The sequence below is a fragment of the Pogona vitticeps genome, chromosome 1, assembly GCF_051106095.1.
Source record: "Pogona vitticeps strain Pit_001003342236 chromosome 1, PviZW2.1, whole genome shotgun sequence".
NCBI lineage: Eukaryota > Metazoa > Chordata > Lepidosauria > Squamata > Agamidae > Pogona > Pogona vitticeps.
In genome coordinates this window covers 349,685,865-349,952,030 of record NC_135783.1, presented here as the reverse complement: position 1 = coordinate 349,952,030, position 266,166 = coordinate 349,685,865, and the positions used below count along the sequence as shown (strand labels likewise).

Below are 266,166 nucleotides of genomic sequence, written 5' to 3'. Positions count from 1 at the left end.
AACCTCTACTTAAGAACTTAATCCATTTTGGAATGGTGTTCTTAAGTTGAAACGTTCTTAAGATGAAGCAAAATTTCCCATAGGAATGGACTGAAAACCAATTAATCCGGTCTGGCTGTTTTTTTGTTATGTAGAGGTGCGTTCGTACATTGAAGCATTAGTTCCCATAGGAACTAATGCAAAGCTGGTTAATACGTACTCTACCACCAGGGGGAGAAATTTTTTTAAACCTAAGATGACCTAAGGTTAAAAAAAGAGCAGGAAAGGTTTTTTTTCCTGTTCTTATCTTGGATTTCTGTTCTCAAGTAGAAGCAAAATTTAGCAAATGGAGCTGTTCTTAAGTTGGATTGTTCTTAAGTAGAGACATTCTTAAGTAGAGACCCCACTGTATTCGCATACAGTATTCAAACACTTCAGAAGGCCAGCTTTGAAACTTGCAGATATAACGCACTGGCCAGAATCTTACTGGCTTTCATTCTGCTGGTGTTTGCTTTGTTGCTGTTGTTTAGTCGTGTCCGACTCTTCGTGACCCCACGAACCAGAGCACGCCAGGCCCTCCTGTCTTCCACTGCCTTCCGGAGTTGGGTCAAATTCATGTCAGTCACTTCGGTGACCCTGTCCAGCCATCTCGTCCTCTGTCGTCCCCTTCTCCTCTTGCCTTTACACTTTCCCAACATCAGGGTCTTTTCCAGGGAGTCTTCTCTTCTCATGAGATGGCCAAAGTATTGGAGCCTCAGCTTCAGAATCTGTCCTTCCAGTGAGCCACTCAGGTGTTTGCTAGCTTGCCCTAATTGACAATCTCTGGCTGGCCCAGTTGGGTGCATGACTAGACATGTGAACCCAAGACATGCCTTGATCTGTTAGATGCAATTGGCCATGACAAATTCTGCAAACCTTGAGTGAACTTCCAAGGGATTCTGGCCTCCAGTTTGTACAGCTAAGTCCTCTAAAACCTGTTTTGTCCAGTGTTTCTGAACACCATAAATGTCTTCTTCACAAGGATGTTGGGCAATTCTTGAGAAGGGCTAGACATAAGACTGCCGGCCACTGGAAAATGACTGCAGGATACACCACTGGTGGCAAAAGTATGGAAAACATCATGGTCAAAAAGTGCAGACAAATCAAAATAGATCGACTAGAGGGATAGCAGAGGAATCTACTCATGGAAAACTGTATTTCTGTTTATTTTTATTGTTTTTCTAATGTGAACAAGCTGCCTTTAAACATATTCCCACTTGAAGCTTGTATTGCTTTTTTTGGAAGGTTTGTATTTGAATCGAACCAAATTGTCTATTATGAGCCAGCTCTCTCCATGGTTTCCGATCCTGAACAGCTTCTTTCGGCTTATTTATATTTTGGGCACCGTCTGCTTTGATTACATCCAAGCAACATGTTCTTTGGCATCCTTGTCGTTTTTTACCACTGACCAGGATTGTATTAGTTGCCGATAAAAAATATCTTACTTATTTATTTTATTTATTCCATTTGTATCCCGCTCCCATGAGTGTCACAGCAGTACTCTATGACACTAACAGAAGTCAAGTGTTATAACTATGTATGTCTAAAGCAGAGGTCCCCAACTGCCGGTCCGTGGCCTGAGCCGGACTGGGCTGCGAAGACAGACTTCCCGACCACCCCATGCACTCACCCCCTGCACCCCTGTTTGCGCCTTAACACGTGCTCCAGCATGCCCGTGCGAGCGCCGTGCTGCCGTTTGCGCATGCGCATGAGCACGAGTGTCCGCACATGCGTCGTGCCACCATGGAGGTCCGCGGGGTGAAAAAGGTTGGGGACCCCTCATCTAGAGGGTCCCTTCTAGCTATGCAGTTCTAAAATGATGATTCAATGCTAGCCTGACTACCTGTCGTAACTTTCCATTAAACCTGTGTGGTGGTGGTAGAAATTACGGTAGGCCTTATCTTCCCCAAGTAAAGCATTTTCCAGGTGCGTTGAAGGGCAGCCAGTTGTAGAAGTCAACCCTTACACTTCAAACTTTCAGTTACATATCAGGGTGACTGCTTTATTTTCCACTATTGTGCAGTTATTCCATACTGTTGTAGCTTCCTTTGGCATCTTAGCCAAACTGGATTATTTCTTCAGAGGTGGCAAGAGACCAGACGGACAAAAGAGGAAACTCTTTTGTGGTGTGTTTTTGAGCAATCTTTGAATGTTTCAATGCCGGGCTGACCCAAAACTCAGTCAAAATGCGGCATACGCTTCCGCGCTGGTCCAGTCCTGGGACTCTACTGATCCTGATGAGGTAGTAGCCTTGTGGCAGGGAACTTTGCCTCTCCCTGGGCAGGCCCTTGACTGTGTCATGTAGACTGAGATCTCTTCCTAATCCATCACAAACAGGACCAGTGGGGAAGGGCCTGAACCCAGTGAGCAGGCAGGCAGAGAGCTCGTCTGGGCTACAGGCTCCAGTAAGCTTTGCACATACTGTACATGTGTCCTCTCCTATGTTGGGGCAATAAAAGGTTGAAAAAGACGGCCAATCTTAGACAAACAGACTGAATTTTTGACAGGTTTAGCTTCCAAGTCAAGACTTTAATAGACCAAAGAAACTTTTAAAAAAAGGCATCATTTTATTCTGTGTTCTATTTTTCATCTTGCTCTTATTATGAGTTTTAATGTGTTGAATGATTTTTTAAAATTTGGTTTTAATAAATACGTAATAATTTTATAATTTGGTTTTTAACATCATTTCTTTTAATACTGTAAGCCACCTTGGGTCTTCTAGGAGAGCGGTTCCCAACTAGATAGGGGGTATTCGTATTCGTCTACCTGGGGAGACAAAAATGAATATCAGCACCATAAGTGCTGCGGAAATCCATAGGTGCTGCGGAAAGGGACTGGGTTTCCATAGCACCTGTGGTGCTGATATTTGTATTTGTATCTCCAGGGATACAAATACAAATATCCCATTATTCCCAACCCAGAGTCCCCAGATGTTCTTGAGACCCCAAAAGCCTTCACCACTAGCTAAGCTGGTCAGGATTTCTGGAATTTGTAGTCTGCAAACATCTGGGGACCAAGATTGGGAACCACAGCTCTAGGAGAAAGGCAGCATATAGTTTAGATAAATAAATAAACCTGCCCTGCCTTTCTCAAATGAGGCCGCTCCTCTAAAGTGCAATGGAAAATGCTGTCCTGTCACAGTTAAGGTTGTTCTGCTAGAGAAACAAAGGAGGACGAGATAGCGTCCTCTACCCAATTTAAGGCATTTGGACTTTAGATCCCAGCATCTCACAGCCAGCTTGCCCAGTGGAATTCTGAGAGTTACCAATATTTTTTTAGCAAATTTTCCAAGTTGTGAACAAGGCAACATAATGTCACTATCTAAGCCAGGACAGGGGTGGCAGGCAGGACAGAACATGTGGAAAAGAAGATGAGAGGGTTTTGAACCCAGAATTTAAGGGTGAGGAAAAAAAGAGATGGTGCCACACAAAAATTCTGGGAAGGAGTAAAAGGCATATAAGTTAGAAAGGAGGGGCAGAATTATTTAAAGGAGGAGGAATCCTTTGGCAGAGGGGTAGGAAACTCAATTCACTCCTCCGGATTTCCACTCCCAAAGGCTTCAGCCTCAAGGGGTTGGGGTAACTGAAGTCCAACATATCTGATGAATCAAAAGTCCCCTTCCTCTTCCTTGAGCAATTCAGACTGGAGAACTCTTGCCAGACTGAGATGGGACACTTGCACGCAGATTGAACACAAAGAAATGGTGGATAACTTTAATGCTAAAGGGAGGGTGTCTTACCAGTATTAAATCTATCCAAGGGAAAAACTTCTTAACTCTTAGAGCAGTACAACAGTGGAACTAGTGACCTCAGGAGCTGGTGATCACTCCAACGCTGCAAGCCCCCTATAGTGGTTGTATAGACCCGATGGGTGGGATATAAATCAAATAAATAAATAAATAAATAAATAAATAAATAAAGAAAGAAAGAAAGAAAGAAAGAAAGAAAGAAAGAAACCACCTGGCTGATCTGCCTTGACTTGGAATTCCTGCACTAAGGGGGGGGGGGTTGGACTCAATGCCCTTATAGGCCCCTTCCACCTCGATTATGCTATGATTCTGTAAAGTGGACTGCGTTGGTGGAATCTCCTTTATTGATATCTTGGGAGGCCGTCTGCCAAAGATGCTTTAGTGGCTGTTGCTTACTTCATCAAGGCTTGGACTTGAGGACATCCCTTCCCAGATCTCTACAATTCTATGATTCTATGACTTGAATGTTTTGATGTCATTTTGGAATGTCCCTTTCTTCCCCAATGCATCAGTACATTTCATGTCTGGTGGCCCAATGCATACCTCAAAAGGACGGAAAGCCAACCAAGATTCTCGTCCACGGAGGAACAAATTGTTGCTGACAATGGGAGAGGTCACCAGAGCATGAGCCAGAGGCTCGGGGCCCAAACTGTAACTAGCCAAAAGGAGAACAAGCCAGATGAGCTAATTTTGAGCCGGATGATACAGTGCTGACTCTCAACCTAAGGTTGTTGGAAGTTACTTAGGATGAGTTACTTATGGCAGTTACAAAAGATCCTTTTGCCGGTGTCCTGAAACTTCTAAAGATCATCCAATGGACGAGGGTTCTGCCACCGTAAGAGCAGAAGTGGCTTTTGCCTGTTCCAGATCCCCGACAGCCAGGGGCCCTTTGTATGAGTACAAACATGGGGGATACTTGGCTCAGTAATATTATGAGTGAGAAGGATCTTGGAATTGCTGTAGACCAAAAGCTGTTTATAAGCCAACAGTGCAATGCGGCTGCAAAAAAGGCCAATTTTAGGATGCATTAACACAAGTATAGTTTTCAAATCCTGTGAGGTGCTGGTCCCCCTCTATTCAGCACTGGCTATGCCTCATCTAGAGTATTGTGTCCAGTTCTGGACATGACACTTTAAGAAGGATGCCAACAAACTGGAGCAGGTTCAGAGGAGGGCAACTCAAGGATGATGAGGGAACTGGAAACTAAGCCCTAGGAGGAAAGACTGAAAGAAAGAACTGGGCATATTTAGCCTCGAGAAAAGAAGGCCGAGTGGAGATACTATAGCATTTTTCAAATACTTGAAAGGCTGTCATTCAGAGGAAGGACAGGATCTGTTTTCGAACACCCCAGAGCGCAAGACGATCGGCTCAAGTGACAGGAAGCCAGATTTCAGCTGAATATAAGGAAAAACTTCCTAACTGTTAAAGCAGTACAACAATGGGACTAATTACCTCAGGAGGTGATAAGAATTCCAACACTGGAGGCATTCAAGGGAAAACTGGACAATCCTCTGTTAGGTCTGCTATGATTTAGATTCCTGCACTGAGCAGCGGATTGGGCCCGATGGCCATCTAGACTCCTTCCAACTCAATGATTCTGTGAGTATTGCACTATATGAAAAAGAGAGAGAGAAGAGAGAGGAAAAACGAAGTCAAACCAAACCAGTTCTTATTCTTTAGCACATTTTATTTTATTTCTCACTTGCGTGATCCTTCTGTTCACGCTGCCGATGTTTGTCCTCCCATGGGAAGCATCCACACAGGTCTCGGGATTGCCTGTTTACTCGTGAGTAAGGAGACAGCAGCCAAGGACAGTGGCTGGGCAAGGGGAAAACACTGGAGTTAAGATTGGAGAGATGGAAGAGAGGGACCCCCTTTTTTCCCCTTAACCAGGGCTGTGTTGTAACAGTCCTTCACACCCCCCCCTTTTTGCAACCATCATTCAGCCAGCAGCAGTGTCTTTCTTTCTTTCTTTCTTTCTTTCTTTCTTTCTTTCTTTCTTTCTTTCTTTCTTTCTTTCTTTCTTTCTTTCTTAAATAAGGTCAATGGGTCAATGTTCAATAATAACAATGTTAAAATCATTGTTAAATAAACAATGCATCAACCTATCGTGGTATTAGAATTGTGCTCTGTCAGTTATGGGAATAGAAGAAGAAGACAACATTAGAGGAGGGGGTTTCTCTGTCCTCCCTTTTAAGGTCACAACCCAGGTTCATTACGTCACAGAGTTGTCACCTCAGATAGTGCCACCCACAGCTCCATTTGGGTGCAAACTAGCCATCCACACAGACTACACAATGGGATAATTAGGAGTGTGCCAAATCTCCTGCCAAAAAACCTCAGAAACCCTGTGGGTTGTGCCAAAATGAGTGGGACAGCTCTCAAGGGGCCCGGATGGATTGATCTAAGTAGAAACACATGCGGATGCTGTAACAACTGTCCAAACGCTGATCTATACGGCCATGTGGACAGGTCCTTGAAGGGGAAAGGCACCAAGGAAGCCCAACTACTTCTTTGTTTGTCAAACATGGTTGCGCACTTCCAAGAAAATGTGCCCCAGAGAAAATGGGAATTTTCTCTGGGCTTTAATTTGTGGAATGCTGGAAATGACAGCTTCAGACCTCCGCCCTTGGCCTCAACCACTTCCATTCCCTTCCATTTATTTCATCTTCTGAGACTAAAATAAGTTCTCTTGACTACTACTTCCTTTGTTCTTTGGGGAGTTTTATTTTTAACACCAAACCCCCTCCCCACTCTTTTAATGAACAATTTAAAGCGCCAATGTTTAAAAGTCATATTTCCACTTTGGAGCCATTTATATGCCGTTTTATCTTTCGAACCTTCGCAAGTCTCCGGAGTGTTTCAAAGTGTTTCTTTTCTTTTCTTTTTTTGGGAACTGTATGGGCGATGATTTTCTCTATTTTTCTTCATCTTTCTATTTATTTAAATTTTTTGAAAAAACTAATAGATAACAGCAGTCGATCAAATTATGAATGTCTGCAAGCCTACATGACAGAGAAGCGGATCTTTTTGATCCTCATTTATCCTGAGCGTCTGTACTTGTAATAGATGACGTATTTATTAAAGCCCTGAAATCTAGGTTTTGGCTGGTTATTATTCAGATTAGGCCAGTGAAAGTCCCCTCCTGCTCCATTCCGCAATGCAGGATTCACCAATGATTTCGTTTTCCTCAACCGTTTCCTGTTTCCAAATTCTAGTCACTTCCTGTCCCACGTTTTAGCTGGACAAACTTTTTTCTTGAGCTCCTGCTGCTTTTATTTATTTATTTTCAGGGCTTCTTCTTCCTCCACTTTCCCTCAGCTCTCTGCTTCCTCTCCATCCGTTCTTCCATCGCACTCCCACCTGTGGCTCATGGTGTACCTCACCCTTCGCTTCCCTGAGGCCGATGTGTCATTTCCAGCAATAATGAGGAAAGGGCGGAAAGCAGCTAATCTTAAAACACCAAGGGTTTTTCTCTATCTGTTCTCAGGGAGAAGGATGAGATTTTATTAAAAACCGGGAGCTGAATTATTACAGATTTATCTTCTTTATTAGGCTGGGGGCTGCGCTGCTGCTAAGAAAGCCGTGCCATAACTCACTGTCAGAGGAAACAAACACCTTTTGGTAAAACATATGAGAAATAAAAAGCAGCCAGCCACCTTCCATTTAGCCAGCTCCTCTATATTCCCCAGATTTTACTCCAGATTCAGATCCCTTGCATTTGACGTCTGCCCACTTTAAATAAAACGAAGCCCATTTTCCGACACGCACTGATAAACATTAGGAGAATCTTCTGCAGCTATCTCTGGTCTAGACTCTTGCTTTAACCTTTTAAAGGAATTAGGCTCACAAAATGTATGTTTCAATGGGAATGATGCACAAAAGCACACGGTGTAAGAGGCAGCTGTTAGTCAAAAGTGTGTCTATAGGAAAAGCGCATGCAAAAGTGCATATATCTACCCGGCAGTCAAGAGCTAGCCAGGGGGCCCTTTTGAAAGAGCCGTCCCTTAAGGAGGTAAGAGGGACGGTTTGTAGACAAAGGGCCTTTTCGGCAGCTGCCCCCAGACTATGGAATGCCCTCCCGACTGAGATTCATCTGGCGCCGACACTGATGACATTTCGGCGCCAGGTCAAAACCTTCCTGTTCCAGAAGGCTTTTAATTGAAATAATATTAGCTGTGGGTCTGATGGCAATTTTAATTGTATTTTAATTGTATTTTAATTATTTTATCTTTTACTGTGTTGAATTTTAATTATTGTAAGCCGCCCAGAGACCTCTGGGTAGTGTGGGCGGCATATAAATAAATAAATAAATAAATAAATAAATAAATAAATAAATAAATAAATAAATGAATGAATGAATGAATGAATGAATGAATGAATAAATGAATAAATGAATAAATGAATAAATATCTGGAAGAGAGGGCCTGCTAAACATGCAGATTTTCTCACTGCTTAAATGGGGAAGGAAATTCACTCATTGATGAGCAAATGGGAGCTAGAACAAAGTTTAAGTCATGAAAATTAGAAATACAGCAAAATCAAAATTGGTAAATTCACCCATCCCTATTATGTGTTGGGAGTTATTGCAACCTCGCATGCAGCCTTTAGTTTGTTTGATTTGGAGGGACCTTTCTGGGGTGACTGTCAATCTATCCAACACTAATTGTTCCTTCCTTGCCACGGAATTCAACGAGAGCCCTGCCTCTCTGCTCTGTGTCTCTTTCTCTGTCTTGAGTCTTTTGAAGTCTGTTGCTGAAAGCAATGATGTTTCTCAGTTTGCTGCTTGAACGGTTCAATTGTAAATAATGAAAGCTTTTATGCTTTCTCCTACTAATGTGCCAGAGGGAGTTACTGAAACTGTAAGTGCCAGTTAATAGCAAAAGAAGTGGAATCCTCTAGAAAACTTGAAGCTATTCCGCTCTGGGAATTCCTGCACTTTTGCTGAGCAGCTAGAGGAATTTAACCCAAAAAATCCAAAACTCTGCAACATTTTGCACACAAATTTGCTACTTGTCCTTGTCCTCTGCTCTTCCTCAGTAGCATGTTGGATGCCTTCCGACCTGAGGGGCTCATCTTCCAGCATCATATCTTTTAGCCTTTTGTTTCTGTCCATGGAGTTTTCTCGGCAAAGATACTGGGAGCGGCTTGCCAGTTCCTCCTGCTCCAGGTGGATCATGTTCAGTCTGAACTCTCCACTATGACCTCTCTGTCTTGGGTGTCCCTGCACGGCATAGCCCATCGCTTCTCTGAATTATTCAAGCCCCTTTGCCACGACAAGGCAGCAATCCGTGAAGGGGCTACGTAGTGAGTAAACTACGATTGGCTTAATTCTCATCCATGTTTTCCAGGTTTCTTCATTCCTATTTAATTTTTATATTGCTGGCAAGGAACCCATGTTTGCTGCTCAATTCTTATCTCAACTATTTGAGAATTCCTTCTGAATTGCTAATGTTGGTGTTTGTAAGACGGCAGCATGGCCAAGGGTGGTGGGTGATATCTAGCATCCAAAGTATTTGGAAAAGGTTAGATAACACCAGAGCTTGCAAATAACTATTTACAAGTTATGCAGATACCTGCAACTATTTGTGGGGGTGTGGTGGGGTGGGGGATAACGGCCCAGGTAACCTTAATAAAAAAAAAACCTCTAAGAAACCATGCAGTTTAAAAATGACCACTATGTACATATAGTTGGAGAGGTTCATTTTGAATTGTTAAAAGTATAAATATTATAAGGCAACCAGAATTTTCAAGGTGCATTTTTAACCTCCAAATTCCATCCTTAATTTTAAACCCATATGTCCAGATATGTCACCAAAACAGGAGATAACACAAGAACGTCCCTGCTTTCCATCTTTGAAACACTGGGCTTGTATTCTTAAGTCACAAAAGTGAATCTAACGCATTGACCCCAGAATCAAAATATTATTTCAGCGGGGCATAAATACACATCCTGTTTTGGACATTCGGGCTGCAAAGCCCAGGCCGTGGCTTAAGTCTTGACTAGAAAGAGGAGGCGAACACATTTGTGCCTGCAAAGCTTCTGATCATTTGCATGATCCAGCTTGCGGATAACCTCAAGAGCCCAGCCGTTCAGCACTGGGTTAACATGGTTCAGTTGCTTTTGTTTTTGCCGAGCATTTGTCTCTTGTTTTGACATTGACATATGTGGAGCCGTCTCTGCTGACGACCCAGGGTAGCGAGAAGAGTGAGCTGGAATCAAAGCATCTTCATCTTTAAATTACACTTTCTCTGTTTCAGAATGGAAGAAGGAGAAAGAGGGAGGGATTCATCTCCATGACCACGACCCATAAGCAACGCTGACAGATGAGACGAGCCAGATTGTCTCTTGGAAGGAACATATTATAATATTTATTAGGATTCTCATTCCCATTATTATCATTATTAATCACAGAGACTCAGGGTCAGACCATGTGCTATGGCAAATGCCTCTCTCCCGTTTTTTACGAGGGCCTGAAGCCAACTGCTCATTCTAACTAGAAGTAGACCCAGTGAATCAGTTTCACGATTGGTTCAACAGCTGAGACTCACACTTGGATTCAAGCCACTGGTTTCCGTGCATGAGAATCAGACAAGCAAATGAAGCCTGCATTTATCTGCCAATAACAAACTGCTGAATGGGGTGGGTGGGTCGATGCAATGTATTTGTTCTAGAATACACATAGAGTCTTTAACTGCTAAGGGAGCTCTGCTTCTAATAACATGCTAGCTGTATCACTCCATTTGGCTATCAACAACTAGGCATATACCAAAAAAAGGAGATAAAGTTTTAACTATAGGCTTATAATCAAGGGCAGGAATCAGTTAGCTCTAGAGCTGTAAGATTAACCTTGAGATGGGGGTTTACAAGAGTGAGGTTCATTAACCAGAACTAGGTATAAATTAGCGGCAGAGAGACTGATATTGAATCATGACGTTGGGAGGGCCTATAACGCCATCAAGCAACCTTCTGTTCAATGCAGGCATACAAATGAAAGGTGATTGTCTAAATTTTTCTGGAATGCTTCCAGTGTTGGAGCACTCGCCACTTCTTGACATCATTGGTTCCGTTGCTGTACTGCTTTAACAGTTAGGAAGTTTTTCTTGATATTCAGCCAAAATTGCATTGGCTGCCCATTCGTTTTCGCGTTGATTTCAAAGTTCTTATGATTACATATAAAGCCCTAATCGGTTACATATAAAGCCCTAAACTGTTTCATAGGCATCCTTCAGTCTCGAAAGACTATGGTAACATGCTCTGAATTGAGGAGTGTCCCCTCCAGAGCATGAAGCCTGGGTAAAGTAATATGGAGGATAGGCTGTTACCCAAGCAGCAGATCCCCCCTCTCCACATTGCTGAAATGGTCCAATGGAAAGGCAAGAGCCAATACGATTGGTTCCGGCAACGTCGCAGGAGTTGGCAGAACGACACGAACTGCCTTCGGGACTCCAGCTCCGGACTTTGCCTCTAGGTTAACTCCTGAAGCCTTTTCCATGAATCGATATAGCCACAAGGCAGTGGAGGTTTGAAATCGGAGTTTTCCTTCTCCTAGATGGGCTGCCTTCCATGGCTGACGAGCCCCACCTATCCAACAAACTGTTTAGGACCTCAATATCTGGCAGAATTCTCCCACCCACTTCTGCCAGAGTCGCTCATTCCAGCCAGGCTGGGCGGCTGAGGGGCCTAACGCCAAGGAAGGTCCAGAAGGAAAGAACGAGGAACCGGGCCTTCTCGGCGGTGGCCCCTCGCCTCTAGAACCACTTGCCCATGGAGATCCACCTGGCTCACTCTCTGGGTGTTTTCAGGAATAAACGTAAAACCTGGTTATTTGAGCAGGCTTTCCCTCCTGCCGTATCTTAATTTCTTATACTTTTACCACCTTGGATTTATAATATATAATATATGTTTTTGGTTTTATTGTTTTTAAATTTGTAAACTGCCCAGAGTAGACCTTTGGTCTAGATGGGCAGGATAGAAATCCAATAAATGAATAAATAAAATCTGGCTTCCTGTAACTTGAGTCCATCGTTGTGCGTCCTGCACTCTGAGAATAGATCCTGCCCTTCCTCTGCATGACAGTCTTTTAAGTATTTTTAAAAGTGCTGTCCAGAGATGGACACAAACTGGTTCGTCCCAGTCCACCCCCCTCCCCTGCCTTCTCTGGTTCCACCAGGCTTAGCTTCCTGCCATTCCTCAGCTGATCTTCCAGTCCCGACAAGAGCTCAGGCTTCTCTGCCCCCACCCTCTTGGCTGATCTCCCAGTCAGAGAAAAGGGCGGGGCAAAGAAATCTGTGCTCTTGCCCATAACGGGGAGATCAGCTGAGGAGGTGGGAAAAAACAAGCCAACTGGGCCTGGTGAGAGGCTGAATTGGCTGAGGAGGCAGGAGAGGGGAGCAGCAGCACCGTGCTGCCCCCTTGACAAACTGGGATGAACTGGGACGAATCGGTTCATGCCCATCTCTATGAGCCTTCCCTGAATCTCTCTTTGAATTGGCACCTTGTCAACGTTTCACAAGGTCTAAGGTAGATCAAGGATGAGCTGAATTCAGTCTCGTGTCACTTCTGCCTTTATTTAAACACCTGAGGTCTACTGGTGTGTTTTCAGCTTGCCAAGAAGGGGCATCTATGCTGAACCTCTCAACAATTAAAGTCACAGGTTGTGGAAGAGATTCACCAGCTGTCGTAGTTGTCAGTAGACGTAGGGTGAAGGCAAAACGCAACAGACAAGGCCAGTCCTCCAAGCTTACGTGTAACAATCCAAGCCAGCATCCTCCGCATCACTCAGGGAAATGTTGAGCCCATTAGATATCTTGGACTTCAACTCCCAGTAGTCTTCACTATTCATCAAGTTGGATGAGGCTTCTCAGAGTGGAAGTTCAAAATATCCACGGGCTGAAAAGCTGAGATCCTCCACCATGACACCCAAAGTAAGCTTGAAGGTTGAGAGAGAATGGTTGTTGTGGGGGTTTTGGGCTCTTTGGCCATCTTCTGAAGGTTGTTCTTCCTATGGATTTCAATGGCTTCATAAACATCAGCATAGCTTCAACAAAAAAGAAGAATGTCTGAAACTTAACAAGACCTGGCTCCCAGCACTGAAAAATACAGCCTGCAGAAGGTCAAGGAACTCTACCCAGCCACAAGGACCAGGGATCATTGCACAAAAAAGACCAGCTAAAGACACCCATCAACCACAGTGACAGTTAATCTCTCCTACTTATCACAACAATACACCCACAACAAAAACACACTGATCACCCTATCTCCTGAAAAGGACAAAAGCTGTTCCCACAGCTATAAATACTCAACTCTCCAACAAACAGCAACAGAGAATGGACAGAGTTCCTACTCCAGTCCAGCCACAGAGACTGGTGAAATGTCAGGAAGAACAACCTTCTGAACACAGCCAAAGAGCCCGAAAAACCCACAACAACCATCAGATCCTGGCCATGAAAGTCTTCGAGAATACGTTGAGAGAGAACTTTTCCAAAGACATCAAGGAGGCCTTCATCAAGTCATAGAAAAGGGCCCCTTAAAACAAGGTGTTTCCTCTCCTTCTTCTAGTGCTTTCACGTTCTGATTTAAGAAAGTCAGTGTCTCTCTCTCTGTGTGTGTACAGACTGGAAATAGAAAGTGCCAATCTGCCTCTATCTCTTTATCGTAGGTTGTGGGTTGACCCGCTCGCTCAACATGGCCTCCTGCTGGGAAGCACAGCAACCCTTCTCTCCAACGCCTGCCGAAAATTCCTCCTTGTAACTGAAGCAACAAACGCTGTTTCTGGGCCGCTCGGCCGCAGCCACCATTTAGGACTGTTCTCACAGCTGCAGTCAATTATCGGCAAGAACTTTAAATATCTCGTGGTTTGTGCTTGGGGATTACTCATGCTGACTTCCTAAAGTGGTGAAGGGGGCCTTTTGTTGAAGAGTCTGCCTTCCTCCACCCAGACATTTACAAATAGCTTTGGCAAAGCTCCTTCCATATATACCTGCTCCCCCGTCCACTTTTCCCATTAGGCAGCGGTTTCGGGGTGGGGGTGGGGGTGGACCAAATTCTGGCTTCTGGTTTTGACACAGTGAGTGAGGTGGCTTTGGGGGGGAAGTCAGCTCTCCTGGGAGAACACAATCTGACCGCTGTTCATGTACTAAATTTGTGATGTAACAGCAGACAACGATTTGCAGCTGCTCCTATGATACTGGTGGTGACGTTTTTTGCAGTACTGTAAACGGATGACCTGCCCTTATGTCACAGAGAAGGGAAGCTGGCAGGAAGGTCTCTGGCTGCCATTGGCTGACCCCGCTCAGCCTTAGAGAGAAGGCAGGCAGATGGACCTAGGAAATGCAGGTAAAGGTATAGAGTCCCCTTGACATTTAGTCCAGTCATATCCGACTCTAGGGCACGGTGCTCATCTCCGTTTCCAAGCCATAGAGCCAGTGTTTTGTCCAAAGACAGTTTCTGTGGTCATGTGGTCAGCACAACTAGATACGGAACGCCATGACCTTCTCACTGAGGTGGTACCTATTTATCTACTTGTGTTTACATGCTTTCGAATGGCTAGGTTGGCAGGAGCTGGGACAAGTGATGGGAGCTCACTCCATCGCATGGATTCAATCTTACAACGGCTGGTCTTCTGACCTTGCAGCACAGAGGCTTCTGCAGTTTAACCTGCAGAGCCACCACGTCCCCTAGGAAACGCAAGGGGGAATATAACTAGGTAAAAAGGAACATTGAGTAGAAGTAAATCAACAAAGACAAGCCGCATCTCTAGTGCACCTCGCCAGTCTCTGGCTGAGGAATTGCTAGCACCAGAGAAAGGCATCTGGTTTTTGTGTCTGAGATGAGAGTGAAGCCTGTATCTCAGTTTCGACTTATTGCCAACCCTATGAGGCCTGGGATTGATCTGGGGCTCACCGATTTGGCACAGAAGTGTTTCTGTGCAATTCAATTAGGCATCCTTCAGTCTCAAGAGATGATGGTAACGTGCTCAGAGTAGAGGACTTGGAACATCGTCTAGTGGGGCTGAGAAGGCCAATTCGAGAGTGACCATCCCTTCCACACTGAAGACAAATCTAAGTTGTCCCCTGTCCAGCTCCCCGACTTTGCTGGTTTCAGGACTGCGTCTTGGCCTCGGCCTGCTGGACAAGTGCCTCTTCAAATTGGGAGAGGCCATGATGCAATAGTGTGTGCAATAGTGGCACAGCGAAAATGAGGGGGAGCATGAAAACAGAATCTTCAGGTCCATATGGCATTTGGGCTCATTGTTTCTTTTGGAGCAAGGCAGAGAACCCTAGCAGAACACGGCAGCCTCTGGTTGGATTTTACCTCCTGCCTAACTGCTTAAAAATTGGGTTTCTTCCTCTGGCTTTGGGCTGCTGTATTATCTGATTAATGAGGTTTTACCCTAATTTTTTTCCTCTCTCATTTTGAAAATAATTTCCGAGGTTGCTCTTGTTTGCACATTCGATGGAAATTAATGTTCTATGGAAAACCATGGTCTCCTTTCTTCTTATTGTCATTTAGATCTCTCTCTCTCTCTCTCTCTCTCTCTCTCTCTTTTAGTAGCTGTCCTACCCAGAGGTTGTTACGATGTGCACCAAGTCGCTTCTGAATTAAGACAACCCAAATAGCGTTTTCAGCGTATAGCAGATGTTCAAAGAGCGCTCTGCCATTGCCACCCCTCAGTGCATTTCGAAGGCAGGACAGGGATTTGAACCCAGGTCGCATGCATCTTAGTCCAACACTCTATCCCCTAACGTCACATGAGGGTTTTATCCTACCCTGCCTTTGTAACAAAAGCCAGTTCTGGTCCCTCCTCACCCCCACCTTGCATACAGGAACCCCTCTGTCCCATTCAATCTACAGCTACCATCCAGAAGCCACCGCCATCCCATTCTGCAGCTCGAAGCGCTCCCCTCCCGGGGCCTCTGGCCCACACTCGCTGCCTATAAATCTCAAAACAGTAAAAGCGGGCAGCTAATCAATCATGTTGGGAATTTAACTCTGCCCAGGGAAAGCTCCCAGCAAACCAAAAAAAGCAAAGCAGCCACTGTGACCATGGCAGAACAATTCCCCCATTATGCTAAAGGTCACTGCCTACAGATGGAGCTGAGTTTTGATCATTTTTGCAATTTTTAATTTTTTGGCTGGCCTTTCTCAATGTTCTCCTACCCAAAATACATAATGAAGACATATCCCCACCCCCACCCCCCACTTTTCCAAAGCAGAGTTTATCCAAGACCATAAAAATCGTATACCAGGAGGCAAAAGAACAAAGTGGTCCTTCTGAAGGATGGCTGGAATATTCACCTCCGCGTAGAAAGTCTGAAAAGAGTGTGTTTAAAAAGTAACAGGGCTCCTGGTACCCGTTGCTTTTCCATGTCCCAAGGGCTAATAACATAGCTTTACGACAGTAATAAGAAAACAATCCTCTAAAATAGTACTTTTGAAACACAAAAAAATAGCATCGTTTACTTTTGAAAAGCAATGAATAAAATTATTGACCTTTCTATTGCCCTTTTCTAGTTATCATCTTTCCATGTTCTATTCTTTAACCTGAATATAAATAGCCCCGATAATAAGGTTCCTGAGTAGAGATGGGCACGAACCAGTTCGTCCCAGTTCGTAAAGGCAGCAGCACAGATGCTGCTGTTTCTCCCTGCCCCGCCTTCTCTGGCTTCATCAGCTGCTCAGCATGCTCGCTTCCGTCCCCTCCTGAACTGATCTCCCAGTCACGAGCAAGAGCTCAGGCTTCTCTGCCCTGCCCTCTTGGCTGATCTGCCAATCAGAGAAAAGGGGCGGGGCAGAGAAGCCTGTGCTCTCGCCCTTGACTGGGAGATCAGCCGAGGAGGTGGGAAAAAACAACACAGCTGGGCCTGGTGAGTGGTTGTTTGAGCCAGAGGAGGCAAGAGAGGAGCAGCAGCAGCACCTGTGTTGCCACCTTTATGAACTGGGACAAACTGGAAAGAACCGGTTCGTGCCCATCTCTATTGATGAGCCTGCAGTTGATCTATCTGGTTGGTTGCTAGTATGTGTGGAGTAAAGAAAGCATGATACCCTAGTCTGTGATTTCAAGCAACTGTAAGTAAAGAAATGTTTTTATTCTTTCCCCCTATAAATGTCTTAGAGTGAGTTGTGGAGATTTTAAGTGCCAGCTAAGGAGAAAGAGATGACTCTGGGGAACATGTAGCTATTATTTTCTGTGGATCTCTGTATTTCTACTGTATACCAAAAGAGAGAGAGACACTTTTGCCAAAAATTCAAACTCTGCAAAACTCTTTGTTTTATACCATCAAGTTAACCTCCAACTGATGGCAACCCTGTGAATTAACTCCCTCCAAAATATCCTGTCATCAACAGCCCCACCCAGCTGCTGCAAACTCAAGGCTGTGGATTTTTTTAGGAGGGGTCAATGCATTTAATATTTGGTCTTCCTCTTCGCCTCACTCATGCACAGTCACATATTTCAAATGTCAACATCAGGTCCCCAAGCCCTTTGCTAGCAGTGCCGGGTAATTAATATCAGAGACAAACTCGCAGTGTTATTATTTCATGTCAGGATGTACATTGTGTGAGAACAGGGCACGTGATCTGAACCAGTGAGGAGACAATAGACAAAAAGACAAGCCAGTTGTTTTTCTCTCATTGTCTTTTCTGTGGTCTACATTCGGATTGCTACTCCTACCTTTCTTTCCTCCTCCTCCTCTCTCTGAAACTGCTTCCTGCTTTTTCTCTTTCCTCATTACAATAATGGCTGCCTAATCAGGCCTTCATGCCTGGAAATACCGTAGGTTCCCGACTTGAGGCTTATTCGTGTAACAGAATTGTGTGTGAATGAATGAAAATTGTTCTCAGTATCAATTTTTTTGTTAATACAAAAATCCCACAGTATCTGTGGTTCAGACACAAAAAAAAACACGATGCTATTCCAAATTTAAAATTATATCCTTTTATTTTAAAATGCCATTTTACTCCGTAAGGATGTTAGCACGTAAAATAAATATCAAGGTTTTTTTTAAAAAAAATATTAGAAGGTTGATGATTCTAACATGTATGATCCTAATGTTTGACTATACCAAATCATACCTGTAATCCTTAACAACATTTAGTCTAAAGGTCTCCTTGGGAGGAATTAACACTTTGTGGGGGGAAAAAAGCCCAGCAAATCTTTTCCTCCTGTCCTTCCTTTGAATGAATTTCCCGTGAAAACATATAATTTCCTCTTTTCTCCCTCCTTTCTTATTTCCAGCCTCCAGAGTGATGCTTCCTAATCTCAGACACCTCCATAGGCTATGATACTTTGCCAAGTGGGGGGAAAACAGCCAAATAATTGAATTGCACTCCATAAACCCCCCCCAAAAGGGGGGGGAATGAATCTCAAGAACGGAAGCTCCCCTTTAGGCCGGCCGGCTGTCTCCCTATGTTCTGCCCCAGACAACATTCTCCCTCGAAAGTCTGCAGCATCCGGAATCCTGCTGATCCATATTTTGATTTCTGCACAGACTGCCCTTCCAGATAAGCACATCTGCCAGATCAGATTAATGCAGGCTCTTCCTGGGAGCAGCTGGCGGAGCCCAACTTGCCCGGTCGCCCATTGTTTATTGCTGATGGATGGATCAATAGGTGCTCGGTGCTGAAGGGGGGTGGCTGTGCTCTCTGGGGCTTTTCCCTTCTCCATTGCCCATTGCCCACCGAAACCGGCTGGTACCGTGGGGTCTCTGCAGAGACAAAACATCTCCTTTCCTCCACCACCCTTCCCCTCCACCCTCTGCTTCTCCTGGTTTTGGAAGGCTTCAACTGGGAACAAGGAACGCTTTCAAGCAAAGGGGTGCAGAGGCACAAAGCAACAGCTGTGTTGGATGGGAGGCGATAAATCCAGGGTTCTCCAACCCCTGCAGCCTCTGGTGCCCCCCCAACACTACCACCCCGAGCAGCACCCCCCCCACACTACCCGCCCATGAATTTACAACCACCTCCTCCTTCCTTTCTCCATCTCCTTCGAACACAAGCTGGGATGAATTTTTCAAACATGGGTTTGTTTTGCTTTGTTTTTAAAACTGTGCAAGACAGGCAGGCTTTTAACAATCGTCTTCGAATCCTTGAAAGCTTCGCGGAGTGAAGATTTTAATGTCCCTTTGCGTTTAATTATTCAATTGTAATTTAATGAGCATATAGTTTAATTGTTTTTTTATCTTTGACTTAACAGTGCTTTTAATTCTATTCCTTTTAATACTGCGAGCCGCCGTGAGTCCCCTTATCAGGAGAAAAGCAACATATTTATGAAACAAACAAACAAACAAACAAACAAACATTATTATTATACTATATTATATTATATTATATTATATTATATTATATTATATTATATTATATTATATTATATTATATTATATTATATTCATTATTTATTTATTTTATTTATATCCCGCCTATCTGGTCGGGTCAGGACCACTCTAGGCGGCTAACAACATAAAATAATACAAATATATATCATATATATATACAGTATATATATTCAATTTTTGAATAGCAAAAACATTAAGCAAGGTAGGGAAGACAATAGGAAGGGAAGAAAAGGGCGTCAGGAATTATCTGATGGGAAGGCCTGCCAAAACATCCATGTTTTTAATTGTTTCTTGAAAATAATCAGCGAGGGAGCCACGAAATCTCAGGAGGTAGGTTGTTCCAGAGGTGAGGAGTATATATTATACTGTATTATATACTTTTAGCTTCTATGTATTGATATTCCATCTCATTCTAACTTGTGGTCTATTATGGTTCAGTACATTTTTAAATTCTTCTTTTAAGACAACAGCAAATCCATGGCACAGATTTTCCCTCCTCTTCCTCCTTTGAAGCTCAACAGAAAAATTAACTATAAACAACTTGGATTTTCACTTTTCTAATTCTTTGTCATTTCCTTTTATTCATTTGCAACCAGCATACAGTAAATACACATGTGGATGATGCTCTTCTCCCAGTGGAATCCATTGCATATTTTACTTTTGCTTAACCTAGGGCCTCGTAGCTAAAACTGTTAATTTTGTGCAGGCCTCGCATTGATTTACCATTTATTTTACTTACGCTGCATTGATTTTGTTTACAACTGCAGCAAGGTGACCATTATCCAGAAAAGAGTAAATACACAACAGGGGGAAGGGGAGACCAAATAGGACACAGACTTGCAGAAGATTTGGTCATGCAAAGCTAAATTTGTGTAGATACAGAGTTAGAAAGATGCTGCAGGTGTCCGCTATGATGAAAGCAAAAGCCTGTGCAGATGGGGACACAAAGAACTGGGGGGGGGGGACAGAAAAAATAAAGCCTTGACCCTTCAGAGGGCTTTGATTTTTAGGGTCACCCTATATGAAAAGCAAAGGGACGTGGTGGCGCTGTGGGCTAAACCGCAGAAGCCTGTGCTGCAGGGTCAGAAGACCAGCAATCGTAAGATCGAATCCACACGATGGAGTGAGCTCCCGTCGCTTGTCCCAGCTCCCGCCAACCTAGCGGTTCGAAAGCATGCAAATGCAAGTACGTAGATCAATAGGGACCACCTCGGTGGGAAGGTAACAGCGTTCCGTGTCTAAGTCGCACTGGCCATGTGACCACGGAAGATTGTCGTTGGACAAAACGCTGGCTCTGTGGCTTGGAAACGGGGATGAACACCACCCCCTAGAGTCGAACACGACTGGACAAAAATTGTCAAGGGGAACCTTTACCTTTTTATATGAAAAGCAGCATGTTGGCACATATCATTTGGGCCCCACTTTTAAATGCAGGAAATAAATGGTAAAAAATAAAACCCCGCAGATTTATACTGCTTTACTTCCCAATATCACACTTCCAATGATACCTCCATTTAAACATTTTTTTAAAAAAGTGGTGTAGAAGTAAAAAATAATAATAATATTAGGGAGCCATGTTGCAGCTTCACCTGCTTTGAGCGACTTTGCTCTTGCAAGGGTCTCGTTCACATTCATTTCTCTTTAGTCATCAAAGGTCATTTGGTTTCGCTTGCCATCTGCGCAATGGCAAGTTATCTAGCCACGACACCGAGGTTGAAAAATTGTCCAAAGAGGACACAGCCCACCTCCATTCCCGGGACCCTTCTGACCTCTACTGCCGGGCGCTGAAAAAAGCCAGCCAACAGATCTCCAAGGAACAGATCTTGGAACAGCCATGTGTGCCCTGCGGGCAGCAGTAGGACCCACCGCAGCGTGGCTGGAGACCAACAGCATCTACGTAGTGCCACTTATTGTTGAAGGGAAAGACACAGAGCCCCTGGCAGACAGCTGTCCGCTATCTGCGCTAGGACCTTCCGTGTCAATCTTTTCCACTGGTTGAATGGCTCTTACAGTTATGACCGTTCTCCTAAGAGTTAGCCAAAACTGGTATCCTTGCAAATTATGCTCATCCCTTCTAGACAGGGAACAGGTTCCAGAGGTTCAAGGGCACCACCCCTGAACCTTACATAGCCACGTCAAATCCCACAAACCACAGTTTTTCTTTTGAACTGAAAAGCCCCCTCTGCACTCTCTAGTGCCCTTCATGGAGGGACCCCCCAGGCATGCTGGGAAGTGAGATATCTAGGGAATGGTTACACCAGTTCCATTCTCCCGGGTGATTTTCCGCAGCTGATCGGGGGTTCGAACCCAGGCCTCCTGAGTCGTAATCCATTTCTCTATCCACAACGCCACACTGGTTTGGTTTTTTTTTTTGTATCATAAAAAGTGAGCTCAAAAGAGCATCTGGAGTGCCTTGAGGCTTGTGTTGCCCCAACGAGTAGCAAGGATTCAGGAGATACATTTAGGGGGTGCCATATAAGTTACAGGGATAGCCCAGCACTGTACAGTGGTGCCTCGCTTAGCGAGTGCACCGTATAGCAATGTTTCCGTATAGCGATCCCTTTTTCGGGATCGCTATACGGAAACATACCCGATCTTGGCAATGGGGAAAACCCACATTGCGAAGATCGGGTATTGCGGCGGCCATTTTGGAGCCGCCGAACAGCTGTTCGGCGGCTCCAAAATGGCCGCCGGAAGCCTGGAAATGGCTGCCGGCAGCCGTTTTCACGCCCTGCCCTCGCTTAGCGAGGGCGCGAAAATGGCTGCCGGCAAGGGGAATCCTCGCTGAACGGGTAAGTAAGCAAGGTATTGGAACGCATTAAACTAAGTTTAATGCGTTTCAATACGTTTTCCCTACCCGTTTAACGACGATTCCGCATAGCGAGGGTTAATCCGGAACGGATTAACCTCGCTATGCGGGGCACAACTGTATATAGTAGACCTTTGGTCTAGATGAGCAGGATAGAAACCCAATCAATCAATCAATCAATCAATCAATCAATCAATGGGTATTTTTTTGGGAGTTTTTATTTTGCAACAAGTTAAGGTCAAAGAGTTGTCAAGGAAACACTAAAGGAATTCTGTCAGGAACTATTAATAGGGAGATCTGTGCTTGACACTGTCTGCCACACCGCCAAAGCCGCAAAGGTAAAGGTAAAGGTTCCCCTTGACCTTGAGTCCAGTCGTGTCCGACTTGAGGGCACGGTGCTCATCCCCGTTTCCAAGCCGTAGAGCCAGCGTTTGTCCGATAAAAGTTTCCGTGGTCACGTGGCCAGCGCGACTAGACACGGAATGCTGTGACCTTCCCACTGACGTGGTACCTATTTATCGACTCGTATTTTTACATGCTTTCGAATGGCTACGTTGGCAGGAGCTGGGATGAGAGACGGGAGCTCCCTCCTTTGCGCGGATTTGATCTTATGACGGCTTGTCTTGCGACCGTGCAGCACAGAGGCTTCTGCGGTTTAACCCACAGCACCACCACGTCCCAGTTAAAAGCCACAAAAGTTGTGTTTAATTTGCTACCGGGGGGTGGGGGGAGAGAGGAGGTGTTGCTTGTTCCATTCTATCATGGTGAGATTTCTGCACCAGGCCTCGGAAACCAGAAACTTTGTTTAGCGCAGACACTCCGAGTTCTCTGCAGCCGACGTCACCAGCTTTGCTACAACAGTGAGAGAAAAGCCCACTGTAGCCAGCAAGGACTCCGAGAGATACAAACTCTCCTGCTGAACCAGAACTTTTCACCTTCCAGAAGGTGAGGGTGTACGTCTTCCGAGTCATGAATCGAGTCACTGGGGAGGAAAAAAAATGGATCAAGCAGCCGGTACGACTTATCAGTAGAATAGTGAGTTGTTTCAGATGCCAAACATTAATCTATTTGCATAGCTATAATTCGTGATGGTGTATTTTCACTGGTAAGTATTCGCTTGTAATCTTGTGAGCCACCTCGAGTCGCACTTTGGAAAGATAGGCGGTATATGAATCAAAGAAATGGAGAAGGAAACACACTGATGACAAATCTAGCGTTCCATCAACCAGAAAACACATTTGCAATACGAACTGCAAAACCAGGTTCCAACAGGAGGACTGCTCTTCAAATCATTGGCCTGCTGCACCCTCAGTGGAGAATAGATTTAAGCACTGCAGGTATCCTATCTCATAAATACATAAAAAGGGAAGCCATGGAGGGAAGGTTTTGACCAGTAAATCCACAAAGAGGTGATTTCTTTATAGAAGCCGTGATAGTTTGCATGCATTTCTCTTTTATTCACGCTGTTTATTCGCAGCCAGGCTAGATTTTTTAAAAAATCAATGTTTTTTTAAAAAAAGAAATCGCAATTTAAATCATGATCTAAAGTCATGATTTCAATCACGATGTAAGTAATGATTTAAATCACAGTTTAAATCCCGATTTAAGTGATGATTTAAATAATATATTAAATCACGATTTAAATTTTGAAAATCAAATTTTTATTTAAGTCATAAAAATGGATTTTTTTTCATTGAAATCGTTTTTTTTAAAAAAATCCAATTTTTAAAATTTTAAATCGTGAGTTAAATCAGTTTGATGTAAATCAAACCCACCCTGTGTGCATCAAAACGGGGGTATTCCCCCCCCCTGCGGGAGTTACTATTCATTCCCTTTGACTCTCTTCACCAGTTGCTACTTCTGATGGCAAAAGGAATTCTGAAACCGTGACACCGTCAAACTTTTTTGTATGTGTGAAGCTTTGCCAAACAAGGAGGACGAGGATTTGAGCTTGCAGCTTTCTAGAATCTCTGTGGAATTCTGAGCGTTGCCGGCTGAGCTCCAGTTCAGGATGAAGGCGCTCCATAGCCTCATAAGATGTCGGCTCTGCAAATTGGTGATTGAAATGAGCAGCTTCCGCAAGCTGGCTTACCATATTTCCCACCAGCAGTCTCCTCGGGCCACACACAGGCCTTTCCAAAGGGATGAGCTGGCTGGAACTTCCACCCTTCTGCCAGTAGCTAGACAAGGCTGCCTGCTTCTACCTACCAATACGGAGTAAGTGTAATGGTGTATACTTTAGTGGTGAATTGCCATTAATTAAAGAGTTGCCACTCACCTTCCTGGTCCAACGGGAGGCTTACAAATTTATTCTGATCCTGGGTGCCCACATTGCTCCACCTGAATCAGGATACCATCCAAAGCCTCAAATGGGTGTGATCAGGTGGAGAAATTGCTTGGACCGCTTTAGGGCCCAGTCTGGAAAAAAAAACCTATTTTCTCTTGATCTCTTGCCTTGGGCAGGTGGTCAGGCTAGAAGACCTCTAAGGTCCCTTCCAACCCCGCGGCAATTCTATGATTCTAAGATGACATACAGAAGATGGCAAACCAGCCAGACTCTGCTCCATATTCAACCCTTTTGGTCCCACTCCAGGGCTACTCATTTTTGGGCACCGGTACACACATGGAGATGTTCCCAGCAAAGCTACCCTTTTCCAGCGTGATCCTATGCAAATATTTATTGCCACCTGATCTCACCCTTAATCAGATTTTGGGGGCACCCCTGTGTCGTCCTGATAACAAGTACGGGGTCAGACCCTTGCAAAAGTTACTGTCGGATTAACCTGGGCAAAGCACCCCCCTGAGCATGCCTGCGGATTGTATTTTCATGCGTGTTCCAGGCAACTTGCATTTTGAAGCTTTTTTTTAATTACTGTATTATTGTTCCTAAATGGATAGCAAAGGTCTTTCCCCCCCCCTCAATTTGATAAATCACACTGGTGCCCCTGCATTTGTCTTGCACCTGCCAGTGGCGTGCTTCCTGTCTCGCTGTTAATGAGACACCTCCCCGCACATAAACAAAATCCCCTGGCGTGATGCCGGAAAAGCTCCCTCGGAGTCATTTAGAAAGGCCCTACTTGATATTCATGCGAGCAGGCAGCCACGGTGCTTCCCTATCAGACCGGTCAGGGCCCAGGCAGCAGCGGTGTGTAGAAAGCAGGAAGGCTGGCACGCAAGCCGCGAAATAATTTCTAGGGTAGTAGCACGCACGCACAGAGAGCCCTACGCTAGGGGAAGGCTGTGCATGGCTACATACACCCTCCCGATGTTGACGTTCTCTTTTTCTTTTCTTTTTGCTCACAGACTGCCCGTCTGCGAAAAAGAAATCCCCAGTCAAAACATGAATTGGAGTATAATTTTCAAAAGAGTAGACATATTAGTAGGTTTTAGGAAAACAGAGAAGTGAACCAATATATATTTGGTATTTTGGTGTGAGCTTCGGTGCACAACAGCCCACTTCCCTCAGATAGGGGGACACCGATGTTTCCAAAATGGGAGGATAAGCTTTTTAGTTTAAAGTGGAAATAGGGGGTAGAATAGGTCTCCTGCAATGTGTGGAGAGACCTCAGGTCAACGCCACCTTCTCACTCAAAATATGAGGACGTTGATGTACCTTTTCTCTCTGTGTGTGTTCTCTGCCCTCAGGTCGGAACTGACTTACAGCGACCCTAATAGGGCTTTCAAGGTGAGTGAGGTATTTAAGGAGTGGTTTTACCAATTCCACTCCCGCAGTGAGTTTCCATGGCTGAACGGGGATTTGAACCCTGTTCTTCAGAGTCCCAGTCCGCCACTCCATCCACTACACCACACTGGGAATCAGTCTGTAACTTAAGATCATAAAATCGTATGAAGTCGGAAGGGGCCTTTAAGGTCATCGAGTCCAACTCCTTGCTCAGTTCCTGTAACTCAGAGGTCCCCACCCCCCAGTCCGCAGCCAGTGACGGTCCGTGGCCTGAGCCAGACCGGGCTGTGGAGAGAGACCCCCACCCCCACTCCCGCATGCACTCCCCACACACAGCCCATTTGCATCTGCACGCGAGCACCCACACAAGCACTGCACCACTCTTTGCGCATGTGCACGAGTGTGCTCCTTCGCACATGCACACGAGCTGGTCCGCAGGGCTAAAAAGGTTAGGGACCACTCCTATTAACTCATGTCATTACCTTAACGTCTGTCCCAGTAAATTCAATGGGACAATCTCCTGCACAAATCTAAGAGGAACACGGGCTAAACAACTCTACAAAGTCAAAGGAAAAGGTGTCACATTTTAATTTCAAGATTCATAGGATTGTCTGCACATATTTAATATCAAAACTGGGATTCCACCAGCTTGTCACGGATGGACGCAAAAGCGAGAATGATTCTGGCAATGTCCTTATACCAGGGGTTTAATGTCTCTATTACACTTGTAATTGTTGCTATCCTGTTGCATAATTTTATTTGTTTTACGAATTGTCTTTTTTTTCTTTTCTCATGTGAGTTGTGTTGATGCTGGACTCCAATTGCAAATTTATGGTTGAATAAAGAAAAATCATCGTGATTGCCACTCATGAATGGGGTGCTGGTTCTGTTCCTACGCACCTTCTGGATCAGGCCCACTCCAGGAATGCAGCCCCCACCTCATTTCATGACATGTCATTTGCCACTAAAACTTGCACAACTTCTCCTACGCAATTATAAATCCGCTCTAGGATTCTAGCCAAAATGGAATATGAACATTTTGGAAATGAAAAGAAAAAGTCGGATTTGGTGAAATAACCACTTTTTTTTAAAAAAAGAATGCTTTTCAATGGAGATGCTGGGACAACCTAGCAGAGGTCTATAGGTCAGGAAAAAAAGGCAAACCATATTATAAAAATCCCAGCCAGGTATTCATCCCTGTTGAACTGCCTATAAATCCATATTTGTATGTTAATAAGTTTCAAATTTGTGCTGAACGGTTACCTAAGAATTCATGATGAGTCATCACAGACCGCTCAACCACATCTGATCAAGAGGCACATTTCTGCCATGTGTTATATGAACTCAACTGTGTTCTAGCAGCGTTTGTCTCTATAATTTGATTTGCTTTTTGCTCTTCTACATGGACCTTGCAATTGTCAAGCCATAAAGCTGAGCCTTGGGACTTCCAGATGGACTTCCAGAGAAAGTAACCCACCTGTGACATAGCAGCCATTTGGGGCCACAGTTTTTTTCCTGTGGGTGACCACAGAGCAATTTTCATCACCGCTCTTGTAGCCCACTGCAGTTCACTGATCAATGGTCTTGATCCCATCTACCCAATATCATTGACTTCGTTTATTGATTTATATCCTGCTTTATGGCAAGATGGTCTCCAAAACAGCTTACCATGTTTCAGATGCAAAATAAGGTCTTAGATACAACTCACTGAAAATTTCCAAAATAGCACTGGTAACTCACTATATAAGCAATAACAACAAAAACTGAAAATTGAAGCAACAGTTCAATTATGAAAAAAAAAACACCCAAACCTGTTGCTTTAAGATTCGAGTGAAATTTCATTCATGTTCACCAACACTTCATGAAGCTAAAATTTGGAGCTGTGTGTCTTACCCATGCCCCCAATCAATAATTTGATATAGTGTAACAAATCATGCTTGCTTACAGGTTATCCTCCATGAAACGCTAGGATGCTTTTCAGACCCTAATCCAGACAAGGAGGATGCCTGGAATCAACAGAGGTGCCCTACCTGAGGATAAAGCCTATGAAAAGAAAACCATACAGTAACCTTAGTTAGTTAGGCATCCTTCAGTCTCGAAAGACTATGGTAACGTGCTCTGTATGGAGGACTTGGAACAGCGCCTAGTGTGGCTGAGAAGGCCAATTTGAGAGTGACAGTCCCTTCCACACTGAGGACAAATCCAGTCTGTCCCCTGTCCGGCTCCCTGGTTTTGCTGCTTTGTGACTTCCTCTTTGCCTCAGCCTGCTGGGCAAGGGTCTCTTCAAATTGGTAGAGGCCGTGATGCACCGCCTGCCTCCAGGCTGAACGCTCAGATGTCAGGGTTTCCCATCTGTTGAGGTCTATTCCTAAGGCCTTCAGATCTCGCTTGCAGGTGTCCTTGTATTGCAGTTGTGGTCTCCCTCTGGGGCGCTTTCCCTGCACTCCATAGAGGAGATCCTTTGGAATCCGACCATCAGCCATTCTCACGACGTGCCCAGCCAACGTAGACGTCGCTGTTTCAGTAATGTATTCATGCTGAAAATTCCAGCTCGTTCTAGGACTGCTCTGTTTGGAACTTTGTCCTGCCAGGTGATACCAAAAAATCCGTGGGAGGCAACGCATATGGAAGGTGTTCAGCTTCCTCTCCTGCCATGCACAAAGGGTCCAGGACTCACTGCAGTACAGGAGTATGCTTAGAACACAGGCTCTATAAACCTGAACCTTCGTATGTGTTGTCAGCTTCTTATTGAGCCATACTCTACTATAGAACTCTACTATAGAATCAAAAAGACGTCTATTCTGCTCTTAGAAGGTAGCAAGGAGATCTTAAAACTAGACACTGTGACTGCCAGCAGTGTTTCATATGTGGCAACTTTTCTCCCAGTTAGGTAAAATTTCTCAGTGCCTTTCTTCATCTTTCACCCGGGGAAGAGGAAACAGCTGATATACTTTTCACTAATGGCAGTCCAGATCTAATTCTCGTTTACAGACCAGACCTAGAAAGATGGGGCATCTGCCTTCCTTGGAAGCTTCTGATCTCCTCCCTTCCAAGACGAATTTGTCAACCTTCATGGCTAAATATGGATATATTGTACCACAGAATAACTTAAGCAATCATCTGTCCATCCAACTATACCCCCATCATCTCTGAGACTTCTTAAAAACAGAGACTGGTTGGTTGGTTGGTTGGTTGGTTGGTTGGTTGGTTGGTTGGTTGGTTGGTTGGTTGGTTGGTTGGTTGGTTGGTTGGTTGGTTGGTTGGTTGGTTGGTTGGTTGGTTGGTTGGTTGGTTGGTTGGTTGGTTGGTTGGTTCGCTGGCTGGCTGGCTGGCTGGCTGGCTGGCTGGCTGGCTGGCTGGCTGGCTGATTAGCTGTCTTTCTCCCAGAGAGGGGACCAAGGCAGCTCACAATGTTAAAACAAATCACACTAAAACACAATAAATTTCAAGGTTTAAAAATTAGTTAAAATACAATGATAATCAATATCAATGAATTAATTATGCAATGATAATTTTAAAACATTTTAAAACTTGAAAATGTTTTAAATTTTAAACCTTTAGATAACTTTTCATGCCCCTTCCAACTCATGGTTCTGTGAATCTCTTCACCTGCCTCTAATGTAACCTTTATTGTTTCCCATGTCTCTTGTTTGATATGAAACGTTTCCCATAAGCCACAGACTTCTTCATGGATTGCTGCCTTGTCGTGGCGAAGGGGCTTGAGTAACTCAGAGAAACTATGGGCTATGCCGTGCAGGGACACCCAAGACGGACAGGACATAGTGGAGAGTTCCGACTAAACGCAATCCACCTGGAGTAGGAAATGGCAAGCCACTCCAGTATCTTTGCCAAGAACGCCCCATGATCAGAAACAAAAGGCTAAAAGATATGACGCTGGAAGATGGGCCCCTCAGGTCGGAAGGCGTCCAACATGCTACTGAGGAAGAGCGGAGGACAAGTACAAGTAGCTCCAGAGCTAATGAAGTGGTTGGGCCAAAGCCGAAAGGACGCTCAGCTGTGGACGTGCCTGGAAGTGAAAGGAAAATCCAATGCTGCAAAGAAAAATACTGCATAGGAACCTGGAATGTAAGATCTATGAACACTGGGAAGCTGGAGGTGGTCAAACAGGAGATGGCAAGAATAAACATCGACATCCTGGGCATCAGTGAACTAAAATGGACAGGAATGGGCGAATTCAGCTCAGATGATTATCATATCTACTATTGTGGGCAAGAATCCCGTAGAAGGAATGGAGTAGCCCTCATAGTCAACAAAAGAGTGGGAAAAGCTGTAATGGGATACAATCTCAAAAATGATAGAATGATGTCAATACGAATCCAAGGCAGACCATTCAACATCACAATAATCCAAGTTTATGCACCAACCAGCATTGCTGAGGAGACTGAAATTGAACAATTCTATGAAGATCTACAACACCTTCTAGAACTGACACCAAAGAAAGATGTTCTTCTCATTCTAGGGGACTGGAATGCTAAAGTAGGGAGCCAAGAGATAAAAGGAACAACAGGGAAGTTTGGCCTTGGAGTTCAGAACGAAGCAGGACAAAGGCTAATAGAGTTTTGTCAAGAGAATAAGCTGGTCATCACAAACACTCTTTTCCAACAACACAAGAGGCGACTCTATACATGGAAATCACCAGATGGGCAATATCGAAATCAGATTGATTATATTCTCTGCAGCCAAAGATGGAGAAGCTCTATACAGTCAGCAAAAACAAGACCTGGAGCTGACTGCGGTTCTGATCATCAGCTTCTCATAGCAAAATTCAAGCTTAGACTGAAGAGATTAGGAAAAACCACTGGGCCACTCAGGTATAATCTAAACCAAATCCCTTATGAATACACAGTGGAAGTAAAGAACAGATTTAAGGAACTAGATTTGGTGGACAGAGTGCCTGAAGAACTTTGGATAGAGGCTCGTAACATTGTCCAGGAGGCAGCAACGAAAACCATCCCAAAGAAAAGGAAATGCAAGAAAGCAAAGTGGCTGTCCAACGAGGCCTTAGAAATAGCAGAGAGGAGAAGGGAAGCAAAATGCAAGGGAGATAGGGAAAGTTACAGAAACTTGAATGCAGACTTCCAAAGAATAGCAAGGAGAGACAAGAGGGCCTTCTTAAATGAACAATGCAAAGAAATAGAGGAAGATAACAGAAAAGGAAAGACCAGAGATCTGTTCAGGAAAATTGGACATATTAGAGGAACATTTTGCGCAAAGATGAACATGATAAAAGACAAAAATGGGAGGGACCTAACAGAAGCAGAAGACGTCAAGAAGAGGTGGCAAGAATACACGGAGGAATTATATCAGAAAGATGTGGATATCCCGGACAACCCAGACAATGTAGTTGCTGACCTTGAGCCAGACATCCTGGAGAGCGAAGTCAAGTGGGCCTTAGAAAGCCTGGCTAACAACAAGGCCAGTGGAGGTGATGGCATTCCAGTTGAACTATTTAAAATCTTGAAAGATGATGCTGTTAAGGTGCTACATTCAATATGCCAGCAAGTTTGGAAAACTCAACAGTGGCCAGAGGATTGGAAAAGATCAGTCTACATCCCAATCCCAAAGAAAGGCAGTGCCAAAGAATGCTCCAACTACCGTACAATTGCACTCATTTCACACGCTAGCAAGGTTATGCTCAAAATCCTCCAAGGTAGGCTTCAGCAGTATGTGGACCGAGAACTCCCAGAAGTACAAGCTGGATTCCGAAGAGGCAGAGGAACTCGAGACCAAATTGCTAACTTGCGCTGGATTATGGAGAAAGCCAGAGAGTTCCAGAAAAATATCTACTTCTGCTTCATTGACTATGCGAAAGCCTTTGACTGTGTGGACCACAGCAAACTATGGCAAGTTCTTAAAGAAATGGGAGTGCCTGACCACTTTATCTGTCTCCTGAGAAACCTATATGTGGGACAGGAAGCAACAGTTAGAACTGGTCATGGAACAACTGAGTGGTTCAAAATTGGGAAAGGAGTACGGCAAGGCTGTATATTGTCCCCCAGCTTATTTAACTTATATGCAGAATACATCATGCGGAAGGCTGGACTGGAAGAAACCCAAGCCGGAATTAAGATTGCCGGAAGAAATATCAACAACCTCCGATATGCAGATGATACCACTCTGATGGCAGAAAGTGAGGAGGAATTAAAGAACCTTGTAATGAGAGTGAAAGAGGAGAGTGCAAAAAACGGTCTGAAACTCAACATCAAAAAAACTAAGATCATGGCCACTGGTCCCATCACCTCCTGGGAAATAGAAGGGGAAGATATGGAGGCAGTGTCAAATTTTATCTTCCTGGGCTCCATGATCACTGCAGATGGAGACAGCAGCCCTGAAATTAAAAGGCGCCTTCTTCTTGGGAGGAAAGCGATGACAAATCTGGACAGCATCTTGAAAAGCAGAGACATCACCTTGCCAACAAAAGTCCGAATAGTCAAAGCTATGGTTTTTCCTGTCGTGATGTATGGAAGTGAGAGCTGGACCATAAAGAAAGCAGACCGCCGAAGAATTGATGCCTTTGAATTGTGGTGCTGGAGGAGGCTCTTGAGAATCCCCTGGACTGCAAGGAGAACAAACCTATCAGTTCTAAAGGAAATCAACCCTGAGTGCTCACTGGAAGGACAGATCCTGAAGCTGAGGCTCCAGTACTTTGGCCATCTAATGAGAAGAAAAGACTCCCTGGAAAAGACCCTGATGTTGGGAAAGTGTGACGGCAAGAGGAGAAGGGGACGACCGAGGATGAGATGGCTGGACAGTGTCTGCGAAGCAACCAACATGAACCTGACACAACTCCGGGAGGCAGTAGAAGACAGGAGGGCCTGGCGTGCTCTGGTCCATGGGGTCACGAAGAGTCGGACACGACTAAACGACTAAACACACACAGACACTGCCTATTTCTTCTGGCTGCTCTTGTTTAAAGGGAGATTCAACCATGCCCATCCCTCACTCTTGAAGCCCTTTTTGTACGTCCATTGCCGGGAGTGATGTGGCATGCCAGGAGGAAGGCTGGAGCTGCGCATGTCCAAGACATAACCCATTCTTCTCCCCGATGAATGGGATAAAAACAGCCATTGTGGATACACTTGGACCCCATTGTATCACAATGAATGGGCATGGGGCAAGGCAGATCCAGAGGTCTAAAATTAAAAGAGCTTGTCACCAGATTAGGAACCTCTTCAAAGATGCCTACTGGCTCCTGGCTTCCAAGGACGTTCTTCCCTGGGTAAATGTTTTCCTTCTCTTTATCAGCTATTCACAAGTATGCTAGAGCACTGGTTCTTAACCTTGAGTTACTCAGGAGTTTTGGACTGCAACTCCCAGAAGCCTTCACCACCAGCTGTGCTGACTGGGGTTTCTGGGAGTTGCAGTTCAAAAGCATCCGAGTAACAAAGGTTAAGAACCACTGTGCTAGAGGACGGTCTAGAGGAGTGATATATTTCACTTTTTATGTCTACCAAGAGATGTAAAGTCTGTTCTGTCTTGTATTAGAAGTCAAGTTCTTCTCTTTTCCATTGCTAGAACCAGTGGGCAAAAATTGTGGAGGAGCAGATTCTGGCTAAAGCTTGATAGTAATTCTCAACCAGCTGTTCAGATACCACCAGTGGGTGGTAAAAGTACCTAAGCTGCCCCAAGTAGACATTGTCTAGAGGGGCGGGGTAAAAATCTAATAAATAAATAACCAGCTGTTCAGATACCACCAGTGGGACACAGAGATGCCCAGCAGTACTGCTGCAGCTTTCAAAAAACTTTCAGGCACAAATCAAAGCAAAGCGTGCTGCTTATATACTGCCCCATAGGGCTTCAAGCACTCTCTGGGCGGTTTACGAGTGAATTATGCAGGCTACACATATAATGCAACTGGAAAGGAACAGCAGATGCAATTCACTCCTATGTAGTGATTGATCTAACAGTGGCTATCTGTCAGCCATAAGTAGCTAAATAGGGGCAAACGGCAAAGGAAAACCCTTATTTTCAAAAAGTATGTCTCCAAACATTGGTCAACGGGAAACCCAGTAATACTGGAAGGATGCTATTATCTTGGAAGTTCTGGGCATCTAGTTGGCCATGACAAAACAAGCCTATGAGACAGGCTCTTCGGTTTTGATCTCCCAGTCCCTCCCATTTTATTCCAGTTCACAAAACGTATTCTGTTCCATTCCCTTATTTTTTCCCTGGGCATTACAGTATGAAGTTGTGTGTGTATATGCGTGCGTGTGTGTGCGTGTGCACATGCCTCTCTCTCTGCAGCACATTGATTAAAAATACACTCTAAGCCATGGGTAAATAACTGGGTTATTTGAGGCATCTCTGTTGATCTTTCCATTTAAATGGGATGTATTTACATCCGCTGTGTATGGATCGCACACCGCAAGAGTCCCCCGCTAAAATTACAGCTTGCCAGCTACACAGAGCGAAAGCCTCACCGAAGTCTCCAGAAAGGCCTCGAGTAGCATCTCTAACATCTAATTACAGCTGTTGGGAATGACTCCAAAAGCTTGCCAGGCCACGACGTTCTGGGCAGACAGATGCACGACAGACTTTTTTTTCTTTTCCTTCCAAATCCATAAAACATCGTCCAAAGAATAGGATTCAGACAGGGTTTTGCAGTGCGCTGGTGTCTTGAGTTGCTTCCTAGGATGTCCCTGTCTTTAGAGGCATCGCCGCAACAGAAGATTCAGATCAACGTGTTCCCCATCCCGTTCTAGAACCCAGAGGGAGGGAAACCATGATGTTGCAGGGTGTTCTGGATCGGGAACGGAAAGCGAAAGCAAAAATGTGTGGGACAGCTGACGCATGCCATGCCCTTTCTCAAAGATCTGCTAGAATAGTGGTCCCCAACTGTTTTTGAACCGTGGACCGGTTAAGCGGGCAGGAGGGCGGGGGCAGCTACGTCCGTGTGTGCATGGATGGGGCATGGGTGTGTCGGTGCGGGCGGAGGCGGAGTGTTCATGCATCCACATGTGGGTAGGGTGTCTGTGCATGTATTGGGGTGTATGCGCGTACATGCATGCGTGGCAGGGCGTGCATGTGGGGGGCGGAGGTCCTGCGAAGGCCGTGGCCCGGTCCCGCTGTGCTAGAATACAAGACAAGCAATGTGCGTCCACTTACGGCAGAGCGTAGGCTTCCGTCTGTTGTTGATCTACAGCCCCCAACATGTCCCACTCTTCTGGCTAGGGCTGATGGGACTTCTGGTCCTCCCTCTACCCATCTCTGCCATTTTCAGGACAGCCTTTACCAACGCGGCAGCCTCCGGATGCCTTCAGGGTGTCTCAGCTCCTACTGAACCCCATTCCCAAAGTAATAGGGATGTGGGAGGTGCGAGGATGTTTACGTAACTGCCCTTAGCCTGTGCATGAAAACCCAGCTTATGGCAGGAAAAACAGAGTCCCAGTTCTTGAATTTCAGGACTCTTTGGGCTGCAAAAAGAGTCCTGAAATAGAAAGAAAGCCTTCCTTCTAGGTACACAGAAAATACACCTGGAAATTCCACACACTAGATTTACACCAATTCTTGTCCCATGGCATGGACAGATCCTGGCTCTTGTCAGCTACACACACACACACACACACACACACGCACACACGCACACACACACACACACACACACACACACACACACACACACCCCACCACCAAGATAGGAGACCTCATTGTTGGTGGCCCCCAGGCAGACTGAGAAAACTCCCGCTTCCCTGCAGAGAGTCAACACAGCATTAACAGCATCCACCCTACCAACCTTCTAGTCCCCTCTACTGTTCCTTGCTGAAGCAAAGGGGGTTTTATCTGTTTTTCACTTTTTTATGTCACCTTTCTTCATTGCTCCCAGCTGACCAAAGCAGCAACTTCCTGCTCTCTCCTTGGTACACTGCGCTGGCTCGCTTCTCTGGATGAGTAAACTCCTATTGCTAAATCCTGTTTTAGCAAGGCCTGCCATGACTTTGGATTAACAATCAACCTGAAGAAAACACAAGTCATGGGCCAGGGTGTGGCTTCACTTCTCTCTATTACCATCTCCACGCAAGAATTGGAGGTTGTTCATGAATTTGTGTACCTTGGCTCAATGATCTCTGACACCCTCTCCCTAGATATCGAGCTGGATAAATGCATTGGGAAAGCAGCCACCATGTTCTCTAGACTCACAAAGAGAGCATGGCTTAATAAGAAGCAGACGGCATAGACCAAGATCCAGGTCTATAGAGCCTGTGTCCTGAGCACACTCCTGTACTGCAGTGAGTCCTGGACCCTTTGTGCACAGCAGGAGAGGAAGCTGAACACCTTCCATATGCGTTGCCTCCAACGTATTTTTGGTATCACCTGGAAGGACAAAGTTCCAAATAGAGTAGTCCTAGAACGAGCTGGAACGTTTAGCATGTATACATGACTGAAACAGCAACGCCTACATTGGCTCAGCCATGTTGTGAGAATGGCTGATGGTCGGATTCCAAAAGATCTCCTGGATGGAGAATTAGTGCAGGGAAATTGCCCCAGAGGGAGACCACAACTGCGATACAAGGATATCTGCAAGCGGGATCTGAAGGCCTTGGGAATGGACCTCAATAGATGGGAAACCCTGACATTGGAGCGTTCAGCCTGGAGGCAGGCGGTGCATCACGGCCTCTCCCAATTTGAAGAGACCCTTGTCCAGCAAGCCCAGGCAAAGAGGCAGTCCTGAAAGCAGCAAAATCAGGGAGCTGTACAGGGGACAGATTGTATTTGCCTTCAGTGTGGAAGAGATTGGCACTCTCGAATTGGCCTTCTCAGCCACACTAGATGCTGTTCCAAATCCTCTATTCTGAGCGCGTTACCATCGTCTCTCAAGACTGAAGGATGCCTAATCCTTAAAAAAAATCCTCATATGCAGGAAAAAGTCCCCCAGCTACATCTATAATACGGTCTTTCTGCCATTCCATGACGTCAAGTGGATCACAGAGCTGGCGGTGGAACCACCAGGAGCATTTCCTCTGTGACTGGGCAAGATTATACACTATGAGAGGAGACACGTTTTCAGGTTGTGATTATGCACCATCAAGTTGCTTCACCCTCTGCATCAGTGACTTCCAACAGGTCCTATCACTAACAGCTCCCAGGCACCCTGATGGTCTCAGATAGCCTGGGGTTACAATATTTAGGACTCTGAATAGTAATATCAAACCCTTGAACCTGGCCGGGTAACTAAGAGGCCACCAGAAGATCCATCTTGACCACACTGCAATACAGTGGTGCCTCGCTTAACGGCAATAATCCGTTCCAGGAAAATCGCTGTTAAGCGAAAACATCGTAAAGGGAAAATAAAAAGCCCATTGAAACACATTGAAAACCGTTCAGTGCATTCCAATGGGCTAAAAACTCACCGTCCAGCGAAGATCCTCCATACGGTGGCCATTTTCGGTGCCTGTATAGTGAGGAATCTGTCCCTAAACACAGCGGGGAGCCATTTTAATTTCCTGGTGGCCATTTTGAAACTGCCAATCAGCTGTTAAAAAAAACATCATTTTGCGAAGAATCGGTTCCCGAAGCAGGGAACCAATCATCGCAAAGCGAAAAAACCCTATTTAGACCATCATTTTGCAATCGCAAAAGCAATCATAAAAACGTCGTCGTGAAGCAGATTTGTCATAATGCGGGGTAATCGTAAAGCGGGGCACGACTGTAATCAGTGAACTCATGTAACCAACCAGAGTCGCTCATAATCCAGTGACTCTGACAATCTAGAGCAGACCTGGGCAAAGTGTGGCCCGAGGACCACATACAGCCCGCGAGCCACTCCTGTCCGGCCCGCCGGACATCAAAACCATTTATAGCTTTTTGTCTAAAGTTGATCAGTTGCTTATCTTTAACATACCACAAAAAACCTCTTTAGTATTTGTGAAGATTAACAAGTTTAAAATAAAAAGAATCATAACATCACTGTTTCATTTTATTTTTAAGTAAAGTTGGTTTGTCTCCCGAACACAGTTCAGATTTTTCATGTGGCCCCCCCTATAGAAATTAATTGCCCACCCCTGCTCTAGAGGTTGCATGACTGTGGTCAAACGAGGCCACCACTAGCAGAGGGTTGATGCTTCCACGTGGTATTCTTTCGAATGCAGGTAGAACATTAAGTCCCAAAACAGGTCACTCACTGTCCCTCCAGAGAACACACACAAGGCTTAGGAAAGGGGCCCCCTCCGCTGCCACATCAACATAACTGTTCTTTTCCCAGACAGGCCGAACGCAGACGGAAGAGCATTACCTTCATATTGCTGGCTAGAAATCTAATCACCCGTTTGCAACTACCTCTTTTCCCGAAATGGCATCAAAATACTGCTGGGAACCCAAAATGCACCCTTTAAAATAATCCCCTTGAGTTAGGAGGGAGGCGGTTCCTGTTGTTTTTGTGTTGCTTTGCTTCCTGTTTACAGCTGGGCATTTCCAAACCTGAGCAGCTCTGGAGCACCTTGTTCCTATCCGTGAATTAAGCCTTTCTTTGAAGCTTTTTAAATCTTTTCTTCCATCCCCGCCTCATTTTAAAATTATCCCGTCACAATGTCTGAAGCGCGTAACCTCCGAGGCTGGAAAGGCAGGGCGTGGAGGGCAGACACCACCATCTGGCTTAAATCTAAGTGTTGATTTTGCCCATCGGAAGAAATTAACCAATGGGGCATGCATGAAATGCAGGAGATGGGGCAGAGGGAGGGGTGGGTGGGGACATCCACCCCCATCTGATCCATTGCAAAAGAAAATGTGGGGCATGCATATACTGTAAATGTGTACATGCACATGTAAATGTGTACATGCGCACATGTAAATGTGTACATGCACATTAATGTTATGCACACATTACTTCACTGGGGGCCCAGCCAGGTTTTCAAGGGGGGCCCAGGGAAGTTAACGGAAGCCCCACCTGAATAGAAGCCCCCCCCGCGCCTGAGAAGTCGGTGCAGAAAGCTCAACTCCCCCCCGAAAACCCCTCAAATTTAACCCAGATATTGTCACTAAACCAACTATCTTGTGTATGCATCCTTCACTCCTGAGAGACTATGCGCAGTGATGGCGAACCTATAGCACGCGTGCCACAGCTGGCACACAGAGCCCTCTCTATGGGCACGCGAGTCATAAGTCCCCATTGAGAAATACTTACCCATCCTCCGATCCTGGATTTCGGCACTCCCCTCTGCTGGTGCAGTGGTCCAGCGGTGGGGTGCAATGGCGGCCATTACCAGTCTAACCCAATGGGAGATTGGAGGACCAGTAAGTATTTCTTTGTTAACACTGACCCTAGGAAAGAGAAAAAAACCAAGCATTTAAATATTGCATTGCAGGGGCAGGTTTTTTTTTCTAAACTGAAAACTCAGTATTCAGTTTTAATTGCAGTGTTGGCACTTTGAAATAAAGAAGTCGGTTTTGTGTTGCAGTTTGGGCACTCAGGCTCAAAAGGGTTCGCCACCCCTGGACGACGGTCACGTGCTCTGAATAGAGGTCTTGGAACGACTCCTGGTGTGGCTGAGGAGGCCAGTTCGAGAGGGACCGACCCTTCCACACCGAAGACAAATATAGTCTTAACTAGGGTGCAGCAGCCCAAGCTTTGACACCGGGTGCTGAAATTTAGAGGACATAAAATTTGCTAATGGGAGAATTTGAACACACCCTTTGGTACAGTGGGGTCTTGACTTAAGAACAACTTGAGTTAAGAACATTTTGACTTAAGAACCGCTCTCATAGGAAAATATTGACTTGACTTAAGTACTTAGATTTGAGTTAAGAACTGAAAAAAAACCACGTGGGAGGCAGGGAAAGTGCAAAATGTGAACTTTCAGTTAACTGTTGGCCAGTGAAAAGGGTGCCTGTCTGCTTCCTCACTCCTCCCAGCGTTTAGAGAGTGGATTGGGAGACAGTCTTCAGACTGCCTGGTACTGGACTGCCTGGACTGTATTTTCCCTGCCTTCCCTGAACCTTTCTTGACCTAAGAAAAAAAGAAACAAAATATCCCCCTCTAGTGGTCGAAGGCAGAATAGCAGCTTCCCATGAGTTTCTATGGACGGAAAAGAGCAGATACGGATCAAATGGTTTTCAACGCATTCCTATGGGAAATGCAGATTTGACCTGAGAACTTTTTGACTTGAGAACCGCCTTCCAATACAAATTAAGTTCTCAAGTCAAGACCCCACTGTATTTGTTATTACAAGGGGGGAGAACGTCCTCCAGCCCTTTTCTCTCTCAAGAGGAAGCATTTCAGGAGCTTTTTGGTGGGTTGCGCCAGGAGCTGTGTCTCTCTCTGGAGAATTCCTGTCAGTTAACATTGACAACGGAGAGTTGGACCCTAATTTGACTCAATAGAAAGGCGACTTTCTGAAGGAATGTTCTCACACGCATGCTCTGATGCCAGCGGCCGCGCCTTTGATCCGCAAGTCTGAGGGAACCGAAGGGATTTCTTTTTTCTCCGGTCCATTTTGTGGATGCCTCAAGGGCAACAAGACAACAAAGTTGTCATCTTCTGTTGAACGACAGCAACCCCACAGAAATCTGTGTTCTTTTCCCCCACAGATGGGAAAACATGCCTTTATCTTCGATGCAGTGAAGTTCAGAGGAGCAGAAATAGCTCTGATTTTGTGTTGAAAGCACACACTCCTCAAACGGTGAATTGACCCGAAGGAGCAAAGAACGCCTGGTTGTTGCTGGCTACCCACAGAGATCCTTAATAAGTGTGTCAAAAAGGATCCACAGAAATGCTGTGATATCTGTTCTTGGGAGGGTCAGGCACAGAGTCAGGCCGGTTTGGGAGATTGTGGGAGTGGGAGTCTAAAATAGTAATTTTTCCAAGTTCTGGTTAATTCTTAGTGGGAATGAACCAAAAACTGAAAACCATGAGGCAAGCCAGGGCTTCTTGAGAATAAAGCCATTTTTGCACCAGGATGCATGAAATGGTAAAATACAGCATTTAGAGTTAATCTCAATTCAAGCGGATATAAGTATGAGTGGTCAAAAGGGCAGAAAAATATAGAGAAATAATCTCTGGGTCCCCTAGTGGCCAATGCTGCTATTTCAGCTTGCAAACAATTACCAAAGACAAAACTAAATACTGTATGTAATGCATCCTTTTCCAGTCAGGACTGGCAAAACAATGGCTTGAATACCCTCCCCCAATTATTGTCAAAATAAAATTGACAATACATTGCCTTTCAATGCTGCTTTTAAAGTAACTTTTAAAACTAGCCATAAAACAGTACTCATGACATCTAAAAGTAACTTTGTAACTACTTCTTGCATTGCCAATTACACAAAAGGAGACTACTTTCCAAATTGGTGAAAGAAGGAGCCATTCTAGTTGACCATTGAGAAAATGAGGCGTTTTATCTGATCCTGCATGGCTTTCCCTCGGTTTCCCCAAATACCTTTTATTCTAAAATGCAAGCGATCACACCCACACTCCTCTGAAACAGGGTTTCTATATGAAACGTTCACCTATAAAATGAAAAAGACTCTTAAGAGCGATCAAAAACAAACAATTTCCTGCCTTCGAAGGTAAATAATTACTTTAATTAGCAAGCAGCACTAAGTATGTATAATTGATAGCACAGAGCTGTGGGCTCAGCAGCAATACTATTGTGGCATCTCGGAGGTGCCTCCGCATCATCTTCTCGTTCCGAGCTAAGACTGAAGATAACAAGGATGCATTCGGCCCTACTAAAGTCCACTCTTGGTGCCTGCTTATCTGAGCCGAATATTCTTGCCGGCTGAGCTTTATTGAACCAAACACAACCTTTGGTTTCTCAGTATTGTCCACCAACAGCAACGCAAAAATCACATGCAAATTATTTCAGCTGCAGAAGCAATAATTTATATTCATTAATTCTGTAAATAACATCTGTCTACTAATGGGCTAGTTAATAACTGCTGATCACCAAATAATAGTGAAAACTAATTTTCCCTCCATTCCCTGGGTGGGTATTATGGAAAATTGTTGCATCCAGATTTGAAACATCCCAGCCAAAGCTACTGTCTGCTGTTATTTATATTCTGATGAGTTTTCTTCAAATCAAGTTCTTAAAGATTGCTTTGTAATATTCAAGGCATTACACGAGGTAAGGAATGGCTAGATATTGTTGCACCAGGTCTCTCGGTATATCTGACCTTGGGGACTTCTGGCTAGAGTTTATGGATGTTGGGATTAAACAATAGGGATGTGATTTTTCCCCCAGATGTTGTTATCTAGTTGTTAAGTCATGTCTGACTCTTTGTGACCCTATGGACCAGAGCGCACCAGGCCCTCCTGTCTTCCACTGCCTCCCAGAGTTGGGTCAAATTCATGTTTGTCGCTTCAATGACACTGTCCAACCATCTTGTCCTCTGTCGTCCTCGTCTCCTCTCGCCTTCACACTTTCCCAACATCAGGGTCTTCTCCAGGGAGTCTTCTCTTTTCACAAGACGGCCAAAGTATTGGAGCCTCAGTTTCAGGATCTGTCCTTCCAGTGAGCACACAGGGTTGATTTCCTTCAAAATGGATAGGTTTGTTCTCCTTGCAGTCCAGGGGACTCTCAAGAGTCTCCTCCAGCACCACAATTCAAAAACATCTATTCTTGAGCTGTCAGCCTTCTTTATGGTCCAGCTGTTTGCTTGGTCTTGCACTATATCTCCCATAATTGCCTGTTTGGGGAGTTCTAAACTGGAAGGCTCTAAGGCTTAGCTAGGCCTAGCTGTAGGTAGTTTCCTATTCAGAACGAAACCTGCCAGCTGGCGCCGGAATGGGAAGAGGAGGCCTGAGTGGAGCTTGGTCTCGCTCGGCCTCTGAGTCTTCCAGTTTAGGCCTTTTTTCCCCAGGTGAGCCAAATTTAGATACCTGTAAGGTGTGTCTGTAAGTCAAGTAGAACTCCCAGAGTGAGGAATTGTGAAAGATGAAGTCCAAGAAATCAAAAATCCCATCTTGATTGAACAACCTTTGATTTCCCTTGAGTTCAGGAAAAGTGAGCAGATCTAAATCACCACACCCAGGGAGGTGTTTTCTGTGGTTTCCAGACCTTCCGGCGGCATCTTTGAGTCATGCCCAAAGCTATTCTGTTTTGCTTGGTTTCTCTGACTAGCGATTCAGTCAAGAGAAAAAGTCTCGTCCTCTTTCTGACACAGGCATTGACTCCCTCAGCAAACATGGTTCCACAAGCAATTTGCTGTGTGTTTGTTCAAAGCTTAAAAGCAAACAATGAGTATTAGGAGATCAATTAGCTCAAGAGGAAGGTATATTTTTAGTGTCCCTCAATTGATTTCTGAGAGAGCTGATCAGAAAAGCTGGCCTTCAATTATTTACTCGCTTGAGCTGCTATGTAATGTCTGAATCAACAGAGCTTGTTTGCGTATTAAAGATTTAAACCGGGACAACAATAAGCCCAGGCAGAGATTCCAGGCACTGACTGGGGATTTCTAAAATAATAATAAAAAAGATTGAACAAAGGATAGAATAGAATGGCAGAGAAAGGAAACAAAAGTTGGCAGCCTCCAGGATATTTTGGGGAACAACAGTTTAATCTCTCCAAAGGGAGTCTCCGTGTGGGACCCCTTTCTCTAGATCTATAGGGCCAATGAGGCAGGTGGGGAGCAGGGCCAGCCCTAATATGATAGTGGGTGAGCCCGTTTGGAGGGCTGGCATCACTGCCTCTGCTACCATATGGACTTCTCTTTCAATTAGGCCTGGCTCCAAGATGTCCCCTAAGCCCGGTCGCCCTGAGAGAGGTGAGCTGGAAATCCACCGCGGCTGTTGTAACACTTTTAAGTTCTACGGAACAATTTGCTTCCCTCTGATGAGCTTTGCAAACCCAGTTTCGCAAACGGAGTCTTTTCTTATTCACAGCGTAATACAAGCAAGTGTAGCAACAACAACAAAATGCTATAATTTGTGCATCCAACCCCTCGGCAACAGCACTGATACTTAAGTGGCTTGTAGAATTCAAAGTTTCCAGTGTCATTTTGGCAAGGGGCTTAACAGGGCTTCTGATTCAAACCTCTGACTCACAGTCCTGCTCTTTCACAGACCCACCTCTTTGGCTGGACCACTCTTTCATAGGGATTACACTTGGGCACAGGAGATCTCCCCATAGTTCCTTGGTTCCCAGGACCCACTGAAGTTAGGCATGGTTGAAATAGGTGACCCTGCATTGAGCTGATGGGGACTGGGGAGGTCTCGACACTGCCCCAGTTTAACACAGCTGGAAGGGATAGGATTGCAGTTTGAGATGGATCAAGGCATCCATGATTACTTTGAACAATTCTCCAGGGACAGAGTGTAGCAAAAGGCAGAGAAGGGGAGCAGCAGCTCATGTACTCCGTAGGGATCAAGAAATGATAACAGACAGCAAGGAAAAGGTGAAAATGCTCAATTCCTGCTTTAGCTCAGTTTTCCCCAAAAGATGGCCTCTCACTCCACAGCAGCTAGGAGAAAATGGACCTCTTCCAGAGGTCTTTTCTCCCTGCCCTTATAGCCTCTTCCATGTCTGGAGGCCCATATGGACCTCTATAGGGTCAGGGGGTAGAAGATGGTCAGAGCAGCCAGTCACAATGGTCCCCAAACGTGGCCCTCCAGATTTCTTGGGCTTCCACAAATCCTGGCCAGCAGAGGTGGTGGTGGTGAAGGCTTCTGGGAGTTGTAGTCCAAGAACATCTGGAGGCCCAAGGTTGGGGACCACAGTGCTAGAGGATGCAATGAGCTCTTTGGGGCTAGACGTTATATATTTTAAAATTAGGAAGGGGTGTCAGCAGTGCTGGAAGCTCTACTCCAGATCTGTACGGCGACAGAACAAGGCATCTGATGATTGTTTTAAAGAAACAATGTTGTTTATTAATTTGCAAAGCTAACCTTTTCTGCTGGAGCTCAGCGAGGCTGGCGCTCCCTCTTCATCCTGGCTGACGGGTTCTGGGAATCACCAAATGAAACAGGGGCCTCTCCAAAACCTGAGGGGGGGAAAAGCCAATCTCCTGGGAATTGATCCAGAGCCCTAAGGAGTGTGTTTGCCCTTGTGCGTAGCTTTGAGTAACAGGACAGGCTTGACTGACAGGAGTCAGCAAGGGTTCTGTTCCGGATGGCACCGGTAGAATCGGTTCAGCAAAACGATGCACGACAATCTGTGTGAGATGACGCCCGCCGAGTGGCAGCATGCTGGTGTCAGAGGCAAGAGGCCCCCCAATCTCGTAAATACCTGTTTAGTGTCGGTCTGCTGGTTCATCCTTAATAACCGGGCCATCTGCTTCATGCCCCACAACACAGTGTCGGGTTTTTTTGCAAAGTTACCATATGCCAGCCCATATGAGCAGAGAGGAAGGAAAACAACCGGTTCTTTCAGCTCAGAGGAACAGGGCTTGGTAAATATTTAGAGACTAATTTACAGATCACTGGATGATGTTGCTGACAAGAGAAGCGGGTGGAATCAAGCCTGTTTCCCCTCCTTGATGCTAAGGCCCAGACGGTGCCCCGGGAAAACATGAGGAAAAGAAGACCACCGGCTTTCTAGTCTCTTTGCTCCATTTCGACGTCAGAGTTAAGCGGGACTTTTATGCACATGATTGAAAGAATCAGATGCACACAATAAATCATGCATGTATCATATAACCTGGAATGGTTTTCATGTCTATTGCATGTTATGATCTTCGAGGAAGTTCTCCAAAAGGGAACAGGGACTTTTTATGGCAAATCAAATAAATCTAGAGACAAAACCAGTTGGAGATTTGGAGGTCCTGCACAACAGTATACAGTCAAGATCCAAAAAGGGCCCCTACAGTAGTCCAAACTGAGATCATACTGATCTGTTCGCAATCATCGAAGAATGTAGGACACATATTAATGGGCTCAAGCTACCAGAAGCCAGATTTAGGCTGAATATCAGGAAAACCTCTTAACTGTTAGAGCAGTACGACAATGGAACCGATGACCACAGAAGGTGGTGAGCAAGCAGCTCCAACACTGGAGCCATTCAAGACAAAATTAGACAACTCTCAGTCTTTAGTCTGGATTCCTTATAGGCCACTTCCAATTCTGTTATTCTATTATTCTAATTACTCCATGCTTCCTCTCCAAAACCTCTATTACTTATGCAACATGCCATGCAGACCTAATGAAGTAAATATACTTTGTAAATAGATAGAGAGTTACCAATTCTTGATTTTCTTCTTCTTATTTTTCCTATTTTTATTTTATTGTAGTTGTTTTGTATTATTTATGTATTTGTTGTGTTTTATTGTTTAATTTTATATTGGAAGCCGCCTAGAGTGGTCCACTGGTCCAGATAGGCGGGGTATAAATCAAATCAAATCAAATCAAATCAAATCAAATCAAATAAATAAATAATTATGGAGTCTGAAATAAATACATACCAATGTGTTTTGAAGAAAACAGAATCCGAAAAATGTTCAAAAACGTCCATATAAATAGGTGTATAATGCAGCTACAGATATGAAGTGGAGAGGATTTTATTAGCCAAGGAACAGCCACTCAGTTTGCAAATCCTCTAAGGCTTGTGGGTCAGAAACCTTTTTTATTTGTTAACTCTTTTATCTGTCATCTCTGTCTGGTAAAGGGAAGGCTGCCCGTTTTGATTTTTAAAAATGCAGTACTGTACGTTGTACTGCATTTTAAACTCACTTCAGTCATACTTACAGAATGGAAATGGTTTCTGTCGCCCTGATGCCCCGTGCACTTACTAAGGCGAAGCATCATATAACTGTAGAAAAATGATAGTGTATATTTAAAAAGAATAAAGCAACAAAATAAGCATCAGCAGCCATTGGCATGCCTGACTCACCACCTGAGCTTACATTAAAAAAAATAACTCTCTACACTTCGTAGGAGCTGAAATATGAAGCAAAACTTGTATTCACTTTTCTGTGGAGTAGGGCTACAGCCCTTGAAACCTTAAGTTGTGTTGCAGCCAACATCTGGATAATAACAACCTCTGGAAGGGCCCATTCCGCCTCGCCTGCCATCTGATATTAATCAGTGTTTGCAGATTTCCAAGAATCAGCCTTCATGTGCAAAACAGACCAAGCTTCCCACTTATGCATGTCTGTTTGTTATGGGCTCCACCTTCTGCTTTGATTCTCCAAAGCAAGCTTGGTAGCATTACAATGTTTAGCTTCATGCAAAATTTATCATGAACCCAGCAAGGCAAAATACTCACCACACACCTTGCTGTGAGTTCACAAGAATATTAGCCACTATCTAGGAAATCTCCAGCAAAGATGGGATTCCTCTGTTATCATCACGTCCGGAGAGAGCATGCGATCCGTTTATTTTAACTCTGTTTATTCAAACCACAAAAAGACAATGTTTGTGTGGTTTAGAATAGCTACAAACACATACACACAATCAGAAATGAAGAAAGCCGTCAAGCACATACTAGTAAATATGATTTCAGCTCTCCCTAACACTTGATTGATGCTTTTGAATTGTGGTGCTGGAAGAGACTCTTGAGATGGTTGTTGGGGGTTTTTCGGGCTCTTTGGCCATGTTCTGAAGGTTGTTCCTCCTGACGTTTTGCCAGTCTCTGTGGGGCTGGCATCTTCAGAGGACAGGAGTCAGAACTCTGTCTGTGCTCTGGTGCAGTCTGTGGGATAGTTGAGTATTTGTAGCTGTGGGATCTGTTTTTGTCCTTTTCAGGAGATCAGCGTGGTTGTTGTGGGTTTGGGGAGCTCTTTGGCCGTGTTCTGAAGGTTGTTCTTCCTGACATTTTGCCAGACTCTTGAGAGTCCCCTGGACTGCAAGGAGAACAAACCTATCCGTTCTGAAGGAAATCAACCCTGAGTGCTCCCTGGAAGGACAGATCCTGAAACTGAGGCTCCAATCCTTTGGCCCTCTCATGAGAAGACTCCCTGGAAAAGCCCCTGATGTTAGGAAAGTGTGAAGGAAAGAGGAGGAGGGGACGAAAGAGGACGAGATGGTTGGACAGTGTCATTGAAGCGACCAACACGAATTTGACCAAATTCCAGGAGGCAGTGGAAGACAGGAGGGCGTGCTCTGGTCCATGGGGTCACAAAGAGTTGGACACGATTTAACGACTAAACAACAACACTTGTTTGTACATTTCTACATTAATTCATTAACTAATTCCTTCATCTCCCCCTCCCGCTCTTTCGTCTGGTCTCTTCTGAAGCTATTACCCACCTCCACCGCTCATTCCTGGCCACCAGCTCTGCTTTAAACACCTCTTAGAAGAAGAGGGAACATTACTGGATCAAGCAGAACCTCTAAACCAAAATGAAAAACGTAGCTAAACACAGGAGATTTTGAAACAAAAGTTTTGGCTTCATGTCAGTCCATTCCATCCCGTGCTCAAACATATAAGGAAACGTTCCCAATTTTCTGCATTACAGCAGTAATAGCCAAATGGCTGGGAATGTTGGGTGTACTGTACTGCTTTGCCTCTCTCCACAAATCAATCTAGCATCTTTCTCACGGAGTACACCAGTAGTATGTGCATTATGCAGTCGAGAGTTGTATGTATTGCACTGTCCGCTTGTGTCATGTCCACATTCTATGTGTTACGGTTGTTATAGACCACTTTGAAATTTGGAGGCTGTTCATAAATATTTGTAAATAAGTAAGGCACAAGGGTGCAGTAAAAAACACACACGCACACAAACTCTAGCCCGTTCAGGGGCGTGATCTTTACCTCCATTCACCTGATGGCAGACCCGATTTCATTGCCATGGTAACCACCGAGGGCGGCATTCAGTGATAATTCTGGTAATCCTGTAGATCCTTTTTCTTGGGTTCCTGCCAACCTTGCTTTTAGGGAACCTTCTGTTTTTGAGGGAGATCCAGGACTCATCACACTCAACAGCCAATGACTCCGGGTTAAGGTTCACCTCTAGCACACGCTGAGCATCACTATGCGGGCTTCAGCTGTGTTCGGGGTCAGCTGCACACGTCTCCGGAAGCCAGTTCATGCTGGCCATGCTTCCTGGGAGCAGTAAGTGTGAATTCTGCAAGCTGTATACTGCAGTGTGTGTTGTGGGGAGAGGGACACACAACTTTACTGCATGTGAATCTTCCTTTCTCAAATGAGGTTGCTTGCTTAAAACAGCCTTTAAACAGATTTCTAAGCCTATCCTCTTTTTGCCCTTTCACGGTGGATGTGCCCTTCACATTGCAGAGGAAAACACTCCTCTGTTTCTACTCTTCTTGTGTGTCTAGTTTGACCCCTTTGCTGGAGGCACACTAGTCTTCTCCATTGGCTGCTACCTTCCACGTCTCTCTGTGATACCAGTCCCATCCACATCCTGGTGTAATCCCTGTGAAATATTGGTTCAGTCCAAAAGAGTGGGACTCAGAGCAGGGCTGTAAGAGATTTGAATCTGAAAGAGCAGGAGAGGTAAAGAGGCTGGCACTATTGTGGCCATCTTAGACTGCCTAAGGCTGTTGCCAACTTGGTCTAGGTACAATCCCTATACGTTTGTCTTGGAGGGATGAATCCACATAGTGACTTAATATATAGGCAACTGAACTGAGATTTTTGTTCATATTTATTTCATTTCATTTATTTCATATTCATTTTATCTTGAAGATTCTGCATGTGCAGCTGATTCTATGTTACGGATACCAACTCAAAAGGACACTTGAACTTTACAGTTCTACAAGCCACTTCTGTATTGGTACTGTTGCCGAGGCAGCTTTGGCCTGTGAGTTTTAAAAGCTAATATGAAGCACAACCACCACTGCCAGAGTATCCAGCTGAGAAGCCTTAAACTGGGACGGTTATCTACAACTGCCTTCCCTTAGCTGGTACTTTCTATACATGTTGGATTTCAGCTTCTAGGTTGCTCTGCTTGAAGTAGGTTGTCCCTGTTGACTGGGGACAATAGGATCTGTAGTCCAGCACACCTGGAGCATGCCTGGTGGGGAAGGTCGTCTTCACACATTGTGACCATCTCTTAAGATCCCTCACAGGCCTCCTCATATTCTCAACAGCCAGAGCCTAAAGAAAAATCCCACTGACTTATCCAGCTTCTTAGCGCATGGCTGAATCACCAAACAATTCATTACAGATTGGGTTGGTTGGTTGGTTGGTTGGTTGGTTGGTTGGTTGGTTGGTTGGTTGGTTGGTTGGTTGGTTGGTTGGTTGGTTGGTTGGTAGGTAGGTTGGTAGGTTGGTAGGTTGGTAGGTTGGTTGGTTGGTTGGTTGGTTGGTTGGTTGGTTGGTTGGTTGGTTAGTTGGTCGCCCCATTACTCACTTTTTAAGCCAAAGTTCCATTAGTATTCCAGAGAAGAGAGTGAGGCTGATTGTTGTGTCTGAGCAATCAGACTTGCAAAAGAAGCCCAGGTTTAATACCCAAAGATCAATAACAAAGCAAAGCCAACTCATTTGCAAAACACAGGAGGGGTGGCAATAATCCTTTTTTCAGCCCCTGAAGAATCCCTTTTTCTGATGACCAAGACATTAAAGGCTTGCAGTTTGGAAGAGAAGTTCTTGCAGGGGTGGGTGGGGGCTTATTCTCCCACCCCCTTTGGGTTTCTCCCATAGCTATGAAGTTATAATGGGAAGTAAGGACACACATCTGGAGAAAGAGCAAGCCAAGCATCTTGGATGTGTTCTCGTCTGGCTTTCTAGACTCCTCAGGAGCTAAATGGTGTCAGTCGGGGACAGATTTTGCAGTGGGAAGGAGACAATGAAGAAAGACAGCCAATTCCCTCCCACCCCACAGCCTACAATGCCTTGTCACTCAAAAAAGAGAGAGAGAGAGAGAGAGAGAGAGAGAGAGAGTTAAAAACAAGCACAGAATGATGGAAAAATGCAGCACAATAATACCCAGAGAAGGAAGACTGCAAGGCCCGTTCCTTATCACAGAGTCCTTCTTTCAAACACAGGAATTAGCTTCCCACAGACTGACAAACAAAGAAGCAACAACAGTAACAAAACCCTTTGGTGAAGAGAAGAAGAGGGGAGGAAAAAAGACGAGGCTAAGTAAATAACAAAAGCCATACTGTTGATATCCAGAAACAAAACTGCTATGCAGTTTTCTATCATGGAGCCCCCATTGAGAATAGCCAGAAAGACCACATTAGGATGAGGAAAAAAATACTGTCTGAATTCCCACAATGCACCTCCTTTTTCTTGGGTTTCTGCTGGCCACATTTTCAGGGTGCATCTATGTTTGAAGTGAGTTTGAGGTGACGTTCCCTCCATCATGTTATTTCTGTGACAGACAGGGATGTTGAATACTTCGTGCTGAAGAATGCCCTTTACATATCAGTTTGCATCGCCCAGAAGTCTTATTAACTTGCCCCAGTAGCCAAACGGGCTCAAACGGATCAACAAACAAAAAGTAGGACTGAGGGTATGAGGATGCGCAGCTGATTGCACCCTTCCATCTATAGGGGAATCGCTCCAACCTGACCCCCCAAAGTAAAAGCCTGACAACTGGACCATAAAGAGCATAGACTGGAGTCAGGCTGGAGTGTGTTTTTCTGTGTGTCGCGTGGTCACCGGGAAATAGGTTGCACTGAACTGCTCCACCAGAGATCCAAACGGATGCAAGGGCATCAGCCATCTTTGTGAACTGCATAGCCACCCCCAAAAATCAACAGTACAGCAGCAGCAATAACAACAACAACAACACACACACACAAACAATTATTGTCATGCTAAAATAAGGTGCTCCAGAATTTGGTGCTTTGTTTAAGAAACAAAATGTGCTTCCAAGAGGCTTTCAAGAGAATAAGGATCATCTATAGCAAGGTGGCCACTCTTAAGAGTGTCTTGTCTGACCAAGAAAATGTGTTCGATGAAAACAAGAAATCTGGGGTTTAATGGTTGTTCTGGGTTTTTCGGGCTCTTTGGCCGTGTTCTGAAGGTTGTTCTTCCTGACATTTCGCCAGTCTCTGTGGCCAGCATCTTCAGAGGACAGCAACCTGTACTCTGGTGTAGTTGGCTTGGGAATGCAGTATTTATGGCTGTGAGATAGGCTATTGTCTTTTCCTGTAGATAGGTGATTAGTGTGTATTGTTGTGGGTGTACTGTTGTGCTAAGGGGAAGAGATTATCTGTTCCTGTGGTTGATGGGTGTCATTAGCTGGTCTTTTGTGTGTAGTGATCCCCTGTCCTTGTGGGTGGGTAGAGTTCGTTGACCTTTTGCATGTAGTATGTTTGATAGCTGGGAGCCAAGTTTTGTTGAGCTTCATACTTTCCTCTTTTTTGTTGAAACTGTGCTTGTGGATTTCAATGGCTTCCCTGTGCAGTCTGACGTAATGATTGCTGGTGTTGTCCAGTATTTCAGTATTTTGAAATAGAATTTCATGTCCAGTTTGTTTCAGGGCATGTTCAGCTACTGCAGATTTTTCTGGTTGTTTTAGTCTGCAGTGTCTCTCATGTTCTTTGATTCTGGTGTGGATGCTTCGTTTTGTGGTTCCAATATATACCTGGGGTTTCCTAATTCTGCTTGCTGATATGCCATTGAATTGTTGCAGCACCTGATGGAGGGGGAAGACTTCAGGTAGATCCAGAGATTATAGTGAGAAGAACACTTCCTTATTAAAAGAGCTTTACTGGCTAACAATTCATTAGCAGGAGATTTTTATTCCTGTTGCTTTATAGTCCCCCAAAAAGATGGAAGATAAAGACCAGTCTTGGACATGAGAGACACCAGTTCCTTTATAAAAGCATAATAGTTCATGATGGTGGTATTGTCTGACATAATGCCTCTGTTGAAAAAGAGAGAGAGGTTTGCTGTGATAAACCAAGGGTGCGTATTTCCATATTTCTATCTGACTGGACTACATTGTTCTCTCCATTTTGCCATGGACAAAAGAATATTCAAATTCAAAGTCCTCTCTTAATGTCTGTCTATCACATCCAGAGTCTTCACCGAATGTGGGGGCTCAGTGACAGCCTATTTCAGAATCCATTGAATCGACATCTTCCCTTAGATTAACGATTGGTTGGTTGTGGCAGACCCAAAGGAAAAGGGAGGGAAAAACCATGTAGAATTGCTGTCAGATCTTGGCCTTCACATAAATCTTGTAAAAAATCACATTTAAAACCAACAAGAGTAATTGAGTACATTGGAGCAACTCTGAATTCACAAACAGGAAGAGCATATTTACCACAGGATATAATATTTTCGGCAAAAACGTTTTGAGCAGGTGACAGCTGACATGACTCAAACGTTATTGGGTTGCATGGCATTCACCACACCCATCATCTTCATACAAGAGAGACTGAACATGAGGTTTCTGTAGATGGGGTTCCTCTCCTCTTTTGAAAGGAGGAGAGAAGACAACCAAAAGAAATTCTGAATGACTTCAGAAATGGCAGAGCAGCTTCTTTGGTGCACCTACTGGTGGCCAATCTTCCGTTCTAGTAACAACAGATGCCAGCCTAACGGGATGGGGAGCCCACCGTCAAAACAGACAGATCCATGTCTTTTGTGGTCTCAGGAAGAAAAGAATCTTCTTACCAACAAATTGGAGATATTGGTAGTGTTGAAAGCATTCAGGGCTTTTGAGGCTCTACTTGTGGGCAAGGCAGTACAGGTAACAACAGACAATTCCTCCAGCAAACAAGTAAACAAGAAGGCACTCACTCCATGACACTCATTTATTGCACCATTTGGATGTGGAAATGGTGTGCTCAAAGACAGATCCATCCAATATCTGCCCATGTTGCAAGAAAGGGCAGTCAGATAGCAGATTTTTTAAGTAAAGCGTCAGAACAAACACACGAGCGGGAGCTCTCTCCTCTTGCTTTGCAGTCGATGGGGTCATCCCCCCCGATAGATTTATTTGTGATGCAAAAGAAGAGAAAAGGCATAAAATGCTGTCTGTGGGCAGGTTGTGGAAAGGAATCCATGAGATCCAACTTTCACAATTCAGCAGTCCAAGAAACTAGTTTACTGTCTTCCGCTTTTCCCAATGGTCCACAAAGTGATCAAAGGAAACTGGATCAAGGGAGTCTAATCGGGATCCTTGTTAACCTGTGGTGACCACATCAGCCCTAGTTCACAACTCTTTTACAGAGGACACCAGAGATTCTTCTTTTAAAACTATTTTTTAAATTGTATTGACTCTTAAATACACAAGAATACAAAACAAGTAAGAAATAAAAAGGCTTAAAATAGATGCTGTCCTCCACCAGAACCTTTTGAAGCCACGTTGTACTTGTTTCTTTCATGATGCCCATATCGTTCCTTTCCAAAACTGCAATGATTCTTTTGATGGGACATGACTCTTCCTTTTAATACATAGTCAACAAACACGAGATGGCTGGACAGTGTCACCGAAGCGACCAACATGAATTTGACCCAATTCCGGGAGGCAGTGGAAGACAGGAGGGCCTGGCCTGCTCTGGTCCATGGGGTCACGAAGAGTCGGACATGACTTAACAACTAAACAACAATAGCAAACACTCCCCAAATATCTCTAAGGGTATTTTTGTTTGGCAAACTCTTTTTAAGCTTAATATCACAAGTTCGTTTATCATGAATAGCAATCCTCCATACTTCTTTATACCATTTGTTTAACTGAAATTCATGTTTTAACTTCCAATTTTTAGCTGTAATTAATCTTGCTTGCAGATCCTAAGTTTGTTAACAATTCTTTTGCAGTCCAATTCTATTGGTCCTTATCAAATATTGATAGCAGCACTATTCTCGGAGTAAACTCTACATTTAACTCCAATATTTCGTTTGGTTTTTTTAATCAATTAACGACATCAGAGACTCAATACCTGCCCATTTATCCAAATCTCATCACATAGCATGAAGGAACTGTCCACCATCCAGATCTAGAGAGTTAAAAAATATCAGCATGGAGGATTCGCCAACAATAAAATATCCAAATGGCTAGTAAATACCATTACCTTGTCATTGCAGTTGACAAGGAAATCACTTCTTGATTCCTTTAAAAGGACATTCTACAGTTGCTGCAACAGTTTTTCTGAAAGGGATCCCTAGGGCAGAGAACGGGTCCCAAGTCTAGAGATGGGGGTATTTGTATTCTTATATGAAACCCACCACACAGCTGGATGTAACGAGGGTCCGGCCCCCTGACGCTGGACTGTCCACTCGAGTGTCCACTCTCTCTTCCAGTTGCTCAGGAGCTTGCGGTTGGCTCTCCATTCGTCAGCCTGACAGGGAGACTCATCTTCCCTCCTTCTGCCAGCTGTGTGGGGGTAAAGGTAACAGTAAAGGTTCCCCTTGACAATTTTTGTCCAGTTGTGTTCGACTCTAGGGGGTGGTGCTCATCCCCGTTTCCAAGCCATAGAGCCAGCATTTTTGTCGGAAGACAATCTTCCGTGGTCACATGGCCAGTGCAACTTAGACAAGGAACGCTGTTACCTTCCCACCGAGGTGGTCCCTATTTATCTACTTGCATTTGCATGCTTTCGAACCGCTAGGTTGGCAGGAGCTGGGACAAGCAACGGGAGCTCCCTCCGTCGTGTGGATTCGATCTTACGACTGCTTGGTCTTCTGACCCTGCAGCACAGGCTTCTGCGGTTTAGCTCGCAGCGCCACCACGTCCTTCCTGTGTGGGGGTATTCGTATTCAAAAATAAATACCCCTATCTCTCGTCCCAACCCATGATGTTTGTAACACATTAAGGATTAGACATCAGGGAGAAGCTTGATGCCTCGTTTGGATGCTTTCTAACATCAGCCGTGTTGGTGTGGCCTCCCAGCAGCCCGTAAATGAGCTTGTTAGCCATCCGTTAGTGTGAATCATAAACATCGCAAAGAAGCAGTTTGGGTTGCTTACCTGCAATTGTAGTTCTTGGAGTATTCCTCTGTGAATTCACACAACCGACACAACCTCCCCTCTGTCTGGCACCTGTTAGCAGTGGATATGGGAACGGAGGAACACCCACTGGGTGGAGGAGCATGGGCTATATATGAGGGTGGGGCTAATGACTTTATAGGTTCTGAAGATGTCTGCACAGGTGCAGAAAGACCCATTACTATGAATTCATGGATGGGCACTCAAAGAACTACAGTGACAGGTAAGTAATCTGTTCTTTCTTAGGATCAGGGAGGCCAGGGGCAACCCTTTCAATTAATAGAGCTCATGCTGTAATCATTAACGCCACAGTTAAATTATCTGAGATTTTGCACTGAAGTAATTGGGCCATTTTGATTGCTAGCTCCGTCTTTTGAAAAGGAGCCCCTTGCTCTTAATCCAATTAGTATGATATCGTGAAGAGGCAGAAAATGAGGACATTAGAGCCATGAATACAGGATGAGAGAGAGAGAGAATGGGAGGGAGGGACGGAGGGAGAAATGCCAGGGCAACCACACAAATAAATTCAGAAAAGCACATTCTTACTTAAATTATTGGATTTTTGAAAATATGGGTAGGAATCATAGAATAAGGAAGTTGGAAGGGGGGCTGTAAGGCCATCAAGTCCAACCCCCTGCTCATGCTAGGAACCCCAATCAAAGGATGTTTCCCATCTTTCTAGTATTATTCAGTTCTACAGGTGACAGGTTGTCTGAATGAACTTTCAGGAAGGGTGGCTCTGCACCAGGCGATGTGTCCCCACCAGCACCAACCGTACGTTGGAGATAATTACAGATAACAGTAATGTCATTTCCACTCCGGTGACCATTGATCTCTAACATTTAGTTTGGACCTGACACTGCATGGTAGACTGATTTATGATCAGAATGACTCAGATTTCTATAAGAAAGCACTCAGAGGCCCCAGTCCTCTTGCCTAGCCTAGTGAAATCCATTAGAGTAGGCCCATTGAATCATGGAGATTTGGGGGACTCAACTCCTCTGTAATTGCAATTGATTCGAAAGGGCTTACTCTAACTGCAACGTACTTTAGCGTTTAGTTAGTTAGTTAGGCATCCTTCAGTCTCGAAAGACTATGGTAACGTGCTCTGTATGGAGGACTTGGAACAGCGTCTAGTGTGGCTGAGGAGGCCAATTCGAGAGTGACAATCCCTTCCACACTGAAGACAAATCCAATCTGTCCCCTGTCCAGCTCCCTGGTTTTGCTGCTTTTGTGACTTCCTCTTTGCCTCGGCCTGCTGGGCAAGGGTCTCTTCAAATTGGGAGAGGCCGTGATGCACTGCCTGCCTCCAGGCTGAACGCTCAGATGTCAAGGTTTCCCATCTGTTGAGGTCTATTCCTAAGGCCTTCAGATCTCGCTTGCAGATGTCCTTGTATCGCTGTGGTCTCCCTCTGGGACGATTTCCCTGCACTAGTTCTCCATACAGGAGATCCTTTGGAATCCGACCGTCAGCCATTCTCACGACGTGCCCAAGCCAACGTAGACGTCGCTGTTTCAGTAATGTATTCATGCTGAAAATTCCAGCTCGTTCTAGGACTACTCTGTTTGGGACTTTGTCCTGCCAGGTGATATCAAAAATCCGTCAGAGGCAACGTATATGGAACGTGTTCAGCTTCCTCTCCTGCCGTGCACAAAGGCTCCATGACTCACTGCAGTACAGGAGTGTGCTCAGGACACAGGCTCTATAGACCTGGATCTTTGTATGTGTCATAACTTTAGCATAAGAGAAAAACAATCCCTACGGTGTGCATGGAAGCTAAAGGGGTTCGGAGTGGGCATTAAAAAGATACCAGACAGCTGCACGCAGACTACATACTGTGCTTTGCTTGCCCCAAGTGTCCATGTATGCCCTTCCCCTTCCTCTTGCACGGCTGCTTTGCTTTTCACATCCTCTTTGGCAGGCAGAAATTCTCTAGGTGCTGCTGGCCTTTTCTTCTCACCAAATTTCTGAACTTGGGGGAGGGCACAGAAATTCTTTGCTTTCCACGCAGCAGCCCTGCTGAGAAAGGCAGGAATCTTGCTTTATTACGGACTGTTTATTTTATTTAATTATCTTTCAAAATATTTTCCCCCATCTTTCTTCTTAAGAAGCACCCAAGGCAGCTTACATCATTAAAAGACAATGTTTAAAGGTTAAACCAGTAAGTATAGAAATAATATTAAAGAAAGATACAATACATACCATACTCAAAGATATTTTAAATAGCAGGAAGGCACAACAATCTATTTAGCAACCCCCTACTCAGGGAATCAGTCACTGGAGGAAAGCTTGCAAGGAGAGAAAGGGCTTTGCCTGCTTGCAGAAGGACAGCAAAGAGGGAGCCCGGCTGGCCTCCAGTGGGAGGGAGTTCCAGAGTCTGGGGGCAGCCACAGAGAAGGCCCTCTCCTGTGGCCATCCCTGATGATGTTAACACGCAATAGGTTCATAAAGATAGCTCTTAAGAAAACTTGGACCCAAGCCATTTAGGGCTTTATAAGCTAGAATCAACATTTGGAATTCTGCCCAGAAATGGATCGGCAGTCGGTGGAGCTGCTATAACAAGGGGGGAGTAATGTGGTCCTTGTGACCAGCTCCAGTCAGCAAATCTGGCTGCTGCATTTTGGACCCGCTGAAGTTTCTGAACCCTTTTGAGAGGCGGCCTTTTGCAGAGTGTGTTACTGCAATCCAGCTGGGATGTTTGCTGCCAAACGAATGGCAGAAGCTCTCCAAGGGGCTGGAAAGGGGACGACACCTCCCAGCCCAGCCGCGCCGGTTGTCGTCCAAAAAAGCAACTGTTCCAGTGTGAGCAGAAAGCAGTGGAGAAAGAGGGCTCTTCTCTCTGATGTGGTCTTGTTCCCGAGCCTGGGAAAGCCCTTTCGTTTCTTAGCGCCATTTCTAATTGGACACACTCTGTGTGATGTGAGAAGTGGCTAAGTTTTGGCGACTTTGTTTGCTCAAAGGCAAAGAGCAGCTGTAATACCAATGATGGTTTTGTTGTTTTTCCAGCACGGGGTCAAGAGGCGGCGGTTGTTTCCTCCTGGGTGTCCCTGAGAGGCAGGTAGGGGAATGCTGAGAATCTGACAGAAATTAAAGCCCAACAAAGCAGCTCTTTGATTAGATTACAACAAGCCTCATTTATTCCTCTGGTGCACGAGGCTCTTGTTAACTAAGGACACTGGGAGGATGGGATGCTGTGGCTGGTTGAGGCCCCAGCCTCCGTAAACCAAACCAACCCTCTGTTCCTCCCCTTGCCAAGAGCCTCTGACTTCCAACCCACCCCCAAAAGAACACATGCATCAATATCTATTTTTTAAAAAAGACCAGAAAGGATGCCTTTTAGCACTGACTTACATGTGCTAATTTATACAGAGATGCAACCTCTGAAATGATTTGTAGAATTTCAGCCACACGATAGTCCATCTCAACCAAATGAGGTAGATTGTGAGCGAGTGACCTCCAGATCCCCCTTCATGGATCGCTGCCTTGTTGTGGTGAAGGGGCTTGAGTTATTCAGAGAAGCAATGGGTTATGCCGTGCAGGGACACTCAAGATGGACACGTCATCGTGGAGTGTTCTGACTAAACACGATCCACCTGGAGCAGGAACTGGCAAGCCACGCCAGTATCTTTGCCAAGAAAACCCCATGGACAGAAACAAAATGCTAAAAGATATGACGCTGGAAGATGAGCCCCTCAGGTTGGAAGGTGTCCAACATATTACTGAGGAAGAGCGCAGGACAAGTAGCTCCAGAGCTAATGAAGTGGTTGGGCCAAAGCCGAAAGGATGCTCAGCTACGGATGTGCCTGGAAGTGAAAGGAAAGTCCAATGCTGCAAAGAAAAATACTGCATAGGAACCTGGAGTGTAAGATCTATGACCTCCCGGTCAACCTCCAGTGTTTCTTCTTCCTTGTTTCAATTACTTTTTTGTTGCTTGGAGAAGGAAGGTCAAGGGCAGTGCCAGGACGTCCTTCCTAATGGCCTCACTAAGTCTACTGTCCAGGTATTGCTGATCCAGGATGGGCTCCTTCGAACTCCCTCCTCTCAGTTATTCAGCTCTCTATCCAGCGCTTTAAATGGTGGATGCTTCTTGGGCAAAAACGGCACGTGGCAACCCTCAAACTCAGAACATGACATTCTAAGGGGCAGACGTTTCATTAGTGATGAGTTCTTGTTTGCATTTAACACAATCACTGCTCTAACCATGCAGGCAGTGAGTCGTGTAGTGGTGCATTATTAATGCATTGCGTTGCCATTACCGACAGGCCAGAAAAATATTCCAGAATATTTTCAGGTTCTCTCTAGTGAACGATTCGGACATTGCAGCTCGGATACATTTTAGAAATCATCCTAGAATCATGGAATAATGGAGTTGGAAGGGGCCTATAATGCTATCAAGTGGTCCGGTGGGCCAGGTAGGCGGGGTATAAATTAAATAAATAAAATAAATAAAATAAATAACCCCCTGCTTGGTCTGATGTTTAAACTGTTCAAAAGGCAAGAAGTGGGAGTGAAAAAACCAAAACAAGGAGGGCCCGGAATGGCCAACTCAGGGGCATAATCCTGACCTGCATACACCTGATGGAAATTCCCAGTTTCGAGGCCCTATGTAGCCATGCATCACTGGCACTAGGGATCGCACAGCAGCTGCAACAGGTGACTCCGGGTAGAGGTTCAAATCAAGCCAATTTGACAGTGACCGTCATCACATGGATGCAGCTGCACAGCCAGTTGTAATTACCGTTTACGAGTTTCAACTGCGCTTAGCTGCAGCAGAAGCTGATCTCCACCCGTAAAACCCTCTTTGTCCTGGTTGTGCCAAGTGGAAGGTTTGTGAAAGCGATTGTCCAAACCCGTAATTTTCTAAGCTCTGGTTGGTTGGTTGGTTGGTTGGTTGGTTGGTTGGTTGGTTGGTTGGTTGGTTGGTTGGTTGGTTGGTTGGTTGGTTGGTTGGCTGGCTGGCTGGCTGGCTGGCTGGCTGGCTGGCTGGCTGGCTGGCATTTCTCATCTCCCTTAACTTACAACTTAGTTTGCATGGTTCTGCGACTGGTTGTCAAAAGATCAACCTAGCTCTTGTTTCCATTGCAAACCTGATGGCTCAGCCACAAAGCCCAGGGGAAATCACATCTCCGGAATGCTAATGTGCTTTCAGCTTCTATCTGAATCACGCTGATTGACTCTCTGAGGCTTAGTAAGGGCAGCTGGCCAGTCGGCATCTCATCAGGCCGATGCCTAAAGCGGCATTTGGGAGAGTTACTGGCCCTGTTGGCTCGGAGATGTGGGAAAATCTCACCCAAAAACATTTTGGCCGGAAGCTTAACACAGTAAAGCACATGTAAACCACTGGATGGAAGCTGTGGTCAGCAGCATGCAGCCGATCTGAAGCCCCTGTGTAAATATCCGCTACTGCTTTTTGGCAAGGTAGGGGGCATCATGCTAGGAATCTACCTGGGGTGTACAAACAAGTTCCTAAGCACAAAATAGACAAGGAACAGTGTGTGGTGATCACTCCCTTTGCCCAGAAGTGTCCCGGCATCTGAATGTTTTCATATCACTGGCGAACAGAAAGCTGAAGCTCATTTTGTTTGGGGGGAAAACAGTGATCTTTCTGAAAGGCAAAACAATAGATCAATTTATGTTCTCTCCTGTCCCCCTCTCCCTTCCCTCTCTCCTCTTTGGAATTATTTTTTTCAGTTGTGAATTCCCAGGGGAGTCGAAGTCTCCCACAGAATCCCTGTTGTTGTTTTTTCTCTTTATTCTTCCCACGAGCGACGTTGCCAAGTGGCCGTGCTTAGCCAGTGAAACGAGGGTGAGATTTGCTCCCTTCTGGAAAGGACACCTCCTGCTTCACATGCTGCTTCTCCAAACAGACGCTGATTCCCTCTTCTGGCTGACTTGCCTTTTTTTCCCCCCTGCCACTCTGGAAGTTTGCATCCCGTGAGTTTTGGAAATTAAAAAGAAGACTTTGCTGTGTCTCTTTTGCTTTACTGCACAGATATGTTCCTCTTTCAACAGCTCGGTTCCCCCGCCATTCACTCCAACGGGCCCTTTTGTGTTTTGCAAAGCCTCTGAATAATCCTTCTGTCCTGTTTCCCACAACTTGGAACCAATAGGAAGGCTTACAAATTGAGCTGTTTTAGCAACAGTGAATGATCCCTCCAACGAGCCCCGGATGAGTCTTTGAAACATAATCTTCTATGATGCACACTCTTGTTCAGTGACAATCCAGTCGCAATCCTGCAGAACCTCGGTCGGCTCTGGCCAGAATGTTGCATAACATGGAGCCGGCCCCATCAGTGGGAGAATGGAAGTGGTTTATATTCGTGAAGGCTTTCATGGCCGGGATCTAATGGTTGTTGTGGGTTTTTCGGGCTCTTTGGCCATGTTCTGAAGGTTGTTCACCAGTCTCTGTGGCCGGCATCTTCAAAGGACAGGAGTCAGAACTTTGTCTGTGCTCTGTGGCCGGCATCTTCAGAGGACAGGAGTCAGAATGCACAGACAGCATTCTGACTCCTGTCCTCTGAAGATGCCAGCCACAGAGACTGGCGAAACGTCAGCAGGAATAACCTTCTGAACATGGCCAAAGAGCCAGAAAAACCCACAACAACCACCAAAATTCAAAACTCTGTAATACATACAGAGCTATGGTGTTGTGGAGTATTGGAGAAAGAGCTGATTGCCAGCCTAATTGACTTTGATATACAGAATGGTTGGGGCGCCATCGAGGTCTTCTTCTCAGGCAGTGGAGTATCTTGGGATGTGCAAAATGCTGCATGTTGATGCTATTTTGGAAAACGAAGCTGTTCCCAAATGCTGTAGTCAGGTCTTTAGAGTCCAGGTGGGTCTCTGTGGCTCTCCAGATGTTCTGCAAAGTGGCAATCCGCAAGGCACCCAGAAGCCTAAAGTTTCCTACCCCCTCTTGAACGGCAGCTAGTTGGAAGTGCTGGTAACAACCCACTGGGGCTTTGCAATACCTGCATGGTGAGCTTCATGTGGCCTGGCAGCCCACGATAATTATTTTAAATATGATAAAGTCTAAAAACTGTCACCAAGTGATATCCAGGTGTAGTGGAAAACATCTGTCTCTCTATGATCATTGTAATAATAACAATAATAATAACAATTCTGATTTAAGGCGACCCCTTTCAGGGTTTTCTAGGTTAAGGCCACCCAGGCTGGCTTTTCTCCCAGGAGGCGCAGTGGGGAACTGAACTCCCAACCTCTGGCTCCACAGCCAGATACCTAACTCACCGAGCCAGCCAGCTATGTCCATTGTAGAGTTCATCTTTATTTGGGAGTGTAAACGGTTACTTATTTCCTTCTAATAGATGAGAGAGGATCCGCTCCAATTGAGTGTTGGGGGAGTGAGAACAGACCAAAGAAAACATTTCTCTCCCCAGCCTGTTGTTAGTCTGTGGAACTCCTGGCCACAGGATGTGGTCTAGAGGCCTTCAAAAAGTGAATTGGACAGATTCCTGGAGGAAAAGTCCATCGCAGGTGACAAGACATGATGGGGATGTATAATCTCCAGGCTTAAAAGGAATGTACTTCCAAAGGCCAGATGCAGGGGAGGGGGATCAGGAGACAGGGATCATGTTGTCTCGTGTGCTCCCGGAGACCTCTGGTGGGGCCACTGTTGAGATACAGGGAGCTGGACTAGAGGGGCCCTTGGCCTGATCCAGCACAGGGCTCTTCTGATGTTCTTATGAGAATGAATTCTCGGAAAAGGTTTTGGAGAGTATGCACGCAGTGTTTCCCCCCAAACCTGAGTTCTTGTTTTTGATTACAACTTCCCTAATCCCCCAGAGAGAGTACCTGGGAATTGTAGCCCCAAAGCATAATTTCTCCATAATCCCTTTTTAGCCCTGGAGGGACAGGCTTCTTCTGGGGCTGGTGTCTTCCTCAAAAAATAATATCCCCCAAGTTATTCTTGAAGGCTTTCACGGCCAGGATCTGATGGTTGTTGTGGGTTTTTCAGGCCCTTTGGCCATGTTCTGAAGGCTGTTCTTCCTAATCTAGATGCCGGCCACAGAGACTGGTGAAACATCAGGAAGAACAACCGTCAGAACACTGTCAAAGAGCCCGAAAAACCCACAACAACCATTCCCCAAGTTCTTTTCTCTTTATAATCAATCTCCCATTCATTTCCTTCAGTAAGAGCTCTGAAGGCTCTTACCTTCTTCCACAGAAGATGGATGAAAATTGGGGGTGGGGGGTGGGGAGAGATGGCGGTTTGGTTGGTTTTTCTAATTAAAAGAAATAATGCACCACAACAATCCTTAAATATTACTCATGTACAGATAAATGAGATTTTTAATTAAATGGCATGCTCTAATACACTCACCAATAGATAGAGGAATAGCTGTCTTTAATGCTCCAGCCTCTAGCCGTCGGCTTTCACGACAGGATAACGACAATAATTCTAATCCACGGGCTGTACGGGCAGTCGGGTCTTCTGGCGACACCCCCAGCCGTGCGGTCCTCCCCAAGCTGTTTGGATGTTGACGTTGCTGCATGGAGCGAAAGATCTTATGAAGGAGACCGTTGGGATTTGATGTGTGTTCATTTCTGCGAGAGCTGAAATACGGGATGTGTAAGAATTCTGATGGTTTCTTTCCGCGGGTCAAGGGAATAAAGAGGTGGCCAGGCTACGAGGGGCCACACAGGACCAGCCCTACCATTAGGCAGAGTGAGGCGTGGTGCCGTCGGGAGCAGATTTTGGATGTCATGAGAAGGCAACATATAGGGGTTTTTTGTTTGTTTATTTTTACTCTCAGTTAGAAATGATCTCCCTGGGAATAGGATGAGCTAGTTGCAAAGTGGACCTGCTTTGTGTTTTTATCTCCCTTAGAAGAGGGAGAGACGCACACTGGCTCCAACAGAGCCATAACTAGGGTGTGCCTTTTTTAGACCGGGTTGAGGGGGGGAGGGAGGTTGGACTCCAGCTTTCAGAATTCTCTATGAATTCCCCCTCCAGAATTCTGGGAATTTCAATCTCCCCACGAACACAGCCACCCTACAGACACATCCAACGTCATCGTTTTGTGTTGTGTTTTTAAGTTGCTCTTAAATTGGTCATGGTTAGCGCACTTTCATTCCTTTCTTTTCATTTGACGTTTATTTTATATATTTTTGATGACGTTGACTATTGTTCTTATTTTCTATTGTAAACCACCCAGAGCGGTCCTGGTAGCCAGATGGGCGTTTTATATATATATATATATGACATCCAAAATCTGCTCCCCACACTTCACTCGGCTCACCTGAGTACCAGGGCCAAAGGTAATGAATGAATGAATGAATGAATGAATGAATGAATGAATGAATAACATCACATCACATCACATCATAAGTATTTATTTATTACCAGTGGCACTGGTGTGTGTGTGTGTATGTATGTATGTATGTATGTATGTATGGATGGATGGATGGATGGATGGATGGATGGATGGATGGATGGATGGATGGATGGATGGATGGATGGACGGACGGACGGACACACACACACACACACACACACACACACACACACACACACGGGTGTTATATATATAATGCCCATCTGGCTACCAGGGCCACTGGTAATAAACAAACAAACAAACAAATAAATAAATATCATCATCATCATCATCATTTGGAGAAGGTCTTATCTCCGAGGCTGCAAAGTCTCCTCCAGCCTGTGCTTCCCTTTGTTAATTAGGCTGTCCAAACGGTGCCTCCCAAAGAATTACGGTTCTTAAAAGGAAACACTCTGGCAGCATCCCTTTTCAAGTATTCTATATTTAAAAATATATACAGTGGACCCTTGACTTACAGACGGCTTGACTTACAGACTTTTTGAGTTACAGACTTCTCTGGCCGCAAAATTTAGGTTTGACTTGCAGACTGAGATTTGACTTACAGACCAGAAAAAAACCAAAATGGAACAAAAACGACCTGTTACGGGATTAATCGGTTTTCAATGCACTGTAGGTCAATGGAGACTTGACTTACAGACTTTTTGACTTGAGAACCGCCTTCCAATATGGGTTAAGTTCTCAAGTCAAGACCCCACTGTATATATTAACCCCAGGAAGCATAGGCCAGAAGTGGCCCTGCGACCTCTGAGGCAGGCCATTCTCCGAGCCAGTGAAATCCAGGCCTCTGCCGGTGTGTGTTGTCTGTGTTGTCTGCCTGGGGAATCCTGGGAGTCCTCGCTCAAACCACCTGGAAGGGCACCCCCTGTAGCCACAACTAGCCGTTTGAGGGGGGGACCCTCAAGTGTTTCTGACTGACCCCTCTCCTCAGCCCCAGCCAGCACAGCGGATGAGGAGGGACTACAGGAGCTGCCATCCCCCCCAAAAAAAAAACACACAAGGGTGCTTTTCACACTCTTAGCTCTGATACGTAGGATTTTTATCCCCTAAAGGCATTAAACCATCGCAGGCCATGCTTGTAAAATGTCTGGGGTGCCAAACACAAGTCTAATCCACATTTTGCAAACTCAAGCTGTTTTCCCCCAGTCCCACAGGGTATTCGATTCATAATAGGCAGATTGGGATGCCATTTGGAAACAAAAATACATGTCTGCTGTCGTTCCCCCCCCCCCCAAATATCCTCCCAGGAACCCATCAAATCTCATATGGTCATCCTTCCCTCTTAGCACGGCTCTTAATAACCCTCCCAACCCCCCCTCATCCGCCCCGCCACCATTGTGTCCTCTTTCGCTGTCCTCAGAAATAGTGAGCGATTAGCATCCTCACGCATGGGTCTGCAATTTCATGTAATCCATCTTTGCCATGAAAACTAATTATTCCCTTAGCCATAAAGGCAGTTTGAGGTACACTCTCTCTCTCTCTCTCTCTCTCTCTCTCTCTCTCTCTCTCTCTCTCTCTCTCTCTCTCTCTCTCTCTCTCTCGTTATTGTTCCCCTTCATTTAGTATTCCCAACTGTGTTACTCACAGAAGAGTAAAAGGATCAGTATCGTAGAGACAAAATAGCTATAAGGCCTTAACCAATGTTGATCACATCTGTTCGTAACATAAAAGCTGCAGAAAGCTGAGTTGGGGGATAAGTGTGGTGAAACGACTCCTTTCTCCAGACCTGGTAACAGTTTGGAGGTTTACGGAACTCCTGCCTTAGACAGCAAAATGCGTTGGGCAACACCTACAGGGTTTGTTTGAACGCAGACTGTTTTGTTTGAAGGCGGTCTGGGCTCCAGAAAGAATAGCTCCGTTCAGCATGCAGCACATCTGTATCTGCTGGATGCCAGAGATATATATTTATTGGCTGAACCTTCATATTTATAGAATCATAGACTCATGAAGTTGGAAGGGGCCTTTAAGGCCATCAGGTCCAACCCCCTGCTCAATGCAGGAATCCAAATCAAAGGATATTTGCTAGGTGGTTGTCTAAATTTCTCTTGAATGCTTCCAGTGTTGGAGCACACTCCCCACCTCTCCCTGAGGTCATGGGTCCCATTGTCGTACTGCTCTAACAGTTAAGACTTTTTTTCCTGATATTCAGCCTAAATCTGGCTTTCTGTTACTTGATGCCACTATTATATATCCTGCACTCTGATGTGCCTGATCACGCCCCTCTGGATTAATGCCTTTCAAGTACTGTACTTGAAAAGTGCTATAATATCTTCCGTTGGTCTTTTTTCCCCCCCTCAAGACTAAGCATACCCACTTCTTTCAAACTTTTCTTACAGGGCTTGATTTCCAGTCCCCTGATCATCTTTGTTGCCCAACAGATTTCTCTTGTCTAGATATGGAGACAAATTTAAAAAAATGAATTGTGATATTCGTAAGAAATCACTGATTTGTGAAATATTTTTCACTTTGTATTTTGTCAGTTCCGGAGACTCCGACAAATATGAAGGATGGATATTTACTTTTTTTTTTTTAAATTTGTCCCCATATGTAGAGCAGGAAAGCTAGGCTGCCGGAATGTCAGCTTCTGTTCCGGCAGCCTAGCCTTTCCTCTCCGCCTATGTGCCCGCCGATCAGCTGCTAGAGCAGAAGCCACAGCCACCATCTGCAAAGACGGCAGCAGCAGTGGAAGCAGCAGCCACAACGAGGTAGGTAGGTGATGGAAAGGTTGCAGGAGACTCAGATTTTTTTTATTTTAGACAAAAAAAGAGACAGCCACCAATTAACCAATTCATTACTAAAATTGTGCTTTCTGGTTCGTCAGCCTTGATGAATCACAAACCACGGCGAGCCACTATTTTGGCAGTTCGTCCCCCTCTCTAATCATATCCTGTGCTTTTGGTGATGAAACCCAAACAATAAAGGAGCTCCTCTGGCTGCTGATCCACTTCTGGGCACAATTCAAGTGCTGGTTTTAATCTATAAAACCCTAAACAGCTGGGGTCCAAGCTACCATGTTTCCCCCCAAAAAAGACAGCGTCTTATATTAATTTTTGCTCCAAAAACACATTAGGACTTATTTTCAGGGGATGTTTTATTTTTTTTTTTCATGTAAAACCCTCTACATTTATTCAAATACAGCCATGTCATATTCTTCTGGTTGTGCACAAGGGTGGAGGGCGGGGTTTCACTTAAGTGGGGCTTATTTGGGGGGTAGGGCTTATATTACGAATAAGGGGTGTGGTGGTGCTGTGGGTTAAACCACAGAAGCCTCTGTGTTGCAAGGTCAGAAGACCAGCTGTCGTAAGATCGCATCCACGCAATGGAGGGAGCTCCCGTGGCTTGTCCCAGCTCCTGCCAACCTAGCCGTTCAAAAACATGCAAATGCAAGTAGATAAATAGGTACCATCACGGTGGGAAGATCACAGCATTCCATGTCTAGTCACCCTGACCATGTGACCGCGGAAACTATCTACAAACAAATGCCAGCTCCACAGCTTGGAGACAGGGATGAGCACCGCGCCCTAGAGTCGCACATGACTGGACTCAATGTCAAGGGAAATCTTTACCTTACCTTATATTACGAGCATTGTGAAAAAGCCTACTAGAGCTTATATAAGAGTTGTACAGTGGTGCCTTGCTTAACGAGCGCACCGTATAACGACGAATTCGCATAGCAATCCGGGTTTTTGGATCGCTAATGCAAAGGCATACCGACGGTTCCAATGGGCAAAGCTCGCATTGCGAAGATCACTAAGTGTTTCCCTTACCAATCTTTGCATTGCAATGTCAGGGAATCAGCTGTTCGGCAGTTCCAAAATGGCCGCCGGACGACCCAAAATGGCCGCGTGCAGCATTTTCGCGCCCTGCCCTCACTTACCGAGGGCGCGAAAATGGCTGCCGCTATGGGGAAACATCGCAGAACGGTGAGTTTTGTGCCCATATGGAACGCATTAAACGAAGTTTAATGCGTTCCAATGGGTTTCCCCGTTCCGTATAGCGATGTTTCCCCATAGCGAAGGACCAGTGACCAAGGCATTAAAAAGGAGTCCCCTCACACCACCTTCTGAGCTCACTCTTCCGAGACGGTATAAAACTACGAGGGTAGAGAGCCTCTCAGTCTTATCCCAGAGAAAGGAACCAGAAAGATGCCATGGTTGATGATGTCAACAACTGCTGAGAGGTCCACCAGGAACAGCAAGGACACACTCTCTCACAGCATTACAGAACTGTAGAGTTGGAAGGGTATTCGAGGACTATCAAGACCACCCCAATGGCGAAGTGGGAAATCAACAATTAAGGCATCTTTGATAGTTGGCCAGCTAACCTCTAAAGGTTTCAAATGAAAGAGAGTCCACCAGCCCCTGGGGCACTTGAGACAGACGCCCCAGACGACTGTGCAAACGCTATGGACACTAGGCATTCTTTTCTGCTACCACTGCCACAACATAGGCATTTCAATGCGCTGTAGCTCATGTTCAGTCACACCTGCTCCACATTTTCTACGGTCCCCATTCAGCGTTCTGTTCTACTTGTTTCATTGCAGCCAACTCTGTCGTAAACTAGGTGGCCAGTCTGGCTCCACTCCATGGGGAGGGACAGGCAGGAGCAACCATATCTACGGTCCGCAGGCAAGAGCAACCATATCTACGGGGCACCACTGTATATAAAAGAGATATCCTGATCTGGTTGTGCATATGTTTTCGATGTCCTTCTTGCTTTTAGATTGGCGTTACAATACAGGAAGTGCATTTTAAAAATCCAGATTTAGGGCAATAAGTTCTTGGCTACAGATATAACTTACTAATTGTGAGAAATATACGCTGGAAAGTAAATTGTTGCAAGTACATTTGTTTTCCCCATATTTTTTCTGAACAAAAACATAACCGACAAATAAAATCACAATCAAATATACAGTGAAACCCACCATCATTGGAAATATAAATTTATACATATGTGAATTCTCATTGGTATGTTTCATCTTAATTTATATCATGTGCCCCATCGCGTTCCAACAATACAGTGATTTTTGTGTTGTGGTATAACTTTTGTGTTTTGTGAAAATGCATTCTAGGTAAGGGTTCCAAATCCCATTAAAACTATTTTTCCTCCATTAATCTTCTTCTAACTTTCAATTCACAAGTTAATTTCTTGTGAATAGCTAGATTCTGCATCTCATTATACCATTCTTCCAACCTCAGTTGATTATTATTTTTCAATTCCTTGCAAATATCAGCCTAGCTAGTGATAACATAATAACAATTACTGTAGTTCCATTTTTCCCTTATTTAATTGACAGTTTCCAAATTTATTTAGCAATGCTAACATTGGAATTGTAAGTACTAATATATCTATGTAAGGGGAATCTGATCACATCAAATTGTTTCATACTTTAAGATCAGTTTTTTGGCACCAAGTACTGCACTTTAAGTTCCTGACACCTGTATTGCCAAAATGATTACCAAAGTTTATCTACTGGGATTAACACTAATACTTCTGTTGGCAAACCTGCTTGTATGCACTCCCAGTTTTCATATACAAGAGAGCAGGTGATTCGCTGGAGGTTCTCCTTGACCTCTGCAATGGGGAAATAACAAGGACCATAGATATGGTTGCTCCTGCCTGTCCCTCCCCATGGAGTGGAGCCAGACTGGCCACCTAGTTTACGACAGAGTTGGCTGCAATGAAACAGGTAGAACAGAACGCTGAATGGGGACCGTAGAAAATGTGGAGCAGGTGTGACTGAACATGAGCTACAGCGCATTGAAATGCCTATGTTGTGGCAGTGGTAGCAGAAAAGAATTCCTTGTGTCCATAGCATTTGCACAGTCGTCTGGGGCGTCTGTCTCAAGTGCCCCAGGGGCTGGTGGACTCTCTTTCATTTGAAACCTTTAGAGGTTAGCTGGCCAACTATCAAAGATGCCTTAATTGTTGATTTCCCACTTCGCCATTGGGGTGGTCTTGATAGTCCTCGAATACCCTTCCAACTCTACAGTTCTGTAATGCTGTGAGAAAGTGTGCCCTTGCTGTTCCTGGTGGACCTCTCAGCAGTTGTTGATATCATCAACCATGGCATCCTTCTGGTTCCTTTCTCTGGGATAAGACTGAGAGGCTCTCTACTCTCGTAGTTTTATAACGTCTTGGAAGAGTGAGCTCAGAAGGTCGTGCGAGGGGACTCCTTTTTGATGTCTTGGTCACTGGTCCTTTTAGTCTCCTATGTTATTTAACATCTACATGAAACTCCTGGGAGACATTGTCCAAAGTTGGGGGAGGGTGGGTTTGCTGCCACAGTATGTGGATGAGACCCAGCTCTATCTCTCCCTGCCTTCTAAGTCTAAGGAAGCTGTTTCAGCTCTAGATCAGTGTCTAGTGTCTGTAATGGAATGGATGAGGTTGAATAAACTGAAACTTAATCCAGACAAGATGAAGGTGCTCCAACCGTCTGTCCCCGAAAATAAGATAAGGTCTTATATTAATTTTTGCTCCAGAAAACAAGTTACGGCTTATTTTCAGAGGATATTTTATTTTTTTCATGTACAACAATCTCATAGTTGTTTAGTCCTCCTATCCTCCACTGCCTCCCGGAGTTGGGTCAAATTCATGTTGGTAGCTTCGGTGATCCTGTCCATCCATCTCGTCTTCTGTCGTCCCCTTCTCCTCTTGCCTGCACAGGTTCAAGAGGCCATTTCATGGCAAACGTGCAGGCACAAGAGGACCACCATCACCCCCGTGTTGCAGGGATGCTGGCATTTCTTTGGGTCTATGTCCCAAGTCCAAGTGTTTGGTCCCAAGTCCCAAGTCTGAGTCTTGTACCAAGTCCCGAGCCCAGGTATTTGGCACTAAGTTCGGACTCCCCATGCCCCCAGGTCTGAGTCCGTATTACAAACAAGCTTTTTCACCCGCCATAAAAAAGTGGATGGCTGGCTGGGTTGCTAGATGTGATTTGAGTCTGAGTCACAAAAAAGAAACACACACACACACACAAAGTCAAGTCAGAGTTGAGTCAATGGTACGACTTGAGTCCGACATTCCCCACTGGAGGGGAATCCTTCAATGCTTTAATTAAGAAGGATTATCGTGGAATCTTTTCGCTTTCTATGAAGCAAGATATTGGATTGCCTTCCTATCGATGCATCCGCTCTCTGGAGTAAATTATGTTCTGATCTTTAAAGAGGTAAAGCGTAAAACGTCGGGTTATTTGTACACAGTTTTCTTGGCTCTGATTTTCCAGAGCAGCCTTGTGCAAGCATTGATTCCACTAAGTGCTGCATGAAATACCCTTATGCCTTAGCGGATTCTCTTCAAACACAGATTAACTAATTAATGATCTTTTTCCATGGTGGTTTGATTGAACACTGGATGAACTGCTTCTTTGCTTTACAGAATTCTCTACAAACAGTGTCTTAATCCTTTCTTGAAACCATTTAAACTGGTAGCGATTACTACTTCTTGTAATAATAAATCCCAAAGGTGGATTCAAGGGCATAAGAAGTTGGTAACCTCCATCAGCCCTCTGCATTTATTACTCTAGAGGAAAAATATACACAATAGTAACAGGTTTTTTAAAAAGGAAGCCACAGAGGTCTTAATTGCTTGAACACTGGAGCAAAAACACTGGCATGTACCCTTGGAATCCACAACAACCCATACCTTAACTGAATGGCAAACGCCAGTGGAAAGCTGATCAAGAATCCCAGTTTTATTTTATATTTTTATTAGATTTATACCCTGCACTATCTGGCAACCGGGCCTGAATCATGATACAGGATACGTAATAATGAGCTCAAGCTAGAGGAAGCCAGATTTAGGCACAGTGGGGAATTGAACTCCACACCTTTAGCTCCACTGATACCAATACCACTGACCATTGTAGCTGATACTTGCAGCATGCAGTAGAGTAGTGCAGCTAATTGTAACTACAAATCTAGCCAGGTACACTGTAGTGCCTTATCTTTTCTAACTACTTAAGTAAAGGTAAAAGTTCAACTTGACATTTAGTCCAGTTGTGTCCAACTCTAGGGCACAGTACTCATCCCCATTTCCAAGCCGTAGAGCCAGCATTTGTCTGTAGACAGTTTCCATGGTCACGTGGCCAGCATGACTAGACATGGAATGCCATGACCTTCCCACCGAGGTGGTCCCTATTTATCTACTTGCATTTTTACATGCTTTTGAACTGCCAGCTTGGCAGGAGTTGGGACAAGCGACGGGAGCTCCCTCCGTCGCGTGGATTCGATCTTGCGACGGCTGGTCTTCTGACCCTGCAGCACAGAGGCTTCTGCGGTTTAACCCGCAGCGCCACCACATCCCTCTAACTACTTGGTACTAAGTAATTACTCGTTGAAAGAAAGACTCCCATTCTCCGTCTCACTTCCTTTCCTCTTTCTCCGCATAAGTTAGTCAGTTCTTGTTCATCTCGTTTGTTAAAGGCAGGTAGCCATAATGGCTATGAACGTATCTATGCACATGAAAGCCCAGTTCTAAGGCTTCTCCAACTTATATTCTTAAATTTGGTAACTTTGGGATCTTCACACTATACTCTGGTTCTTTCTGCTCATCCTCCCTCATGCTTCTTGATGCTTGTTGCAATTTCCGCATCCGAATGTACTTTCCAGTCTTGGATGCCTTGATGTTTCTCCACTTTCCCTTACTCCCTGTTCATCCGTGAAGATTCTCGGTCATCCAGGTGAGGTTATCTGGAAGCTGAGTCATGGCAGCTGGACTTCTTTCTTATTAGGTTGAAACGTTTAGCTACTCATCCGAGTAGCTTCTTCAGAGTGGCTGAAGAAGCTACTTGGATGAGTAGTGAAAAGTTTCAGTTGCCATGACTCAACTTCCAGACTTACTCCCAGTTTTTTCAAATATCATCCAGCGCTTCCCCCTTCACTTTGTGACCCTTCAATTCCACACTGCAACATTGGAGCTCTTTTCTTCTTCTTCTGCAGAGTGATATAGCGCTAACCTGACAAAAAGCTTTCCGAGTATTGTGCTGTCACAGCGGACATCACGGCATCGCCTTAAACTTTGAGCCTGGTGCAAAAAGAAAAAAATCTTGATTTTGGTAGGGATGAAAAGATTAGGGAACTGATATAGGGAGGTAGGAAACAAGATAAGAGGAATGTTCTTTAAATGTCAGAGAATTTTATGATAAGACCAGTGCACTACACTGTAGGCAGAACAGATGCTGCATCTCAAAGACCCTAACTCACATCCTGAATGGATTTCCAGAAAGAAGAAGAAAAAATGTTTGCTTTCTAATTACTAGTTTCCAAAATATTCCCTCCTTCATGGATTGCTGCCTTGTCGTGGCGAAGGGGCTTGAGTAACTCAGAGAAGCTATGGGCTATGCCGTGCAGGGACACCCAAGACGGACAGGACATAGTGGAGAGTTCAGACTAAACGCAATCCACCTGGAGTAGGAAATGGCAAGCCACTCCAGTATCTTTGCCAAGAACGCCCCATGATCAGAAACAAAAGGCTAAAAGATATGACGCTGGAAGATGGGCCCCTCAGGTCGGAAGGCGTCCAACATGCTACTGGGGAAGAGTGGAGGACAAGTACAAGTAGCTCCAGAGCTAATGAAGTGGTTGGACCAAAGCCGAAAGGACGCTCAGCTGTGGACGTGCCTGGAAGTGAAAGGAAAGTCCAATGCTGTAAAGAAAAATACTGCATAGGAACCTGGAATGTAAGATCTATGAACCTTGGGAAGCTGGAGGTGGTAAAACAGGAGATGGCAAGAATAAACATCGACATCCTAGGCATCAGTGAACTAAAATGGACAGGAATGGGCGAATTCAGCTCAGATGATTATCATATCTACTACTGTGGGCAAGAATCCCGTAGAAGGAATGGAGTAGCCCTCATAGTCAACAAAAGAGTGGGAAAAGCTGTAATGGGATACAATCTCAAAAATGATAGAATGATGTCAATACAAATCCAAGGCAGACCATTCAACATCACAATAATCCAAGTTTATGCACCAACCAGCATTGCTGAGGAGACTGAAATTGAACAATTCTATGAAGATTTACAACACCTTCTAGAACTGACACCAAAGAAAGATGTTCTTCTCATTCTAGGGGACTGGAATGCTAAAGTAGGGAGCCAAGAGATAAAAGGAACAACAGGGAAGTTTGGCCTTGGAGTTCAGAACGAAGCAGGACAAAGGCTAATAGAGTTTTGTCAAGAGAATAAGCTAGTCATCACAAACACTCTTTTCCAACAACACAAGAGGCGACTCTACACATGGAAATCACCAGATGGGCAATATCGAAATCAGATTGATTATATTCTCTGCAGCCAAAGATGGAGAAGCTCTATACAGTCAGCAAAAACAAGACCTGGAGCTGACTGTGGTTCTGATCATCAGCTTCTCATAGCAAAATTCAAGCTTAGACTGAAGAGAGTAGGAAAAACCACTGGGCCACTCAGGTATAATCTAAACCAAATCCCTTATGAATACACAGTGGAAGTAAAGAACAGATTTAAGGAACTAGATTTGGTGGACAGAGTGCCTGAAGAACTTTGGATAGAGGCTCGTAACATTGTCCAGGAGGCAGCAATGAAAACCATCCCAAAGAAAAGGAAATACAAGAAAGCAAAGTGGCTGTCCAACGAGGCCTTAGAAATAGCAGAGAGGAGAAGGGAAGCAAAATGCAAGGAAGATAGGGAAAGTTACAGAAAATTGAATGCAGACTTCCAGAGAATAGCAAGGAGAGACAAGAGGGCCTTCTTAAATGAACAATGCAAAGAAATAGAGGAAAATAACAGAAAAGGAAAGACCAGAGATCTGTTCAGGAAAATTGGAGATATTAGAGGAACATTTTGCGCAAAGATGAACATGATAAAAGACAAAAATGGGAGGGACCTAACAGAAGCAGAAGATGTCAAGAAGAGGTGGCAAGAATACACAGAGGAATTATATCAGAAAGATTTGGATATCCCGGACAACTCAGACAATGTAGTTGCTGACCTTGAGCCAGACATCCTGGAGAGCGAAGTCAAGTGGGCCTTAGAAAGCCTGGCTAACAACAAGGCCAGTGGAGGTGATGGCATTCCAGTTGAACTATTTAAAATCTTGAAAGATGATGCTGTTAAGGTGCTGCATTCAATATGCCAGCAAGTTTGGAAAACTCAACAGTGGCCAGAGGATTGGAAAAGATCAGTCTACATCCCAGTCCCAAAGAAAGGCAGTGCCAAAGAATGCTCCAACTACCGTACAATTGCACTCATTTCGCACGCTAGCAAGGTTATGCTCAAAATCCTGCAAGGTAGGCTTCAGCAGTATGTGGACCGAGAACTCCCAGAAGTACAAGCTGGATTCCGAAGAGGCAGAGGAACTCGAGACCAAATTGCTAACTTGCGCTGGATTATGGAGAAAGCCAGAGAGTTCCAGAAAAATATCCACTTCTGCTTCATTGACTATGCAAAAGCCTTTGACTGTGTGGACCACAGCAAACTATGGCAAGTTCTTAAAGAAATGGGAGTGCCTGACCACTTTATCTGTCTCCTGAGAAACCTATATGTGGGACAGGAAGCAACAGTTAGAACTGGTCATGGAACAACTGAGTGGTTCAAAATTGGGAAAGGAGTACGGCAAGGCTGTATATTGTCCCCCAGCTTATTTAACTTATATGCAGAATACATCATGCGGAAGGCTGGACTGGAAGAAACCCAAGCCGGAATTAAGATTGCCGGAAGAAATATCAACAACCTCCGATATGCAGATGATACCACTCTGATGGCAGAAAGTGAGGAGGAATTAAAGAACCTTGTAATGAGAGTGAAAGAGGAGAGTGCAAAAAACGGTCTGAAACTCAACATCAAAAAAACTAAGATCATGGCCACTGGTCCCATCACCTCCTGGGAAATAGAAGGGGAAGATATGGAGGCAGTGTCAAATTTTATCTTCCTGGGCTCCATGATCACTGCAGATGGAGACAGCAGCCACGAAATTAAAAGACGCCTGCTTCTTGGGAGGAAAGCGATGACAAATCTTGACAGCATCTTGAAAAGCAGAGACATCACCTTGCCGACAAAAGTCCGAATAGTCAAAGCTATGGTTTTCCCTGTCGTGATGTATGGAAGTGAGAGCTGGACCATAAAGAAAGCAGACCGCCAAAGAATTGATGCCTTTGAATTGTGGTGCTGGAGGAGGCTCTTGAGAATCCCCTGGACTGCAAGGAGAACAAACCTATCAGTTCTAAAGGAAATCAACCCTGAGTGCTCACTGGAAGGACAGATCCTGAAGCTGAGGCTCCAGTACTTTGGCCATCTCATGAGAAGAAAAGAGTCCTTGGAAAAAACCTTGATGTTAGGAAGGTGTGATGGCAAGAGGAGAAGGGGACGACCGAGGATGAGATGGCTGGACAGTGTCTGCGAAGCAACCAACATGAACCTGACACAACTCCGGGAGGCAGTAGAAGACAGAAGGGCCTGGCGTGCTCTGGTCCATGGGGTCACGAAGAGTCGGACACGACTAAACGACTAAACACAAAATATTTCCTCCTTTCCAGTTGTCACAAGCTCTGTATTTATATTGTTATACTCTCCCAAAAACAGAATAATCCAGTCACATTCCATGGGTGGGTGGGATTTTTGTTGGAAAGGATTTTGGTGATACAAATTTGACTTTTAAAAGAGCAAACATACAAATCTCCCTTGTCTGGTAAGGATTCAAATTTAGATGACTGCTGGAGAAATGAGGCTGAGGTATGGCTGGGTGAGTTTCATGGAAGGCGAAGGAAAACCAAATCACCCTTTTTGGGTGAAGCCAGAACAGTTCCTCAAAGCACAAATGTAGCTCGAACTGGTCTAAAAGCATAATAAAATACAGTGGTGCCTCGCAATACGATGTTAATTTGTTCCGTGAAAAACGTCTTGTGAAAACATCGTCTTGCGAAACACGGTTTCCCATTGGAATGCATTGAAATCTACTTAATGCATTCCAATGGGGAAAAATTGTCGTCTTGCGAAAATCGTCCATAGAAAACATTGTCTTGCGAAGCGCAACAGCTATCGCAAAAACTAATCATCTTGCGGATTGTCTTGCGAGGCAATCTTCTTGCGAGGCACCACTGTACTATAATGCATCCATCCATCTATTCATTGTTGAGTATCTGTCTTAAACAAGGGCGAAATTCTTCTACTAGGGCACAAAAACATAGCAGCATGCTACCTCCAAAAGACGGATAAACGGCCATTCTCAGTGGAAAAGAATATATAGTGTAACGTAGGCACTTTAATTTTGTCCTTGAAGATGAGCTCTCTGTATCTGATTTTATTCAACTCCTGCACAGAACATTATTTTGGTGACGTTCAGGGCAGAAAACATATACTGTAATCTTGTATCTGAAAAGTGGGGGTGCAGAAAATGGGGTAAATGCATTTTCTGTTCACTTCTGCTGTCTCTCCAAGTAGAAATGAAACTGCTTCAGATAGTATCGTTTTCAGTTTTTTAAGCCAGGCCATGTTGTCTTGTGCTGCAAGATGGATAGAAGAATTTCTGTGAGTCCTCCTAGGAAATGCTTCTAATTCATGAAGACATCAGGAGGAGAAGCGAGGAGAAATTTGTTAAGTAACCAGTGCTCTGTGGCAGCCGCTCTCTTTTCTCTCTTCTAGAGAAGAGGGTGTTCCCAGTGAGCACCTCATAAAATGATCTATGGTTTGTTTTGTCGAAAGGCCTGAAGCCTCGAAAGATTACCTGGAAACGTTACCTAGGTTACAGAAGAGCCGAATTCTGGAAGAAAACTCTTCGGGGGGGGCATGTTGGCAAGGGGATTCAGCCAGCTGTGGCACACAAAAAAGGGGGAACTTTTTATAACTTGCAGAATTGCTCAAATAGAGCTAAGTCAACTTTCTGCATCTCTTTCACTTCCAGCGGCAATAGTTATGGAGCAAATTTGCTTCCCTCAGGACATGGAAGGACGGAAATACCAGCTCTTGGCTTTTACTTAAGCAAAACTAGTACTATCACCAGAGTTTGGGAAACTTTATTGATCACAGTTCGCAGAAGCCCTGACTTTTTGAAATCTTTTTGAAATCTCAGGCCTTTGTGAAGTTCCTTTTGGGTATATTGGTAAATACTTGAGACAGGACTTCACCTGTATTGGCAGCTTTCTCTGGAGCAACAAATTCATACCTGAAGGGGACCCAGGCCAGCTCCATCCTAGCTAGTATTGCTGGTGGGGGCAAGACCATTTTGTCCCTTGTAGGTTTTAGATTTTAAAAATGATTTCAAAACAGGCATTTGAGATTGTTTTTAACCTACAGTGGTGCCCTGCATAGCGAGGTTAATCCGTTCCGGATTAACCGTCGCTATGGGGAAACATTGCTATACGGAACGGAAAATGCCATAGAAATGCATTAAACTTAGTTTAATGCGTTCCTATGGCTCTTAAACTCACCGTCCTGCAAAGTTTCTCCATAGCACCGCCATTTTCACGCCCTCGGTAAGCGAGGGCAGGGCGCGAAAATGGTGCGGGCGGCCATTTTCTTCAGCCAGCGGCCATTTTGGAACCGCCGATCAGCTGTTCCCAAAATGGCCGCCGGGTGCAGAAATGATCGCAATGCGATGTTTAGCCTATCTAAACATCGCAATGCGATTGCATTAGCGACCCCAAAAAAGGGTCACTATGCGGATTCTTTGTTAAACGGTGCGCTCGTTAAGCGAGGCACCACTGTATTCCTAAATAATGTTAGGTTGTTTTTCCTCAAAGTTGGCTTATTTAAAATGGCTTCTAATATGTTACCCAGAGTGTTTTTATTGGCTTTATGGGGCATCCCTTTTGTGGGACATGGTGGCGCTGCGGGTTAAACCACAGAAGCCTGTGCTTCAAGGTTAGAAGACCAGCTGTCGTAAGATCGAATCCACGCGACGGAGTGTGCTCCCGTCGCTTGTCCCGGCTCCTGCCAACCCAAATGTTAGAAAGCATGTAGAAATGCAAGTACAGTGGTGTCCCGCATGACAATGATAATTAGTTCCAGGAAAGTCACTGTACAGCAAAATCGTTGTCATGCGAAAAAAAAAAATCCCCATTGGAATGCATCGAAAACTGGTTAATGTGTTCCAATGGGGAAATACCTCATAGTCCAGCAAAGATCGCTCATAGAGAACTGCCGATCAGCTGTTTAAAATCCCTGTCTTGCGAAGCTTCTGTCCAGAAAACATCCGTTTTGCGAAGGGAAGCCAGCCATTTTGCAAAGGGAAGCCATTTTGCGGAGCCGGATAAATCATTGTTTAGCAAACAAACGGTTCGCAAAGCAATGACCTAATCATCGTAAAGCGGATTTCCCCCATAGGAACCATCGTCTTGCAATTGCTATAGCGATCGCAAAAAAGTCATCATACTGCGGTTTTGTCATACTGCAGGGTCGTCATACTGTGGGGTCGTCGTATTGCGGGGCACCCACTGTAGATAAATAGATGCCAGCACAGTGGGAAGGTCACAGCATTCCGTGTCTAGTCGTGCTGGCCACGTGACCACGGAAACTGTGTTCGGACAAACGCTGGCTCTGCGGCTTGGAGACAGGGATGAGCACCGCACCCTAGAGTCGGACACGACCGGACTCAATGTCAAGGGGAGCCTTTACCTTTACCTTTGGGCAGACAAGCCATGAAACATTTGAAATGATTAAATATATTCAATAAATACCCCCCACTGATGTGGGTTGTTTTTATTATCGCCCTTAGAAGCAGTCCAATGTTCATTTAGGTAATGATGCTTCATTCATATGTAAATCCTTGTTTGTTTAAATCAATTCGCTAATTATGATTTCTTTAGCGCTGACAAAGAGGGAACAGGGCTGGAAACCAAATTGCATGAGGAAGAGTCGGGCAAGTGAGTATGTTTAGCCAACAGAAAGGAAGGCTGGGATGAGAGATAATAAATACCTTCAAGTACAGTATGCCAGCTAAACACGAGGAAGAGCTTTCTAGAGACAAGAGACGTTTGACAGTGGAATGAAATACCTGGGTAGATGCTGAGCTGTGCTTTGCCAGAGGGGTCCAGACAGAGGTTGGGTGGCCATTTATCAGAGAGGCTTTAGCTGTAGATCTCCTACAGAGGCAGGAGATTGGTTAGATGACCCTTTGAGTCCGTTCCAACTCTACCGCTTAGTGGTTCTGTATAGCCCTGATTTGGACAGATCATCAGGAGAGGACTTTCTCTCAGTCCTGCCACATTCACAGGTCCATTTGGTGGGGACAAAAGAGAGGGGCCTTCTCTGCCGCTGCTCCTTTAGACTCTGGAACTCCCTCCCACAGGAGGCCAGGCTGGCCCCGTCTTGGTTGTCTTTCCAGCAAGCAAGTGAAGAACTTGGGAGGTGGTGAGCGCTCCAACGCTGGAGGCCTTCAAGAGAAAATTGGACAGTTGCCTGTCAGATCTGCTTTGATTTGGATTCCTGCCATGAGCAGGGGGTTGGACTCGATGGCTTTCTAGGGCCCTTCCAACTCTGTGATTCTAAAACTTTCTCTTCAGGCAGATGTTTCCTTAGAACCTGGCTATCTTGGAGACAAGACGGCTTATATTTTGTTCCTTCTAAATTTGTTTTTCATAATGCTTTTACCTAACATGTTTAATAGAATGTTATTAATTCTTCTTTAATATTTGAATAATTTATTCTTTTTAGCTTTTAATATTGAGTTCTTAATGATGCAAACCACCTTGGGTCCTTTTTCAGGAGAAAGGAGGCGTAAATATATTTTAAACAAATAAATAAGTGCATGCATACATACATACATTTTGTTGTTGTTGTTGTTTAGATGTTAAGTCGTGTCCGACTCTTCGTGACCCCATGGACCAGAGCACGCCAGGCCCTCCTGTCTTCACATACATACATACATACATACATACATACATACATACATACATACATACATACATACATACATACATACATACATACAGTCGTGCCCCGCTGGACGATTACCCCATTTAACAAGGAATCCACTTAATGTTGAAGTTTTCACTTCACGTTGATCGGTTCCCTGTTTCGGGAATCGTTTTTTCGCTTTACAACGATCAGCAAACAGCTGATCGTTGGGTTTTAAAATGGCTGTCGGCTTTCAAAATGGCCCCCCGCTGTTTTCTAGGACAGAATCCTCGCTATACAGGCACCGAAAATGGCCGCCGTATAGAGGATCTTCTCTAGACGAGCAGGTATTCAGCCCATTGGAACGCATTGAACCGGTTGTTCAATGCGTTTCAATGTTTTTTTTTATTTTGCTTGACGATGTTTTCGCTCTACAGCGATTTCGCTGGAACGAATTAACATCGTCAAGCGAGGCACCACTGTACATACATTTTGTTGTTTAGTCGTTAAGTCATGTCCAACTCTTCATGACCCCATGGACCAGAGCATGCCAGGCCCTCCTGTCTTCCACTGCCTCCCAGAGTTTGGTCAAATTCATGTTGTTCGCTTTGATGACCCTGTCCATCCATCTCGTCCTCTGTTGTCTCCTTCTCCTCTTGCCTTCACACTTTCCCAACATCAAGGTCTTTTCCAGGGAGTCTTCTCTTCTCATGAGATGGCCAAAGTATTGGAGCCTTAGCTTAGGATCTGTCCTTCCAGTGAGCACTCAGGGTTGTTTTCCTTCAGAATGGATAGGTTTGTTCTCTTTGCAGTCCAGGGGACTCTCAAGAGTTTCCTCCAGCACCACAATTCAAAGGCATCAATTCTTCGGCGGTCTGCTTTCTTTATGGTCCAGCTCTCACTTCCATACATCACGACAGGAAAAACCATAGCTTTGACTCTGCGGACCTTTGTTGGCAAGGTGATGTCTCCGCTTTTTAAGGTTTGTCTAGGTTTGTCATCACTTTCCTCCCATTCATACATACACACACACACACACACACACACACACACACACACACACACACACACACACACACACACACACACACACACACACACACACACACACACACACACACACACACACACACACACACACACACACACACACACACACACATATATACATACATTTTTTCTTTGGTGAACCCACCACTACTACTGCCTAGATTGTGCTAGGGGAAGTACACCCCACCATCAACTGGCCGCAGCAGCACCTCTGCCTGATCGATGGGAGGAGATGCTGTCATTTCTTAATTTAACAGTCCACACCATAACCCAAGTTACCGATGCATTTCCAAAGAGGCCCTCTTGTTTCACCTCTGGTTTCTTTTCTTTCCCAGCCAGGAAAAGGGGGGAAAGCTTGCGTGAGCAAATGGAAAATGAATTGCCATCGTGTCCACTGTCTTTGCTGGTACCAAGTGTGTCCAGAAATAGACCGCAATCTGGAGGCCAAGGGACAGGGGAGTGGAGAGCATAGTGCTGGGATTTCAAAAGACCTTCCTTTTCTCCACACTCCTGCTGTCTTCCTTCCCTACATGTTCTTCCTTTTCCTGTTGTTGCCACACACAAACGTCTTCTCCGCACATCCTCCGTAGCTGGGAAGTTGGGGAGTTTCCTCCTGTTTTTCAGCTGTCAGTGAATTATCTGGAATTCACCAACCAGCAGGGATAATCCCCAAGAGCCCTACTTGAAAGAGATGCTTCTTTTACTGCTCTTTGCCCTCCTTTGGTCTTCTTTCCTGCTCCCACTCTTTCGGCCCATCTCCCCACTCAGCCACAATCATGAGCTCAATTTCCGGAAGGCCTTTAAACACCCATTGCCGAAGCAAGCAACGTGGAGCCAAAACTGGGGATGAATGGGGAAAGAACATGGGGGAAGCTTTTAAAGAGTCCCACTGGGATTATAAACATTGACGGCTAAAAGGTTTTATGAACGATGGAACAGGCTTTTAAGGGCCCAGTGGGAAAGCAGGCCATATAAGACTTGGAATATGTACATGACAGCTGGCTGGATAATGCCACGAGTTAGGTCTCTGGCTGTAGAGCCAGAGGTTGGGAGTTCAATTCCCCACTCGGCCTCCTAGGAGAAGAACCAGCCTGGGTGGCCTTGGGCAAGCTGCACAAGTCCCTGGGCGTCTCCAGAAGAAGTAGACCATGGCTGAGTATACCTGGAACCCCCTGAAAAGGTTTCCATGAGTCAGAATCGACTTGATGGCACACAGTTCATAGAATCATAGAATCGTCATAGGGTTGGAAGGGACCTTGGAGGTCTTCTAGTCTGACCCTCTGCCCAAGGCAGGAGACCTCATACCATCCCGGACCTCATACGCTCCCGGACAGATGGCTGCCCAATCTTTTCTTGAAAATGTGATGGGGCACCCACTGCCACGGGAGGCGAGCTGTTCCCTTGTTTCATGGTTCTCCCCATCCAGAAATGCCTCCTTATTTCCTGGTTGGATCTCCCTCGGATGAGTTTCCACCCCTTGGTTCTTGACCTCATGTACAATTATTGGGCACATGAGGCAGATGCAGGGTTGGGGTTGACAGAGGAAGAAAGGAGCTAAGGTGAGATTCCTCGGGCAGCTCGCATACTGAGTAAGATTCTGAGGTTGAAGCACAGGGCGCTTGGAAGAATACGACCGGCTGATCCCTGCAGATGGTTTTCTTTTAGCAAACAACTAAGAAGATGGAAGTTTATTGCATCAGGTCATGCTCCAAAGAGGCCAAACAAGAAGGGACGATACTTGCCTCTTAAAAAGGCTTGTGGATAATGTGGCCCCTTTTCCATAGTCACCTATGGTGCATGAAAATTGCTTAGAGGTAACTATCAGCAAGGATGCTTTACAGGAATTGCTTTTCTTCCCTGCAGCTTCTCTCTTGTTCAGGTTGACAAAGGACTGCAAAGGACACATGCCAGCAGGTGTGGAGAGGTGGAAAAGAGATATTTTTTTTGCAAGCCAGAATAAAGAACCAGGTATAAAGCACGTCCTTGCTCGACAGATGTTTTTTGGCATCACACGACCCAAGATTCCTCACGGATGGAGTGGGTTGGAATGGCAACGCCTCCAAACTAAGAGGGCACACAGGAATTTTGCCCTCCTCTGCTCCTTTGCCTCCTGCACCACCAGCACGCTGTTCGTCTAACGTTCCTTCTCATCTCTGTCAGGGTGCCCCGTGGGCTGCAGGACCACACTGCGTAAACGCTCCCATCAGCTGACCCAAAGAACTAATCCATCAGGCCTTCTAAAGTCCCGAACCTCCAAGTTCCTTCCTCACTCTGAGTGACTTGTCTCAGTTTTGAGAAGACGGCTATCGTTCTTCTCTAGGTCCTGCTCCCACTCTTGGCCTCTGTTCCTCTGAGAACTGGCCTCTGTGCCACCTATTGGCTTCTAGACCCCATGGAACGTCAAATACCTCTCTCCGTTTGGATCCGAAGGACTCCCCTCCCAAGGTTCTGGAATGGCTTTTGTTTCCTGCCACATGTCAAGCCCTGCCCCATCTATTTGTGAGACTTTGCTTTGAGCAGGGGGTTGTACTTGAAGGCCTTATAGGCCCCTTTCAACGCCATTACAGTGGTGCCTCGCTTAGCGATTGCCTCGTTTAACGATGTATTCACTTAGCGATGACGTTTTTGGAGCGATTTTGCGCTCCGTTTAGCAATGTTTCTAATGGGGAAATTTCACATAGCAATGTTCGGGACCTTGCTTCACTTAGCGATGACAGTTTAGGTCCCCCTGTTTCACTTAGCAATGTCCGTTTTCGCTATTTTAAATGTGTCTTAAAATGTTCAAAAACTGTTTAAAATGCTTGGAATCGTTAGTACATCCTGTAAAACCTTTGCAAACTTAATTTGGCTTTGTTCTGAGTCTTTGTTAATTTTTGGTGAATTCCCCCCCCCATTGTAGCTGTCAAACCTACAGTTCAATGCATTCCAATGGGGGGGGAATTCACCAAAAATTAACTAAGACTCAGAACAAAGGCAAATTAAGTTTGCAAAGGTTTTACAGGATGCACTAATGATTCCAAACATTTTAAATAGTTTTTGAACATTTTAAGACACTAAAAATAGTGAAAACGGACCTGTCAAAACCATTGAAATGCATTGAAATCTATTCAATGCATTCCAATGGGGGAACCGCATTTCGTTTAGCGATGTTTCCTATGGCGATTTTCGCTTAAGGACAGTAATCCGTTCCCATTGGAACGGATTATCCGGTTTTCAATGCATCTCTATGGGAAAACGCGTTTCACTTAGCGATGTTTTCCCATAGCGATGTTTTTTCCGGAACCAATTAAAATCGTTAAGCGAGGCATTCTACGATGCTTCTATGGTCTGGGTCTCAAGTCCTGATCTTTGAGATTTAAATGACCACACTCTGGAATCGTAGGACAGCACAATGGCAAAAAAGGGAAAAAGTGCTGAAGCTGAATGTGTGTGGCCCCCATAGCCCTCCCATTATGACACAACTGTTTGCACAAACACAACGGATTTGTTGAACTCTATTCAACAATAATAGTTGCGGCCAAAGGGGGGCGCCATCTAGACGTCAACAGGACGTCAACAGTGTCCAACTCTGAGTCTCTGTTCCTTCCTAGGTTTTAGGGACCACCTGGGACTGGAGGAAAGAAGCCCATGTCCTCCACCAGCTGAAGTCGACCACAGATGTGTGCTAAGCAGGGGATGCTGAACAAAGATTGACTCCAGGCCTTGTCAGGATGGGCAGAAATGAACCTGAAAGCAATGGCTGCAGCTCTTCCAGTTGGGGTGGGCCTGGCTCGAAGGAGGTTTTATTTTGCAAAAGCTTTCGTGAACCGCTTCCCGCTTCCACCACAGCTGATGGTGACGGCAGTGAGGAACAATCAGTACCTACAAAATGATGCCTAGTAGCAAAAAACAAAAAATAAAAATTCTTGATCTCCTGGCTCTGCCTCATATTTTCATACCAAGCTCTTGAATTTACACTGGGGAGGTAAGCAAACACTTCTTGCTCGCACATATCTCCGCTCTTTGCTTCGATTCCTGCTTCTCATTTCATCTCCTCTCCATCCATTGACAGAGATAAATAAGTGTGGAATTGTGGTTGAAATAATAACTGCAACGTGTATATATTTATAACTCCGAAACCTGCATTTAAATATAGAGAGAGATGTCATAAATTTCACACAGTTGTCACCCAACTCACTCTTCGGATGATGAAACGTTGAGAATTTCAGTTCTCATCAGCAAATTGTGAGCTACCGGTTCTGCCCATTGACTACCAGGCGGTGGGTGGTGGAATATTTCACCACCGGGAAGCGTTGAATCCTACTCTAGGGCAGCAAACCTTCGATTTGACGGTCTGTCAAAACACAGTCCTCTGGACATTGCTGAAGACCACTTGAACGACTTCTCTGATTGAGTGACTATCCAGTCCAAGTCCAAGATAAAAGTAGGAACCCTCAAAAGGCAAAATGGGCAAAGCCTTGAAGTTCACCATCAACAGGTCGAGCAGCAACATACGAGTCATATTTTTTCCACCTCAGTGAGACATATCGTATTTCTATTTTAAGTGTTTACTTCAAAGGAAAGCAAACATCAACTAGTGAGTAAGTCATTTCAGACCCAATGCTAATTGCTTCTGAGTAAACATGCAGCAGCTGGCTGGGTAGATCGGTGGTTTGGGGTATTTGGCTGTGGAACCAGAGTTTGGGAGTTCAATTCTTCCCTCTGTGCCCCCTGTGCATAGAGCCAGCCTGGGTGGCCTTGAGCCAGCTGCACAGTCCCAAGATGCCCCCAGAAGAAGGGAACAGCAAAACACTTCTGAGTATTCTCCATCTAGAGAATTCTGAAAAGGGTCACCATAAGTCAGAAATGATTTGACAGCGCATGATTATTACTATTGTTAACCATACATCGTTGAGGGGGATGTGGTGGCATCGTCGTTTAGTCGTTTAGTCGTGTCCGACTCTTCGTGACCCCATGGACCAGAGCACACCAGGCCCTCCTATCTTCTACTGCCTCCCGGAGTTGGGTCAAATTCATGTTGGTTGCATCGCAGACACTGTCCAGCCATCTCATCCTCGGTCGTCGCCTTCTCCTCTTGCCATCACACTTTCCCAACATCAGGGATGTGGTGGCGCTGCGGGCTAAACCGCAGAAGCCTCTGTGCTGCAAGGGAGCAGAAGACCAGCCGTCGTAAGATCGAATCCACATGACGGAGTGAGCCCCCATCGCTTGTCCCAGCTCCCGCCAACCTAGCGGTTCGAAAGCATGTAAAATATGAGTAGATAAATAGGTACCACTTCGGGAAGGTAAACAGCGTTCTGTGTCTAGTCACAGTGGCCACGTGACCACGGAAGATTGTCTAGGGACAAACGCTGGCTCTATGGGTTGGAAACGGAGACAAGCACCGCCCCCTAGAGTCAGACGCTACTGGACAAATTGTCAAGGGGAACATTTACCTTTACCTAACCATACATCAGATTGTATAGTAAATATAGTGACATGTTTTTTTATTGAAATGGGGCAAAAAGTGGATTAATTGATTGTTTGGTTGATTGGTTGATTTGATTTGATTTACTGCCCATTAGTGCATGAAATACTCTGGGTAGTTTATAAGTTCAAACTTAAAAATCCCACAGACTCCACAAAACAATGCCCACAACACTATGATGATTTTTAAAAATCATGTGAAAAGGAAAAATGAAAACAAGAAAAGATAAATACAATATTGCTATCAACAGCATCTGGGAGACTCAGTTGTTTAAGGCAGCTTAATCAGTCTATTTTCATCCGTTTCTGAACGAAAGGAGGAAGGGGCCTGATGTATCTCTGCCGGTAACCTATTCTAGAGAATGGGAGCCGCCACCAAGAAAGCCCCGTTTCCTTATCTTGTGTAGCCACTTCTTGTCCTTCCACTCTTTCTTGTCCAGACTGAACATCACCTCCAAAACTCAAGAACTGCCCTGTGGCCCATTCTGTAGCTCTAACCAAAAATGATCCACAGTACCATGAGATTTCGATGAAGTTAAGAGATCCAGGGTCATCGGTAGAGTGACTGACCAGGACTCTGGAGATCTGGGTCTGGATCACCACCCAACCATGGACACTGACTGGGGTGTGACAGCAGTAAAGGTACTCCTTAAATATATCATATACCCGAAAACCCCATAAGTCTGATGCAACTTATGGCACATAATGCGCACAAGATAAACAGAACCGAAAGCAGCATTTTCTAGTTGGAGAGGGTAGAGAGGAACAAATGACAGAGGGAGAGAGAATAAAGCTTTCGTTTTAAAAATCAATACAACCGTGTCTTTAAAGCTGGGCAAGCATCCCGGAGCACCCAAATCGGGAAGTTCCTTCCAAGAAAGACAGAGTTAAGCCAGGCAGCCGGGATTCTCAGGGGAAGAACGTCTGTCAAGGATGTTAAAAGAAGTATTTAAAGTTGGGCCCCAGAAGACAAGGATAATTGGAATTCTGCTGTTTCTAATCTAAATTAATAATCCAGTCTGAGATGTCAAATGAGTCGCTGGCAAGAGGCGCTGAAGAGAGGAGCCAAGATTTATTCCTTTTAAAATATTTGGTGGGGCAGAATTTAATTTAGAGTTACGAGGACGAGCAAGTGGAGCCGGCGGCTGAGCGCCGTAGAAGGCAAGCGTGAGTACAGAGCGCTGTCCCCAAGCTTTCTTACCACCCTGATCTTAACCAGTTGCTTGTCTGGTTTGACAGGATTTGTTCCTTTAAGTGAACGAGGGGTCAAATTTAATATTGGAGTAGGGAATGCAAAGTCATTCCTGTAACGTCAACGGATGACTTCGATAGCATACAGATGGGACAAGCTTAGGTAATGCTTGTTAAACATGTTCAGCTGCCATGTATGCAATGATAGGCTGCACTCAGAATATGTATAAGCAAGTGTGATAGAGTACCATTTTGCCACTCAGTTGTGAGTATGGTGGTAATTTGCTTTACTTGAATGTGAATATAATGTTGCTCTGAGAACTCTTTGCCAATGCATATATTGCCATGTATTTATGTCTTGTTGTTCTTTAGTCGTTAAGTCGTGTCCGAGTCTTCGTGACCCCATGGACCAGAGCACTCCAGGCCCTCCTGTCTTCCACTGCTTCTTGGAGTTGGGTCAAATTCATGTTGGTCGCTTCGGTGACCCTGTCCAACCATCTCGTCCTCTGTCGTCCCCTTCTCCTCTTGCCTTCACACTTTCCCAACATCAGCATATTTTCCAGGGAGGAAATGTCTTATGTCTAAGCAAGCCTAATATATTATGATATAAGTTGTATCAGAACTCTCTCTGTGTATTTTCTTACGCCTGCATCTTTACTCTGCTAATGAAGGGGAGGATTTGAAGCAGCTAGATAAGAGGCTCTGCGTAACCTGTTGTCTTTAGCTCCAAGGTTTGTTTTTCCCAAACAGAGTGCTCTTACAAGCTTCATTATCCAAATCTGACTCCAAGCTTTTGGAGTGGTGACAGCCATATAAAGCCTCTGGAGTTGCCCCCACGCCAATAGGGTTTTGGAAGCTAGGTTGCATTTCTCTCACTCAGATGTCCCCTGGGAATATCATAGTCAGAATTTGGAGAATTTTTACTTTTTTAAGCAGCGTTTCCTGAGCTCTGGCTACCCTATAGTATTACTGCGCAATAGACTGGTAGAAGAGAAAATGGAGGCCAACGGGAATAATTCTCCTTGCCACAAAAAGATGCTGGGATATGAACATAGGGTGTGGCGTGACCTTTACCGACATGTACCATCACCTAGACGGCCAAAAAGAGGCCCAACCTCAGAGCCTCCTTAGGTCCTTGTCTTCCAGTTGCCCACTGTCATGAATTCAGCCGAAGAAGATCTGGAATCTGAGGGGTTAATTACAGCTGAGGAGAACAGAATCGCAGGCAGCTGAATCACCACCAGATTCTCCTCCCCCACTAGCCAGAGTGAGTGAGAAGCTTCGGCAAGGACTCATGACACGAAGATCCAAAGCCCGCATGAATGCTTCCCATAGGAACATCAGGTCGACCAGTCCTGAGTTTTAGCAGGATGAGGTGTTTAGGTGACTGCTGCTGCTATAAAATCTGCACCCAGAGGCTTGCAAGCGTGTGGAAGCAACAGGTCAACTCCCTGGCTTGCATCCATGCTCCAGCGCATCTTGGATCTTGTTTTCTGGACCCTTGGCTTTGGACTCTGACTACTGACTATGGTTTGTGTTTTGGCTGTGGCATTTTGGTATCTGCTTTCCATCTAGTGGACTGCTGATATCGGACTGGTTTATTGGACTTTTGCCTGTTAAAACCCCTGGAAACGTGACACCCACAGCTTCCTGTCAACTTGCTTTATCTAACAAAGTGTTAGGCTAGAAAGTCTTGGGCTTCTGGCTGAAACCTCAGTGAATGACTGTGTTTTCCTGGCTCTCCAGGCAGGAGGACAACCCTGAAGATGATTTGCCCTGCAAGATGAGAAGCCTCGGCTTTTGTGTGTAAGGTGGCTTTACAGCCAAAGCCCCCGTCTCTTTCCTGCTCCCGAGTTGTCCCTGGGCTCCCTGGGGAAGTGTGGAGGTATGTTTGTTTATTTAGGAAGTAGTGAAAGAAATCCACATTGGCCGAAATTCTTTTGCTTATTGTAGTCAATGACAATAAAGTTAGGTCCATTGAATCAATGGTGACTTAGTGAATTAACTCACCTGTGAATGCTATTGATTCAAATGGGTCTACTCTGACTGCAACGTACTATGCTACAATAAGTTTGAACAGGCCAAAGCAGTCTCCGAGGTTCTTCAGCCATGAAATTGATCTCATTCTGTTCTTCTTTTTCCTTCTTTTTTAAAATTATCTTGAAAAATCAGCTGTAACAATTTGCACTTTTTTGTTTTCCATTATGTAGTCTGGCTTTGTGCATTTTATGTGTTTTATGATTTCTTGGTCTTCATTTGTTTGCTTTATTGCTTTAGCACATCTTTGCTGATCACATTCTGGGTCTAATTTTTAGCATCCCACAATAAATCCACATTTCAAGTTTAAGCTTGGCCATCTCTAATTTAACTTTTCTTGTCTGGTTAGTTACAACTTCTCATGGTTCATTCAGTCAAGTTCCAAAGTCCTTCTGTTTGTCAACATGCTCTGAACCACGATTCCAGTTTTCTTGACAATCATTTTTAGACCATGCTCATTACTTACTTCGCTGACATTATTGAGTAACTTTTGCACACCTTCTAAATTATCAGCTAGCATACTGGATGTTGCTGACAGAAAAAAGCAAAGCAGAAAAAAAAAGTATGCTGCTTATATACTGCCCCATAGTGTTTAAAGTACTTTCTGGGCAGTTTACAATTTTTTAATTCTAGAAGCTACACATGCCGTCTCCCCACCAACGAGCTGAGTACCGTACTCATTTTACCAACCTCGGAAGAAGGGGAGGCTGAGTCAATCTAAAGCTGGCTGTCAGATTCCTTGGTATCAAACGCTGAACATGAGGAGAGATTGAGCGGCAATACTACAGTTGAACCACTGCACCACGAGGCTAATTCAGCAAAGTCATTGAACTCAGCAAGCGCTCCTCTAAAGAGGTTCCTGAAGAAGAGATTGAAAAGCCAGGATGAAAACATTTACTCCTCTGTTCCAGACTGTCTTGTGTAAATCTCTCTGAGTGGTGTTGTCTTTATTTTTCCACGTTGGCCTTTCCACATTCTTCTTCACAAACCTGTCATCCTATGCTCTCCGTCTTGATTTCATGCCGCTTGCTCATTTTTTCCCTATAACTCCAAAAACCGTCAACACTTGCCTGACACCTGCTGTCTGTGGGATTTGTCCTGGATATAAAGTACTTTATGCCCCCCCCCCTTCTTCTGAAAGCGCTGTGGGACTATGCAGCTTGTCCGCAGGTACAGGGGCAGTTCTCCAAGGGGACACTATTGGAAATCCATGAGTCCACCGCCATGTGCTCCAACACACTGATTTATCCAAGCTTCATTTACTGTGATGGCAATTCCATAACAGTGCTGTGGGTTGTTACTGTTGGAATATAGTAAGCCCAAGAGAGGTGGGATTATTTCTGATATTTTTTACTAGAAAATTCGTAAATCTCCATTCTGAGAATTGTACCTGGCAGAGAAACACCTGACAGACACCTCTGTGGGGCTCACCTGGGAGAAACATCTGGATTAGAAGCCCATCCATTCAACCCTTGATGTTCTCAGTTTCTTAAAGGGGGCAGCTTCTCCCCTCCTGGCCTGCCGGATGATTTCCACCCGGCAAATGGGCAACGTGGTTGGATGCCTGATCTTTTCATCTTCCTTCTTGTGTACAGTCACCACCGCCTCTTACCCCACCTGCCTTTCCTGAATTTATAGGGGAGCCACGAAAACAACTCAGGAACAGAGGCGAGGAGAGGCATTGGTTTAAGTTTTGCTGGAACTTTATGGTTGCTGTCAGCTGCCCGGTTTCCCAGGGAGCCCCGCTGGTTTTTCCCTGCGTTCTCTCTGCCCATGGTTAACTTTGTTCCACGGAAGGCTGCCTGGGGAGGAAAAGCATAGAGGAATAAGGCAAAGAAAGGAAAGGAGGCAGAAGAAGACGAGGAATAAAGAAATAAAATGTCTCCCCTCCTTTCCTGAGTTATTTGTGGCTCCCGGAGAAAAACAGGATGGGCAAGCAGGGGGGAAAGGCAATGTGACTGCACACAGTACCAGCCAGAGAAGAGGCAGAGCAACGAGAAGGGAGACTGGCAGCAGGATGGGCAGGCAGGAGAAAGAGGTGGCAGGGGAAAACAGTTGCTGCCACCTCTACCTGTCACGGATTTGGTGACAGGAAAAATATGCAGTTATTGAAGACACTTACAAGTTCTTCTTTTTGTTGCAAGATGGTTGTATTTACAAGTATTTACAAGTATTTACAGGCAGGCATCTCATCAGCATGGCAGGAACTCTTTATACAAACGGACATAGTGGCTAGCAGCAAATGGTGAAGAAGTAAGAGGAAGATACAAAGACACTGTTCACTTATATACATGTACATGGCATTTCTAGTCCAATCAGAAGACAGATGACTTCATCCTTTGCACCTGGTCTTCTTCTTATTTCCAGACATTGCATCATCTTCAGAATGATTCAGCATACTCACATCTGTGCACAATGGCAGCTCGTTAATGATACATTTATTCAGGTTCAGGCCTACAAAATTTCTATATTCTGACACTACCTCACCTCTTCCTTCCAGGAAGCAATGGCGAAGCTTCCCTTCCAGCGGCTGGCAAAGAGCCTTCCTCCTATCTAGCTCTCCTCCCTCCCCAGTGGAAGAGGGACCAACACACACACACACACACACACACACACAGAGAGAGAGAGAGAGAGAGAGAGAGAGAGAGAGAGAGAGAGAGAGAGAGAGAGAGTCCCGGGAGTGGAGAGAACCGAGCTTCCTTCTGCATCACAGAGATATTAGAGATGGGCCCAAACCGCTGGTTCAGTAGTTTTGTGATGGTTTGTTTAGCAGCTGGAGAGGAGCCTGGCGCTTCAAAGCCTTGCTTCTTGAGTGGGCACCCACTCAGAGGCTGGGCAGGGAGGAGGCTGGGCAGGGAAGCCAGGGGCACTGTCTTTGAGTGGGCACCTAACAGAGGAGGCAGGGCACCTGTTCGATACCTGTTCAACTCTGAAACGAACCGGCATGAACTGCCAAACCAGAGGTTCATGCCCACTTCTCATAGACTTGTTTTTTTTTTTAAAGGCATTAAAATATGCCTGGTTCAAATCGTTTCTATTGGTAACGGGATGGAGTTCTAAGCTAGTTCCACCCGAGATTCCTCTTCCTGCTGCACGCCAGCTGGGAGCTTCCTTTCTGAACAAGAAGCTAGGAAGGGCTAGATCTCATTAGGCTTCAAGGCCTTGCAGTTGAGGCTTTACTCTAGAGGTGAGCCACATTTAGGTGTCAGTCTGTCAGGTCGTGTATCCCACATGGCTATTGTTTTTACAGCACCGAATACAGTTTGTAAAAGAAAGGTAAACGAAAATCTGTTCAGTTTCAGGGCTTTCCTCAAGAAAGCGACAAAGGCATCGGCTAATGGCAATTAAAAACATGTCCTTTCTAAAAGATATTCCTCATCAAACAGACATTTATTTGCTGTAGACAGAGAGACAGAGAGAGAGAGAGAAATGAAAGCTGCTCGTGGACTTGTTTGGTGGCTCTGTTGATTATGCTTTGTAATGAGCTCCATTACATAATTAAAAGAAGCGTCTCCTTCCCGTATTTTATGCTAATTAACATATTATGCCGTCTGCAATGGACACTCTGGGCTCCGAAGAAGAGCCATAATTATGAAGCTTTCTCCACCAAGCTGTTGATGCATTATTAATTAATATTAAAAACTGTTGATTAAAAGCTGATTTGTAAGTTGTCCCACTATATTTCTCGCACAGAATTTCCCTGAAGAGGTTCCCAGCCCCTTCCAAAGGAATCGGCTTCAAAGAAAAGGCCAAGCTCGGGGAAAAAAAACGCTGCATTCAAAGGCTTGGGGATTGCCTTTTAATGAGAAGAACAGATGTTACTCCAGAAATTCCAGTTGTTGAGGTTTTAATTAGACAGATCCATCCTGAAGGCTCCAGCAAGCCCTTGCAGGCAATAATGAACGTCTTAGCACACTTTGCGCCATATGAAATTAAAAAAATAAATTCACTTATTCATCACCACGCAGGACGTTTTGGCCAGTGTGACTACATTGGGGTCTTGACTTAAGAACGGCTCGAGTTAAGAACATTTTGACTTAAGAACCACTCTCATAGGAAAATATTGACTTGACTTACATACTTAGATTTGAGTTAAGAACTGAAAAAACCCACGTGGGAGGCAGGGAAAGTGCAAAATTTGAACTTTCAGTTAACTGTTGGCCAGTGAAAAGGGTGCCTGTCTGCTTCCTCACTCCTCCCAGCGTTTAGAGAGTGGATTGGGAGACAGTCTTCGGACTGCCTGATACTGGACTGCCTGGACTGTATTTTCCCTGCCTTCCCTGGACCTTTCTTGACCTAAGAAAAAAAGAAACAAAATATCCCCCTCTAGTGGTCGAAGGCAGAATAGCAGCTTCCCATTAGTTTCTATGGACGGAAAAGAGCAGATACGGATCCAATGGTTTTCAATGCATTCCTTTGGGAAATGCAGATTTGACCTGAGAACTTTTTGACTTGAGAACCGCCTTCCAATACGGATTAAGTTCTCAAGTCAAGACCCCACTGTAGTTACATGGGCTGGCTTTATTCCATAAAAACAGGGAAGCTGTAAACCTATTCTTTCATATACAGTGGTGCCTCGCATTACGACGTTAATTCGTTCCAGCGAAATCACTGTAGAACAAAACGTCGTAATGCGAAATTAAAAAGCCCATAGAAATGCATTAAAACCCGATAAATGTGTTCCTAGGGGCTTGAAACTCACTGTCCAGCGAAGATCCTCCATAGCGCGGCCATTTTCGCTGCCTGTGCAGCGAGGAATCCGTCCCAGAAAAGAGCAGGGAGCCATGTTTTTTACCTGGCGGCCATTTTGAAACGTCCGATCAGGTGGCCGAAAATCATCGCTTTGCGAGAATTGGTTCCCAAAGCAGGGAACCGATCATCGCAAGGCAAAATTCCCCATAGGAAACATCGTTTTGCGATTGCTTTTGCGATCGCAAAACCTTCAACGTAAAGCGATTTCGTCGTAAAACGGAGCGCTCGTAATGCGAGGCACCACTGTTTTGTTTTTTTAAAACATTGAATCTTGCCTTACTAAACAGAGAATCTGATTTTTATTTTTTATTTTTATACTTTATTCCTCTCCTCTTCTTCCCATACACAGATTTTATGCTTCCTATGCCTGAAAAAAGTATTCTGGAGAACAAAAATCTTAATTTGCTTGCTGTTTTTTCAAATAAGCCATTATTCACTATTTTGAGCAACAACAACCAAAAAAGAGTAACTTCCTCAGCTTTCTCTTGGATCACCTCTCCAGCCTTCTAGTTGTTCTTGCTTGTCTCGCGTATCTATCTGGATATGCGCAGATCTGGGGTCAGGCGCCTGCCTCGATGCAATATCACCTTCCCCAGGGACGTTACTCCGTAATCCCTTTTTTTGATCTCCTGCCACACCGACCCAGCCTGCTACACAGTGACAAAGGGCCTTTCTTTCCTGCTTAACCAGGTGGGAATTTTATTTCGCCGGAGCACTCGGGCCCTCGCTGGACCTTTGACGCTCAGACTGCAAACTGTTTGCTCACCGATCTCTTGGCTTGCCTGTATGATAACATGGCAAAGATGATCTGCCTCTCATGAGATCCATGCTGACTCTACAGAGACCATGGCTAGAATCCTATTGCATGAGGCCACCTATGTAAGATAAACTAGGCAAGTTGCTTTCAGTTGTTTTCTGGCTTTTTGTCACGTGAACGGGCTTGCCACCAAGTACGGAGCTGATGCATGCCTGGGCGTGCAATGGATGGCTAGAACCATCGCACATGCCAGCTCTGCAATTTTGGATTTACGCTGCACAAATCTCATGGGTGTGGGTGGGTGTACATGTTGAAGATCTGTGCATTAGCAGGGATGGCTGATGGTTCATAGGGACTGATGAAGCAGGAGTTACATGTCACATCTAACCAGACTGAAGAATGCATTGAATGGGCTGGATCTTCTGGTGGGTTTCGTAGGCTTCCACGCCAATGGATTCCCTTCTCTGTTGTGGATTCAGGGCTGGGACCTCCTTGCCCTAATAGACCAGCCTCCACTTTCTACTGGTACAATCTAGCAGCAACAATATGACCTTCCCCAAGTGTTACACTTGATGACCTTTGTACAAGGTCATCAAATGTAAGGATACATCACTGGACACCATGACCAGCACTAATCACACTCTTGTATTTCCTGTCACCATGTAAGAATGTGAAAACTGGACAGAGAAGAAAGTGACTGGGGGGAAAAATCATTCGTTTGAAACGTGGTGCTGAAGGAGAGCTTTGTAGATACTCTAGACCAGTTGTCCCCAACCTTGGGCCTCCAGATGTTCTTGGACTCCAACTTCCAGAAGCCTTCACCACCACCTCTGCTGGCCAGGATTTCTGGGAGTTGAAGTCCAAGAACATCTGGAGGCCCAAGGTTGGGGACCACTGCTCTAGACGGCCAGAAAGATGAACAAGTGAGGTCCTAAATCAAATCAAGCCTGAACGATCTCTGGAGGCAAAAAATGTTGAAACTGAGGCTGTTGTACTTTGGGCCCATCATGAGATGGCAAGATTCTCTTGAAAAGATGATGATGCTGGAATGCAGCAGGAAAAGATGAAGACCAAATATGAGATGGACTGACTCCCTAAAAGAAACCACAGGCTTGAGTCTGTAAAAGCTGAGCAGGGCTGTTGAGGACTGAACATTTTGGAGATGGCTCATTCATAGGGTTGACATGGGTCGGAGTCAAAATTGACAGCACCCAACAACAACACATTGGAACAAATATTGTGTCCATGCTAGTCCTACACCATGAATTGAAACCTTCTTATATATAACAGAAGGTTTCAGATCATTATCTATCTATCTATCTATCTATCTATCTATCTATCTATCTATCTATCTATCTATCTATCTATCTATCTATCTATCTATCTGTCTGTCTGTCTGTCTGTCTGTCTGTCTGTCTGTCTGTCTGTCTGTCTGTCTGTCTGTCTGCCTGCCTGCCTGCCTGCCTTCCTTCCTTCCTTCCTTCTTTCCTTCCCTATCTATCTGTCTGTCCGTCCGTCTGTCCGTCATCTATCTATCTATCTATCTATCTATCTATCTATCTATCTATCTATCTATCTATCTATCTATCTATCTATCTGTCTGTCTGTCTGTCTGTCTGTCTGTCTGTCTGTCTGTCTGTCTGTCTGTCTGTCTGTCTTCCTTCCTTCCATCCTTCCTTCCTTCCTTCCTTCCTTCCTTCCTTCCTTCCTTCCTTCTTTCCTTCCCTATCTATCTGTCTGTCCGTCCGTCTGTCCGTCATCTATCTATCTATCTATCTATCTATCTATCTATCTATCTATCTATCTATCTATCTATCTATCTATCTATCTATCTATCTATCTATCTATCTATCTATCTATCTATCTACCTACCTACCTACCTACCTACCTACCTACCTATCTATCATCTTCTGGCTCCCAAGTGCTGGCTAGGGGATTCTGAGAGCTAATGTTTAAAAAATGAACTTTTCTAACCACTGAGCAGGAAGGAAAGGCTCTCTCTGCTCTAAACGAATCTCAGTCCCCATCCTTTATTCCATCCTGCTTTGCAAATTCACTGTAGTGATAAATTTGCTCATTTCTTCTCATGTAAACTGTTCAAGGCTATAAGAGAAAGAAACAGAAATCCAAATGGTTTAACAGATGGTAGACACTCCCCCCCAAAGCAACAGCCAATAACACAGCTTGGCGAAAACCCTTATATTCTTCCCTACATGACAAACCCCAATTTAATTATTTTAATCCAATAAAGCCAATAATTAAATGAAAACACCTGGTATAGCCAGAGACTAAGCCTTTTTGTTTTTGGTAGTATTTGTTGTTGTTCAGTTGTTTAGTCGTGTCCGACTCTTCGTGACCCCATGGACCAGAGCATGCCAGGCCCTCCAGTCTTCCACCGCCTCTCAGAGTTGGGTCAAATTCACGTTGGTCGCTTCGATGACACTGTCCAACCATCTCATCCTCTGTCCTCCCCTTCTCCTCTTGCCTTCACACTTTCCCAACATCAGGGTCTTTTAGTATTAGCAAAGCCAATTCATGGCACTGTGAACAAACTCCATATTATATTTAGCAGGTGGAGGGGAACATGAGTGAAGAATATTGGCCTGCTGTTACCATTTGTGTCCAAACGGAAGCTGATGCCCTGTAATGTTGATAGATGTAAGAAGGCACAATGTTTATTTGTGACCATGAACCTCGGACCTATTATGTACTTAAACAAGTATGTAAACAAATAAGACTTGAGTACTGACATCTTAAGTATAGTGTCCGGTTCTGGACACTGCCCTTTAAGAAGGATGTTGAAAAAATGGAACAAATTCAGATGATGGCAACACGGATGATGAGGGGACTGGAAACCAAGCCCTAGGAGGAAAAGACTGGGGGAAACTGGCCATATTTAGCCTTGAGAACAGAAGACTGGGGAGAAATAATGATAGGACTTTTCAAATACTTGAAAGGCAGTCCTACAGAGGAAGGGCAGGATCTGTTCTTGATCATCCCAAAGTGCGGGACATGTAACAGCGTGCTCAAGTTAAAGAAAGCTAGATTTTTGTTGAATATTGGAGGGGGAGCTTCATAATTTTTAAAGCAATATGACAGTGGAATCAATGACCTCAGGAGGTAGTGAGGACTCTGCAGAGGCATTCAAGAAAAAGTGTAACAGACATCAGTAGACATCCTTTGATTTGAATTCCTGCATGGATCATAGAATCATAGACTCATGAAGTTGGAAAGGGCCCTATAAGGCCATTGAGTCCAACCCCCCTGCTCCATGCAAGAATACAAATCAAAGGATATCTGCCAGGTGGTTGCCTAAGTTTCTCTTCAACGGAGCAGGGATTTGGACTTGATGGCCTTGATAGTTCCCTTCCAGTTCCATTATTCTATGATTCTAAGGCTCCATCCTTGGTAAAGATGCGCTGGACTACAATTCCCATAATCCCACATTCAAGGAAGCTATTTTCCTTTCCAACCAAGTTGGAACCTGGCTTGAATGTTAATATCCAGCCATGTGTGGTCCAGCCAACTGACCATAAACTGGGAAGCAACCAAGCTGGCTGGTGCGATAGGAGTTGTTGTCCAAGACAGTTGGAAAATGACAGGAGGGGGAAGGCTGGGTTAGGGAGTACATATCGTAGAGCTTACTTTGGCCTCTTGATGGAAGAAGAAGAATGTCTTTGTTGATGTTGTGATTGACACTTCTAACGAGCACCTAGTAGGAAGATACAGGAGGTCTGCTGAATTGCCATTTACCTGTGGCTACTTCACAGGACCTGCTTCATCCTGTTACAAGTTGAGTCCTATCATCCAGATTGAATATTCAGAAGGCAGAGTGTGGTCACAAGAAAGGAGCATGTCTTAGAACAGTTGTTTTTTACTCTACCGTCCTTAGAACACCTTTGTATGGCTGGAGAATCATAGTATTATAGAACTATAGGTTTAGAATGGGTCTAAATGAGGTCCACTCTTCCAATGAAATTGTGCACAGCTAAAGATCCCCAACCTCCGACACCTATTTAAAACCTCTCCAGTAAAAGAGAGTTTGCTCTTTCCATCACCGTCTGTTCCTCCGTCAAACAAATCGTAATTGTCAAGTCGTTCTTCCTAAGGTTTAGGTGAAATCTCCTCTTCCATAATGGGCCTCCCTTACTTTGGGTCCTGTCCCACGGAGCGGCAGAAAACAAACTTCAGAAATCCCATGAGAAATCCAATTCAGATATCTGAAGGTGGGTCTCATCACTCCATTTTTTTCCTGCTCTTTCACTCTTAACTCTGTCAACTGTGTGTCATAGGGCTTGTCCCCAGAAACATCAACCACCTCGGTTGCCCCCCCAGTTTCTCAAGATCCTTCTTAAATTTTGATGCCCATATCCCAGATGAAGTCCAAGCAAAGGAGAATAATGCAGGATTATCAGTTCCTTTGATCTGGACACTACATATTTTCTTCTTCTTTCAATGTAACTTGGAATAGCATTACATTTTTGTCAGGCCATCATCACATTCTGGGAACTGCATTTCCAGACAGTAATGCTCCTAAATTCGAGGAGATGTGGAAGCCTGATTAACTGAAGAGGATCTTGTGAATGCTCCTTCCCGTAGCTTTTAATTCCTGCAATATGTGCTAACTAAAATGTTTTTCTAACGAGCCCCTGAGGGTTAGTCTGTGACATCCCTCATTTCCAGCCACATAATGCTGCTGTCATTGTTGATATATCCAAGTCGTAGACCACATCAATTTAATCTTTAATAAGACAGGGCGATCAATATGTACTTGAAGTATTGCTTAACTTCCATTGACAGTCCTTTAAGAAAGTTTTAGACTTACGAGGTAAAGTTAAAGGTTCCCCTTGATGGTTGTTGTGGGTTTTTCAGGCTCTTTGGCCATGTTCTGAAAGTTGTTCTTCCTAACGTTTTGCCAATGTCAAGGTTCCCCTTGACATTGAGTCCAAGCGTGTCCGACTCTAGGGCGCGGTGCTCATCCTCGTCTCCAAGCCGTAGAGCCAGCGTTTGTCTGAAGATTGTTTCTGTGGTCACGTGGCCAATGCGACCAGACATGGAACGCCGTTACCTTCCCACCGAGGTGGTACCTATTTATCTACTCGCATTTTAACATGCTTTCAAACAGCTAGGTTAGCAGGAGCTGGGACAAGCGACGGGAGCTCCCTCCGTCGTGTGGATTCAATCTTATGATGGCTGGTCTTCCGACCTTGCAGCCCAGAGGCTTCTGCGTTTGAACCCACAGCACTACCACGTCCCATGGTTTTAGACTTAGAAACCAATAAGCTAAGAGGATAAAGAACAAATAAAGATGATGATGATCAAAATGGTTAAGATCCTCACTCCAATTGTATCCAGAACAGTAGAAAACTACAAGCATTGACAGAAAAGGGCTCAGATGTCTTAGTTAAAAGAAATTTGGTATTTTTCTCTTTGGAATCCATTTCCGTTGGTCTTTGGTGACTGGAATTACCTGGGAAGACATCATCAGCGCTATGTTGATCAACTTTGCCATTAGCATCTGGTTTTTTAAAGATGAAAATAAAATATCTTTCAGAAAATGGAGCTGCCGTCATTTGGAGTCCCTTCCATTCTGTTCTTTGTAGTTCAATGTAATTCAATGTAGCATCATGGGATACAGCCATACAGTCTGTAGTCCACCCCACATTACTGTCTTACTTAGGGGCAGGGCAATGGCCAATCAGGACCACTAATTGGCCATAAGACAGTGATAAATTAGACATGAGCCCATTTATGAATAGCTGTATTGTTTTTGTACGTGTTCGCGAGTGCTGTCCTCTGAAGATGCCGGCCACAGAGACTGGCAAAACGTTAGGAAGAACAACCTTCAGAACACGGCCAAAGAGCCCGAAAAACCCACAACAACCATGTATTGTCTTCCTTGATTTTCCAATTATTTTGCTTTTATTCGGTGGTTTGCTGTCTTTTGCTTGTTTGATGGTTTCCTCTTCTATAAAACACTCAGAGCAGTTCCCAGCACTTAATTGGGTGGTATACAAGTTTATGAAATACAGTAGGACGTTGGTATCAGCTGATTCATTTATTCATGATCTGAAAATATTAAAAATGTTAAAATAAAAATCATAGAAATATATATTTCTATAATGTTATTACCAGCTGTGTCTACTAGAGGGAGCCAGAGGTCATGCAGTGTATAGCATTCAATACTTCCATGTTTTTCAGCATGCATTCATACATACATACATACATACATACATACATACATACATACATACATACATACATACATACATACATACATACATACATACATACATACATACATACTTGAGAATTTTTCAGCATTCCTTATGAACTGCCAGAACCAGGTATGAAGCTTGGCTCTTACTCCATAACATTTTGAAGAAGGCTCTTTTCTTTTTTCAAAAGGTGTGCCAAACATCTCTTGAAGCCCCAAATCAGAGCTGCTCGACCGAAACGCTGGCTCCTCACAGGACCTTCCTGTATGATCACAACCTGCACAGGCTGTTGAAAGACCCCCACTTTCATCAAGCTTGTTTTTCCTAAGAGTTTTGGGGAAATGCTTTATGGACGACCTCTCCCAGAATCCCCATCAGTGGCTATGATGGCAGAATCCTGGATGTCGCCGTCCAGAAGAGAAACTTTCCCATGATTCTCTTTTTTTAAGTATAAGGTTGGTTCAGGGCTGCCTTTTAAAACAAAGGGCAAATCTCTCCAGATGAACCCTTGATCCTGAACTCTAATCTCTCCTTGCCTCTCCAGAGAGAGATCTGTTTCCCCAAGCATTTCAGGCACCTCCTGATGTTCTTGGGGCATGATTAGCTGCTAATCGACACATTCTCCCAAGCGGTTTCCTTGATGTTTAATTACATTATTCCTCCCAGAGCCCATTTCCTGTCTGCCAGATGAAGCCAGCCATGCTGGAGAACTAGGCAGAGGCCTACGACATACCGACCCCGGGTGGTAAACAATGAGCTGTAAAACATGCCTTCGTGTTTCCTACAGTAATTGTCAAACCCTCTCTAATCATTAAGGTGGTAATTGCACATCCAGGACTCCCCCGTGAGTGCTATTAAATCCATGATGGAGCCTATCAGAGAACCATAGAGTTGGAAATGGTAACCTTAGTTCCTGCCCTGGGACAAGGGAAGCATTACCATTAAGAGAAGTTTTTTTTAATTGGTTTTCTTGATTGAAGCCAAGTATAACAGTGTTTTATGCAAATGGGACCATCAGTGTACAGAACAGTGTCTCCTGAACTAAATATTCACATCACTCCACACGGCTTAGAACCTGCCGTCCAAAACTAGACTCCTTCCATGACAACATCATGGGCTGTAGCTCAACACACAGCTGGAGAAACCTGGATTGGAAAAAAGTGTTCTGGATTTTAGAGTTCAGAAATTACAGGCTTGGAAACAAGGCATCCAAGCTGGCTGTTCGGCATGGAGTCCAGAACACCGGACAAGTTAAGGAAGGCTGGTCTAGAAGACCTAAAGCAGCATCACATACGCTTCCAGATTTATACAATACTTTTTCTTCCCTTGTGTTTTGTTGGGTTTAGGGCAACTGCCTTCACACCAGCTGCCTGGCCTCGAATTTTATTCTAGCTGGTTGGGGAATCTGTGTCGCAAAAGGGTGATCACTAGATCTTTGTCTCCCAAGAAGAACAATATTAAACAGCAAAGGACCTCATAAGACATATCAATAGATTCAAAATGAATATACTTTATCGCCTCTTGATGACAATTCTAATAAAAGGGGTTTCATGCATTCAGCGCATTCACACCACATACATACTCACCAAAGAGAGAAGAATTCTTTATTTGCATCGTGCAAGTTCCAAAGAAAGTAGTTAGTTCCAAAAGCCTTTTGGTCTCAGCAGACAAAATATGGTTGCCCAGACCCCTCTTTTTATATTCTTTTTTAGGCAGGTTGCTAGCTGGGCATGCACATTAGATGCTTCTTTGTTTCCCCCCTAGATATATTGTCTTTATCATTTATTGTGACGTATGGAACGCTTAATGGGTCTTCCCTCCCTTAGTGGACAGGTGTGGCACCTGCTTGCTCAGGGGGATCCTCGTACCAGGGTCTTCTTAATCCCCGAGTTTGCTCCACTCCCTCAATTAGCAGCAGATTTTTTCTTTGTCAACTTACTGAAAGCATAGTTCAAAACGTTCAATTCAAGAGTAGAATTTCTCACAATGAGGGCTTATAGCCAGAAATACAAAGTCCCATAGTTCCCCTCTGGTTCTATCGGTCTCCATCTTTGTGTCCTAACTCTCTCTCTCTCTCTCTCTCTCTCTCTCTGTGTGTGTGTGGTTCTTCACTTTATCCAGGCCAAACATGCACCCACCTTACATCTGCACCCCTGTATGAAAAGTTCATGCCACATTTCCCAGGTGTGCAGGCGTGTGTGCACAGACACAGATGCGTGCACATACACAGAGAGAGGGGGGGGAGGGACTGGGAATCCACACATCACGTCATTTCCTTCTGTTTTCTGAAAACCTTTATTTTAAAAAAAAAATCAGGTGCAAGCAACATCAGAACTTGTTTTGAAGCCACTGTCCTTCATTGATATCAACACTGCAATTGTTACTGCATTTCTGATATCCAGAGGTGAAAACCACAACTCTCCATTCTGTGGAGAATTGACAGCTCGTTCACTAGTCCCCTCAAAATAGATTTTTTTTTTGTACAGCAATTCCCAGAATCCTGTTCTGGTGGTAAGATACACACCAACATGAAGGCTCTGTTAATTCTGGAAGTCTTCTAGATCTTCTGGAAGACTTCACAGAGCCTTCACCTGGACATGTATCTAACCATTATGGCTAAGAGGTTTTTAGAATTATACACCAAAAAAAACCCCACATTTTTCCTAGTTTTGCCATCTGTTCCAAGATAAGAATAATAATGTGCCATCAAGGCAATTCTGATTTATGAACACTCTTTTAATGATTTACCAGAGAGAGATTAAAAGAAAAAGAAAGAAACAAAGTATGCCACTCCATAGTGCTTAAAGCACTCTCTGGGCAGTTTGCAATTTAATTATGCAGGCTAAAATATATATTTTTTAGATTGCGTCCTCAACAAGCTGGGAACTCAGTTTATTTACCTTCGAAGGATGGGAGGCAGAGTGAACATCAAGCCTGGGCCTGAACCTGGATTGTAAACAGAGTTTTGGCTGCAGTACTGCAGTTTAAGGAACGTGATGGCACTGCGGGTTAAACCGCAGAAGCCTCTGTGCTGCAAGGTCGGAAGACCAGCCGTCGTAAGATCGAATCCACACAACAGAGTGAGTTCCCGTCGCTTGTCCCAGCTCCTGCCAACCTAGCCGTTCGAAAGCATGTTCAAAATGCAAGTAGATAAACAGGTACCACCTCAGTGGGAAGGTTAACGGCATTCTGTGTCTAGTCGTGCTGGCCACGTGACCACAGAAACTGTCTACGGAGAATCGCTGGCTCTACGGCTTGGAGACGGGGATGAGCACTGCTCCCTCGAGTCGGACATGACTGGACTCAATGTCAAGGGAATCCTTTACCTTTACCTTACTGCAGTTTAACCACTGTACCTTAAGACTCCTTTACTCAAAAGTGTACCCCATTCCTTCTTCCAGGGGTGCTCTGGGATGGTGCAGTTGGCCCAAGGCCACACAGGTTGGGTCTTTACCCGCAGGAGCAGTGGTGGACCTACTCTAAAGGAAAATTACAGGCCTCAGCAGAATGGAGTGTATTAATGAGAAGCCATTATGATCAGGTGTGTTAAAGCTGAGTCAGGATGACTCAGCAGTGCTGATGCGACTCAGGGATGATGCAACCAGTAATCTGATTGGTTCTGTATGTGTATATAAGTGTGAATTGTACAGTCAGTTGTATCTTCCTGCTTGGAGATCACTTCTACACGTTATGCTGCCAGAATGCTGTAAATACTGCTGTAAATACACGTTGCTGAAGGAAATGCTGCTGGACTGTGCGTGAGTTATTTCTGGACTGCCTGGACTGCAAATTACTCTGCTAAACCACTAAGAAACGCTAACACCTACCTTTTTGGAACCCTGCAGCTTGAACAGTCATTGAGGTGAGGGGGCTTCACCACTAGCAGCAAGATCTGGGTAAACCCTGTTACCTTTTTCAAAGTGATCCCTCACAGACGACCACATTTGTATTATTATTTTTTAATGTGAGTTAAAGTCGCTTTTTAGGGCCCTTTTAGGATTAGAGGCTGTGAAGCTTAAACTTAATTCATTCCATAGTACATCCACTCCAGATCTGGATTCCAGTCCCCTCCCCACCCATCTCACCCCGGTTTTGTTTTCGTTGAATTTTCACCCTTCCTGCAGACCCTCAACCGTCTGTGTCCTGAGCAGCAGCGCTTCATCAACTGATTTTGAGTTTTACCCACTTGTGGGTTTCCCCCTCCCTTCCTATTTCTTGACGTTCTTCTGAGTTCCACCATCACCACTAGGCCTGCAGATCCCTCTTGCACAGAGCAGCCCTGTTTTGATTCATTTCTATTTTTTTATTTAAAATAGGTTTACCCCACTTTTCTCCTTGAAAAGAACCCAAGGCGGTTGACAAGACTGAGATACAATATTTAAAGCTGAAAACCAATGAGTATACAATGGTGGTTGACATCATTAAAGCACAATACAGTGGTGCCCCGCATAGTGACGTTAATCCGTTCTGGATTAATCGTCGCTATGTGGAAACATCACTAAACGGAAAACCCCATAATGTTTAATGCGTTCCTATGGGGCCCAAACTCACCGTTCAGTGAAGTTCCTCCATAGCACCGTCATTTTCGCGGTTGTGGCGGCCATTTTGGGCACCCAGCGACCATTTTGGAAACACCGATCAGCTGTTTTAGGAACATCGTAATGCGAAGATCAGTAAGCGAAACACTTACCGAACATCGCAATGCGATGTTTTGCCCATTAAAACATCGCAATGCAATCGCATTAGCGATGTAAAAAAATAGATCGCTATGTGGATTCGTCGTTAAACGGTGCGCTCGTTATGCGACGCACCACTGTATTTAAAGCTAAGACCAATGAATAGAAAGAGGTGACTTGCATCATTAAAAGGCAATGTGAAAGCTAAGAACAGTAAGTGTACACTGCATGGTGACATTTGAGGGGAACCAATGCCACCATGAGAAATGGAAAACACAAAAATGGAAAACACTAGTTGTACTAAAAAAAAACCCAGCCAAAGCAGCAATGCTTTTTTATTACAAAATGAGTCATGTTTGGGGCAATGAGTTCCCTATGTCTATATATACTGACTCTTCCTAAAATGCGTTACCTGTGTACTGTGTACAATAATATTACAATATATTTATGATTTCTATTGAACATTCCATATGGGGAGGATGGAAAGTATAGTTTAAAATAATTTAAAGAGGGCACCAGGTTGGGGAACACGGATATATTTTTTTTCTGTCAAATGAAAAACGTTATCATTATTTATTTTTTTAGTAAGGTGGCAACCCAATATCTAACGAACAGTTAACGGTGTTTATTTTCAAACCGTGCTGTTGGTCCATTGTTTTTTTCCCCCTTATGAGCCATCAGTATTCCCAGCAAATACACGGAAATGGACCCAGATTGCAAATCAGTTTTAATTAGCCCATGGCATCTGCTTTCTGGAAGCGCCAAGAAGCTGAATAACCCATCCATAGACCGCTATGGTCATCAAAACTTAACACACAAACACACACAGAGAGAGAGAGAGAGAGAGAGAGAGTTTTAGAAGTGGTTAGGCCCTGATCACATGAAGGAAATATTTTCTTTGCAGTAAATTGAAGCAATAAATAAGGGAACCTAGAACCTTAGCAACCATCGGACACGATTAAACGACTAAACAACAACGACGAGAACAATATGTCAATACGCCATTGACAATACATATTTATATTTCAAGGGACTAAATTGCTCCTTGAAGCAAGAGAGAAAATAAACTGGTACTGTGGTGTAGCTGGCCATAACAATTCAAATAGGAGGAAATAAATCGGTACTGCTAATAGTTCTTGGGAGGTTCATCCTGGGATATAAACCACATGACTATGATTCAGCACAACAGAGGTATCGAAAGTATCGTGTGACCAGGGCCTTAAATCTGTACAAGCAAAAAATAAAAAAAATTGTGGCACCTTAAAGACCAACTATTGTATTTTAATGTGAGGTTTCGTGGATCACATCCACTTCTTCAGACATACGGAACACAATGAATTTTGAGTTGACAAGTCAAACATTCAAAACATATTTTGCAGCCCTTTTAAAAATAATCTACCCAAGACGGTGTAATCCTGATACCAAGGCGGTTAATGTTCTTGTGATAACATCAACCCAGACTTGGTTACTCACATTCTATTCAATTAATGGCATCCTCCTCCTTCTTCCTTTCTTCCTCATGGGCTATCAAATTAGGTTTAGATTCCACTGCCCCCCACCGCCCACTGCAGGGCCTTAATGAATTTGATTAATGGGATTAGCACTCCATGGTGGCAGGTGTGGGGCTGTGCCGGGCTTGATAAGGCAGACCGCGGGGGGGGGGGGGGAGAGGGGCCATGGCTTCTGCAAGCTGTCTCCTTAGCAACCATCAAAATTAGAGAGAGGCAGATGAGGGACAAGATGGTTGGACAGTGTCATCGAGGCAACCAACATGAATCTGACACAACTCCGGGAGGCAGTGGAAGATAGAAGGGCCTGGTGTGCTCTGGTCCATGGGGTCACGAAGAGTCGGGCACGACTAAACGACTAAACGAACAAGATGAGGGATGGCTGAATGATGAGGTGGGAGGCACTAGTCCAACCCCAGTCTGCACCATTGACAATCTCAAGAAGAAGAGACCTCAGGTGGAGATCCTCAAGTCCCACCAGCAGTCCAGGAAGACGATATCAAGCTAGATAACAACACACCAGTGGCCCAACTCAGTAGAAGCTTCAGATGTTTTTCTGTATTAAACTAGGAACCCAACAAGATTCGCCTGCAGGTCATTCAGAGCTCTTACTGCCCTGTTTCCCCTAAAAACAAGACCTAACCTGAAAATAAGCCCTAGTAAGATTTTTCAGGATGCTCGTCATATAAGCCCTACCCCCAAAATAAGCCCCACTTAAGTGAAACTCCGCCCTCCACCCTTGTGCAGCAACCAGAAGAAGATGACAGGGCTGTAGTTGAATAAATGTAGATTGTTGTACATAAAAAAAATATATAAAACATTCCCTGAAAATAAGCCCTTATATGTTTTGGAGCAAAAATTTATATAAGACCCTGCATTATTTTCACGGAAACACGATAGGGTCATTCAACTGGGGCTTTTGCCTCGGACCACAAAAATTTAGCTGGTGCTATTATCCAAGGTTCTCATGAGAAGAGAAGACTCCCTGGAAAAGACCCTGATGTTGGGAAAGTATGAAGGCAAGAGGAGAAGGGGACGACAGAGGATGATATGGATGGACAGTGTCATCGAAGCAACCAACATGAATTTGACCCAACTCTGGGAGGCAGTGGAAGACAGAAGGGCCTGGCATGCTCTGTTCCATGGGGTCACGAAGAGTCGGACACGACTTAACAACTAAACAACAACAATAATTATCCAAGGTGAATCTACTGGTGTGTGTTTGGCAAAGAAACAGCCACAAATCCCAGCCGTATTCACTTTGCTTTAAACAAACAAACAAACAAACAAAAAAAAGCATAAACTTTCTCTTTCTTTTGGGGGGATGTGACATTCTTCTCCTCCGTTTTCCTGGGAGGGGGATTTGAGTCCATGCCAAAATCAGGCTGCAATGGGCGGGAGACGGTGCCGCCGGCCCTGGGAGCCAGAATTGGGCAGTGACCGCTCTGAAGTCGGTTCTTAGAAACATTGGATGGCGCGGGATCAGCAAGGGTTCCCCCTGGCCACGAAAGCGGGCTCTCCACCTCTCACAATAAATAAATAAATAAATATCAGAGGGTGGTGGCTGGATTCCCTACCCATAGTTCTCCTGTGTCAAGCGGGAGGCAATTGATGCCCTCAAGGCCACAAGTGTGGCCATGGTGGGACTTGGACTTAAAGGAACTGAGGGGGGGGGAGAGGAAAGGAGGACTGCGGGGCAGATGCTGTGGATGGAGAGGCATACAAAGCCCAGGAGGGGCTGCCACGGCTGGAGAGGTCAAAGGCCGGATAAAAAATGGCGCATAGACGTGATCCTGAGACTGGCCTCTGGGTAGAACTGCTCACGCGACCGGAGGAAGCTGCCCAGGTCCGTCGAGATCAGTGAAGGCACCGAGAGGCTCGTAGGCTCGAGAACCAGCAGTGGGCTCACCGGCAGTGGACGAAACACCAAGGGCAACCCGCCTCGCTGGGGGGAGGCCCCGTGGTCAGCCTCCCTCTTGGTCCCAAAGAAGATCAACCGACCATTCCTCCCCTGTCCTCCACCCCTTGAATGGCTGGATAGTTCAGTGGTTGGGAGTTCGATTCCCCTCTGGGCTTCCTTGACAAGGGCTGGACTAGATCAGTGGTTCTTAACCTTGGGTTACTCAGGTGTTTTTGAACTGCAACTCCCAGAAACCCCAGCCAGCACAGCTAGTGCTGAAGGCTTCTGGGAGTTGCAGTCCAAAAACACCTGAGTAACCCAAGGTTAAGAACCACTGGACTAGATCAGTGGTTCTTAACGTGGGCGATAATGCCCCCCAGGGGGCGATTTCATTTTTCAGGGGGGCGGTAGAACGAAAAGGGGCGGCGTGGGGGCGCTGGAGCAGAAGGGGGGCGGTAAGGGGGCGCTGGAGCAAGCCAAACCTGTGAAGATGGGCTGCAGCCTTTTTACAATGTGCATGAATATATATTTTCCTCCAATCTTAATTTAGTTTCAGAGTTTTTGTCTTGAATTTTTTAGTTCCTGCATTGCAGTTTGTTTTTGTGCCCTTTTTATATTTCTTTTTGCGTCTTAAAATTCACTTGCAACTACTTTTGGGGGCATTTCATTTTCTTGGAATTGAATTTTGTTTTCAGGGGTCATTGGATTTAAGTGTCTTAAATAAATAAATAAATAAATAAATAAATAAATAAATAAATAAATAAATGAATGAATGAATGAATAAATGAATAAATGAATGAATGAATGAATGAATGAATGAATGAATGAGATATCATCACCGTGGGGAGGGGGGCGATGATAACTTCCTCAATGGCTCAAGGGGGCGTTTCTTTCAAAAAGGTTAAGAACCACTGGACTAGATGATCCATAGGGTCCCTTCCAGTTCAGCAGTTCTAAGGTGATTATTATTATTATTAAATGCCAGCCAGGTCCAGGTGGAGTTCAGCTAAGCCTCTCAGGAAGATTACGGTACGTATAGGCTGGTTGGGGCCTCCAAGGACACTGGATGGCAGCCATCCAACGCTTGATGGTGTTGACTCTAGTTGCAGAACGCCATGCTTAGCCTACCTACAAGTGGTCCTAGACCTGGTAGAGGAGGTGGGGCTCCTCCCCTCCCATTAAGACACTATATGGGGCACTGCCCCATGAATGAGGGAGTAACGTCAACCCCCTGGCATCCTGAGCTACCGATTTTATGTTAGTGGAAAGGGAAGATTCTTCCCAACTTGGGTGAAGGCACCTCCTCTGAGCTTCCATCATTTCAACAGCACATCTTTGAAGTCTGGATCCAACCCAATACTCTTGTTTATTTTTAATATTTATATATTGCCTTTTAAGGGGCCAGAGGGAAAACAGCCCTGTACTCTTCATAAAAAGTTGGAGAAACACGTCTTTCTAGTAAACCAAAATCACAGAAACACACCATCTAAAACTGTATAACAAGCAGCACACAAATGATTAAAACCATCATATGAAAAGTGAGCACACCTCGATGAAGCTTGCTTATGATGATTAAAAGTACCTCCAGCCCCGAACTGGTCCAGCGATTGTGGGGAATCAATACAGAAGAAGGCCAGCCTGTCAGCCTTCAATGAAGTTGTTCCTGCTAATTTCCCCTTTACCAGCAGATCACGCAAGCCTGTCACAGAAGCCTAATGCATGTTTGCTACAGGTCACATTAAGAAATTTGGACACCGAAAGCCCAGGGGAGACAAACTATAATTAAACAATTATTTGCTCACATCAGAGCAGGTGTCTGGATTGCCTTCTGGGCAGTGAAGTCTGTGGCTGTGACAGATCCTTAAAGAGTTTTTCCCCCTCACAAGTTTGATACCAAATGTGATTAAATCAGTTATTTATTTAAAAAAATTATAGGCCACCCTACAGTATATCATAGGCGCTCAAAGCAGGTTACGAAGTTGTATGCATGTTATGTGTGTATGTGTACATACATACATACATACATACATACATACATACATACATACATACATACATACATACATACAGTGTGTATGTGTATATGTACATATATATATAAGTACATATATATAAGTACATATACATAAGTATACAAAAGGGACGTGGTGGCGCTGCAGGCTAAACCGCAGAAGCCTGTGCTGCAAGGTAAGAAGACCAAGCAGTCGTAAGATCGAATCCACGTGACGGAGTGAGCGCCCGTCACTTGTCCCAGCTCCTGCCAACCTAGCGGTTCGAAAGCATGCAAATGCAAGTAGATAAATAGGGACCACTTCGGTGGGAAGGTAATAGCGTTCCGTGTCTAAGTCTCACTGGCCATGTGACCACGGAAGATTGTCTTCGGACAAACGCTGGCTCTATGGCTTGGAAACGGGGATGAGCACCGCCCCCTAGAGTCGAACACGACTGGACAAAAATTGTCAAGGGGAACCTTTACCTTTACCTATACATAAGTACATATATATATAAGTACTTTGTGTGTGTGTGTGTGTGTGTGTGATGCCAATGTTGGGGAGGGCATTCTACAGTGGAGGTACTGTGGCAGAAAAAGCCCTTCCCCCACCCCCGTCTCCTCATAATGAACTGTTCTCCATGGAGAGACACAGAGAAAGGCCTCCCCAGGAGACCTTAATGATCAAGGCATGTCTGTGTAAGGAGAAATCCCACTACCCATATTTAGTTTCCAAGCTATTTAAGGCTTTGTAAGTCATCAGCAACATCTTGAACTCAGACCAGAAGCCTTTGTGGAAGCCAGTGCAAATCCTTCAGAACTGGTTTCATGCGAGTTCTGTAGGATCTAGCTGCTGCATACGGCACTTGTTTCAGCATCCACAACATCTTCAAGGGTAGCCCCACATAGAGTGCATTGTAGCAGTCTAACTGTTAAGTTTGCAGAGCATGCACTGTTGCGGCCAGGTTTATCCCTGTCCTCCAGGAATGGTTCTAACTGGTAGACCAGTCAAAGCTGTCCCCAGGCACTCTGAGCCACTGAGTTCACACGACAAAGATGAATCCAGGAGTACCCCTCAAACTACACAACTGCTCCTTCAGGAGGAGTGTGACTCTAACTAGAACTGGCGTCTTGCCCAACTCCCAGACCTGGGAACCACTGAGCCACACAGCCACCATCTTGTCAAGATTCAGCATTGGTTTATTGTCCTTCATCCAGCCTGTTACAGCCTCCAGACATTGGTCCAGCACATGCCCAGGCTCAGCCAATTCAGATCACAGAAAGAAGGAAAACTAAGTGTCATCAGCATGATGATGGCACCCAAACCCCAAAACTCCTAATGGCCTCTCCCAGTAGCTTCATATAGATATTAAGCAGCCTGGAAGCTAGAATGGGGGTATCCAACAGATTAATTGTCATGGGGCTGACGAAAAGTCCCCCTAATGCCACTTGGACGGACAGACAGACAAACCTTTAATGGCATAAAAGAGAATAAAACATAACTAGTAATTCATTTAGTGTCCTATGCATACAAAATCCAGGAGGTAGGAAAGCAGAAGACCAAACCCTTCAAAGACATTTAACTGAAAGCGAGGCTTCGCTTTCTCACAATTGAACGGATGAAATCTGCAATTCTTTCCAGAATGTCAGGCACCTCCACAGATAACATAAAACGGACTTTGTCCGCATCAGATTTCCCCTCCAATTTTAACAGGATCGGTGCCACAAATTTGGAGCGATCACTCTGGGTGGAGTGGACAGTGCAGAAACAAGTGGGCAAGCGTTTCCAATGCACCCTACTCGCATGAGCAATGCCTTTCGAGGTATGGGATTCCTTTAAACCTACCATACAGTAAGGCTGCAGGCATGACATTGCATCTGGCTAGGGAGAATGCTCTGCGTTTTTGTGGACACTTAAGCAGGGAAAGGAAGGCAGCTGGTTTTCCAATCTTAAAGGGGATGTGGGAAAACAGTGGTGAACAGGTCTTATTGGCTGTGTTCCATAATTCGTGGAATTCAATGTCTAAAATTCTTCTTTTGATCATTTCAAAGGCTTGCCCTTGATTTAGTGAGCCCAGGTAGTCAGTCTCTAAGCCAATCCATTTCAGTTTTTTAAAAAGGGCAGTAGACCCAAAGGGAGGTTTAGAGACCAGTAATAACTGATATAATAAACTATCTGGGTCAGAGTTGTAGAAAAGTTTGAGCCAGAATTGAAATGATTTTCCAAAGAGGACAAAACGGACTCTAGACAAAGCACCAAGTAGGAGAACACAACTTGATAGCTCTAGCACTTTACAGTACGTAAAAATTGAGATTGTATCCGTTCAATTGACCTTTCCATGGCTTTTAACCAGATTGGGATGCCATACAAAATGTGTGGGATAATTTTGGATTTAAAAACCTGTAAAGCCGCCGGGACATAAGAATTGCCAGAATTATAACAGAAACGAAGTATTGCCTGAGCAGTGATAACCATTTTGCGATGTGGAGACCGGGAATGAACAGGATTCCAAGGTATTTATACTCTTTAACCTGTTCAATTTTGTGTCCATTCAGATTCCACGACTTTGAGAAAACCAAAATTTTGGATTTATTATAATTTAGTTGTGTTTTGTTTTTGTCCAGGTAATCCACAGTTCTGTTAATTAATCATTTCAAATCTGGATGGGAGCGCAAGATGATAACAGCATCGTTATGATGTTTGTTACATTGTTATGTTATTATCGTGTGTGTAAGCCGCCCCGAGTAGACTTTGTCTAGGGGGGGCAGGGTAAAAATTTAATAAAGTAAAGTAAAGTCTGCATAAAGCAATAACGGGACATGATGCATCCTCAATGTTGGTGGATGACCCTCCACGCTGGCTAGAAAGGGGGATAATGACACTCTTTGGAACTGGTTCTGAAGACATGACTGGAACCATTGTAGTAAAGTGCCTTCCACACTCATTCCACTGAACCTTCTTTCATACACACGGTGGGGCATACATTACATGGATACAAGTGCTGTCTTGATTGAATTTCTCTACAGTCCCAGGAAATTTGTCCTGTGTCAAAGTAGCCCCTTTTTACTTGATCTTCCTACTTCACTTTGAAATGTATTGAGTGACTACCACACAGTCCAGCTAGATTCCTGTCCTGGTGGGAGACACTCTTTGGCATTTCATCCATTTGGCAAGGTGTGTTGTTTAGCCTCGGCTCTTCTGGCTTAATATTTAGTGCTTGAGAGGTGCGCCAAAAACCTTTCACCTAAATAACATTTGCACTCAAAACACCACCTACGCCAGTATTCCTTTCACCAGTAGAGACACACCACCATAATAGCGCAGCGACGCAGCCTTAAAGAATTTTACAGACGGTCGACTTGATGACACTGTCGGAAAATCAAAACATCGCCTCACTACCGCACCATATTGATTGCTGCAGATATGAGAATAAGCTGAGTATCTGTGGACGATCCACTAATTTTTCTTGGTTCTCCGAAACTTGGCCGCCGTCCTCTGGCTTGGCCCCTTTCTTCGGCGGAGGCCTGCTTTCAGACCAACAATACTTTCGTTTTGCGTACAGCCTTTTAACGGTTTCTCCCTTCGTTCTCTTGTGTGTTTTCTTTGCAGTAAATTGAAGCAATAAATAAAGGAATATAACAGCGAACGGCTCTAATACGCCATTGCATATGGTCTGTCAGACACTTAACAGGGTTCTTGGGGGAATTTGCTTTCTGACGTCTTCCTGCTGCTTTGACCGAAGCACCAGGCCTTTGGGAAAAGACTTTTTTTTTTTAATTTAAAGTTAGTGTGGTAGTGCTTTAGCGTTTTTGTGTGTGCCTGTGTGTGTGTTGTAAGAAAACATAATTGACTCTCTTGGCTAGTTATTTTCCTTCCCCAGGTGTGGGCTGCAGCTGAACTCAAGGGCAATATTTTAAGCTCAACAAAGCCTCATAAATCTGCATTCTGCGAGCAACGCTGAAGGAACGGCTCTACAGCTCTGTTCAACAAGTCACCATTGTTTTGTGTGGCCCACGCAGGCGATCTACAAGCCGGCTGCGCCGTTAGGTAAAGTGGAGCAATGGCCCTCAAACAACTGACTTTAAAGGTCATAGAAGGGCAAAATTGGTTACCTCCTTCACTTGTTGTGACTGTTTTGAGGTCGTTGCTGTCATCGTCGCTGCTGCTGCTGCTGCTGCTTTACAACTTCACATGCTGTCTGTGGTTTGTATGGCAGGGAAGGACTGCTCTATCTGGGGTGACTGTGAATCTATCCCGCAATAACCAGCCATTCCCTCCTGCCTCTGAATCCAAAGACAGCCTTGCCTTTGTTTGTTTGTTTGTTTGTTTGTTTATTTATTTATTTATTTATTTATTGTATTTGTACCCCGCCCATCTAGTCAATAGATTACTCTCCGCCGAGTGTTCTTTTTCTGTTGGAAGCAGGGCTGTCATTTGTTTGCTGTTGATCTGTTCGCACGTGTAAGTAATGAAACGTTTTTATCATTTCTCCTTCAAACGTCTCAGAGTGAGTTATTGAGACCTTCGGCGCGCCAGTTCATGAGAAAGAGGTGGACCATCTGGGAGACTTGTAGCTGTTCCCATCTGTGAGTCTCTCTCCTTCTGAGTAGCACAAGGAGTTTTACCAGAAATTCAGAATTATGTAAGAGTTGCTTCCTGCCAAGGACAGACAATGTCGTTTAGTGTAGCGGTTAGAGTGTTGGACATGGACAGAAGACCTAGATTCAAATCTCCAATTGGTTAGGAAACATACTAGGTGGTTTTGGGATGTCTCTTTGCTAACTTACCCGCCACACAATGGTATCGTGTGGATAAAGAGGTGAGAGGCCGTAAGTCATGAAGGCTATCTTGAACTTGTAACTACAATAAAGGTAGAATATAAGTGTAACAGACAAAAAGTTGGGAGAGTTACTCATGGTATATTATGTTTTGGGCACTAGAGTGATTTAAGCGGTCTTGGGTACTATCAGCCTTGGTCTATGGGGGACTGATGCTCAGAAGCTGTCAGAGTTAAATTTGTAGATCACAGCTCTAGGATTTACAAGCTATACTGGCCACATTCTGCTTCTTAGGCTGTGAAAATGTCTTTATCCCATGCTATATTTGAGGAATCATGGAATTCCATTGAAAGAACTGGCCATGTTTAGCCGTGAGAAAAGAAGACTGAGGGGAGTTAGGATAGCAGTCTTCAAAGCCTTGAAAGGCAGTCACACAGAGGAGGGGAAAGGATCTGTTCTTGATCAACCCAGAATGCAGGATATATTATAACAGGCTCAAGCTACTGGAAACAAGATTTAGGCTGAATATCAGGGAAAACCTATTCACTGTTAGAGCAGGAGGTGGTGAGCGCTCCAACTCTGGAGGTATTCAAGAGAAAGTTGGCCAACCATCTGTCAGGTCTGCTTTGATCTGGACTCCTGTATTGAGCGGGGTTGGACTAGATGGCCTTAGAGGCCCCTTCCAAATCCATGATTCTATGATCCTTTCCTCCCTTGGTCGCATTTCTGCTCCAGAGCCTGCCATGTGCCTTAGAAAAAAGGCATTCACAGACCCAACTTTGTGGCACTCTCTTTTTCACCTTAATCTGGTGTACCAAAGATCTCAATGTGTCCTTTTGCAAAAGGCATGTCAGAGACTTTTCAGCTTCAGGACTGCCTAAGGATTTATTATAAATGCCTTCATACTCCTGGTATTGCATTGGATTTGGCACGATTGAAATGAATTAAACATTTTCCTTCTATGCAATGAGCAGCTAAGCATGCAAGTTGTAATTTTATTGGAAAGCAAGTTATTTTAAACAGCCACAAGGGGGTGCTTTGTTTTAACTCAATTGTGGACAAGATTTATTCCAAATTGTTTGGCATGTGTGTTTGGCTAACTTTCGACCGATATACATCACAGCTTACAAACGGATAAAAAGTTGTCCCAGGAATGCACACACACCGACCTCAAAATCATGCAACCATCACGTGACTATAAACCAACTTCAAAAGCCCCAATCCAGCTCCTAATTCATTTCCACAGTGTAACAGCCAGGGATACGAACTCGAGTCGCGGGGCTCACTGTCAAGGTGGACTTACCGTATTTTTCCATGTATAAGACAGGGGTGTCTTATACATGGAAAAATACGGTAAGTCCACCTTGGAGTGAGTCTCGTGACTCAAGTATAACACACACACACCCCTTTTGAGCCCGAGCACCCAAATCAACAGGCACCGACCAGGCTAGTGCATCCTCCAGAGGGCAGCCAGTGGACACCTCCCCCCCAAAATATAGCTATTCACCCAGGCTTCCTGTGCTGAGCTGTGTTCCTCCATGCACTCGCTCTCTCTCGCTCTCTCTCTCTTGAGTTGCAGTCAATGGGCAGCAGCCATTTCATGCCGAGGGGTGGCTGGGAATAGCTTCTCCTTCATCTCCACCTCCTGCTGATGCTGCTGTCACCGCCTGATCACCAACTCCAGCGCCACTCGCGGGCTCCCTTCGGGCGGGGGACAAGACGGCAGGGTGAGCTTGAGTTGAGTCCCGGCAGCGAGCGGCGTCACACTCTGCACTGGGCTGGCATGGGAAGCAGCAGCCTGGCTCATGTGCCCACAGAGGGCTCTGTGTGTGCCAGCGGTGGCACATAGGTTCAGCTTACTTCCTTGGCCTCTTCAGCCAAACTAGACGCTTTTCCAAGTCCTCCATACAGAGCACGTCACCATAGTCTTTCGAGACTGAAGGATGCCTAACTTCCTTGTATAAGACGACCCTTAGTTTTTACTCTTAACTCTTTTAGGAAAAAGTAGTGTCTTATACATGGAAAAATACGGTAAATCGCACCAGCAATTTTTTTTCAATGACTCATACTCGATTTGCAACTTGGAACCCCCCCTTTTTTTTACTAGGGGGGGGAAAGCTTATTTTTAATAGGGACTCAGGCTTGGAGCTCAGGACTACGGACTTGGTACCAAAGACTCGAACTCAGACTCCAGGACTGGATGCCAGAGAGACATCCATTTGGATGAAGGGGAGTGAGGGAATCATGAGACTGGTGAGCCGGTCCCTTTTAACGCTTGGCTATGTGATAGGGAGACAATTAACTGGTAACACTTGTCCTATTGCTTCATTTCTATGCCAGGAAAATATCAGTTGATTAATTTCTAGCAGGGCTAATTAAACAAAAAAAGGAAGTCGAAGAAGAAACTTGGCAACTTGTAGTAACAAAAAAGACCGGAATCAAGAAAATTGTACAGCTTTCCGACATCACAAGCGGTTTCTCATTTTTTTATTTTTTATTTTTCCATGCCAGTTCTGTTCTCGCCGCTCATCCTTGCTGTAATTCAGGCCAAACTCAGCTGCAGTTCTGTATTCCTTCCATGCCTCTGATCGGACTCTTCTCGGCTTTCAAATGCAAACACTCTCTGTGTAGAGAGTGAAGTGCTTCTCTCTGGCTGCCTCTGCCGAATGTGTCCAATTAAAGCCGCCAAACTCTTACTTGACTGGGTTAAGTTCCCCCAGATGGCAGAGGGATCATTAATTCATGGCATGCTGAGATAAGATTGTTCAGCTGCTCGCTATTGCACCTGCTCATCATGTTAACCTTTCTGTACTAATACAGATATATATTTTTTTAAAATGGATTCTCTCCCCAGCCTCAGAAGAGGTTCTTTTCTGGATTGGGGGTAGGGGTAGGGCAGGAAAATGCGATATGCGGAAGGGAAAAGATATTGTTGGAAGAGACCATGCAGCAGCCACTTCTAGAGCAAAATTAGGATTAAAGGGCTGGCTCATAACTCAGAAGATCTGAGTTCGCAGGTAGAAATAGACACAAACTGATTCACCCCAGTTCATCCCAGTTTGTAAAGGAGGCAGTACAGGCACTACTGCTCCCCACCTCCTCTGGATGAAACAGCCACTCACCAGGCCCAAATGCTATGATCTTCAAGTGATCTCCCAGTCATGAGCAAGAGCTCAGGCTTCTCTGCCCCGCCCTCTTGGCTGATCTGCCACTCAGAGAAAAGGGCAGGGCAGAGAAGTCTGTGCTCTTGCCTATAACTGGGAGATCAGCTGAGGATGTGGGAAAAAACCAAGCCAGCTGGGCCTGGTGAATGGCTGGATCTGCTGAGGAGGCCGGGGAGGGGAGCAGCAGCATCTCTGCTGCCACCTTGACGAACTGGGACGAATCGGTTCATGCCCATCTCTATGAGCCTTCCCTGAATCTCTCTTTGAATTGGCACCTTGTCAAACTGGAACAAAGGAGGACAAACTGTTTAGTGCCCATCTATGTTCACAGGATTGGGCTTAAATGGTCGTTTACTAGCTTCAGGAGGAGGTCAAAATGCCTTCAGCAGGAAAGAGCACATGGGCTGATGTTTAGACTTGCTGGAACTCAACGTCTCTGCTAGGGAGGGGGAGGAATTAAGGTGGTCCACTCTCGGAGGGTTATAAAATGTGCTGCTTATATACCACACCATTGCACTTAAAGCATTTTTCTGGACAGTTTGCAATTTAGTGACGCAGGCTACACATTGCCTTTCACCCCCAGCAAGCTGCAAACTCAGTTTACTGACTTTGAAAAGAGGGAAGGCTGAATCAACCTCGAGCCGGCTACCTGAATCCTCTGGGATCAAACGCAGGTCATGAGCAGGGTTTTTTGACTGCACTAGTGCAGTTTAAGCACTGTACCACAAAGCTTATGGATTCATCTGGTTTCCTGATGGCTCCTTGGGAGTTTCCTCTCTTCGTGGCAGGTCTTTCTTCTTCTATTCATATCAGAGCATTACACAAGGAAGAAACAAGGACGCACGTGAAGTATAGGCAAAGTAAAAAAAAAACCAATGAAAATGTCAAGACCATCGGACTATTTTTGGCCAGAAGCAGTCAGAGCTTGAGATATGTACAGAAACCTTTCCTTGACTTCAGTACTTATCCGGGGAGGGGACGAGGTCAGTCTTCACGAAGTGGGTGGGTTCCAGTGCAATGCTTCTGGAAGTGAAGGATGCCCAGGTGTGGTTCTCAATGCTTTCCCCCTCTTTGGGAAGACTCCTTCTGTGTCCCCCTTCATGGCAGGTGATCCCAACGAAGCCCTGGCTGACCTCTGGAGCAGGGAAAAGGCCAGGACTATGAACGCAATGGCTGCGCAGGGTCCCCTCCCGTGGAGTGGAGCCAAAGTAGCCGCCTGGTTTTCTTTGGATGGGTTGAGTGAGGAACCGAGAGCGACAGTGGCCAAAAAAAAATTGGGTCGGATCCAACTGAACCCAACTAGAACTCATTCTTGGAAAGCATGCTCTGTGGCAGAGGCAGTCGCCCCAAACGGCTATCCGTGGGCCCCGCTGTGTCCGCAGAGAGCTGCCTGGCAGAATTTTCTTGAACGGTCAAGGGTTTGTTGTACGCTTGACCGAAAGAACAGGATGTTGACCTCTCAAGATCCCACTGTGAAAAAATTCCGGAATGCTTCGCTTTGGGGAACAATATCAAGAAATGTCACACAGTATTTTAAGCAATTGCAGATCTCAGAAATAATATCATCAGAGCGACCCCAAAAAAATGGCAATATTGGGAACAGCATATATACTATGTCAATATTTCACAGATGCTTAGGATTTTGGTTAAAACTTGTATCTGTTATATAATACCAGTCAATGTTTTTGCTTTTATTTTGATTGACTGTGTCTGGTATTTCTTCTTCTTCTTCTTCTTCTTCTTCTTCTTCTTCTTCTTCTTCTTCTACTACTACTACTACTACTACTACTACTACTACTACTACTACTACTACTACTACTACTCTAGAAGTGCTACTACTACTAGAGCTACTTCTACTACTAGAAAAGCTACTACTAATCTAGATCTACTACTACCACCACCACCACCACCACCACTAGTAGTAGTAGTAGTAGTTGTTGTTGTTGTTGTTGTTTTTGTTATTGTCATCGTTGTTGTTGTTTCAGAGCTCTTTCAGAGATTTCTAGAGTACTCAGAAGTGATTTTCCTCTTTTCCCTTCTTCTGGAGACATTCTTGGGACTGTGCATCTTGCCCAAGGCTACATACGTTGGCTCTCCTCTCTGGAGGCACAGTGGGGATTTGAACTTCCAACTTCTGGCTCTGCAGCCAGATACCTAAGTCACTGAACTATCCAGCCAGCTAGATCAGCTAGGAGTTAGAGTTCAAAGAAATAACTTCCCCAAACTCTGTCAGAGAGTATTTGGAGATTCCATAAAGTGTTACTCATTTTAAATGTCCAGGCATAAGAATGGGAAAAGTGGGGTGACTTATTTTAATAAATGAAATGCTTGTTGCTGTGATTTACACGGTGCCAGCATGCCTCAGAGCAGCTCTTTGAGAGCCACATTATACGCGGCCGATAACACCTCTTTCTAGCTTGAATCCCATGGGGGTTCCAGAAACGGGATTACTGTACATCAGACCTTTGCGAAAAGAAGCCCATGTTTATGTCCAAAAGACTACTCAAAAAAACTTAGCAAGCCAACTGGAGAACTACAGGTGTGGAGAAATCCTGCTGTGACCATCGATATTTAAGGACGTTCTGCGCTAAAAGAAACCTCCCATCTGCTCTCTCTAACGAATTGTTCCATCCAGATTTTTTTTTTCTCCCATCTGCTGCCTTCCACACTTATCCATCTGAGGGGCAGCTATCTCTTCAAACAGTCTCTGTGACGATGGTTATAATGGGACTCTGATCATTACCAATTAAAACCATGTTAATCACCTTCAGTCTTCACACTGAGGAAAGTGTCACCTGTGAATCCCCCCATATCGTGTTGCAGTTTTTACAACCTCGCTTGCATGCTGCCTAGAGAAAGGGTGGCTGGAAGGGACCTTATTGAGCTTGGATGGCTGTCAATCTATCCAGCCTGAACCAATAGTTAGTTCCCTCTTGCCTCTGATTTCAAAAAGAGACCCTGCCTCTCTGCTGAGTACTGTACTTTCTCTTTCCCCTTTTTAGTCTCTTGAGAAGTTTGTTGTCGAAAGCAGCCGTGTTTGTCAGTTTGCTGTTTAATCTGTCCAATTGTAAATAATGAAACCTTCTGTTCTTTCTCCTCCCGACGTATCCGAGTGAGTTATTGAGACTGTAAGTGCCTGTTAATGAGAAAAGGACTACTTTGGGAAAGTAGAAGCTATTGTCTTCTGTGGGAAGAACTTAATTAGAAAACTTCTGTTGCACAGCTAGAGGAATCTAACCAAAACTCTGCAACATACCAGTGTTAAAGGTGAGTAGTGTAAGCCAGCGACCCTATGCCTGTTGGCCTAAAACACATCAGCCTGCCAACAGCGTTGGCTGCTCCACCAGTTTTTCATAACGGCTGAATCCCTACAGTGTCTCCTCCATTTAATTAGGACCCTCCGCTTTGGCACATCAAAATCCTCAGCTTGTTCCCACTGCGGCTTAAACTATATGGGATTTCCCAAAGAGATAACTATATAGTGTTATCACCACTGGGAAGACTGGAAATAGTTTTCTCTTTAAAAAAATAATTTCTCCTTCCCATTGCTTTCAGAAACCACAAACTGCATTGCTTATTTCTCCCTATCAAATGAAAAACCAGAAATACTTATTTCCTTCTCCAAATCCAATCTCCAATTATCGGGACAAAGACAATCTAAATTCCTGTTTAGCCAGGCTGCCCTTTTTAACTCCTTGGATTCAGCAAGATTTAGGAAACGGCTGTGTGGGTCAGGATTACACAAATGAAAGAGTAAGAGTAAGTTTATTGAACTACTGGGGAAAAATCATAATAATTGCAAGCTTTTGTGAGTAAATTTCTTCAGGCTGGTCACCCACTCTTCCGTGGATAGTGCAGAAAAATGGCAAGTTTTTTTTTAAGTCTTAAAAAATTCATGCAGGTGTCCATGTTGAGTCTGCTGGTATGAGGTAAATTCCGAGATCGGTTGTAAAGTCAGCTGGGAGCTGTGGTTTCCAGCATCCTCCCTTCAGCTAAAAACTATGGGGCCGGGAGGCAAGAACTGTTTGCAAATGACAGCTCAGAGGGCCAAGAGTATTTTTTTAAAAAAACTTTCAGGAGGGGTGAGTAGAGTTCCCCAATTTAATTAGTTCAGCTCTAACAATGTTAAAGAGAAAAAGTTCATTCAGCAAAACAACAACAACCAGAAACCCATTAAGATTGGATGTTTTTTTTTTGTTTGTTTGCTTGCTTGTTTGCTTGCTGGGTTTACATCCAAAGAATATATATTAATATATTTTCAGAGAAAAGAGACATCTTGCCCCGTTAATCCCTTATATCACAAACAGATAAGCCCGAATCCCAAGATGGAGACGAAGCCTGGCCCTGCTACATTTTTGTACCTGCTGCAGCTTCCAAACCACCTTCAAGGGTAGCCCCACACAGACAGCATTGCAGCAGCCCATCTTCAGAACTACCAACACGTGAACCAGTGCATATTTCTCTGGCTTTCAGCCTTTCATTCAATCACCGACAATTTTTATTAGACAAATTGTTCAATTTGTTCGATTAACTTAATGTGTTCGATTATGTTGTTTTATGTCTGTGGTTGTTGTAAATTGCCCAGAGTAACCGTTGGCAATTATTTTTTTTTTTTATTTTCATATTTCTGTGGGTTTGCTCTTCTCTGAACCCACTTTGACTGGCTGAAGGATTCTGGGCTTTGCAGTCCAGAGATCACTTTCTTGAGCTCAGCCCCACATGCTTTTGCATTCTGGCAGGATGAGATGGGTTGGTTGGTGGGTTTTTTTGGGGGGGGGGGCAAAATTGGAGTATGCAAGGTTATACAACAACATGCAGGTCTTTCTGTTCATCTTTTGCTCCTCTGTATCACAGATACATAGGCAGTGACAAATACACCAGAAAACGAGGTGATGGAGAGCACTGTTTCTCTCCACATGCCCAACCGTATGAAGTTTCTTTAGAGCATTGCAAATCCACTCCTTGAACATGTTACATATTTGGGTGACCCTAAAAGGGACATCATAAATCAGAAGCAATTCAAGGGCACATACAACAACAGGTTCTTTTTCCTAGATTTTTATTGACTATATTCCCAACCTGAGACCTATTGGAAATGGAGCAGGTTAAGCCACTTGAATACAGTAAATCAATAAGAATCTGAGGAAGCTTTTTCAGCTCCAGATCAGTGTCTCGTATCAGGCAAGGGATTGAATAAACTGAAACTTAATTCAGACAAGACAGAGGTGCTCCTAGTCCGTCAATCAGGGAACAGGAATGCAGCCGGGGCAGGATGGGGTTACAGTCCCTCTGAAAACAACGGGTGCAAAGCATGGGGTGTTCTTGGATTCCTCTCTGAGCCTGGATGCCCAGGTTTCAGCAATGGCCCGGAGTCCCTTTGCACAATTAAAACTAGTGCGCCAGGGCCCCTTGTTCATGGAGAAGTTTGATCTGGCCAGGTGACACATGCCTCCGTTCCGTCTTGGTGGGATTCCTGCCTATGGAAAGTGTCAGGAAACTTCAGAGGGTCCAAAGCAGAGCAGCCAGATTGCTACCTGGAGGGCGTTCCTAATAGGGACATCATAAATCAGCGAGGGATCCCATAACTTCGCTGTTACAGCACCTCCGCTGGCTGCCAGTCTGCTGCTAGGCAGAATCCAAAGTGATGCTTTTTAACCTATAAAGCCCTAAACGGCATGGGTCCAAGCGATCTTGAGGACTATCTTTAATCGCCTGCCCGGGTGTTAAGATCATCAGGAGAGGCCTTTCTTTAGGTACCTCCCACCTTCACAGGTATGCTTGGTGGAGACATGGGAGAAGGCTTTCTCTGTGGCTGCTCCCAGACTCTGGAACTCCCTCCCACTGGAGGCCAGCCTGGCTCCATCTTTGCTGTCCTTCCGCAAGCAGGCAGAGACCTTTCTCTTTAGGCAAGGTTTCCCTGAGTGTCCGGCTGCCCGAGGAGGTTTTTTTTTTTAAATAGATTATGTACCTTCCTGTTTGAATGTGTTTTTGTGTTGCTTCTGTTTTTAGTACAGTGCTCATTTGATCCTCTTTAGTATTTATATATTCACTGTTATTAGGCTTAAATACCATCTTTTCATGATTTTCGTCGGAGAAAGGTGGGGTTAAAAAAATAATCCATCAGTCAGGCAATCATCCTCCCAGAGTTCAATACTGGCTAGCGTGGCAGGAGCTTCGCAGAGCTGAAGTGCAAAACCTCTGGAAAGCCGGAGAACGGGAGTGCTGAGATCAAGATGCCCTCTCTGGGCCGGACACGGACAGGGCTGATGCTTGTGAGCGATGGCTGTTGGTGGCTGCGAAACACAGAGGAGAATCTGACTGAACCACACAACCTTTCTTCTGTCCGTGGGGCCTGCCCTGAAAGACCCCCTGGCGGATTCTGCGCAGCAAGACAGACGGAATGCCCAAACACAGCAAATCTTAAGCAACACACAAGGCTAATGTGGAGCACAGGGAGAAAGGGACCTCTCCCCCCCCCACCCCCCGCCAAGGAAATCTTCACAGCTCATCTGCCAGGCGGGCTCATCTGGCAAAAAGAACAATCCAGCCACAAAAGGCACATGAGCTCCAGAAAGCAGCATCTCATTAATCCAATTCCTGGGGAAAAGCACATTCTAAGGACAGCTGTGTTGTTTCTGGAGCTGATGCCTCGGTAACATCAACTATCAATAGGAGGGCCGAGGCTGTTCTGTGACACTCCCCTGGCTGGGGGTCTACAGAACCTGAAAAGAGGGAAATTTTTTTTTATAGTTTTATAGGACAGAGAAAATTAACTGCTATGGAGAGAGATTGGGAGGTAGACACAGGAGAGGAAGCTGAGCGTATCTGGTCTTGCCAGATTTTAGAAGCTAAGCATGGTTTGGTCAGGTTAGAACTTGGATGAGTGACTACTAGGAAATAGAAGAAATCCCTAGGTAGAAAAGCCCTGGAGAGCCACCACTCTGGAACTAGACTAACCAAGAATCTGGCTCAGCTTCTTCCTATAAAGATCAGTTCAGAGCCTAGAAAAATTAACTTTTAAAATAGTAATAATCCCCAGCAAGCCCCAACTAGGGAAGTGCCATTAGGATCTTTTTTTGTTTGTTTGTTTGTTTGTTTTGTCTCCAACTCCCAGAATATTCCATTCCAGGAGCTGTACCTGACAGACCCACACCTATAGACACCAAAATTTCACTCACCTGGGGAAAGGCCTAGCCCGAAGTCTCTGTGGCCTAGCTTCCTGTTAAAAAAAAAAAAAGGCCTAGCTTCCTCTCTTAAAAATGTCTCCAGCTAGTCTCTTGTATAGATCAGGTCACTGAGAAATGCGGTAAATAAAGCCTTGAACGTATTGACGTAGGAAAGCCTCAGAAATAAACTGCATGTAGGCCAGCCAAACACCTGAAGCTGATTTACTTGCAAAGTTTAAGGCTGCAGGAGCTGCGGGCAGGCGTCTGGGGCTGCAGTGGCTGAAGTTGGCATAAAAGCAGCTCAGACAGTGCATGGGTTGCTTGAGGGCAGAGATGCTGACAATGGGTTCGTGAGTAACCAGACATTATACGTTACATACATGCTGTATGCTAAAGTTAAGCTATTTAACTTCAATGTTTAAATACAAAGTACTTTTCTAATTAAGTTTGCCTGTCGTAAGTTTTTTTTTGCATCCTGAAAGACAAAGCATCAAGTATCTGTCAAGTCTTTCTCATTCTCTCCAGTGGGCAACATCTATGCTTCCACAAAGTACACTATTTGTGCACTCATTTCAAAAGTTTTCTTGACATCCCTTTCATAACAGGTGGAATTCCCAGAATGGAGAATTGGGGGAGGGGGAAATGGAGCCCAACAAAATCTGAATGGCATATTCTTACCTCCCAAAACCAGGATAGATTTTGGAACTTGCAGTCCCTCCCCCAAAAAATAACTTTCCTCAGCTCTGAGACAGAGGAGCTGCTTCACGAGGTCCAGACCAAGACAATCTCTCCACCTGGAAATGGAGCAGCAGACGGGACCTTCCCTCAACCAAGCCATCCTCACTGTCCTTTCGTGACCCCAAAACTCTGTTGCCTGAGGTGGATGCCTCATTCTGCCTATTTATAGGGCTGACCCTGGGCTTCACTCAGGACAAGCAGCAACCATTGGGGGCGGGACGTCTCGAAAGGGGACTTCCAAAAAATTAACTTTCTCAAGTTCTGGACAAGACAGTCTTCGGTGTCTCTGTTCAACCTGAAAGAACAATCGCTGCCGTTTGTTATTCCAAGTCCCAGTCAATTCCTGAAAATAAAGCTCAGATTTCATAGGCAGAAAACGCTGTTGTTGTTCAGTCGTATAGTCGTGTCTGACTCTTCGTGACCCCATGGATCAGAGCACGCCAGGCCCTCCTGTCTTCCACGGCCTCACGGAGTTGGGTCAAATTCATGTTTGTCGCTTCAATGACACTGTCCAACCATCTCGCCCTCTGTCGGCCTCTTCTCCTCTTGCCTTCACACTTTCCCAACATTAGGGTCTTTTCCATAGAGTCTTCTCTTCTCATGAGATGGCCAAAGTACTAGAGCCTCCGTTTCAGGATCTGTCCTTCCAATGAGCACTCAGGGTTGATTTCCTTCAAAATGGATAGGTTTGTTCTCTTTGCAGCCCAGGGGACTCTCAAGAGTCAAGAAAATGCTGGGACTGATTTAAAGGTTGGGTATGTAAACAGCCTGGGAAACTGATCTCCCTCCCATAAATCCACCTCAGGTGAAAAACACAAACACTGTTTTCTACAGAGAAAAATAAAGAAGCTGTTAAATGAAAGTCTGCTTCTCAGCATCTGCAGCCTACATGGGGCTCCTTCCCCTTTCAAACCTTATTATCCCTGTTCTTCTTCATTGGTAAACACCCCTGTCCTGTGACAGCCTCGTTGCAGTTTAGCTGGAAGTAGGTCCACGCTCATTTAAGCAATTTACTACAGTATTACTCTGAGACAGCTTTGAGGATCCTTTCCATCTCCTCCTCCTCCTCCTCCTTAATCAGAGGAATCAAGATCTGTGGCCGTGCATCTCCCTGAAACAGGTTTCATTCACATCTGTGGGAGAGAAATCTCCATTCTCCACAGTTTTCTCTACCGCACCCATGGCCAAAGAGATGTCCATGACATCCCCATCTTCTGAGAGGAACACACCGCCAGTGGGCTCTCGTGCCCCCATCAGCCTGCCAGCCAATTTGGGTTTTTCTCAGGATGAAGCGGTTTCATTTCTTCCATTTGTAACCTGCACCCAGTCTCACCCAGAATCTCAGGGCAATGCGCAAGTCCCATACATGAACCCTGGAAGGGAGGTTTGGCTCAGACTGCCTTTGGCACACAAACGTTGGCATGCAAAAGTTTCCCAATGCATCGTTCTCAGGCGTCCTCAACCGCCAGACAGAGGAGCACCCACGAGGCTTTGTCAAGGAGAAGGTTTTGGTGCTGGGCTGGGAAGGGGCACAGAAATAATAAAAGTTACTTGGTTAGCCTGTATCTTCCTGAATCGACCACCCAGGATGGCTCCGAGGTAGAGTGACCAAGTCAGCAGTATCTCGGGGGAAGGCCAGGAGGAGAAAAGTTTGATTTTGCATGGTTTTGCATCTTAATGATGTCATGGGGCAAGCCACCGTCACGACACAGAGTAGGGCAGGCAGGCATTCACAGGGAGGACAAAATGGCTTCTGGGGGTGGGCACAAATGTGTTCATCCCAGTTTGTCCCAGTCCATAAAGAACCTGCTGCTCCCCTCCCCAGCCTCCTCAGCCAATCCAGCCACTCACCAGGCCTCCTCGGCCGATCTCCCAGTCAAGGGCAACAGCACAGCCTTCTCTGCCCCCGCCCCTTTTCTCTGAGTGGCAGATCAGCCAAGAGGGCGGGGACAAAGAAACCTGAGCTCTTGCTTATGACTAGCAGATCCGTTGAAGAGGTGCTACTGCGCTGGACCTGGCGAGTGACTGATCGATCCAGAGGAGACAGGGGAGGGGATCAGTAGCATCTCTGCTGCCAACTTTACAAACTGGGACAAACTGGTTCACCCCCATCTCTACTTCTGGCCCAGCTGATCATGAAAACAGGTATAAGGGGATTCTCAGAGTCCAGGTAATATAGCCATCTAGAGTTGGACTGGGGGGACACCCACTATTTTCTGAAGGCCATTCAGGTGGCCAAAGATATCCATCAGCCGCAATGATGGCTGCCATTCCTGCTAAAATCCACATGCTTATAGCACACAAACCCATGGAGAGTCTTTCCACACTCTATCCCACTTCTGGACTTGTTGAAAACACACTGCCAACCCACAGACACTTTCCACCCTCAGCCCCACAGATTCTGCACAGGGGCTTGTGCTGCAAGTAAGCTTATGGGCTGTCATGCTAGCACACACCATGCCCAGCCTTATTCCAAATGGTGTGACGGGCCCAACACCTGGCATCTACTTTCCCCAGCTGCCTCCTCTTGCCACTGGCTGTTTTGTATGCCAGTATCAGACGGCCACAACATGCATAAAAATACCAAGCATTAACCCCATCTCGCACAATAAACTTCTCCCCCTCTGGTGCTACTGACCCTGAGGTTTCTCTTCCCTAGAGAATGGGAAATGACTATCCATTAGAGACTCAGATGGGGTGCAATGACAGAACTAGAAAATATCATCAAATGTAAGGATTTGTTAGTGGAGAGACCAAAGGCCAAAATCATCCACACTCTTGTATCCCCAATCATTATGTACAGGTGCGAAAGTTGGACAGTAAAAAATAAGTTGACGGGGGAAAGAAATCATGTGTTTGAAATGTGGTGCTGGAGGAGAGCTTTGTAGATAACCCTGGACTGCCAGAAAAACCAACAAGTGGGTCCTCGATCAAATCAAGCCTGAACTCTCTCTGGAGGCAAAAATGATGAAATGGAGGCTGTCCTACTTGGAGCACATCGTAAGAAGAAAGGATTCTCTGGGAAGGACAATAACGCTGGGCAAGGTTGAAGGCAGCAGGAAACAGGAAAGACTCTATATGAGGTGGAGGCACCCATACCACTAGGAACCGGAGTCTGATCAAGCAGCTTTCCTAAGCAACGCTTCCAGGTTATGATAGTCAATCCGTGAGAATCCGCAGGCATGTCGAGGAGTCAGCTTGTGAATTCAGCTGGTAGAGTGATGATTCAGAACAAGCACGCTGATGCACCACTGACTCTTTTAGTCCCTATTCTTCCATCAGCCTCTGGCATCGTGTTACCTCTGTGTCTCCTCAGGCTTTAGAGGGGAAAACAAAACCACTTTTAGCCGCCACCATCATCTACCAATCCTAGGCAAAATTACCTGGAAAGAAGCCTCACTGAACCAAACAAAGCTTATGTCTACGTAAACTCATTCATTAACTAGAGGCTGGTGCCTTCTCGCTGGTGGCCGCCCCACTCTGGAGCCCACCCTCCTGAGCTCCCAAAAGTGAGTTAAAATCTGGTTTTTTGCTCAAACCTTCACAAACCTCACCCCTTTGTGATATTAATTTTGTGGTAAGCCGTCCAGAGAATGGCTTGTCCACTAAATGGGTGGGGTGTAAGTTTAAACAGACAAACAAATACATAAAAACAAATGTAAATGGAATCGCAGGATAAGGAAATGATCAGCCTGGATTCAGTACCTGCTACCTTCGCCATCTGCTACCTGTACTGTTTCAGACACCCAAAGGAAACCAGGGAAACCAGCAGTTCCTGGGGAAACCATGTTCTTGGAAGGAATGACAGCAAAGAAAAACATGGGCAACCCAACACTTGATGTCTCATCATAACCCAAATCCGCCTGGTATGTTACTGTTCCAAAGTGCCGAAGCGGATTTCGCTCAACACGCAAGCTTGAAAAGACATCTCACCCAGTGCAAAATGCAAATTTCTCTTCCACGAAGGATTAATGGAGGCCAAACAAACCATTGTCGTCCTGTAAATGGCTTCTCCTACTGGTACAGAGAGGCGGCTGCGAAAATCAGTGTTTTCTTGTTAAGCTGGGAAAGAGGAAATGGGGTATCGGCTGGCGTTCTGTCCCAAGAATCTCTAGCGCAATCCATTGAAACAAATGGAGGTTTGCATCACGGCAGGCCTGGTTTGAAGGTAATTGTCTCTGTTGTTCCCATTATGTCGAAAGATTGATGCAAATTTAACTGCTCCAAAGGATGTCTGGAGGTGCTGCTCCGAGGTGTCAATTGTATTATTGACCTGCTGGCTTTTAAGGGGGGGGGGGGAACGGGTGGGTGTGTTTATTTGCCGCAGCTGGTCCAGGACAAATCCACGCCTCCTTGGCTATGCAACGCCAGATTTATGTACCGCTCTGAGCTTTGGTGTGCCATCGGCTTCCCAGCCAGACAAAAGGGTTATTTACTGTGTACCACTGCATAAAAATGCCCCACACGGTCTCAGTCGGCTGGCAAGGATCCTGCCCGGAATGGTAATGCCTGCGTGATTGCGATTCAGCTTTTTTTTTTTTTAAAGAAGGGCATGTCGCAGCCACGGGCATCGTAACTGAGTTTATTGATACCGTGGCTCACACAATGAAAATCAAATTAATGCAGAACAATGGGGCCGCTCAAAAGCGAGGCAGCTGTTGCTGTCTGACCGAATGGCGTCGTAATTCGTCCAAGAGAAGATTGGACATATCACCATTAGGATGCAGACGGCCTATTTTAGGAGGCTGGGGACGAGTCCAAGCCAGGAGTGGTTCATGTGTGAAAAGTTTGTAACAGCAGAAGGCTCACAACAAAACTGAGATCTTACTTTCTAGAGTTTCTTTGGCAGGACCTTTCATCTTAGCACATCAGCCTGCCTTGTAAAAATTCATGATCTTCTGGAGCACTGCTGTAGACAGCAACAAATTCTAATGGTCTGTAGATCATACAGAGGGCAATGAGGAGAAAAATTGTAATTTTGGTCAGGAATCATTTTGAGGATGAAATTTTATTTTATTTATTTATTTGCTGCATTTTTATCCCGCGCGTGTCCCCAAGTGAGATAAAAATGGCTCCTTTCTTCCCTCTTTTGCCTGACAGCAACCCCGTGAGGTAGGCCTGGCTCCAAGACGGTGAGAGACCCGAGGCCTATCCAGCAGGTTTCGTGGCTCAGTGGGAATCTGAAGCCACATCTCTGGAGTTGCAGCCGAACACTCCAACCACTAGGCCATGCCGAATCTAACCACAACATCACACAACACCAGAGGGATAACACAGATAACACTGGGAAGGGTCATTTTGGCAGGAGGGATCCACTCCCCCCCCCCCAGCAACCCTTCCACATCCAAGTGGGAATGGCGCCACTCTCTCCCCACACGCCCCTTAAAAAGTACCCCTCCCACTGGACCAAAAAGGTCCCGACCAAGCAGGGATCAGGGTCAAGCTGGTTTGTGATCTCCCATGTGTCACGTGACTGTTGGGAACAACTTGGAACAGACCATGCCCCAGGTGATCCAAAAAGCACCATGCCTCCTTGATGAGTTGGACTCAATCTGTGGGATCCTTCCCGCTCTGCCATTCTAACATATATATTGCTTTAAGCGGAGGTTGCCATCAGAGAAACAACTTGCTTTACATATATATTTAAGAGGAAAAAAAGATTCATACATCTGCAGGAGGAAGAGTAAACAGAGCAGGTGGCGCTCCGGCTTACGCCAACCTTCGTCCCATCTTAGGGTTGCTGATGGCATCTCCTTCCTTCACTCATTTTTATTTGTTGAAACTGGGCATACTGGGAAAGGTCTCTCCCCTTTATGTTGTGCTTCTGGGCTTCCCAAAGAGGTTAGGTCCGCCACTGAGGGAAACAGGCCTTTGGACGCGTCTGATTTCAATTCAACCCAACCCTATCAGAAGCTTAGGTTTCTTCTTTATAATCAAGCAAACGACGGGGCGTTTTGAGTAATAAGCATCCCTTTATTCGCCGACACCATTACAAAAACTGATTACATTAGCAACCAAAAGAAAAGGAAGGAAGGAAGAGAAAAGAACCAAAGAAAGAAAAGAGAGAAGAGGAGGTGAAGGAGTGTTGACTTGGAAGGTGGAAATCATAGAGATGACTATGCCCCAAGGTGTCTCTAAGTAAAACAGCACGTAAGACCACCGGGATTAAAAGGTTATTGTTCGCTGCTGCTGTTACCACCATCAGGTGCGTGTGGGTACCTGAACAGGTTTGACTGAGCATAGTAAAGATAAAAGGTTACATGTTTACTGTAGCTCCTGGAATGTGAAGCTCTAATTATCCAAACTGTTTTTTTTATTTATTTATTCATTATAAAACTAAACTCTGGAGGTGGCTGCAGAGTCTTCTTCTTCGTCATCTTGTTTAAATCAGTAGTCTAACAAGGAGTAGAAAAGACAAAACTCTGTTCAGTGTTTGACGACGTAGAAAGGGTGAACACATAAATAAGGCTTTAATTTGGCAAAATATAAAATACAGTGCCTTCTGCTACCCCAGATTAACCATCTCCCCATGATTTCAATCTGCAAGAGAAACAGAAAGCAAAGGCGAGTTTAGAGTGGGGCTGGGTGTTTTATAAAATATTGTTATTCCTATTAGCAGAAAAAAATGAGTACTAAAAATTTACAGTACAGTAAAGTTAAACCTAATTGACCCCAAGAGGGGAAAAAGGTGGAGGGAGATCATCATCTTTAAAGCTTTTTATAGAAATCCAGATTTCTAAGTGGGAAGAATTTCAAATTTCAATATTCTTAACAAATTACTATCTTAAAGGTAAGTACAACTAGCAGGAAAAGAGTTAAACACACATTTAAAATATGCTTAATCGTATGAGTCAGTGTCATTCTATGGGCTTCAAAAATCTCTTTTCTGAAGAACTGAACCTGCATGTCATTAACGTGTTGGCATCAATGCACACAAAGAACAACATTCAGGCCCCAGACTCTGAAGGACTAAAGTTCTGGTTTCGAAATGGACATTTAAAACATAAAATGGAACAAGTGTTCCAAGCATTGGCTCTATAAAGACAACCCACCACAAAGAGGCCGGAGAAGACCTATAGATGTTCTATCACAACATGGAGAGAAACTAGAGCTGTCTAGTTTGGAAATTCCTGTGAAAATTCCAGCAATGGCTGAAGTCAGAGCTCTGAGAGACGGTTTTTTGAGGGCAAAAATTCCAAGACTCCTGCAGTCAGCCTAGCCAGTGTCTCAGGGAAGTGGCTCAAGATGAGCAATCCAGAGGGAAAAGCAACCCGTTTCCCTGGATCCAAAAAAGATGCAGTTCCGACCTGGAATATGAAAACTGCCCTGTTTCAGTCTACAGAGTGGAAGAATTTAGAAGTGGTGGTGGAGATTTATTTATATTAATAATATGCCATCTTTTTTCCTTGTAAAGAGCCACAGGCGACTCACAACAGATTTTAAAATGCTATATAACTATCATATGGAAAAAAGAACATTAAGCATCTATTAAGGCTTTAAAAATCAAGTTTAAAAACAATTTAAAAACATATATAAATTTGTAAGAACCAACGTTCCTGAGACAAATTATGTTTAAAAGCTTGAAGAGGAAGGTATTTGCCTGACAACAGACGGACAAGAGGGAGGAGGAGGTCAATCTCTGGCTTTTTAGGGCAGTGAATTCCAAACCTTGGGAGCAGCCACTGAGAAGACCTCTGTCTTGTGTCCTCACCAATTTTCGCTTGGGAGGGGGGGGGGGTGGCACCGAGAGAAAGGCCTCCCCAGAAGATCTTAAAAGCCGACAAGGCTCCTATGGGGTGATATGATCCATTCTACCACTTCTGACCACAGGTTGGGGAAATGTTCTCTCATGCTAAATTTAAAAAATGCTGTATCACCTAGCGACTGAAATAACAACAACAATAATACAGACGAGAATGGGCTGGTCTGAACGTGTTCCTGCCCCCGATGTGCCCCGCCACGTGGGAGAAAAGCTTCTCTCCAGTTCTCCTACCTAGTAGCTGGTAGTGTTCTTTCCCCTTTGTGAGCATTTGGCTGACAGATGCCACCAGCTTCTTGAGATGGGCGATGTCCTGACTGAGATTCACAGCTACGTTGAGATTTTTATCGGGGCCTCCCTGGAAGGAGGAAATGAAAGGGCAGTTAGATAAGAGAAGCCATGCATGCCTAGCTTCATAGCATGAACGGAACAGCGGGGAACTGGAGAGGAGAGAGAGAGAAAGTGCTGGGAGTTGGGAGCTGCCTTCTGGCCCATTCTGGCCCCCGGGACAGTCAACACAGTCTAGTGGCCATGGTGCTCTCCACCGTATAAGGCAGGATTCTTTCCAAAACCGATCTGGACTTCCTAGAGCCGAGGGCACCCTCCCTCTCACACGCACACACCCCTCAGCCCGTCTCCTACACAAACCACAGCCTGGAACCAACCGGACTTCGGTCCCAAGAAAGAACCAAAACGGGAAAGGCTCTGCCTCTGACGTTTCCTCAAGGGCTCCCTGCAAGGCACCGACTGTGTTGAACTCAGCGGTAGATTCCCTGCTTTCCATGCTGAAGGTCAGCCAGCATCACGTCCGGGTAGGGCCGGCGAAAAGAGGCCCCTGTCGCCGCAGAGAGCCCCTGCACACTCAGGGTGGGTAAGAACTGGGATCAATCGGCAAAAGGCACAACGCAGTGTAAGACAGCTGCCTCTGTTTTGACCAGTGGGTCTCTCATCAACTCCTCTCTGACATGACGAAGGTCTTTTATACAAATAAAACAAAACAAAGGAAACCAAACTAGGTTCCCTTAGTGCTGGGAGTTATTTCAACCTCATAGGTGGCATTTAGGTCTGGCTGGGAGAAACCTTTCTGGGTTCCTGGGTAACTGTTAGTCTATCCAGCACTAACCAGTTCTTCCTTCCCTGCCTCTGATTTCAAAGAGAGCCACACCTGTCTGCTTAAGAGTCTTTTCCCCCTCTCTTCTTTTAGTTTGCTGGCAAGCTGTGCCGTCAGAGATGCCATCTGCAGGGGTCTGCTGAAAGGAGGCTATGAGTCTCTTGAGGCCTGCTACTGTAAGCAGTCATTTTTATACAATATGCTGTTTTGATCTGTTCAGAACTGTGAGTAAATGAAATCTTTTTATTCTTTCTCTTACTGATGTCTCAGAGTGCGTTATGTTAGCTGATGAGACAGAAAGAGGTAGTCTATTCTGGGGAGGCTTGGAAGCTAGTTCTGCTCCGTAGATAGATAAATGGTAGATAAATGAGGAAAATCATGCATTGGTGTGATGACCCTCTGACACTACCTCCACTTGGAGAAGGTAGAGCCCAGAGTGCAAAAACAGTGTTACAACTCCTAAAGTAAAGTAAGAGGCTTCCAATGCTCTACCCATAGCCAGGTACTGGTTTCCATCTTGCAATGGGGAAGAAACATAGCAGGGAAACTGTGTCTTGTCCAGTTGTCTCACCACTATATTACAGCCCTGCCATCTGCTGGTAGAACAGGGCAGTGCACAGCCAGTTCTTCACCTCCAGAGGCATTTCCCCTTTATCTCTATTTACGCCCTCCATCAAACAGAGAAGGCCAGGACTGTTGTGAGGCAGCTGCAGACCTGTGAAGGGGCTCAGCCATCAGAACATGGTCCCAAGGTCAAAAGGCTGGACATATATATGGGGGGGGGGGGAGAGCACAACCAGTGCACAGAAAGAGAGAGAGAGAGAGAGAGAGAGAGAGAGAGAGAGAGAGAGAGAGAGAGAGAGAGTCAAAGCCCAAACAGCCCACTTATTAGTTCCTTGATACGCCCAGGAACTCTGCTTTACTTTCAGTAGCAGTAAAGCCTCCTGCGTAGAGATGGGCGTGAACCACTGGTTTGGTAGTTCATGCCGGTTTGTCCTTTGAATGAATGGCGATTCAACTGGCGATTCACAGTCCTGCCTCCTCCAGCAGCCGCCCACTCAAAGACAGCACACTGGCTTCCTTGCTGCACCTCCTTCAGGCACTGCCTCTGAGTGGATGCCCCGTTGGAAGAGGCAGGTCTGGGAAACACCACAGACCTGTTCGTCCAAAGGATGAACCGGCACAAATCGCCAAACCTCCAGTTTGGGCTCATCCTGGTAGCTCAGCTTCTGCACGTTGCATGCCACTTCACTGACATGGCCGGGAGAAGACTCACCGAGATGTCGCTGTTCTCTATCACATGCATGTCCCCTGCAGCTTTTCCTACTTCCCTTTCTAACGTCACCAGCGATTCCTGGGCCTTAAAAAGAAAAAAAAGAAAAACAATTTAAATATGAAATATTTTAAAATATGAAATTTTGAAATATGAAAGCACAGCGCATCCTGGTGAGCAACCAGGAATACACAATGGTTCCTGGGTTGTGAGGGAAGCTTTCACTAACACATTAAAATGATTTCAGGCGAACACCTTGAAAATCTGAAGGGTGGATGCAATAAAAGTTCCCGCAAACATATGAATAACACACGTTCCTTCAAACTGGGAAACTAAACTCCTCATTCTTCAGAATTGTTTTTGATTGTGTTCTGAGATACAAGAAAGTAAACCTTTGTTTGCCATCTCCTCGCACAGGAGGACAAGGAACCTCCCCATTAATCTTCTGGCACCCTGAGAGGGCAATGCCTTTTGAAGAATCCTCAAGAAAAGAAAAGAAGGATCTTTGTGCAGATCAAGCCAAATAATGGAAATAACACTTTAAAGTATGAAGCACAGAAATATATTGGCAGTTGCTTTGTTGTGCCGACCTTTAAAAGTCAGAGGCACTGCAAGGTTTGCTTGCATCTTTTTAAACCATTGTCCTGTAATTCTGTCTCTGTGCATGCTTTTCTTCTCACGGGAAAAGTACACTGATTACAGTGGTGTCTCGCTTTACGATTGCCCTGCATTACAACGAAACCGCATTATGATGATCTTTTTGCAATTGCAATTGCGACCACAAAAGGATGGTCTGAATAGGTTTTTTTTCGCTTTGTGATGATTGGTTCCCTGCTTCGGGAACCGATTCTTCGCAAAACAACGATTTTCCTCCAGCTGATCAGCAGTTTCAAAATGGCCACCGGGTAAATGAAATGGTTCCCTGCTGTTTTCTGGGACAGATTCCTCACTGCACAGGCACCGAAAATGGCCGCCCTATGGAGGATCTTCACTGGACGGTGAGTTTCCAGCCCATTGGAACGCACTGAACGGGTTTTAATGCGTTTCAATGGGCTTTTTATTTCCGCATTACGACGTTTTCGTTATACAGCAATTTCGCTGGAACGAATTAATGCCGTAATGCGAGGCACCATTGTATTATTATTATTTTTTTGCTGAGACAATAGGCGCAAATGGGAGACCCTGAGAAGAAACAATAGCATTCTGTCTTTTGGCCTTGCTTGGAGGGGCAAGAGATCTTATCAGGTTTGAAAACTGCTGGGAGATCACCTAGACTGAAAAAGAATTTAGGAAGCATTCTTCATGTCAGAGCCACTGTTCCACCTACAATGAATCCGGGGCTTCGTCAGGAGGATGCAGGCTTTCCTCTGCATAACCACGTGCTGTCAAGTCAAGTCTGACTTACGGCAACCGTTTTCAGCATTTTCCAGGTCAAGAATATCCAGCCCGAGTTTCTGAATCCTTACCTTCGGCAAATCAACTGCTAATTTCTGCCTCTCGTTCTGATCTAACGTGAGTTTGGATAACGTCTCGTTCAACTGGGTTTTCAACTGTGAGAGATAAGAAAAGATGAGCCAAATTCAACTTCCTCAGGTAGGAGCAGTGGTTGGGAGGGCTAAGAGACAACTAAAAGTAACATACACACACACACACACACACACAAACACACACACACACCATGGAGATTAGTTGACTACAAAGAGCATCAGACGGTAAGAGGTTCCATCTGTGGAGTCGATGAAAAGGGATGAGAACTAGAGCAGCTTGAGATGGGGTCAGGATCAGTAAGAGAACTCTAAACGGAGGCATGGGCCATTCTAATGAATCGGGGGGCGACCAACAGGATCCTTAAGGGAACACACAGACTGCCAGAAAAAGAAAAGGATGAACATGAAAGAGATCAGAAGTCCAGTTTTGAAAAGATCTGGGTTTTATTTATTTTCGGGGGTGGGGAGTGTTGCAAAGGCAAGGAGTCACTCCAGGCGCTTTAAAAGGCGAATGGCTGCTCCAGGAATGGCACTGTTACTAACCGTCGGGGCAGATAAAAATCAATGTTTTTTTAAAAAAATCGATTTAAAGCAGGATTTAAACTTTTTAATGATTTTTTTAAAAAATTAATTGTTAAAAAAACTTTTTTGTTTGATTTAAATCCTGATTTAAATTAAATCCACCCTGCAGAAGTAATTGACGTTCTCCAATTTGGGCAACAAAAAAAATTAAAATTAAATTAAAATAAAGAATAAAATATCATCTTTTGGCCAGGGAAGTGTGAGGGTCCAAGAATGTAAGAAGGGCCTCAATACGGCCGCCTATTTTAAATGGATCCATTGTTACGTCAACATTACTGGTCAATCTGCACAAAGCTTTTCACAAGTTTTCCTCTGTTTCATAGATCAGTGGTGTCTGGCTTAAGGCTTACAAAACAATACAAAGGTCAAAGCAACTGATGTACAGTATAGTCTCTCCAGCATCCGTTCATGGAGTCGTGCCAACCTGATTCTCCCTTCTAATAACTCCAGTGAGCGAGACACAACCTCTAGCATCTTCATCACAGAATTACAATAGACCTATATTGATGGAAAGGGTCCTAAGAATTACCTAACTCAACCCCCTCCCAATGCAGGAATTCACAACTAAAACACCCCCATGGGATGGCCAACCAACCTCTGTCTAACATCCTCCAACAAAGCAGAGTCCAGAGCCTTCAACATTCTGCCCATCGAGGTAAAATGCTGTGTATTTTCTCCAGGAAAGAAGGAAGGGAAGGGAAGGGAGGGAAGGGCGGGAGGAAGGAAGGAATTGAAGTAGCAATTCTGCACCTACAATTAAGCTTGCTTCTCCTGCATTCCATGAAAGCAGTTTTCCAAACTGACAGACTCTGAAAAGGCTCGAGGCAAAAAGGGGAAAGGTGGGGTGGTGGGGGGGACAAGACACACACCAAAGAACTAGCCATGATGTTATAAAAAGGCAGACAGCAGCGATCAGAGTGGTGGCAGTAAGAAAAAGGCAGAGCTGCAGCGGTTAGCAGACAGAAAGGATCTGGAAATTCTCCACTTAGGAAGAGGATACTCAGTGGAGGGCAGGCCTCTTACCAAATTTAACTCTTCATTCTGCCTCACTGCTTCAGAATATGAGTCATCAAGCTTTTTCTGCAACTCAGTCAAGAGATCTTTGAGCTGAAATGAAGTTTTTCAGAGTCTTTAGGATGCATCTTCTTATGGTCTTCGTTGGAGGTCCACCACCAAGTGAGGCCAGGGGTGGGTGGGAACATGAGACAGGGACTTCTCAGGGGTAGGACCCCCTCCTTGGGACTCCCTCCCCGGGGAGGTTAGGCCAGCTATTTCACAATTCACCTACTGAAAAAATGTGCTTCTCTATTTTTAAAACTGTTGCTGAATAGTTATTAAATTTTGGACAATATCCTCCCTTTATAGCCAGTGCTTTAAAACCTGGTGAACAATTAATGATAATAATGGTAATATTAATGGTATCAACCAAAGATGAGCACAAACCTCTGAACCGGTGGTTCGTGCTGGTTTGTCCTTCAGATGAACGGGTCTTCAGTGCTCCCCAGGCCTGCCTCCTATAGCAGAGGTGGTGCCCCAGTCTCCCCGCCCCGCCTCCTCTGGTCGCTGCCTCTGAGTGGGCACCTACTGGAGGAGGCAGGGCTGGGAAGTGCCAAACACCCATTCCTCTGAAGGACGAACTGGCACCCACTGTTGGTTTGGCGATTCGTGCCCATCTCTAGTGTCAACCCTTTCTCTCTCCTTCTGCTCAGTGTTAGTGTGTATTTCCATCTACCCTGGAAAGACAAGCAGGGTAATGCTCCGGTTGTTTTAATAAGAAAGCAAGTCCTTCTTTGACAAACCAAATTCATGCCTGAGTGTGTTTCCTGTTGGTGTGGTATGGTATGTTGTGATGTGGTATGAGCAAAAACAGCTGTAGCAGCTCAGAAGGTTGTTTACCTCTCGGACTTCTGAAACATATGTGGATCTCTCTATTTCTGCCTTCTCTAGTTCCTGTTCCAGGTGCTCCCGCTCCTTTTTAAGCTACAAAACAAAAGAAAAACAGCAAATTACTGGGTGTTCACTTTGTTTTCAGACAGTTTTGCTGGTTAACTTGAAGCTGAAAACCAGCCTTCTTCTACTAAACATAAATAAAAAACCTTATCTGACAGCTTCAATAATACCCCGAATGCTAGTTTTTATTAGGTTAGATGGGATCTGGATTAGAAGGATATTCCAATGTGATCAGAATAAATTTGTGGTTTTTAAATTACTTCCTTGGCATTTCATCAAGCACAAAACTAAAAACAGATAAATAACCCTTGTTACTTAAACATGACTGTTCACATTGCAGTGATCATGTTTTAAAATGCTGAAGAAAATGTTTGGCATTTACTAGACAGTTTCTGGACTGCGTCTACTTCAGACAGATCCTGCTTAGCTATCATTGCTTACGGGGAGGCTGAAATTACACATTCAAACATCAGGGGAACTGTGGTTTAAGAAACCAGGAAATCATCAAAGCCAATTGCCTAAGCAAAAGACGGAGGCGGAAGGCAGAGATGTACAGATCATAGCTGATGTGACAGCCTGTGGTTTATTGAACTCAGACCATTTTAACACCCCCCACCCCAGTGGATTGGCAATGAAAATAACTGATGAGGTTAAATCAACAAAACATACAGAATCAACTTCTTTGATGTCTTCTCTTAGTCTTTCTACTTCCTGCTCCAAAACAGTGGTGGATGAACGCATCTGCAATTAGATAAATAGTGACATTCTTGTCATTCGGAGGTTGCATTAAGTACTTGTTGAAAATATTCTCAAGGCTTCTCCAGAGACATCTCCTAGCTGCAGCTTTAACTCCCTAGCTTTCTCCATCATCTACTGGTTTCTGTTGCTCCTGTTTTTACTGTAAATCCCTTTAGGTGGCTTCACAGAACAGTAGCGTGTGATGAAGTTCTTCTGTCCGTTCTGAACTGACTACAGAGTCCTTGGGTTATGAGAGTGGAACAAACTACTCTATTCAGAGTAGTCAGTTGACTAGATGGGCGGGGTATAAATGCAATCAATCAATCAATCAATCAATCAATCAATCAATCTTCACACACTTTAAACTATGGGACATTTTACAGTTTCTCCTGTGTCCTTTCCTCTTTCAACCAGCAACCTTTTGTCTAGATTACTAACCCAGTTCCCCCCAAACTGAAGTTTCTGGTTGAACTGGGTCATTTGGCTCCCCCCCCCCCCCTTATCTAGAGACGTCCATGGTTTTCGACCTTATGGGTGTCTGTGGCCTTGGAAGGTCACAAAAGGTTCAGCAACGGAACAGAAGATGTCTCAAAGCCCTACCACTTTGCCCTGTCAAAGTAAACATATTTTATTTCTAAATAGCAAAAATGCCTCCTATCCGTGAAAAGGTTATTGCTAAGCCGAGAACATTTATCATCTTCTGTGAAGTTAATTGAGCAGCAGATGGCCTTTCCTAGTTAACCCTGAAGTGATGATGCAGCCCATCTCTTTGAGGGGTTATCCTCCCTGTTGTCAGGGAGCATTTCCTAGATGCATAATCCAAAATCATCTCACACAGATTAATTTACATCAGTGAAAGCGAGGAAAGCCATGGAAGTAAAACATGAAAAACAACATCAGCGTGATTAAACCCCTTTGAGGACATATTGCTATTTTTGTATGCAATCGCCAGCTAATGCAGAACAGGCTGCTTGCTGGTCCACGTTTTACTGTAGTACATGTTTTGCAAGAATGACCCTCGCCCACAACAGACTCAAAGAGTGCATGCAGAATGCACTGAGCTCCATATGTAAGGATCATAGTTGCTATAGCTGCCTCCTAGATCAGGAGCAAAATTCCAAAGGGCCATGCATGGATGCTTCCCAATCTGGCATGCTGAGATCCTTTTAAGCTAAGATGACAACATGGAATCAGGAAAGCCAGTGCTCTGCCTCTAAACCAGGCGTGGGCCAAGGGAATCATTCCAGATGTTCTTGTACTGCAACTCCGATCAGCCATGGCCAGCTTGGCCCAAGGCAACAAACACCTGCAGCTATAGTCCAGCAGCATCTGGAAGGTGGCATTTTCTGCATCCTCATTATGAGTAACAGCCTCACTTTTAGGTGGAGATATCAACCAGAAGAAGTTGGGTCTTTTTGGTGGTGGTATCATCTCTTTGGAAGCATCTCCCGGTGGATCTACACCTGCTCCCTTCCCTAGTTTTAAGAGGCTGCTGGAAACACATATCTTTCAAGAGGTTTTTGAAGGTAGCCTCTCTTCAATTGTTTCCCCTGTACAGCTGCTCGGAAATGCTGCAGCACCATGGGTTAATGCCTGTTTTCCAGTTATTCTTTGGGTTTTCTATTCTGCTTTATTATATTTACATCATCATTTTATATGTACACCGCCCAGAATAACGCTGTGCACTAATGAGACAGTCCGTCTGTCCAACCGATCATGTTTTTGCAAATCCAGTCGTGTCCGACTCTAGGCGGCAGTACTATTTATCTACTCGCATTTTTGCATTTTGCATGCTTTCGAACCGCTAGGTTGGCAGGAGCTGGGACAAGCGACGGGGGCTCACTCCAGGGCGTGGATTCGATCTTACGACCGCAGGTCTTCTGACCTTGCAACGCAGAGGCTTCAGCATATATTTTAATGTGAGCCTTCACTTCATCTTTGATTAAAGATCTTTGTGTGACCTAACACTAAGAAAAAGGTTGCCTCTCCCACGCCATTAACAACAAAGCCCAGAGTAACCGGGTGTGCCCATTGTTACATACAGCACTGATGTTACCTGTCTGTCATGGGTTTGGAGGGAAAGTTCCATCCTATGGGGAGTGGAAGGCGGGACATCAGGAGGAGGGGCTGTACTGTATATATATGTGGAGTTTGTGTGGAGAAGTTGGGAGAAGCTAGAGAAGAGCTGAGAGAAGAAGCTTGAGTGGGAGTCTGTGTGTCAGACAGGGTACTACTGTGTGTCAGTCAGTACCAACCTGATAGGTTCAGGTGTCTGTATGGTTAGCCAGAACTGATAGGTTCAGGGTCTGTGCTTTAAGTTAAGTGTTCTGTGTGAACCAAACTGTGTGTATGTATGATTGAGACTAAGCCACGTTACTGTATCTTATTCACTTGATCATTTTATTTTCCCTGTGTGTTATGTAAATAAACCTTGTTCTTTTATTTGTTAAAAATCCATCCCTGGTCTGTGTGACTTCTTATAGGGAATGGTTGGTGGCAGCTTAGTGAAACTGTGGCATATCCCAGTAGGTCTGGGTTTGTCACATTGATTGGTGTCCAGCGTGTGGGATACGACTGGTCCAGTTGTCCAGTGGTCCAGCAAAGCCTTGGCAAGTGTGCCCAGAGCAAGGGGGGTCTAGTCAGGGACAATCTGAGGCGCGTAGGTAATCTTCTAGGTGTACCTCACGGGGAGGTGCGCTAGTAGAAGAACGTGTAACCTCAGATTGGGGACTAGATTAGGGAGCTCTGAGGTAGCCTGTTTTGGCGGGAAAAAAAGCTGAGGCAAAACTGTGTAGTAGCAGTGATCTAGCCTGCCTGCTGAGAGGCCTAGCAGAGGGGGGTAGACTCTGGCTCGCAACTGTTGCAAGTTAGTGCTGAAGAACAGCAGCAATCTATAGAAAGCTGGTTCTGAGGCAAAAGAAAAAAAAAAGTGGTCGCTTTATTTTGAGGCTTGACTTTTGAAAGCAGCCTGTTCTGGGGGGGGGGATTATGCCCTTGACTCGAAGCCAAATGGCAGAAATGGGTGAAGTGAAAGACCCCCAGGTAGACCAAGGTTCTGAGGATGAATTTGGCTCAGTGCAGGGTGACAGCACGGGAGAACAGAACCCAGAACTCAGGAAAATGCTCATAGCCCAACAGCATGAACTGAGGATGAGGCAATTTGAAATGGAGGAAAGGGAAAGAGAGAAACAAAGGCAATTTGAAATAGAGAGAATGGAAAAAGAAGAAAGATTAGAGAGAGAAAAAATGGAGGAAAGGGAAAGGGAGAAACAGAGACAATTTGAATTGGAATTGCAGAGAGAGAAAATGGCGTTTGAGTTAAGAAAATTGGAACTGATGAATCAGAACAATAATAACAATAGGGATTCTGAGGGAGGCCAATTGTCTAAAGCTGACCTGAAGAAATTCCCTGTGTACCACAAGGGAGATTGTCCTGAAGTGTTCTTTTCCCTAGTGGAAAGAGCGTTTGTGGACTTCTCAGTAAGGGAAACTGAGAAGATGACCATCATGCGATCTTTAATCAGTGGCAGCCTTGCAGAAGTCTATGCAGAGATGCCACAGGAACTGATGAAAGATTTTGCAGAGTTTAAAAAACTGGTGTTTGCCAGACATGGGATAAATGCGGAACAGCTGAGGCAAAGATTCAGGTCAATCACCAAGAAACCAGAGCAGACTTTTACCCAAGTGGGGGCCCAATTGGTGAGGCTGCTAGAGAAATGGCTATCTCAGGAGGGGACAGAGACCTTTCAGCAGCTCAAAGACTTGATAGCGCTGGAACAGTTCTATTCAGTCCTGCATGGGGAACTGAAATTCCAGGTGAGGGAAAGGAAACCGAAATCTGTGGCAGAAGCCGCCGAGATCGCAGATTTTATTTATCAAATCAGAAAGCCCTTAGGTGATGAGGGGAAATCGATAGGTAGACCCAAGGAAACCTACAGCAAGTACTCTCAGGGACCAGGAAGAAACCAGCAAGTGGGAGGGGCCCATGGTGAAGGGAAGCCCTCAGACATGAAACCAAGACCTCAGATTTTGGAGGGAAAACCAAAACAAGATGAGAAAGACTCAAAATATAGCAGAAAATGTTATTTCTGTCAGGGAAAGGGCCATCTAATCTCAGAGTGTGAGAAATTAAAGCAGCTAAAAGGAATTGTGCCTCAGGATTCGAGTGGAACCAAGCCAAAAGCTGTGTTCTGTGTCCAGAAAGAGCAAAGCTCCTTGTCACTGAGGGAGCCTGTTGCCATGGCTACTCAATCTGGAACAGTTACATCTGCTGATCAGGCTGAGGAAAATGGTCCTCTTGTGGAGGTCAAGCGCTGCTTGCTCGTGAGAACAGATTCTCAGTTGTTTGAAACAGCAGGGGTGGACGTAGGAATACTTGACCATCAGTATCGGGGGCTGAGGGACACTTGTTCCCAGGTGACCCTGTGCCATCCAGATATTATTCCTAGGGAATATATAATCCCAAATGAGAGCATGAAGGTGGCAGGGATTGAGGGGCAGGTGATCTCACTGCCAGTAGCGGAGGTACCTGTGAACTTTCAAGGCTGGAGGGGAGTTTGGCGGCTAGCGATTTCATCGACTCTGCCAGCAGCCGTGCTCGTGGGAAATGACCTGGCTGAACATGTGAAACGGGTGCTAGTGATTACACGTTCACAAGCCACCACGGGGACAGTTCAGGGGGGTAATGAGGAGCCAGAGACGGAAGCAGAGGGGAGTTCAGAAGCTGTGGTGGAAACCTTAACCACAAACAGCAAATTTGGCCAAGAGCAAAAGGCAGACGCCACTCTCCAAAAGTGTTTTGAACAGGTGACTGACGCCCAGCTAACACCTGAAACCCCAGTGAGATTTCTAGAGAAAAAGGGGATTTTGTATAGAGAGACCCTGAGGAATATCTCAAAAGGGGGAGATGGGATCCGAAGTCAGCTAGTGGTACCTGAAAAGTATCGCCCCATGATCTTACAAAGGGGGCACTCTGACATGTTTGCTGCGCACTTAGGGGTGAACAAAACACAGCAGAGAATCACACAGAATTTTTACTGGCCTGACATAGGGAAGCAGATCAGGGAGTTCTGTAAAAAATGTGATGTGTGTCAGCGGCAGGGGAATAATCGTGACAGGACCAAAGCAAAGTTGTGCCCTTTGCCTGTGATTGACACTCCGTTCAAATGCATAGGGGTGGATATTGTGGGACCTTTGCCCAAGGCCACAAAGAGGGGGAACAGGTTCATTCTCACCATTGTGGACCATGCCACGAGGTACCCTGAAGCCATTCCCTTGACTAACATTGAAACTAACACAGTGGCAGATGCCTTGGTGGGGTATATGTCCAGGATGGGATTTGCCTCAGAAATAATCACAGATTTGGGCGCATCGTTCACATCAAAGCTCATGAAACGGTTATGGCAAATCTGTGGAATTAAGCACAAGGAAACCACTGCCTATCACCCTGAAAGTAATGGGTTAACTGAGAAGTTCAATGGGACTCTAATGCGCATGATTAGGGCTTACTTGGCAGAGAATTCAAACAATTGGGACCAGAAGCTGCAATCCCTTTTGTTTGCTTATCGATCAGTGCCACAAGCCAGCACCGGGTTCAGTCTGTTTGAACTTTTATTTGGGAGAAGGGTGAAAGGACCCCTTGATTTGATCAAACAAAATTGGGAGCAGATCACCCAGGATGACCCACAAGACGTTGTGACATATATAGACACCTTAATAAATGACCTAAAGAGAAACCTAGAGCTAGCAGCAGAGACCCTGCAAGCTCAAAAGGTTAGAAAGAAAGCTTGGGATGACCAGGAAGGCAGGGAGAGGCACTTTAACCCAGGGGAGGGAGTGCTTTGGCCTAGGCCCTGCAAAGAGAGCAAGTGTCAGCTGGGTAGCCCAGAAATAAAATACTTGGGTCACATAGTAGGGGGAGGAGTGATAAAACCCCTAGAGGCTAAGATAGAAGCAGTTCGTGATTGGCCCAGACCCAACACCAAGAAAAAAGTCAAATCATTTCTTGGGTTGGTGGGCTACTACAGAAAGTTCATCCCGAGGTTTAGCGAGATTGCGGCTCCGCTGACCGATCTGACGAGGAAGAAGACTGATGACCGCATCCCGTGGACCAGCGACTGTGAGGCGGCGTTCCAGAGGTTGAAGGAGGCGCTCGTCCAGTATCCAGTGCTGCGTGCTCCAGACTTCGACCGGGAGTTCATCATCTACACCGATGCGTCTAACAGCGGGGTAGGAGCAGTTCTTTGCCAGGAGGATGAGAATGGTGACCAGCATCCAGTGTCCTACCTGAGTAGGAAACTCCAGAAAGGTGAGAGACATTTGGCAACCGTGGAGAAGGAGTGCCTGGCCATAGTCTACGCGATCCAGAAGGCCAAGCCTTACATCTGGGGAAGACATTTTATTCTGTGCACTGACCATTCACCACTGCAATGGTTAAAGACAATGAAAACCCACAATAGTAAACTTATGAGGTGGGCTTTAAACCTGCAAGACTATGACTTTGAAGTGAAAGTGGTCAGAGGGTCAGTGAACTGTGTTGCTGACGCCTTGTCAAGAAGACCCGAAGAATGAAGACGGCGAAAGAAACATGGACTATGTATATATTTGGTGACCAAAGGTTAAATGTATTTGTTTATTAAACATGTTGGTTTGTATGAATAAAGGTAACTTGATGTATTGTTAATGGTAAATGTTTAAATGCCTAATAGAGTGTAAGTATAAGTAAGTATGGTATTGTATGTTATTATATGACTGTTTTTGTATGTTTTGGGTCCAGGTTGTTTTTTGGTGAAAAGCACCTTAGCTTTCCCCCTACAAAACAACTTATAAAGAGGGGAGGTGTTACATACAGCACTGATGTTACCTGTCTGTCATGGGTTTGGAGGGAAAGTTCCATCCTATGGGGAGTGGAAGGCGGGACATCAGGAGGAGGGGCTGTACTGTATATATATGTGGAGCGTGTGTGGAGAAGGTTAGAAGAAGCTGGAGAAGAGCTGAGAGAAGAAGCTTGAGTGGGAGTCTGTGTGTCAGACAGGGTACTACTGTGTGTCAGTCAGTACCAACCTGATAGGTTCAGGTGTCTGTATGGTTAGCCAGAACTGATAGGTTCAGGGTCTGTGCTTCAAGTTAAGTGTTCTGTGTGAACCAAACTGTGTGTATGTATGATTGAGACTAAGCCACGTTACTGTATCTTATTCACTTGATCCTTTTATTTTTCCCTGTGTGTTATTTAATAAACCTTGTTCTTTTATTTGTTAAAAATCCATCCCTGGTCTGTGTGACTTCTTATAGGGAATGGTTGGTGGCAGCTTAGTGAAACTGTGGCATATCCCAGTAGGTCTGGGTTTGTCACACCCATTTCTCTGGAAAGAGGAAACCTCTCTTTAGTTTTTAATTCTTGGTCTGGTGTTGTAACTTTCACTTCTGCCTGCCTCTTCCTTTTTAGGTCACTCCACTGAAGTTTTAAGCGGCATCATTTTAGTTTTGTTCTTCACCTAAGAACTGCCAGGCTGCCTAGGTCGGGTCCAGATTTTCTAAACAGAAGAACCGGCCATAGAAGCAGGAGAAATAGGATTTCTACTGCCAGCTTATGTCTATCATGTTCCAAGTGATTTGTACTTTGGTGCTGGAAATGTAATACCCACAAAGACCTTTTGCAGGAGGGGAGGGGAGGATGGGAGGATGGGACACACCAAGCAAAAGCTCTGTCCTCCCAAATACCTCTTGGAGTTCCTTCTGTGAGTCTTGAATTTTTATCTTCCATTTGCTCTCCTCTTCTTCTACGCTCCTTTGTAGTCGCTGCAGGATTCCCTCCTAACAACACAGAATTCCAGTTACTTTGAGGCTCCTATGAAACTGAGGCTGGTGACAGTTCCCCTGGACAAACCCCCATCGTTTGCAAGGTTTCCCCCCTTACCGTCTCTGCGAGAACCACTTTGTATTTCTCACACTCCTGCTGCAACATGACGTGCAACTCATCTGCCTCTTTCAACTTCTGCTCCATGGCCTGTTAGGACCAACAATAAATGATTGATATATAAATAACATTCCACCCACCTTGCAGAATGCATTTCACTGAAGTTCTGCTTCAACTTTTCGGTTTGCAGTTCTCTCACATCTAAATCTCAACCCACTGCCTGCATTCCCCTACCCACCCTATTAATAATCTATTTGGGAGGGGAGCAGCAGACCCTTTAGGAACTGGTTCGTGCCCATAAACATCACAAAGTCGTTATTTGGCTATAGCTAGAGGTTGGGAGTTCGATTCCCCACTTGTGTCTCCTGGGAGTAAAGCCAGCCTGTATGGCCCTGAGCAAGCTGCACAGTCTCAGGGGACCCCCCCCCCCGAAGAAAGGAACAGGAAACCACTTCTAGAAACCCCTTTAAAAAGGGTCATGGTACATCACAATTGACTTGACAACATAGGGTTACTGTATTTTTATTTGAAGTTTCTCCATCTCATACGATTTGTGGCATGAATCAGGGATCAAAGAACGTTGTCCTTCAGCCCCCAAACAAATTACATACACAATTTGCACTAACCTTAACTTCATCTGATTGAGACGTCTCTCTTGCATGCTTCCTTAGTACCTGTTCAAAGCCACGCATCCATTCACTGTGACTCTGTGCAAGAAACGGGGATTAAAACTTAAAGAGATCTCTGGACGTTGAGAGAGATAAAGAACCACAGTTAGCTAAGCACAACCGAGCCACGGCCTGCAGCTGCCACTTAGCGCGGGACGTCGGACCTCCTGAATGGGCAGCCAGTCCACTGAGACATAAAACAAAGGGAGAGGATGCCCTTTCCAGATGCTGGGACTCAAGTGGAAAAACTTGAGTCCCAGCATGTGGTTGTTTTTGGCAGGAAATATTCTGAAATAACCACCTAGTTCATTGGCATGCATTGTAATACAAACACAAACATAGGCGCTTAAGATCTGCCGCTAGAGGCATTTTGCAACATGTCTTGTCCTCCGGAAGAGAGCCTGAGGTTTGGTTACAAGTAGCAGTGTCTTTCACTAGGAAATCCCAGAGTTATGGCACTGTCAAGAAACCCATCTATGCCTTTTCCTGTGGTCTTTAAGGAAGGAAGGGAAGGGCCTGTTTCATCAAATGTCAGAACCAAATGGCAAGAAGCAAAAAGGTGGATTCGGAGCCAGATGAACCCTAGAGGATTTGCCCACACTTTAAATGTTTACGTTGTTGTTAACATCTGGCCCCAGATTCAACACTCAGCATCTCTCACTTGCCAAAGTAACTTGTTGTGGGCTATGCCAGAGTTTGTCTGGTTTAATCTAAACAACTAATTTTTCCAGGCCCTGGGCTTTACGAACCAACTGTACGATGCTGGAAACAATGAGGGAAGATGTTGTTATAATTGCCTCCAGTTTAATGTACAGAATACCAAACCATATTAACGAGGTCAAAAAAGCCAACCGGACCAAACAGATCTATTTGTAGGATCCACTCCCGAACAGCGTTCAGCCAGCAAGCCTGACGGTTTCACTCCTGCAAAGCAAACAACCTCAGTTAAGATGGAGCCGGCCAGCACCGGAGAGCACCTTACCAAGGTGGAAGGAAGAGACACTGCAGGGAACAGCTTCTGCAAAACCCCTCTCATCTCGGCTTCAGCAGCCTCCACATACTGCTCTTTCTCCTGGATTGAGAAAAGCAAAAGGGAAACAGGACCAAGTAAATGCAGACGCCCCATAAGAAATCCAGATCAGTCTCTTTCCTTGGTCTAAACATAATACACCCTGGTTTAAATACCACTGATTCTAAGGGGCACAACCTATTCCATGGTAGCCTTGGAATAGCTTCCGGCCTTGAGATTAATGTCATTACCTTTTTAAAGAATTTATAAAAGCAGCTTCCCTTGAGTCTGTTCCTTTTTTGCCTTCACTGGACTTTCATGATGGGATAGATCAGTGGTCTCCATCCTTGGATAACCCAGGTGTTCTTAGACTGCAGCTCCCAGAAGCCTTCACCACTAGCTGGGCTGGTCATGGTTTCTGGGAGATGCAGTCCAAGAACACCAGGGTCACCCAAGGTTGGGAACCACTGGGAGAAATAAATATGACCTTCCCCAACCTGGTGACCTTCACACATGCTACTCCTACCTGGAGGATACTGGGATACAGTATATGGTTTCTAAAAAGTACATGGAATCCTTCCGTAAGGAAGTATAAGCTGCCTTGAATCCTGCCACTGGGAGAAAGGCAGCCTATAATAGTATGAATCAATCCCATGGCAGCCCAGACTTCGGACATCCCAGTGAAATACGATTACATTTCCCTTTTAAAAAGCAAAAACAAAATGGAGCGACTCATAAATATTACTGTTGTTGTCCATTGCCTTAGCATGTCTCAGTACAATCTTCAAGGAGCAACAAATACTTTCTGATACAGCCAAAGTGTGCTTTTATTTTTGCTTCCTACCATGTCTCCCTGAAAATAAGACAGAGTCTTATATTAATTTTTGCTCAAAAATGCATTAGGGCTTATTTCAGGAGATGATTTATTTTTTTCATGGACAACAATCTACATTTATTCAAATATACTCATGTCATCTTCTGGTTGCTACCCAAGGGTGGAGGGCAGGGTTTCACTTAACTGGGGCTTATTTTTGGGATAGGGCTTATATTACGAGCATCCTGAAAAGTCATACTAGGTCTTATTTTCAGGTTAGGGCTTATTTTTAGGGAAACAGGGTAGCACTAACTGGAAATCACCCCCTTCTATTTGCTACTGCTGGGGTTTTTTTAAAGACTTTGATTTTTAAGTGCAATTTGACTTTCCTTTAGTGAGTCTTCCCTGAAAATACAGCACATTTGCAATGGATCAGAAAAGCTGTAGCTCCTGAAGGACTCTAGCAACTTTGGAACAAAATGCAAAATACCATATTTAAATAGTTATTAAGCCTTTGCAAGAAAACATCCTTTGCTTTTGAAACCGAGGAGACCTCAAATCAAAGCCACAATCCCATTTTATCCCCCGTTCCCTTTCTCCACAAACAGGGGAGGGAAATTCCATACAAGATGAATGGCAAAGACCCACCCAAGTATCCCTTTCAAAGTGGCTGGAGAATTTAAAACGTATTTGCTTGCAAAGGATATGGGGCCATGCCCAGAACTTAGGAAAAACACTCCGTGGACAAGAACTTCCAGAATCCACTTACAAGTGTGGCAGCCTAAATGTCCTTTACAACAGTGGTCCCCAACCTTGGGCCTCCAGATGTTCTTGGACTACAACTCCCAGAAACTTTCACCACCACCTCTGCTGACCAGATTTCTGGGAGTTGAAGTCCAAGAACATCTGGAGGCCCAAGGTTGGGGACCACTGCTTTACAACCCCGTCCGTGCACTCTGTGAGTTCTAAGTGCTTGACCATTCTGGTCTTATTAAAAAGGACTGCTCTGCGGTGACAGGAGAGGCAATAGGCTCCTTCCTCCAACACGGTCACCAAACACGGCGGATGCAGGTTTGAAGCAGACATTCCTGCTTCTCGTATCTTAGCCGTCTCCCGAGTCTGGGTGCGAGGAAGCCTTTTCAAACCACTACCACTCAACATTGCCATACGCCGTTGCCCAAAGCGCAGTGCCTGGGGGGGGGGGGCCCTTGGGGCAAAGCAGCTTAGCGAACCATTCCTAGGCTCTCTCTCAAGGCCATCAAAGTTTGGAGCTGATCCTGGGACACCCACCCAGCTGAGAAGCCCCCCCCACGGAGGTCCTCCCCCCTCGCTTTCCCGGGATGCCTGCTTTGTCTGCCTGGTTGTGAAGCAGAGCTGCAAGCAGCCTGGACGTGCTTGTCGTCCTCTTTGGCGGATCTCGCAATCTTTCTTTCCCAAGACGTGTCGAGCAGGATTCCTGACCAACTAGGGGGTGCCCTTCATGCAGAGCAAACCTTGGGAGGCACAGCTTTGCCAAAGTATTTACAGACGGTTGCTCATTCATGAAGGGTGAACCGAAACGGAAGAAAAGGGCCCGAGTCGCCAGTTCATGCCCGTCTCTAATTGTGACACCTTAAAGACTTAATGGCTATATTTTTAATGTGAGCTTTCGTGAGCGCAGTCTACTTCCTCACTTGCCCACAAAACGCTCACATTGAAATACAGCTGTTAAGTCTTCACAGTGCCACAATGTTTTTTTTCCTACTTTTTAAATTTTTTCTCTTGTTTTGGCCTGATATGCAGGCACAGACTAACGTGGCGGCTACCTCTTCTAGAACAAGAAAGGGATGTTTCTAATCTCTTGTTCTGTTTATGTTTTGTTGAGAGAGGAAAACAAACTAGGGCTTCACATCTGTAATGGGAAACACTGGCTTCTTTGAGGGTTTTCTGGCTGGTGTAAGTACTTCCACTCATGGGAAGAGCCCAATGATGGGAACAGCCAAGCCACCAGACGGCTTGTTAAATGTGCTGTTCACCCACAAGGACCTACTGATGTTTGCAAGCCATTCTGGTATATTAATGCCTCCCAATGGGGCCACTGCCTTTTCTAAAATGCACTACTTCAAAAACATAGTTTTTCTTAAAATATTGAGTTAAATGGAAAAACCACAAGCCTGAGACGGAGGAACACACTTACAATACTGTAGGACCACAGGCCACAACAGTGCCGTCCGCTGGCTCACATTTTTGGAAGTTGCAGTCCACCAAAACGTGGGTGGTTCCATTTCCCTGTCAGGGCCATAAACAATCCAGCAAGCAAACGAACACTCAAGCACTCCCCCTAAGATTAAGTGTGATTGTTGTGTCCATTCCCATATGTCTTGCCCCAGGAAAACAGAGTGTAACAACAGAGAAATCCTATTTTTCTTAACTAAAACTTCAGGAATCCTGGAATAGGTCTGGGAGGTGTAACCTACCCGCACCCCGAAAGTTTGATCCCCCCCCAACTATGATGTCAAGGTTTTCAGTGCCAGTGGGGGAGCAAAGCATGTACAAAATCAATACACCTCACCCTCCCTTCCCAGATTTCCTCAATGCTGAAGCTTGTTCGGGGACCCATGCTCATAGAACTTGAGTCTATTAAACCGGTCTGGGTTTGGGTCGCTAGTGATGCACCTGAAGTTCGTGATCAGGCCGTGAAGGATCTCCTAGATCAAGGCATCCGGCTTAACCTCTTGCCCTGTATGTGCTCAGGCTCCCGAGTCCCCAGAAACTGTTCCTACCATAGCTACGCCTGGCCAAACCCCTTCCTTGAAATCCATCTGAGGGAGATTATGCAATGCCACCCCTTGAAACAGTTTAATCAGACCCTCCTGTTCAAGATATTCTACCTTGTTTCAGGAAAACCCATCCTCAGTGTAACTTGAGCAATATTCTTCGATTATTATTTGTTCAGTTAATTTTTAAAAATAGGTAAAGGCAAGCTGCAAAGATCTGCGGGCCCTGGAGACCGACCAGGGACAACGGCCTTCCCCAAATGGGATTATTTCACATATTACCGGACCGTAGATTTACTTCCAACTCTGAAAAAGACTGGGGTGGGGGTGACTCACAGGCCACATATGGAACCCCTTCCGGCATTTTGGGGACCTTGCAAGCCTTTCTTGAGCAAAAAAGGGGGAATAGGAAAGCCCCTCCATCTTAGATATTCCCCCCTGCCCCGGCTTGGGCAGGGGGGACACAGATTATATAGGGGCCGCATGGTTCCTACCCTGGTTTTCTCCAGTGATGAAGGTTGGACTTGACTACCCTTGGAAGCTCCAGCAGGTCCAGAACTTTACATAAAGTAGACCCATGGCTCTTCCCCGTACAGCAGCCTTCCCCACCTAGTTCCCGCCAGATGCTTGGATTACAACTCCCACCATCTCCGGCCAGCAAGACAGAGGGGCCAGGGTAGCTGGGGGTGGTGGCGGCAGCAAGAGTTGTAATCCAACACAGCTGGAGGGCAAGAAGCAGAAAAGGCCTCCTTGTAGCATTTAAATAGGCATCACGCTTGCCGCCTGCGGTGACTCTTTTTCTTAAAATTCTAAGCTAAGGAAATATTATAGGCCCCTGAGATACAGTGGGACAGATCTGTGGTCAAAAAGAAATCAATGGGCTTTAAATTCAGACGGTCTGACGTCCTGAGAGTATAAAAACTGGCATTTAGAAGTCATTCTGATTGCGGTCACCCCAAGAGCAGGGCCGGGGACTTGAGTCGCAGACTCGCTGGCAAGTCGGACTGAAGTCACACGGGTGACTCAATTCAGACTCGACTTGGGTTTTTTTTCCTCCCTGTGACTCAGACTTGACTGGTGATTCAGAGCCCACCCCCTCTCTTTTTTTCTGGGGGGAAAAAAAGTTTATTCTAAATAGGGGCTCAGACTTGAGGCTAGCGAATCTGGACTTGTTACCAAAGAGTCGGATTTGGGACACGGACCCAAAGACCGGTCAACATTCCAGCCAACAAGTGTCATTTTTTGTCACTTTTGGTATAATTCAGCCCAAGTTAAATCCTTTGAAAGCCCACTTATTTGTGCACCTCTCGATTCTCAAACAATAAATGGGTATTCAGGGTGGTCAGTACATTTGGCTAATGCCTGAGTGTTTATTTATACCCCGCCTATCTGTTCAAAATGACCACTCTAGGCCGTGTTTAATTTCAAACTTCTTTTTGATAGCGGTGTCCACCTGGAAGCCATACTTTCTTTCCTTTAAAATATTTTGTTTATTATCTTTCTCAAGGGTCACCGGAAACCTGGGGAATCTGGGATCCAAAGGAGGTTGGAATCTTTGTCCTCTGAAGGGGGGAGGGCTTATTTTGGGCTTTTCCCCCTCTCTTTTCCCCTTTTCCTTGTATTTTGTATTTTGTAGTAGTTTTGCTTTAATAAAATACTGTAAATATCTTTTTAAAAATGTATGGAGAGCCACTGATGTGACAGAGTGTGTGTGTGTGTGTGTGTGTGTGTGTGTGTGTGTGTGTGTGTGTGTGAGTGAGTGAGTGAGTGAGTGAGTGAGTGAGTGAGTGTGTCTGTGTGTGTAATTCTTTTTGAGGGGGGGAGGCACAAAGCAAGGGAATGGTCAACAAGAGGTCATCCTGGCAGAGGAACCCAACCCTACAGCTCTAAACAAAACCCAAATTAATCAGCAAGCTCACAAATCAAACGAAAGGGAGGGGGCGGATAAATAAAAGAGGATTAAGATGACAGGCACAAGCAAAGGTGAAAAGTGCAACATGAGAAAAAGAGCATTTCAGAACAGAATGTATTAAGAAAAATGGCAGTAAAAGCGAAATGCTTCCATTTGATTCTAGAAGGCGGCTGCAGAATCACGTCTAGGCTGAACGCATTCTTTTTTTCTAGCCGTTTCGAGTTACAACCTTGGCGGTCTTGTTCACTTTGTCCTGCAGCAATTTTTCAGTTGAGGCCAATGCTTCCATTGCTTTCCAGTTTTTCTCCCGAAGGTCCTAATCGTTTTTAGAAAGAATGGTTTCAGATCAGCCAATAATCAAACGGTTTCTGCTTTCACTTCAGAGAGCGAGCCTATCGCATTTTGAGTGCAGGTTTACTGCAAAATGGTTGGGTGCCCAGTTAAGATGAGGCCACACTAGCAAAAGACAAGTGTGATGTTAAAAAAACCAACAACAACAACAAAAAAACCAACAACAGAGAGGTTGTATGGAAATGTTTCAGAAGCAGAAAAATCTTGGGCGATTCCTCCCTCTCCTCCCACCAACCCTGTTTCTGGCTCTAGGGCTATCCCGTAACTAAGAATGACCTTACACTTTGACTGTCTTTGTGAGGACAAAAAAAAGGAAATAATCAAAAATGACCGATACACAGATGCATACACCCACGCAGATTAAAACCAGGGAAGAACCATGCTTTGTAGGACTTGGATCAGCATGAGAGACAGGCATAAATCGCTTCTACAAAGCTGTCAGTGCAGTACCACAGGGGCCATGCTTGGCCCATCTTCCATTCCCGCCCCCCCGGATGGCCAGGCCACTAGCCAGACTTCGCATGCCACTGGGGTCCTTCTTCTCTGGCGGTGCTCCCATTGGGGCAGGAGCTCGACCGGCTCTCCCCTGCCTCCTCAGGCAGCTGGCCACTCCAATGGTGGGATGGGGATTCTCCCCACTCAGTGGTCGGCTGCTGGAGGAGACGGGGCATCACCAGAGAAGAAGGACACCCCCCCCCGTGGCGTACAAAGTCCAGTAAGCGTCCCAGCCAGCTGGGAATGGGAAGGAGATGGACCGGCGCAGCACCTATGGTTTGTACGAAGCTGTACAGAGTGATTTGCGCCCTTCTCTAATCAACAGTGTAACTCAGAAGGTCACTGAAACAGGAAACCCTAAAAAGGCAACTTGGTGTCAGGGAAAATGAGAGCTGGCTGAGGTATAGCCTGACGTTGTTGGATCGGAACTCGCAGCCTTGCAGTTGCCTAGGCAGACCAGGGCACATGGGAGCTTCAATCCAACATCAACTGAGGGGCGGCACTTTGTTCACCTGCACAGGGACAACCCCTTGTAACAGGTGTTTTCAAAGATAGGGCCACCAACCGGCACAGCGTCTGTCTGTGGCTCAGTGGCAAAGCAGGTGGCTTCCATACAAATGGTTCCACGCTTAGTCTTACTTCCTTGCCAAGACTCTTTCTGCAGAAGCCCGTGGTCATGTGTGGAGCTTTCTAAGCCTCATGGTAACTGCAAAGCATCAGGGGAGTGGTAGTTTTTTTTTTTGAGAGAGAGAGAGACATTCTCTACCAAGTCTAACGAACAGGGAGATTAACGTCTGCCCCCTAATACTGTGCTGTTCCCACGGAGCTTGGAAAGACAGCTTCAGCAATAGAACAGAGGAGGATCCTGAAACGTCTCTGAGAATACAGATTTTTTTTGGTTACAACTACTAGAATAATTGGTGGAGGAGTTCCTGTTGAATTCTGGAAGTTGAAACGGGGGGGGGGGGAGAGAGAACCCTTTAAAATCCCATGCATAGTGATGGGCGCCTTACTTCCCCATGTCTGTTTCCAAGGCTGAGAGTCGCTTGGGGGTGGGGACCTGATTTCTCTGAAGCACGGCTGTCCCACCAAGTCACCTTCCAGTCCTGCTCATCTTATTTTAGCCCCTGCCTGAACCCAGGACAAAAAAAATGCATTTCCATTTCAAACACATCCTTTACCTCCACTATTTAAGCATGGGGGCGTATGAAGGTCCCATTGTAAGCTACCCAATAGACCGCAATTCCCTTTATGAGGCCGTCCGGGTTTTTAAATCTTCAGGGAAGGCCTTTCTCTTAAACCCACCAACCTCAAAGGTGGATTTGCTGGGGACCTGAAAGAGGGTCTCCTCTCTCCCTGCTCTCAAGCTATTAAATTTCCTCCCACAGAAGACTCTTTGCTGTCCTTGGGTTTTCTCTTTGAGCAGGGATTTTCTCAATCACTGGTTATCTAAGAGGGGCTTGTGAAAAATAAGACTGCTGTGTTTTTATTATTTTAATGCAGGTTTATAATGGCTTTACACTGTTTCTATTCACTAGTTTTTAATTTCGTATCTATTTTTTTAAATACTGTCATAATTTATTATCTTTTGGAGGGCTAGATAGCTCAGTGAGTTAGGTTTCTGGCTGTGGAGCCAGAGGTTTGGAGATCAAATCCCTACAGTGTCTCATGGGAGAAGAGCCAGTCCGTGTAGCCTTGGGCAAGCTGCACAGATGGAGAAGCACCCCCAGAAGAAGGGAAGGGTCAACCACATCTGAGTTCTCTATATTAAGACAACCCTAGAACGGATTGCTATAAGTCAGAACTGAGTTGACAGTATATTACTACTATTGCTGCTGCTGCTGCTGCTGCTATTATTATTATTATTATTATTATTATTATTATTATTATTATTATTATTATTATTATTATTATTATTATTATTATTATTATTATTATTATTATTATTACAGTGGGGTCTTGACTTAAGAATGGCTCGAGTTAAGAACATTTTGACTTAAGAACCACTCTCATAGGAAAATATTGACTTGACTTAAGTACTTAGATTTGAGTTAAGAACTGGAAAAAACCCACGTGGGAGGCAGGGAAAGTGCAAAATGTGAACTTTCAGTTAACTGTTGGCCAGTGAAAAGGGTGCCTGTCTGCTTCCTCACTCCTCTCAGCGTTTAGAGAGTGGATTGGGAGACAGTCTTCGGACTGCCTGGTACTGCACTGCCTGGACTGTATTTTCCCTGCCTTCCCTGAACCTTTCTTGACCTAAGAAAAAAAGAAACAAAATATCCCCCTCTAGTGGTCGAAGGCAGAATAGCAGCTTCCCATTAGTTTCTATGGACGGAAAAGAGCAGATACGGATCAAATGGTTCTCAATGCATTCCTATGGGAAATGCAGATTTGACCTGAGAACTTTTTGACTTGAGAACCGCCTTCCAATACGGATTAAGTTCTCAAGTCAAGACCCCACTGTATAGTGATTTTAATATCATAAGCCGCATTGAGTTCTCTTGAGGGGACAGACCAGGCATAAATGTTTTAAATAAATATTAATCACTGGGTCCATACTACTTGCACTGAGCTAATATAATTCAGTGGGTTGGAGCACTGGGCTGCAGGCACCCAGGGCTTAGCCACTGAATCCCCACTGGTGCCTCCCTCCTCAGCCAAGGACACTCAAGAGTATCAGAGGAGGATGGGGTTAAGTGTCCTCCCACCTGTGTTGCCTTGGACACAGGCCTGCACTGTCCCAAAGCACTCCTAGAAGGAAGGTCTGGCAGATCGTTTCTGGAGCCTTCCTCCCTAGAAAACCCTGAAGGGTGGCCATAAGCTTGGATCAACCTGCCAGCATACTTTCACCTCTTGGTTGTGGTTTACTGCAGTGTTATTGCAACCGCATTGATCGACTAACTTGTTAAAACAGTCCTTCACATCTCTCATATGCTCTCTCAATGAATCTCCAAAGTCAGGGCAAGGTCATGATATCTATACTGCAGATGGGGAGACATCCTGCAGATGAAGGCAGAGGGGATGGTTTGCCTAAGGTCTCCTAGTGATATCTGGACTTGGGACACCCAGGATCACACCTCGGCCAACACCGGACCTCTCAAGAGTCCTTGATTATGTAAGAATACAGAAAGGTAATAACAAGTTTATATGCTAAAAAGGATAAATCACAACCTACAACAAGATTTAGTTTAAAAATAATCAGAGCTCAGCAAAAGATGACATACACCTTGGGATAGAAACATAGGTGTTACTGGTATTGTAGTAGCAGTTGTTATGTGCCATCAAGTAGCTTCTGACTTATGGCAACCCTTTGAAACAGTAGCCCTGTGAATTAGTCCTGCTCAGGCCTTCCTGTATTGAGTCGATCCATCTCATAGTACAATGGTACCTCGCTAGACGATGACCCTGCTGTACGACAAATCTGCAGGATGGTGAGTTTTTTGCAATCGCTATAGCGATTGCGAAATGATGTTTCCTATAAAGGATTTTCGCTTGACGTCGATTAGGTCTGTGCTTCGCGAACCATTTGTTCGCAAGGCGGCGATGTTTTCCAGCTCCGCAAAATGGCTGCCCTGTGTTTTCCGAACTCATGCTTCGCAGGGCAGCCATTTTAACAGCTGATCGGTGCTTGGAAAATGGCTTCCCTATGGGCGATCTTCGTTGGACAACGAGGTAATTTCCCCATTGGAACACATTAAATGGGTGTCAATGCATTCCAATGGGGAAACTGTTTTTGCTGGACGATGTTTTCGCTTAACAGCAATTTCAGGGGAACGAATTATCGTTGTTGTGCAGGGTAACACTGTATTTGATTGTCCTCTTTTCCTGCTGCCATTTCCTTTTCTTAGCCTTATTTGTTTTTTTCCAGTGACTCTTATCTTGTGATATGTGCAAAATATGACAGCCCAGTTTGTTTCTGTTTCTACATAGGTTAAGGCTTGGCTTGATCTAGAAATGCATTTCTTGATCTAGAAATGCAGAGTAAGTGGCATAGATCAAAGTGACTCCAAACAGAAGCCAAGGGGGGAACAGGTGGGCAGATGTGGCCTGGATTATTCAGATTGTTGTTGTTGCTTTTAATCAAAACAGGCTGTGTCCTGTTTGTTGTCTTCACACGAAGCCGACACTCACTGTAAGGCTGCCTAACAAATTCTGACTACTAACAAGCAAGCGTCTGCTTTTCACATCCAGCCCAAATTCGGGACTTTTAAAAAAAAAATCATGAATTCTATGGGCTTGAAAGGGCAATGCAGCTCCCTTAGATGCGGTGCCCCATGGGGAATGATCAGCTGCTAATTAGTTCAATTTTGCACGTCCATTCCACCTTCACCCAAAAGGTGTACGATGAACATATATCATTGGACATTCACAGTAATCCTTCTCCTCTGCTATACGACGTGAAGGTGGGCCAAGACATTTCGGGGAAGAGAGAGACCACTTTGGAAGTTTCACAAGGGAAGCCAGCTGACCCAACAATATGACCGCATGGCCCTTCTAATAAAAGGACTCTTGATTGCCCTGAATGTTTTGACCTTCATTAAATGATAGTACAGGAATTTCAGAGAGAGAGAGAGAGAGAGAGAGAGAAGGCATGGGAAGCTGAAGGAACTCTGGACAGGGCGAAGAGGAACAATCACATGGCGGAAAAAAGTTGCCTTCCTGAGAGAGTCCAAGGATTTCCCGGGCTCCCCCAAAGCCCTTCACCTGCGTAAACACAAGAAACCAGCCTTTTCCAACCTCTCATCCTCTAATTGTGCTGAACTGTAATTCCCAACATTCCCAGAAAGCTACAGAGGATGGGAGCTGCAGTTTGACACATCTGGAGGACAATGGGGTTTGGGAAAGGCTGGGCTAGATCTTCCTTCTCAGCCGTAAGCAGAGGCTGGGCTACAAATTCTAGGCTGAAGATGCTTTCCCCAAATGTGCTTTAAAAAAAAAACAACAACCACATACTTACATTGTTTTTTTGCCTCTGCTGTTCCACTGCATGTTTCAACGACTCCAACTCCTTTTGGAGACCAGCCATCTCTTGCTCTTTTCCCGCAATGCTAAATAAGTCCCGGAGGGGGGGGGAATAAAAATAGAAAGAGTCAGACATAAGCATTCTGTTCAACCCCAACAACTTTTCCTCCAAACAGAAGAGGACATATGAGGGAGAGGCTATAACTCACAGGTTAATCACATGCTTTAGATGCAGGACAGCTCCAGAAAACCCATTTTTGCCCGGTCAGGGGGTGGGGGAATATGCCTGGAAAAGAATCAGCCCCAAAACCCTGGAGAGCTAACAATACTGGGCTCCATGGACCTTTTATTTCATATCATATCTTTTTTTTATTTATAGGAGTCTCGGTGCAGTGGTTAAACCACTGTACTGCAGCCAAAACTCTGTACAAGACCAGGGTTCAATCCCAGGTAGAGCCGGCTCAAAGTTGACTCAGCCTTCCACGGTTGGTAAAATGAGTACCCAGTTTGGGTGGCGGGGAAATATGTAGCCAGCATAATTAACTTGTAAACTGCCCAGAGAGTGCTTTAAGGGCCAGTATATAGGCAGCTTTTTTTGTTTTGCTTTATATGTTGCTTCCCTCCTGAGACTTGGAGGTGGTGTACAATATAATGAAAAACAAGTATCACTAAAAACTCTGTAAATTCTAAATAGTAAAATACAATTAGATCTGCTACAATTAGTACATGGGTTAAAAATCATTTTAAAATCATGCTAACTAAAACAGTAACGAGTTAGATTAAAAACTAAAAGAAGACAGCACAAGGGGTTGCCCCAGGCCTGCTTGCATGGAGCGGTCTTTCCCCCACTGGCTGTTTCACCCTGTTCCAGAGGGTCTTCCCCAAACCCAAGTACAGTTTGAAAGCTTGCTTTTTCTGTATTCTTGAAGGCTTTCACGGCTGGGATCTGATGGTTATTGTGGGTTTTTCGGGCTCTTTGGCCGTGTTCTGAAGGTTGTTCTTCCTGACGTTTCGCCAGTCTCTGTGGCTGGTGTCTTCAGAGGGCAGGAGTAGGAACTCTGTCTGTGCTCTGCTGCAGTTTGTGGGACAGTTGAATATTTATAGCTGTGGGATCTGCCTCTGTCCTTTTCAGGAGATGCAAATCCTAATCCATTTTAATGCCTGAAGTCAGCTGGGATTCTAAATTCCTGTTGGACACCAGAACCAAAGCAGGGGTTTTCTTCAGCACCTGGGGAAGAGTCTTCTGGAGCCCATTGTAGTTTCAGAAACAAAAGCCCAGCAGTCAGCAGCCATACTTATGTTTGTTTATTGGCTACATTGCCATACTACCATTCCACCGTACAGGGCTCAGAGTGGCTACTGCCAATCTCTAGCAAAAAAATTTCAAAGCCTGAAAAGCAACACCAGGTGAACCAATGCAGAGAGAGCAGTGGTGAAAAACTGGGCAGTGAGGAGAGGCAGGAGCATAGGAGACGCAAAGCCCATTAGTCAAAAGTATTTCTTTTCACCCCATCCAGAGCTCAGGAAAATCAATTTTAGAGAAATCACTCTCCCTTCTACTGTGTCGGTTTTCTGAGATGTTAAAGTGGATCATAATTTACAGAAGCTGGCACTGAAATACGTTTGTTAGCCTTAAAGGTGTCACAATACATCCGCACTTTGTTTCCATCTTTTTTGTTTCGCTTTGTTACAACAGAAAACACACACATACACACCGGCCAAACTGGCCACATAACAGCTTACATAGGGTACCAATAACTTACAGCTGCAGGAGTTGTTCATTTTGAACAGCCAGAGATTCCTGAAAGAGATTTGCAAACATCATGTAACAAAAGCAGAAAGGACATTTCCAGGTTTCAATAATATTAAACATGCCACATGGTCAAAGCTGCCTTGGTTTTTTTTGTATATTAACAAGAAACAAAACAAAGCAAAGCAAAATAATAAGAAAAAGCACAGTGTAAGGGCTAACTGCTATATTTAAATGTGAGCTTTCCTGGAACAAGTCCACTTCATCAGACGTAAGCATACTGATACTTACTGTATGTCTGAGTTCACATTAAAATATAGCAGTTAGTCTTTCAGGTGCCAGATTTTTTGTCTCCTTTATTTTGTTTGTTTTTCTTTTTTTTCACGTTGATGGGCCTGCATAGACTAATATGTCTACCACTTCAAAAACAACAACTTGCCCTTTTGTGTATCATTCAGTGGCTAAGACTCCTATCCATAAGCTGGGAAGTCACTAGATCCGGTCTCAATTCAGTCATGAATCTACATGGTGTCTCTGAACAACATGCTTTCTCTTTCACTCTCAAACTAGAAGATGATGACTGTACGTAGGTGTGCCTTCAGCAAACTGTTCTTCCCTTATACAACTTGCATGCCTCCAGTTAGTTTTCCCATGGGAAGCATTTCATTCTGAAAGATGTTGCAGCATGGATGGATGGAGGGAGGGATGGAGAGAAGAGGAGAGAGGGAAGGAAGGAGAGATAGAGACAGACAGACAGATGGATGGATGGATGGATGGAGAGGAGGAGAGAGGAAAGGAGGGAGAGACGGACGGATGGACGGATGGACGGATGGACGGATGAGGCCTTATGGGGTCAAGGGAAGCATTCCTTCACAAACTTCATCTTTTAACAAATGTGGCCCCTGGAACATTAATTTCTTAAATAAATGAATAAATAAATAAACACATTTAAAAGCCTTTTTAAAGGAAAAAATACTTTGGTGGGGGGCAGACAATGTGTGAACATGTGTTTAGCTCTCAAACCGCTGGATGTATCCTACCTCTTCTTCTACAGAGGGCACGATGCTCTGCCTGCCACTTTCTGCTCCTCCTCAACAGCATGGCTGTGATCGGGACACAGAATCGTAGGGCACCTCTCAGCGCATACAAACATCACATGAAAGATCGAGGACTCGGCTGCCTCACCACCAATCAAGACATGGTGCAGGGACATTCTACCCTTCCTCTCTTGAAGAGGACAGGAAGCAGGATTTCAATATACTTGCCCTACTGTACCTCCCAAACATTTCAACTAGAATGATTTCATCCTTATCCTGCTCCACAGCACCTGAAAATCAGCAAGTAAGAGACATACCTGTTCACTGTTCTCCTGCTTTCTTTCTTGAATTTGTGCTCTTAATGACTGATTCTCCTCCTGTACAGTCTGTGTGTGTGTGAGAAAGAGAGAGAGAAATTAGACCTGACTGCCCGGTTTCTAACGCTTGGGGTCTTCTCCCATGAGCTCAGCCACACTTTCATACCTGCAACTCCCTCCTTTGGTGGGAAACCTCCTTCCCCCTCTCGTCTAATAAGGCCTCCATCTTCTGAACTTCTTCTTGCTTCTCTTTCAATCTGCAAACACAGTTTCAAGTTATTGATGTTTGGCAACAAGCAAGCCCCACCAGTTTGTCTCCTCTGTTTTAACGTCTGCTCTGCTCTGCAGTTTGTGTGACAGCCATCTCCGCCCACACAAATCACTTTTGCTTGGCTCTTGGGCAACAAGCTGTAATGCCAAGTTCTCACCATTCATTTGGAAAAGAGACTGAAATGTTGTGTTTTGGACTACAAAATCCCAGAATATCCCAAAAAGGTTAGTCAAAGCTCTGATCTGGAGATGACTGGTCACTCGTTTTGGGTTTTAGCCCATAAGCACTAAAGAAATATATGGTTTCTCTCTCTCTCTCTCTCTTTCACTCCCTCCCGCCAACTACATCAAAAGTCCCAAACAAATAACAAAGGCAGAGGAAAGGGCAAAGAATGGAGCTCCACCTGGCTTACTTACAAAGCCTCAAGGTCCTTGACTGACGAAGCAAGAGAAACCTAATGGAGACAAGACAGAAAGGTTACAGATGCTGTGATAATATGCAGAAAGTCACCCAGCTAAAATCACCCACACCTTCACAAGTCAACTTAGGTTTGAACTGGAGGCTTCCCTGAACATCTCAAAAACCGTTATGTTTTGATTCTGCCTGGGTCTTGTTGTGCCCATTAAGAAAATACTACATACAGAAACTGGCCTTTCATAAGTGGGGGTGAGGAGGGGGAGAGGATCAAGAACAAAATATTGCAGGACTTTAAAAGATGACCAATCTTGTTTCAGTGGGAGCTTTCCTGGACCAAAATCCACCTCTCGAGACCTTTTTATTCCCTCTCTTCACTACCTCTTTCTCTTTGCTATCTTTTTCTCTAGATCTCTCTCTCTCTCTCTCGAGTATAGCAGGACTGCAGCATCCGTAGGAATCAGCTCCTTGCCCCCTGGCAGATACTGAAAAAAGCAGAAGTATTGAATGCTATACACTGCATGGTCTCTGGCTCCCTCTAATGGCCAGTTCTAGTAAATACACTCTGGAAATACAAATATTTCTGAAGTTTTTTATTTTGTATTTTCCGGCAGTGGACAAATGAATGAGCGGATGCAGAACCCGTGGATAAGACAGTTCTCCACTCTACAGTTCTCTCTTCTATATGTTAAGACAGTTCTCCAAAGCCACGCAGCAAAACGGACACAAAGTAAAGGGTTGGAACTACCTGCTCTGCGTTCAGCTGCTCAAGCTCCTTGACTCTGGTGTTCAAGTGCTGCAACGTGTCTTGTTGACCCTTCGGACATTTAGAAAGAAAAAGCACCAGATGAGATGCAAACGTTCCGGACACAGTGACCGAGTTCAAAGCCTCATCCAGATTTCCCCCTTCCGGCTCTACCTGAAGCCACTCTCCTTTCTTTGCCATCTCGCTCTCTTTTTCTCTCAGCGCGGTCTCCAGCCTTCTCACCTGCTCCTCTTTCCCCTTCAGTCTGCAAGAGCAAACACAAAAGAAGGAAAATGTCCATCTAGAAATGCACCGAGCAAGGGGTTGGACTTCGAGAGCCACCATTAAACCCTTTCCCCATCAATCTGTTGCTGCTCTGGCCTTGGCCAGCATGTGCTACAGGGTTAGGAAAGCAACAGTCGCAACCCATGAACAACAACAAAAAAAACACAAAACCCATACAGAGCATTTGTGAAGTATCTTCTTTTTTATTTTATCATGGAACTGAAATCTTGAAATCTTTCTTTTTGTCTGTCCGAAATGCTTTTATAGTTTTCTTCTAGGAAGAAAAGCAGGACGCCCTTTTTCAAGAGACCATTGTGTGAGGGATCTGGGATGAGGATTATATCCTCCCATGGATTAAGGATCTTTATTTGTTAAAAAAATTTTTTATCTCCTACCCTGTATCTGGAAAACTCACAAGGAAGTATCGTCAGTAAGACAACACAGACCGACATGAAGGAATTCAGCAAAATGGAAAGAGGAACCACTGTCTTTTCAAAATCATGACTTGATATTCCAGAACTCTTTAGATTGCCTTTATCCTCTTATCTGGATTATGGTTGTTGTTCTATACTATCACATGGCCCCCGATTTATGGTGACCCCATTAATGAGTGACCTTGAAAATGTCCTTTCCTCAACAGCCTTGCTCAGCTCTTGCAAACCCAAGTCTGTGGTTTCCTTTAGGGAGTCAATTCATCTCATATTTGGTCTTCCTCTTTCCCTTATCCAGTTTAGGCATGTGGAAATTTGCTCTGTTAGATCAAAAAAGCCAAAGTATACTCATTGAGTCTCAAAACATTTTTTTTTAATTTCCTTTTTGGCTGAAGTAATTTTAAACTGACATGATTAATCTAACTCCAATGACATAATCCAAAATAAGGGACTAAAAGAAGGCTAAAGAGTTGTTTAATTTTGGATTGTCTTTTTAAAAAAGTCAACTTATTGAAACAGCAATTTACAACAAAGGAAGAGGCCAAATCAAAACACGTTAAAAACAAAACAAAAAAAACCACATTCTATTAATAAAAATGGCCAAGGGACACCTAATATTTTGGGCAGTAGCCATACTTACAGATTCTGAAGTTCTTTGATCTCTTGTGCAACTGATATCTACAGAAAGAGCATAATATGTATATGGTTACTCTGAAAAGAAGCACAAAGTAAATGTAAATAGCAATACTAAGAGGGCATGTTTAAAAGCAAGCCGATGAATCCTTTACCATAAAACAAAGAGAAGTCCCAGAAGATTAATTGGCATTTATAGAAGTAGTTAAGGGGTGATACTCATTAAGCCTCTACTGAAATATTTTCCCTTTACAAAATCACGATTTATAACTTTTTTAAAAATGGGGAAGCAGCTTTGAATGAAGAAGTACTTTAAATGCATTAAATCAACAGACCCATACCCTGTTGGTAACTCCTTACACTCCATGAGAGCACAGACGTGTCACAGAGATTACTAGTAACTGGTTTATGGCCATCCAGCAGCTACGTTTATACCTTGGGAAGAGTTACAATCAAGACCTTGTTAAAAATCGAATCCTCTAATAACTGAAATGTGTTGTTACCATTAATTGTGCAAAAACCATTGCATTTCTGAATAAGGAATGATGAAGGCCATCCAATTCACAACTGAAGTTGGGGAAAGTTCTTACCAAAACACAAACATAATTCCCTCCAATTCCTACCCACTTAGCCGGCCGGACAGAACATGTGATAACTCCTCACAGCTCCAGTCTCTTCCTTTAAAATATATTGGTAATGTCATAGCCCCCACCTTGTGGTGATTTTGCATGGACTGTTCAGGTAGAATTTGAAATCACAGCAATGCAGAGCTGAAAGAGGACCTCAAGGATCATCAACTCTAGCCCTCGAGGAAGCAGGTAATCCACCCACAGGTAATCTATCCCTGACAGACAGCCATTTAACCTCGGCTTAGAATCCTCCCATAAAGAAGAGTCCACCACCTTCTGGTCTAGTGCAAACAGCATGCTTTGAACCTTCCCTAACACGCTAAAGAAAAACAACAACTAATATTTCCAGGTTCTGGCTGTTTATTTCCTTGTCAATGGATTAAGCTACTCATCTGGACAGGATGGCTCATATCATAAACTATCTGGGAGGCAGGGAGCAAGAGTGCTCAACAATTGCACAAGTGCACTTGCGGATTAGCTGGTTTCAGATCACAGGGGGGAAAGCTGATGAAAACTAGTATTATTAACCAGTAAAAGCATTCAGAGATGACCAGTGAAAGATGTACATCAACATGATATACTGATAAGCAAAGAGAAGATTCAGGGACCCAATGATGAAATGGTGCCCCTCCCCACCACCTTCTGATGAAGCCAGTAGAGCCTTTGAAATGTGCTATTTCAAAGTTCAGTTCCATGAAAACAATCTATTTTAGAAGTGCATGCAAATGACCAAAGAAGAGTTTTTATAGGGTTGGAAGCATGGCAAAGCAATGTATCGAGTCTATACAGAATCCTATTCATCTCTCTAGTGATGGAGGAATCTTGCCAACATCCTAGCTCAGCTCTAGGAATATCTGAATGGTTTTGTACAGGTGCCGAGAAGCCCATGCATGTTAAGTAACGGTATGGGTTCTGATGCTGCTGATTTACAACTCCTTTAATAAAATACATTGTATTTTTTTGTTTGTTTATAATATATTTACCCTGCCTTTCTCCATAAAAAGGACTCAAAGTGAGTTACATCATTAAAAGACAGTATTCAAAGCAGCAATAGTGAGCATACCAATAGAGTTTGAATAGGCTGAAATTTTGCCCATCTACTTCTGAAGTCAGAAATTGTGGCCCAGATATAAAGGTCTACAGCTGTTCCCTGCTACAAAATAATGTAGTTCTTCGACTGTCATAAAGTTAGTTAATTAATGATTCAAGTTTCAGATAAGTTAAATTCTCATGTGAAGAAAACATGTTAAAGGTCTAAAACAAAAAAGAGAGTCCTTTTTTGGTTGCAACACAACACAACACACAGAAGTTACTGCAAGCATCCCTTCTTATGTGTGATACAGAACACCTCTTGAAAGATAAAGAGTTTGCTCTCTGCATTCTTTACATATACTTGCAAATCCAAAACAACGTAAAAACAATGAAAGGGCTGCTCACGTGTGAGCAGGTGTCATCTCTTCTTCACTAACCAACAGGGATTGAACACAGCTGATTTGTCAACTAAGCGTTGCAAATCCTAAATATTCCATAAATATATATAATGCTCAGCTTAGTGGCAACTAAAAGAGCCCTGCCTCTCCGGGCAGAAGTGCCTTCCCCCAAGATTTAAATCAACTTATTTTTTTTAAATAAAATCAAATTGGATTTTTGTTGACGACTTAATTTTTTTTAAAAATCATTTTGTTAAAAATTGTGATTAAAATCAATTATTTTTTTAAATTTGATTTTTATCCATCCTGTGTCCTCCCCTGCCCCCGCCCCCTTGCTGTTGGGTCCCATCTGGACAGGAAAAGAGGGAGAAAAACTTTGCAAAGCAAAGGGCCCCCCATGCAAGCCCCCTTCCAGCTGTTGGCTCAGAACTCAACGACCAATTTACCTGTGCCTCCTTCTCAAGGTGGGCCTTTCCTACTTCTTCTTTCAGAGCCTCTATTTCCTGTGTCAAAGCCTTTTCAATGACAAAACAGACAAGATTGGACAAGGGAGACTAAAACGTCACAGAAAAATGAAAAGAGTGGATGCAGAAAGTAAAAACGGATTACTCCAAAAAATGTAAGGCAAGGATGCACATAAGTAATTAATGCCAGAGAGAGGAGTGGCTCACAAGAAGGTCGCTGGCTTACCATGACCGTTTTCTCCTTGGTTGCAACTTTCAGCACTTCGGCTTGAAGCAGCTCTTCCACCGACTTGATCTTCCCGTCTTTTTCACTAATTCTTTAGGGAGGGAAGAAAACAAAAAGAAAAGATCGAGAGATCACACTGGTACAGACGTGCTCCTGAGTGCCCATTTAGAGTACGCTCCCTCACCCCCAGCGTCAGAAGGGGAGAGCTTTCCATGGCATGTAAAGGAAGTGCTTTTTAGCATTTGACTGGGACATGTTTCAGAGAGGCAAGAAACAATGGCTATAGTCTAAAGACGTTGACTGAGCAATCATGACTATACCTAAAAACAAATAAACCAATTCAGAAGGAGATATATCAGTTATCTATGAACTCACTCATGCATGGAATAGCTGAGGGTATTCTGCTAAAGACAGCAGCTTTGATTAAAGGAACACTATTGGTCCTCTTTTAGCTTGAAAACAGTATCTCTTTTTAAATATCTCCATTTTTTCTATTCTATACAATGAGCTGATTCAGATGCAGCACTAAATCATAGCTTAGCTTTACCAAAACAGCCCTTGCTTCTGCAGCCAAGCCCCTCTTCAGGAACAGACTGGACACTTTTGTCTTAGATTGACCGTAGCTTGCAGTGTCACACAAGCCTAGACACACTGGAGTTACTCTTCCTTATGGTTATTGGAAACAAACCATGGAGCTGGCCAGCTTTTCCTAACAACATTTAAGAAGAATTGTTCTCAACTTAGTAAAGGTTCCCCTTGACAATTTTGTCCAGTCGTGTCCAACTCTAGGCAGTGGTGCTCATCTCCATTTCCAACCCATAGAGCTAGCGTTTGTCCGCAGACAATCCTCTGTGGTCACGTGGCCAGCGCAACTAGATATAGAACGCCTTTTATCTTCCCACCGAGGTGTTCCCTATTTATCTACTTGCATTTTCGATGCTTTCGAACTGCTAGGTTGGCAGGGGCTGGGACAAGCGACAGGAGCTCACTCCGTCGCGTGGATTCGATCTTACAACTGCAGGTGATCTGACCTTACAGCACAGAGGCTTCAGCAGTTTCAAAAACAGAAACAATGCTTCCATTTTCTTCACGGCCACACTGGAGAAGGACAGCAGTAGGAAAGGCTAAAACCTGTATGTAGGTAAACACTTTTTACCTAAGAAACCCTAAAAAGGGTTGCCATAAGTCAGAACTCACTTGATGGCACATTATGATGATGATGATGATGTAAAGGTTCTGCTCTAAATAGGTTGATTTCGTACATCATAGACCCAGTTTGGATACAGTAATAATAAACACTGGACTAACCAGGATGTTGTGCTATGTGTGGAAAAAAAAGACAACACCTGTCCTGTATGGAATACCTGGGACTTTAAATGGAAAATCCAAATATTCAGCATTTTTCACAAGCAAACAGCCAAAATCCTCTTGTGCTGGTACCATGTTAAGGGCATAACATTTGGAGGTGAATTGCCTCAAGTTAAGAAATCACCGCAGACATTATGTGTCGTATTTGTTACCCTGTTGAACAGCTGTGTTTGAAACTTCTTGTTATAAGGGATTTCTGTAGAATTTTTTAAAAACTTTAAATAAAAATGTATCATAAAACAGTTCAGTATACAAAGCACAGCAGCCCCCAATATTATAATGCAAAAATATATATTTTTTAATTTGTGGCCAGTTCTTTTTTTTCCTCTAAAAGTCTGCTCACCTAGCTTTCCCTGATGGGTTATAAAGCGGTTAACACTAAATTATCTTTCATAAATAATATAACTAGAAGTTAATATTACTTTTGACCCAAAGAGTAGTTCTGGTTACTCACAAGTGTGACTTTTTAAAGGCAATTCAAAACATTTTGAAAAGTGTTTGAACATGATATTTTTCCAGTTTTATGTTATCTTCTCACGACTTCTAAGTGACAAGGGAAGTATTTTGTTTCAACCTTTTGTATTTCCAAGACGCAATATCATCACTGGCCACCACTGGGCACTTCAGAGAGCATTGGAGAATATTTCTCTATTTTCTGCCTGGCTGATACGGATAATGACATCACACTACGGATTGCTTTTGCCAGTGTTTCAGAAATGACAATAAAAGCAAGCTGACAGCTACAAAAATAGCACAACGGCTAGAATCTTATTAGTAACATACACTGGCATAGGCGGCAGTGGTGAACTGCTGCTAGTTAGTTGGCACATGTATTCTTCTTCATAGACGTCACATGACTGGTGTGCAACAAGGTACTGTAGAAAAGCACCCACTTCTTAACTAGCAGCAATTCACTGCTGTGATTCACAGTTTGTTTTCATAGCATCATACAATAGAATTGTCCTCACTGACTGTAGCGAACCAGAGGAGATTAAGCACACTCCCAGCATGCACCCTGGGAACATGTCAATTAGCCACGGCAACTTACATAGGTTAGGCATCCTTCAGTCTCGAAAGACTATGGTAACGTGCTCTGTCTAGAGGACTTGGAACAGCGTCTAGTGTGGCTGAGAAGGCCAATTCGAGAGTGACCATCCCTTCCACACTGAGGACAAATACAGTCTGTACCCCGTCTAGCTCCCTGATGTTGCTGCTTTTCTGGCTTTCTCTTTGCCTTGGCCTGCTGGACAAGGGTCTCTTCAAATTGGGAGAGGCCATGATGCAATGCCTGCCTCCAGGCTGAACACTCAGATGTCAGGGTTTCCCACGGCAACTTACATAACCCCTCCATGATCAACAATAGTATTTTGGCTGCATAGAATATTCTGAATCTGAAAAATAGGAATCTGCTGGCTACTTACACTTTTTGCAATTCTTCCACCAAAGATGCAAAGGAAACCTTGGGGGGGGGGGGGAATACAAAATATCACAGACATTTATAGAGAGAAATTCAAGTCAACTTGACTGCAAGTCCCAGTAAGTAAGAAAACTAACATAGATATTGATTTCTTTATTCATCAATTGCCTATCCTTCTAACAGACATGATAACTTAGAAACACTTCACAAATCTTTGCAAGCATGCCCTCCCCATTGGATATTCTTCATTTTGGACGGCACACTTATACAAGCAGGAAAGCTGGCCATCCTATGCAATTTATTTCTTACACAACATAGAGGAAAGTTGAGGGATAGTAGCTTGCTTGCTTTATTTGTTTGTTTGTTTAACTTATATGCCGCCCAAACTACCCAAAGGTCTCTGGGCGGTTTACAACAATTTAAATACAATAAAAAGATAAAAATAATTAAAATACAATTAAAAATACAGTGCTCTAAAAACTGCCATCAGGAACCACAGCTGATATTATTTTAATTAAAAACCATCTGGAACAGGAAGGTTTTGACCTGGCGCCGAAACATCATCAATGTCAGCGCCAGACGAATCTGACTCAGGATGGCGTTCCATAGTCTGGGGGCAGCTGCCGAAAAGGCCCTTTGTCTACCAGCCATCCGTCTTACCCCTTTGAGGGATAGCTATTTCCAAAGGGCCCTCTGGCTAGATCTTAATGGCCAGGTAGGTTCATATGGAAGGTTATGATACCCTCACTGAATTCCCGGCACAGACGTACTGGTTACTGATTTATTGATGCAAGCCATTTCACCAGTCTGACATAATATGTTTGTCTTTGAGTTTCAATAGCATATTGAACATTTTTAACAAAAAAAAATGGATTGTAAAATTTCTGCAAGCACGACTATCACTTTCTAAGTTTTAGTTAGCACATTTTGAGAATGCAACTGAAATAGGTTTCTCCTTCATTCCTCATTAGCAGACTTCAGGAATGTTTGCCACCAGATCTAAGGCTTCAAGGCCATGACTCTTTGAAGTTGACTTCAATGAATAGACAAACAGAGGTATATCATAAAACATCACTGGGAGAGCCAAGAAAGTGCATCTTGCCTAAGGCCACAAGTTTTGTAGCATCTTGCCTAAGGCACAAGTTTTGTAAGTTATGAAACTTGGAACTTAGAAAGTATAAGTTCGCACTTAAATCACTCAACAGATTACAATGAGCAACAACCATTACTGAATACTAGTCTTCTACTGATAAAGATTACTGCTTAAAAAACGGAGGACATACCTGTTCTGTTTGCACCTTCTGAAGATTTTCAACTTCTTTTTTCAAGGCGGTGTTCTCTGTTTTCAATAACTTTCAGAGACAAAAGAAAAGCAAAACATTGCTATAGAACTGTTATAAAAGATACACATTACCACAAAAGGGAGGAGAATCTTTGAACACTCTGAAAAGATTTACCAAAAACATTTATTGTGTGTAGACATGCTTTACATACAAGTAAGTAAAAAAAATGTAATACACATTCTGACCCGTGGGAGAAAAGCCAGGCTGTGTGGCCTTAGGCAAGCTGCACAGTCCCAAGGTGACCCCCCCAAAGAAGGGAAGGGTAAATAAAAACCCATCTGAACACTCTTTACCTAAGAAACCCAGAAAGGGTTGCCATAAGTCAGAACTCACTTTATGGCACATGATGATGATGATAATGATGTAAAGGTTGTGCTCTAAATAGGTGGATTTCATGTACATCATAGACCCAGTTTGGATACAGTAATAATAAACACTGGACTAAGATTTATCTTGTGTGTTTACAAGAGGGTGGCCTTCTGGCCTCAAATGCATGTGGATGTGCTGTAGACAGGAAAGCCACCCTCCTGTAAAAACACATTGTAAATACTTTGTAGATGATGTACAAGATCGTGCCACAGAGGGAAAAAAAGGCAGAATTTACATGAGTGAGATCCCTTCCTGACATAGTACTGCTTCGCAACCTGCTTTCTCTCTGATCAAAGTAAAACCTCTTAAGCAGCTGCTCCCCTTCAACCAACCATCAGCCGTGGTTCACTCTAACTTCTGATTGGCTGATGCAGGGATTTGGAAATGCAACCTTCAGGGAGCTCTTACGTCATTCCGCATATGGCCAAAGGGAAGAGAAAGAATAAAAGAAGAACTGCGTGCCTGAGGTCAAATGGATTCTTTGGACTTCCCAAAGGACATCCAGTAAGGAAACACAGGAATACTACTGTAGTTGTAGAAGGGGCAGCCATGTTAGCCTGTGCAAGCACTCTGGGTGAAAACAATTTTTTTTAAAAAAAAATTAAAGACAAAAACATGGTAGCATCCTGAAGTCTAGCTTTTACATTTTTTTCATGTGAGCTTTTGTGGACTAGTCCACTTCATCAGATTTGTACAACAAAAGTTCATATTAAAAAAAATTAAAAAGCTAGTCTTTACAGTGCCATCATGTTTTTCTTTTTTTACTTTTTCTTTTGTTTTCACATGAATAGTATTCATGTGAAAGTTCCAAATAGAGTAGTCCTAGAACGAGCTGGAATTTTTAGCCTGTCTACATTACTGAAACAGCAACATCTACGTTGGCTCAGGCATGTTGTGAGAATGGCTGATGGTCAGATTCTAAAAGGTCTGGAGAATTAGTGCAGGGAAATCGCCCCAGAGGGAGACCACAGCTGCAATACAAGGAGATCTGCAAGCGGGATGTGAAGGCCTTAGGAATGGACCTCAACAGATGGGAAACCCTGACCTCTGAGCATTCAGCCTGGAGGCAGGCGGTGCATCACGGCCTCTCCCAATTTGAAGAGACCCTTGTCCAGCAGGCCGAGGCAAAGAGGCAGTCCCGAAACCAGCAAAAACAGGGAGCAGGACAAGGGACAGATTGTATTTGTCTTCAGTGTGGAAGGGATGGTCACTCTCAAATTGGCCTCCTCAGCCACACTAGATGCTGTTCCAAGTCCTCCAAACAGAGCATTTTACCATAGTCTCTTGAGACTGAAGGATGCCTAATCAAATGTCAGCAACCAAAAGCACATGAGTTGCAGACTCAGCAGTTCAATTACAACACCTAATGACAGTGAGTGGTCTCAACATTTATATTATCAGTCCTGCTGTCTTGCTCTATATTATTTTAATTATCACTATTTAAACTGTTGGTTGTTTTATCTTTATATTTTGATTTTATATTATTACGTTCATTTTTCGGAATCGCGTATGTTTTATATGTTTAATATGCAAACCGCCCAGAGTGACCTTGTAGCCAGATGGGCGGTATAGAAGCCCAATGAACAAACGAACGAACAAATACATTCTTCTCTCCTTTTGCCCACTTTTTTATAATCTTCCATCTAAGCAGGAATGTTGGCTAGATGTTCCCATCATTTCCCAGAAAGTGTGGAAATGGGGAAAAGGTTTGTGTAATAAAGCCAGCATATCCGCAAATGGAGTAGAGAAATGGAAAAAGATGGATTAAGAGCAAAGGAGATACTGCGGCTTTAATCGGGGTACAACACAATGACTTGTAGATAGAAAAGTCACATATGCTTTGGGTGCACGACGGTATTAGCCAGCGCATCGCCAGCTCTAGATGAGGCAAGTGCTATCCTTGCACAGATTTTTACCTTTAATTCTTCTGCCTTGTTTACTGTTTCAATAAGCCCAGTTTCAAGGAGTTCTTCAACCTCTTTTATTTTGCCGTCCTTCTCCGTAATGCTGAAAGGAGGGAAAGGTGCACATTGAGAACTTCATCCCAAAACCAGCCACAGCTATCAGGATTAGAATCTCAGGCAGTGAGTAAGACCATCCCACAGCCATTGCTGTGGCCCAGCAGTGAGAGCACACCTGAACAGAACAGGTAAGGCTGCTTTCATCACCGTTCCCTCTAGCCCGGGGGGGGGGGTCACTTCCTGGCTCCCTGGGTGGGGCCACTCTTTCAGCTTGAGGGCCAGATTCTACTTCAGAGGACTTCAAACGGGCCGCACTCTAGCTGTGGGTGGGGCCAAAGGCAAAAAAGAGGGGCCAAAAATTAACCTATTTTAGCTGAAAGCTCCTACTGCCAGTAACTAAGCTCAAGAGGGATATTTCATGCTTCCAGAAAGCTGGGAAATCACCAGCTGCTAGCATCCTGGAGCCAAAGAGGTGTGGCCACCTCGGGAACCCTAAGGGCCATTATGGAAGCCCAGGAGGGCTGGATTCAGTTCAAGGAACTGAGGTTTCAGCAGTAGCTGAAGCTGCTTCTCCAGGGCCTAGGAAGAAGGTCCTCCCAAGCTGGCTACCTGAAATATTAAGTGGAGATGCCAGGAATAAAAGATGGGGCCTCCACATACCAATCAGGTCTATCGTCAGAACCACTGCAGCCGTCCCCCTTGGGCTGTAAAGACAGACTTTTGTATGCATACTGTACGTGGTTGTCTAATGGCAATCCTGTAAACATCTCCATTTCTAGCAGATTCTCCTTCATGCAACGGTCATGACACCAAGTATATGGCTGACTGTATGAAGGGAAGCCCACCACGGTGTGTGTGTGTGGGGGAACTCTGCTGCACAATCACGTTTACACGCGCTGTTTTTCTCCGCTGGGTCTCAGCCTAAGAGTTTTCCATCATTTGGAAGGCAATCAAAAGGCCACATGGTCTTACCTTCTTTCCATTTGCTCCAACACTTCCTTATTAACCTAAAAAAAAAGGAAGAAGGGGCGAGTGTATGTTGGCTTAGTAAATAAGACAACAGCTTAAAATTCAGCTCACATCTTCACTGGATGCCCAAACGTTGCCCTTGACATTTTAATACGGGGATGGGCAATATATATGCCCCCCCCCGCCCCCAGCAACTCCCTCAAGTTTTAAAAAAAGGTTTGGTGAACTCGCACAAAAAAATGGAGGGGGGGGAGAGGAATTGCAGAAGCTACTCGCAAAATTCAGAGAGGGTTATGCACAGCCCCCATATCTCTGGGGGGATTGTGCATTTGTCAATTTGATGTCTGAAGCTGACCGTGCAGGTGTTACCTTCTCCCAGTGTGGTGGTGATAATCAACAATTCAACACCCAGGGGCAGCCCCGGCTTGACAGCTGGACAGCTGCTAGCTCTGCCTATGAGTAAAGCCAGCTTAGACTCCCATTAAGCAAGTGCTTTGGAGCTGTCACTATTACTCAAGCAAAGAGGTCCTGTTTTATCTGTTGTGAGCTACCTTGGGAAGAAAGGCGGCATATAAATAAGCAAATTTTAGTCCATTGATGCTTCCAAAACAATCATTTCTAGGTCAGGTCAGAGATCATGAGATCAGAGGAGCTAAGTCTCTGGCCAGCTGTACCAGTGGCCATCTGGTGCATGCAGGAACACAGGCCTCCCTCCCTCCCCAGCACGCGAAAACCAAAAATGAATCACACCCTTTCATCCCTCTTCCCCACAAAGTATTGCAAGCCATTTTCTGCACCAGGCATATGACCAGGTTTAGCAGATGGCTTGGTTATTAGCAGAAACAAACCCTTATTACTAACCAAACGATGTTCTGCCACAAAATTATGGTACCAAGACCTTTGTATACGTCACTGGAGACTTCAGAAGTTGAAAAGCATTACTAAGACTTGTCCAGCTTTTGAAAACCCTACAAAAAAAACCAAACCACCCAACAACCCACATGCTATTCTGCATATGTATTCTCAACTATGCACGCTTTGTTTTTGCCATGTTCAGGATTTTAAAAAAAATCATCCCTACTATAAAACACACTAATAAGAAAAAGCAGAAGGTTTGGTGAAAAGAAACAGCAGCTGACATTATTGGGAGGTTCTCTTTGTATGTTTTCCCACTCTCCAGTTTTATGATTAGGGGAAAGAGAACACGTACGTCAGGATTCTAAAAGTCACATCAAATGATGGGATTCTTTCACCCGCATGTTTTCTAACCACATTCATGAGAATCACAACCTTCTTTGATACAAACTGATTAAACTGGCAAAAGTCTCCTTCCCTTTCCAGATTGTTCTCAAGCCTCCATGTGCACATGTGGACAAAATAACCATCCCAGATTTTTTTAAAATGGTGTAAAAGATCAACCACAAGGATTTATATGCTAGAATAAGTAGAACATCTACATAGTGAAAGCTAGGCTATCAGCAAAGCTGACAGGGTCGGGAAGCAATCAATTCATTTGAGTTTTCGTGATGGAGGAGAGAGCTTTAAGGACACAGGTTGGCGACCAGAAAGACAGAAGCAAAAATGTCTAAACTTGAGCCTATCATATTTTGGGCACATCACTGGAAAGGCAGAAGTGCTGGAGAAAGTAGAGGACCACAGAAAAGAGGAAGAGCAAGTATGAGATTGGTTCTGCAAAGGAACTCACGCTTGAGTATACAAGACCTGAACAGTTAATGACAAAACCTTTTGGAAAGCATGCCTTCATAGGGTCACTATTAAGTCAGAAGCAACATGATAGCACATAAACAACAGCAACAATAACGGCTTAGACAGAACCATCTCCGCTTAAGGTTACCAAAACAAGGGCGAGCTATCAGATGCACTCTAGGTGTTTTCTCTCCATTCCTAGCCTTTCCTCTTAAAATCCAGTTGAGAAAAAAGATGTCTATTGAGTCACACTGAGTACAGTGGTACCTCGACTTACGAACGTCTCCACTTGCGAACGATTCGAGTTATGAACGGCTCCGTTCGCAAAATGTTGCTTCAACTTGCGAATGGAGCCTCGACTTACAAACAAAAAAAAAACCTCACCTGGCTTTTTTTGACCTAAGTTCATCTTAAGTCAAAAGAAGGAAAAATTCGCCCGCTGGTGGTAGAGTACGGATTAACCGGCTTTGCATTAGTTCCTATGGGAACTAATGCCTCTACCTATGTACAGTGCCTCAACATACAAACAAAAAACAGCAGGTACGGATTAAATGGTTTTCAATGCATTCCTATGGAAAAGTTTGCCTCGACTTACGAACTTTTCGATGTACGAATGCCGTTCCAATATGGATTAAATTTGTTAAGTCGAGGTACCACTGTACTAAGCTTCTGAGGAATCCTAAGAATGTAGGAAGTCGCTTCACACCATGCATTTGTCCAGTCCAGTATTGCTGACTTGCTAGTGTTTCATGTTGTTTTCCTGCCCTGGCCGGAGAGGCAGGGGGTCCAACCCATGATCTCCCGAAATGCAGACCATGGGCTTTACCACTGAGCTAATGCCAGCTCTTAAGAAGGTCCACCCCAGTCTCTGTAATAATGGAGGAGTTCGTTTGGGCCATAAGCTCAGCCACCGTAAGTCACAGCCTTCGAAACTGATCCCTCTTCTGGCCTGCAATGCAACCTCATTCAGTCAAGCAGTCCTCTCTGAAGAAAGAGGCATGATCGGCTGTACCTGCTCAGACAAGAGCGCCTGCAGCTGCTGAATTTCCAACTCCAAAGTTTTGTTCTGATCCTTTAGAACCTGAGAAGGTGGGAAAAAATCACAGTGTCAATGTAGAATTCCAGCTCCAACCATCACTGTGATATATATTTAAAGGAAGAGAAGTAACAGCTGATGATACTTGCTGGGTGTGTGTGCCTAGACGCCTATGGCTGGCTGCACCAAAACAGACAGCACTTCTGGCTAAAGGAACTTAATGGCCCTTTAGGGGAGGAGCAGGTAAAAGGCAGCTTAGGGTCACATCTGTTTCTCAGAGACCCAAAGGCAGTGCTCCCCCCTCCCAATTATTATTAACTTTTAAAAACGGCTCCGAAAGCTGTACTGTGCCATCGGGAAGTCAGGGAGGGGCAATCATGCCACGTTTGCTGCCACCACTTCTTCCCCCACGACACGCCACTCAAATATTGTTTCTTGTTCCTTTTTTTCATCGCCACTAGAGGGAGGTGGGGAGTCCCAGGGTGGTGTAGTGCAGTGGTCCCCAACCTTTTCCAAACCGCAGACTGCTTTAGCAGACGACCTCTGTGCGTGGGTAGGCGGGGGGCACCCATGCATGGGTGGGCAGAGCATCCCTGTGTGTGCATGGGGGGTGGGCGCGGCACCCGTGCATGCATCTGTGGGTGCGGGGGGGCGTGTGTACAGGGGGTGGGAGATCTCTCTCTGCAGCCCGGTCCTGCCAAGGCCATGGACTGGGACCAGGCCTCAGACTGGGGGTTGGGGACCCCGGGTGTAGCGGATAGAGTGACGGATTAGAATTCTGGAGAAACAAGAGTTCGAATCCCCATTGGGCCATGAACATTCACCGAAGGAGGTGGAACTGGTAAAACTGCTCCTTAAATATCTCACTTACCTTGAAAGCCCTTATTAGGGTTTCTCTAAGTCGGAACACAGAGGGAGCTTTCCCAGTTTAAGAAAATGTTTATAAAAGAAATTTTTAAGGGAGGAGCAAGAGAGAAGATGTGGCCCTCTTAGATCCAGCAGTGTGTGGGGGTGGGGTGGGGGTGCATTCTCTGGGTCTCTGGAAGCTGCCCACTCTGGCTTTATTATAATGCTTAGTGGCTTCAGTCATGCCAAGACAGACTAACTGAAGCAATTAGTCAACTGTTCCAGGACTTACTTAGTTCTTTTACATCCTTTGTGGGCTGCCTCTCTCATAATATTAAAATAAGTAATAATAAAGACACAATGAATTACGTTGGGACTTAGCCTCTCATTGCCATCCCACATCAGCTCAATGAAACAGGAGCTTGCGAATTTAACATCATTTGGAGTGCACAAGCAAGTGTCTTGATGAAGCCCCTCCAAAAGAAACAAGGAAGAATACTGAGGGAGGGAAAAGGCAGGGAATAAAAAGAACATTTCACTAGGCATTGGGCTTTTTAACAAGAGACACTGGTCAGAATCCTGCAGAATTCAAGCAGCATAAGCAGACAGCGGCATAAGTAAATCTAAGAGAGCGGCTCTTCCGGCTGCTGTGATCCTCCAATTCCTTGAACGAGGTAAGCAGTTGTCACACACTTGACTGCACAACGGATGGCAAGCCAAAGAGCAAAAAATCCCTGTTCAAAAGGGCTTTTGTGTGTATGGTTTTTCTCAACAGGATTCTGGCCACTGAATAAAACACAATGAATTTTTAAAATATCTCACCATCTAAACTGAGAAGTGCTGAAGGTGTTAAATACCATCTCCATCGTATTTAGCACCAGTAAAATTAAATATTATAGATTCTAAATATTCTGTTGGAAATGTAACAAAGAAGTTGGTACATATTTTCATTTTTGGTGCAATTGTGAAGTTACACAAAAAGTATGGGTTAAAGTATTTGAAGAAATCAGGGAATTGTTGAAAATCAATACTGAAATGGTTCCAAAAACACCATTGTAACTGATAAAATAAAATTGTGGGATTTCCAGCTGCAAGAATGATACAATGAAATATGGAACACAGCAGTTAATGATAATCTGACTTCAGAAATTACGTTTAAAAAGGGAGAGATAAGGTTAATAGATCCAATGAAACATGGGAAGAATTTATAAAAGCTATATTGTGTAAAGGGAAAGGGAAAAAACTGGGCAATGAATATATGTATTTTTGGGAGGACTTTGGAGGTGGATAAAGGTGAAGGAAGGCTAAGATTATAAGTAAAAGTAAGTAAGATATAATGGTCCCTAGAAACCATTATTTTTTTGTTTATTTATTTATCAAGTTTTATCTGTTTCTAGTAATTAAAAAAACAGAAATTAAAAAAGGAGTGTCCAAGGGGGAAAGCTGTAAAAAAATTTTTTAAAAAGTATGAGGATATAGGTTTTTGAAAATGAAGAACCACCGATAATAGATGAAAACTCCACACAACAGTCATTGGTTAGCAACTATGCATAATTCTGTTCATCCAAGTCACTTAAATACACATGAAAAGATAGGACACAAGGACTCACCCAGCATGCCTTTTCCAGGAAACTGAGCCATTAAGTGCTACATCCGAAGGCAGGATGCCTCCACCAGGATCCTGCAATTCCGCCCCCCCCACCCACATACGAAATTCTAAAAGCAATCTTTTACAACATGCTTTTTAAGCCTTGTTTGGGGCCTGAGCCTTACTGTGTTATGCAGAACCCCCCAGTGCTTCTTCCGGCTCTTTCTCGTCCCCTTTCCCAGGGGGTCTCCCACCTCTGCGTAAACCCTCCCTGTTAAATACAGTACCTGAAGTTCCTCCTTGGTGTTTGAAGCTTTGGCCAGATGTTCTTGCAGCTGCTCCTCCAGGGCTCTGAGTTTGTCATCTTTGACCTGTGAACTGTAGCAGAAAGATTAGAGGAGTAGGCTTCAGACCTCTACTTACAAGGATCTGTAACCAGAACCCCACTGCAAACCAGCATATAAAGCTGAGAGGATGTCCACCGTTCAAATAAGACCCTTTTGTTTATTTACCTTTTCTGCATCCTTTCCAGCTCATGCGCAGCAGCAGCCTAGATGCAAAGAGGATTACTGCTCTTTAGTATGTCACATTCTCAGCAAGTTTCAGCAAAAACATACACATATTGCAACATGAAAAACCCAGGTCAAGCTCATGAGATTTAGTCTCTTGCTGTGACTCTCTTTTTATGAGCAAAGGGACAACACAGGTTTTGCCTGTCACTGAAAAAAAAAAAAAGAAAACTGACATGTGCTCCGTTCAAAAAAAAAACAAAACCCTGAGGCTTAGCTTTGATGCTTTCAAAGTATTCAGATCAAGGAAGGAGGGCACTTTATCTTAACTAACGAGTTAGAAATGTAAGTGCTCAAGGCAACGTCCGCCTGGCCAGATAATAGTGTGCCTGATTCCATGAAGCTCCTGAAAGCAAATGTAAGGGAACCAAAGCTATTTGCAGCGAAGTGTTCTGTACATTGGTTGACATAAAGCCAGTCCTGAGGGTGGAGGTAGGAATTCAATTAACCTAATATCATGAACATGAATTCAAGCTACACTCTTTTAAACAGGGGATTTTCCGTTTAAGCTGGAACACAGATGGTTAAGTTCTAGCACGAGAAAATACTCGCCAAATTTGGAGCTACTGTTGGCTATCATGCCTAACCTAATTTGCCACCACCATCCTGCTAAATTCCAGTAAATGTAAAGAATTAACCCCGTAACTCATGCAAAAAGCAAGCAAGGAGAATGTACCTTCTTTTCAAGCTGAAACGTTCTCCAGTGAATGTTTCACTGTATAAATAAGGTGTACAATCTGCATTTGTTTCACTTAAGGTAAAAGGGACTTCATTTGGGGGTAACAAAAGCAGGCTCATTGATATCAACTGGCTATGGGTGTGTTTCTGTGCATAAAAATATATGATCGGGCGCATTCATGATTAATACCAAATAACGTCTGTTCTTCGGTAGGTGGGGAAAGGGTCTTCCATTCCGATGCTGGGTTAAAGGGCAGTAAATCTTCAATAAAAGCACTTTAACAACAGCCTCTGTAGTCACACCACCAATAAGAGCCCAGAAAACTTCCTTGGGAATCTAACACAAAGGGATCTGGGTCGATTCCTCTGAACAAAACGGTCCTAGCAATTTTTCCATCACCAAAACGGTTCATCTGTAAGGTTAATGGACCAAAACCACATATTCAAGATCAAGGACCCTGAAAACCTCTGTATTGTAAGGAGGAGCAGTAAAGCAGTAAAATTCTGGCTTGTAAAATAACGCCTCCTTCCCCAATCACTATGAGGATCACAGTTAAGCTCAGAAGGAACAGAGAAGAAGGTGGGCGGGGGATGTCATTCTTCCTGTTAACCTGGAAAAACTGGTGTTCCAGTCCTGTGAGTCCTGCCTTCCCTAAGCCACTGGATAGACACTGGACTCCTCCAGCATTGTGTGCTTCTAACTCAGTGGTTCCCAACCAAGTGTTCTTAGACTACAACTCCCAGAAGCTTTCGCCACTAGCTGTGCTGGCCAGGATTTCTAGTTGTAACCCAAGAATATCTGGAGATCCAAGGTTGGGAACCACTATCTAACTGGACAGACATCTGGATTTGAAAGCTAGAGGTTTAGTCGTCATAATGAAATACAGACTCCTCTCCATTACTTGGGCCAGTATTCTTTGGCTCCTGCAAAAATCTTTGACGTTGCGTCAGCACCACCAATACTCTTCACCACGGTCTATGGAACGGCAGAACACCTGCGGAACGCTTTTCTTAAAAAAAAGTTTACCTGCTCATTCGTGAGCGCCTGCAACTTCTGCACTTCCGCCTTCAAGGACATGTTGATGTTCTGTAAAACCTGGAGAGGGAAGAAAAAGCAACACCTTGTTGTTGACCTGAAGAACCCACTGATGAATTCAAGAACGAGGGCTGTTGGGAACCACAATGCCTTAATATATGAGACTTTCCTGAACTATGACAAAGATGCTAATAAGCATACAGACGTCTCGAATGCTATAAAGAGCATGGTCTCGAAGCAACCAACATGACTTTGATCCGACTCCGGGAGGCAGTGGAAAACAGGAGGGCCTGGCGTGCTCTGGTTCATGGGGTCACAAAGAGTTGGACACGACTTAACGACTAAACAACAAGTGCCCAGATCTGGTAAATACACTCTAGAAATAAATATAAATACAGTGGAGCCTCGCTTTATGACATAATCCATTCCAGCAAAATCGCTGTAGAACGAAATCGTCGTCAAGCAAAAGTAAAAAGCCCATTGAAATGCACTGAAAACCGTTCAATGTGTTCCAATGGGTGAAATACCGTCCAGCGAAGATCCTCCATAGGGCGGCCATTTTCTGGTGCCTGTATAGTGCAGAATCCGTCCTTAACACAGCGGGGAGCCATTTTGAGAGCAGCTGATCAGCTGTTTTTAGATCATCGCTTAGCGAAAAATCGGTTCCCAAAGCAGGGAAACGATCGTCGTCAAGCGGATTTTCCCCATTTAAACAGTTTTGCGATCGCAAAAACCTCATCGTAAAGCGGATTCTTCATGAAGGGGGTTAATTGTTAAGCGGGGCACCACTGTATGTATGGGGGTTATTTAGAATTTTCACACAACAGGTAAATGAATCAGTGGATACTGATCCTGCAGATGGGGGGGTACTACCACATAAATAAGCACAGTAGAAGATTGGAGGGGAGAGGCTATAAAAACTGAAATAGAATCTGTGAATTGATTTGCACATGCTGAAGAATTAGATAGTGGAGCATACTGTATCATTTCAGATTACTTCCTCAGAATTAAAAAAAAGTACACATCCCACATTGTGTAAGTAAAAAAATAGCTTACAAGAGAACAAGCCACATGAACATCTTTCTCTCAAATGGGCCTGTATTTGAAGTCAGTTTGCTTTTGTTTAATGCTTGCAGGTGTTCCGTTTTGCCTTAACCATGGAACAAGAGTGGGGGGTTAAAAATCAACTGCCCGTAAACTGAAGTGATGCAGGGTACAACCTCATTCTGCTAGGGAGGCCTAGATGACTGTCCCTAAAAAACGGAAGAGAAGCCATTTCGGATTTTCAAAGAGACACACACACACACGCTCTTTGGGGTGTGCTTTCTTCAACGCTCCTACAATCCCTGGCCAACAGGTACACCTGCCAACCAAGAGGCCACTTAGTAACTATCATGTCAAGAATGCCACCCATCTTCTGCAGAGTGTCAGGGAGCCACTCAGCGGCTGCTCCCCTTCCAGGCCAGAGGCTGGCTGGCTGACGGGACTCCAGGAGTTGTGATTTGAAAAAGCCACTCTGTGCCTCTGGTCCCATCTGTGGGCATCTCAGACCCGGTGTGCTGCTGCAGCTTTTACGTTCTTTCTAGTTGTTCAGGCCTTTCATTAAAAGTAAAGAACTCGAAACATCTGGATCTGAAATCAAGCCGGCAGAGCTTCACAACTCTGGGAGGGCATGGAGGGAACGGCCACGGAGCTTTTCCACCTCGCTAAGGATTCCAATACCAACTAGAGATGGGATATTTGTCTCCCGGGGGAGACGAATACAAATATCGCCACCAGAGGTGGCCAGGCCTTTCAACGCACACATACACCCAGAACCAGCCAGTCCACTCACCGGGCTTTGCATAGCATGCACAGCCATCGTCAGTAACGTCACGCCAATCGCGGGAGCAGCCCGACCAGCGCTTCCCTGCTTCCTTGCACGGCTGACCACTCAGCAGCTGAGCAGGGAGACTCATTGTCCCACCTCCTCGCTGGAGTGGCCAGCAGTGTATAGAGAAATGCTGGCCAGACTAATTCTATTATTGACGTGATCGGTGCAAAGTGACCGGCCACGGTTGCATGGGCCACACAAAGCCCAGGGAGTGGACCGGGCTGGTTCTTCTGCTTTGTATCTTCCGGGATACAAATATAAAGCTCCCATGTATAATACTGACAAATGCATGCACAAGGAAAGGAAAGTGTGTCCTTCCTCAAATGAATCACATCGTTATTGGTGTTTCACAAAGGAAATGAAGCTGGATGGCAGGCTGGATCTCATGTTAAGAAACGTATGTAAGTTACATTTGTAAGTTTGGATGTGTGTATCCAAAAATTGGATACATGCATCCATTCTTTTAGTCCCCACAAAAAGGTAGAATACAAATGCTTTTTGTACTCCCATTAGAATAAAAAATGTTGGTAATTAAGCTGCTCCATCCTTTCACAAACAGTACTTTTGTTTTTACTGTACCATGAGATCTTCTTCCTTGCTTGCTAGCTTCTTGTGTTCGTTGTTTAGTGACTCCTCAGCTTGGCTGATCTGCTTCTCTTTTTCTGCAATTCTGAAACACAGAAGGCCCAGCGGACACCTGTGAGCCACCACCTTTGACCAAAGATCGGCAGAAACTGCCCTTACGTACATATCAAAGGACTGATCCTTCACACGGTGGTTCAACCTCACTAAGAACTGCAGTGGAGAACTGACTAGCAGGACTTTGGCATATATATTATATACACAGAATCATGTACATTTTAGGGCCCCAATGTAGAGCCCCGTTCTCCTCATTGTGTCTGTTTACTTCCCTGCTCACAAGGGTAGAGAATAAAATGTACACGATTCCTGATCACGGCTAGAGCCACTACGCTGCAGAGCTGAAGTCTTATCTATTTCACACGAACATGCCATCACAGGCAGGCATCTCACAGCAAGAAAGACGACCACGTGAACTCTCAGCAAAGATCAGGAAAGAAAAAAGGCCTGTAAAGGGGGGGGAGATGACAGGTCTAGGGAAACTGTGGTGCATATGGTTTTTTTTTAAAAAAGCTCAGTGGCTGAGGACACATTTATTTTATTTATTTAAATTATTTATAGGTAGTCCTTCAGCAAAGCTTCTTGAGAAGTTACAGGGTTTCTCTGCACGAAGAGGGCAGGATCCAGCACTGTTGACGGAACAGGGGATCCAGTGGGAGGGAAAGGAAGCCGTTCCGCCCTTCCCACTGCAAACCCTCCCCTTTCCAACCTGCTCCAGAGGGCCGAGAAATCCTCCAGGGCTAAGTTACAGGCAGCTCCGAGGACTATAGGAGGAAGGGGAATGGAAGGAAACTGCATTGCAATGGAGGAACCGTGCCAAGCTGGACGTAGGCTGGGAAGTCTTCGGCTCAGTCCTGGGCGCACATGCTTTCCAAGGGACCATCTCATGGTGCAGGAGGGGAAGAGACCCTCTGCCTGCCTGAGATTTTGGAAGCTGTGGCCAATAAAGCGGATCACACTGGGCCAAATAGATCAACTACCTGAACACCATGTAAATCAGCTTTAACTTTATGCAAATGATCTGCAACAGCTCCTCAAATTAAAAAAACAAACACCTGGTCACTTAACAGTATAAGCATACAGAGAGTCTTACAGCCAAACACTGAAGCCAACATGCCTGTATTGTGTTTTATCAAGAAATCTGGGGTGGGGGAGTGAGGAGAGAGAATTAATCTTCCTGGCTATGGCGAGACACAATAAAACGCACTGCAAACTTTAAGCATGAAAAGGAAAACCTTGGGAAGATGTTTATGACTTCTAAGGAGAACTTGTAACCTTAGAACGTAGGGAAAAAAGTAATGGCAACATTTCCTTTAAGAAATCTCTCTCCTACTATGAAGTGCCTACACAATAAAGCCATAAATAATTAAGGAAGGGATGGGGCAGGAGAGAAACCGAAACACTTACACTTTGTGTAGTTCTTCTGCGAGGGCGGAAGCCGAACTCTGAAAGAGAGAAGGCACAGCTGGAAAAAGTGTGGTTCTGGAGAGGTCCCCTCTGAATGATCCTCTGGGCATCACCACGCATTGGAAGGCACCGAGAGATAGCACAAGGGTGCCCCTTTCATTGTGAGCGATTGCACTGCCAGAGGGAGATTCAGCTTCCTACAAACCAACCTCTTCATATCAAAAAGCAACCCTGTGGCTCTACCTCCACCTTGCTCTAAACAAGGAGAAACAGATTGTCCATGCACGATTTAGGATGGAGTTTATTTATGTTCCCCAAGCATTAAGATCTCGGCCTCCCTTTCACCATCCTTTTTGCCATCCTTTTTCATCGCCCCTTTACCACCTTCACTGCCATCTGTTTAATTTATCTTGTTGCTGTGTATTATTTTTTATCGTGTTTTAATATTGCTGTTTATATTGTTGTTAGCCGCCCAGAGTGGCCTGGTTGACAGAGGGTGCGGGGTATAAATCCAATAAATAAATAAATGTTTATTTATTAACCCCACCCCCCGTTTTAAGTTGGGGTTGTCATTTACAAAAAGGAAATCCAAAGGTTTGCAAACCAGTTTCTAACCACTCTTTCAGATCCTGGTTTGGTAGGTACATGGAACAATCTTTGTCAGAGCAATGGAGTAATATTTTGCCGCAGGTATTAAAACCAATTATGGTCTTACTGAAAACGATTTGCGTCAGCAATGCTAGACTCCAACTGAAGTAACTCTAGGTCCAAATCGGCCAAAGGCCAACAACATCTAGTAGTTCTTTCATTTTTAAGTAGCATGGGGTTCTCTGATGATGATGATATCCCTGACAGGCTGCTACCTATGATCTTCGTTCTCCCCGGTAGGCAATTTCTCTAATAAAGTAGAAATATGGAGGAAAACAAAGAGGAGGAAACGAAGGCCGCGCTTATAGCTTCCATACCTGGACTGCCATTTGGGAATGGAACTTCTGGAGCTGAGCTTTTAAAGCCTCGTTCTGTTCCATCAGCTCCTTTTGGGGGGGAGAGACAGAAAAAGGTCAAGTCAGTGACATTTTTTTTTCTTTTCTTGCTTACAAAAAAAAAGCAAAATTAAGCAACCATTTCTTCTCCAGGATACTGAAAAATAGTTAGCCTGAGCAGATCATGAAATATTCCAGCATCATGCTCAACTTATTCATATATATATTCACACATATATATTCTTATATATATTCCTTATAAAGGTAGGGTAAGGTAAGGGGCAACTGGGATAGGGGTACCCTCCAAGGGAGTGGATTTGAACGGATACATTACAGATCCATATTTTTCATAGTACAGTGGTGCCTCACTTAGCGACGTTAATCCATTCCGGGAAAAATGTCGCTAAGTGATTTAATCGCTAAGTGATTTTTTAAAGCCCATAGAAATGCATTAAAACTTGTTTAATGTGTTCCTGTGGGCTTTAAAACTAATCTTATGCGAAGATTCTCCACTGCGGCGGCCATTTCGGTGCCTCTAAAGCGAGGCAACACAGCGGGTGGCCATTTTGTTTTCCGGCAGCCATTTTGAAACCGCCGATCAGCTGGACGAAAATGGGGGCTTTGCAGTGATTGCTTCTCCACGCAAAGCGATTTTCCCCCATAGGGGCCATTGCTAAGCGATCGCTCTGGCGATGGCCAAAACCCCATTGCTAAGCAATTTCATCGCTCAACGGAGTGATCGCTAAGCGAGGCACCACTGTAATTCTATACATTCTTTTCTAATAATAGTACCGCATATCAGAAAGAAATATAAACAGTGAGCGAGAGGGAAAAATCAAATTCAGACAGATATAGCCGCCCAGAGTGGTTGATCAGACCAGATGGGTGGGATATAAATCAAATCAAATCAAATCAAATCAAATCAAATCAAATCAAATCAAATAAATAAATAAATAAATAAATAAATATACTGTTATTCTAATTATTGATTATGTAGCTGATAGTTTTTATCCATTCTCATATACAGTGGTGCCTTGCTTAATGATTTTAATTGGTTCCAAAAAAAAAAAAATGACTATGTGAAAACATTGTTAAGCAAAACACCATTTCCCATAGAGATGCATTGAAAACTGGATAATCCGTTCCAATTGGAACGGATTACCATCCTTAAGCGAAAATCCCCATAGGAAAAAACGTTAAGCGAAACCCATTGAAATGCATTGAAGCCTATTTCAATGGGGGGGGGGGAAAATTCACAAAAAATTCAAAAAGACTCAGAACAAAGCCAAATTAAGTTAACGAAGGTTTTATTAGGTGCACTAACGATTCCAAGCATTTTAAACATTTTTTAAACATTTTAGAATATTTTAAAAATAGCAAAAATGGGGCTGTAAAAAAAAAAGTTAAGCGAAACAAGGGGACCTAAAACTGTCATCGTTAAGTGAAGCATGGTCCCAAAATCGTTAAGCGAAAATCGCCCATAGGGAAAATCGTTAAGTGAAGCACAAGATCACTCCGAAAAAGCCATTGTTAAGTGAATTTTTCGTTATACGAAGCAATCGTTAAGCGAGGCACCACTGTATTACCTTTTATTTCTCATTTCCCAAGGGATATGTTTCAATGTCTTCAGATCCCCTCCTTCTCTTATATATTGCTTATCTTGTGTTATTTTCAGAATTTTGTCTCTATATGTGGTTTTCATGAATCTAATTTGCACCTCTCTTGGGAGATGATTTTTAAAAAATAAATATTGAGGATGTACTTTTGGTTACATCTATATTCCACTTAATTTCATTCTTCTCACAATTCGCCCAGTCTGATAACAAATCAGTTGTAATGTCTACCCTGTTTCCCCGAAAATATAACCTAACCTGAAAATAAGAACTAGTATGATTTTTCAGGATGCTCGTAATATAGGCTCTACCCCAAAAATAAGCCCCAGTTAAGTGAAACCCCGCCCTCCACCGATTTTCGCATAGTGATTTTTTTAAACAACTGATCGGTGGATCCAAAATGGCCCCCGGACGCCCAAAATGGTTGTGCGCAGCGTTTTTGCGCCCTGCCTTCGCTTACCGATGGCGTGAAAATGGTGGTGCTATGGGGAAACTTCGCACAACTGTGAGTTTAGGAGCCATAGGAACGCATTAAACTAAGTTTAATGCGTTTCCGGTTCCGTATAGCGATGTTTCCCCATAGCGACAGTTAATCTGGAACGGATTAACCTCGCTATGCGGGGCACCACTGTACTGGCCAAAATCCTGCTAACAAAAATCATGTGCAAGGATGTTGTCACGTCACAGCACCGTCCTTTTAAGCACACAAATCTGCAGCCCGTATACAACTGCTTGCATGAAGGGAAAATGTAATGGAACCAAGGAAACCCTTGCATGGTTCCTGCTTAGTGTAAACACTGACACCAGATGGGATCTGGAGAATGACAATGGAAAACGTGCTAAGAGATAGCATTTACTGCCACATCAGAAGATGACTCTTGAAAGATTCTGCTAGAATAATCATTCTACTACCTGTAAATTCATTTGTACAGTGGTGCCCAGCATAGCGATGATAATCCGTTCCAGAAAAATCATCGCTATATGGATTCATCGCTATACGGGGCAAAAAAGCCCATAGAAACACATTAAAACGTAATTAATGCGTTCCTATGGGCTTCAAACTCACAGTTCAGCGAAGATCCTCCATAGCGCGGCCATTTTCACTGTTCGGTAAGGGAGGAATCTGTCCCAGAAACAGCGGGCGGCCATTTTGAAACCGCCAGTCAGCTGTTATAAAAGCACTGCTATGATCGGAACCGATCATAGCAAAGCGAAGTGCCACTGCCAGCCAGCCCTGGAGGAGGCCCGGCCTCCTTGCCGGGGCTGTCCCGGGGCACAAACAGGTGGGCCGGAGGGTCTTTCTCCGGTGAGCAGCGGGCTGGAGGGATGCAGCCGCTGGGGGATGGGGAATGGGTGGGTGGGAAGGTACGCGCCAGCCACCCATCGCTCGCCAGCCAGTCAGCTAGCCCGGGAGACACCCGGCTAAGGACGACGAGCAAGGGGTTGAAGAGATGCCGCCGCCCGGGGGGGGGGGAAGGGGGGTGGGACGGGGCGTGCCAGCCACCCACCGCTTGCCAGCTAGCCCGGGAGATACCCGGCTAAGGCCAGCAAGCAGCGGGCTGGAAGAAGGCACCCGCCCGGGGTGGGGAGGAGGAGAGGGAAGGGGCGCGCCAGCCACCGCCAGTGAGCCAACCCCGCACTCCCAGTCTCCTTGGCAGGCGAGCAGGGGGTCTTTGGTGCGTCGCCACCCCTGTCCAGCCACTGCCACCCTGATCCCGGTCCCTGGCAGGTGCCTCCTCCTTTGCAGCACCTCCCGCCGCAACTGCTCTCTGGCTCGGCGCCCCAGGGGTTGCTGCGCGCGGGGATTGGGGCCAGGCCCTTCACCCCTCCTTCCCTCCCTTCTCCCGAGGCGCCGATCAGCTGTTTGCTTTGCCATGATCCGTTCCCCAAGCAGGGAACCAATCATCGCAAAGCGAAATTCCCCCATAGGGAACATCGGAAAGCGATCGCAAAAGCGATCGCAAAATCTTCATCGCAAAGCGATTTCATTGTTATACGATGCAATCGCTATGTGAGGCACCACTGTATTTCTGAATTCCTACATTTTTTAGCATTAAAAGAAAAGCAATCTATCCACCTAAAGTGGAAGGGTTTCCACTATACCGATGAATCAGAGATAAAGGCTCAAATTAGAGGCGACATCAACAAGTTCAAACTGATCCAAGATAGAAGCCATACCTTCACCTGTCTCTGGAACGAGTCTTCAGCTGTGGCTCTCTTTTGTTCTTCATCCATTAGTTGCATCATCCTTTGCTCCAGCTGTTGTCTCGAGACAATTGTATCGGTAAACTTGCTGTGAAGGCTCTGGATTTCGTTATCTTTGGCCACGAGCTTGTTCTGGATATCTGTCACAAGAAGCCCAAAAGAAAGGAAGACAATTGAGCATCACTGCTCCCTGAACGTCCCAAGGTGCGGATTCTGAGAGTTTTACTCCTGAAAAAGAAACTGCACCAAGCTCTGGCAGAGTTAATCTGTTCCAATACCTCGCCTTCAAAAGTGGTAGCCAGACGCCTCTGGGAAATCCTTAAGCGGGAAGGGGAGGGTTCGACCTACTGCTCCCCACCGACTCTCTGCCTCTTCTCAGTGAATAACATGTATTCCAAGAGGTTTTCCTCTGAGCATGGAGGTTTAAAAACTTGCAGGCCATCGTGTCCTTTTGATCTGTGCCCCTGAGTTTGCCACATTCCAGCTTCACCATTCTAAGCATACTGAAGGTGTAGCATACTGAAGCCACCCCTAAAGACGCCATCCGAGGGACTGATTCTACAGCATACCAATTTTAAATCAGCTTGAGGACATTTGATTACAAAACACCCTTTGCGGCTAGAAAGATGGAGCAGAACGCATCACACGGGCTTCCATGGGCTGTATGTGTGCCTCTGCTCCTTCTTGTATTGCAGGTAAGTGTGCACGGGCCATCAGGCACAGAGACTATGCACACCACCTTCCTGGGAAGTAGGCTACTCTTTATCTTCATGGAGGAGGAAAAGGCTGAGCGAGGGTAACCTGCCCAGAGAAAGCTGCTTATTGAGTTCCTGGATGAGGTGAGATGAGATTCAAGAGAAGTCCCTCTTCCATCCATGGGACCTCCAAGGAGAACTAAAAAAAAAACAAAAAAACCTCCACTCATATTTAAAATCTGGGAAAGCCACCCCAGGCAGCTCACGAAGGGAAGGCCACCCTCATTCCCAAGCAGTTGCTCTGCGACTCTCTTCTTTTTCTGGCCCCAATTCAAAAGGGGTGGTTGCGATCCTAAACATCATGTGTGTTTTGGGAACAGGTTGTTGGACACAGTCCCTTTTCTCATATAAAAGTTGTCCACTTATTAAAATCATGCCTGGAAGCCATCATGAGTTCCCAAAGAAAGTTGGGTTGGGAGCAGAAAGCTTGGCCTCGCCCATTCAGGAGCAAATGCTGGAACTCCAGAGGCAAGGTTTTACTGCCTGCCTGCTATAATCCTATTTAAGGCTTTTTGTTTAAAAAATAATTATTCTGCCTGTTTGTTGTGCTTTATTATGTCTTTTAACACTACTGTATTTTACCTCTGGCTTATTATCTTTATTGTTCTTTTTATGTTGTGCATCCTAACTTCAAGCTGGCTAGATAGCACAGGGATTGGAACTCGAGGCTGGTTTCAGAGAGAAAAGCCAGCCTGTGTAGCCATGGGCAAGCTGCACAGTCCAAGAAAAAGGGACTGGGAAACCAATTCTGAGCGTTCTCTACTGGAACCTCCTGCAAAGAGTTGGTATAAATCAGAATTGACTTGACAGCACATGACGACGAGGATGATTTTAACTTCAACTCCCAGCCTTCCTACTATATCAGCTACATAGGTCAAGATGGGAGTGAAGAGGAAAACCTAATTTTTCCTCTTGGTGGCACTGTGGGCTAAACCGCAGAAGCCTCTGGGCTGCAAGGTCAGAAGACCAGCTGTTGTAAGATCAAATCCACGCAGTGGAGGGAGCGCCCGTCGCTTGTCCCAGCTCCCGCCAACCTAGCAGTTCAAAAGCATGTAAATGCGAGTAAATAAATAGGTACCACCTTGGTGGGAAGGTCACGGCGTTCCGTGCCTAGTCGCGCTGGCCATGTGACCATGGAAACTGTCTATGGACAAACACTGGCTCTATGGCTTGGAGATGGGGATGAGCACCGCCCCCTAGAGTCGGACACGACTGGACTAAATGTCAAGTTTACCTTTGCCTATAAAGGAGAACTAGACGGACACTACAGACTATGTCTTTTGGTAGTTTTACGCTTAGATAAAGTATTTTCATTCATTCAAGACGAAAAAATTCAGTTGTCACTGTTTCTTGCACTGTCTACTGTGGCTCTCCAAGGTATACCTCATCTTTATTCTAAACCATCTTGCAAAGTGGTTGAAATTCTCACTTCAGACACGAAAGGTACTTTTTAATATAGTCTACTGGCATGCATCATAATGCTTCTACAGCTGGTAACCCACTAGAAGGAGAGCGTACAATGTGTATGCCTTGCATGCTGTATCTGATACAGTCCCTCAAAAGAAGCTTGGGGCAGGAAGGAAGGGAGGTTACCATGAATTTATTAGGGCATCATAAAGAACTAGACGCCCTGCCAGGCATCTGCAAAAGTGTTTCCCACCAGGGCACAGCTGCCTCCAAAGCCAGCTGGAGTGCCCACACAAGGGATCCAGAGAAACCACTTTAATTCCCACAGACAGAAAAAGACAAAAGATACATGGTGGCGGTATTCTGCAGAGGGGGAAGACACACACACACATACACCAAACGCACCTTGCTGGATCGCCTCATGCTCTGCTGTCCTCTTCCTGAGATAGCTCTGCATTTCCTCCCATCTTCGCTCTGCTTCCTGTTGCTGGGCCTTGACGTTTAAAAAAAGAAACCAAAAATCCAACAATATCCATCATTCATCATCTTGTTCCGAACTGTTCCTCAAACACTCTTGAAAAAGTAAAGCGTCCCTTCCGCCTTTTCACTGGATTTCAAACCTGTAATCAAAACTCAAGCCCAACATTTCTCAAAGCAGAACCTCCTTGCATTCTCACTTTTGCCTAATGTTTGACAACACTATCCATGCATGGATGTGGTACAGACTCCTGTAAAGAAGGGGAAACACAAACACGACACCAAGAACATAACTTCACAGAATTATGGGGTGCCCAACAGTCCTAAGACTGAGGTTAAAAGTGAAGAATAGGTTTGCACTAGAGATGGGCACGAAGTGCTTCGCAGCGCTTTGTATGAACTTGTCAGCTGGGCCACTCACTCTGCTTCGTGTGCCCCTGGGATCCTTCTTCTCCGGTGGCACTCCAATCTGGGCAAGTAGCTTGGTCGGCCCATCCCCACCTCCTCCGGCAGCCAACCACTCATCAGCTGCACAGGGAGAATCTCCATCCCGCCTCCTCACCAGAGTGGATGGCTGCTGGAGGAAGAAGGGTTAGCCAAGCTCCTACCTGGCTTGGGGTGATGCTGGTGAAGAAGGACCCCCTGGTGGCATATGAAGCAGGGTGAGTGGCCTGGCCAACCAGAGGCAGGTAGGAGATGGGCTGGCAGAGCACCTGTGGTGCCATGCTGACAGGTTTGTACAAAGTGCTAAGAAGCGCTTCGTGCCCATCTCTAGTTTGGACTAATAACTGATAAATTAGAAAGATTTTACAGCTAACTCATATCCATATTTGCAGAGAACAATGTTTTGCTGTTACTACCTGAGGCAAGTGCTGGAAGAATTCTAAGAACTACGTCTCTGTGATCCTCAACTGACAGAAGCTCATCAACAGCTCTTTTTAGAGCTGTACAAACGAGTAACCTAAATGTTTTGAATTAAGAAAGCACAAGGGACATATTCACTGAAACACCGTTGTACTTGGTGGGAACGCAAGACAGCGGCCTTCTCTGTGCCTGCTCCCAGACCCTGAAACTCCCTCTCAACAGGAGGCCAGGCTGGCCGCATTGTTGCCGACCTCCTGCAAGCAGGCAAAGACCTTTCCAGACAGTCTTTCTTTTAATGACTGCCTGTCTAAGACAGTTTTTTTCCCCAAGGGGACTGATGTATTTTCCTTGTTATTGTTCCAATACTGTTTTTTATCTACTGCTTTTAACATATTGTATCTGTTTAATTCTTTTTTAAATACTGCAATAATGTATTGTTCCAGCTTTTAATATGGTTCCCTTTAATACCGCATTCCGTCCAGGATCCTTTTTAGGAGAAAAGCAGTGTATATCTTAAATATACATATGATAATGGAAGAATTCTTATTGTTTTCTAACAAAGATTTTCTAGCATAGGTTTCCGAGAAAAATAAGCTGAATACAGTAATAAATATGCATCTGAGGTGCAATAGAAAGAGAAGGCGTAAAGCCCAAGAGTACTTGCTTAACAGACTTGGTACTTTCCACTTTGTAGTGTGTGATACTACATTTGGCAGGTTAAACCGCAGAAGCCTCTGTGCTGCAAGGTCAGAAGACCAGCAATCGTAAGATCAAATCCACATGACGGAGGGAGCTCCCGTCGCTCGTCCCAGCTTCCGCCAACCTAGCAGTTCGAAAGCATGTAAAAATGTGAGTAGATAAATAGGGACCACCTCGGTGGGAAGGTCATGGCGTTCCGTGTCTAGTCGCGCTGGCCACGTGACCACGGAAACTGTATTCGGACAAATGCTGGCTCTACGGCTTGGAAACGGGGATGAGCACCGTGCCGCAGAGTCGGACACGACTGGACTCAATGTCAAGGGGAACCTTTACCTATTGGGGGAGGGGGGACCCACACCAAATATGGCACTAAGATGGAAGCCATGTGTAGTACACATATTTTGCATCAACTGGCTTAATCTGCCTACGTACATCACAGCATGGAGAGTTTTATAAAATTAAGGATAAAATTAAGGAACCAGAATGCCAGCTCACAGTGGCATTCTGGTTCCACCGAAAGAACTATCAATTTGCAACCAGCATCACGCCAGTCTGGCTCTGCCCAGCCCTCCACATGCAAACAGGAAACACTTCTAACTGGGCGATCAAGAGGGAGCTTCCTGTCTTTCTCACTCCAGGTGCTACTACAGTTGCTAAAAACGGGAATTAACCTACAGAAGGTCCCAATGAGTTTTTTCATTGGAGAATTAATAAAGATTCTGTATGTGCAAAAATTCAAGGTTCTATGCAGCCACTGGGACATGTAGAAATCTCTCCCATATCACTGTCACCAAATGCAGGACCCTTACATGATTTTTATAGCTCAACCTGAATAGATTTAGAGATGTTACTGTAATATTAGTTTTTTTTTAAAAAGGTAGTCACGTTGGTCTGTGCAAGCCTATCCAGACGAAAGCAAAACAAAGAACCAAAAGTGTAGTGCTAACTTAAAAGACTCAACTCTTATGTTTCCTTGTGAGCAATTGTGGGTTGAATCCACTTCCTCAGACACTACAGTGCTCGCTCTGCTTTATACTATAGGTAAACGTAAAAGTTCCCCTTGACAATTTGTCTAGTCGTGTCCGACTCTAGGCAGCGGTGCTCATCTCTATTTCCAACCCAAAGAGCTAGCGTTTGTCCGCAGACAATCCTCCATGGTCACGTGGCCAGCATGATTAGACACGGAACGCCGTTTACCTTCCCACCGAGGTGGTACCTATTTATCTACTCGCCTTTTTGCATTTTGCACGCTTTCGAACCGCTAGGTTGGCGGGAGCTGGCACAAGCAATGGGAGCTCACTCCATCACGTGGATTCGATCTTCTGACGGCTGGTCTTCTGACCTTGCAGCACAGAGGCTTCAGCGGTTTAACCCGCAGCGCCACCACATCCCTCTTATAGTGTAGATAGATAGATACTACTATACCAGGGGATTCTCAATTCTAAAGCTGCAATTCCCACTTTAGGAATGCGCTGATTAACAATTAATAATTATATAAAATTTATTTGCACAGATCAATTGCACAGGTCATGATGATTCCAGAGCTGGTAACTCATTAAAACAAGCAGGGGCAACTCTTGCCTATTCTGCCGGTTTGAACCAACAGGACTGTGTTTGCCCAAGAATACCTCTAGTGGTCAAAGTGCCCTTGGCAAAAGTTTCAGCTGACTTTCTGAGCCCATGCTTCGGAAGACAAAGAACTGAGCCAGGAGGCCAAAAGTACAGCTAGAGAGCATGATAATCAGAATATGTCTTACGGCATCTGAGGAACTAATGAATTTTATTTAGCTTGAGGTTTCAAGGCACTTCTTCAAATACGTCTGAAGAACCTGTTAAGCTTTTCGGGTGCCATAAGATGTCTTATTGTTTGTGCGATGTGCTTGCACAGTGGCCTCCACCCTGGAAATACAGAAACTCAGAAATTCATCACCCACAGAACAGTTATAGCTTCTCTCCTTACCCTGAAAAAATAGCTTCAGAAGGACTCCAACCAACATGAAGGGCTTTTCAGGGGACATGAAGGGCTGCTGCCAGCAATGAGTGGGGAAGCCTCCGTGCATGACTAATAGCAACCTCATGAATCGTCCAAGAAACAAGACTTAGAATCAAACGCAGTCATTGGCCAAGGGGCTCAACCTCCAGGATTTCAATGGTACTCAGTGAATTTCCTACTCACTGACAATGGCTCAGCTTTTTAGGAGGCAAGAACGGCACATTTACATATGTGGAAGCCTACTGGTAGCCACCCAACTGAACGACTGCTACAAACCACAGCTCCCAAAGCCATTTTAGACACCCCAGCACAGCTGAGGCAGAAGACGTTGTACAGTCCCGTAAAACAAGATGGTGCTCACCTTTAGCTGAGCAGCTGCTTGCTCTGCATTCTTCTTCAGCAGTTCTTCTTGCTGCAATTTGTTGTTCTTTTCCGTCAGCTCGTTCACAAGTCTAGCGCAATCCTGCCGTAGTTTGTTGAGTTCCGAAGACTGTCTAGAAAAAGAACAGAAAGGAAGGCGACTTTTCATGGCTGGAAGCAAAACAATGAAATGGAGTTGGAAAGCAGTCAACACACCGTCTCTTGGAATGGGCGGCATGATACTATCTAGAACACCACTCGGAAATAAACTACTCCACTGTTACGAGGCTGGGTAACCGCTCCGCTGTGACCCTTCCAAATCCTTCACAAAAATTCATTTCTCTATTTCAAAACACAGGGTCCAATAAGGTACTCCTGTCAACACAAGTTTTTTTTCCTTCCATATTAAGCTGTTAATCATATTTGGGGGGAAATGGTTCTTATGCACAACTATTCCCCCAACGGCTTCGCGTGGCATTTTAGTTAAAAGGATGAAATTAGCACACAGAGATCACACAGAAGACCAAGGGCCTTGCCCTTCTCAAGAAAAATGTTCTGAATTATTCTGCAGGCCAATCATTAGATTAGGCGAGGGGGACAAGAGAGGACAGAGAAAGGAAAGGTTGGACCCGAATTCCACGTTTCCACCTGTTCTCCTGGCTCTTCCTTGGGGTCCACTTCAGGAAATGCATTATCACACTATCAGGGATGCCAAGCATTCAAAGTCTAAGCTGCGATTTCCACTTCTTATCTACCAGGAAAATTCTCTCCCTTCCAGTGATTGCTTTTAGAAGGCAATTTGGGGTGTGGGTGAAGAGCTGGCTAAAACCGGGGGGAAATCAGGTATGTGGCCTATGGATTGAATGGCTGTGTTGCGAAATCTCCTTAGGGTAAATCCACTTTCAAGCTTCCAGTTCGGAACTAAACAACAACAAAAATCTGGAAGAAGCTCCTGTGCAGAAATAGCCATAGCAGCTTCAAGTACAGGGGGAGAAGACCTTTCCGGAAGTCACACGGATTTCCAAAAATGCCAAACCCCACAAAGAACAAGACAAGTATCATTAGAATATCACTTCTAGTTTTGGAAAAAAAAAAGTTCTGTTTTTCCTTAGAAGGGGAAAGGGGCCCCCTACGACCTATTTGAAAGGAAACTCGCAACTCCTGGAGGCTTTCAGAGGGTGCAATCCACCCCCTTTTGACAGAAGGGTTTGGAGAGAGTGAGCAGGACCCACTAAACCGGTCTGGGGGGGGCACATGCAACTCCTGGGCTGCACTTGGCCCACACCTGGCTCAAAGGTTCAAACTCATGAAGAACACTAAAGCCTCTACAGAACATCAAATACCAGCAGACCTAAGATTGGACTGAACCCTTTATATTTTGGAGTATCACAAAAGAAGGCAGAATCTACAACCCAGAGAAGTCCCAAACCCCATCCTGCTTGGCTTGATGGAGATGAGAAAACCTTGGTTTTTGTGGTCTAGACCAGCCATTCTCAACCTTTTTTTTTTGGCCATGGCCTTTTTAGGAGCTCTTCTCAGGTTCCGGGGAATCCCCTCTCAAACAAGGACAGCCTCTGGCTGTGTGCAAACAAAGATACAACATGAACAGATGAATCTGTGACCCCTTCAAATGTGCCGGGGGGCCCCAGGAGGGTTATATGATCCCCCAATGAGAACAGTTTGTCTATAACACTGGAAGGGTTACATCCAATTTTCATTCCAGGCTATCGTAAACTCCCTAAATACATGTGGCATTATTTATGTGTTGATGCAATGGGCCTCATTCATGGAATGTGTCTACTCTGGTTAAGACTCCTGGGTTTTTCTCCCAGAAGATGAGTCAGGATCCACCTTTCCAGTGTCCCCAGAAGGGATTCAACAGGGGTGTTCAACCCAAAGCTCAGCATGAAAAAGCAAAAACGACAGCCTACACAGGTGTTAACCATTTCATAACTGTAAGAGCCTCGTCCTCATAATCTCAGGTTCTAAAGGAGATAAAATGGATGCACTAGCAGAATCAGGGCAGAAGCGTACTTGCTTTCCATTTGGTTGGTGGAAGTACTGACAGCATCTCTCAGGATACTATTCTCTTGCTTCAGCCGATTGATCTCTGCCTCCATCTGTTCACGAAGCTGCTGAAACTAGAAACAGAGAGGGGGAAATATAACCATATTCTTTAAAGCTTCGGAAAACGGCTGTAAACCACCTGCTATCCCAGACTGAAAACCCATTTGTGTAACTTCCTCATAACAAACCAGAGAGCTGGTTAGTCAGAGTTTCATCTTGGTACAGAGAACAAAATTCAAGAAGATGGACATACAAGAGAAGAGAAATCTACCCAGGACGGGAACAGCAAGAGGTCAAGGAGAGCTGGACCAGGCCACTGGTACTTGAGGGTACTACTCTTCAGCCCACATTTGTCAATGAATCTGTATCTGATTTGCTCTTCCTCAAACAAGGTGCCAATCAAACAAAATGGTCCCTTTGATTTTGCGGTTTTTCAGATCTGGGGATATAGTTTCCAGCTCCAAAAAATAACATTAGGGTCAAAAGGCATTTAAAATGCACATCTTGTTAAAATGCATTTAGAAGAAGCCACATTTTAAAAAAGCAAACTGCAGAATAAGAAAGAAATAGAATTATGCATGAACACAAGAAGAACTGAAAGCAGCCTGCATACAAATTTATCCATCTATCAGTACCCCTAAAACTATCATCCTTTTAAATGCCTGGAACGTAAGTTACCTTTAATCATTCAACCCACTTTATCTTCTACACCAGAAGTAAGAGAACACTTCCATGATAAATGAAGCTATGTCTCTCACCTTCATCTTCATTTGTTGGCTTTCTTGGTAACCTCCGTGGATTTTGTTTTGAAATACTCCATGCTCTTTTTCCAGGGTGGCGATTCTCTCTCTCATCTTAGAGACTACCAAGTTGTTTCTTTCCTTCTCTGAAACTAACTCCTAAGGAAAAACATCAAATGAGGCCTCGTTTCCAGAAACAAATATATTAACAAAACCATGATGAAACAGGTTTGGGATCTTTTTTGCTATCATGCTGAAGCTCGCTTTTGGAACTGCAACAGAAGGTGTCTCTCTCCGGACTAAATCAGATAGAAAGCTCTTTAATTTCTCTAGATTGACAGCGAAGACCAAAATTCATCTGAAATGCATACGGGACTTCCTCTTCGCAGATGATGCAGCCATTGTTGCCCACTCTGCTGAACACCTCCAACAACTTATGAATCGCTTTAGTAAGGCCTGCCAAGACTTTGGACTAACAATCAGGCTGAAGAAAACACAAGTCATGGGCCAGGGCGTGGACTCACCTCCTTCTATTACCATCTTCACAAGAGAACTGGAGGCTGTTCATGACTTTGTGTATCTTGGCTCAACAATCTCTGACACTCTCTCCCTAGAGGTCGAACTGGATAAACAAATTGGCAAAGCAGCTACCATGTTCTCTAGACTCACAAAGAGAGTATGGCTCAATAAGAAGCTGGCAGCATATACCAAAATCCAGATCTATAGGGCCTGTGTCCTGAGCACACTCCTGTACTGCAGTGAGTCCTGGACCCTTTGTGCACGGCAGGAGAGGAAGCTGAACACATTCCATATGCGTTGCCTCTGACACATTTTTGGTATCACCTGGCAGGACAAAGTTCCAAACAGAGTAGTCCTAGAACGAGCTGGAATTTTTAGCATAGATACATTACTGAAAAGTGACATCTATGTCAGCTTGGGCATGTCGTGACAATGGCTGACAGTTGGATTCCAAAAGATCTCCTGGATGGAGAATTAGTGCAGGGAAAGTGCCCCAGAGGGAGACCACAACTGCGATACAAGGACATCTGCAAGCGGGATCTGAAGGCCTTAGGAATGGATCTCAACAGATGGGAAACCCTGACCTCTGAGCATTCAGCCTGGAGGCAGGCGGTGCTTCATGGCCTCTCCCAATTTGAAGGGACCCTTGTCCAGCAGGCCGAGGCAAAGAGGCCGTCCCGAAACCAGCAAAATCAGGGGAGCTGGACAGAGGACAGATTGTATTTGTCTTCAATGTGGAAGGGATGGTCACTCTCAAATTGGCCTTCTCAGCCACACTAGACACTGTTCCAAGTCCTTTATTCAGAGCACGTTACCATGCTCTCCTGAGACTAAAGGATGCCTATATTCAGATGCAATGCCTTAAATCAGTAACTACAAAGCTGGGTCTGTTTCAATGAATGAATGAATGAAATATGCCACCTTTCTCCTCATAAGGGACTCAACATGGTTCACAGTCAATGAATGATTCCTTCTCCATATTGTATGTACTTATACATTTGAGGCATGTTTCTTTAATCTGCGAGTTGTTGTACCTGTGAGAGCTGTTTGCACTGTTCCTTTGCAATAGTAGCTTCTTCCTTCATTGTGGCAAGTAGCTTTTCCTTTTCTTGGAGCTGATGGGCAGCTGTTGCTGAATCACCCTTACTAGCCTGCAATAAACAACAAAACACAAGATCAGAAAACAGAAATGGCCCAGTTCAAATATCAAAATAAACTGGTATTTCTCATTATGCCGAAGAGTCTCAAACACTGCCTTCTTCCTTCTCCTCCATCAGATCAGAAACTTCTGCTTTTGTTTTTGATTTTAAAGTGTCAGGCTCAGATCCTGAACTGCATTAATTGCTAGCTAAACAAGATACAGTCTGTTTCGGAAAGCCATATTTAACATCAACCGCAGCGAAAAATGCAGGAGAAGCTGTAAGAAAAATTCCGAAATGAACGTGGTAATATCTTTATCAGGCCAACTAAAAAGACACAAAACGAACCATGCAATATTTCAAGTTTAAAAAAGCTTGGTCACTTGTGATGTGACAAAACAGGCAGGAGTAAGAGAAGATCGATGTCTGAGCAAAGTACCTGCAAGCTGAATAAAGATGCAATAGAGAGAAATTGGAGATATTACAGGAGGGCTGTTCAGATATTAGGTTTTCCCAACAGCCCCAGTGTTGCTAGGAACAAAAAAACCATCATCCGTCAGGTTCTGTCTGATGTCATTCATGGTGACATTCAAAGCTGCTTGGAAACGTCCCACGCTGGGCACAGAGTGGACGATATCTAAAATATACTGACACAACTAGACAAAAGGGAAACCTCTGAGGACTGGGACATGGGGAAGAGTCCAAGCAGAGAAGGAAAAGGGTTGCCAAAACAGCACCGAAAGGAACACTCTCACAGGCAAGGGTGGCAAACGTGTTAAAAGGAGCCAAAGGTCCAAGGAAGTATTTTCTATGGAGAACCTTAATTTTTTCTGTAGATGACAATCTAAGATATGTGCTCACTCTGATCTTTCTAACCAAATAAGCTCCCCTTTTGCTGTATACCTTTCAGCGCTACAGGACAGGAATCGCCAGAACAGAACAGATTCATTGGCTTACCCTCGGCTTGGCACTAGCAATTGGATTCAGACCAAGATTTTGAGGTTCCTCTTCAGTATACATGATGGCAGCCAAGATAGTAAAGACCATTGGGACCATTATGAAAAAGAAGCTGGCTAGATAGCTCGATAGTTTAGGTTATCTGGCTGCGGAGCCAGAAAAGTGGGAGTTTGATTCCTTTTAAGGAAAGGGCCAGCCCGCATGGCCTTGGGCCAGCTGCACAGTCCCAGGGCTCCCCCAGAAGAAGGGGGTCTTCACTACCTGGAAAACCCTGAAAAGGATCTCCATCAGTCAGAATTGACATGACAGTACATGATTATTGTTCAGAAAAACAAAAACACTGATATATTCAGAAGCAGCCTTAAACCCCCTCAAAAAAAAAAAAAAAAAAACCCTTGTACTGAATTGTCTAGTCAGCCCAACCACCTTATTTTCCTTATCATGTGTGGTCCCCAGAGCAGCACTTACTTTCTGCAAAACCCCCTGTATCACATTGGATTTCTCTTTCAGCAGCTCCACCACACTCAGTGCCTCCTCTTCGGTGAAGATCATGCTCTTCATTGCCACGAGGAAGTCCTTAAATTTCACTTCGGCGTTTTCTACCATTAAAACAGCAGCAAGGATTAATTTAGGGATGCAATGGCATTCTCCTTCTCCTGTTGTATCCCAATACACGGGTCAGGCAAGAGGAAGACTGGTATGCATCACGAGTTTTGATACACACACATCAGCCAAGGCAGGGAACGTTGTAACCTCCCTGAGACTAAGCTTGATTGGGGCTTAATTTGAATAAATACACAGAGGCTTGTTGCTGTAAAGCACAATAAAATATTTTGTTCACTGCTTTATCTTCCTGGGGAACAAAAGGCATGAGACCTAACTTTCAAATTTAGAAGTAACTCAACATATTGTAGAAAGGGGGTGGGGGAACTACTTATTTTTCTGTGTATAAAACGACACTTTTCCCTAAAATAATTAGGGGGGAAATTGAGGGTCGTTTTATAGATGGAAGGAGGCAGGGGCAAAGCAGCACTCATGCGCGCTCGTGCATCTCTTGCTGCTGCCGCCACCGCCCATTGCCTCCTCCAATGCAACTGTGGGGGCTCACCTTGCCGCCTGTCCCCTCCTGCAGGAGCAGGAGACGGAGGTGGAGGACCAGTGGCCCATTAACTGCTCCTCCGCCTCCAGCAAGGATCAATATTAGGGGGTCGTCTTATACATTGGAGGTTCATATAAACGGAAAAATACGGTAAAGACAAAGACTGCCACCTGCCAATTTATACATCCAGGGTCAAATAAAAATAATTATAGTAGTAAATGCAAATGTCATGCATTGTGCCACAAAGGGAAAGACTATGACCAGGTTGCTCAGATGCCCACGGGCTCTTGATGGATAGCTTTGGGGGACTCACTGGTTTCCCTTCTTTTGCAGCTTTAGATCAAGCCCATTGGTACGTTTCTACAAAAGCAGACCAAACTGAATCAATGGCACTTACATAAGCGCTAGCTTTAAAAGTTCTCACTGAGTCAATGGGCTTTAATTTAGCTTGGATAAGCACTTATCTTTAAGTCAAAGTAAACTGGCTTGCCCTTCAAATGGAGGACTTTCAAATGGATTATAGACAGAGGACTTTCCTTCGTAAAGAGGAATACAAAGCTATATTCATTCCAGGTGTTTGGGGTTTTGGAAAACATATCACTCTTGTGTGCGCCTTGTAAAAGCAAAGCACTGTCAAACGTGTGAAAAACTGGAGAAAATCTTTCAGAAATTCTTTCCCCCTGCCGCAAGTTCCAAAATCAATAAATTGTACTGTCGGAGTACTCATGCTTTGTAACAGCTGGATAATGTCAGCATGTATATCAAACATGGATATACAAGGGAAGAGTTGTCTCAGCCCCCTGACTATTATGTCAGCGTAAGAAAAGGTCTCTCTGAGATCAGTGAATTTTGCCAGTTAAGCTCAGGAAGAGGCCAAGCACACACAGCAGCTGTTACTTCAGGTGGCATCAAATCTTAATTGATCAGTTCACCCTAATGTGACGGATTAAGAGGAGATTCTGACTAAAACTGTGAATGATTTGGTTCTAATCAGTGTTCTCAGGCAATCCAATAAATGCATTGATACCTCACAGTGATACCCCTCAAAAAAAAGCTTGCGGCTCAAGAATGAGGAGTGCTTCTAATGGGGAGGAGCAAATCCCAGGAGGGTCACAGAAGGAGCACGATCTACATTAGGGTAGGTTTAAAGAGGATGGAGTCGTGGAATGGGAGACATGGGAGAAAGCCACAAGATTGCCTAGGTGTAAGGAACAGGAGTTGCGGGATTAAAGAGACAAAATGGGCTGCAAGAGAGCAGAGGCAACGCACACAGTACTCTGAATGTATGGGCAATGGGCATACTGTACGAGGTTGTAGCTACACCGGCAAGCCATATCGGAGCAATTCGGCGTTGCTGTGGCTTGATTAACAGTCTTTTTAATGGTTGTATTCGATATAGGTGATTACATGAACACCCCGGATTGCTTCAGTGCCATTGTCCACACTGGCCCTCAACCTAACACAATTTGATGGGAGCCCATAACGTCCCTTCCTTTGATACCACACAACTGGTGACCCCTGGTTCTCCTCTCTTCCCTTGTTTTTTCCCTGTGCAAAAGTAATCTAGTAATAAATTGACGTATCCATGTGGTAATAAGGTAATCTGATGCTAATCTTAGTATTTAGGTTTTTAAAAATCAAATATATAATCCTTGGGACAACATAGTAGAAAAATCAAAAGCCTGGGTGTCCCCACTGTCTGAAAACATCTCGTCCCCGCTTAATATGTCAACTTATTTTGCAGCAAAATCAGGGAGCTGGACAGGTGTAGAAGGGATGGTCACTCTCGAATTGGCTTCCTCAGCCACACTAGACGCTGTTCCAAGACCTCCATACAGAGCACATTACCATCGTCTTTCGAGACTGAAGGATACCTAACTAATCACCACCCAGTGTCATACCACCCCAGACGTTTGCAGAATGAAACAAATAACCACACAGGTATTTGAATCGTTTCAGCTTTTAAGAAGTCAAAGCCCCCAATGGCAGGAGGGAAAAGTTGGTATGTGAAGCAAAAAGGGCCCAGCGGAGTCACACTAGCCTTTGTGCTGTGTGACCGCTGAAAATACTTTGAATTCTCCCGTGCTAACTGCAGAGCAGATCCCTTTGCTAATGAAGTCGCAGTCTGAGACCGATCTGTTTCAGGAAGCAGTATCACAGGAATTCTACACATCGCAGGAGATGTCAGTGTCATAATATATTACAAGGGCTTTGGAAGATGTTTGTATGCATGCACTCCTCACACACTGCTGCTAGATCCCCCACAATACCATCAGGATGTTCTGCTGCAATCCATGTCTTCAACCTCTTTGTCTGCTAATTCCAACCATGACCTAATTGGTACCAGTCACCAACCCCAATAATCTTTCAGCAAAATCTCTCTCTCTCTCTCTCTCTCTCTCTGTGTGTGTGTGTGTGTGTGTGCGCGCGTGTGCCTCTGAAGCCAGCTTAAATCTACAGTCTATGAAAAATAGTACAATATTATAAACTGGTTAGCAATTAAGAAACTGTAATAGGGGGACAATTTTCTACACAGTCAATTGGTGGACCAGAGGTGGCAACTCTGGAAAGCTTAGAAGCCAAATTTTGCCCCCAACACTAGAGGAGGGGGCACAAAACCATGTTAAAAAGCTGGACGCCCACTTCTGGGAGAAAAGCTGAACTTCCAATAACTTGAGCCTATTATTACGTATCCTGCATTCTGGGATGATCTAGAAAAGTGTCACAATAAGTGTGGCAAACAGGAAACCTAAAAATCTTGTCACACAAACAGCATTTCCACCTTCATCGCACAAAACTCTGGTCCCCTGGGGCATACCTTTATCCGTCTCATTCTTCAGTTTCTTTGTGTTGCTTTTCTGCAGTCCTTCGATCCCATCTTGTTTGATCACGTCAACTGCTTCTCTCTTTTCCACAGCTGGGTTCTGGTCAGTGTTATCCATGAGGGGAATGTACGTTGTTGCATGGATCAAAGGCTCATCCACTAATGTCATAACTGGAATTTAGCAAACATAAGAAATATAGCAGATTTTATTTAAAGCTTTTAAAATTAGTTTCACTTTCATTGTTCCAACTCAGGCTGAACATAATTTGAGGGCCCACTGAGCTTGAACAAACACTTCCCTCTGAGTAAAACAGAGTACAGTACTAATTTGCATGAGGGCGACCTTTTGGACTCAATTTCCCAGAATTCTCCAGCCAATATGGTCACTGTGGGATTCTGGGAGTTGTAGCCCAAAGAATGAGATTTTCCAGGCTGTTAAACAGTTGTTGTACGTATGTCAGAAGCTGAGCTAGAAACCAGAAGTCCTCAATTCAACTCTGGCCATGAGACATGAGCTAGCTAGGTGGCCTCACACAATCCACCTTCTCCATGTGTTTTTTCTTAAACAGACAACTTTCTATTTCTCTGTTCAGCAACTGATTCGAATGGGTCTACTCTTTGGCTTCTATACTGCCCATCCAGATACTTGGCCACTCTGGGCGGTTAACACAGTAAACATACACAATCCCAAACAATAAAAGTAACAGTATAAAATCAAAATAAGAATAAAATAAGCAACATTTTTTAAAAAAAGAATGAAATAATATAAAATAATAAAGAGCAAGACAGCAGGATAGATACAGTAGTATAAATGAGAACAGCTTTTGAGTCAAGGCCAGTAAACCTGGAAGATTCCAGGTCATTTTAACCTTAATCAAAGTTTAACTTTTGATTCTTGTTAGGTTATCAGAACTTGCAATCATATCCTGGCTCATGCTTTTATGGAAAGAGAATAGATTTTGAAAGCTATGTAGAATTATGGACCGGCAATTACAGATTTGCCAAAAATGTCATAATCTGCAAGCCTTCTGTTTTCTTGTTTTAATTGTTTTAAGTATTTATATTGTATTAATCTCTTATTTATTTATTTATTTATTTATTTATTTATTTATTTATTTATTTATTTATTTATTTATTTATTTATTTATTTATTTATTTAATTATTTAATTTAATTTAATTTAATTTAATTTAATTTAATTTAATTTAATACCCCGCCTATCTGGCCCACCGGACCACTCTAGGCGGCTTCCAAATATAAAATCAAATAATAAAACATAGACAAATACATAATAATCAAACAAGAACAGCAGTAAAGATAAAAAGGAAAAGTAAGAAAAAAATCAAGAGTTGGCTGGAGGGAAGGCCTGAATAAACAGCCATGTTTTTAATTGGGTTTTAAAGGTGCCCAGCGTGGGGGCCGCGCGAATCGCCAGAGGGAGATTGTTCCTTTTAATGTGATTTTAATGTGATTTTACTGACTATACCCCACTTAGGGATCAGTCAATACAGACTGGACTAGAAATACCACAATACTGTATGTAATAAATAATCAATGGCTAGTGAAGATGATGGAGCATGCCGGCATGGTGCTTTCATACACTAGAAGCAAGAATTATAGGTGAAAACAAAATAAAAATACAGTAAATTTTTTATTTATTTATATATTCTATTTAAACAAACAAACAAACAAACAAACAAACAAAAACATTGCAGCACCTTAAAGACTAACTTTTACTTTTTTAATTTAAACATAGTAAATTTATATTAAAGATAAATATATTTTAAATAAATTAAAAACTAAACATATATTTTAAATATATTAAAATATTTTAAAATTAAAAAATATAAAAGTTGGTCCAAAAGGTACCACCCTATTTTTGTCCTTTTTTACTTTTTGTTTTCACTTATAATGCTTGCACAGACTAACACAGCTACCCTTTCTACAATTAGAAGCTAGAACAAACCAAGACCAGCTCCATGGGTAGTGCACTGTGGCATCTGAACCCTGGCCTACAGGCCAAAAAAATCCATGAACACCCGTTGTTGTTGTTGTTTAGTCATTAAGTCGTGTCCGACTTTTCGTGACCCCATGGACCAGAGCAGGCCAGGCCCTCCTGTCTTCCACGGCCTCCCGGAGTTGGATCAAAGTCATGTTGGTCGCTTCGATGACACTCTCCAACCATCTCATCCTCTGTCATCCCCTTCTCCTCTTGCCTTCACACTTTCCCAACATCAAGGTCTTTCCCAGGGAGTTTTTTCTTCTCATGAGATGGCCAAAGGATTGGAGCCCTTTTTTGAAGTGCAGTTACAGCAGATGGCGCTACACCCACCTGGAATAGTCATTGGTGTGCCTTAAACTCAAGAAGCCAAATAAAGGCCATTACTTATAGGGCTGACATGGGCCACACTTCCTCTCGCGCCCTGTCCACCTGTTTGGTTTGGGGCAGGAGCACTGTCTGAATGCTCCCTCTTGTCGATAAGGCTCTTCACACTTCACCAAGCAAGTGCAAGAACATCAGCACTATTCTTTCAACTATAGTGAGAAGCCCCAGCAACAGAAAATGCCAGAGATTTACATCTAGACAGCAGACAACTGTTCTTCAGATTTCCCTTCCCAGTTGTTTAATTCTTCTGTGCCTAGGCTTACCATTAAACACCTTCTCACACGCACACTCTCCAAGGTGGCTGCAGTCTTTTCCATGTACAGTTACTTCAACATGTTCCAGTGAACAGAGCAGCTGAGCAGAGCAGGGATTTCAACGGCGGCCTTCCAGATGTACAACTTCCACCACCTCCAAAGTGTGCTGCTTATATACCACCACTGAGCACTTAAAGCAATCTCTGGGTGGTTTACAAGTTAATTAAGCAGTCTACATATTCTCCCCCCTCACACACACACAATGAGTTCACTGATCTCAGAGGGAAAAATCTCTTACATTTCACCAAACTTTAAAAACTGATTTTTAAAAAGTCTTCCCACATCTCCAAGGACCTTATACTGTCAACATTTTTTTCTTAATTTTGGGGGTGATGGGGATCAAGGACGGGTTCTGTACTGCTGGGAGCCAGAGTCTAAGGTGCAGCAGAAGGCATATGTGGTCCTAGGAATTTTGGAGGCTGCTCCCCCTGATCTTATTTCATTTCATTTCTATTCCACCCGGTATCTTATGACTTTCTTGGGATCCATGATCACTGCAGATGGTGACAGCAGCCACGAAATTAAAAGATGCCAGCTTCTTTAAGATGATGACAAACCCAGACAGCATCTTAAAAAGCAGAGAAACCACCTTGCCAACAAAGGTCCGCATAGTCAAAGCTATGGTTTTTCCTGTAGTGATGTATGGAAGTGAGAGCTGGACCATAAAGAAGGCTGACCACCGAAGAACGGATGCTTTTGAATTGTGGTGCTGGAGGAGACTCTTGAGAGTCCCCTGGACTGCAGGGAGATCAAACCTATCCATTTTGAAGGAAATCAACCCTGAGTGCTCACTGGAAGGACAGATCCTGAAGCTGAGGCTCCAATCCTTTGGCCATCTCATGAGAAGAGAAGACTCCCTGGAAAAGACCCTGATGTTGGGAAAGTTTGAAGGCAAGAGGAGAAGGGGACAACAGAGGACAAGATGGTTGGACAGTGCCATCAAAGCTACCAACATGAATTTGACCAACCCCGGGAGGCAGTGGAAGACAGGAGAGCCTGGTGTGCTCTGGTCCACAGGGTCACAAAGAGTCAGACATGACTTAATGACTAAACAACAACAACAGCTGAAATAGCCTCCCTTATGCCTCTGCAAAGTGGATCATGCTTCATGGTGGGGCACAGAGGAAGCCCCCTCCTCCAGCAGATCTTCGTGACTGGGCAGGTCTGTACTGGGATCCTCAAGTATCCAGGTTCCAAGCCATTTAGGGCTGTATGGATTATCATCACTATCTTGAACGTGGACTGGTAGTGTATTGGCAACCAGTGCAGTCCTTTCAGAACCAGTGTCATATGGACTCTGAAAGGTGTGTCTCCTAGCAGACCTAAACCATAAGCTCACTTAATTCTTTCAGGGCAAGCCAAATACAAAGTGAAGTAGGAAACTGGAAGCCTCGGGCACCATAAACCAGATAACATTCAGCTGTGAACCATGTGTGACCTAGTGTTTGCCCATCCATTCCTTTAGACCAGTGGCTCCCATTCCTGGGTCATCCAGGTGTTCTTGGACTGCAACTCCCAGAAGACTTCACCACCAGCTGTGCTCTGCTGTGCTGGCTGGGGTTTCTAGGAGTTGCAGGCTAAGAACACCTGGCTGACCCAATGTTGGGAACCACCAGTTTAGAAAAATGAACCATCTTGCAGAATGGTTCCACGTGAGCTTCCATCAGCCCTCCGCCACAAGGCTGAATAAGGGTTACGCAAATACCTCAGTGCAACAACCATCATCAAGAGACTAGAGTGTGACCTGGGGAGGAGACTATTAAATCCAACATAAAGATTCTTGACACAGCACTGCCTGACCCATGAATCAAAGCCGTAAGGAGTTTATGGGAGAGCAGAAGGCAGATCTCTGAGACAGAGAGGTGGTGGACACAAGAACTCCAGTGTCTGACAGTAATTTCCATCACAAAACCGCCCAGAGATTGCTTTAAGTGCTATGTGGTGGTATATAAGCAGCATGCTTTGGATGTGGTGAAAGTTGTACATCTATCTGGAAGGCCGCAGTTGAAATCCCTGCTCTGCTCAGCTGCTGTGTTCACTGGAACATGTTGAAGTACACAGAAAAGACTCTTGTTTTAAGAGATGGGCCATACATTCCAAACTGCTAGTTGGGAAGGAGTTTGAAAACAACCTGCATACTGCACTATCCTCATCTAAGAAGTGAACCTGGCCATGGTTCAGCCATGTGAATTTGGGACGATAATAACAGCATGTACCAGTAAGTTGGAACTACCCACAAGAACTTGATGCACAGCCTTGAAAAAGATGTTTTCTCATCGAAAGTTCACTGTTTTCCTGTTTTTTGTTTTGTTTTATATTCTTAATGGCATCACCTGTTCTGGTATTTCTATTGTTTCCACAACCATGTGGCCTCTTCCTGATTTTTCCTGAACAGAATAAGGAAACCTTATCAACCGAGGTGACCAAGACCAAGGGTCAAAGTGCCTTCAGATAGCGACAAGCCCAAGGACACCCAACCCTTATGGGCCTCTGCTGCACAGATTTTACTAGCAGTCATAAGATAACGACTGCCAGTTAACCTAGATTTTGATTCAGCTCAAAAGAAACCGGGGCAGTTATGTCAATGAACTCTGGGTTTCATTTCAAGCAGAGCAACCTTGGAGTTCAAAAGCAAAATAGCTTGGAAGGCTGGGAGCTTTCTCATTTTTAAATTCCTTCCTGAAGCTAGTCCAGCTTACACATGCATGCTGGACAGTGGTACCTTGCGAGGGACAGCTACGTTTACTGTTCTTTGTCACGTTTAAGGCTAATAATTGTATTAAGATATATTTCTGGAGGATAGTGAAACAGACCCAAGGGGGAAAAAACTTAAATCATAACCTAATTATTAACCTTTACTGCACTAAAAGATGATAATGATCAGTGATATGGACAAATTCCAAATGCATGGATAATTAGCATGTACTCCATCCCTATAAAACAAGCACTGCCATCTCCCAGTTTAGGTAGCGGCTGACCCTAGCACCTAGCCATCACCACTATAGCTGCTGGCCAGACCTCTCCCATCCTTCCTTCGTCCGCTCAGCTGGCAAGTAAGGCTTCTCTCTCTTTGACCTCCCCTTTGCTGACCATAATGCGCCTGGGGAAGCAGGCAAAGAGGTACGTCTGCGCAGGCAGAAGGAACAGAAATGGACTCTACTGAATATGTAATTCCTAACGGGGTTTAAAGAGCAGGAGCCTTTGCACAAGAATGGGGAGCATCTTAATCTGCTAAGTCTCAATTTTGAAAATCAAGCCTAAGGAAGTTCATTCATTAGTACTGATGATGATGGAACAATTTAAAAGTGAGCACGTGCATGTATACCCACTCTCTCTCACACACACACACATACAAACTCACACACTGTATTACCATTATCTGTTTTTTGTTTCTTTGCAGAAACCTTCTTCTTTCCTGACCCACTTTCTTGCTTTATCTCATGATGGAGAAGAGAGTCCTGCTTCTTTGCTGGGGACAGAAACGAATCATTCTTGGCATCCTGGTCATCTATAAAAAGATGAGATGAGACATATCAGCCTTTGTAGATCCTCACGTAATTGAATGCGAGGGGGGGGTGTCATGCAAGTGTTTAAGATGACTAGTTAGCTAGACAGACAGAAGGAAACCGGTCCCCGAAACTCTACCACTCCTAGCCTTCGTGACCCTAGAACTCAGGTTCAGACTGTCGAAACAGAAGCAGGCAAAAATGTCAGTGGTGGAGTCCCTAAATACAAGGAGAAGATTTAACCCTCACTCAAATAGTGTTTGCATTTTCAACTTATCTATTTAAGTAACCTGGACTTTCTCACAAAGCGCCTGGGCAGGCTAAGATTATGTATATACAACAGCATGACACACCAAACCATTTACATTCGAGGTCTGGGACAGAGACGAGCAACTCTGGCAAGCCCAGTGTTAATAGGATTCTGGCCACTATTAAGGCAAAGCTGTCTACCACCAAGCAAAAAAGAAAAAAGAAAAAAGAAAAAAAAAGAAAAAAATAAGGAACATGCTTGTGGGGAAAATCCCCAGGGAACCCTGCTTGGAAGCCAGCCAAGCAGCAGTTGCATGAAAACCAGGGAGAGATCTCTGATAAATGAAGACACTGCAGACTTTATCTTGTTAGTATTCAGGTACCGGTAGAGAAGAAGAAGAAGAATAATATGGCTCCCTTCTTCACCCCAGACGTTTTTATTAAGCACGCAAAACAAGCAAAATTAGCATAAGATAAGAATTTGGCCATAGAGGCGTCGTGTGGTTATCAGTCTTAAGGCATTCCACGCCTGCGCAGAGAGAGAATCATAGAACAATGCATCTTTATACTACAATAACTTGATTATGCTAAACACCAGTGATGTATCCCTTAATAGCCACAAGATGGAACTTTAGACTACAAAATCCCCACACATGCTCACCAAAAGGAAGTCCACATGAGGTGCGACTATGGGCCTCCAGGAACAGATCATACCAATAACCCAGCTCCGAGTCCACCCATGGGGTTTGTGGTATACAAACACTATACACACTGTATTCGTGAAGGCTTTCACGGCTGGGATCTAATGGTTGTTGTGAGTTTTTCGGGCTCTTTGGCCGTGGTTCTGAAGGTTGTTCTTCCTGATGTTTCGCCAGTCTCTGTGGCCGGCATCAGAGTGCTGTCCTCTGAAGATGCCGGCCACAAAAACTGGCAAAACGTTAGGAAGAACAACCTTCAGAACATGGCCAAAGAGCCCAAAAAACCCACAACAACCACTATACACACTCTTCCCCACCACAATGACAGATACCATGCACTTCAGTACAGCTACTGTTTAACAGAAGCATTAGGCTGAAAAGTTTTAATATTAGAACAGTTAAAACAGAAAATCCACACCTTCTACTTTCCTTCTCTCTCTCTTTTAATTTGACCATCGGGACCCGGGGACAAGTTACACCTAACCTTGAAAACTTACTTGAGTGTTTCCATTTTCGATGCTGCACTCCATAAATTGAGGCAACACTTTGTTCCAGCAAAATCAGGAGGTGCAAAAGCATTGTGGGTGAAGTCTGCTGAGGCAGCAGGTAAAAATTCACATGTGAATATGAAGCTGTGTATCAGAAAGCAATCACTGGAGTGCAGAAGCGCCTTTTCCTCACAGCAGGCAGAAACTTCTATGCTGTGAGAGCTACATCCTGATGCCACCTCCTATTTTGAACCGGCTTCTTTTAATAAAGTATTGCCTCACTTGCATCATCATGCTGAGCTCATGCAGCTGCTAAAAGACTGTTCAAAAGAGGTGCTCTATTTTAGCTATCCAGCAAAGATTTTCTGCAGAAGGAAGGGCTGGCCAGATGCCGCTGTCATTATGGATCAACACCACTTTTGAGACACACACTTTATTCCTTTTAACCAGAGAGGGCTATATTATCCAAGTTTATCTTGTACCTTTCTTGATGCATTTCATGAAGAATTTTTATTATTATTATTATTGCAATGGCTTTGGACAGCCCAATGACAGCTCAACTACAAAGGTGTCTTGGAAACTATTTCGTATATTATCTCCTCCCACAATCACATATACATTCTGAACCTGAACCTTTTATCTGTACCACTGAGTTTTATTTTAAAAAAAATTCCTTCTAAAAGGCTGTCTTCTCCCATCCCTTCTAGCACCATTGTTTCAATAGGAGAGGCTGAAATCTCTCTCCAATGAAAATCACTAGACTGGAGCAACAATCCTATGCATTTGATCAGTAAAACAAAACAAAACTCAGTTAAACATAGCTTATTATTATTTCCTTAGGACTGCAGCCAAAAACATTGACTGACTGGGGTGAATCATATCTTGTTTTAATGGCTAAATGGCACTGCAATATCTTTTTCGTGCCACACTCAGATTTAAAAAGCCACTCTGTGCAACTCAAGATCACACTCTTAGCATTCTGAACATTTGTTGGAAAAAGACAGCTTTCTGGCCTGGGGTGGGATTCAAACTGGAGGCTCTCATCCAAACTGAAACCGTAAATTGGCTTTCAGACAAATGTTCAATGAGCAGCTTCATCATCGTCTGGTTCATTTGCCACTTTTCCACACAATCCATTCAGAATTTAAGAACTACTGCAAAGATAGGGAGGTGTCGTCTTTCTGCTAAGAACAAACTTGTATTCTCATGAAAGAATACTTAAGAGTAGAAACACACTTGAGACCACAGATTTTAATGCAATATTCTAATTTTGTGTTTAAACTGCTTGATTTTAAATTGTTTTAAATATCTTTGGTCTTTAAAATGTTTTATACTGCTTTGCAACCTCCCCGAGCTCTTGTGATATAAATGTTTTAACTAAAAGAAAAATGAAAGGTTCTTAAGCCTTCATTTTAAAGCACCATTCATGGATCTACTGTTTAAAAGTGGCTCAACTGTACACAGCATCTGATTTGACCTTTTCCTGTCACTGATTATTTTTATTATACTCTTTCCCGAATTGCAATGGCCTTTGCATAAATGCAGTAAAAATTGGCTTCGTTTGGATTACATGGAGCAGCAGCCGTTAGCAAGCATTTCCTCCAGGAACTCTCTGGATCCCAAGTGTCTTTCAGAAACGTTGAGAAAATTTCCTCTGTTTTAAAACCAGGAAACAACTTTAAACTTATTATGCAGAGTGACCATTTTGGAGTAGCGAGGGAGGGGGGAAAGCAAATGGCTTAAATCTGAATGGTCCTTGCAATAAGAACATTTTAAAAGAGGAATAGTTCTAGCCAAATTAAAAGTTAACTTCCCCATTCTGCCATCTCAATCCACTGCTGCCTTCATCAGCAGGGCTGAGATTCTCCAGAAATCTTTATGACCAGCTGTCCTTTCAGGAACATAAGAATCACCTGGTCTGGGGGGGGCAGTGGTCTAGAGCCATCTGACTTTTCCTTTCTGGGAATGCTGGCAGATCCCAGGAAAGTCCCTCCCTGTAAAGCTGGCAGCTTCGGGCTGCCTTACTGCCTTTCTGGTGGCTACCAAACTATCTCTTGGAGGCCTCCCAAGATATATTTCTGCCACTTGCACCCATTACATCTGCTCGCTGTATCTGAGTTTGCTTGTTTTCCTCTGCGCTCCTCATTCCCCTTTCTGTGTGCGCTGCATCTTGAAAAGCTTTGCAAGCAAAGACAGGGTTATCTTGTTTCTAACTGATATGTAAGCTGATCTGACAGCATGCGTGACTCAAAAATGCGATAAAAGAGTAGACCTTCAGGAAAGGCTGGCTTGAGAACATCGACAAGGCAACCAAGGAAGGACTTTCTCCTCACTGCTCCCAGATTACATTCACCAAACAGACACAGTCTGTTACCAGATTCACTACTTTCAGAAAGGGTGGGAAGATAAATCTTTTTAAGACAGCTGACATTATTGCTTCATTTCCCCCCCCCAATAGATTTAACTGATTTTAACAGTTTTGTGGTTGCCTCTGGATTTTTAGTTTAGTTGACTTCATTTGCACTTGTCTTTTTTATTATTATTATTCTATTGCATGATGCTTGTAAGTTACCCTGAGCAGTATTTTTATTGGAAAAATGGGGTAGAAATGTTGTTGTTATTACTCACAACGGTTTCAGTGAAGTTGAGGCAAACTACACCCCCTTCCCCAGGGCCCACAAAAGACCCACCCAAACCATAAGACGGCGATACCTGTTCCATTTTTCTGCTTCTTTGGCCCAGCTTTCTTCTTGGACGTAATGGCCTCTGAAGGCGGGGTCGGCTGTTTCGTAATGGGCATGGGCTCCACCTTCTTCCCTGTAGATTTGGATCCTTCTGGCTCTTTCACAGCGTGCTCCTCTGGAGTACCCTTGTGCTTCTTCTCCTTTTTTTTGCGCTCCCGGAGGTTGCCAGCGGTTTCTGCCACACCCAAAGCGACAGGAAGGATGTGCTCCTCCTCGGCCCCCAAAGCATCAGAGAGTTTAAAGTCTCGAGGGGTGCTCTCTGAGTCGGACTCGTGAAGGTTCCCATTCTGAGCCTCTTTCTTCTTGCTCTTCTTCTTCTCGGCTTTCTTTTTATCAGTCTTGGCAGGAGGGAATTTCTGGTCCCTCTTCTGTTTGGCGAGGGCTTCGTCGTACAGTGTTTCCTTCATAAAAAGCCAGAAAAAGAGGAAGATGACTGCGATCACGACCGAGGGGACAAGGACGATGAAATAGGTAGATTCATAGAATTCCATTGTGCTTTTTTTTAAAAAAAACTACTGCGCGTAAAAGGAAATCTGGAAATAAAAAGTAAAAGAGAACAATAAGCAAGCTGTTTAGGAATGGTGCTTTCAAAGCTGTATTACAAGGTGCCAACTTTAACAATGAACTCACAGCCATTCTGCCAAAATGTGGCAATGGGAAGAACAGAAGCATGGCTACTTGGTCCATTTAATTATTTAGTCATTCATCCAATTTATATCCTGTCTTGTTTCCAGGAACAGGACTCAACGCCTGAATTATCACCTAGCTGCTGATGCTCCTTCAAACTGCCTCCACACAAGCTGGATTTTGTAAAAACTGTGATTTTTAAGAACTAATGCCAAGATCTCTTCTCCCCACATCCCCTTCACCTTATTCTCTATTCCCTTTGCATCATGTTTTTTTCTTGTAAGTAAGACTTCTTTATTTTGGTTTTGCTTTTACTGTGAACCGCTCTGGGAGTCTTGACATCTGACCCAGAATTACTGATCTGTGCAGCCACGAGAAACTCCTGGGTGTGTTAAAACCACACTTTCAACTCATGCGCAGTAGCTGTCCAAGTCTCCAGAAGGCTGCCCAGAGCCTAGAGGAACCAAATATGCACCCTATACTCAGGGTGATAGCTCAGCAATAGAAAATAAATTTTGCATGCAGAAGGAAAGACGTTGTAACCTCTGCTTCCCTGCACACTAAAGCTGGGGAAAACGTTCTGCTAGAAACCTGAGTCACTGTTAGTTGGAGAAAACAATACCTGGCTAAAGGGACTACTGAGCTGATTCAAGTACTGTAAATATAATTTCCAGAACTTCTACTGCAGACCCAGCGGCAAGATGAGAGGGAAATATTTCCCCAAAGTGGGAAAATGCAACAACCAAGATCTTCTTTAAAGAGGTACAAGGAGAGTTTCAGAGGACTAAAGCAAGTGTGATCTTCCAGACGTTGTTGGACTGCAACTCCCATAAGCCCTAGACAGCATGGTGAAGAATGCTGGGAGGTGCAAGCCATCAACATCTAAACGGCTACATTTTGCTCACCCCAATCTAGACCAACCTCCAGTCCTAAAGAGAGTTTCTTTTGCTCACCTAATAAAGGGAATATCACTCTGAACTCTGCCACTGTCCAGAGGATGATGAAACGGTAACAGGGGTTTCCCCTTTCCTGAGCAGAAACATCTCGGCAAAAGAAAGATCAGCCGGTTCCATCCATTGGTCAGTGAAGGGACAGCTGTTTCACTGGCCACTTTTCCTCTTCCCTCTCCGTTCCTTTTTCCTTTCATGCCATGTGTATTAGACAGTGAGGCAATAGGCAAAGTCTATACAGTGAGTCTATACAGCAAAGAGCACAATGAATAACCCTGTTTGGAAACGCCAGCGTTTAAAAAACATGTCTTATGGAGACTTTAATGAGAGGAAAGCCTGGCTGGCAGAATAATACAGGATCACACCCTCTGCAAAGACACTGCCATTGTGCAAGAGTCGGTTCCCACTGAAAATGCCACTTATGCTTGCACACAGAGGCACCAGATATGCTCTTCTGCACAAAGTGTGCATGTCCACAATGCAAACCATCTAAACAAAAGGAATCCTGGCACTATAGTTCAGTAGTACATTTTGTGTGAATTAAGAAGAGAGTGGCAGCCGGTTGAGCTACTGACTCATAACAGTCCTATCCTATTCTCTTGCCCACCACCACATTATGACCCTACTGTGTAGCGGCCCTAATGCCAAAGACTGCACACAGCTCAGACATGTGCTAAAGAACCATCTAGCCCTCTTTGGGATATCGTGCAACAGAGAACAATTAACAGTGATCAGAAATGCACTGAAAGTAGAATGCATTCAGTTTTTCACAAGTGTTACCAACGTTTGCAAATTTCTTTGTAAATTTAAATGGAAACCCAACAGATTCATACATCTTTCAATTTTCCACTCTTAAATGTCTGGGATTAAAACACTCTGCATTTAGCCAGGCTACTGTAGAATCTGAGTTACCGCTTCTTCTTTATGAGGAACTCCTAAGTCCTGTATGGTAGAGCAGCTACAGTAAGGTCCATTCCATGCTTTATATGTACACATACAGGAGAAATTTGCTGCAGCCTGTTTCTGAAGACTTTACAAAGATATACACTCTATTTCAATTTGGGACAGAAAAAAAACCCCTCAGGATTTAAGCAATTTGAAGGCAGGAGAAAGCAACTCCTGACAGATTTTCACTCTTTGCAACTGTATATTTTCTTATCTAGAACAATGTCATTGCATATAATCTTATCATAAACTGTATGGGTCATTGTTCGAAATATTGTTTTAATTGGGTGCTGCCCCCCTTTTTTTCCTGCCATGTGCCAAGCGCTGGCCCACAGGCTATGAAACTGCTCATGTTAAGACGCACACCCTTCTTCAGAATGCAGACTTCACTCTCAACCATCCTGATCTCTGAACTCACAATCCAGGGTCCTTTAATGCCACACCCAGGTACCTCCAAGGGCACTGCCTCCAAAGAAATTCACAAAGGCATTACTTTAGTAGAAGAAAAATCAAAAGCACAGAGGGGCACTGGAGACAGAGATCCCAGCCAGTAGATGGGCAGGAGGAGGGAAGCAGCTTTGCTGAAGTGCCCAGATTAAAAAGACATATATTTTTTTTATCAACCACACATCCTCTCAAATGTTTGCAGAGCAGGTGTGTCTTTGAACATACTGTCAACATACCACCAAGATTTGTGATTAGCCAAGGAACACATCTATCTCAGGCTTTTAGAAATGTGGGTGGCCCTCCGTTGTTACAGAAATTACATAGCGAAAAAATTATAAGGTTGTTTCAAAGTGCTTCTCACCTTTCACAAGATAAACATTCCCCACCCCACCCTTTTCGGCCCAGAAGCCAAGACACTCATTCTGCTCTGAAGTTATCTGTAATTGCCACTTTCCTTCACACCAATCTGACTTTTTCTAATGACTTGATGCCCTACACTTGCATCCCACTCACCCACTTCATGAAGCACGGTGGGCTAGACATGATGGATTGAGTTCATGACAAATGGAGTTTCTCAAAACATGAGAACACCCTGCTGAAATAAGTTGGGTCTGGCCAACTGGTAGGAAGCATGACTCCCACGGCTACCGAGGGAATTCTGGGTGTTGGAATCTGAAACCATAAATTTGCATACTTCTATATACTTACCACTGCTGCTCTTCTGCATCACAGTGTGTAATAGTGTGTAAAACAACACAGATCAAGGATACAGAAAGCAAAGAAGCAACCCATGTCCTCAGTTGGTGACTACTTTCTTATGCATCTGGTATCTGTAGGAAGCTGACATATCATGAGTCAGAGAGCCTAAGCTTGTACTGTCAGCTCTGCCTGGAAGCTATGCTGCTCCAGGGTGTCAGACAATATTCTTTCCTCATGGTTGTTGTGGGTTTTTCGGGCTTCTTGGCCGTGAACTGAAAGTGGTTCTTCCTAACGTTTCGCCAGTCTCTGTGGCCGGCATCTTCAGAGGACAGCAAACTGTGCTCTGTGTTCTTTCCTCAACCTACCTAAAGATCTTTGGTAGAGATGGGCACAAACCGGTTCGTCCCGGTTTGTAAAGGAAGCGGCACAGGTGCTGCTGCTCTCCTCCCTTGCCTCCTCTGGATCGATGAGCCACTCACCAGGCCCAAAGCGTGGTAGCTTTGGGCACCTCTTCAACTGATCTTCCAGTTAGGCTTCTCTGCCCCACCCTCTCGGCTGATCTCCCAATCAGAGACAAGGGCTGGGCAGAGAAGTCAGTGCTCTTGCTCATGACTGAGAGATTAGTCAAGGAGGTGGTGAGTGGCTGGATCAGCTGAGGAGGCGGGGGAGAGGCACCAACTGGCATTCTCTAAAGGAGTCCCCTCTCCAAATACAAACCAGGCCTGACCCTGCTTAGCTGCTGAAAACAGACATTCAGAGCAGCTGAATTTATATATATATTCTCATAGGTAGAATGTAGCAGTCCACAGAAGATAGGCCAGGACAAACTGAGGAGTCTTTAAGATGCTGCAACGCTCTATTCATAACTTTAATACTACCAAAAGAAGAAGGGGTATTTGAGCAAAATTCTCAGTGCATTTCAGCCACACATCGGGAATGTGCTCTTGAACTTCAAATTTTCTTGGGCCAGATGAGGTCAAAAACACAAGAAGCGCAAATTCACAAGGCTAGATGAGGTTCTGACTGCAAGGGAAGGCGGCATGTTTGGGGGCTTTTGAGGAGGGGGGAACAGAAGTCACACTGTACAAATGGATAAAACTATGAAGTGTGTAAAATAGAAATAGAAACTTCTGTCTCTCTCACAGGAAAGAACTCCAGGTCATCTAATGAAGAAAAAAACAAAAGGGGAGGAGGGGACCCAGCCTGTACTGGACAGGGTTACACTCCCTCTGGAAACACAGGTGCACAACATAAGTGTACTCCATAATTAATCTCTGAGCCTATATATGTCCAGGTTTCAGTGATGGTTAGGACAACTTCTGCACAGTTAAGACAGTATGCCAGAGGCACCCACTCCGGGAGAGGTCTGCCCTGACCACAGTGACAGATGCCCTAGTTCCCGGCTGAATTACTGTAACTTGTGGGGCTGCCTTTGGAATCTGCTTGAAACTTCAGTGGATCCAAAATGCTGCAGCCAGACGGTGAACTGGGGCTGGTTACAGGGATCCCATAACGCCACTATTATAGTAGCTCCACTGGCTGCCAATCCGCTTCTGGGCTCAATTCAAACTGCTGGGTTTTAACCTATCAAGTACTAAACAGCTTGGCTCCAAGCTATCTCGAAGACTGCATTCTCCCTCTATGATCCTGCCTCGGTGTTAATATCATCAGGGGAAGCCTTTCTCTCGGTCCCTCCACCCTCACAGGTGTGTCTGGTGGGGATACAGGAGAGAGGTTTCTCTGTGGCTGCTTCCAGACTTTGGAACTCCCTTCCACAAGAGGCCAGGCTGGCGCCACTGTTACTATCTTTCTGCAAAAAGATGAAGACCTTTCTCTTCAGACATTTCCTTAGGGACCGACTGTCAAGGAGAAGTTTTAAAATGAGATGGTTTGCATTCTGTTGCTTCTAAATCTGTTTTAGTAGTGCTTTAAATAATATTCTTAATGTATTGTCATTAAGTTGTTTAATGTTTGAATATTTCACAATTTTTAGCTTTAAAATTGTGTTTTAGTGATGCAAGTTGCCTTGGGTCCTTTCTTAAGAGAAAGGTGGTGTAAAAATATTTTAAATTAAATAAAAATAAATTCACTTCTACAAGATGAAATTACTGCCAATACCTTAGCTCATGCCCCTTCTTTAAAGTATCAAATGAATTCATATTCTTTGATTACTGACAAGAGATGTCAGAATATTCAGTGACTGTTTACCCCTGAATATTGAACACAGGGAACATAAGGAGGACAGTGGGTTTCAGATTCTGCTTGCAAATTCTGCAGCGGCAGCTAAAAGACACTGGCTGGCTATCTGGCCTGAAGCAGAGCTTGAAAAAAATCTGTAACTTTCTGGATCACTCCCTGAGTTCACCAACCAGCATGGCCATTCACCAGTCAATTGGGATCTGGAGCAATTTGCCAGCTCCACCTGCTTTTTGTTTCGAAGAACAGCACAAACTGCCACTGGAAGAGATATCTCATGTCACCTCTCCGTAGGCTCTTTCAACAATCTGAAAGGTTAGGGACATGCCCTAAAGACTACCCAATATCGCCCAGTTCCAATATTAAGCAACTCAGCTGTTGGGTGGAAATTCTTGTTTTGCAGGAGGGTGAAGGAGGAAGCACAAACACCGAATTTCAGTTATTTGGTTAGTCAATCAGAAGATAAGTGCTCCTCTGAATGTTAAAGCTAACCTTTGACTAAATACAATTTCGCACTGGCTGGTGGAAAAATCAGAGTAGAAAATCTGAGGCTGCCCATCCGGGCACAATGCCACACAAGCGGCCTCTGGACCTCAGTTGCCCAGCGGCAGAACAAAGATTGCCTCTTCAAGCCTGAAGTGACTTGCGATAAAGGGACCAAATTTCTCTGTGCTTCTAAGAGCCTCAAATACCTCTAAACTCCAGCTGGGTTACTGACAACTCTTGTCAACCCAACTTCCCACTCCAGCCCTGACCGTAAAGCCGGGGGGGGGGTGAGAGCAAAAGATTGCCCTTGAAATGAGACAGAATGATGACAGAGGCTCAGGAGCAGGTGGCAAACGACCACAGATGTTGGCTAGAGCTACCATAGCCACTGGCATCCACAGAGCACCCACTGTCAACGTTTCTGTGAATGATGCTGGAAGTTACTGAGAAAGTTTATATTATGTTTGAGTTATTGTCTTTATAAATCACTCTTCTACTTTCTGCCAAGAGAATGACGAGTATTATAAGGAGAATAAAGTGAGACTTCCCTGCAACTTTTGAAGCATAAGTTCCACTTACCCTCTCCACAAATTGGATTTATGAAGTAGCTCCCAACTGTTGAAAGCCTGGGCCAAATGGGAGGGCCAATTGTGTTTTTATCACTTAATTCCCCCCTACAATACCGGTTCTGCTCTCTTTTGTTCATTGGATTCAGAAAGGAAAATGTCTGGTTACGGCTAGAAGTGTTCAGGTTGCCTGCAGTCCAAAACCACAAATCTGCATGCCTCTAGTTATGGCTGGGAGCCCATGTGGGTGTACTGAACAGAGGGACAGACTAGAACTCAGGAGACCTGAGCCTCAGATCTCTGGCCACTGAAATTCATGGTGTGTGTGCGTGTGGAATGGATAAAATCACCCCTTAAATATATCACCCTGAAAATTCTATTAGGATCACTAAAAGTCAGATGTGACTTGACGGCATTTAACAACAACTGTTCTGGCTATACTTCTTTAGTCCTAGGCCACTTTTTGAAAGGCAAAGGTAATTCTGACATTCAACGGCCATAGGCACTTGACAATGGTGAAAAAGTGCTATAAGAGAGCCCACTGGCAGGTGGGAACTCGGCCAGACGTTTGAGCCTGTGCACTTTTTTCATTAGAACAGTGGTTCCCGACATTGAGTCCTTAGATGTTCTTGGACTAAAACTCCCAGAAGCCTTCACCACTAGCTGTGCTGGCCAGGATTTCTGGGAGTTCTCGCCCAACAACCCATGTTTGGGGACTACTGTATTAAAATATCATCGTGAACACAACATTAAAAAAGAGAGAGAAAGGAAAACAAAGAGTGGTTAGATAGAAAATGTTCTGCACACAGAAATATCATTCATTTATAATACCAAGATCTCCAATTTCTTTAAACAACAAAGAACTCCAAAATTTAACCTCTTATTTATTTTTTATTTATTTGTTCATTTAAAATATTTTTATTCTGGTTTTTCCTACTTGAAAAGGGCCCAAGGCGGCTTACAACAATGAAAAACAATATGTTATGTTTGTTAATTGATATTTTGAATTTATGTTACTATAATTGTATTTATAATGTTGTTAGCCGCTCAGAGTGGTATAGATTTATCAGATGGGAGGGATATAAATCAAATAAATAAATAAATAAATAAATTAAAGCTGAGAACAATGAGTATACAATGGGGGTTAACATAATTAAAAGGCAATATTTAAAACTAAACCAATAAGTATGCAAACACTAAAAAGGCACAAACAAATACTACTCTGAGAGATGGTAAACATAAATAGTCCTAACGATCCAGTCAGAGCAGTCATGCATAACAATCCATCCAACCACTGGATGTGCTGGCCATGGTTGAAGGAACTGTAGTCCACAACATCTAGCACAGTGATGGCGAACCTTTTTGATCCAGAGCACCCGAACTACGGGGGAATGGGACAAAAATAACAACCCAGCAAACAGCGGGAAGCACCAGTGGCAGAAGTGGAAGTGGCGGCGGCAGGAAGGGGAATCCCGGGCACGGAGGTGCTTCATTCCAGATCCACCTCCAGTCTTGCCCAACCTCACCACTGCCTATAGCTTGGCTGGTCCACCAGCACCGGCGCCAGCTGCTCCGGATCCTGGGTCACTGCCTGTTGGGGCGCTGCAGCCACTTCCTTAGGTCTGGCTGCCAGAGGTAGCGATCTGACGACTTATGGCTTGTGTGCCCACCGAGAGGTGCCAGCTGTTGCACGCATGCCATAGGTACGCCCTTGCTGATCTAGCAGATCATTGTTGCTCACTGTGGTGTAAAATAAATACACATACGCTGCAATTAAGAATTCTACTTAGAGGTTCATAGCAGTATGCCAGCGACTTCAGAACAACTGTAGCTCCTCAGCAAGGGAGCAATTTGCCCTAAGAAAGGCTATTTTCTGTGTATCCTTAAGCTCCCTTCCACACAGGCTCAGATTAGGGGGAAAAAGTGTAAGAGAGCAGTTATTGGGAATCAGTCACATTCTGAGTTTTAAACAAGGAACGTACATTTTAAAGAAAGAAGGTACTTCAAAATGCCAGGTACAGGGGAGGGGGATCAGGAGACAGCTATCTTGTTGCCTCGTGTGCTCCCAGAGGCGCCTGGTGAGGCCACCGTAAGATACAGGAAGCTGGACTAGATGGGCCCATGGCCTGATCCAGCAGGGCTCTTCTTATGTTCATATGAGTTCAGTTTCAGTTTCATCAGTCGCCCTGTCCAAGTAATCAATGTTTTGGCACTGGGACAGTCAAGGGACTGTTCTCATTACTTTGGCAGATTTGTTATATCTGACTATAATTGCTCATTAGCAAGACTTTTTTTAGAATCACATCTTTAGCTATGGAATCCCTCTTTTGCCAGTCACACAATTTGCCTGGTTCGGGAGTGGGGGAGCCTCCATTATTTTTTTATTTATTTAAAATATTTTTATCCTGCCTTTCTCCTTGAAAAGGACCCAAGGCAGCTTACAACAATGAAAGACAATATGTAAAGTTGAGAACAATGAGAAGACGGGGGTTAACATCATTAAAAGACAACATTTAAAAACTACAAACAGTGAATGGGGTATCATACATCATTAACAGGCAATATTAAGGCAAAGATCAATAAGTATAAAAAAATAACATGTCACTCTGAGAAATGGAAAACACAAAAATGGAAAATACAAGTAGTACTAAAATCCAGTTAAAGCAGTCATGCCTAACAGTCTATCTAAAAATCACACAGAAAGATAGAAAAGATGGGGCCAGTCTGAATATGTTCTCCTACAGTATATCCCTTGGCCCATTAAGTGGATTTCCAAACTGTAATTGCCACAGTAAAAATTCATCTTTAGTGAGATTCTGCACATTCATTGTTAACATCCATCCTTCTACCTCTGAACCAGAGCAAATTAGCAATCTTATCTCTAGCTGGCAGTGCACTCAGTTGGGGGGGGGGGGTGATCCCTGCACAGGAAGGCAGGCTGGCCCCATCTTTGCTATTATTCCAAAACCAGACAAAGACCTTTCTCTTCAGGCAAGCTATCCCTTAGTGACTGGCTGCCTGAGTGAGGTTTTTAAATAGATTCTTGTATCTTGTTGTTGTTTAGTTGTTAAGTCGTGTCCGACTCTTCGTGACCCCATGGACCAGAGCATGCCAGGCCCTTTTGTCTTCCACTGCCTCCCAGACTTGGGTCAAATTCATGTTGGTCACTTTGATGACACTGTCCAACCATCTCATCCTCTGTCGTCCCCTTCTCTTGCCTTCACACTTTCCCAACATCAGGGTCTTTTGCAGGGAGTTTTCTCTTCTCATGAGATGGCCAAAATATTGGAGCCTCAGCTTCAGGATCTGTCCTCCCAGTGAGCACTCAGGGTTGATTTCCTTCAAAATGGATAGGTATGTTCTCCTTGCAGTCCAGAGGACTCTCAAGAGCCTCCTCCAGCACCACAATTCAAAACCATCAATTCTTCGGCGGTCAGCTTTCTTTATGGTCCAGCTACATCACTGCAGGAAAAACCATAGCTTTGACTATGCGGACCTTTGTCAGCAACGTGATGTCTCTGCTTTTTAAGATGCTGTCTACGTTTTTCAGTGCTTTCCTACCAAGAAGCAGGCGTCTTTTAATTTCAGGGCTGCTGTCACCATCTGCAGTGATCATGGAGCCCAAGAAGGTAAAATCTGTCACTACCTCCATATCTTCCCCTTCTATTTGCTAGGAGGTGATGGGACTAGTGGCCATGATCTTAGGTTTTTGTTTGTGGTTTTTTTTATGTGGAGCTTCAAACCATTTTTTGTGTTCTCCTCCTTCACCCTCATTATGAGGTTCTTTAATTCCTCCTCACTTTCTGCCATCAGAGTGGCATCATCTGCATATCGGAGGTTGTTGATATTTCTTCCGGCAATCTTAATTCCAGTTTGGTATTCCTCCAGTCCAGCCTTCCGCATGATGTATTCTGCCTATAAGTTAAATAAGGAGGGAGACAATATACAGCCTTGTCGTACTCCTTTCCCAATTTTGAACCAATCAGTTGTTCCATATCCAGTTCTAACTGTTGCTTCCTGTCCCACATATAGATTTCTCAGGAGGTAGATAAGGTGGTCAGGCACTCCCATTTCTTTTAAAAACTTCCCGTAGTTTGCTGTAGTCCACACAATCAAAAGGTCAGGCACTTCTATTTCTTTAAGAAGTTGCCATATGTTGCTGTCCACACGTTATTGTATCTTACTGCTTTTAATGTGTTCTGCTGTTGCTTTTATTTAGTTTTTTATTTAATACTTCTTTGATCCTTTTTAGCATTTGCATATTTACTGTTGTTCGCTTTAAGCACTGTCTTTTAATGATGGAAGCTGCCTTGGGTCTTTTTAAAGGAGAAAAGTGGGATAAAATTATTTTAAAATAAATAAATAAATATTCTTCTGAGCAGATCAGCGACCAGTTGCATTGAGCTACAGCGCAGAAGGACAACACTAGCTGCTGTGCCATCTTTAGCTGGGGCTGTTCCCATGGATTTGCTCTTGACGTTCATGACCCTTCTTAACTTCTAAGCACTGCAGTGGCTTCACTGGCCAGCCACTGAGCCAGGCTAATAAATCCTTCAGAAGCCACTCACTGAGCAATCAGACTGACATTGGAGTGGTTAGATACAGTAGTTTGTTATTTTTTTCACCCAATGAAGGTCTAAATGATGCACAGTGTGGAAAAAAGATAAGAATAATTTTCTCCCTTGTATAACAAGCCTTCCACTGCACTTGAATAGCAAAAGAGTGAGAAGACAGAAGAGGAAGCATGCTTTGTTCAGTGCAGAATTAAACTATGTAATTCACTACCTCAAGAAGAAGATAGGAATGGTTCTAAAAGGTGATTGGCCAATTCATGGAAAATAAGTCCATCAATGGCTACAGCTTGCCTCTAGTTAGTAACAGCAGCAGCATGATTCAGAACACTAGTCACTGGAGAAAAAAACTAGGTGAGGACTACTGCACTCATGAGTTGGTTTGGGGCTTTTCAAAGATTGCCCATATGAGAGACAGGCTGGACAAGTCTTTCATACGTTTGTGTAAAAGGATGATGAAACTTGGAGATGATGAAATAGATAACTCTTCAAATTTAGAAGGGTTTTGTTCCGCAGGCTAGGAACTCCACTCTAGATTATGGCCATTCTGTACAGAGAAAATTACTGTATTTTTCCATGTAGTTGTCTAAAATCTTTAGATTAAAAATTGAGTGTCATCTTATACACGGAAGTAAGATGGGGAGAGAACAAAAACAAGTGGAGGGGAAAGCAGGGATCAAAGCAATCCTGTAGTATTTTGATCCCTTTCCCCCTACACTTGCTAAGCCCCACTTAGATTTCTTAATTTTAGGTTAGAAAAGCAAGGGGGGCGTCTTATACATGGGGCATCTTATATACGGAAAAATATAGTAATCCTGCACATGCAGTATCTTGGCCGTCCACAGAAAACACCTTGCATGGTGAAACAAGAGCCCTGGAGTACTGCTTTAATGACAAGAATGTGTTTGTGCAGGTTTGCACAGGCAGTGGCTTGCTTTGCCTCAGGTCCTTGCTAAGGACCTTTGACAAAGGGGAACTGACAAGCAGCGGTATTTGTTAACATATATCATAATCGTTAACATTAAGGTTTGCCACCCGAGGCAATTCTTCCATGACTGGAAGAGAAACACACATTGCTCTAACTAGAAATCCCAAGAAAAGGAATGGAGATAATTTTATGTGGATTTTAAAAAACAAACCAACAAACCACCTCCCTGAATTTCTACTGTTTTCCTTTTAGCACTGAAAATCTAGAACAACTTTATTCAATCCAGTTTTTAATGTTCCTCTTACCATTGTTACTGCTGTTAAGCAGTTTGGTCTGCATTTAAACTCGGGAGGAAAGAAGGCAGACAAAGGCTCTCTAAGATCTTCTTGCTGATCTCTTGATTAAACTGATCCAATTAAGCCATTTGCTGAACACAATAATCTTGAGCCCTCTAAATACCCTCCAGGTAAAAATGCCTTTCATTGTCTCTACCATCTGGTGAGTTACTATTGGATGCCCTCAAGACTCTTAAAATGATCCAGGCACTTGGCTTCTAATATACAGTACAAAATAATGTAATCTGGGCAGTGCTGATTTTGGTAGCTTAAGAAGGGATACAATAGCAATCAGGAGCTTCACAAAGACATTCAGCATGGAATAACTAAGCTGGTTTCATCCACCTCTGGATGCCCACATTCTTCACTCTTTGTTTTGTGAAACAAGGAAAGGTTATAGACACATGGGTCAAAATAAAAAATCACACCCTTCAGAAAGGAGAAACTGCATCTACATCTGTGACAACTGCACTACTATCAGAAAAATCAGATCTGTTGCAGCAAAAGAAGGGAGGAAACAGAAGTTGCAGTGGGACACACGTAAGTGAGGGAAAGACAGTGACTCCACACTTCAAACTGGTACAGTGGTGCAGAAAACTTCTACAGCTTTCTGCAAAAGAGGAAAAAACAACAACAATACACTCTTACACTGTTTGGGGCTTCAGTGGGTAAGCAGAAGCTCCCTCTGAAGCTGAAAAACGGGTTGTTCTCTAGAAAGTAAAATATAGAACAGTGCCTTGTACTGAGCTAGGCCACTGGTCCATCTGGTTTTAATGTCACCCATACGGTTTGACTAGGGTTCTTCAGGCAGATTTCCCCCCGCCCCCAGCTTTCTCTGGAAAAGTTTAGGAAATTTTGCAAGCTCAGCAAGTGTTCTACAACCTGGCTATATACTTCTCCTATGTTGCCTTTTGCCCAGATCTTGAAAAAGTTACTTTCTGGGTGAAAATCTCCAGAATACAGTACTGCAACCAAAACGGCAAGCCCTGATTACACTTCTCCGTTCAACAACGCTGGGGTAAGGAACACTGGACCCCCGTGTAGTTCAAAAACTACTGAATTCTTATGCCTCCCAAAACATAATTACAGAGCACAGACATTTGATTAACATGCACATGTACACACAGACCTCTCCCGGCCACTGTCAGCCTCCCGCCATGCTTCTCTGGCTGTCACATGGAGCCACCATGACAGAAGAGGGGGCTGGTCAAGCTGCCACGCTGCCCAAAACAGGGGCCTTGGTAAGTCCAAGACCCAACTTTCTCAGGCCACTTCTAATCAATAACAGCATAATATTTAATTATTTATTTACTGAACTATTGTTAAACCAAAACTGCTGCTCAGACGAGTGCAATTCAAGGGAGAAATGTACATCATGTACATAATTTTCCAAAGGCACTTCATCTATTCTGCTCTAGGAATGGGAGACAAAATTGTTTGTTTTCTTTTTGAAATCAGAGTACCAAATTTATACTTCTGGAATTAATATGCAAAGAAGTTATTCTGTGGCATTATATGTTTCAGATTTTTGCAACACAGTCTTCAAAATAAACGTATCCATACATATAATACAAAGATATGAGTCTTGGGGAAAATATATACTGATGTGTATATAATAGTGAAAACTTTACAAAATAGTATTGGGTGAGAGAAAACTGGAAAAAATACACTAATATTACACATCATTGCATAGAAATGAGGAGGAGGAAAGCAGGAATTACCAGCTAAGCCTGAAAGAAAGCAGTTGAAAGATAGCAACTGTGCAAGCAAGATTGCATGCTGTGGTGCCCCAAAGGGTGAAAACTCTGCCAGTGCATGTGCCCGTTTTAAGAAGCTGCAAGAGCTTGAGGAAAAGAAAAGAAGAGGAACATAACTTTTGTACTGACAAAAACAATTATCTGACCCATCAGGGCTCTTATGCTCTGAAGGATTTCTCGGTTGAACCTCCTCCAATGTCCAGCAAGAACTAACCACACTAACTAACAGTGTGGTGACGACAGAAAGAGGATTTCTCTAGGGCGGGAAAAGCACAGAAATTAGGAGCTTTTGTAGACACTGCCTCCATGTTCCAAATGTGAAAACAAAAGAGCTTTGGATTTATTTATTCCCAACCATCCCATAAAAACAATGCAAATGAATCTCTGTGTTGAACCAGAAACTAATTCCTTGGCATCAACCTTAAAGAGGGGCATCACATATCAATGACACTGTTCCATAACTTATTCCTAATATTTGTTTTATAAAGGTAAAGGTTCCCCTTGACATTTTTAGTCCAGTCGTGTCTGACTCTAGAGGGCGGTGCTCATCCCGTTTTTCAAGCCGTAGAGCCAGCGCTTTGTCCGGAGACAGTTTCCCTTGTCACGTGCCCAGCGTGTCTAGGGAACACCGTTTTACCTTCCCGCTGAGGTGGTACCTACAGTACAGTATTTATCTACTCGTATTTACATGCTTTCGAACTGCTAGGCTGGCGAGGAGCTGGGACAAAGCGACGGGAGCTCACTCTGTCACGAATATTTGTTTTATAAGAGGCCTCAAAAAGCTTTGCTCTAAAAGGCAGGATACATAAAAAAGAATTTAGTAGGAAATGCCATTTTAAGACACAATGAGTACAAACAAAAGTCATTTATATAGAAATTTCATTTTAACCTTGACTTTCAAGGCACATTTGGATTTTTAAAAAATAAAAGTACAGCTTTTAAAAGTCTAAATATCATTTTATTGAAAAACATATTGGCAAAATTGAAGGGAAAAGGAGGGGAAATGCAAAAAACAAACAAACCTGTAGCACTTTAGAGACAAACAGATTTATTTCATTGCACGATTTTGTGAATCCAAATATACTTATTTGGACACAGGGAAGACTGTTCCTTGCACCTGAAGAAGTGGATTTTGACTCATAAAAATTCACACAAAAATAAATCAGAGTGCCACAATCTTTTGTTTTTTCTGTTTTCTTCCTTGCTTCTTTCAATTTTGCAAACGTACTGAGACAGACTAATACAGATATTTCTTTTGAAATTACTTACTGAAAAACTATTTACTCCAAAGGCCTGCAATTTCAGAGAATCTGTTTTTGCCAGGAAGTCGCAATTCAAAATTAATTCTCTAGCTCTAAACGCAATAAATAAGGCACAACCACTTTCTGCTTAACTACAGTAATCTCCTTTCTGGTTTACCTAATCTGTAACTTTGGAAACATGCTCATTATTTGTCTTTTCTGCTTGCTATAACTTGTCATGGTGATACCACAACATCTAGTCATAAATCACACTGTTCCCTCATTGGCCTTCTAGCACAGCAACACTGCTTCCAAAATCATAACAAATCAAACCTACGTTTCCTCTCCCGTAGCCATTTTGTTTCATCAAGCAAATGAATACGTAGCATGATATTACAGGCACTTCCTTCCAACTGTGATGAAATCCAAACTTCGCATGCAACTACATTGGCAGATACTTCTCAATTTGCTTTGGAATTGGCACAGGTGAATTTAAAGTATTTTTCAATGATCGCACAAGGTCAATGGAAATCAGCTCATCCTTTTTTCCTTCCAATCTGGACTTTTTTTCCCCTGCTGCTGAAGGGATTCTATTTTTTTTCTAACCACAACAATTTGAAGAATGTTTTGCTTATATGATTATTTGTTTCATCCCACAAAAGAACCTGGGGGGGGGTGTGTGACTTTGGGTGGTTTTCTGATGGTGGAGGGATGATGTTTGGGAACAGCAGCAACCCCCAACCCCCATGATCTTTCTCTCTAGTCATTTTAAAGCATATTTTGCTTATTTTTAAAAAAATAGCCAATTGAATCTGGCGCTAGACCACCTTATGCATTATGACATTAGGTTATCATTAGATCACCTCTACACAGACCAAGAAAGATAACAATCAAAACAAATTCTGATAAATTCCAGCAGACTACCATGTTTCTATGATATGTGCGTGTTTGTATATAAATAAAGAACTTGGAAAACTGTCCCTTTCCCCCTACCACTGTGCAACGCTTTTAAACTATCCCAGCAGATTGATGGCAGACCATAAAGGGAGAGCCAATGATCCATCAGGAGGGAGGTATCAAAGAAGGAGGGTTTGGGGGCATGGATCAAACCACATCAGTCCAAAATAGTTATTGCCACAAACAGCTGCAATAACACCGATCTTAGCAAAATAAACATACAAATAAAGGGCAATCCAGACCTAACATTGCATCCATTATCCCAATTATTACCATCTCCTCAATGTCAGCTACTCCCCATGGCCAAATATGACTCCCCATACTGGCCAGCTAACTATTTAACATATTCATATGCCACTTTTTAAGACTGCAGTGAGCAATTTAGCAAAACAAGAAATGTAGTCAAGGAAAATGGGCTATAAATCACTGAATAACCAAAACAATACAAAGTGCTGCACACACATTTTAAAAAGTAAATTATAAAATCTAGGTTCCTTTTAGTGTTTAAGGAAAACTGTAAGATCTATTCAGGTAGCAGCTTACAGATTCTGAGTGTCATAACTGTAAAGTCTCACTTTTGTTACCAACCTAATTTACCACAAAGGCAGGCCAACTGGAAGCAAACCAGTAACCACTGTAACTGGCCAATGCAGAATAAATACAGTAAGTGAACAGGAGATACTCCACTGTATTCTGCACCAAATACAGCTTCTCAGTTGCCTCCAGGGAAGACTCACAAACAGCAAGTTGGTGTAATCAAATCTTGAAGTTACAGAAGCATTGATACATAAAATGATGAGACAAGAGTCTAAATATAAAGTGCATTAGAGTGGGAGGGGTAGGAGAAGAGTCACTTTAGTGAAGAGGATGGACTGCTGAACTAGTACTTGAGAGACTAGATTGAAATCCTCCTTAACAATGGAAACTCACAAGGGGTGGGCAGTGGTAGACCACTCCTTGCATTTAACAGACCACAAAAACCCTATTAACATTGCCATAAATCGGAATCTAGTCGACAGCACATAACAACAGAGTTCAGGGACATATCTGCTTCTCACAAGAACCTCTGAGGTCAAGAGGATCAGTGTGGTCCACACCCTACTATTGCTAAACTAGGACCTATGGACCATCATGGATAAGTAGCTGCCATCTGAAATTTCACCACTTGTTCAACAGGTGAATGTATCTCATCCCTGACAAGCAAGACAAATAGAAATCTCTGAGAAGTTCTGGCTTGCATCTCGGTTTGAGCAAGAAAAGAAAGAGCAAAAATCTATCCTTGCATTTCTTTCCTACTTCAATGACAACAGGACTAGTATTCATTTCTCTCTGCAGATCTCGGTGTTATTGCCTCTGAAGGGAGAGCAACCAGTACCTAAATAAAATGGAAATCTGAGTGGTAAGAAAAACAGTATTTTGGGAAGGCTACTTTGACCACCACATCACCAGAACACACTGATCTCATCTGATGTTAGAATCTAACCAGCATTAAGTCTCACAAGTATCTGGATGACAGACTACCAAATAATACCTAGGATCTTCAGGCAAGGCTAGGAAAAAATCTGGCCTGAAAACAGCTGCTAGAGAATTGACAAAGCAGGGCTGGATGGCCCAACAGTCTAACTCTGTATAGGCAGCATCCCATGTTTTACCAATCCATTCATTCCATTTACGTATTTAAATATCGCCCCTAACTCCCAACAGAGATTCAAAATAGCTTGATACAGTATAAGAGAAAACCAAAGATCACAATGGCTTTGATGGAAAAATTATATGAAAGAATAGCATGTTAGTCTGTGCAAGCATAATCAAGCAAAATCCAAAGGGGGGGAGACAAAAACACATTGCATCGTTTTATTAAAACTATTATATTTTAACATGAACTTTCACTGATCATGTCCATCCCTTCTCTCCCCCCCCCACATTTTTTTCCTTATTCTTGACTGGTTATTTGTTTTCTGTCTTTTGTGGGAATGTTTACAATAGAATTTAACACCGTACACTTCTGTACAAATAAGACTGAAAGTGAAAACAGAAGAAAGATAGAGAAAAAAGTCCTATTAACTTATCTTCTTCTTTCCAAACCAGAAGAGAAGACAGGATAAATTGGACAGAGAGAATTATGTGCTGAACTATACGTATAAAACAATTGCATGATTTTGATGTAAACTTCTAAACTACACTGAAATGTTAAGCAAGTGCCTGACAAGAGGAGACCTTTCAGCAAGAACTGATTCCTGTGTAGGTAGCGGCTTTCCCTGCCCGCTAAATTTAAAGGGCCTCTTGGCTTCATGAGTTCCCTGCACAACAGCTTATACGTAATGCTGCTGGCCCAGCACTTTAAATACTCAGCTAGCTGGCAGCTGCCTCCACCCATGCTGTGGTTTGCTTTTTCTGATATGAAAAATATAGCCCCAAGAAGTCTCACCATGGAGTTATCACAAACTCAGCCCAAACTCTTAGTACAGTATCTTACCATTGCCTCATTGCCCTTTCCCTAAGAGTATACATAAGTACCCACAGGAGGTGAACACAAAGGAGATCCAACTGGATCAGACTGAAAATCCATGAAATTTAACACCTCTACGTGAGGCTCCCAAATTGGAAGCCATGGTAGGAGTGCCGCTGCTCCCGAAGAGTAACAGCCAGACTCAGACATCCCCCCCGCCATCCCCACCGCGATGGGAAGAGAAAGGAGTGGAGACCCCCGACTGGGGGAAGGAATGCGGCGGAACCCTTACCTTAAGCAAGGGGGTGGATACACATGACCTAGAGGAGGTTATGAAAGGGTTAAAGATCACCCGCGAACCGGGACGAGTTCAGGCGGGAAAAAGAGGGGAGGAGATAGAGGCGGGGATGGGAGATATAAGGGGGAGGGCGAGGGACATTCCAGGCGGTTGGGAGTGGGTGTGGATGGAGGACCCCTGGACCCACAAGTGGGAGCAGGTCCGGGTCCCCCATGAAGAAGCAGAAAAGCGCCGGCAACTAGGACTAAAACTTCGTCCGTCCTACTGGGGAGAAACCGAGGCCAAGGAGTGGCGGAGGAAGCTACGAGAAGAGAGAGAGGCGGTTGCCAGAGAGTTGGAGCGTAAAAGACAATGGCACATCGCAGAATTGAGGAAGCTGGGGGGTTACCCGGTCCTTGGGGTGCCGAAGGAGGAGAGGGGTCCTCCTGGGACGGCTGGAGTGGAGATGAGGAGACCTTACCCTTGATCTCCTTAGAAGAAGAGTTGGACCCTGGACTGGGACCTGTGCCACCCTCAACAGGACCCTGGAATCCAGAGACTACGAATCCTTTTGTACATAGTTTATGGACACCCCTAAAACCCAGCCAAGGTCTACAAACTTCCCTAAACCCCTTCTTGGGGGGTATACCAGTTGATGTTAATGTTGAAATAAATAAGACACCTTTTGATATTCCTTCCATGCCTCATCCGTTTATTGAAGAGAAGACAGCCCACCACAACGAACCCTCACACTCTACTGCAAGTTCCACAAGCTAGGTATGAAGGCAGCAGTAGCAAATATCCTTCAGAAGCACACTCCTTCTGAGCCTGGAAATTCCATACAGAAGTCACAACAATGTCTCTTTGTCTGATCCAACAAGGCTGCTCTTCTGTTTATGTATTCATTGTCTGCGGACCCTGTAATCTAACCACACAAGAATTTAAATACAGCATTTGCACATCCACATGTTTGGATGTGCAAGGTTTTGTTGCTTTGCTGCAAATGCTAACCACAGATGGTTCCAAGATCTAGATCCTGGTTACTGTGCATAGTTAACTCTGTCTTTTACTCCACAATCCCAACAAACTGCAAAAAAATCCAGATCTCTGATTCACCCTCAGTGGATACAAAGCACAAATATAAAGATATATTTATTGTAACATGCAGTTTTGCCCCTACTGTGCAAGGAAGTTTACTACGACTTCTTCTCTGTGTCTATCTGTGGCTGATAGGAGCTGTATTAGTACAGCACATCCAAAAGGCATCATATTGGGGAGGCCGCTATAACCAAAGAGGAATGAATGACCTGAAGCTTCACAAGAAAAAACTGCCACTATTTAGGGATGGTGACCACAAGATAAAAGATTTTAAGAAAAATGTTACCACTTTATTGGAACTATGGTTCTGAAGAATGCTCCTATGTTTTTTTCAGAACAACAAGGACAACAAAAAGCAGAGGACAGAGGATTTGTGAAGCAACTGTACTTCCAAGTTCTAATAAGAGAAATCTAAGGGAGTTAACAATCTAGACATTCTAAACAGGTCTTCAACTTGAGATGGTGCCTCATAGTGACCCACTAAAATTGTGTCTGTTATTTCTATTCATCCTACCATTCACACATACAAAGAGACTGGCAACTGACAAAAGAAAAACGCTTCGTTAACCTTCAGCAGATTCAACAAGACTATTGTTAAACAGAAGGGATGGAAGACATTACTGACCAGAGAGAGGAACGACTCATTCCAAACTAACAAATTAGTCTGAAGAGATGCTTCTATGGGCGCACATACATTCCCAGATACATTTCCCCATAAGGCAGCAGTCATCAGTAATCAGATGCCCCTAAAGATGAAACTGAGTGTGTTTCAATTCACATGTTGTTTACTGTGCTGAACTATACATATGAAACAGTTGCATGATATTAGATGTAAACTTTTAAACTACGCTTAAATGTTAAGCAAAGAAGATTGAATGGCTGGCTTTCTGAGTGCCTGCCCTGTTTCCCTGAAAATAAGACCTAACCTGAAAATAAGCCCTAGTAGGATTTTTCAGGATGCTCGTAATAGAAGCCCTACCCCAAAAATAAGTCCCAGTTAAGTAAAAGCCCGCCCTCCACCCTTGTGCAGCAACCAGAAGATGACATGACTATATCTGAATAAATATAGATATAAATATATATATTGAAAAAATATAGATTATTGTACATTTAAAAAATATATAAAACATCCCCTGAAAATAAGCCCTACTGCATTTTTGGAGCAAAAATTAATATACAGTAAGACCCTGTCTTATTTTCAGGGAAACACAGTATTTTTGAAAGTTAGGGTCTTTAAAAATCTGTTTGGTACGTAGTCCTCAGCTTAATTAGTTCTCCTAGTTACTTCTGGGAGGTGGAAGTAGGAGCAACAATTGTTTGCTGACAACAAAAAATTAAAGACAAAAGTGTCTCTCTGCAGCCATTTAACTATTGAGGTCACAATTGACTTATGGAGACCTGAAACGCGGGTTCCAAGTTAAGTGAGATATTTAAAGTGTGGTTTTATCATTGCCTCTCCTTAGTGAGCTTCCCTGGCCATGCAGTATTTGAACCTTGAACCCATCATCACTTTATCCACAACACCACCCAGGCTCTCACTACTAACTGTGAGTGTTAAATGCACCATCAAACTGCACTCAACTTACAGAAATCCTAAGTAGTACAGTAAACATACATACCACTGTATCACTGTATATACAGATCTATGCTTTTACAAGTGTGACTACCTGGAGCACTCTCTCCAGCTAAGGAAGCATTAACAAAAGCTGGCCACTAGAATTTGGAACTGGAGTCCTCAACCACTAGTTTTGGGGTCATGCTCCTACAGTATGTATAGGGAGGACACTAAAGGGAAATAAATGCATGTGGTTATCATCTGAATCACCAGAGGGCTATCAATGAAGTTCCTGTTTTGTTCTCTTTTTTTTAATGACGATGATCAACTGTTGTAAGCTACTTCAAGTCCTTGAAGCAGGATTTTTTTTCTTTAAATGCTAGTTACTTTGTATCAGTGAACTTATGACAAATTAAACATGTTTAATTGCAACTACTTCACCCACCACGCACTTCTTCAACGCAGGCAATACTGTTAAGTCCAAAATGCAAATAGGCATGACATGTAGAAATAACATTGCACCTGTATTTGGAATTAGTACATCTATGTTTCTCGGCAAATGCTTCTCAGCATATATGTACACACATGGATGCATGCTCACTGCAACCAACAATCTGTGTGTGGTTTTAACAGAGCATTTTCCATTGCTGCATATATAAATGCATAGATATCTGTCTATTGAGGTTACACTTCATGCAAATGAAAAGTAGGCTGCAGTCCATGCAAGTGTAGGTCAAATAAGACTCGGGGCTGTTTATAATCTGATTATGCAAGGAACACTTTGCCGCCATTCCCCCCCCCCCCCAACAAGCTAGGTACAGTACTCATTTTATTGACCTCGGAAGGATAGAAGACCGAGTCAACCTTGAGCTGGCTACCTGAGCCTGTCAGGATTAAACTCAGGTTGTGAGGGGCCAGGAAAACCAGTGGGAATGATACAGCAAGTTCATTTTAGTTCTTGTGTTACTCCAAGAGTTGCTCTTTTCCTCAAAGGGTGTTGAACAGTTTACTTACAGAACATTCCAATGGAGACTCTCACCTTAGCTTAGCTTCAGTACAATCATAAGGCAGCTCAGTTCCTTTTGCTTCAGAGGTACAGTGAAAGAGTCCTCCGGGGCCAGAAAGGGAAGGGTTGGGTACTGCAGCAATTAGGAATTGAGCTGTCTTAAGCAACAACTATGAGCGATTATCTTCCAGGATAACTTTTTCAGCTTTGTAAATCATAAATTAGCTTGCTTTCATTTTGCAATTTGAAAAACGCATCTGGAAGGATCATGCTAGCACATTCCAATTGAGATATTGTTTCTAGACTAGAAGATTCTACATTCAGCTACTGCAAACACTAGTAAATTTGACTACTGTACTTTGTCATATTAGTCAAGGTAAAGGTTCCCCTTGACATCTAGTCCAGTTGTGCCCGACTCTAGGGCGCGGTGCTCATCCCCGTCTCCATGCCATAGAGCCGGCGTTTGTCCGTAGACAGTTTCCGTGGCCACGTGGCCAGCGTGACTAGACATGGAATGCCATTACCTTCCCACTGTGGTGGTACCTATTTATCTACTCACATTTTTACATGCTTTTGAACTACTAGGTTGGCAGGAGCTGGGACAAGCAACGGGAGCTCACTCCGTCACGTGGATTCAATCTTGTGACTGCTGGTCTTCTGACCTTGCAGCAAAGAGGCTTCTGCGGTTTAACCCACAGCACCACCACGTCCCCATATTAGTCAAAGCTGCACACAAATCAAAACAGGGAAAAGAGCACCCCCTGCATCCAGGCAACTCAGCTTTTTAGACAAACGCTTTGCAACTTGGACCTTGAGCTTGTATTTAAAACAAAATAGATATACATTACACTATCTCAAAAATTATGCTTGGGCACAGGCTATCTAAAGAAGCTCAAGAATGAAACACACAATGAATTGCTATACAAAATGTAGTTATATGCTTTAAGCTTGTTAAGTCGTGTCTGACTTTTCGTGACCCCATGGACCAGAGCATGCCAGGCCCTCCTGTCTTCCACTGCCTCCCAGAGTTGGGTCAAATTCATGTTGGTCGCTTCAGTGACACTGTCCAACCATCTCATTCTCTGTCATCCCCTTCTCCTCTTGCCTTCACACTTTCCCAACATCAGGGTCTTTTCCAGGGAGTCTTCTCTTCTCATGGGAATACTTTAAGCCAGTGGTCCCCAACCTTGGGCCTCCAGATTTTCTTGGACTACAACTCCCAGAAGCCTTCACCACCACCTCTGATGCCCAGGATTTCTGGGAGTTGAAGTCCAAGAACACCTGGAGGCCCAAGGTTGGGGACCACTGCTTTAAGCTACCCAGTTAATATTTTACTTAGTTAATTATATTCCACTTATTTTCCAAAACAGGGACCCAATGCAGCTTTGTTGGGGGGGAGGGGACACAAATGTAACTAAAAACACATAAATACTATATTAAAATGTAAAACAAGTTGGCCTAAATCCAACCAGTAGCCAACCAGAACAGATCCCATTCAATCAGCTGTTGAAGGGCGAGTCAGCACTTTGATATGCTCCATTTGTTCAGTGGGTGTATTCTAGTACAGTGAGACTGCCAATTGATTTCAGGCATTATCTTATTAAAACAACACTAATTAACACATATTTAAACAATTCAAAAGAATATCATTTAAGAAATAAAATGTACAAGATCCTCCCTCAGAAGCCCATTTCTTCGAGTTCTGATTAGTCATCGAAAAGCTGTCCAAAGAGAAAATCCTTTGTCTATTTAGCTGTAATGCACCTGGTTAGCTCACATCTAACAAAGTAACACAGACTATAACTAAATCCAGTTCATACCAGATTTCCTAGAAATTGTCCTCTGTTCTACTGAACCCAGATAATCACTGTCATTATCTTAGAACTGCAGAGCAGGAAGGAACCCTATAAGATCATCGAGTCCAGCCCCCTGCTAAGGAGACATACTGGGGAATTGAATTCCCAAACTCTGGCTCCACAGCCGGATAACTAAACCACTGACCTATCCAGCAGTCTTATATTAAAAAGTGCTTGAAGAGGAGTTTTTGTTTTAAAACAGCAATAGTCAGGCTACACAAATAGAACAAAAAAGCATCTAACCAAGTTTCCAGCTTGTGGAAATGATTATTCTGCAGTGTGGTGATCGTTGAACTCATTGAAAAGATACAAGCAGCTATCTTTATTCCAATACTTGTCATGTCAAAAATAGTACAGTATACTAAATTTAATATGTAACCTAATACCAAAACTATTGCAGAGCTCTGAACTATGCAAATTACCTCGTCGCAATAGTTTAGAACTACATAATGCAGTTATGCCATTTCCACAACCAGTACACAACATCAGCATTTCAGTCTTTCAAATATTTTTCTCCAATACATTTTCATTCTTACAAAGCAAGAGCTGCTGTGCTTGCATGCTGTGTAAGAAAGAGGAAGAAGATGGTTCATAGCACCAGATACTGTGGAAATACATGAGATGAAGCAGACAATAGGAAAATACTTTATATTTTCAATATTCTATTACCCAATGAAGACTGTTGAATGCCATTGTTTTCAAAAACAATTTCCCCAGAAGTAGGTTGTGTGTTGTCCACATCTCTACAACAGTGACGGCCACCACAACTGTTAATACACAATACAATACTTCATAATGACACAATTAGTCAGTTTCATTACAGACAGTTCACATCAGTGACTAACTCTTGACCTTGCAATTTACAACTAAAGTTATAAAAGCAGGCATTAAATGCCTCTTGAGTATCTTCCTGGGGGTCCCTTAGTTCCTAGAGCTGCCTCTTTATAAAGATCATGACAACTCCAAAGAAAACAGGATGATCTAGTAGTTGTGATCATGGTTTTGTTTGTGATCATGATGATATGCCAGAGCTCCAGGACAAGTCTTAATCAAAAAAGCACTCTTTGGATCATAAAGTAATAAAGCAATAAACATGGAATGTTGGCTTTCAGAACAGACATCGGACAAATCTAGGTCATGCCCACCTCTGAGCCAATTGTCCTGTGGGAGTGGGGCAAGAATGGAGTCCGAACCATTCAGAAGTGCAGAGAGAGGGTTCTGTGCTCTCCAAAGACCTTCTGCATGCAGAAATACAGCAGGTCACAGGGAACTGTAGCCAAATTTTTTCCACTCTCACCTGCCAGCTTTCCACGTACAAAGAGTTCTTCACATGCGCAGTGGCATCTCAGCTACCGCGCTTTGCAAACCTCATTCATCTCCTCCTCTGACAATATATCATTTATCGGAGTTAAATACCACAAGTCTCACTAGCAATCTACCACTGCACATGAGGCAGGCAGGCATACATTAAAAAAAAAACACATACACAAGAAGAATAATTAGAATGCTAAAGTTCCTTGCTTTAGACATCTCAGACATCTCAGTTTAAAAAAGAAAAAAGGACCCACTGTGAAGCTGTAGCAGTTTACTGTTCTCTATCAGCCATGCAACAGCTATGCCAGAAGGACTTTGGGTTGCCGACAACTGCTGAGTCATCTTCTTAAAATCAAAACTATTGTACATTGGTCAGGACTACACTGATATCACCCCTGTGAAGAAAGGAACTGAGCGCTAAAGATAAAAAAAATAACCAGGAATCTAGCAGAATGAGAGAGAGAGAGAGAGAGAGAGTGTAAACCTGCACTTCAGAAGAGACCTATTTCTCTCTTGCCAATGCATGGCAAGAAATAAAGTTGCACACAGCTTCCTTCCCTTTTTCAGAAAAGAACATACAGCCATGAGAACAAAAAGAAATCAGCCACTGAACTGAGAAGCCATCCCCATTCCATGGAACCTTGAGACTTTTCATCAATATCAGGGTATAGGAAAGTAAAAACTATTACACCGAAAATTCCCCAGCTAGGTTCGTTCTATTCCAAACAAACAAGACTGCTGTGAAAAAGTCACTCACTCCTCTACCTGAGGGAAGCAGGAGAACGGCTGCCCCCACCCAACCCCCCCAAAACCATTCACTATGGATGTGCCAAAATGAACTGCCTTATGGCAATAGTTAGAAAAATGGTCTGGGTTCGAAGCCTCTGTGCATGGCTTTTTGCAGAAATGGATGGAAATTAGGAATAGGTGAATCACTTCCTTCCCACTGTGTAATACAAAAGTCTCCTCCAACGCCAGCCCCACCCAGCTTGATTCTCCAACTTTTGAACACCCGTCTTTCACAACTTCCCTCCTTCTGTTCCATCTTGGTTCCAGCCAACTCATTCCAAACTACCAGACACATTAAAGCAACAGAGTGTGGCTGGAACTCAGCAGCAGCACATTATTTCTTACAGTGAAAATGTCTTATTCTTTCCTTCAGGGTTTTTTTTTTAATTGTATAAATTTACAAGTTACTGTGTAGACTGACATCCCTGCTCAGACATTCTAAACAAGACAGAAATAATATATTAACAAAAGAGCTATTAGTAAGACCCTTTGAACATTTACTTCAGAGTAAGCATTGCTTGAAATATTATAATTTACTGCTAAATAGACAGGTAAAGAGTTGGAGAGCTCAGTGAGTTAGGTATCAGGCTGTGGAGCCAGAGGTCATGAATCCAATTCCATGTGCTTGAGTAAGTTACAACATTCCAGGGCACCTCCAGAAGAAGGGAAGGGAATGGTAAACCAACCCGAGGATTCCCTACCAAAAAAAAAAAAAAAAAAAAAAAACCCTGAAAAGAGTTGTTATAAGTCAGAATTGAGTTTAAACACACAATTATTTTAAAGATGTATAGAGCTGACTCCTGGTGGGAAAAATATACATACACACAGCCTGACATGCTGATTATGCTATTTCCATGCTATCTGCATCTAAATCAGTTTAAGATTACTGCTCAGACCATTTATACAATCTACCTTCAGCTCTATTACTTCCATTCATTTAATTCTATGCTCAACATGAACACCGTAATATAAAAGTTAATCAATCAACTCCCTACACCAGCAAAAAGAAAAACTTGATAAAAGATTAATTTAATCATCAACCAAAATCTTCAACGTTTTAAAAGAACAGCAGTTAGAAAAATGACATCTCTGTTTTATGCATCTACAACACAGCAGTCAAGGGCATCTGGTAACTCAGCAGCCACATTTTCTTTAAATGGTGCCTGAAAATGTTTGAGTAGGGCCAGATCTTCCCAATGCCTTAAGCTTTGAGCAGTTTGTCCTCACAGTTAATTTGATGGTAAGTGGTCAATACTAACAGCATCTGCTGAGTCGCATGAAGCCCAACTGCAAAGAAACAGACAGGTTTTTAAATATGTATTACTTGTTCAGCAGTTGAATGGTTTCATATGATCATCCCATTTACTAGAAAACTCCTCAGTTCTCCACCTAGACGTCAGGCTGTCTCTTTGACCTGGTACAGATGTGACACTGCCTGAAAAATGTGATATACGCAGTGCTCCCACCCAAAAGCAGACTCCCTCTGTCCTCCTCCATTCATAGAACAATTGAGTTGGAAGGGGCCTGTAAGGCCACAAGATTCAACCCCCTGATCAATGTTGGAATCCAAATCAAAGCAGATCCGACAGATGATTGTTCAGCTGTCTTGAATATTTCCAGCACTGGAGTGTTCACCACCTCCCAAGGTCATTGGTTCCACTGTCATACTACTCTAACAGTATTCAGCCTAAATCTGGCTTCCTGTACAGTAGTTTGAGCCCATTATTATACATCCTGTTCTCTGGGATCACTGAGAACAGATCCTGCCTCTCCCCTCTATGTCAGTCTTTCAAGTATTTGGAAATAGTCGTTCTGGGTTTTTTTGGGCTCTTTGGCCGTGTTCTGAAGGTTGTTCTTCCTAACATTTCGCCAGTCTCTGTGGCCGGCATCTTCCGTCAGGAAGAACAACCTTCGGAACACGGCCAAAGAGCCCGAAAAACCCAGAACAACCATTAGATCCCGGCCGTGAAAGCCTTCGCGAATATATTTGGAAATACTGTACTTGCTTATCTCCCCTCCGTCTTCTTTTCCTTTTATCACTATCTGCACTCAAGTTAACCAACCACAGTCATCTCCTCTACACTGAGGTTTGTTAACCTATTGTTTTGGGGTGCTTCTGCAACTTCTGTTAAGAACCAAGTGTTATGTTAAGAACCTGTATTTCAAAATACAGTGGTGCCTCGCAAGATGATTACTCCGCAAGACAACTGGTTTTTGCGATCGCTGTTGCGCTTCGCAAAACAATGTTTTCCATGGATGATTTTCGCAAGACGACGATTTTCCCCATTGGAACACATTAACTAGATTTCAGTGCATTCCAATGGGGAACCGCGTTTCGCAAGATGTTTTCGCAAGACAGCGCTTTTCAGGGAACGAATTAACATCGTCTTGCGAGGCAACACTGTAGAATGAAAGATCCATAATGGTAGAAGAATGCATGGGAAACTGAAACAGATATGAACTACACTCTAATATGCCTCCATCAACAAAGAGGTGCATCCGAGTGTTTGGAGTGAGGAAGTGCATGATGTAAAGCCAGGAGGAGGTAGCAATCCAAAGTAAAATTAACACATCTCTACTAGTCAAAAGATAAGACATTTCTACATTCCAACTTCAGCTCCTATAATCCACATTATGGTATGACGCTTTAAGAACCCCACAAGATAGGAAACATATCTTGGGGACAACACCTCCAAAATCTCACAGGCAGCAGTGTTAGAAGCCATGCTAGCTGGGAGATTCCCAACAAGGAAATTCCAGAGGGTTGTAAGTCCAAGAAGGTAACATTTCCAAAGCCTACAAAGAATAGGTGCATGACAGATACAACTCTGGCTGAGATATAAACATTTCTAGAAGAAAGCAGAACCTTTGGGCTTCCCCCAAAACACATCTAAACAATTCTTCCACACAGAAAACTAGCATACTGGGGAGAAGAGGATCCTATAGCCTTTTCTTTCTGAAATGCTGCTGTTTTATTGAAGAGATGTTTGGTTGGTTGGTTGATAGCGGGGTGGATTTTTTAAAAAATAAATAAGATTTTTGGTGATTTAAATTAAAAATCAAGTTTTATTTAAATAATTTAAAGTGTGATTTAAGTCAACTTGATTTTTTTTAATCAATGATTTTTATTCACTCTGGCTGGTAGTTACATGGCACTTTACTTTCTTGTGTCAGCCTTCTGTGTCTTGTGTTGTATCCTCAAACTGACTTTCCGAGCACATATTTTAAAATCCTATTTTACAGCCTGTTGGTTCAGCTCTTGGTGGGCTGCCAATGGCTGAATAAAGGCTGGTGGCACCATAGCTTATACAAACTTGAAACAGTTGCTGTATCACAATCATTTTTTTGAGGGCTGCCTCCACCACTGAAAATTCAAAAATTCTTTTCGAGGTTTCATCTAGTATGCTCATCTGCCTTCAGACTCATTTTGAATAATTAACTTATTCATTCAAACATAATCTAATTAAGCTACAGCACTCATTAAGTCTGGCTAGCTGCTGTTCAGCAATTAGGTACTGTTTCCCTGTGGTAGTTACCTTCAGTACCCTCGCAAAAGCAAAAAAATAAACAACCACCCTGAAACCTCACAATAGAGCAGCGACAGGCATTCAGTATACAAACTTACTTCATGGAAACACATAACGGTCATGCTCCACAATGAAGAATGAAATACCGTACCTTAAAAACAAGAAATACAAAAATTGCCTAGTTGGCCCTTTTGTTTACTCCATTAAAAGGAAGTCAAAACAGTTCCAAGCTGCATTAAAGAATACCGGAAATACTATAACTTCGCCAAAAGAGTATATTTAAGCAGCTGGCAGAATATACGATGCCCTCATTCCCATTTATTCTCACAATTAAATCCAGTCCAAAGAATCAGAAGATTGGTAAGATTTATATGTAAACGCTAAGCAAGGCTGCATTCTTCTAAAATATGGCCTGTTGTGTCCGAAACTACCCTGTGAACAAATCAGAGCTGGTTAGCCAGTTCCATACCACAACTAGAATTTATCAAAGATGGCTTATTTAGGCATGTTTAAACTAAGACTTGCTGTTACATCTGAACCCCAGACCCATAGTTTCCCCCTAGCTTGTTTCCACAGCTGCCCAGTGAAAAGCAAGAGCTGATAAATGAGAAAGGAAAGCAAGAGATCAAAAACCAGAAAAAGAAACTATGGTTTGCTTGATCATCTGGAGGAGAACACATAATTAAAACAACACACAATGACTACCACAAGCAACATGGTACCATAAACCAACTGAATATATTCCATAGCTGTGCATTTTGTCAGTCATTGTCAGTACAATGAACTTGAAATAGAGTTGGAAAGAGTCTATGTTGCAATCTGGACTGAATTTTGGTACATACAGGTACAAACAGGTACCTTCAAAACGTATAATCAAAGGTTTCAAGTAAAGCAAGCCTCAAGAAGCAGGCAAAAAAATTTCAGTCCTCTGCTCCCCATTACACTTATAATTCTACCTGCCCATTACTTGACAGGTTCATCATTTCAAGCACTTCCTCCCATCCTAAGTCCTCTCTTTGCTTATTATCGCTTCTTAAAAATCAAAAACATCAATTTTTTTTTCTGGGAATGCAGCCAATATTTTTTTTAACTGTGTGCATATACATAAATCAAAGGTAGGAATCATGTAACCCAAGGCTGCTTTTCCTTCACAAAAGAACAGTGTTCACATAAATAAACAAAAAAGTTATCTTAATTGTTCAAAAAGGGAGGTTCATACCTCCAGGCATAGATTTATATAAAACAAGGTGCTCTCCTGCAGTATATTTTGGGGAGGGGAAAACCCTTCTTATTAAAAAAATTGTTAAATATTATTTTTTCTGCTAAGCCTGGTTAGACCTGGGAATCATTCCCATCTACATTCAGAGGGCAGCTACCAAGGATGCTCGACCTGAAAAATGGTCCCTGGATGCTAAAGCATTTTCATCCCTAAAATAAATATACCGTATCGTTCAGCCTGGAGGCAGGCGGTACATCACGGCCTCTCCCAATTTGAAGAGACCCTTGTCCAGCAGGCCGAGGCAAAGAGGAAGTCACAAAGGAAGCAAAACCAGGGAGCTGGACAGGGGACAGATTGGATTTGTCTTCAGTGTGGAAGAGATTGTAACTCTCGAATTGGCCTCCTCAGCCACACTAGATGCTGTTCCAAGTCCTCCATACAGAGCACGCTACCATAGTCTTTCGAGACTGAAGGATGCCTACATGTATACATAGCTTTTCAAATATGTTTTCAAATAAGTATATGTTTCAAATAAGTATGTTTTCAAATATGTAGCTGTTTTCAAATATGTTTTCAAATAAGTATATGTTTCAAATAAGTATGTTTTCAAATATGTAGCTGTTTTCAAATATGTTTTCAAATAAGTAGCTGTGCTAGTCTGTACAAGCATATCCAGATGCTGTGAAGTTGCCTTTAAGTCGCCACTATGAATTAGTGACCACCAAAATTCCTGTCATTCACATCCCTGCTCATCTCTTGCAAACAAGGTTCTGCAGTGCCACAAAGTATTTGTTGCCCCCCCCCCCACTTTTGTCTGGATAAGTTTGTATGCGTGTATGGACACTCATGCACATGCATGTATGAATTTGTATTACACACACATCACTCAAACCCAAAGTTCTGGTCTTAAGTGTTTCTAAAACATCTAACTAGAAATTACTGGATTCATAGGTTTCTACAGGAATATATATTGAACCTGATATACAAACCTGATTTTTTTTTAAAAAGCGACATAAAACCAGCTGTTAATATTTAATGAAACCTGAACCGCATGAAAAAAATTCTTCCAAACTGATTATTATTTTTTCAAGACGAGGAATAAAGGCAGCTGCTGGGCAGAACTCTCCTACTCCATGCAACCTTTGACTCATTCCCTTTGTCATAATCCCTAACAGAAACAAACCCTAATTATAACTCCACCTGCTTATCAGCATTCCCCCATATGTTCACTTCCTCCGGCTGTACCACAGTATATATTTAGACTGTAAGCTCTTCAGGGCAGGGGCCTGACTTTTGCTCATGTTACTATATAAACAATATGAACATGCCTGTTACTCAGTGACCTTTCAGGGGCTTTCTAGAAGGATGAATGCACAGTTATGAAAAAATGTTACTTAACAGTAACTTGTGTTACTTGCAAGGAGGTAATCCATTCCAATTCACCCTACCCTCAAATCACTTTTAAAAGGAAGGGTGTTTGAGAGAGAAGGACAGAGAAAGAGAGAGAGAACATACTGGGGGGAAATCCTTGATATTGAAGTCTCTCGACTTTAAAAAATGCCACGGTGGCATGTAGGAATTTCATTAAATAATTCTCAATAGCACTGAGCATGTTTGGTCTTAACTGCCTGCTTCAACTTTTGAATTTGAAATATTTTTTCTGGGTTAGAGCATAAATAAAGAAACAAAATAAATAAATGTCATGTTGTGAAACAGCAATAAGAGTTTCACGCAGTTCTCTACATAGTTCTGGAAGCTTCAAAGAAAGCTAGAAGAACTGAAACTGCAATATTTTCAACCTCGCCTTAAGGCTGTTGGTTTTTTAAAATAATTCCCAGTAGAAACACACCTCTACCATTTTCAGAAAGTGACCCCCTACAGAAAGACAAAGGTTCCCCTCTTCTCATATCCTAGCCACTGCAGAATTTTTGATGTCAGGAATGAAACGAAAGTCTTCTTTATTCACTGAAGTTTTTAACAATTATTTCTTTATTTTATTTTTTATTGAGCTTGTAGGCCGCTCAACTTAGTAAAATACTACTTGGGGCAGTTTACACAATTAATCAAAACGTACACACTAAAAGGATAACTGCTGAGCCTCACTGACCATCTTGCAATCTGCTTCTAGCAGTAACTGAAGTACTTTGACCTATGATCATCTCACTTCCACTGCAGAAATAGGTGGAGTACAGAATGACAGGGTGGGGAGAAAGAGCTGCTATGCAGCTTTCTGCATCAACCACACTGCCTATGCAAGCTTCAGCAAGCCTCGTCCTTTCTCCTGTCAGGGATAAGACATTGCATTGCTTCCAGTATTATCTCTTGTAGAGGAACCATGAATCCTGCATGACCTCTGAGAAGTTGAACTTTGTTATTTTAAAAGCATGCACTCTCCAAGATTGCAGCCTTGAGACACATTTGGAACTATTACCAGACAAGCATTAATCAATGCTACTTTTAAACTTTAGAGGCTAAAAGGGAATCTGTAGATTTCTAAAAAGAACCAAGAGACAGTGACAGTTTGCACCAACGCTGAGCAAAGTGTGTCCTTCGAGGAGTTTGTGAAACTCCAAAACTGAGCACTCTTATGCTGGCTGGGGCCAACAGGAGCTGTGATCCAGCATTATCTGAAGGTCTGCAACTTAGCTCTCAGGAATATGAACTGATGTCTCTTCACTACAGATTCTTCAGATGCAGATTCTTCCAGGACAGTTAAAGGAAAAAGCTGTTTTCTGGTGCCTTCACTGGTGAAGCTAAAAGGAAAGAAGCGGCAGTCTACAAAATACCACTGGATACACAGACAGGAAGCCCTGAAGTCACTGGCCTACTAACTAGTCTCAGGCAAACTAACTGCATGGCTTGGTTTGGTCACCTTGGCTACCATGACTGGCAAAAGCGAAAGCAAAAACAAAAGAAACTACAGTGGTGCCTCGCTTAGCAATGTTAATCCGTTCCAGGAAAAATGTTGCTAAGCGATTTAATCGCTAAGCGATTTTTAAAAGCCCATAGAAATGCATTAAAACATGTTTAATGTGTTCCTATGGGCTTCAAAACTAACCTTATGCGAAGATCCTCCATAGGGGCGGCCATTTTCGGTGCCTCTAAAGCGAGGCAAAACAGCGGGCGGCCATTTTGAAACCGCCAATCAGCTGTTTAAAAAGGGTCGCTTTGTCATGATCACTGCAAAGCGATTTCCCCCCCCCATAGGGACCATCGCTAAGTGATCGCTCTTGTGATGGCCAAAACCCCATCGCTAAGCGATTTTGACGCTCAACAGAGCAATCGCTAAGCAAGGCACCACTGTACTTGGGCTAAATACAGGCTGAATGACAATACTGACAAATAAGCACTAATGTAATTTGGAGTGGTGAACATGTGAAAGCACTAAACATTTGGCCCTTCAAATACCGTCAGCCTGCGACTCCCCTAAGTCAAGAGTGAGTGACAATACAGCTTTCTTTTCGCTATATTTTTGAAGACAGTGGTCTAAGAAATTTACACTTAGTATTAACAAGGTAGTATATTCTCTAACACTGATTTCACACAACCTGAAAAGTGTGTAAAGAAATCAACACAAACCAGTTGCATAATTCTCTCTAGAAGTAGCTACCATAGAATCATAGCGTTGGAAGGGGTCTCTAAGGCCATCGAGTCCAACCCCCTGCTCAAGGCAGGAATCCGAATAGAAGCAGATCTGAGAGATGGCTGTCCAATTTTCTCTTGAATGCCTCCAACGTTGGAGCACTCACCACCTCCCAAGATCATTGGTTCCATTGTTGTACTGCTGTAATAGTTAAGAATTCCTGTTCATATCAGTTAATGCTAACCTCTCCATACTAACCGATAACCTCATTTAACACACATTCTCCTGGTGATCAATGACTGCCATCAAGGCAAACCTAAATCCATTACCAGGACTTAGTACCAGACTCAACAAAATGTACTCTGAAGGCATTTATTGGGGCCATGCTATTCAGAGCACATCATTTCTTTTAGCACCTGCTAAAACAATTTGAACTTGGTGCCACTATTACCTGTTATAGGTTCCTATGCAATGGCAAATAGGGGCAGAAAAGAATTCCAGGAGGCTGGAGACTCTTGATGAATGCAAACCTTACCTCATACATAGACAATTTTCTTCCAGGACATTTCAGAGAAACAAAACAGGTTCAAAGTCATGCACACATTTTTTAGAAATGCAAATAGCTATTTATTTACAACTGAAACATACACAGAAACTTGCTTTAATAAATTATGTTTAAAAAATGAACACATCTAAAGGTGTATAAAGCAACGGAAACAATTTAAAAACACAACAAAGCACATAGATTTCCTTTTAAGAAGAAGAAAATGAAGTCTAGATGTGAATCAGAGGTGACATGAACGAGCAAGTCGGATTTGGAGAAAAACAACAAAACTAAGAAAGGGATTTTACATCTTTAAAACGAGACATGTTATATTCCAGTGCATTCACCCTTAATTCTACAGACCCATAGGCAGACCCATAGGGCCACGTTTAGGCCTTTGGGAACCTATTCTTAGTCCATGTAAGATGTTCTTCCTAGCCCCACAACATTAAAAGAGAATCCCGTGTACAGAAAAAGAATCAGCTAATAAGATTAAAAGGTCATCATGTTACAACTGTTTGCACAGTCACTAGTTATGCAGCATATTTACAGAATCCAACATAACAATTAGATTCCTCAAGAACATCTTCTGTTAAAGCTCTTTTCATATGGGTAACTTTTATGACATTTTAGGATCTAGCCAAATACATTTTACAGAGACAGGCTACATGGACAGCAGTCAAAATGCTCCATGTTTCAGCCTAAAGGTAAAGGTTCCCCTTGACAATTTTTGTCCAGTCGTGTTCAACTCTAGGAGGCGGTGCTCATCCCTGTTTCCAAACCATAGAGCCAGAGTTTCGTCCGAAGACAATCTTCCGTGGTCACATGGCCAGTGCGACTTAGACACGGAAAGCGCCACCACGTCCCTGCATGTTTCAGCCTACGACCAGGCTAAAACAGTTGCCGATCACAATCCAAAGCAGGTACATGCTTGCAATGGGATTTACTCCCATGAACCTACTGAAAAACACAGCATATTCCTGTGCACATCTTCTTAGAAGCAAGCACCCTGAATTCAACAGGTCTCACTGCCGATATAGGTGGCAGCCTCTCACTGAGTAGATATGCTCAAGATTACACACTGCATTTAGCAGAGTGACAGGAGCATTCACTAATATAAGGACATCAGTTTACTATATATTTTCCCCATCAACTGCTGCCCAACATATACTGTATACTGTTTTTACGTCACTTCTAACAAATGGTTATCCTAAAATAGCAAAGAAAGCTGACCAAACAAATGATTCATTTGAAACATGGTGCTGGAGGAGAGTGCTGCAAATATCCTGGACTGCCAGAAAGATTAACAAGTGGGTTGAGGAAGTCAAGCTGAACTATCTCTGGGGGCTATTCTGTTCTACTTTGGGCAGATCATGAAAAGGCAAGATTCTCTATAAAAGACAATAGTGTTGGGAAAGACTGAAGGCAACAGGAAAAGACGAAGACTAAATAAAAGATGGATTTAATATATTTGCGAAGGCTTTAATGCTTGTTGTGGGTTTTTCGGGCTCTTTGGCCGTGTTCTGAAGGTTGTGTGTGTGTACACACACACACACACACACACACACACACACACACACACACACACACACACAAACACACACAGAGAGAGAGAGAGAGAGAGAGAGAGAGAGAGAGAGAGAGAGAGAGAGAGAGAGGAAGCGAAAGCCTTGAGTTTACAAAAGCCAAGCAGGGCTGCTGAGGCCAGGGTATTTTGAAGAACCCTCATTCATAGTCACCACAAATCAGAGGCAACTTGATGGTATGCAACAACAATATGGTTTCTGAGATGCTCAAAGAGTAGCTTTCCATCGCCCTTCAGGGTAACTGAATTTTTCTCTGTGTGATCAGTCAAAGTCATCAAAGTTCAGGCATTACTTTAATGGAATACTCTCTATCCAGCTCTTTCTTCCAAACATAGCAGGGACATAGTAATGCTTTCTTTGAAAGCAGTATTTTGCAGCTCTCCTGTTTTAAACCTTCAATATTTCCAGTAACATACAGAAAGTCAAGGAAATTAATACAGTTAAATGAACGCAGAACAATTCATTTATTATGTTCCCATGAGAAGGAAGAGCTTGGGAGTTACACTGAGTTGACTACCCAGAATATAACACTGGATTGGTATTTAAATCTGAGCCCTCTCCTCAGGAATGACAGCATGCTGCTCCACTCAAGAGTAGAGATGTTACAGCGAACTTTTTCAACGAAGGAGAGGTGACAGCCCTCTTGAACATTTAAAAAAGTCAGCCTAAATATATGATTCAGTGTAGATGAGATACAATGCAAAGTATATAAAGGTGTGAAATATTCTCCCCACTAATTTACAGAACAGCTGGCACTGTTTTCATAAGAGGTCTTCTGCTACTTCACCTCCAAAGAGTTTCTATGACTGACCAGGGATATGAACCTAGGTCTCCTGAGCCCTAGACTGACCCTTAATCCATTCAATCACTCTGGCTCTCCACTAATATACATAGTCAGTACATACAGGGTTGGATCTCAGATCTGCCTTCCAGTAGCAGAAGAGCTCTGCTTACAGAAGGTACCGCTCCCAAATGTATGTGACTCATTTCTCCGGCTCTGTACCATAGCTCATCTCACTGTGTTGAATTTAAGAGGGCACAGTCTGCCACTGGGAGTTCTCCCTGATAGATCCAAACATCTAAATTTTGCTCACCTAAATTTTGCCAACTTGAAGGCTTCATAGGGGAGTTTCTTGCTGGAAATAAAAAGCTGGCCTGGTGCTAGCTGGAAGTCTCCTTAGCTGCAGCCCAAAAATAACTAGAAGGCTGCATTTTGCCCACCACTGCTATAAGAAAATCCCAAAGGAATTACGAACATTTTCCACAAGTGATAATCAACAGTAACTAATAACGACAGAAAACCACTGAAGATTCAAACAGTCAATCATATAAGCACAGCCTCAGTACCATATCATAACTTTGTTTAATAATTGCCTTGGGTGGTTCAGCTCTGAATCAAAAGACAAAGTAATGCTTTTATCATTAATAGGACTAACAGCACCAGGGCTGGTAGACATGGAGGAAGTTAACCACAGCCAACAGTTATCTGAGATTGCAGAACGACACACATATCAGAACATTTTTTTTCCAAAACAGAGAGGCTGGGAATAGTATATTAACTAGTCAGAGAGTCAAACAAACTGCTTGAAAACTTGTTCTTCACCTGGTCTATGTCCAAAATCTGCTATTCATATTCACCTCTTCTAATCTAGGCTAAGAAGAGGCAAATGGAGAATATTATTGAAAACTTACAGTATTTGGAAAGCATGACTATACATGCTTCTGACTGTTGGCTGTAGCCCTAAAACTTAAGAAGTTCTCCTGAAATCAGCAGGATACACTCAAAGAGAAGTATATTTAGGCCACCATGGTTCGGCTTCACTTGCTGTTCTATTAACAGCCCCTGCTTCCCTAAAGTCAGTGACATTCGATGAAAAGTATACCATGCTTCTGAGGAAATTAAAGGTGCCAAGTCCCTGAAAAACATTCCCAACAAACTTTAAGATTTCAAATAATCCATTACTGAAGCAATTCTATCAAGCTAAATCTGAGGATAAATATTGTGTACAGCAGCCTAGATAGAATGCATCATCTCTGCTTCCAAGTTGCAACTCCCAACAGTTTCTAAAATATGTTTTGAGAATGTTTAACATGCAAATGTGGCATACTTTAAAATGTACTGGAAAAATCGGCTTACCTAGGTGTTTTTACCAAAGTAAAGTAGGGGTTGGTATGAGGAAGTATTAAAACAAGTGACAAAAATAATCTGTTTAAGCCATCACATTTCTTTCACTGCACACATACAAATGTTATCCCGGCCGCTTGCTTTAATGCATCTCCTCTTCGCAGAAAATTAGTTCAGTGACACTACAGTTTAACAATTCATATAGTCAAAGTTAGCAATTTTACAGAATGAGACTGACAGGTCCAGTTGAGCCATGAGGCTACACCAGGGCTGAGCATTACAGGAGCGGGCAACCATTGCACTCAGAAAGGGTTTCCTCCCTAAGAAGTCCTGGATTCAAACTCTGGAATCTCTGAACTGGGTTGAGCAAGACCCTTGCCCTCCTGATGCTTCAGAAAGACAGTGCCAAATTCGTATAGACCAAACAAAGCCAGCTGATAATGTTTGACCTATGCTCCTCATGTGCCCTCTCCCTTCCTACAGGAGATATGCACAATGCAAGTCAACATATGACTACTCAGAAGTGAGCCCTGTTAAATTCAGTGGGACTTTTTCCTAGGTAAGTGGGCCTACAACTACAGTATCAACATTTCTGCCTCAGAGATGACGTTTCCCCTGTGACAGTGAGTCCTAAATTAAAGTCTGGATCTCTTTCATTGCAGCCCGACACTGCAACCACTATACCACAAACCAGCTTGCAAAACTGCCCCTCACCCACAGAGGAAGGAAGAACATGCAGGCTCGTACCAGCTTGCTCCTGTTACATGAAGCCGTAGTTTAGTCTTGTGCATGAACTGGGGCTTTGTTTTCCCTACCCACCTCCAGGAAGCAGAGATGCCTGAATAAGCCTTTCAAAAAAGGCATTCAAACTAACACTTAGGCTGGTCAGATACCTCTCAGGGGTCCATCAACCCTTTCAACTCCCAAGGAAGCACAGGCCTCCATGCTAAGCCTGTTCCTGTTGACCTCACCGGCAACCTTCAGACACAAGAAGATATACAATTAAGAAGTCCCAACATTTGCAATCAGGAAAAGAAAATGCCACGGCTCTGCCTTCCTTGGGCCCTTTCAGAAGGCAGGCTGCAGACTTTACTCCAAAGACATCCAATAGCCTCAAACACACTTAAAGCCACCCTAGGTTTAGGAATGAGAGGAGAACATGATCCAACCAAGGACAGATAGCCTTTAAGCAAAACCGACAGACAAACCTAACCTTTTTGAGGCGGGGATTTAAAAACACATTCTTGCTTTTGCACTCCAATCACAACACCATACATGTCTACTTGGAAGCAAGCCTTCCCAGAGTTCAATTAACTTACTCAGCATTCTGTTACGTATAAAGACGCAACTCAGCCCCTTCCTTAAGGAATTCACCTCTTCCTGAATCCTCCCCCCCCCCCCCAAGTGTGCATGGACCAGATACACCAAGGGTGGAGACCCTGCAATCTTCCAGCTCTTGACACCTTACTAAATCCCATCATGAGACAAGTGTGGCTGATGGGAACTGAGGTCCAACGACACCCGAAGGGGCCATGGGATCCCCAGCATTTCTTCACACCGAAGCCCCGCTTGTAGTAAGCAGCACAAAGCTCCCTGCGTCTCTACTCAGGACTTACTCCCAGGTGCCCAGAGAGGCCTGCTGTTTATAGACTCCAAACCACCTCCGGCTTGGTCGGATTCGAACTCAGACAGGGACTGAAACCTCAGTCAACCAAGTTCTCTTATGGCTCTTTTTTCCCCTTTAATCAGAGGGGAGGCTGTTTCCTCCCCCCCAACCGCCTTTAGCCTGGAGGGGAGTCCCCCAGCCTTCCTGGGGTGTTCCCCACCACCCAGTCACAGGATTTCCCCACCAAAGGACAATAAAGCTTGGACACCCAGGGGTGCCTCTGATATGAAAGGGGGAGGGAGGGAAGAGGCTGATTCCCTTCCTTTATTCCCCACCCCACCCCAAGTTGAATCTCTCCCCTTCCTGGGCCAGATTTGGGAACCTCTTCCTGGGATCCAGAACCCGGGCCAGGGATTATATTCCTATTTTTCGGGTGGGCGCAACGACCCGGGGACCCCAACCTCATGGGGGTGGGGCCCTTTCCTCCTCCTCTATTCTCTCCCTCCCCATTTCCCCCCCTCTATAAAGACCCTTTATCCTTTTGGGGGGGGGGGAGAGCGGCGGGTGGGAAACAGGATTAGGAAAGGAAAACAGGGCTGCCCGAGGCCTCGGGCCGAGAAGCGGCGGCGACGGGACGGGGGTCGTGGCTTGAGCTTCGGCGGCCGCCCCTCCCGCCCAGGCCAGGCCGCCGGGCCCTCCTGCCGAGAAGCGGCCCCCGCAGGCCGCGAGGCCGGGCCCCCGCTTCGTTCTCCTCCGCGAGGCGAGACCCCCCCAGACGCCCAAGCCGCCCTTCGCCCCTCACTCAGCCTCTCCTCCTCACCGAGCCGGCCGGGCCTAGCGGAGGAGCCGCCGCCGCCGCCGCCCACTCCCCTCTGGCAGTCGGGCCCGACCCTCTTTCCCCCACACACACACACACACCCGCTGCCCCTCCTGGGAAAGGTGGGCCTCGCCCAGGCCTCCACCTACCTGAGGGAGAGCTGAGGCGGCTGAGGCTGAGGCGGCGGCGGCGAGGAGCGGTAGCAGCCGCCGCTTGTCAGGGAAAAGGGAAGGCGAGAGGCGGCGGCTGAGGCGGCGCAGGGCTGGAGAGGAGGCGGCTGAGGCGGCTCCTCCTCACACGACGGGCCTGGGAGGGGGAGAGGCGGTACCGGCGGCACGTCCCCGGCGTCGGCCCGGCCCGGCCCGGCCAAGCCATCGCCCCCTCTCCCCGCCCAGCCGCGGGTTAAAGAGCGGAACCCCTCATAAACACACACACACACCCGAGGAAGCGGCTCCCTCCTTCGGTTCTGGCGGCGGGTGTGTGTATGGAGGGGCGACGACGACTTCTCCTCCTCCTCCTCCTCAGCCCTGAGCCTCTGATATGGGAGGGAAAGGCTGAGGTTGGGGGAAGCCGACGAGGAGGTGTGAAGGAGGGAGGGAAGGAGCTCTGCACTTCCTCAGAGGCAACCGTCTGCTCCTGGTCCTCCTCAGCACCGCCGCTCTCGAACTCGCTCCCTGCTGGAGGAAAGACAGGCTGAGGGTGCCTCTGGGCATGGGTAGAGCGCGCCCCCAGGCCTGCCCGCTTCGCAGTCTTTCTTCTTACAACCCCCCCACACATGCATTTGGGGGTTTAGGATAAAGGGAAAGGGGTGGGGGCAGAAGTGAGGCTCCCCTCCTCCTCCTCCTCCCGTGAGCTTCATCCTCATCATCATCATCATAGGCATCCTTCAGTCTCGAGAGACTATGGTAATATGCTTTGT

General features: G+C 44.2%; 1 protein-coding gene across 18 annotated transcripts; it reads right to left on the bottom strand.

Annotated features, from left to right (window-relative positions):
- Positions 1–134,838: 134,838 nt before the first annotated feature.
- On the bottom strand, positions 134,839–265,611 carry KTN1 (kinectin 1). Of its 18 annotated transcripts, none has more exons than XM_072986837.2 (44): positions 265,397–265,611; positions 223,160–223,724; positions 218,880–219,014; positions 212,802–212,978; positions 209,353–209,483; positions 207,823–207,939; positions 206,288–206,428; positions 205,497–205,603; positions 203,464–203,596; positions 199,475–199,562; positions 196,881–197,047; positions 193,072–193,140; positions 192,107–192,144; positions 190,640–190,730; positions 188,179–188,247; positions 186,417–186,454; positions 186,192–186,282; positions 183,447–183,515; positions 180,731–180,765; positions 179,714–179,804; positions 177,369–177,437; positions 176,090–176,127; positions 173,301–173,391; positions 173,057–173,125; positions 170,559–170,596; positions 169,377–169,467; positions 169,206–169,274; positions 168,460–168,497; positions 167,939–168,029; positions 167,773–167,841; positions 166,432–166,469; positions 164,664–164,754; positions 159,090–159,176; positions 153,352–153,441; positions 152,328–152,408; positions 151,702–151,791; positions 151,506–151,598; positions 143,718–143,789; positions 142,995–143,078; positions 142,122–142,205; positions 140,496–140,579; positions 139,033–139,116; positions 136,880–137,003; positions 134,839–135,426 (listed from the first exon to the last, which is right to left on the bottom strand). In XM_072986837.2, exons 2-44 carry the CDS (start codon positions 223,680–223,682, stop codon positions 135,422–135,424), a joined length of 4,080 nt encoding a protein of 1,359 aa, XP_072842938.2. In that variant the 5' UTR covers positions 223,683–223,724; positions 265,397–265,611; the 3' UTR covers positions 134,839–135,421. The 18 variants fall into 18 exon arrangements, with proteins under 18 accessions (XP_072842938.2, XP_072842937.2, XP_078240058.1 ...); XM_072986836.2 differs by having other exon boundaries at positions 134,839–135,281; XM_078383932.1 differs by lacking the exon at positions 265,397–265,611 and adding an exon at positions 265,251–265,298 and having other exon boundaries at positions 134,839–135,281.
- Positions 265,612–266,166: the final 555 nt, after the last annotated feature.

Coding starts and splice junctions, on each gene's coding strand:
- KTN1 (XM_072986836.2), bottom strand. CDS start 223,682: ATGGAATTCTATGAATCTACCTATTTCATCGTCCTTGTCCCCTCGGTC. Junction 183,516..186,191: donor ACACCAAGGAGGAACTTCAG/GTACTGTATTTA, acceptor CCACCTTCTCAG/GTTCTAAAGGATCAGAACAA. Junction 179,805..180,730: donor TTGGAGCAAATGGAAAGAAG/GTAAGACCATGT, acceptor CCCTCCTTTCAG/CATTACGGAGAAGGACGGCA.